At 46.1% G+C, this 288358-nt stretch overlaps 1 protein-coding gene across 3 annotated transcripts; it reads right to left on the reverse strand.

Moving 5' to 3' along the window:
* Nucleotides 1-16238: 16238 nt before the first annotated feature.
* ADCY8 (adenylate cyclase 8) lies at nt 16239-155172 on the reverse strand. 3 transcript variants are annotated; one of them, XM_059672307.1, is made up of 18 exons: nt 153030-155169; nt 125385-125534; nt 105583-105713; nt 100607-100718; nt 93523-93650; nt 83164-83322; nt 79011-79281; nt 65863-66060; nt 55325-55425; nt 50878-51079; nt 48698-48787; nt 41606-41778; nt 36166-36244; nt 29970-30128; nt 26805-26951; nt 20329-20421; nt 18702-18816; nt 16239-16812 (listed from the first exon to the last, which is right to left on the reverse strand). In XM_059672307.1, exons 1-18 carry the CDS (start codon nt 153981-153983, stop codon nt 16328-16330), a joined length of 3747 nt encoding a protein of 1248 aa, XP_059528290.1. In that variant the 5' UTR covers nt 153984-155169; the 3' UTR covers nt 16239-16327. The 3 variants fall into 3 exon arrangements, with proteins under 3 accessions (XP_059528290.1, XP_059528292.1, XP_059528293.1); XM_059672309.1 differs by lacking the exon at nt 48698-48787 and having other exon boundaries at nt 153030-155172; XM_059672310.1 differs by lacking the exon at nt 65863-66060 and having other exon boundaries at nt 153030-155157.
* Nucleotides 155173-288358: the final 133186 nt, after the last annotated feature.

A 288358-nucleotide genomic window follows, 5' to 3' on the forward strand; every position in this document is an offset into this window, starting at 1 on the left:
CTGCCTCTCTCTCTCTCTCTCTCTCTCTCTCTCTCTCTCTCTCTCTCTCTCTCCCCCCCCCCCCTCTCTCCCTCCCTCTCTCCCTCTCTCTCTTGCATCCAGCCTGGCTGCCCACTGCTTGGTCATGTGGCTCTGCCACTTTACTCCTTGACCTTGGGAGGCCAGCAGAAGCCCTCAATGCAGTTTCCTTCCAACTTCTTCGCCAGAAAGGCAGAAATGTCTGGGTCCATTCCATGCTGGGGGTGGGGCGGGGCTAAGGGAGGTTCAGGAGCAACCATTTAGGCTGTCTCTCAGCCTGACTGTCTCATCTGTGTGGCTGTCCCGTGCTGGGGGTGGCTGGGACACCAGGGGTCTCTGGCAAAGCCTTTGAACTATCTCACTTTCTATGTTGAAATTCTAGAGGTCGCAGCCGCTGCACCCGTGTCTGGTTGCTTGCTCCCCTACCTCACTCTCCTTTCTCCGCTGAGTTGGAAAGGCTCCCAGTTTCCCTGGGTTCCGATGGGGCTTCCACAAAGTCCCATGCTAAGCACTGTCTGTGCCCCGCTTAGGAAAACCTCAGCATTCCCGTCAGGCAGGTCTGGCTTTTGATATGGTAATTGGCACTTACGGAATATCTGCTATAGATCTTAATAAAGTATGACTTTCAAAATATTGTCTCAAAAATTCTATTTTAGCAGGCAAAATCTGAATTCCAAATGTTCTTCCTTCCTCTTTGCACATCTGCTGTAAGAGTCCTAATCCTCTTGCCCAGGTAAAAGAAGTCACAGTCTTCCTTGCCAAGGCAGATGGATGCCTGGGGATGGGGAGAGAAGGTCAGATACACAGAAATAGAAAGTAAAGGCGCACGAGCGTAAAGAGGTACCACTGCCGCTCGGGGGGTGTCTTTAAGGAAAAGGATTATATGTCACTTTCTCTCTGTACTTCCTCACGGTTCCTAGCACATAGTAGGTGCACACGTGGGGTCACCTACTTGTCCCACCTTGCTGGGACTTTTAGTTTTAGCATTCAGTTCATGCCCAGGGCCTCTCAGTCCTTGGAAACCTCGCTGGAGACAATTCATGTTTATTGTTGAAGGTAAGATGGTGATTTCCTTGGTGTGAAATGATTATCCCATAGTAATTATTAGTCTCTGGCAGAAATGATAGCATGTTTGAATTCCTACACATGTTTCCACTGTAAATTCTGAATTGCATAACAGTGATTTTGCTCTGCCAACACGTAATTGACTCATAAGGCCTCTCACTTCAGCTAACATAGGATTACCTCTCACAACAGCAAGACACGCAGAGCCCAGCTCCATGTATTTGCTGGTTGTTTGTGCTGGCACTTTGGTCTTTGGGCAGAACAACTACTGCATGTCAAAGGACTGGAGAAATCGTTGACTGTGGTACAAAAGGGAAAGAAAGACCTACTCTTTTTAAAAATATATATATTTTTATTGATTTTAGAGATGAAGGGAGAGGAAGAGAGATAGAAACCTCAGTGATGAAGGAGAATCGTTGATCAGCTGCCTCCTGCATGCCCCCTCCTGGGGATTGAGCCCACAACCCAGGCATGTGTCCTGATTGGGAATTGAACCATGACCTCCTGGTTCATAGGTGGTGCTCAATAACTGAGTCATGCCAGCCAGGCAAGACCTACTCTTTAATAAAATCTCTAAAGGTCTTGTAGTGATAGCTTCAAATAGTAAGTCATTGCACCATGTGAGAAACACCAGGACACAGGAACGAGGGGGGACTCTTGAATAATTTGCAGTAGAAGGGCACCCTTGCCGTGGTGCTGGACTCAAAGTGGTGGAGGGTAAGGGACTGTGATTCAGGAGATGGGGTCTCATCCAGGTGTGCCCTCTCTTAGGTCCAGGATTCTCTCCCCACCCCTATGATGGATTAGAAATCTGGGGAGCCTGTCACTGCCCTGGGTGAGCTCCTGCTGCCAGTTTTCAGGGGATTGGGCACTGCCTCCAGTCCCAATGTTCTACTGTCTTGGCCCAGATTCATCCCTGTCCTTCGTGCCAAGGATGATTGGGTCCAGCCAGAATTTGTATGATGATCAGCTGGTGGAGTTGTGCTGAGAGAGCCCGTCAGCCCTTTCCTTAGGCACGTCTGTCTCTCAGTCATTTTAAACTCTGTCGATACATGTGTCTTGGCCCTAAATGTAGCAAGTCAGCTCCTTGCCAGAGGAAAAGCCTTCCAAGAGGAAAGTGGTCTATTTAGAATCCCAGTCTGTTTTTGGGAACCACCTGCTGTGACTCTTGCCTTTGGATTTGGAAGAGCTCAGCCACCAGCCCTCTAGGCTTGGGGGATGGAGTGGATGGGGCACGTGGCGGGACCTGCAGCTGTCCGAGAGCCTCTGGCCAGGAAGGACCCCTCCTGGGCCTCACTTCCTTCCCCCTGAAACTGGCAGATCCAGTCTCTACAGGGTCCTCCCAGCTCCAGTCTTCAGTGATGAACAAGGGCTCCTGCCTCTCCCGTGCTCCCCTTCGTGGCCGACATCTGAACCTCTTTCGTTTCTCAGGCATCTCTCTTCCTCGCTCCCTGCCTGTCCTCACGCTGATCCTGCTAATGGGGATGGGATGTTCCCATGGCTCGATGGACAAACCCATTTGACTTGCTGGGCGACCATGGGCCCATCTCAATAGACTCACTTCTATACGCATTTATGAAGGGCTCAGTATGTGCCAGATGCAGGGCCCCATGGTGAGGATGTGGAGGGGGTTCAGCAGGAGAGACAGACATGCATGTGCCATCCACACCATTGAATGATTGGTGGCCCCAAGGCCCTGACTCACCAGCACAAAGGCCCGTCTGGTCACGTAAGTCACTGGCCAGGACTCTGAACCATTGCATGCTGACCTACCACCAGCTCTGAGAAGGGAGATGAAATGTAAGGTGATAAGTGCTCGTAGAGAGGGAAGTTCACCTGTGAGAGAAGCACAGTGCAGGCTCCTAACTCAAGTTTCAGGAGGAACCATCATGACCAGCTTGGGAAGGAAGCAATATCTGAATTGCGTCTTCAAAGATGAGTGAGGGTTGGCCAGAGGAAGTGATAAAAGGGGAGGAGACCGTGTGACCTCGGGAAAGTTTGTCTGGCTGTCTGAGCTTTCGCTCCTCATCCATAAAATGGGTACATGGTATTTTCTTCTAGTGTTGTGCTAAGATTAAATTTATTAGACTTGAAAAGAACTTGGAAACATGCCTGGCATATAGTAAGTGCTCAATAAGCACTAGCTCTTGTCCTTTCATTTCATTGATTTCAAGATGCACGTTGTTCTGCGGTCGGATAAGATCTCTCAACTTTTCATGTGTCTATGGTGGAGCGTACTTTACAGTTACTGCCCATCACATAGCAGATGTGACAAGGTTATCTTCGAGTACACGTGAACTTGGGCACACTGTTCATGTTGTCCTGATTTCCATTGCATGATACACATTGTTGACTTAATGGGTGTTGAGTTTAGTTGCCACTTAAAATATATCTAAAAGAATACACTGTCATTTGATATTGGATTAAAAAGTTATATCTGCTAAAAAGCGTGGAAACAGCAGCAGGAGGGAGATTTGAAATTAGTGAAGCAAATATTTATTGGCAGGATAACAACAATTCTATACTTACTTGCAAAGCAAAACCCAGTGCCTTACAGGCTCAAAGCAGGAAGACACCTACATAAGATGCTACTGCTCTGTTTTGTTACCATGATACATGCGACCAGGGTTGCCCCTCAAACACAAAGAATTGCAACGGATGGCAATCGAAATTGCCAAAGTCCTCAAAACATATGAGAAACATTTCAAAGCAACAAGATGCTGGTGTGACCGATTCATACCCCCCACAGGACTGCATATCACCATTTAATTGGCAGATAAATATTTTCTCCAAGGTAGACAAGTAAAAGCACAGCTTCTCATTGATGGTGCGTTGTATGTGATGAGCTACAATCTTGCTGATGGTGTTACTATTATGATGATTATTCCTTAGCTGATGGGGAGCCATTAAGGATGGGGTTGACACTGTCAGAGTTGTGTCTGAAGAAAAGGTCTCTGTCATCAGTTCCGCATCTGTGGCCAGAAGGCATCAGGTTAGGTTCTCCGAGGACTTTCTCCTCTGAGCGTCCATGTCTGTCTGTGAGATCTCAGTGCCGAGTCTATCTGGTTGGAGCTATTCCTTGCCTGCAGAGCACTCAGAGGCTCATGTACTGGACAAGACCTGCTGGCTCCCTCCCTGGATGTGATGGTCGGACACCTATTATTGCTAATGGTAAGGTGCGCTGGCCTTTGTCCTGGAGGCCACCGCTGGCTCAGGGCAGGGAGTTTGCAGATGGAGTAGCAAGCATTGATCTGCAGTTCCCTGAAAGCCAGTACAGACAGACATGCGGTCCCTTGGTAGAAGATGCTGGACATGGGCCTCGCTTGAAAGGGCCATTAGCAGATTAGCATCCTCCAGTGGAAGCCGGGACTAGGGAATAAATAACTTTCTTGAGGGAGAGGCTCAGAGAGATTATGTTAACCCCATTGACCTCAGGATCTTGAGTGAGTTCAGGTCCATCTGGACAGGCAGCCACTTAACCCCTGAGGGGACACGCTATGGATTCTGGTCCGCTCCGATTCTGCCACATTCTGCTGGCGATTGTGACCTGCACTTGTTTGCAGGGAAGCTTGCTTTTTCCCGCTTACTACTTTTTTCTACTTAATAACATGTCATGGACATTCCTCCAGTTCAAAACACACACACACACACACACACACACACACACACACACACCTCTTTATTTGTAAGAGATACATACTATTTCATAGCATAGATACCATAGTTCTTCAACTGATTTCCTGTTGATGAACACGGAAGTTGTTTCCAGGGTTTTGCCATTGCAAATAACCGAACAGCAAATATCTATATGAATTTTCTATGTATACACTGGATTCTCTCAAAACAATGCAAATGGTGGGGAGAACATATGTATTTTTAAATAGATGCTCCCAGACTGTTTTCTAGAAAGAGAATTGACACCCCCTTCCGGGACTTGTGACCATGTCCATTTTCTTCTGTCTCAACTGAGAGTAGATGTTCTAGTTTCTAAAAATGGTTTCCAATCTCCCGCGACTCATGGATGAGGCTTACAGGGAAGTCATCCTCCTTCTGGAGTCCTGAGACCCAAGAACAAGGGCCAGATTCCCTCTCCCTTCTGGCTTCACAGCTCACTCTGCAGAGCACTTTGCCTACTGAGCATTGGTTACTGTCCCTCCAAACCAGTGCGGCCTGGGAGTGGGAGCATATGGACATTTGACAGGAAATGCATGAGCCTGGGTGTGGAGTCTAGTGTCATGCCATTGAGGGAGATGCGATATTAAGTTTGTATTGACTGCTTCACTTAACGGTGTTACAAGGGGGCTTGCGAGTTGCATCTGAGCTCTCTGCCCAGGGGAAGAACAGATGGGAGGGTGGGGAAGGGAGATGGAGAAGTCCCAATCGATGGGGCAGTTGTTGCCTTAAGGTCCCTGTAAATGGGATTCTCCTCTTGGGGGTTTTGGAGACCTCTCAGCTGTCTCTTCATGTCTCAGTAACCAGCTCTTTCTAAGTTTCTTCCTTCCAAAGCGAAGCCTGCATTTACTGCTCCCCTAAATTGAAAGTGATAAAAGTAGCACTTTTGCAAAGTGCCAGGGAATTCTGGAGAAGTCTGTAGAGAGAGAAGTTCGACACTCTTGCTTTTTACACACTTGTCATGTGGAGTTCAGCTGGCCGATCCGCCAGGCCTTGTGTGGCAGCTGGCTGCTGCGGGCGTGGGGGTGGGGCAGGGAACTTAGGATGGTTAAAGAGGTGTTTCTCATTCTTCAGTTTTTCCAGTAACATATACATGACATTGACCTTATTGATTGTTTTCCTTTAGTCAGTTCTTTTAAATTTATTCACTATTAAACCTACCTCTCCCATAAAAATAATACAGTATTTGAAATCTGGTTTTGAAGTCCCCAGGATATATATAAAATTTCCCTCCACCAAAGTGCAGAGATAACATAATTCTCACCCAGAATTATGCAGAGAACCAAATAATCGTTCAAGAGTAAATGCAAAGTAATGCTATTTTTAGCCTACAAAGAGGCAAGGAAGTTACAACTCAGATGTATTTGCTGGAAGAACTACAGAATGATACAAATTTATCAAGAAGAAAAATGAACATGGAAGAGAGACGATGTAAGAAGAAACCATGAACAATGTATGTGAAAGATGAAATATGTATGTAATTATCTACAGTGAGTTAAATCTGCACATGACACACACACAGCTTGCGTATTTAAATCAAATGATGGAATTAAAATTTTGGACAATAAATGTATGAAAGATGGGAATGGGGCTTATAAGGATTTAAAACATGCCAAGATTCTTGTCTGATTTTAAGTATGTAAGCGATATTCAATCAATTTGGACTTTGTAGGGAAAATATAAAGTAATATTAAATAAGTAGGTCGATATTAAAGAGCATGTTAAATATTTAAGCATCATTAATGCTTGTGACAGATTAATTTAAAAATTATGCTCAATTCTTTGCCCATCCTTTGCAAGCAATTTTGCAGGTACTCCCCTTAAAAGGAATTTCTTTCCTTACCCCTTGAATTTGAGCTAGTTTTTTACTTTCTGGACCAAGAGAATGTAAATTGAACATATAATTTGAAGAATGGAATGAATATATTATTTTAAAATAAATTAATTTTATATTTCTCAAGTTTTCAGACATATTGTAAATAACATAACAGGATGAGTAGTCTAGAAACAGTTTTACACAGAAAACCGGGAGCTTGATATATGATGTCAATGACAGTGGGGAGAGGACTGTTTAATAAATGTTTAAAATGTGGAGTTGATGTAATTAGCTTGTCAGAAGGAAAAAAAATGATTCCTACTTCAAATTATTTATAGGAAACATTCCAGAAAGCTTGAAATTCTAAAAGTAAAAAACCCCAACATTTTACAACTTTAAAAGCACATGTCAGAGAGTAAGTTTCAAATTCAGAGAATGTGCTAGTTAATAAAGGCTAGTTAGGCCTTCTTGGGACTAGAAATAAAATAAGAGTTGATGGTTGTCTAATGGAAAAATCAAGTGTTTCTTACTCATGCCACAGTCCAACTCTTGGCTCAGACCTGTGCCATCCCTTCCAGATCTGCTCCAGCAAAATGATGCCTTGCCCACTGACCCCTCTCTTCTCACTTAACCCAGTTCTGCATTTGTATTGAGTCAGCAAGACCAGTAGGGAACCCTGAATCACATCTAGAATCCTAGCTGCAAGGGAGTCGGGGAAATGTGGTTTTCAGATTTCCAGTCTCTGCAGCACCAGAAGAAACCTTGGAAAAGGTTGGGACCGATATTGAGCCAGCTGAACTTCCTGTATCAGCCACACAAATCTGACCTGATGATGCCTCCCTTCCAACTCCCTGCTTTGTGATTTTGGTTGGGCAGTGTTGTTTGCCTAAAACCATATGTGTCCACTACCGGGCTCTTCCCCTCCATGTTCAGCTCAGTGGAATAGGAAGGGACCATCCTCTTTCAGGGCCACATCAACAATCTGTTCAAAGCTCTTAGAGCCCCCTGATTTTTTCACCCAGCTCTTATTACAATTGCAATTATACAGTTATTTTTCTCAATGTTGAGTTACTATCTCTCTGCTAGCCCAGAGGTCTCTGGGGGAAGGAACCATGTCCCTGGCTTGTTCACTATTGTCCCTAGGTAGTGTATGACTGGCACTGTTATGTAGGCACTCAATACATATTATTTGAATACATGAATGGAAAAAAAAAAGAGTACTAGTGGATATGCTTCCTTTATCTGTGTGTGGATGTTCCATTGGGATATAAGGAATAGAGCAACCTATAGTCAACATTACTTTTGAAAATAAGAACAGTAAAAGAAGTGTCTGGGTTAAAGCAACTAAATTATTCCACTGAATGTGATATTTTGGCTCCTACTGTTAACTAAGGGCTGCTATTTCCAGTCCTGGCTGCCAGGCGGCGGTCACAGACATTATTTGAGGATAAACAGCAGCATGGTAATGTCCCATTCTGATTGGTCTGGGGAATCTGAAATCAGTATAGTTTGTGATACAAGAAAGTATCAGGAAAAAAGGAATGCTCTTGCCTTTGAGATCTTACTGAAGGACAATTTCAAAATAATTTAAAGGAACAAATCCAAACTTTGTAATTGGGAGGTTTATTGCTCTAGACTCCCTGTAACGTCTACTTCCTGTAAGTTTTTAACTTAGCTGACTCTCTGAATAGCTGAAAACCTTCTTAAAGGTTAGAATGGGGGCCACTGTTATATAATACGAGCCGATAGTATTTGAGCTATTTCATATTCCAAGAAATGTTTTCAATATATTCTCTCTTCTCATCCTCGGAACAAACCTATGTGGTAGGTTTCATTATTGTCCTCATTTTTAGAGAAGAACATGGAGGCTTGGAGAGGTTAATAACCTGCCCAAGGCCATAGAGACCACGAGTGAGGGTTTCTAACTCAGGCCTGCCTGACTTTAGAATGCGTGCTCTTAATCACTGCATAGTAGGAGGAGGAGCACCCCAGGCGGTGGGGCCACCAGACTTGGGTTCAAATACACTAGGATCCCTCAGACTCCAGTTTAAGTTCTGCCCCTCAGCTGCTGGGTCTGTGTGGGCACATCATGTAACGTCTGTTGGTGTCACTTTAAAAACAGCAATGAGATGTTCCCTAGACTGGCTCAGCACTAGCATTCTGCAAGACGATGGGGCTGGCCGTTGTGTGGCTGAGTCCTGGGCTCTGGACCCTGTCCCAGCTTATAAACCTTGGCCAACTTTCTGGGTTTCTAGCTTTTCTCTGCCCCATCCCTCTTGGGATGTTGTCTTTTTTCTACTTTAGTGGATGTCAAAGATTCTGACATACAGACAGAGTCTCTATTCAAAGTGCACAAGGGCCTGGGATGGAGCTGGGCTGACCTGGACCGGCCTTCGGAAGGGGCAGCCTTTGTACTTTGATTTAAGGGACTTTGAAGAGGTCCTGTGTGTGTAGTTATGGTACCAAAGGTGAAAAATGTATCACCCATGGAGGGCTGTTCCTCTGGGCTAAATCCTTCCTTCAGTTGTGTTCAGCAGGCGTCTGTGAGCACCTGCGAGGGGCAGTGGGACAAGCTTCTTGAAGGCATGGGTTGTCCGACACAGATTCAACGTTGAGTCCAGGCTCTGCTACTTACCAGCAGTGTTATCAGACTCCTGTGGTTTCCTCTAAATCCCTGGGACCCACCTGGGAAGGGCGGTGGGAGGAGGGGCAAGTCTCACCCGCCCCAGCTGTCAGGATGGCCGTGCAGGAAGCCTGTGAGGAGGGATTGACCCCCAAGACGTGGATGCTCATCAGCATCTCAGAACTAGTCCTGGCCGGTGGGGAGATGAGCACATAGTTAAGTGGCCAGCACGTTGAAGCAACAGAGAAGGAGACAATCGAGACATCCAGGCTCAGGATCGGGACCTGGATGGTTAGGAAGGTGACCCTTGAAGAGGTTGGAAGGCTGGATTTTTGTAAGCACCAAGCCACCGCCATATTGCTCTTCCTCTATGTGGCTTGTAGCATCTTGCTGCACTGGGGACCCCGCCTAAGGTTCCAAGGTGATCTTGAAAGGTAACTTGGCAGTGAATTGGGGGAGACATTTCATTGCTTTAGCAGGTGTATTCAGTTCTTAACATAGTGCCCAACCCATCGTAAGCTCTTAACAAACGATAGCCGCCATGTTATTCTTAGTTTTTAGTTTAGCCACAGTTCTGCCTGTTGGATGTTTTGAGTTTCCATCCCTCTCCTCACCACAGTGCCCCAGCCCATGAGAACTGCTGTCAGGCCGGTGAGCGAGTCCCAGCTCAAGGAAACAGCTGGGGGGAAGGGGGGGGGGCAGGCGGGGGGGGGGAGGACGTGGGCCGGAAGTGGTGGAGTGAAAGACAATCTGGATCCTTCCTAAAAATGTCTCTCGTGGTGGAAAATTCCTAATCCCTGCCATTCGTCTGCATCTGGTGTTAATTATCCCAGGTAAAGGTTGCTGTTAATGAAATGTTAAATTCCTAATTTAGAGTGTTTGGATGGGGAGGGTTCATTTTATTAGTCCTCAAGGAGTGGAGAAGAGCACAAGTTGTGATGTTAAAGGACATTGCTAACTTGGAAGGGCTGCGTTTTCTTTTGCATACCCTCCCCTGTCTTTAGAAGCAGTCGGCTCCCCCAGGTTTTATAGGGCTTCGGTGTGCTCTAACACAGGAGAGGGATGGGGGTAAGTGGCCGGGATGCACTTCCTGGTTACACTGACGAGTGCAGGAGCCTTCTGATGGCCTGCTGCTTCCACTTGACTCGCCTCCAATCCCTTCTCCATGTGGTAGCCGGAGTGGTCCTTTTAAAATCAGACGTGGACCCTCCTGACTTCATGATGCCCAGAGGCACCGTGTCCCCAGGTGGGCTCGGCTGCGCTCCAATGAAGCGATTTTCACAAAATCTGAGAGCCAACCTCCCATCCTTCTGCCTGACTCCTGGGAAGGCAAGGGGGGCTATGCAGGGAGTTCTAAGGTCAGCTTTTCCACTAGTGAGCTGTGTGGTCCAGGCAGTTCCTTTCCCCCTGAACCCTTGTCATCGCCAGCCTTTAAGCAGCTGTGTCTGATGCAGCCAGTTGGAGTGCAAGCCCGGTGAGGGCAGGGGGTTTAGTCAGCTTTGTCCACAGCTCCATGTCCAGCACCAGCGTCCAGAACAGCTCCTGGTTACCAGGGAGTCAGTACCTTTAGTTGATTGTGGAAGCAGCCTCCCACACTCCAGGCTGTTGTTCCCACGTTTGACCACCAGATGGCAGCAAAGGAAAGCGAATCCCAATGTCAAGACGGGTTCTAAGGGCAGCTGCACACTTCCCGAATCTGATCTCCCTGTGCCAGGAAACGGAGCTCCCTCTGCTCTCCTTCCTGGCCTGTGAGCCCCTCCTAATGATGCTCCTCTCTGAAGTGGCCATGGCTGCTCAGATGCGAGGGCCAGGGGGTTCCTTGGGCGCTTTGACCTAGGTCTGGAGGCTGTGTCAGCTGCACAGGGAAGGGCCGGGACCTTGTGACTTACTCAGTCCCCACTGGGGCACTGGGGCTGGGGAGAGCCGTCAGGCTGGGCTGTGGGCTGGACGCCAGGATTAGAAACATCTGAAGGTATCATCGCCTGTTTATACAGCAGTCCGTTAGCAGTCTTGGCACTTATCACCGCGCACCGCGTTTTGAGCCAGGTGTTATTTTGAGTGCTGGCTCCTTCAGGTTTTATCCCAGATATGTCCTCCTTAGCAGTGATCCCCTCATTTAACCAGCTCCCAATGTGCTGGGCTGCATATCTGGCGCTTTGGCCAGACGGGTCATGCTGTGCTGTCTGTTCCTAAAACACATAGATAGGAAGGTACTGACATCAGGCCAGGCCTTGAGATATGGTCTCATGGCCCCTTCCCAGCACGCAGGGCTTCTTTCTCAGAAGGCCGAAGTCTCATTCCAAATTTGGGAGACAAAGGACTGGAAAAAGTATAAATAAAGAGAGTGTCCTCCATATTGGGGGCCCAGAATTTGAAAGACACATTTTTCTCTGGGCCTCCACAGAATTTAATAACAAAATGTAACTCCTGTAGTTTGCGCTGCAGTTCAGCCCTCTGCTTCGGCAGGGTGCTGTAACTGTAGTCAGCTGGCCAGCTTAATAAAGGCTCTTAAATTTAAATTCTGAGTCAGTGGTCTATCTCGCTGAGTGAACCCATAACACCACTTTATTTTTTTTTTTTTGGTTAATCTTCACCTGAGGATTTTTTCCCCCCATTGATTTTTAGAGAGAGTGGAAGGGAGTGGGAGAGACACACAGAGAGAAACATTGATGTGAGAGAGACACATGGATTGGTTGCTTTTAACCTGGGGCAAGGGATGGAGCCTGCAACCAAGGTACATGCCCTTGACCGGAATCGAATCTGAGACCCTTCAGTCCACAGGCCTATGCTCTAACCCCTGAGGAAAACCAGCCAGGGCAGCCAGCCCCACTTTCTGTCACACTTTACAGAGCACTTGCCAGTATCAGGGGGGATGCTGAGTCTTTATGTCCTCAGTTGCTTTGTGCCCGTGTCCCTGCTCACCAGGGTGTTCAGGGCTGGTCGTGACCCTTGTGGCATTTTCAGAGGTGGACCCATGGGGGCATGAGGTTAGTGCTCAGACTAGAGTGGATGCGGGTGGAACTGTCCCCACCTGCAGCTGACACTCACTGCTCATGGCTCAAGGCCTCCTGAGCCTTTCAGATGATGCCCGGGCCACGTGGAGATCAGTGGACTGTCTGTTGTTCTGCTCCCCGCAGAACTGCAAGCCCAGTGAGGGAGGCAGCGGGTCTATCTTCTGGTGCCCTTTCAGAGAGAGCCTGGCACTGGAGGTGGCCCACAAAGGTCTGGGGCTGGAATGGGACCCGGAGATGTTAGGGCGCACACCGCGAGCGTCCAGTGCGACCAACCTACTGCTTCCTCTCTGTCCAGGGCTGTTTCCCTCCCCTGGCAGAGCGCTGGGAACCGGAAGTGCACCGCCCACCACTGCGAGGGATGCTGGTCCCTCACAGCCTGCTCTGATCCGCTCCAGAGTGGCTTTCCACACAGGATCCCACCGAAGTGGGAGTGACGTGCCCGCCTCCTGAGGCCCTTTCTACACATGTGGGAAACTGAGGCTCAGAGAGATGAAGTAAACACCCCAGCACTGCAGCCTAGGAGAGGTGGGGCAGCCTTTGACCCCGGGCCCCACTGCCCCTGGGGGCGGATGTGATGGGGATGAAGCAGATACACAGGGGAATCTGACTTCAGCTCAGTCTCCCTTCTTGGTTCATTTTACGGCGTCGCTTAACCTCGCTCAATCCTATTTGCTGCTTCGGCCTCCAATGCTGATTCCAATCAAAGGTCTCGCAGGCCTTTTCTCCAAGATCTTGGGCTCCCAGTAGTGGGCAGCGATGCGGTGCTTGAAATAGCCATCTGGGCTGCCCGCGCTCTCTCCGCATCCTGTGTCCCACACAAGCACATCGCCAGCGCCAGCTCCCAGCCTCCTCGGGGCTCAGGGCAGGCTCTGCCCAGGCTTCCAGTTCCCTGCTGGCCCTCCCTCTCCCCCTCCTCCACAGAAGCTTGGCCACGGGTGAGAAGCCCACCCCCTTCCCTGCTCTGTGGATTGGAAGCTAATGGCATTTCCTCTGCCACTGGCTCCTGCAGAGGGGCTGGTCCCTGCTGCTCTTAGCCGCCTCTGGTAGCAGAGGAGGGAATAAATTACAATGAGGCCAGCAGAGAGTGAACCTAATGAGCAGGACAAGGACTGGAACCCGAGACAGAGGCTTGTGCTAAACCTGTGAGCTCCATAAGCAACACAGAAATGAACGCCCCAGCAAAGCAGGGAGGAGCACAGTCCAGGGCCTGGGCAGCCGGCGGCCAGGAGCCCCTGGGAGATCTACTTCTCTCTGGGGGTGTGGCTCTGGGTCCTGAAGGAGGACCCCAGTGAGGACCCCAAGGACTGGGTGGCTCTGTACCCTTCCCTGCCCTGCCTCCCTCTTGCCCGCGACGCCCACTCAGAAGACTTTTGGAATCCTGTGTCATCTGCACCATGGGGAGACTGGAGTGGGTGTGGGAGCACCGCCCCTCCCTTGTCCCTCTCCAGGCGCCTTGTCAGAGTTCAGGACAGTCACTGTGCCGTGACCTGCTCGGCTCTTGGGCAGCTGAACAAGCCCAAACACAGGTCATGGAGCAGAGAGAGATTTATCATTTTCAGCCAAGAAGGTGCTTATTTCAGCAACAAATTGATAGGTGTGGGGGAGACAGGTCCCAGCTTGCGGTGTCTTCTGTGGGCAGTTGGGGTGGGGGGATGCCCACACTCATCAGAGGCCTCCTGCCACCCACCAGTGTCACCAGAGGGAGGCGAGGGGTCCCTAACGGGGCGGCTTCAACAGTGTCTTTGTCCGGGCCAGTTTGCTTTCCTAGGTTCCTTTAAAAACCCCTCCTCTGTGCAGAGAAGAGAGCGCGTCCCCTAGGCGACAGCTGTGCACCTTCGGGCCTCTGGGTCCCAGGGCGTCTGGGTGGAGGGCAGTGGTTGACTGTTTATCATGCTTCTGGCTGGATCAGCCTTCTCCCCCTGAGGGGAGCCTCTCTCTGTTCAGGAAAATGCCTTGTTGAGAACCTTGGTGTTGAAGGTGAGATATTGGCTGGAGCTCAAGCAAACAAACAAAAACATGACAACAACAAAATGCTCCCTCAGGCTAGCTCTTGGCCGCTTTTAAGCTCATCTCACACCACCCTCACCTCCTCATTCCACTCCAGGGCCCGGCCACACAGGCCTGACCACAGGGCCTTAGCTCCTGCTGCTCCTTTGTCTGCAGGCCCTTCAGTACACTGTCTGCTGACTCCCTTCCTCCCTCCCTGCAGGTATCTGAGAGCTTTTTCTAACTGGCCTCAAGCGCACAGCAGAGCTCTGGCATACGGGAGGTTGCAGTGGAGTAGACGAGATGCTCCGTGATTGCGTGTTGGACGAATAAAGAAGGTTTATGCTCCTTGGCATGAGAAAATGCGAGGAGTTAGATTTTGCTCTTGAAAGGGAGAGGGAGGGGCAGAGGAGGGACCAGGTGGATGGCGGGATGGCCCTTTAAGGGGGAGATAGGTAACAGTCAATCTGAGGGTATTTAGTTATTTCCAGGTCACCCGCTCCTCCATCTCCTCTTTCTAGAATTCAGGAAAGCCTATTGCAGCATGGGTCTATGTACAGATCGTGTGCGTAGGTGTGTGGGTGTGGGAGGGGCGTGTTTGTGTCTGTGAATTGAGAAGAGGCTGAGTTTGTGTCGGTCCAGAGCAGGGGTCTGACGAGGGACTGGGGGTTGGCAGATGCCATGGGGCTTCTATGGGGTTGCCGGCCAAGCTCATTATGGGACAGGGAGGACTCAGTGCGCCCTGGTTACAGGGTGACCCTTGTGCAGGGAGCAGAGGGAGGAGGCCAGAGCCCCCTGCGGAGTCTGCGGAGGGCACAGGAGAGGCAACCGGTCCTGTGTGCCCGGTTCTGGTTCTACTTTGGTTGGTGGATCTTGGCCTGTCTGGGCCTTCATTTTATATACAAAATCAAGACTTAGGATCACATGTGATCTTTAACCTCGTCCTAGCGTTAGTGCTCTATTTTTAGATGGAGTTTTTCAAACAATTATTTTTATTAATTTTGTGAGCCTCCGTTCGCTGGAAAATGAGGATAATCCTCTGTCCCTGAGAGTTGTTGGGAGGCTCAGCTGAGATCATGGTCAGAAGTGGACTTTGAAACTATAAATCTGAAAGTGGTGTTGTTTTTTTAAATATTTTTATTGATTTTAGGAAGGGAGAGGGAGAGAAATATCAACGATGAGAACCATTGCTTGGCTGTCTCCTGCACGCCCCCTACTGGGGATCGAGCCTGCAACCCAGGTATGTGCTTTTGACTGGAATCGAACCTGGAACCCTTTAGTCTGCAGGCCGATGCTCTATCCACTGAGCCAAACCAGCTAGGATTCTTGTTAGGATACTATCCAAATGGGGGTCGTGTGTTAGGAAAAGACCGTGTTTGAATTTCCAAACAGGAACTGATGGCACTGGAGTCACGCTGTCTGTTTTCTAAAAGGTTAAAAGACAAGCGCACAGAGTCCCTCAACCCGCTTTGAAAGCTCACTCAAAAGATGGGGCTGGAGGGGGCAGGATGGTGGCCGGAGGAGCAGCTGATCTGCAATTAATGATTCAAACGGGCACCGGCTGTTCTGCAGGCCTCTGCCCCTGGTGACTCCTCAATAAAATATCAGTTCCTTTGTTTGGAGCTCACACCTAATCCGAGCGCTACACTCTCTCCTGAAAATGCTGGTGGGCCCGGGAGCCAGTGTGAGGAACGCCTGAGGCCTGGAATTAAAACGCCAGGGAAGGGAGTGCCCAGCGCCCCCTCTCGCTGCACCCAGGAGGCAGCCTGAGACCTGGGTCTGCAGTGGCTACTGCGGCCCTGGGAACAGCACCAAGTCTCGCCGGCGCCCTCTGCTGGCTGTTATTTATTATCCCATCGGATCAAGTCTGTTGACATGTCCTGCTCTCACCCAGCTGTGAGCCAGCCTCTCAGGGTCAGGAACTAGGCCTGATGTGTGCTTCTCCGTGAACCTACGTGAGAGATGACCCGTCCACGTTGGTGGCCGAAGAGCAACCCAAATCGTGTCTTCGACCCAGTGCCTTCAAAGACCAGCGAGACCATCCTTGTTCTAAAAAAAATTAAACATTTTTATTAGTATATTTATTTTATATATAAAAGAAATACAAAAAAAAGGAACACAAAGGGTACGCGCTTATGGCAAGTCGGACTTGTCGGGGCCCTCGGCCTGGGCGCCGGGCTCGGGCCCGCCGGGCGTCAGCAGAGTCCGCCGGGCGTAGTGGCCCTTGATGCCCGAGCTGTTGTTCTCGTTGAGGAGCTGCTTCTGCCGCTGCCTGTTGAGGGACTGGACGAGGCCCAGGACCACGGCGGCCAGCGAGTACTGCCCCGGCAGCCTCCTCGGGGGCAGGATGAACGGGTTGGGCTGGACCCTGCCCAGGAGAAAGTACGTCTTGATTTTCCCCTCCTGCTCGCTGATGCCCTTCACGTAGATCTCCCCCCGGTAGTCGAAGGCGAAGCCCTGGTCCTTCAGGATGAGGAACGTCTCCTCCGGGACCTGGATCCTGCCGCTGACCCCCGTGCTGTCCATGCGGCTGGCCAGGTTCACGGTTTTACCCCAGATGTCGTACTGCGGCTTCTTAGCGCCGATGACGCCAGCGACCACCGAGCCGTGGCTGATGCCTGTGGGGGAACCAGAGGAGCAGGAGATGAGAGAAGAGGGATCTACAGCCACGAGGTGGCCACACCCGTCTGGGGTAGTGATCACGAAGGGTGTGATTTCTGCGGGTAGATTCCAGGGTCCAGTTCTGTCTCTCATTAGACATGTGACCTTTGTCACTTACTTAATTGATTTGGATCTGTTTTTTAAAAGAATACATATATATGTATTTTTAGTCTCTCTCTCTCTATATATATAGACTTCAGAGAGGAAGGGAGAGGGAGAGAGAGGTAGAAGCATCAAAGATGAGAGAGAATCATTGATCGGTTGCCTCCTGCACAGCCCCACATGGGGGATTGAACCTACAGCCCAGGCATGTGCCCTGACTGGGAATGGAACCGTGACCTCCTGGTTCATAGGTCAATGCTCAACCACTGAGTTGCACTAGCCAGGCTGGACCTCACTTTTTTATTATCTGTCAAGTGGAAATAATAAAAGGAAGATGAAATGAGATGATATAAGCAAAGCCATTGACATGGTACCTGGCAGCCAGTGGGTGCTCAAGAGAAAAGAATTCATATTCTCCCACGGACGCTGACTTAGCTCAGCCTGTGGGATGCCAGGTTTACCAACACTTGGCGCTGCAATGACTCACCCGAACTCACAGAGCTGGTCACAGTGGACCCACAACTCAGTCCCATTGGGGAAATAATTTTCTGACCCCCGAACTATGCCAGAAGTACCCTGTATCACACCGGGTTGGCCCTGAGCCCAGAGATGTGTCCTGAATTTATGTCGAAGACGCTTTTGCTCAGGCCTAGAGTTCCGCTTTGCTTTCCCGCTCCCATTCTGTAGCCAGTGACTTCAGAAAGGACACGCAAAGTCCAGGGGAGATGTTGGAACAAGCCCCGAATACCCCGTCCATAGATCAAAAACATAAAACGTAATTCCTTTCGGTGCAGGGAACAAAGGCACATGGCGATCCTTAGATCAGACAAGTCAGACATTGGTATTTCTTGTCCTTTTTTTTTTACTTGAAAGCGGCTAAGGGAGCTTGGTATTTGGTAAAATGGCGCAGCAGCGAAGGGATCTAACACCAGGGCTGCAGCAATGATGGCTTTCGTTCGAGTCCTGGCAGCCAGAATGTTGCTGGTCTCGGGACACCCGGAAGCTGCTGCCGGGGCGACATCTGGGCTGTTTGATTTTTAGCCTCCCCCCCCCCCCCCCCGGCTGAGTTTATGCATCTGCAAAATGGGAATGTGGACCAGAGCAAGGGCTTCCTGGTGCTTCAGGAAGAAGACTCAGCAGAGATGCTGAAGAAATTGGCATGTGATACACATGATAAAGGGTGACTATTCACATTGCCGTGACTGCTGCTGCGTTCTTGCTTTGCACAAGGGCGTCTCTAAATCACAGGAAGGGCGAACCGTGCCGCCACGTGAAGTGCCCCAGGCTCTCTGCCTGTCCTGCTGAATCCTCAGGAGCAGACTCCTGCTTTTGCCTGAAGGCATTATCTGGAAGCATCGATACAGTGCCTGCCCGCTTAGCTCGCTTGGGGGCAACGGGGGGGGGGAGTGGGTGGGTGGGGGGAGACAGAAGTCAGAATGAAATGACTGGTGAGCCAGCTGCCTCCCTGAGCAAGGCCTGCGTGGGAGAGAGGTTGCCGCGGTCAAGTGTTCGCTTTGTTCTTCTGCACCCGGGCCAGTGTCCATGCCTGGCCTCCAGCATCTTCGGTGAGAGGCAGCCAGAGAAGCTTGAGCCGACCCTGTCCCCGTCCTCGGCAAGGTCAGGCCAAGCCTGCTGCATTTGCAGGAAAGAGCGTCCCTGGCTCGATACCCAGGCCTGGGAGGGTCCGATGCTACCAGGCCAGGCAGCCCGGGGCCCCCAGTGGCCGCCCGCTGCAGCCACTCACCGATCCGGAGCTCGAAGTTGTTGAACGAGTGCTTGTTGATCTCCTGGATACTCTCCGTCAGGGCGAGCGAGAAGTCGGCCAGGGCGCAGAGGTGTCCCCACTTGTCCTCACATTGCTGGGGGCGAGAGAGGCACGCATTCTAGCAAGCGTGAGCATCGGGCGAGGGGCCTGCCTGGCGTCCTAACCCCACCCCACATCCCTTAGAGGAAGCACCAGGTGTGCGGCTCCTGCACATTCAGGCCCTCCATATCCGCAAACATGGGACCACAGGGGTTTGTATGTGAGAGTAAAATAGGTGTGGATCCTGTCATTCTTCCCAGACCTGCCCCTGTCTATTCAGGCTGGTGGGCCAAGTTCCTGTCCATGCTCACTGGTGTGTGTGTACATTATGTGTAGTGTTGGGGGTGCGTGTATGCATGCATGTATATGTGTGTGTAGGTACATTGTGTGTAGTGTTGGTGTGTGTGTATGTACATGTATGTGTATACACATGCTCCTATGTACATATGTGTAGTGTTTCCACTCTAGGAACTGTGTCTATTTCCTTTGAAGTGCTTCAATCACCAAACTCCAGTAGCCTCTGAGCCTCTCTGAGCCTCGGTTCTGTCATCTGTAAAATGCGCTGAGCACCTTGGCCCTGCCCACCTCACGGGGAGTGGCTGGGATTGAGCTCTGTGCTCTGCTGCAGCCGAGGCTGGCAAACGGGCTCGGTAGAGGGCCAGGCAGCACAGATCTCAGGCTTCGTGGGCCACAATTCTGGTGCAGCTACTCGGCTCGCCATTGTAGTTTGAAAGGAGCCGTGGACAAAATACAAGCAGTGAGTGTGGCTGTGTTCAGTGACATCTGATCTGCAAGCACACGTGACTGGCCAGACCTGGCCGTAGGCTGTCCCAGGGACCCAGCTCTGGAGCGCCAGGCACAGGGACCAGTTCCTAGCATGGTCTTCTTGCCAGACAGTTACCCTGGTAATAGTTCTAGGTGTTTAGTTGGACAGAAAGCAAAGGCGGGATGAGAAGGGATGAGGATTCCTTCTCTGGAGTAACTTAGACTCATGTCCAGGTGACACTGACTGAGGACCTGCCAGGGGCAAGGCCTTGCGTGGGAGCATGACATTATCGCGGGTGGCTCGTCCACTAACCCCGCCTGGTGGATGTTGGTGTTCCCGCTTAACATGAGTTCCTGGCACACAGGCCACATTCAAAAGAGCAGGAGCTATTGTTATTCTTGTTGTTATTATTATTACATGCTACTTTTGGTCATGAGTTTGGAGGGGAAAACAAAAGCAAGAACAAAAAACAAAACAAAACAGGCTAGGATCAGGGGGTTAGCAACACCGACAGCTAATCATAATCAGGGAACTGCTGGCCCTGATTTTGTTCATCACATGAACAGAGAGGTTCATAAGGAAGCCAAGAGGGTTCTCAGTCATGAAGAAGCGTCAGTCCATCCGGTGGACTCTGCTTAGCTCAAGAGCAACATGCGTCACACAACCAGAGTATCCGGTTCATGGGATGTTCTCCCTAACCCTCCCCTGCCTCCTGGTGATGGCAGCCTCACTGCCTAAGGCAGTGTGACAATACTGAGGCCCCTGCCAGAGGTTGTGGCTGAGTCCCAAGAGTTCCCTTACCTGCTTTTCAGGTGACAGGCCTGAGACAGCCATGTAGGTGCTGCCAATGGTCTTGATCTTTTCAATGTCTTGAAACCGGTCTTCGCCGAGCAGCTGAAACAGACCAGGCAACGGTGTTAGTCCTGGTGTGTGTTCCCCCAGCAGCCCGGGGGTCCTGAGACCAGCCCCCTGGCTCACACTGAAGATGCCCTCTGACCGGCCATTCAGAGAGCCAGCATATGTTTATTGAACACCTGCTAAGTGCCAGACGCCGGGATGGGCGTGACCAGATACTCACTAAGGATAGGTCTATTGCTATGAATCTTCAAAATAGACAAAGCTACCTTGTTAATTTGAAGAAGAAATCACAAATGTCCCGCAGTCCATCAACACATCCTTTTGGCTCTATTTTTAACATGTGTTTGGAACCCTTCTCTGCCAGCTCCCTGGTCTAAGCCCCTGGTAGCGTATACCTTGTTTCTGTATCGCCGTAACTTACCAGCTCCTGCCCTTACCCTACATGCCCAGCATGGACATCAGAGACATCCCATTCAAATGTGCACAACCCTCCTGTGGCTGCCCCTTCCACTCAGGGTCAAAGTGAGTCTTCCCTGAGACCTTCGGTCCTCCCGTGCCTGGTCTCCTCGCTCACTTTGCTCCAGCCACACCAGCATCCTTGCTGATCCCCACGAGCCAGGCTTGCTTCTGCCTCAGGACCTTTGCTTTGCTGTCCCCCCAGTGGGATAGTCTTCCCCCCAAGGTAGGCTGCTCCTCCCTCACCTTCTTCAAGTCTTTCCTCAAATGTCATCCCACTGGGGTCTTGCTGACCACCCCATCCAAACTGAACACAACATCCCATCCTGGGGGCCACCTACATTATAAGATAAGGAAGCCGAGAGGAACTGGCAAAGGAGACTGGTGGAGAGCTGACAGTGCAGCGAAAATAAAGACACGAGTTGGCAGAAGACAAGAGAGGAAAAAGGTGCCCCAAGAGGGGAGGCGCAGTCTCCCAGGTCAAATCCTGCTGATGGGCTCACCGCCACCCCGCCACCCCCTGCCACTCCCGCCACCTCATGCGATCTCTTGTTTCATGGCTTCAACAGTCTCTTTCCTGAAGACTCCAGATGTATGCGTCCCCCTTGACCTTTAGACTCTTCTACACATTTGTAAGCGACACCCCAGTTAACAGTCTAATAGGCACCTCTCATTGGCCATTCTCAAAGCCACACCCTCGGTCTTCTGTACCCACCAGCCATCTTGATTAATGGGGCCTCCATTTTCCCAGATGTTCTGGAAAAAACCTCACAGCCCACACCGACTCTGTCAGAAGTGCCATGGCTCCGCCTTCAGAGATCCCTGACTCCATCTGTCCCACTGCCTCTGCTGCCCAGGCCACCCATCCACGCGGCCGGCCCTAGCCCAGGAGCCAAGTTCACAACAGACCCATCCCCAAGTGTGAACTCTGGCCTCTTACTTCCTCGTGTTGGCAGCTCTTTGATGTAACTCCTGGTTCTCCAGCTCTTTGCCTCCCTTTAACCTTGTAATATCCTCAGGGTCTCCTGCCAGCCTGGGAGTGGGGGCGGGCAGGCAGATGGAGAGACGTGGTGGGGTATCTACATACCATGTTGCTATAGGCATCCTCTCAAAATTAAACTGGAGCTGAGAACTTTGGAAAATTCCAGCTCCAGAGAAACTGTTCTGGGGAACACGGAAAACAGGCAGGTGCTTTTGTGATTTGCTTTAGTGTGTGTGTGTGTGTGTGTGTGTGTGTGTGTGTGTGTAGCAGCCTTTGTTCATTACTTTTGTGTCTTGAGCTGAAGAGAAGCCTCTGCTCTGAGCTTTGCCCTGGCTGAGCGTCTGCCAAGTGCGCCCGGGCAGCCTGCCTGTCCTCAACCCGAGGCCGTGACTGACAGGTGCCCTCAGACACCAAAGCAGCTTTGGTCTGCGAGCAGCCCTTCCTTCGGCTGTTAATACTGCAGCCCAGAGATCTTGGCATGCCCTGGGCTGCCCACCTCCCTCCCCAGCCTCCTGCAGGGAGGAGACTCCCCCCATCTCTCTTCTCTTCAGAACTACTTGGCTGAGGGCCAATCTCAGGCCCAGGCAAAGCCACCTCCCCTTCTGAAGTCGGTTAGGAGGCAGCAAGAGTCTTCATTATTTCATTCAGTATCCACGCAGCACACTTATCTACTGTACAGCTAAGAGCATCTGCGGGCATAATGGGTTCCTAATCGCCTCTTTATTAATTCACTCATCTGCGTGGCACAGGGAGATGCAAGGGGACTCCTCAGCCTTGGCCGGCAGGGGCTGTGGGAGAGGGATGGCACTGCTGCAGACCCAGCCTTGGAGCATGTGCTCCGTGCAAGGCCCTGCTTTCCCCTGAGCCTGGAAGGAATTGGCAGGCTCTCAGGTTCCTGTGGCAACTGCTCAGCGAGAGGAGCAGTGAGCCCCCGGGCGGGGCAGGTGGGCCTTGGGCTCAGCCAGGGCAGAACTTGGAGGGCCGCTTTAGACCCAAAGAAATGAGGCACATCTAGGTCACCCAAGGAGAGTGCACAGCGCTTTGGGGTTTGCAAGCCAGGAAATGTCTTCTTCCTCATGGACAACATTCTCTTTCCTCTTCCTCCTTCTCTGACCTTTCTCTTGGACTTCCTCCCCTCCCCCCTCCCCTCTCCAAAGCCCCCGTTCTAAAGATGACAGCCTCCTGGACCAATCCCCTCCCTTAGTCTCACCAGCTTCCCTCTGCAAACAAACACCCGTCTCTACCACTAGGGGCGCTGTCCTCTCTCTCAGTTTTTGGGAAGACTGCAGGGTGTTTACAATTTAGGGAACAGAAGTGAGCATTTAGTTCAGATTTATGTTTTGCAATTTAAAAACATGCTAGTGAGCCTTTCAGGAGATGGGGTGCTGTGGAGTTGAAAATTGAACAGAGCCTGAAGTCTCAACCTTCAGTCAGATGATTGTTAATGGAGCTATTTCTATTTTTTTACTTGAGAGGATGTTTTGGATGGTACTAGTCCTTCACCACCTTCCTATTAGCCAGCTGGTTTCTGTCTCCCATTATGTAAGTAGTTAATAGAGCATCCGTTATGAGCATGTCTTATATTCTAGGCACCGTGCTAGCGCTGGGGATGTCCCGGGATCCATGAGAGTATGCTTTCTATCTGCCTGGCATGGAGGATGGGAATAAAGGTGCTGTTACCATGGAGTCGCCTTCCACCCCCCCCCCCCACATCTCGAGGTCCCTGTACCGTACACTTACCACTGACTCCTTGTGCCAAGACAGCTCTTGGCCACCCTGTCTCTCAGTGGACTGTGAAGCCCCAGAAGGCAGGAAGTGATTGTTTCACTTATCTTGATCCCACCCCCATCCCTAGGACATCTGAAATGGCCATTGTTGAGTTTATGGTCACAAAACCAGAACCATGAAATGCCCCTTAAGTAGGAAATAGTGCAACACAACGATTAGAAACCAAAACAGTACAGGGCATCTGCGCTCCAGTCCTGGCGGTGCCATTTTAATGGTGTGTGGCCTGGACACTCTTGGTGCTTCCGAGGCCCAGTTTTTCTTATGTTTAAAATGAAGGCTAGCCTTGCTGGTGTGGCTCAGTGGCTGAGCGTCAACCCATGAACCGGCAGGTCACAAGCCCGGGTTGTGGGCTCGATTCCCAGTGGGGGGATGCAGGAGGCAGCCTATTGGTGATTCTCTCTTATTATTGACTAGGGGCCTGGTGCACGAAATTCGTGCACTGGGTGTGTGTGTGTGTGTGTGTGTGTGTGTGTGTGTGTGTGTGTGAGGGGAGAATCCCTCAGCCCAGCCTGCCCCCTCTCACATACTGGGAGCCCTCAGGCGTTTACCCCCATCACCCTCCAATCACAGGATCGGCCCCTTGCCCAGGACTGATGCCTCTGACAGAGGGTGATGGGGGTCTACGCCTCTGACAGAGGCTTCAGGCCTGGGCAGGGGACCCTCATTTCCCCCATCACTGGCTCTGCCCCTTGCCCAGGCCTGATGCCTCAGCCAGAGGCGTAGACCCCCATCACCCTCCGATCACCTGATCGGCCCCTTGCCCAGGCCTGACGCCTCTGCCAGAGGTGTCAGGCCTGGACAGGGGACCCCCATCTCCCCCTGATCACTGGCTCTGGCCCCCGCCCAGGCCTGAGGCCTCTGGCCCAGGAATCATGCCTGGGCAGGGGACCCCCATCTCCCTCTGATCGCTGGCTCCACCCCCCGCCCAAGCCTGACGCCTCTGACCCAGGCTTCAGGCCTGGGCAAGGGGACCATCATATCCCCCCAACCCCCGGCTCCGCCCTCCACTCAGGCCTGATGCCTCGGCCAGGGGAGTTGACCCTCATCACCCTCCGATCACCAATCACCAGATCGGCCCCTTGACCAGGCCTGAGGCCTCTGGCAAAGGTGTCTGGCCTGGGCAGGGGACCCCCAGCTCCCCGCGTTGCAGGCTCCGCCCCTGCCCAGGCCTAACGCCTCTAGCTGAGGCGTCCGGCTCGGGCAGCGGGGACCCACAGCTACAGCAGCCCAGCGATCGTGGGCTTCGCTTTAGGCCCAGGCAAGGGACCCCTAGCTCCCGGGACTGCCAGCTTCGACCGTGCCCAGCTCCCATCGCTGGCTCCACCCCTACTTCCTGCTATCACTGGCCAGGGCGGAACAGGCACCTGATTCTCCGATCATGGCTGGGGGGCAGGGCAAAGGCGGCCCCAGGGCCGCCTTTGCCCTGCCCCCCAGCTCTTAGCTCCCCCCTGGGTTTCCGATCACTGTCAGTGGCAGGGGGCTTCTTCCTGCTTTCCCTTTTGCCTCCCTGCATTGTGCCTACATATGCAAATTAACCACCATCTTGTTGGCAGTTAACTGCCAATCATAGTTGGCAGTTAATTTGCATAGAGCCCTGATTAGCCAATGAAAAGGGTATCGTCGTACGCCAATTACCATTTTTCTCTTTTATTAGATAGGATGTTTCTATCTCTCTCCCTCTCCATTCCTCTCTGAAATCAATAAAAATATATTAAAATGAAGGCTAGCGATTCCTATCCTGTGGGTTTGGTGCGGAATATTGAAAATGGCAACGTGATAAACGCCTATAGAAATTTAACGGAATGGGTGTCTGCCCAGAACTAAGTGGCTAGTGGGGGAGGAAGACGTGTACACTGAGGGCTTCAGGCTCTGTGGCGGAAGGTTTTTTGAGTATAAGTTTTTCATTGGAAAAGGAGCGACAATATTTACCTGGCTGGGGGGGATTAGAAGAGGCGTCACAAGTAGGGTGGGGGTTGAATTGACTGTTAAATGACTATTAGGTTTCCCTCTGGCATGGAGTCCAGGGAGGGAGGAGGGTGTGGAGAGGAGGGAATAATCTCTGGGCAGAAGGAGCTGTGAGTGGAACATCTAGGTGGGCCCGGTGGCTTGTAGGTAGCTAGACGGTGCTGGACGGGTGGCATGTAGTGGCAGGTAAGGCTGGAGATGGCACAGGGACAGTACGTGCAAAGCCTCAGGTGACCTGAGGAGCTGGCAAAGGGGAGCCACTGAAAGGTTTTGGGTGTCAAAGGGATATGACAGAGTTCTTCTGCCTTTGGTCATTGCCGATGGTGAGATGCAGGAGGGACAGCAGTTAGGAGATAATATGGCTCAGAGCAAGACTAGGAAGAAGGGATCCACGGGACTCAGGAGCCAGAAGGAATGTGGGGACAGGGAGGACCGTGTCCAGGTCATGTAGGAGGTGCTGTTGGTGGCCCACCCAGACCCACTTTACGGGGCCACCCTGCAGAATGCCCTGAGGGCTGGCTGCTGTATGCTTTTTTGGAGACTTGCCCAGGCTGGTGAAGCCCCCTGGCTGGAAATGCTGGTAGGTTATGCACCCCCCTGGGGCAGCCCACAGCTGATGGCTGACCATTGCCGAGGTGCAAAACCTGGCCCCCTTGCCTCAGTGGGAAACAGCTCCGTGGTACACTTGTCCTCCTGGGCTCCCCGGGGATGGAAGGAGAAGGCCCACTCTTGCCCAAATCTGTGGCTGTGAATAAAGTGCAGCGCGAGCCCCCTCTGCTCCCCCATGTTAGGTGTTCTTCACACTCACGGAGGCTGGACAAAGGAAGTCCTGTCTCGAGTGTGCTCATCCTGTGTTCAGGTCTCTGAGCAAACGCCAATTGATGGTTTTGCCTTTGGCACTTTGAGCAGATGGAGAAATGTCCCCATCAGTGCCCAGTTGCTGTGACGCTGGTGCCTGAGTAGCCTTGGTTTTGCCATTTGCTAGCTGTGTGACGCTGGGTTAAATTACCTAGCCTCTGAGGCTTGTGTTCTTGCTCCCCCTCCCCCTCCCCCAGTGAGAAACAATGGCATTGATCTCGTGATAATTGTGATGATTAGATCAGATGACACATGTTTGTGTTTATAGTGCAGCCTGGAATTCTGTAATGGTCATGGCTCAATGACTCACATAATGCTGTGACCACAATGATGGCCACTGTGATTGTCAGTTCCCCAGGCCCCGGTTTACCTCATCGAAGTCTGCAATGATCTCATTCAGCAGGCGCAGGCACTCCACGCCTTGGTTATTCATTTCGGTCTGAGAGTAAAAGTCCGCAAACCCCGGGATGGAGGCGAACATCACCCCGACAGCATCATAGGATTGAGAATACAGCTCCTGGACAGAGGGACACACAGGGGGGGGGGTCAGAGACAGTCATCAGAGGTGAGGCTCTGCGAGGACGCTCCCTGTGCAGGCGTGCACCTGCACCCAAGCACAGTACCCCCAGAGAGGACGCTGCCATGTCAACACCGTAATCACAGCGTCACCACCATGTGGACCGGGACCATTGAAATGCATGGCCTCCAACTCAGCTGGGCTCAGACTGCCCATCCCTTTGTGCCCAGCCTCCTGTTCTGTTGTCCTCAGTGGCCAAACCCTCACCACATTCCTTAATGTCAGCCTCACCTGATTCTTCTCAGTAGATGATCTCTTACTTCACTGAGAAATCTGAGGCTCTTGGCATTCCAATACTCATACATTTGTCTACATTCATATTTATTGCCATCAACTCAGGATTCTGGAGACTAGAAGTTTAAGGTCAAGGTGTTGGCACGTTGGCTCTTTCTGAGGCCTCTCTTCTTGGCTTAGGTGGTCTTCTCCTCCCTGTCATCCCACCTCAAAGGCATGAGAGGAGCCCGGGAGGAATTGAGTTGAGGTTTGAGAGGTGCTGTCAATTTCTGGGGAGGGACAGTGACAGCTTCAGCTAATCCCAAGAAAGGGGACCAAAGGAATGTATATCCTGACCTCACTCTCCTTCCCTTCCCTCTGGTCTCCCATACAGCACCCCAATTAATGACCCTCAGCTAGGTGCCAGAGGGTGTGCGCAGTCATTGATGCAGCCCAGGCAAGTCAGCTCCCACCACCCAAGTAAGCAGGGAGAAGGGTGGGGGGTTTCCAGGGGACCCGGAAGCGCTCCAGCCACCTGCCTCCACCGTTAGAGAGAGCCCATCATTCAACTGGCTCTAATCAGCTGCTTTGAGTGTGCCATCTGTTTCTTGCTATTTGGGGCTCAAAGAAGATAAAAATATTGTGAGCTGGGGAGGGAGCACTGAATATAGAGAAGCTATTATTGCCTTATTGCCACCCTCCTCTGGCTGGATTTACAGGTTTGGGCTCTGGGGAGGGTTTTGAGCATCCACACCATCCCCTCCCCCATGCCAAGAGAAAGACTTTGGTTCCTCTCTGCTCAGGGAGCTAGCTCTGGTCCTTCCTGGCCTAGGATGTCTGAATCCAAGTTCCGTGTTTCCCCTGTGAAGTCAAGCCCTCTCTCTGCAGGGAGAGACTAGGGCTGAGACCGGTTGGTCTTATTAGGATCCTTTCATGACATTCAGGTCTCTGCTCAAATGTCACCTCCTTAAAGACAGCTTTCAAAGCCCCCTCAATGTCAATGCCACCCCTTTTCAATACTGTAGCCCTCATTTGGCTTCTGTTCTCATAGAACTATCACTCTGGGCACGAGGTTGTGTATAGCTATTCATTTTAATGTCTGCTTTCCCATAAAAACACATGCTTCATATCAGCAAGGACTTTCTTCTTTGCTCACTGTCTGAATGCCAGGATCTAGAACAATGCCTGACACATGGTCAGCCCTCAGGAAGCATCTGCTGAGCAAATGAGTGAATGAATGGTAGGGGTTGGGGCTGCGATTGGAGGGAGCAGAAGTAGTGGTGACTCACATTTATCAAAAAATAATTACAGCTAACAATCTGTGTGCTCTTAGAATGTGCCAAGCACCGTATAAGCACCTTATGCACAGATGTAAACGTCATAACAATCGGATAAAGTAGGGGAGTTTTGTTACTTTGTAGGTGAGAAAAATGAGGTTCAGAGAGTTCATCACTTGTCCATAGTCTCAGAGGGAGCAAGAGGGGGAGTCAGTTTTGAACACAGGGCACCAGGCTTCTGGGTCCATCATATGGCCTTTCTATACCGAACCTGCCGCACACCTGGCGGCACCGGGCACCTTGTGTGTTCCCACCTGTTTTAATTCTCACACCAACTCAGCAAGGGTGATACTGTGTCCTCATTGACTGGATGAGGAAGGAAATGGACTCAGAGAGGTCGAGTGTCAGCTCTTTAAATATTTATAAAGCCTCAAACAAGCACGATGAAGGCCGAACCTCCCATTGGTTTTGCTCAGTGGGGGTTGGCCTGGAGACAGCTGATGACCTGCGGTCTCAGCATCCCTGGCTGGTTGCCATCCTTCCCGGATGAGGGCAGCGTGCTCGTGCTCCTCCCCACTGGCCCCAGACCCCGGTGGCTTTGCTGTGTTGATGGAAAAGCGGTTCTCCTTTCCGTTCTCCTTGGGTTCGCCTCGGACGGCTCAGTGTTTCATCCGCTTCTCCTGGAGGTCATGGCGACCCACATCAACATTCCCTCTGCATTCTTGGCTTCGTCACCAAGCTCTTGCCACAGGGCTCCTGCCCTTAGGGAGCCTTGAGGAAACCGGGCCTGAACCTAATTCCAGAGAGCGTCATCCATGGGGTGGGCGGTGCCTCGACCTGCACCCAGGAGACTGTCCAGGGCCCGGGTTCACCAAGAGCTGGCTGTTCGAGCAGCGGGTTATTCATTCGCTCAGCTCCTTCCCATGGTCATTCCGTGGCTGCTTGGATGAGATAGGGACCCTTAGGTCTCACCCAGCTCCATCCTAAGGCCAGGGTCACAGACCCAAATGTCTTTATGCAGGAGAAGGGGCAGGAGACAGATGGATACATTGGAGAGCCTACTCCATGCCTGCAGGCATCCATCCAATCACAAATTAAAACAAAGAAGCCAACCAACCAGCCAGCCAGCCAACCAGTGAGCATTTCCCCTGACCACACCTGCTGTTGCCAGCCACTGACAAGCAGCTGATCTGTGCACACACATATGTAAAACTTTACAATTCCACTTCAGTCTTGCAATGGACATCTTATTCTGTCCATCTTACCGATGGGGGACCTGGGGCTGGGAGGCGGTGTGTATATGTCACAGTGCTGGGCAGTCTCGGGGGCCTGGCACCAAGTGGCAGGTATCATCTCCACCACCACGTGCTCACAGGACAGCAGGGTTTTCCCCGAGCTTGGGGTCCATGTGTCCTACTCACCCCACCCACCATCCCCCCTTCTCACTGGCCGGACGAGCCTGGCTCACCTCGTTGTCTCGGTCCTTCTCCAGGAAATGGCGGGCCACGTGGCTGGGAAGGATGTTCCGGAGCATGTTCTCATTGTGCTCCCTCAGCTCCTTCATCTCGTTGATCTCCTCCTTGGCCTGAACCCGCCAGAGGAAGTCCAGGCGGGCAGTGTACTCCAGCTGCAGGTCAGGGGAGAGGAAGAGGGAAACAGGTGGGCAGGCAGCTTCAGGCCCACGTGTGGCAGGTGGGGAAAGCTGCTCAGGAACCTTCATGAACAAAACAGAGCCACATCTGGGTATTTGGGGAGGCACTCTGCCTGACACAAGAGATCAGAGGATGTCCCGTTGCACAGGGCTGTGTACCTTCCCTTCCTGGCATTACGGCACCTATAACTACGATTGTTTGTGTGATGTCTGATAATGGCCATGTCGCCTACTGGCCTGCAGGTGCTCTGCAGTCAGGGTCCTTTCCCCTGCTCAGCAGGACATCCTTACCATGTAGCCACATGCTTGGCCCAGGGCAGGTGTTCAATCAGGACTTACTGACTCAATTGAGAAGTTATAGTAATCAAGCCAGCTGACACTTAGATGGCGCTTAGTATTATTCCAGGCATTGTTCTAAGCAATATACAGGTCTTCACTCCTTTCATTCATACAAAAGCCCTCATAGGAGTCATTATGATTAACCCTATGAGGAAATGAAAGCAAACATGGTGAAGTAACTCGGCCAAAGTCACACACTAGTTAGTGGGAAGCCAGGATTTGGGCTTCACTCCAGAGCCCAACCCAAGTCTGAATAATACTAGGAGCGGATGGACTTCACTCAGTGATCCTTCAGGCATAATGTGATAAGAAAAATCATTTGATGTACAAAGAGCATTTGTGAGTGCCGACTACATGGTAGGCAGTATGCTAAGAAGCCATACACACACATATACACACATGCACACATACCTGCATATATACATACACACACATGTTTCTATGTATACACGTTATTGTTATTATACCATTTAAATTATTTAAAAAATTGTGATAAAGTACATATAACATAATTTACCATCTTAACCATTTTGAAGTGTACTTTTAAGTGGTACTAAGTACATTCACTAGGCAATAAGGAAGAAATCAATGAGCTAACAATGAAAGGATTGTGGATTTAGTTGTGAGACAAGTATGGTGTAGTGTCCTGGTCTCAATTCACATACTGTGACCTGGGCTGGTGACGTCATCCCAGGTGCCTCATCTCTGAAAGTGGGAGGAGCGCCAGTGACCTTGCAAGATTAGAATAGGAATTATACAGGAAGTTACAGATAAAGCACATGGCTCATGGTAGGTCCCCACACCCATTCGTTCCCTCCTGTCCCAGCGTCCCTTGGTGTTGGCTAGTGGACAACTTCCTTTCTAAAGCACCTCACATATTTACCACAGCCTGGCGGATGTCATTATTTCAAAGTCTTTGGCTGTTGAATAGTATACCGCACTATTATATATGGTTGGGTGCCTTGCATTCAAAGGCTTAAAAAACTCCAGCTCGTTTCTTTTCTTTGTCTTACTGAAAGTCTCAGTGGATGGCAACAATGTGAAATGACAGAGGCAGCAGGTTATCTATTCAGCAGAATTTGTAATAGCAAAAGCTGGAGACAACCCAAGTGTTCCTTTTGTTGGTTGAATGAACTATTGTATGCAGCTATAAAAAGAAATGAAGACTATTTCTCTATACTTTGATGGACTATCTCCAAGGTGGAGAAATGCGTGTTTAGTATGCCACCATTGGTCTCAGGAAGGGAGATATCTAGATATCTCTCTCTCTCTCTCTCTCTCTCTCTCTCTCTCTCTCTCTCCCTCTCTCCTCTCTCTCTCCTCTCTCTCTCTCTCTCTCTCTCTCTCTCTCTCTCTCTCTCTCCTCTCTTTCTCTCCATATATATATATATATATATATATATATATATATATATATATATATATATATATATTTTGGGGGGAATTTTATTTGTTGAAAAATTGAAGTCTAAAAAAATCATTACCAATGAGATGAAGAAGGGAGGAAAAAAGTGGAGGAAAAGGGATAGAATTCAAACTTTTAATATTATATGTTGTTTTACAAACTTGACTTTTGCATCACGGAAATTTTTTACTTAAGTATAAAACTGAATGGATTTTTAAATCTCTGTAAAAACAAACATAACTAAGCAAATGAATCTACATGTAAAACCACATGGAGAGGAGTGATTCCAAATTTATCCTAACAAGGATTTGATGACACGTTCATAGAGGGAAATACTCTGAGGATGAAGAAAGCTTAAAAAAATCTTCAGCCCTGGCCGGTGTTGCTCAGTTGGTTGGGTGTCGTTCGTCCATGCACCGAAAAGTTCCCGGGTTTGATTCCCGGTCAGGGCACATGTCTGAGTTGTGGGCTTGATTCCTAGTTGGGGATGTGCAAGTGGCAGCCAATGGATGTCTTGCTTTCACATCAATGTTTCTCTCACTGTCCTTCCCTCTGCCTTCCTCTCTCTCTAAAAATCAATAAAAAGCCTTTAAAAATAATCTTAAAACGGTTTACACCCATCCTACTGCAGCTGGTAGTGTTTGTGGAATTACCACTTAGACTACTGTATGCGAGCGGAGGAGAACGCCAATGAGCGTTTGTGTTGGTGTCACTGAGAACTGGAATTTGGGGGAGGGAAAAAGGAGGTGCAGATGTAAGATAGATGAGGTTAAGTCAGAGCACATGTCCTGCCTGTGAAGTGAGTGGCCCTGTGAGCGCATGACATGGATGTATATCTCCTAGCTCCGCCCACCAGAGTGAAGGCCGAGAGACAGAATCCCACAGCAATAAGCACTCCCAGGGTCCAGATTGGGTTTCAAAATACCAATTCCTACCAAAATCACATGGCTGAAACCTAGGGGAGAAAATGTGCAAGCCGGGAACATCTTTTCACACCAGAAAGCAAGGAGATTACCAGAACCTACTGAGCTTAGGTTGCAAGATTCCGAAGCTTACAGGGCGTTTGACACCAAGCCGTGGCTCTTACCCCTACACTCTATATATGTGACCTCATTCAGCTGCTGTCTAACTCCTGATAGATAACTATTAGCTATTAAATGACAGCTCTGGGAGCTTGAGTCTCTCAGGGTCCCCTTTCTTCCAGTGGCATTGCCGGGACTCAGATTTAAGAATATACGGTCCTGAGACTGAGTCTTCCTCTCCAAGCCGCACAATCCCACTGCCTGTCTGCATCAGGCCCAGAAGTGAGTGAGCGCCTGGAGACATGACCTCAGTAGTCCCTGCCCCCAGGTGTGGCTTCCTCGGCCATAAATGGAGATGTGAGGCAAAGCCCAAACCTCCGGCTGCAGGTGCATGAGGCCGAGGTGGGAGGTGTGGGATGCCTGCTCTCCCTGCCAACCTTCAGAGCATTCTCCTGCCTGGAGGAGGAGGAAGGGTTGGGCATATCGCTTTCACGTACGTGTAAGATGGCATTCTCCAACTATTCAGCTATTATATGACCACCCAGTCTCTCCGGAGATGTGTCATTACAGTGCTCCCACCGGGAGGCTGCTGCGTACCAGGCACCAGTGGGCATTGTCAACAAACACAGGGGGCCTGAGTCACCAAGGGGAACCGGCGGAAGCAGGTAGCAGAACCAGGAATGGGCAGGCTTGATCCGGAAGGACGGGGCCCGACAGGTGCTACGAATGGGTGACACCTGAACCGATGTCACTCTGCGGGAAGCCTCCTCCAGCAGCCAGGCAGGCGCCACGCGGGTGGAGCGGGAACACGCCTGTGTCTGTCTGGCTTTCCTTACTGGCGTTGTGACCTCGAGTGACTTGAGTCTCTGCTCCTGCCTGAGGACCAGATGGATAACAATCCTTTCCCTGTTGGTCTCAGAGGCTTGTTTCCAAAACAAACCATGCATAGCTCATGACTTTTGAGCATGTACTCTGTGTGCCAAGTGCTGGGATAAGTATGTTAAAGTTACAATCGCATTAAGTACTATACCAACCCTGTATATTATGATCACACCCATTTTATAGGAGAGAAACAGGCTCAGAGTTGAGTAAAGGACTGGAAGCCACACAGCTGGGGTTTGAATCTCATCTGGCCCTGGCCAAGCCTGTGCCTGTACCTGCTGCAGTTATGGGCTGTGATTATGGGATTTGTAACATTTTACAAATAAAAAAGTACACTATCGAAGTCACTTACTCAGACCCTCGCTGCACTTCTATACTCTTATTTATACACACTCCTAATGGGCTTAGGTTACCTGTGTGCCCAGGACACGTGGAGAGTGGAATAAATTAAATCGGAATGTTGGAATGTTAGAAAGGGACTGAGGAAGGGGTACGACAGGGCACCCAGTCACGCCTTAAGGTGTCGGAGGAGACAGGAACGTCTTTTTCATTGCAGATTGAGGCCCCCCGCTTGGAACTTGCTCTCTCTGAGGGTTTTCACTTGTCGGCATAAATCCTGGCTGGCGGAGTGTGCGTATGGTGTTGTGTAGAATTGCCTTGCCTGATTGTGTCTCCATAGCCCTCCAGTGGGTTGCCACTTGCATGTGAGCCCCAGGACTGGTCCCCCGCAACCAGAATCCATTGGGACGTGGCAGACACGACCCAGCTCTCACAGACAGCCCAGTCCGGGAGAGCTAAATCTAGGGATTCTGGGAATGGCTAGACTTTGACATTTGGCTTATTGTTTCACCATCAAACCAGCTAAAATTGAAAAACAAGTCAGAGTCTTATGGCAGGGCTGCACCCCAACCCCCACCCCCCGCCATTGTGTTGCTATGCACACGTCCTCTCTGTTCTCCTCCAGCTGAGGATGTGGGAAGGGTGGGCTCGGGAGGCGAGGCTGGGCTGGAAGTCTGCTTCTCTTGCTTCCTAGCTGAGTAGCCTTGCTTCCTTCATCTGTGAAGCGGGACTGACAGTCACTGCCATCGCAGGGCACGGTGCTTTAGTGAATGAGAAGTGGAGGTAAGTGCCAGGCACTTAGTAGGAACTGGTACCTGTGAACCCTTCCCCCCTTGTCTTGCTCGCCAAGCTTATATCACTGTTTCCTCCCCCGTGACTGCACTTCACCACCCCCTTTACGGCAAACAGCTCTAGGTTCTTGAGGTTTGGGCTGTTTCATCCCTGGCTTCTCAGGGTTTGTTGCCTCCCCGTTCCCATGGTGATTTCTCAGTGATCTGTTTCTATTTCTGCTTTAGCTGACGTCTTCCTGTTTTGTTTTGTTTTATTTTGCTTTCTGGTTACTTTTTTGGAAGTGTGCACAGACCAAGGAAAGATGGACAGGAGTCCAGAGGGGAGCATGGGCCGGCAGGGTGTGGCTCTGCAGGGGTTGGGAATCCCCCAGGGATGACATTACCGCGTCCATGGTCTCGGTTTGCATGGAGAAGTTCTACGGGGATAGCAGGTGACACCAGGTGAAGCCTGCTGAGATGCTCCCATGCAGAATATCTTCTCACCCCTCCGACAGCCTGTTCTCAACTCGGCACGTGCCCCGTGGCATTATTTGGGGCTGCTCTCCTCCGAGAGACTGGAACCTTGGGGCCAGGGATGGGGTTCTGGACAGTGCTATGCACAGTGCCCCCCAGACCCTGGCAGAGGAGAGGCTCAGAGGGAAGTGGCATCATTCGGGTAGGCGCTTTATCTACTCGGAACACATCAGTGACGAAGCACTTCCTATGGTTACGTAAGGCCATGAGCAAAACGCTGCCCAATAATAAAGAAATGATTCTTCCAAATGCCCTGCTTAGGTGTTCCTACCTTTTTAGAAATGAGGAAACTGAGACTCAGGGAGATAAGCAACATGCCCAAGGCCACCAGCTGCCGAGAGGCAGAGGCGGGATTGGAACCCCGGCTCAGCTGGTCTGGCACCCAAGTGTTTGCATGCACAACTCTGATAGTCACAATTTCATCCAGGCCACGGAACTGGGAGAGAGCCGTTTCCCTCAAGCAGAAATCAAAAGCTCTGTGTTTGTCTGTTTGTTTTGTTTTAAGGACAATGGTCTCTTTGAAAGAGCTATCCTTAAGACGTATTGTTTGCCATCTTCTCCAACTTTGTGTTTTATGAAGTGGCCTATATTAGAAATTGATTTGTTGGGAATCACAGCTTGCTGCAAGCAGCTACTAGTTATGTGCTGCAAAGAAGAGCCAGCTTTAGGACAGCGGGAGATGCCAGGCAACCAAAGGCAGGCCGAGCAGAAGGTCAGGTTACCTGCTGTCCGTGGTAGAACACAGCGAGGAGGAACATGGCCATCAGCAGCAGCGACGCCTCCTTGGTCCCCAGGAAATCTCTGTTGGAAGAAGAAATGCAAATGGCAGCCATGAAGGGACTTCAGGGACACGCGATAGGAAACTGAGGCTCAGAAAGGAGCAGGATAAAAAGAAAGATCACCCGCTAGTTCATAGAGGCAGCTTGGGGGCGGGGTTCCACTTTGGCTAATTCAGAAATCTGTTGGCCCCCGAGAGCACGAGGTCACTTAGGTCACACCTGGGGGAAGCCTGTGGAGTCTAGCATTCAGACAGTGCGCTCACATGTATAATGATGTCGTCTCTCTCAGATGCAGAGACAGACTGGTGGCTGCCAGATGGGGGAGGGGCTGGGGACTGAGTGTAAAAGCTGAAGAGATTGAGAAGTACACATTGGTAGTTGTAGAATAGTCATGGGGATGTAAAGTACAGCGTAGACCAGTGGTCGGCAAACTGCGGCTCGCGAGCCACATGCGGCTCTTTGGCCCCTTGAGTGTGGCTCTTCCACAAAATACCGACTTCTGCGCATGGGCCACGAAGTTTCAATCGTACTGTACGTGTGCGCCCGCACGTGGTATTTTGAGCCGCATGTGGCTCGCGAGCCGCAGTTTGCCGACCACGGGCCTAGGGAATAGAGTCAATAATACTTTAGTAACTGTGTGTGCTGCCAGGTGGGTACTGGAAATATCAGTGGGGGGGGGAGGGGAGTGGGGAGTATCGGATTGTCTAACCATTGTGCTATACACCTGAAACTAATCCCAAAAAATATTGAAAAAAAATCTTCTATTTGTAGGACACCTTTTCTACATTTCAAAGAGCCTTAGACTTTCTGGTCACAAAAAAATGCACGCGAAAACTTTTCTTAGAAGTCATCCTGTTTAAGAGGCAGGTGGCAGGCGGGGGGGGGGGGGGGGTTGCTCCTTGCTGCTCCCTGTCCTCAGTGCTGTAGGAATCACACTTAGATTCTTCCATCAGTTGTGTTAAGGGGACACTGTTTGATTCTGTCAGTTCTGAAATTCTTACATCTGTTCTCTGAATTGGGCACTGTTGTCACCCCCATTTCATGCCGTGTCCTTCAGTAAAGGCTTTGTTCCATGTGTCATTGTGTCAGCTCTCACACTCCATCCGTCCTTCCTGAGGCACAAGCTGCTGGTCGCTGACCGGCTCTCCAGGCTCTCAAGAGGAGCCAGCTGGAGGGCAGCTGAAGACGGCCAGCAGCCAGTGTACACTTACACGCTGACCTGACCTTCAGCCATCAAAGAAGTTCAGAAGGCGGCCAGGGAATCTCTTGTTTGATTCCAAATGTTCCTCTCTTTCATTTCGGCACCATATGAAGCCTTTCTCAGGACAACCTCGGCCAGGAGGCAGAGAGTTTGGTGGAGCTTTGCATGTGGACACAGGTGTCTTTGGAAATGAACAGTTCCCTTCAACAGGCTTCCGCTGGCTGAAGAAGAAAACCCCAAATAAAAATGCTCAAGGCATGTCATCTTAATAGAAGATTTTTTTCAATATTATTTTGTATTAGTTTTAAGTGTACAGCATAGTGGTTAGACAGTCATATACTCTACAAAGTGACCCCCCCCCACCTGATATTTCCAGTACCCACCATGCACCGTCATAGTTATTAAAGTATTGACAGTATTAGAGGCCCAGTGCACAAAATTCATGCACTGGAGCGGGAGGAGATCCCTCAGTCTGGCCTACGCCCTCTCGCAATCCGGGACCCCTTGGGGGGATGTCTGCCTGCTGGCTTGTGGCTGGATGTCTTCTGCTGCTGCTTGAGCTTCAGCAGCTGCTGCATGTGCATGGGCTGGGCCACCATGGTCTGTCCTGTGAACACCATCGAGTAGGTGAGTCAAGCGTGGAGGCAGGCTCACCCTGAATTCCCTGTGCTTCCCTGAGTCACTGAGTTGTTCAGACTGACTGCCTTCTACAGAGAACGGCAGGGGGATCAGGCCTAAGCTGGCAGTTGGATATCCCTCTTGCAGTCTTGGGGGATGTAGCAGTGCGCCAGGCAGCAGGCGGCCAGGGCGGAGCCTGAATTGGGGTCCAGCACTGAGCTACTCGTGCTCATCCCGGCCCACTTCGCCTGCTGCCGCTGCTCAGTAGTGCTGCCCGGAGTCGGGAGAGGCTCCCGCTTTGGCAGATGTGCTCACAAGCCATGAGCCCAGCTTCTGGCTGAGCGGCACTCCCCCTGTGGGAGCGCACTGACTACCAGGGGGCAGCTCCTGCATTGAGCGTCTGCCCCCTGGTGGTCAGTGTGCATCTTAGCAATTGGTTATTCTGGTAGTTCTGTCGTAACGGTCGCTTAGGCTTTTATATTTATAGGTAGATTGCCTATGCTGTTTTTTACATCTGTGGACATTGTGACTTGCTTCCCATCACCTCCTGTTTTATCCCCCAGGTTTCTCCATCTCAGACAAGTGCCCCCTCATCCATTCTCCCAGGTGCTTAAGCCAAAACCAAAAACAAAACTGGGAGTGAGGCATCACCACTCCGTTATCCCAATCCTGCCCACTGTTCCACCAAAATATATCCTCAGTCTTCCCACTTCTCTCCCCCTCTTCCTCCAGCACTTAAGTCCAGCCACCATGATTCCCAGTAGCCTCCTAATGTTACTGTCTACAATCTACTTTCTTACATGGCTGCCAGAATATTTATTATCACTAAAGCCAGATCACAGCACTCACTTGTTTTATTGCCTCCCAATCATGAGCACACAAAAACTCAGAACTCACTCAAAATAACTTAACTCTGGTGTGGCTTAGGGACATAGTGGGGCCATGGTAGACGAGATGCAATGTGTAGAGGGAGGAGTAGTGAGTATTAATGTGCCTGCACCCAGGCGATGCCACCTTTCCCTTTTCTATTCTTGCTGGAGGCCAGCTGGAGTAGCACAGGGCTCAGGAAATGGGGGCAGCTTCTAGACAAGCTTTATGCTAAAAGACCCTCTGGCTTATACAGAGCCAGGCCCAGCTCAGTGCTCTAGGGGGAACGGGTATATGGGGCTGGAAATATGCTCTCTCATGGGGAGGTATTCAGATTTATGAATTTCTAGTTCCATCTGCCTTTTTAAGAGATCAGATGCTAATAATAGATGATACTCATTATTGTGTTTCTTTTCTATAGCCCCAGCAAATCACATAATTATTGAGCATTTGCATGCCAGGGACATGCTGGGATACAGAAATGAAGAAGGCACATTGTCTTTGTGCTCAAAAGAGTCCACTAAAAAAGAATAGAGAATCAAACAGACAAATAATTTTGTAACATGATAGACTCCATAGTAGGAATACATCCTTGTTGCCATGGGAATGAATAGAATGTAGCTTAGGAGGACTCAAAAGCTCAGTCTTAAAGGATGGCAAGTCTTGGGAGGTCAGGGTGAGATGGGCTTTATAGGTATGGGACATATATCTTGCTTAGCTGGCCGTTGACAAGCCTCTAGAGCAGGGGTGGGCAAACTTTTTGACTCGAGGGCCACAATGGGTTCTTAAACTGGACCGGAGGGCCAGAACAAAAGCATGGATGGAGTGTTTGTGTGAACTAATATAAATTCAAAGTAAACATCATTACATAAAAGGGTACGGTCTTTTTTTTTTTTTTTTTTTTTTTTTTTAGTTTTATTCATTTCAAATGGGCCGGATCCGGCCCGCGGGCCGTAGTTTGCCCATGGCTGCTCTAGAGTTAGGGTGAGAAGTAAATGTCACATGTCAAGTTTGAGGCCATAGTCAGTGAGCAGGAGAAAGTGCTAAGATCTACTGGAGCTGTTCACTACCACCAGTGCTGAAGTGAAGAGGGTTGGACTGTGAGCCCCATATTATCATCCAGCATTTTAGGACTAGGATTCATTCATTCATTCATTTATTTCTTCACTCATAGTCACTACAGTGCTTATTTTGGGGGGAGCAATAGGGATATTTTAGTACCACTCTTTTCTCCATGTCACTTAATTCTTTGGCCCCTGAAGTTTGAGGACTCCTGAAAAAATAACTGATGACATGAGCTTTGTACTCATGCAGGTTCCAATCTCAGCTCCGTTAATGACCAGTTGTTTGACCTTGGACAAGACACTCTATACCTCTGAGCTTCAGTTCACTGCCCATTGTGAAAGACTCTGATAGCATTTACCTGCGTAACTGGAGGAGTAAATGAGCAAATCTTGGTGATGTGCTGGGCATGGTGTATGGCCCATGTCTCCCTCCCTCTCTCCACCCCATGAAGCTCCCAGCTCATGATCTTGCTCCGGGTAGTGGTGCTTTAAAAACTCACTGGTTCACCCGGCTTAGTTTGAATGGGAAATGCCATGTGTTCAGCTCCCCCTAAATGCATCCCAAACTCCTGCTCTGCTGCCACTTCTAATATCCTTTTCTTTGTGATGCAGATGCTTTTTTTAAGCCGAAGAATTTATCACTTAAAACGTGCTTTCAAGAGGAAACATAAATACCTCTTGAATCATTCTGAAAGCAGTGATGACTAGGTCAAATTCAGAGGAAAAGTAAAAGGAAATTGTGCATGGTCTTTGAGTCTTTCTGATGTCCTTCAGATGGAAAAAATATGGCCTGAGTAGAGACTGCAGAAGATGCATAGTAAGTCAGCCAGGTCAAGGGACATCCAGAAAGAATTGTGATTTGAATTCAGAAGAAAAATATTTTTGTAGCTTCTATGGTTATAGGCTGAAATCATACAAAATTATAATACTTGGCTTGATATTAGATGGTAGAGATTAAAACTAAGAACATTTTGAACTAATTTATTTGTATTAATAAAATAATTGAATTACTACTACCACATCCCTATGTTAATAGAAAAGAACATAAGTGAAAACACATGTGGGATAATGTCATTTTCAGGGCAATAACAATCTTTAGAGACATCATATCAGATGTCTCATAAAAATTAGTATTTAATTTGAGTGTTTACTCATTATAGAAATATTTATGCCAGTTGTGAATTTGGAAGCGGATAAAAATTCACAAATAAAACAATAAAAATTGTCCTTAAGCCTACCATCCAGAGAAAACAATAGTTAATATTTTGGGGGTCCATTAAGTGAACAATGTCCACTATTATTAACATTGCTACAGTCAAATTATAATCAGATCCTACAAGTGTGGGATCTGTTAAAGGTGAAGGAGTCGTAAATTATTAGGTTAAGAGGAGACTTGAGCTGTGATTCAATCCAAACTTTAACTCAGTAATTAATCTGTAATTAATATAAATGATGAAACTGAAAACTAGAGATTTTGCCTAGACTTGTAAGCTAGAGAGCCGCTCAGCTGAGAAATACACTGATCTTCAAAAGGTCTCCAGGTTTCCCTAACTCCACCTCCATCATTTTCCCAGTGGCTCTAGTTCCCACAGGAAGCTGGGCACTTTCTGAACATGCAATGGCGGGCACTTACTCTCCACTGTGGTTCAGGTCGTCATAGCGCAGGAAGAGACCTGAGTAGATGGTCTCGGTCAGCAGGGCGTAGATGGCGATCATAATGAGCAGCACGGCCAGCTTCAGGACAGAGTTGAGTCGGAGGAAAACCGCACAGGTCACCATGGCCAACACGCCCGTGAAGACAAAGTACTGGAAGCAGAAAATGTAGGTGGTCAGGCTCAGTGGGACGGTGGGGGTTCACTCTCCCACTCACGGATGCCAGTAGGTCTCCTTGTACAGATGTTTGCTGAGCGTCTCCATTTGGAGGTCTCAGCCATCCTCAGTTCAGCAGCTCCACATTGAACTCATCATTTCATTACCACCTTCCCAAGACTCTGTTTTGGGGGGGACTTTACACACCATCCCTTAAGCCAGAAACCTTGATCTCATCTTTGTGCCTTCCTTTTCCCCACATTCCACAGCCAGGTCATCCTAAGTTAGAAACCACTTCCTCCCTGGATCTCGCATCCAGCCAGCTTTCTCCTCCCACCTGCTTCTGTTTAGTTCTCACCTACAGTTTTGGAACAGTGTTCTGGCAGCTTTGCCTGCTACCTGCCCCCAGTCCCCCTGAATGCAGACTGTCATTCTACCCAGTGTTTCTAAAGCGCAGACCGGATCATGTCACTCCTTAACTTGAAGCCCCTTTATTGCTCCCCATTCCTTCCAAGTCTCTTCTCCTTTCTGGACAGCAAAGCTCTCCAGGCCTCATACAGCGGATGCCCTTGCACTTTCCGAATCCCGATGTGTGGCCCAGCCACTGCCGACCAGCTGTTCGCCTGCTCTCCCAAGCCTCAGTGCTTTGTACTCCCTGTATGCTGTCGCTCAAATTTCATCCAGGCGACCGAGCCGAACTCCTCTGACAAACTCAGTGTCCTCTCAGAGAAGCTTTCCTGCACATCTCCAGGTGCTTCTGGATACGGCCTCATTCCTGCACAGCACCTTTTCTAGCCCAGCGTAACATCCGTCACCTGTATTAGAAATGGCTGTTCAGATGGCCAGTTTAGAGCCACTCAATGGCTGGATGATTCCAGGGACTGCCATCTATTAGTCTGCCCAGCCGATTTCAGCTTCTGTAGGAAGCTCCTCAGTCTATTTCTCTGACAGAAGTATCCCGATATCGCATTTGGGATGGTTGGTTTAGATTCTGACTATTCAGTGGGGAAAAGAACCAGACCTGTGTCATCAAAGACCCACTTGGTGGTAGTACTTTGCTCTTTGTACCCACTTTCTCCTATAATTTTCAAAATAACATCAGTCAAGATGAGAATCATAATTTCCACTTTGCAGGTGAAGAAACGGAGGCTCACAGAGCTTAAGTAAATTGTTTAACTTCTCTTAGCTAGAAAGTGACACACGAACACCTCGATACGACCTGTCCTTGTAAAGGTGACTCTGGCAAGTACACTGGGCTTGGCCATTTCTAAAGTCCATTCCTGTCTTGCTATACTTGGCTCTTTATAACAACTTGTCTTTTCCCTCCTACTACATGGAGAGGCTATTTCTGTATGAGCCAAGGAGATAGGTAAGAATTTCCAGAAATTCCCTGAGAAACTACTGAACACATGTTTATTGACTTCTTAAAGCAGACTGACTCATTCATGTATACTTGTCAGAAATGTTGATATAAAACAATGTGGACAGCACCCTGACTGAGTTCCCAATGGGGGGGAAGGCCTCTGCCTTTAGGGTGCACGGGGTGGACTCAGAAATGAACGACTGTCCCTACTCTCAAGAAGCCCAGGGTTTGGGGCGTCCTTTATCCTCGTCTCTTCCTTTCCCAACCAATCCAGTGATGTCCTCATCTCAGATGGAGTGAGTAAGCTTTCTTCACTTCTCTAAGGTCTTCCCTGGCCAGGTTTGCAGGGAACTCATTTTGATACGTTTGTGCAGGAAGCTGCGAGTGAAGTGAGCAGGTGAGAAGTTCATTCTCAAGTGTGTTTTCTCCATCCAGAGAAACTCCCAAGATCTTCCATTTTCCCAAATGGAGGAAAGAGGAGTAGATCCGAGGGTCCTTGTTACCTGCATCATGTAAAGGGTTGCCCATGGCTTTGCCAATGCCAGTTATGCATCACTTACTAGGTCAAAAGTCATCAAAATGATCATGCCCTTAAGCAAAACGTTATTAAAAATTTTAAATGCAGTGAGTATTTATGGAGTGCATGCTGTAGTCAAGGCATGGTGGTAGGTTCTGTGAATTCAAAGCTAAGAGGTAGCCAGGCCTAATAAGTGAAGCAGGCACGGAAATGCCAACGGTACTTCACTGTGGAAAATGTTCTGGCAGCAATGGGAGCTTGTGTGATGGGGACACAGAGACAGGAGAAGAAGTAAGAACTAAAATTATAATAGAAATAAATTAAAATAAATATTTATTGGGTATGCATTCTGTGCCTGGTCCTCCATGAATGACCTTATACACTTCGTCTTACTTAATTTTTAAAATGGCCCAAGGGCAGATGCTCAGGGTAATTCTTGCACACTGCCCAGCAAGGCCCTTCTGATGATGCTACCCAATGCCCCTGAATTACAAGGCTTTTCAGTCTGGCTGGCAGGGAGAAAAAACACACAAAACAACCCCTTTCCAGCACTGTGGGAGCCCCAGGCACGGATCCTTCCAGACGGCTCTCCCCCAAGCACCGGGTGGTTCCCTCACCTGCACTGGTAGAACCCTTTGTGGATCTCTGGGCTCCTCTGTGCAGCTCTCTTCCCTCTGTCCTGCAAACTCTAGCCCCTTGGCCTCCCCGGACTCTCAGCTCTGTCTTCCCAAATCAGGTGCCACCTGGGTTTCCCCAGCCTGAGCCACAGCCTGAAAGCTGGCCTATAGCAGCCACACAGCGCAGGGACCACAGGGCTCATTCCATGGCTTCCGGCTTCTCTGGGGTCACTGTGTGATGCCCAGTTTGTTTGCTTTTAGTAGTTTCAGGTGCGAAGGTAAAATATCTCTCTGCTACTTCATTTGAAATAGACCTCCCCCCTTCTACTTTATGCATTTTATTTTTTAAAAAATTTATCTTTATTGTTGAAAGTAATACAGATGTACCCTTTTCCCCCCATTGTCCCCTTCTAGCTGCCCCCCGCCCCCGCCCCCAGGCCTTCACTACACTATTGTCTGTGTCCATAGGTTATGCATATATGCATACAAGTTCTTTGGTTGATCTCTTCCCACCCACCCACCCCCTCCTCCCCCCTGAGATTTGACAGTCTGTTCCATGCTTCTGTGTCTCTGGATCTATTTTGTTTATCAGTTTATTTTGTTCATTAGATTCCACATATGAGTGAGACCATGTGATACTTGTCTTTCTCTGACTGGCTTATTTCGTGTTTTTTCTTAGTGTGTGTGTGTGTTTTTTTTTGTTTTTGTTTTAGAAGAATTACTAAGCACACACTGTGGGCTCTGTCCTTTGAGTAATCTTGAATAACTATAAATATTGTCAGTTGTCCTCAAAGCAGTTTATAAATGTGACGGGCTGGGAAGAATGTTCTAGGCAGATAAATACATTGCAGAAAGGATGGAGTGTGAGTTCGAAGATGATGCCAGAGGGTCTGTGAAATGGCAGGAAGAGGTCTGAAGGGACTGGGTCCTCCAGAGAATGCCTTTTGGCAAAGGGGGGTGTTGAAGGCTGGGTGGGACCCGAAAGCATGGAAAGGAAATGGGAGAAAAGCACCAGGATGAGAAGACACAGGTAATTACACTCCCGGGGGCCTATAAAATGACAGACAGCTCCGAATGCTCTCGCAATATAGTTAGCTGTTTATCCGGATCTGCCGGAGCCTGTAATCAAGGGCCTGCATTCTAAGATGGTCTTCCCATCAAACCGCCTGAGAACTGCCTTCAGGCGCCTGAGATAATGACATGGTGGGTTTGTGCATGTGATTTGCATTCACTTTGCAGACCTGTGTCTCTCTGCTGCCCCCTCGGCTACTTCTCCACTCACAGTTGGCACATGGCATTCTTGGCTGTCATTTCCTGCATCTTCACTTCTGTTTCAGTAATTGGCAAGCTACAGTTCAGAACGAAATTCTACTTTGCACTATAATTGTAACAACCTCTTTTGTTTATATCACATCATCCAGTTTAATAACACGCCTTTGGATTGAGTATCATTTCTCATGGGATCAGAGGTCAGAGACAAAGATGAGGAAACAGTGCTCAGAGAGATGAAGTGATTTGCTTGGGTACACACTTGTGAGGGGTGGGAAGGGGTGTGTAGATGAAGCCTTTTAGAAGGTCTGAATGTCTGATTCCTTCCAGTTTGCTGGACAAATCCTTAGGTAGGGAGCCACAGCCACAGACATCAGGATGGCAAGTGGTGGGGCAAACTGGGTCGTCATAGTAGCTGGGGATGGACACAGCCCAGCTGCCCATCTTTTTGACCAGTGGGATTCCTGCACCAGAGAGAGATCAGTAGCTGGCATCAGTATATGGTCTCTAAAGAGCCAGGCCGTAAATATTGTTGGCCTAGTGGACCACACCATCTCTGTTGTGATTACTCAACTCTGCCATTGTCCTATAGAAGCAGCCATAGAAAATTGGTAAGAAATGGGTGCGGCTGTGCCCATTTGTAAATTTCATTTACAAAACAGGTGGCTGGCAGAGTCTGACCCTGAACAAGGTGATTCTTTGGTTGTGGGAGGACAGTATGAAACTCTGATTTGTTTATTTTATCTCACTTTTTAACATTCTTGTTTTTGAGTATGTTTCATAGTGCACATGATATGTCAGCACTGATACAGGTGAGTCACTTGTAGTAAACATGTATGGGCAGTGCAGGCTCAGAAGCTTGTACTAGAGGTGATAAATCAATCACAGCTGACATTTAATGAGCAGATCCTTTGGGTCAGGCATTGCTCTAAACATGTTACATGCATGAATTTACTTAATCCTCACAGCCACCCATGAGGAAGGGACTACTTTCACCCTCCCTTTACAGATAAAGAAACTGAGGCACAGAGATGAAGCTATGTGATCCAAAAGCCTACGCACCATGAGTGCTGTGGTCCTGAGTTTGGGAGTTCAGGTTTGGGGCCCAGAGTATGTAGTGTTGGTTTAGAACAAGGGTGAGCAACGTCTGGCCCAAGGACCGTGTAAGGCCCACAAAATCGTGTGGTCTGGCCCTGCCAAGGCATTAGGATTGAGTTAATTAAATGTTTAACCAGATAGAGCAAGATTTTTAAGTTCATAATTTTGTATGGCTTGCAAATGATGTTATAATATCCATATGGCCCTTGACAGAGAAAAGGTCCCCCCCTCCCCAACTGCTGGTCAAGAATGACACGGAAGCCCAGATTAAATAGTTCATGAACATCCACTCATGTCAGACGTCATGTTAGAAATGCAGCATTTGCTAGCTCCTCTAGGTAGTCGCCATGAGAACGTGCTGTTCCTTAACTCCACAATAGCCACGTGAAGAAGCTATTATTTTTCCCGCTGTACAGACAAGGAAGCTGAGGTTCAGAGAGAATAAGAATTGATTCAAGATTCCGCTGCTAGCAAGTGAAGAGTGAAATCCAGCTTCTGCCTAGCTCTGAATATCCGACTCTTGGCCAACTCACTGCCTCTTGGGTCCCTCAAGTCCTCCACATTCTTGGGGTGTTGGTGTCCCAAGGAGTCCATGACCTCAGAACTCACTCATTACTTGGTGGAGGGAGTCCCAGAGCACGTGGTCTGTCCTGTGCAGCCCTGAACTTCCTTAACATGAGCCTAGTTCTTCCCTAGGGATTGAGCCTGAGTTCAGATGTATGGGCTCAGGATATGCCAGACATGGTTTGCATTGCAGTAGCGAGTCTTGATAACTGAGATAGGAAGAGGAGGATGAAAAGAAGGAAGGACGGAAAGGAGTGAGGAAGAATGGGAGTCAGGCAGGACTGGCACCGAGCAAGGTACTTTCTAAGCTTCCGTTTCATTATCTATAAAGTGGAGGTGGTCACAGCCTCTACCCCAGACATCTTGACTCAATGATGTTCTGCATATCAAGTAGATAGATGCTCTGCACCTGGGGAGCGGGGCGAGGCTTTCTCTTCTTTGCAGACATTTCTCACACGCATTCTGGGGCCTAGGTGAGGCACAGAGAGCCTTTCCTCCACCCACATGGTGGAGAGAGTCTTAGAGAACAAGAGTCCACTTAGTGTCCTCAGAGTATGGCGTTGGCTGGGGTCTGCTGGGACCCCTAGCTATCCTCCCTTTTGGCCCAGGACTTCTGTCCTAATGTGTAAAGGTCTAGGCTATGACTAGTGGAGCCTAAGCTTGTCCTTTGCCCGGCCCCGTAGGTTGATCCTGATACCCAGGACCAGACCAGTGGCTCTGTCACCAAGAGAGGGTCAGACTTATATTACGATGGTGGGGGTGATGTCGGGACACCTCCTGACCCTGTCTACACCGCCATGTACTGTCTACACCACTTTTATTTAAGCTTAGTTGTGTTCTGCTTTTGTGAGTCACTAGCTCCTTCTTCCTCTCTCCCTCCCTTCCTTCCTCCTTTCCTCCATTCCTTCCTCCCTCCCTCCCTTCCTTCCTTCCTTCCTTCCTTCCTTCCTTCCTTCCTTCCTTCCTTCCTTCCTTCCTTCCTTCCTTCCCTACCTTCTCTGCTCCTTTCCTTCTATCTCCCTCCCTTCCTTCCTTCCATCCATCTTTCCAGCTTTCCTTTTCCAATACAGCAAACACCCTTTGAGCAGTAACTCCGTGCTCTGTCTTCTATTAATGACTGGGCACCTCTGCTTTAGGATCTTAAGATGAGTCGGTGGAAATGAATAGGGGAGGAGGAGACAGAGGGGAAGAGAGAAATGAGTAGAGGGAAAGGTGAAGAGGGAAGACATGGAGGAGAAGGAAGAGGAAGGGAGGCATGGGGAAAGGGCAGCAATAGGAAAGAGGCGGAGAGGGAGCAGGAAGAGAAAGGGGACAGCAGAGGAGACAAGGAGAGAAGGGAAGGCAGAGAAGCAGAAGTACAAAGGAGGAAGAGGCAGAAGAAGGAAACAGGCCTCCGGTGCCCTTGGAGGCCCTTCCCCAGTCCTGCTTGGTTGAGCTGGTGGAGATGTCTAGGCCCAGGTCTTGCCCAGGGGGCTTGTGAATAAATACCTCTGGGTAGGAGCAGATATCTGTAAACACAGCTGAGGAATTGAAAGTCAGGTTCTTCAAGGGTATCGACTTGTCAAAATCACACCACAGCTGCGGATTAAAAAAAAAAAAAAGAACAACAACAAAAAAACAAAAAACACAGGAACAACAAAGTCAGTGTGAGTGCTGGAAAAGGCGTCCTGTGCTATGGGCGCTGGGCTTCAGCAAGAGCCTGGGGCGGACCAGGCCCGAGGGGCATCACTGTGCCTGGCAGTGCCAGCAGGGGTCTTCTCTTTCACTTTAAAGAAAGCACTGGCTCAGAAGGACATTGGCCACCCAGTGAGGACAGCGGGGAAGACTGCTCTGTGGCCCCATCACGGAGGGTCACGGGAGTGCCCCGGGGCTCAGAAGAGAGCAGCTGGGTGGCAGGAGAGGCCTGGGTGTGCTCACAGCCTGTCTCCACCTCAGCAGCTGGGAGGTGTTAAGGGACCCGAGGGGCACATGTTCCATACAGACTCTTAGCACTGGGGTGGTGGGAAATTCGGAGCCCAGACATCTTGCAGGTGATGTTCATGGCCCTCAGAAAAGAACAGCTACCATTGGCTGAATACCTCCTCTGTGCCAGACACTTGGTACAAAAACTCCCTCACAATCCCCGTGTGATGCTGCTCTTTTTATCCCCATTTACAACTGAAAATAGGAAACTCTGAGAAGGAAAGTAACTTGTCCAGGGTCACCGAGCTGATAAGCGGTGGAGCTTAGATTTGAACGCAGGTCTATCTGACTCCAACGCCTCAGAACCTCCACCCACACCACTGTGGCATGGCTGGCCCCAAGGGTAACCCTGACCTTGAGTCTCTGGACTTATTGCCCAGTTCTGCACCCCAGAGGTATCTGATTTGTCAAGACTAAGGTCCCAGCTACAACTCTGCATTCTGTGATCAATGGTCCTTTGCACGTCCACGTTCAAGTACCACAATCTCACATCAAATACTCATGTGGCGCTGAATTTAATTAGACTATGATTCCCCTTTTCTTTAGCCCATCGAGTCCTTCACGTCAAGGCCAGCCGTAGAGCTTGAGCAGCATAGGCTCTAAGTAAATCCTAGGCCAACTTGCACAATACATTTCAGGTCATATAATCCTCTACTCACTTTCCTCATTCCTCTGTCTCCTCCTCGCCTATTCCTTTCCCCCTGCTCATCTTAAAATCCTAAAGCAGGTGTGTCCACGCCTGAACTTGTGGATGCCCTCCTCAGACTCACGGGGCCTGGTGATGGTTTCAGCCACCAGATGACGCCTCCACTAGCCTCTCTCCACATGCCAGGTTCAAACCCTGGGATCAGACAAACCACTCCTACCCTCCGCTCCGTCCCTAAGTCATAGACAACGCAGGCTGCTTGTATTTACACAGACAATGCTTACAGCTATCGTTACCATTCTACTGAGAAAATGAAATCATTGACACATGGGTCACCGAACTAAAAACAATGATAAACATGGCAGTTGGAGATTCATTGGAGTTCGATGTGTCACATTCAATAGGAGCTTTTAGAAAACCACAGGCAAGATGCTTAACCTTCCTGAGATGCGGTTTCCTCATCCATTAGGTGGGAACGGTAATACCTACCTGTAGCCCACAGTGGATGCTCAGTAAACGACAGCTACTGATCCCCATGGCCCCGCTCCCATCCCCAGAGATACCATTCAGCAGATGAGAATGAGCATGAGTCATGGAGTCAGACAGACCGTATTAACAAGTTATTTCATGTCTCTGAGCCTCAGTTTCCTCAGCCATAAAGTGGGGATAATGAGACTTACCTCACGGGGTTTAGTGAGGATTAAATATGAAAACCGCACTGTGCACGGCTCCTCCATCAGTGCATGGCACACAGCAGGGGGTACTTCCTACAGGGTGCCTGACTGACCCCTGCCATCGAGTAGCCAGTGACAGGGCAGGAACTGCAGGGAGGTTGGAGGCCTTTGCAGCACAAAACTTCTACCACTGGAACTGCCCAGTGAAATGCCCGGCTCTGGCAGTAGCCGCACCATAGTGCTCTGTCCCTAAGCTTGGGGCTGGACCAGGTACAAAGGTAACTGGTGTGGAGGGAGGCAATGCAAGACGCTGCAGCAGCTCCACAAACCCTGGGCCCCCGAGAGCATCCCGGACACTGGAGGGTGGGCGGGCCTGGGATGCTTACGATATTGAGGATGGCGCCCAGGAAATTGATCAGGATGGATGCGAAGATGATGACGTTCCGGGCCAAATAGGTCTCGTTGATCCAGCAGCAAGTCTTCCGCAGGACGAGTGGCAAACACTTGTAATCCTCCGCCGTGGTGATGAGGACCAGAGCCGCATGCAGCATGATCAGGATGGAGAACTGGATGGCCATTGGCATAGCCCTGCAGGGAAACACAGCTGGGTCACGTGGCTTCCATCCTCTTATTTCCCATTGGCTGGGTGATGCTGTCAGTCACATCCATGATTGCCCTTCCCACCCTTGGTTCCAATAATTCCTCTAAATCTCTACTTGTTTTTAGAAACACGCTATGGCAGAAAACATTTATTGTATCCATTCTTTTTTTAAAATATATTTTCATTGATTTCAGAGAGATAGGAAGAAGAGAGAATCATTAATTAGCTGCCTCCTGCACGCCCCACACTGGGGATTGAGCGGACAAACCGAGAATGTGCCCTGACCAGGAATCCAACCCTGACTTCCTGGTTCATAGGTCAGCGCTCAGCCACTAAGTCATGCCAGTCGGGCTTATTGTATCTGTTCTTAGCATATTCTTTTGATTGAGAAACTTTGCAATGAACATCAACCACTTGGCTTGATGTTGCACTGCTGCTCAATTTCTGCACTTCCTTTGTTATTCATCGTTCTCACTAGGCCAGCGGCTGCCAAGGCAACACGACACTGGGATCTTATCTCACAACTCTGGCTGTGGGGGGGACCCACACGCCCTTTCCCCTTCAAGGCGGGTTTTATAAAACACGTTCCCTCTCTTTCTGCTCCGATGCCAAGAACTGAACCTGGCACCTGGTCCAAGTTGCTCAGCTTGGTGAGTGATCACCAAGGTTTGCATGGCATGTGCTGTGTGCCATTTAGTACGTGGGTGAGGATACAGTTGAGACATGAGTACAGTCCTTGAGACGTGAATTCATCCTTGCCCAAGGCTTCAGCATCACTCCCAACTCTACATCCTGAGCTCAAGCTCTCACCAAAGCTCTTGCCGTGGCAGTTCCTGTCTAGTGGGTACCTCTGCTGGGCGTCAGGCTGCTCCTAGCGACTCCGTTTCTCTAAAACCCCATCTCTGGAGGTGTCTTTGACTGCTTCCTCTCCGTGGCAAAGGCAACTTAGGGATTGTGGTCCAAACGGCAGGGTAGTGGGGGTACAGGGCGTCAGGACAACCGAGGGTAAGGCCTTTACAAGGAGGGAGTAGCCAGACCTCAGCTGCCTCTGCCCGGCCAGCATCAGAGAGGCTGGGAAGTGTGGCTCCAGCCCAGCTCTCCCTGTGGAAGGTTTTGTTCTTTTCATTCTTTTTAAATACGGCACAGTTTTGATATTTGGACTACCCTGGCAGGGAATCTGCAGGAGTTTTAGGTAAGAATGGAAGGTCTTTGCGGCAGTGGGTTCCCAGAGGGCTCCAGGCAGATGGGAAATTCCCCCAAACCCGCTGGTAACACACCATTCGTCCTGGGCCCCAGGGGGAGGCGATGAAGGAGAAAGCCGGCAGGTCGCTGTGTCAGGCCATCCCAGGAGAGAGGACGTCCAAGGCTATTGTGTCTCATCATGTGAGGCAGCCACGGAGACTATGAACATCTTGTGTTAAGCCAACCAGGCAAAGGTGGTTAGAGAGCTGCCCAGTTCTGTGGCCTCCAGCTGCCAGCATCTGAAATCTCTGTGGGCTGCCTTTCCTCTCTGTCTCTCTCATTTCTCTGCCCCTCCCCTTCCCATCCATAGGCAATAGTCAAGCCCAGGCCCTTGGTGCTGAGCGCAGTCTGCCTGCTTCCCCCCAGCGCTGGGGCTCCCTCTCCTGGGGGAACGCCTGCGCGGCCTCCAAGCTTCAGCTTTTCTCTGGATTCTTCCCCGACCCCTGGCATAGGGCTGAGAACATGGACAGTGCTCAATAAACACTCACTGATGGAGCTTCCAGTGGGGAGCCGAGGCCGTTCCTCCCCTCGCCAGCCTTCAGGGGAAGAGTGCCACCCACCCTCCCAGCCCCTCTGGCTACCCCCCTGCTGCCTCCTCCTTCCTCCTGAAAGACAAGGTCGCTGTTAAATGTCAGTGTGCATGTGAATTCAGACGCAGGTCCCCTCCTCCTCCTAGACCAGTGGTTGGCAAACTCATTAGTCAACAGAACCAAATATCAACAGTACAACGATTGAAATTTCTTTTGAGAGCCAAACTTTTTAAACTTAAACTATACATTGTTATTAACTTAATTCGGGTACTCCTAAGGCTTAGGAAGAGCCACACTCAAGGGACCGAAGAGCCGCATGTGGCTTGCGAGCCGCAGTTTGCCGACCACTGTGACCTAGACTCACTGGGAGGGCCTGGAAGCCACAGCCTTGACCTCCCCTGTGGGAAGAAGTCTGGTTATCTCTTCTCTTTGCCATCCCTCCCCAGGCAGGGAACTCAGGTCGCCCCAGGAAGTCCCATCCCCTTCATGCGTTGGCATTGGGGTGGGTGGGCGGGGGTGCCTTGCATTGGCCTTTCCCACCATCACAGCAGGGAGACCCCACACTGGAGTTGAAGGGGAGAATGGAGAGGCTGAGAGATTCAGAGCAAACACCACGTGCTCTCCTCTCCTGACTGTAACCACATTCTGTTCCAGCTTTCACCATCGCTCTGCTTCAGCAAAGCCAGGCTGTCTTGGGACTTTATGAAGCGGATGTTTGTTGCCCACGTAGCTATTGTGCTTTCGTGTATACTTTGGTGGTGCCAGGTGTACTGGAGGGCCATGGGCTGTATTTGCCTAGAGAACCACCTGAGTGAGTCCCTAACAGAGTTTTAAGCGATCAGCACTTCCTGCTGGGCTTGCTGGATAAAGGAAAGGGAGGTGCTACAGACTGAATGTTTGTGTTCCCCAAAGCTGATATGTTGAATCCTGTAGCCCAGTGTGATGGTCTTTAAGTTGAGGCCTTTGAGAGGTGATTAGGTCACGAAGGTGGAGCCCTCAGCAATGGGGTTAGTGCCCTTAAAAGGAGAGCTCCCTCGTCCCTTCTGCCACGAGCATGTGGAAGATGCAGGTAGCTCTGTGTGAACCAGGAAGAGAGACCTCACCAGACACTGGATCAGCCAGCACAGCACTTGACCTTGGACTTCCAGCCTCCAGATTGTGAGAGACAAATTTCTAGTGTTTATAAGCTGCCCAGTCTGTGGCATTTTTTAAAATAACAGCCTGAACCGACTAAGACAGGAGGTGAGAGGCAGGTATATGGTCCCGCAGTAAGAGCTAAGCCTTAGGCAAGGCAACTCACTCTTCTGAGTATAAGTTTTCAAGGTGCAAAACTCTTTTTTTTTAAGCTCACCTCTTAAAGGAGGTTCAGCTGCTAAAGTAGTCACGCAGTGAAATGGTTTGCACATAAGAACTCAAAGAAAGGTTATTCTGTGTCTCTGTTCGTGGTGAAATTCAGGAAACCAAAGACGGTTTCAGGATCTATGGGAAGAGGATTAGTGACAAGACAGGCTTCCTACTCGAGGCACTGGCATTGCATGTTAAATGCCTCTGGAGGTCCCTGCCACAGCTCCTCAGCATCCATTCATTTCTGCACAAAAACATGGTAACACCAGGGTGTAATTTTTATCTAATCATAGAGCTCCTCAGGCACCCAGGGGCCCCGAGTTTGCTTTTGCATGGGTGGTGTACGGAAGAGGTGAGGAAACCTTTCATTTCTGAAACTGAGTCTGAAAAAGAATGACAAGGGATGTGCAAACAGCTCTGTCCAAATCCTTCCTCGACACGGTGTTCTAATTGCTCTCTGCAGTCTGTCTGTAAACAGGCCTGGGTTAGTATCACGATCAGATGTTTGCTGGGGAGGCAGGCATCGGTGGGGATGAGTGAACATCCAATCGCTGTTGTGGTGCAGTGGGAAACAGAGACCCAGGTGGTACTGATCCGTGACATTCGCACACCCTTTGGAACCTGCACAGAGCCTAGGAGGCCAAGGCTCCCTTGATCCTATTAGCAACCCTGTGAGGAAGGCATTCTTAGCACTTCAATGGATGGAAACTATGGCCCAGAAAGGGGAATGGTGCCAGAATTGATCAAATGGCTCATTAAGTTCGGACATCAGCCCTGGGACATTGGCACTGTTACTCCCCTTTTATAGATGAGAAAACCGATCGAGCTGTTATACTCACTTGCTGCCTTCATGGGTGATGTCACATAAGAGGGAGGCCTATGTGGATTTTGGTCCTTGTGTTTGTTAAGATTGGGGGAGGGCCTCTGGCCTTGGCAGAAGGATGAGCTTATAAGCAGAGGAAGACCACAGAAGAGACACTGATATCGCCACCCATGCGTCCTGGATCCCGGGATTTTAAATTCTGACCCCTTGCAAAGGTCGGCTGGCTGGCCCAGGCCAGGGACCATAGGCTCGCGAAGAGCTCTCCCCTGCCCACTGTGTCCTTGCGCATTTACCTTGAGGAAGGAAGCAAGCTCTGTATTGCCGTGATAAACAGAAGAACGATGAACGCACACACCAAGTTTGACTTGAACACTTCGTCCCTCATTTGAGAATACTGTGATCAAAAAAGAAGGAGAAATTACTTTCTAGCACAGTTGAGTGTTTGCAAGAGTTCAGTTTCACCAGTGTTTGGAGTTGGGGCGGGGGAAACAGCAAGCAGAGACAAAGCAATAAAGATTTTTTTAAAAAATTAAGAGGAATCCATCTCTTAGGAAACCCTTCACCGAGGATTGTTTCCCCCCTCCCACCAGCCTCTCCCTGAGAGCTCAGGAGGAAATAAATTCCTTCCCAGGCACAGGGCCTGGGAGGGGGACTTGGTTTGAGCTTGTCCCTTTCTTCTCCCACCGAACTAGCATCATTTTAACAAAACAGAAGAGCACACACCCATATATTTAGCAAATCAAATTCACAATGACTTCCTTCATGAGCAAACTTAAGTCCCTTAAGGATCTTGCTTGATTTCTTGTTTGGTTTGGGGACACAGGGGAAATGTGTTACCCAGAGAGAGTCTTTCTGCCTCATTTTTCAGAAAGCTATTTCATAAAATAAATCCACAGGCTCTTAGAACAGAAAATAGCCTCAGAGACCCCCAGCAAAGACAGCCCTTTATTTTTTTCAATCCTTTGCAACTTCCTTATTTAAAAAATTTTCTTTCAATAGTAGCTTTGATAGTTTATTGCTTTGTTTCTAAAAGTAACCTTTTTTTTTCTTGATTGCAGAGTAATTATACAATTACCCAGTGTTGGAAAATATAGAAAAACATATGCACAAAAATACTTATACTTTCAGTACCCCAGAAATAGCACTTATTAACATTTTGGCTTATAACTTTCTTGTCATTTTTTTCTTTTGTTAAAAAAAATTGCATTGAGGATCCGTTTTTTAAAAATTAACTTACATTTAAATGGAAAAAGGGCAGCCCTTTCATTTCACGCGAGAGAAACCAAGACTGATGGACCCGTAAGCTGGATGCCCTCTGTGTCTGCTGCAGGCAGCCCCGGGGAACAGCGCTGACTTGATTTTGATTATCCAGAGAACTCGGTAATCTCATTACCCAGCCTTAAAAGCTTCTGGAAGGTCGGCGCTCAATGGCCGAGTCCTGCCTGGTTTCCAGATTCACCTTGGAGTCATTAAATGGAAGAATAATCCAGCCCCCTCAGAGAGAGGAAAGGAGTTTGTTTTTTTAAAATATATTTTATTGATTTTTTTACAGAGAGGAAGGGAGAGGGATAGAGAGAAACATCGATGAGAGAGAAACATCGATCAGCTGCCTCTTGCACACCCCCTACTGGGGATGTGCCCACAACCAAGGTACATGCCCTTGACCAGAATCGAACCTGGGACCCTTCAGTCCACAGGCCAACACTCTATCCACTGAGCCAAACTGGTTAGGGTGGAAAGGAGTTTTTAAACCAGAAAAAGACCTTGGAATTGGCCTAAACCAAGCTTCTCCTTTTACTAGTACCTTCATGCCAGAGAGGCCTAGTAACTTGCCATGGATCACACAGCATACAGATCATGTTCAACGGGGGAGGGGGGGCAGTCGAGGGAGGGGGCGGGAAGCTAAGCCTGGCTTTAGAACCTTGTAACCCCTGATTTGAATTTCACAGAGTTGCTTTATGAAGGAAGCCAGGACATTGAGCTCTCACTGTTGTGAGCTCATTCTCTGCCCCCAACAGAGAGGTGACCATCACCTTCTCTTGGTGGTCATGCCGAAGAAACCATACCTCTTGGTGGTACGGTGGTCATAGCCAACAGTTACATGATTTTTGTTCTCTTGCCTGCTTCTTGGTGTGGTCTGGGTTTCAGATCAAACTTGCTGCTCACTGTCACGGCTAAGATTCAGGGAGGGCAGTGGCCTGCAGCTGGTGAGCTCCATGGAGCTCACTGCTCAGAGGGGGCTGGGCAATGCTTTTTCACTCCCCAGACCTCAGGCCTCTGTCCATGTTCGGATAGCTGGCTTGGAATCCAGAGAGAACCAGAACATGCTCCGAAGAATCACTGTAAGCCATCGTGACTCCTGGCAACGCCCTAGAAAATCCATGCCACTAATAATCACAAAAGTGCCTTCAATGAAAGAGGTACAATCATAGAGACCCAGACACACCAGCTTGAAAATAAAGGAGTTAGCCACAGAGCAGTTAATTCAAAGGAAGATACATGTCTCAATTCCTCTTAACAACGAATTGCACAAGATGGAATTATTCTTTGTTGGCTGACTGATTAATTTCAAACTGGTTTGGCTATATAGATTTGATCTTGAAAATTTTAAAACAATACTTTTTAGTGTACTTAATCCCTCTCTTCCTCCTTTTCTTCATCTTCACCATTATCATCATCATCATTGTCATTGTCATTAACTCATTACTATCACTGTCACAGCATCTTGCAGTTGTAATGGGCCTCTGCCTTCAGGAGTCCTTTCCATAACACCCCTGATATGGACTCAAATGCCTACTGATATCTCCAGGTGACCTTCTCTGCTTTGGTGGAGGAAGTGGGCTTCTCTTCTCAGAGCTGGGGCAGGATGTCCTAGGGCTTGGAACACCCTCAACTTGAACACTCCCAGTGCCTGAGAGCTCACTCCTTTGCAAAGCGTTCTTTCCATTATTGGCCCATTCTCCCCATGAGAGGTCCTTATAGATACCATGCCTGAGTCTCTGACTCCTTTAAATTTTTCTTACTGATGACTTTCAAAATTTACATGATCATCATGCGTCCAATCTACAGTTGCATCAGATCTTACGTTTTTCATTTTCTTCCCATGGCAAGCTGGGGAAGACAAAGTGGGAAGAGTTACTTTGCCTCCAGATTTCCCCTGTCAGTGTCTCCCTGTGAACAGTACCTGAGCCAGTTGTAAATGGGGTTCAGACCAATTAAAAGAGCATGGCACTTGGCATCAATTACAACGGCTTCCTTTGAGAGCGTAGATTAGAATTTGATTATTATTTTAGAATCTGTAGGGTTTTCAGGAACTGGCCAAAATGTAATATGAAAAGTTTGAGTGATAACAATGGATAATTAGGGAATTTAACCTCTGTTCTATTGTTTATTCATGCATTATGCACCCACTGCAAGGAGGCACTATGCTACATGCTTTACATGGACAATCTCATTTAATTATGACAACACTTTGAGGGAGATCCTATTTATCATATCCCCATTTTGCAGATAATGAAATTGAGGGTTAGGATAATTCACTAACTCAACCAGGACTTTACAGATTATAAGTAGGGAATCCTGAGAGTTTGTTCTCCAGCCTGAGGTCTCCTTGGCTGCTCCACCTGCTGCTATCTTGCTATTTTCAAGGACAGGTCATTTTCTTCACTGGGCACACAATAGTGTATCGTGACATATTTCAGTGATGTGGTTTATGAAAGTTTCTGACTTGATTAGATTGACAGTAGGGTTCCCTTCCAAGGAAGTAAGAGGGGATATTGGGGATGTTGGCCATGAATGCTCTTAGAAGGCATCTTCAGAGATGACATCAGAGCCTTGAGGATCTATGGGTTCATGGATCTGTCACAAGGAAGCCAGGAACACAGGTTTGATCACACAAGGAAAAGCCCGTCTGGATTCTTTACCCACAGAGGGATGGCCAGGGGAGCCAACCTACAGAGGTGATGGACAGAGTTTCTAGTCTTCTGTGCTTCTGTGTCTAAGACAACCCAGGAAATCTTCGTAGGTGTGTGGGAGGAAAATCACCCTCCATGCCTAGGTTCTCCCCTTCGCCTAGGACCGTGGTTGGCAAACTGTGGCTTGCGAGCCACATGCGACTCTTTGGCCCCTTCAGTGTGTCTCTTCCACAAAATACCACATGCGAGCGCACACATACAGTGCGATTGAAATTTCGTGGCCCATGCGCAGAAGTCGGTATTTTGTGGAAGAGCCGGTATTTTGTGGAAGAGCCACACTGAAGGGGCCAAAGAGCCGCATGTGGCTCGCGAGCCGCGGTTTGCTGACCACGGGCCTAGGAGATACAGAGGACTTACAACTCCACAAGATGTAGGGATGCTTCTAGCCAAAGCAGTTATCTCGTTAATGCTGCCACCTGCAGCCATACTTTTGTCCAAGTGTGCATGTGAGCTTACAGAATTTTATGGGTGGAGTGGATTGTATTTGTTGCCTTGGTCTAACCCTTCTTAATGTTGATTTCACTCAGTAAAATCTCACAGAAATGAGCCGTTAGCTCCTGCCTGCAGATTTCCAATGATAGGGGAAATCAACCACTCACTTGAGAACCCATTTCATCTTTGGATAAATCTAGTTTGCGAGAGATAATTTCCTAGCATGTCTTTCATTAGCATAAATTAATATGTTTGTTAAATTAAAGAAGAATCTCAACAGGGACAATCTGCTCATTTTTCATGAGTAAATGAGGGAAGTTAACCTCATTCTATTGTGAATTCACGCATTACCGTAGTGTGGCAATGGCTAGAACCTCCTTAAATTGGACCATTTGGGTGAAAGGCATAATTGCAATAAAAATGCAAAGGAATAATTTCGTATTTTGAAATAGACTGTCTTCCCTAGCTTAGTGTCTAGTGTCTAGCCAGAGTCGTTACCAGAGCGGTTCTATGAGTGACAGGTGTGCCTGAGGAAATCTCTCACGGCATACTTCTTTCTGAGTAACTCGCTTTTGCACAAACGTGGATTTCCTCATGTTTGGTAGACTCACAAAGAAACACATTAACATGTATAAGATGGAGAGCCCCAGAAGTGTGAGGCTGGAAGGATCTCACCCCAGGGATAAAAGAAGACCCTTAATGGCAATATATTTCCTTATGCTGTGCTGTGCCTTGGGGGTGGGGTGGTAGTGTGTGTGTTGGGGGGGGGGGGGGAGCGGGGGGGAGGATGGAAGGATGGTTGACTGACATAGGAGAATCCCAAGCAGAACTTTATAGAGCTTCCAACCCACCACTCTTCCAGCTCCCCCTCCCCAAAACCTCCCATTCTTGGCAGGAGGACTCTTCCTTCCTTGACTGGTCCGATCCCCAAGCCTGGTGAGGCCATGGGAGTGACAGCTAGTCCCGTGTTCCTCAGAGGGCAGGAGGAAGTGACGTGAGCCCAGGACAGAGAAAGGTGGCCAGGGACTCAGGACGACAGAATTCAACACTAAGTTGAATGAAGTCACTCCAAATACGTGTTTCTATGATAGTAAGCTCTCTTAAGGCACTAAAGGTTTGGGGTTGGTTTTAAGTAATAATAATCGTCTTCCTCATCCTAACCTTCATTCAGAGCCTTGCCCTAGAAGAGAAAAGAGGACCAGAGACTGAGAAACATCACCTTCTTCTAAGTGTCCTGGGGTTAAGTTCTCCACTATATAAAGAATACTTGCAAATCAGTAAGACAGAGGTGAGCACACTGAAAGATGGCAGTTAAGACAGATGTGCAGATCACAAAAGAAGAAATATAAAGACCAAAACATAAAAAAAATACAGTCCAGCCAGTGTGTCTCAGTGGTTGAGTGTCGATTGACCCATGAACCAGGAGGTCACGGTTTGATTCCTGGTTAGGCCACCTGCCTGGGTTGCAGGCTCAATCCCCAGTAGGGCGTGTACAGAGGCAGTCAATTGATGATTCTTTGTCACCGTTGATGCTTCTATCTCTCTCCCTCCCTCTCTCTGAAATCAATAAAAACATATTTAAAAACTATATTTTAAAAAACATATACAGAAAGACATCAACCTCAATAATAATTTTAAAACATGACAGGAAGATGCTGCTTGTCTCTTATCAAGTTGGTGATTTAAAAAAAAAACAGGCACATTTTGGGGGGCAATTTCAGAATGCACATAGAATATTTAGAAATGTGCATTCTCTTGCTCTCATTTTTAGGAATTTATCCTAAGAAAGCAATTAAGCATGGATGTATGATTTCAATATGACAATGGCCATCACCATGTAGTTTATAAATTATAATAGTGAAAAATTGAGGGGAAAAAAGCCCAAAATGGTTAAAACATGGAATGGAATAGTGTGCAGTTACAAAGTAATTTCCTTGTAACCTGGTAATGTGGGGAAAAGCTCAAGCAAAGAATGTTTAACACTATGGTACAAAGCATATGTATAAGATGGCCTCACTTAGTAAAACCAATAGCAAAGGTAAGTACACAGAACCACACTCATGAAAGACCAGCATGCAGATGCCAGAATGCTAACAGTGGGTAGTTATCCTGGGTTGTAGGATCACAACATGTTATTTTCATCATTTTGCCTTATATGTTTGGTATAAGCTTTCAGTAATGAAAATGTATTTTTTTTTACTAAGAAATAAGTCATATATAATAAAAGAAAAAGTCCAATATGATTGACAGTATTTGAAAAATATGTCTTGTTTCCTACATCTCTTCACCATAGTTCTAATTTTTGTTTGCCCCTGAGAACTGTAAGCTCCCTTAGGAAATATTCAGCCTGATGCTGAAGGAGGGCCGTGGATCCTTCTGGAAAATCTGGGAGGCCCTGGAGGGGACCTTTGATGATTAGATTAGGTCCCCTCCCTCACCCAAGGGTCTACCCAGAAAGTCCTTGTGTGGTTGCTGGGACATGAAGATGGTGAGAACCACTAATTCTGATCTGACTGAGGCCCGAGACCTGGGTCACACGAGTTGTCACCCACACTGGGTGATTTGTGAGCCCGAAAGGTGGTGCTACTGAAAGTTATATTGAGAAAATAGATGTAAACCAGGACCGTCTCAGGCAGACCACAACACATGGTCACTGTGGTCATAGGGAACTCACAGGCTCATAGCACTGACGGCTGAAAGATGGGAAGTTCAACCCTCCCAGCTCACAGATGCGGGACCCGGGGAACAGAGGTGGGGAAATGTGCTGCCCAGATGTGGCTAAGCTGCCCAAGTTGTGAGTGCACTTTTCTGAAGCTTAACTCAAAAGATGTCTCTGTGTGTATGTGTGTATATGTGCATGTGTAGATATATATATATATATATATGAATGCATGTGTATGAATGTATACATATGTAGGTGTGTGCATCAGTGTATGTATGTATACATGTGTGCATGTATATATATGTATGAATATGTATATGTGTATGTGTGTATAAGTGTAGGAATGTGTATTTATATAGGTTTATGTATGTGTGTACATGTGCGTATGTGTGTATGTATATGTGTATGCATGTCTATGTGTAGCGTGCATGTGTATATATGTATGTATGTGTGAGTGTGTGACTTTGAAATGACACGGCAGGGAATATGTGGAACTTTATACTCTTCTCTCCTGAAGCACTGCTTCTTAGAATCAGCTCAAAACTGACCTGTGTGCTTTGGCTTAGAGTTCTCTAAAATGATACCCTGAGACCAGCTACAGGGCGAGGCAGTCTCCTCGAATAGTCTCCCTAATGTCAGTCTCCATTCACCCAACAAGTGTTTAAGCAGCACGGGGGGACACGAAAGGCCTGCTGCACACGCTGCTGGTAGGTGTGCCAGTTGCACGTGGTCAGGAAAGGTCTGAATGACAGCTCACTAATAAAGCTGGAGAGTTTTATTAGTTACATATCCTTTTACTGTGGAGACAATAAAGTTATATATCCCTTAGTTACACACCTTTTATTGTTGAAACAGTCAAGCCTTTTGTTCCCCACAAACCTCCCCAGGGTGAGGTCATTGCCATTTCCACTTTTCCTTTCAGAAAACGCTGTTATGGTGCAAACTTGCTCCCCAAAAGCAGGATAGAGCAGTGGTTAAAGGTTTTGGTGTCACAAATACTGTTTACATTTCACCAACTCTAAGATTCTTAACCCGCCTTCACATTTTGGGTCTTACTGTCATCAATGGAGTCTTAAAATCTCTGAGTTCTGCCAGGGAGGTCTGCGATTGCTCCCACTGGTCAGCAGGGGGCAGTGTCAACCAGGGACTGCTTTAAATATACATTCTCTGCCTGAGGTGCTTTTTAAGACCACATTCAGAGTGTGAACTCAGGCAGCAAACCTATGCAGATTGCCTTTTGGATTTTAACTTCTTGGAGAGCTCTTTTTTTCCCATCTAACCAATTCTAGGGCATAGAAATGTGGGTTTCCCCACTTTCCTTGTCTGCTGGGTAGGTTTTTTTCCTGTCCATCCTTACCCTGGAGGTCTAAGCCCAGTTTACTGTGGGTGGGAGGGGCAGGGGATAAATCACCCAGCTCCCCGTGCTGGGCGATTTATCTTTCTCCGTGCTGTGTAGTAGATGGGACAGCTCCGGGGTGGTGGTAGCTCAGAGTCCATTAAGTATGGCAGTGGGGTTCTGAGGTCGGTGACCTCTACTTGACCTCTAAGAGGCTCGTTTTCCCTTTCGTAAGTGGGATAGTAATGTTTTTCTGAGGATGCAGTAAACTGACATATATAAACATGAGGCACAGAATCCTGTGGATTTGAAAGGCCTGCTCTGTTTTGTTAAGGCCCTAGGACCCTTTCCTATTCAATCTCGCCCTCCAACCCCTGCTCCTGGCCTCGTACCCTATCCAAGGTTCTAAGAGGAGAGGATGAAGATAACACAGGACTGTCTTCTTATACAAGGGCCTGGGAGGGCAAGTCCCCGGGGCTCCAGGGAGAGACAAGATACTGGTTTTGAGGGTCACTGTGGCCTTAGGTCACAGCCCCTGTACTGACAGTTCAAGTTTGGGCATTTCTTGGTCGTTTCCCTGTCTCTCTATTTCATCAAGTAGAAAATGAGGCTCATAGTAACATTTAATCCATGCTCTTCATTGTTGGTCTATTTGTGCAAACAGCTTAGACGAGTATATGGCATTTGGGAAACACCCAATGATTGTTACTTAATATATATCCCCTCTCAGCCGTAATGCAGCCCCTAGAGAGGGTCCCCGAGCAAGCATCAGTGAGGGGGTCTCTGTGAGATGGGGGGATGAACATTTTCTGATGTGCCCCATTGCCCTTACCCCGGGGACCCCATGCAATGCAGACCACACGCTACATGGCACAAGGCTGGACTGTGGTGGGGCATTCCTGCCCTTTGCTTCTCCTGGAAGAACCTCCCCTGTCACAGAAGTCACCCTCAGACACCCTGTGCCTCCCAGGTCCATTCCTGCTCCAGCACTAGGTCCCTGCAGATGAGATGTGGACGCTATTTAATAAAAAAATTAGAAATAGAAATTATGTTTGCAGAGGTCAGGTCATTAGTGAATCAAGTACATCTTTACCAAGAATGAATACAAGGGTTTGGTGCAGCTCTGGACACGGGCATTTACATGGGCTAATTGAGAAGATTCTTCGCAAGACCACCCTGCTCTTCCTAGCTCCTTCAATGCAGCAACCAGGGAAGAAAATGCAGTTAATTTGGACCTTAAGCCCCCAATTATATTACAAATCAGAAAAGCCCACCTGGCATTTGGCAGAGGGGAGGGTAGAGTAAAGCAGAATGTTCCCTCTTCTTTGGTTTTGTTGGCATACAGACACAATACATTTCACATTGCGAACGGCAGGTGAAGATATTAATTTTGGAGTTTGCAGCCTTAGGTGGTTGTCAGACACTCACTGGGAATGGTGCATGGGCACGGAAGTGTGCATTCCTCACATTGAGGAATGCAGAGTCACCCAGGAAACTGGGCAAACTCACCAAAGATTGCTCCCTGGAGCTTTGCAGAGGGTCACATCAAAATCCCGAAGTTTGCTTGCAAATTCCTTGCTGTTCTTGCCAGAGGCTCCTACAGCACCAGCCCTCCTGTGCTCAGTCAAGGAAGGTCTGCCAGCTTCCGTCAGGGCAAGGAGCAGCCCAGTGCAGCAGGGACCGTACCCACCTCCCCACAGCTCTTTACAGGTCAGAGCTGGGAGAGAAAAGGGCATCAGAGGGAGTCACCATCCGTGTGGCGATGGTGCCATTTTTGGGCACTTCACCTACTCACGGCATTGCTTGGAACCTTCCATACTAACCTGTGAGGGGGGCATGTTCATTATCCCACTGTACAGCTCATGCCCAGACAGGCTACCCCACTTTTCAAAGGCCACAGAACAAAGAAGTAGCAGAGGTGGCATTCAAACCCAACTCTGAATCCACAGCTCATCTTCTTTCTATTATGTCTACATCAGGGGACCAGCAGACAACTGGGAGAATGCGTGTCCCCTACAATCTAAGAAAGACAGCAGTGCTTGACTGAAGTTATTCAGTGCCTTCATGTATTATGTCACAGTGGTTGCTACTCATGAGAATTAACCTAAAAGCAGAGGCAAGTGAGTGCCAACGTCACTTGGGCTAATGACGTCAAAGTGAAAGGCAGGCCTGGGAGGCTCCCGGGGCTGAGGGCTCCTTGTTCCTCCCCTTATCTTTTCCTTCTTTATCTAAATAGCAACTCCTTTCATGGCCTTCAGTCTACTCATGAATTTCAAACAGAAAAAGAAAAGACAGCACCAAACCAAACCAGACAGACAAACCACAGACACACCGACCGACACCGCAGCCCCTGGCCCTCTCTCTGGCCCACGAACATTTATGACAATGGACTTGAGAAAAAGAGCCGCTGCGCAGACCCAGCTCTACCTTGTGCTCCAGGCTGGAGTCTTTAAACATCAGTGAGAATGGCTTGATATGCTCTCTTCTCAATTTATCGCCACTCCGCAAGTCGATGGTATGTTCTATTCGCTTGTTAATTTCCTCAGGCCCCGACTGGACATGCAAAGCTTGTGCAAGATGGTTTGGAAGTAGATTTATTGAATTTCTTGTTAGGGCAGCCAGAGTCTAGGGGGAAAGCACATGCAAACACAATAAACCTGCTAGTCCCCTTTGGATTAAAGAGAAATGCAATGTTTTTAAATCAGGTTGCATTGCAAACAGTAATAGCATTCCATGCAGCTGTATTCAGTGAAACCTACAGAAGTTGGTAAGTTAGCATTCGGTTTAGAGAAACACAACCTGGCCAGTTAGTACATCAAGAGGGACGCGCCCCTCTCCTCTGAGTAGGTGCACTGAATTCCTTCGGTTCAGGTACTTGGGAGAGCTGTCGGCTTGGAAATGTTAATCAAGACCATTTCTCTAACCAGGCACATCTCTGGTATGAGAGAAAGAGAACCAGTACCAATAACAGAAAGTAAAATAAACCTGAAAAGCCCACAGAAATGATCATCTCCAACCAAGTAGATTCCACATTTTCGTGTGGTCTTTGCTTTAATGGGGCTGGAGAGACGTGGGGACCCATGGCTTGCATTTTTTTTAAGCGATCCTCATGGACAGACACCTTGAACTTGATAATGATAGTTAGATTTTTATGCTGCACAAATGTTTTCCCCCATAAACCATTATATATCTATATCCCCATATAGATATATGTGTTTAATTTCCTTTAGGCCAAAAAAAAAAAAATGCAAGCATTTGCAGCCTCTCTAGTTCACAGGCTTGAACAACAGGAGGCGTGAAAGTCACGACCACCCCGTTGGCCCCTGGGTATGGCTACGTGGATGCAGAAATAGCATTAGCTTATGAAGACACACCAGGTTTGGCGGGGAGGCCCCTGTTGGTAGGTAATTCAGTGCAGGTGACAAGACCAACTGGCTGGAGGTAGCCAAATGCAATGCTCGCTTACAGCCCCAACATAAGACAGCTTCTTTGACAAAAAGGGGGGAACTGGAGCTGAAGGCTAGACGAACAGGGGTGCTTGTCTCTGTCCCCAAGAGGCAGAAGATGTGGTGCCTCTGCAGAGTGGGGCAGTGAAAACTCCCAGCCTCGGGCTATACTCACCACTCCTGCTTTTCTCTGCCAGCCTCTCGGCGTGGCCATGCGCGAGGCCACAGGCAGACTGAGATCCGGTGACGGGCTCATTGACTGGCAGCCTGGGCGAGCTAACAGCACCTTGGAGGCCCTTGTGCCCAGACCCTTCCTATATCTGAGAGACAGGGGTCGCATCCTCTGACTTGAGCCAGAGTCGGGGACTGTGACCTCAGGGACCTTCCAGCCCCATCCATAGGATCCTCCCTGTGGGCTGTCGGACTCTTCATTTTAACCTTCCTGGAGACAGACAGTGTCACCTAATTTCCAGGTCTCTAAGGAACTCCATAGCATGGCTTCATCACTGGTAGAATTCACCAAAACCTTCTTTTCCAGCCCCAGATAGAGTGGCATGTGCCAACACGAGAAAGGGAAGTACATGCCCCTCGGGCTCTGGAGCAGTGAGTTTCAGCTCTGAGTACCAGGGAGGCTACCACAGGGAAAAAGACAGTTAAATGGAGAAAGGGAACACAGACCAATGTTCCAGAAAATTGAACAGCAGGATCCACCCAGGGCCAGAGGGCTCGGCCCCTGGGATTAGCTGCATTAGAACAGCCCCTCAGAAGGCAAAGGAGATGGACTCTCCACCACGCGGTGCATCTCCCATTGGCTTCTTGGGTGGAAATCCTTTATAAAAGGTGCAGAAAATGACAAAATTTAGTTCTCTGTGTTGAGAGGAGGTGGGAAAGATACTGCCTTTGTCTGGGCATACATTCTGGCTTGGAGATGCCAAGATGCCCTCCCAGCAAGTGGTTTGACCTGGGATCTAACAGCCAGACATAAATCAGCTAAAGATCTGGGCACGTTCATAGTTAGGCATTTCCATCTCTCTTTGTAATTTGTATTCTCCTACAGTTGCGCTTTGAACTAAACTGAGCTGATTGTCCACTCCAGCAGCCTCTCATGCCTTCCGTTGCTCTCGGACCTTCGAGTTTCACAGGGAAGGGAGTTTACAGAATCATTTTTGGGACTTATTTATATAAATGGTCACAGCTACAGCACTCTTGCATGACTCCCATTTCATAAAAGAAAGGTACATTTTTCCCCACAAGAATATTGTAATCTCAGAACAAAAAATGTGTCCTTGACATTGAATGCATGTAATTGAATGAATAACTCATTTAATGAGCCTTGTCCTCATTATTCTCCTTTTGATGGGCACTGGTGAAATGTCGTCAGGGATGGACATTGGTCTCTAGGGGGCCATTGGGAAACTAGGAATAAGAGTTGCTTCCTGGGTGCCTGTGCCATTGACCTCTGTTTTAAAGGCAGAGACCAATAAATTCTCCACCTTTTAGAGCTCCCTACCCTCACGAAATTCTATTGTCTGTCTGTGTGGCTCTTTCAAATGAGAGACAAAGCTTTTTCTTTCATCACTGCCACCAGGGGATAGTTTAGAGCCAGGAAGGAGCCCTTGCATCAACATGTCAGTGACGCTGGGGTGGATAATTCTCATGCAAGCGATTGTTTTTATTCCTTGCAGTTATGTCACTAGTATTATATGCACCGAATGCTCAGGGGTCCCTTTTCTGATCATTTCTTTCTCAGTTACATGTAACAATTATGCCTGCTGTTTGACCAGCAATCTCTCTGGTATCTCATACCTTCAGGACATATGTGTATGCTCAAGGGAAGACCAATCTCAATGCAAGAAGTCAAGCAAATTAGAATCAGGAAGGGCAACCTTAAGCTTCCATTTATCCTCCAGTGCACCGCTGCGAAGCATGAATGGCTTTGGAGGTGACCTTGGTTTGAGATTGCCTGTGACCCCTCCTCCCCTCCATTAGTAATGGCCGCTAATATTTGACCATGTGTTCACCTTAAGTGGAATAATGCTGCCGACATTGAAATTCACAGGCGGGTTTCTTCACGGTGACTCATTTGTAAGCAGTACTGAGAAAATGTGTGGCATGTCTTATTTGTCTATCTGGAGTTATACTGCAGTGAGCTGTTCTTGATAGATTATGGCTTTTCAAGATTTACAACGCCAGTGCGAGCAAGTTGGGATCAGGTTAAAAATTGGCATAAGCTTTCAAATATGATTCCAATCATAAATGGACCTCAAAAAGGTTGAGAGTGTTCATTCACATGAGCAACGTAAAGCAATTGGTCAGATAATCAGAAAAACAAATGGATGAAATGGAAGGAAATGGGAAATGCGTGTTTCAGTGTGTAACTGAAGTATATATTACATTTCTATACAATAATAAGCATGCACATTTTCTTCATTACTTTAGCTGGTACTTTCAGATAGTTGGGAGGTCCGATTCTCAACATTGGGATATATCACAGTTTGCAACTGAGCTGGCCTCTCCTATGAGTCTTTTCAGAGAAAGACATTGCAGCCTGAGACTGGCCCTAACTGAGATCCATGCCCTCCTCAGGCATTGCAGGATTTTTTTCTTCACGCACAGGTGCTCAAGACAGGACCAGAGTCCCTTCCAAAGCCAAGTTCTGAACATAGATAGGGTCTTGCCTGAGAGTCTGGGGTTCTCATGAAAATTATCATCAGAGGTTCTAGGTAGGACATCCGTTTATACACTTCATTGGAATGGGATGGGGGGAGTCAGGAACCGTCTTAAAGCTCTTCATTTGGTGTATGACCAGAGACGTTTCTTTGGGAATTGTCTTCTACCTAAGTACACAGTGAAAACCTACTTTTCCTATAGGTCCTACCACTTTATGGATGGCCAAACCTTTGGTATTCCTTAATCAGTTTGTGTAAGCAAATCAGTTCTTCCCAGTAAGATTTCAGGCTGAAGGTGCTCTCTCTAGAAACACAGTCTTGTGAGTCAAAAAAACTTAGCAATTGTCAGTCACATATTCCTGTGAAAGCTCGTTGGACATTTCCTGTTCGCGATTTCAGGATTCCTTACTCTGATAATGTCCTTCGAGTTCCTCAGAAAATGCTAATCTCAGTTTAGAATGTGATTGCACCCAACTCATTATACACCTGGGCCATTTTTAATCAAAAGGAGCTGTTAAACTTGTGCAGAATTGTCCAAAACAGAACGTGCACATCCATTGAGATGTGGCCACTTTCAAGCCACGTGAATGGAGGCAAGCTGCCAATTGAATTTTTAGCTTTCAAAATATCACATCCCTAGTCATGTGTGCAACAGATATGCTAACTCCAGCACTGACCTCATCTCAGAATTAGGGTGTCATGAGAGAGAGATGGGGCAATCCTAAGGATGGAGGCAGGATTCCTGCCCAGGACGTGGCTCAGGAGCTGGGCACAGAGAGGCTGACACATGAATGGTTCGTTTACGGTGGCCACCTGAGAGGTGGGACTCAAAATACTCACAGCACTGCAATGGCTGGGCTGCAATCTCATGGGCTGGAGAGGTGACTACTATCCCACGGACCAAATGACCTCGTGGGACAGTATGAATAATTCAGCTCATTTATCAGGACCTAAGCTACTCAGTGTTCTTGTGAACATCAAAGGCGTAGATTTTTCAGAAATGTCAGTGCCATGGGGAAAATGAAATTGTGAGTTTGTGTGTGTGTGTGTGTGTGTGTGCATATGTGTGTTCATAACAAATTTGGATAAAATGGAAATGTAATAATTACCTAAACTTTCATCTCTTTAAAGATTCAGACGTAGCTCTTTACATTTGGAATTATGAGATAAGTACAGTAAGTCCTCACTTAATGCCGCCAATAGGTTCTTGGAACTGCGGCAAAACGACATATAAAAAAACCACTTTTGCCGAAGGCTAATTGATATGAATAAGAGTTAAGTTCCTATGGCATCTCATCAATGTGAGAGCAAAATGACATGACCTGAGGACCTGCCATAGTATATTGTAAGTTGCTGATAAATTGCTCGGGGTTCTTGTTTTAAGGCTGTAGGTTTGAGTTTTTTTCAGAATCCTGTTATACAAATTTGCTACTTAAATTTAGTTATTGATGCTTTTCTTAATTTTGTTCCAATGAGCTACAAATTACCGACCTTCAAGAATCCAGCCTCTCTCACTCATCTCCAGTTATGACAGGATAAAACAGGGAAGAGAAGAAATTACTCAGATTAGGGCCAAACTATTATGTTTGTGGGACTTCTGCTTTCTGTTATCCTAATTTTCTGCCCACACTTGTCTGTTGGAATTGCCTCATTAATTTAGCTTTTCCAGGTTTTTATGATCCCCAGTGTTTGCATCTGAGTTTACCACCTAAGAGCAGCCCTGTGTTTGCTTACTTCCAAGATATGCTTTCCTGATGGGTGCTACCCCCATGGTGCTATGATGTACACAAAGCCCTTATCTCATGGTGCGGAGAGGTTCTTCAGGCCATTAAAGGTGACCTAAGCGTCATAGAGTGGGACAGATACGATCGAATCTAGAGGTTCATAACCTACAATTCACAGAAGTCGTCTGGAGATCCCAGAGCTAGGGGAGGACCTTTCAGAAAGTTCATCCAAGCCCGAGGAATTACCACTGTGCTTCCTGTTTGACCCTGGGTGAGGCAGAAGTAAGTACATACAAACATAGCCAAAGCGGAGGCTGGTCAGCCAGCAAAAATGCCAAGTGCCTTTGCTCTCAGCTGGAATTCAGTCCCCATGGGTGATACCACTCATTGCCAGTGCAGCCATGGTCGACTGTGACTCACGTGCCAAATCACTTTAAAAAATGGGGATACAGATTCAGCCACACTACACGCATTTGTGTCTGTAAAGAAAAATCCTTTACACACGTGCACTGCACCAGGTCAAAACAACAAAAGGATATCTTGGTAGAGAAAAGATGATAAAATCCTGATGCAGCTAAATAAATTTTAGAACAAAGAATCTTTAACCCTGTCATTGGCAAAATTAGCACCAAGATCAATAAAACAAATCCAATTCTTTTTTTCTTTAAATCTGGGAAATAAAGAAATCGGAAATAAATGCAGGTTCTTTCCTCTTTCTCTTCCTACCTGTCTCCACATGTTTAAAGTACCATACGTTCACCTTCACATGTTCAAAATGTCATATGTTCACCTTCACATGTGCACTCATTATGGGCTCTGCTTTCTCAGGTCACTGTTTTCTCTCTCCCCAAACAACTGGTCAATCCTGGTTGGTTTAGAAGAGCTTGTGGCAGTTACTGGCCATCAGGTGACCACAGGCTGCATGTCATACACTTGCCAACTTCATTGCCCACCCCCACAGAGCAATTCTACACGAGCCACAAACTCGTCTCTACCTTCATTTCCTTCGTTTCGTCTACCCCTGTAGTGTCAGAGAAAGAAAGGATGATCACTCAAAGTTAACAGAGCAAATGGCCTGCGTAATCCACTCAGCGCTCCCAGGAAGGCTTCAGATCCACTTGCCTTTCTGAAGAGAGTGGAAAACCAGGCCCCTGTAATCACTCTTCCTGGCAGAGCTCAGCTGTTATCTTCTGAGCCGGTGCAGGACAGCCTGGGGGCTTTGCTGTCAGAAAAGGCCACGTTCCTGGAAGAGTGCGGATTCACGGCGGGCAATGTCCAAGCTCTTCATGCCCTCTACCCCAAAGCCTGCAAAACGTCCCATCCAGTGAACATCAAAGCTGAATCTGATGTTCAAATGGCTCGAAATAAACTTCCTACAGAGAAAAATCTGCCTGTCACTACCTGCGTACCAAGACTGACCACGGACAATTAGATATTGGGCGGCTCATCACAGAAGCACTAACCTCTGAAAACATAACTTTTTCTTTAAGGCCAATGCCCGCTACTTAGGGCGTTTTTAGGGGTAGGAGCTCTCTGTGGGGGAAGAGAAGCCTGTGTTTTGGTCCTGAGCAGTAGAACCTGGTGAAGATGGTCGCCTTGCTTTCCCCGCCACCGGGGGTCTTGTGCCCTCATCTTTGGCCCAAACTCCCTGCTTGTCTGTAGATCTCAGCTTAACAATCGCCTCCTTGGGGAGGTCCTCCCCGATCACCTTGGACCAGTTTTCCACCTCCATACACTCTCCTGCTATTGGACAGCAAGCGCGCACTGGCCCTGTGGGCCTATTAGCGATACCTCCGCTCCATGAGCTCCTCACAGCTTGCCCGTCCTTCATCTCTCTACCCCTGACACTGGGATCAGTGTCCACAAATTGCAGTTACTCAATAGAGGTTGATAAGTGGATGACTGAATGAATGAGGGAACGAATGAACATCATGGAGGAGAGACTTGCCCAAGCTGAATGACAGAAGTCAGGTTGCAATTTAGGAGTTCTTTTTCTCGTGGGCATCTCTATGCACAGGAAAGGGGCCAGCCACTCACTTTGCATCCCACCCTTTAGGGGCAGATACAGAAGGAAAGAAACCGAACCCCAGGGATCAATATGACTCAATAAAAGAACACGATCATGGTCCCCTCACTTGGAAAGCAGGCACATCACATTGTCAGGTTGGTAAGAAAATGAAATGGAAAGGATGTGAGCAACGCACCCGCCATGGTACGTGGCCCCAAACTCTCTACTTCTATTAATGTTAGCGCCACCATGGACACCTATCTATCTATCCTCATGGCAAAGAAGCATATGTGCTTTCTAGTTGGTTGTGTAGAATATAGAAATTCCAACTATGTTTTCAATGTTGATGGTGCAGCCCAGCCGGCGTGGCTCAGTGGTTGAGTGTCAACCTATCAACAAGGAGGTCACGGTTCGATTCCCAGTCAGGGCACATGCCTGGATTGTGGGCTTGATCCCCAATGTGGGGAATGCAGTGCAGGAGGCAGCCGATAGATGATTCTCATCATTGATGTTTCTCTCTCTCTCTCCCTCTCCCTTTTTCTCTGAAATCAATAAAAATATAAAAATAAATTAATTAAAAAATATTGATGGTGTGCATATTAACTTCATGATATGGTAACAACCAAGGGCATTCTACTTTATAGAAACGTCTAATATATACAACAGAAGTATCAAATGTGTGCTTTTCTCCAGGTGATTCTTTTAAAAGGCCTGGAGGAGTAATAGACAAATGTCTGATTGTGATAAGTGTGCAAGGGATGGATGGGACAGTGGCGGGGACCTCATAGGATGTGAGGGACAGACCCTAGGCTCCGATAGGGGCTTCACTTCTAAAGGGTGGCTCCATGTTCTTGGCATATCACTTGTTACAAAAGTCATGTAAGAAGGATTAATATCCTCACACAATACATCTCATAGTAGCAAAAGCTTTCCCCTTTGTATCCTCTTGAGAGTCATCAGTCTAAGATGCCATTTGTCCATTCTCCACAAGACAGCCAAAGCGATTCCTTAAAAAAATCTAAATCAGGTCATGTCTGCGCCCTGCTGGATGCCTTTCCATCACTTCCCTTCAAAGGAAATCCCATTTGAGCTGGCAGGAGCAAGCTCCGCATGCTTTACCTTCACCTCTGACCCCTTTCTTTCTTGCTCACTATGCTCTAGCCCAGCGATTTTCAACCTTTCTCATCTCATGGCACATAAACTCATTACTAAAATTCTAAGGCACACCAGAAATATAGTTTTTGCTGATCTGACAAAAAAGGTATAATTTTTATTCATTCACACAAGACAGCTATTGTGTTGGCTGTCATTTTTTAATTTTTATTTGATAATCTAAGGGAGAAGAGGCCAGTGCCCCTGACTAAATAGGTATTTCATGTTTTAAGAATTCTTGCAGCACACAGGTTGAAAGTTGCTGCTCTAGCCCCTTGGGCCATTTTGCTCTTCTAACATATGAAACTTTTTTTCCATTGCAGGGCCTTTGCACTAGCTGTTTTCTCTAGATGTCCTTCTCCTGGTTTCCTTTTAGCGCTTCAATCAAATCTCCAGAAACTTGGGATGATCCTATCGGTGATAATTTGATCTGCCCCCCCTATTCCTATATCTACTTCCTTCAAAGCACTTCCATGTTTTGGTTAGTTGTGTACATTCCCCACTCCCTTAAAATGTTAGCTCCTAGAGGACAGGGACCAGGTCTGTCTTCTCAGTACCAATCCCCAGCAGTTAGACTGCTGAGTTCCTGTTAAGTAATCGAATGAAGAGCTCAAGCCCACAATGGATTTTAGTTACAGCGTGCAATCAGAGGGAAGCATGATCTTTATTACAAGGACCCATTTCTTAAGTCTTTGTTTTCATCCCAAAATTTACCTTTATTTTGAGAGATTCAATGACCATGTTGATGACTTATCCAGTAATCTAGCCTGGAAATTTCTGGACATCCTCCCCCACACGTCCAATTGTCCACTTTCCATTTACTTCAACCACCCACTTCTACATTCATACCTTGAACGTCAATAGTCCACCTGTGATCATACACTTTTTGACTTCTAGTTTCCTTACTTTCATTCCATTCTGAGGCTCCGACCATAGGCAGCCCCACTGGTAACTGAGCCAGAGTTCAGCGAGCCAAGATGCCAAAGCAGTGGGAAAGCACCTGCCACGTCAGGATTCGGGGATGCAAACCACGAGTGCTGCAGGCTTCCAAGAGCAACCTGGCAACCAGACCTCAGGCTGTGTTGAACCATCAATTTAACCCAAATGGACACAGATAAGGGGCAGGGAAGATGCATGACATCAAAACCAAGGAAGGCTCTTCAAGCATAGAGCAGGACTGGAAGACTCACCTAAGGGACCAAAAACAATTCTTAGTGCAGTAGCTGCTGCTCCAAACCATTGACAGACTCCTTAGAGGGGCGGTGGGGAGGAGACAGGGGTGGAGTTGGGGTTCTACTGTGAGATGCAGAGCCCTCTCTTATCTATCACCCGTGACAATCTGACTTTGCCACCTCATCCAAATCTGCCTCTTGCCAATGATGTTCTTCCATCCAACTCCAATGGGCAGTTTTCCATCTTAGCCTCTTGGCTCCACTGGCCATTGTTGATTGCTCCCTCCATCTCAAAACGCACTCTGCTCTCTGGGCTTCCAGGACACCACATCCCCTAATTCTCTTCTCATCACTTTCCTTCCTATTTGTCTCTGTTGTGGGGTCACCTCCCACCAGGTGCCCCTTGAGGTCTATTCTGTGCCTCCCTATGGTTTTATTTCACATATTCCCTCTGTGATCCCCTTCACTCCATGGCCTCGACTAGCCCTCGGGTTCTGATGACTGCCATGTTCACATCCCTTGCACAGTTTCTTTATGCTTGAGCTCCAGAGTGAGTGTTCAGTAGTCCCTGGATACACCTCCACGGAGCCCTCTCCAGACATCTCAAGCTCACCATGCCCCAAACAGAACACCTAGGGTTTCCCATCCAATCTCCTTCCATCCCAATAGTGCTTATTTCAGTGGGCATTTCCACCGTCCATCCCGACACCTAAGCAAAATACCTAGAAGTTGAACTTAACTGGTTCCTCTCTGTTACCACCCACATCTGTCATTTCATTCATTCATTCATTCATTCATTCATTCATTCAACAAACTATCATCAAGTCCCATTACCTGCCAGATGTTGGGCTAAACAGTGGTAAGTGAAACATAATTTCTCTCTCCATGAAACATATAAACGACTGGCTGACTTGATCTCTGCAGTGTTTCTTCTCTCTGTCCTTCCTGCTACTGCTACTAGCAGTTGGCATGTAAAGGATGCTCAATTAATCCTTATTGGATGAATGAATAAATGAGAAGGAAACTATCTGAACATCTGCTATGTATAGTGCACAGATTATGCCACAGCATTCCGATGTCATTAAAAATATTTCGAAGATCACATGAATCAATAGAAGCCAAAACATTTGCCCAATTCAGCTGGCAAAGCCCCAGTGGAGAATTAGTCTGTTTTCCGTGTGATGTGCAAACACTCAGATGGTCTGGGCTTTCCGGGGAGCTGACAGGGTGTTTGGCAGACAGGCCCAGCCAGACCAGTCTCCATCTCTCCCAGGCACGCACATGTCTCTGAGTGGCACAGATGGCCCTCGATTTCTAGAGTTAAGTGTAAGTGTAAACTTTGAGGGCTTGTGACCATTTTAATGGACTCATTTTCTCAGTCTTATTAGTGCCATTTAGTTATTTGTGAATATCAGTACACATCCCCTGCCTCTGAAGTCCCAAGACATCAACATGAACTGAGATGATTCACGCTGAAGATGGCACAGGTGGAGTGCATCCAGGCAAAACTCGGGCAGCATATGAAATATACAGTGTGATTATTGACTAACAATGATATATCTTATAATAATGACTTGAGGATATCAGCAAGTATTTTTTTTTAGGAAATTAGCGAAGAAATATTTCAGATATTCCTGTACAATTTTACCAGATCCATCAATTGCAGAATAAGACCAAGTATCTCCACCTCTATCTCTTGGTTCTCAATGATTAGCAGCCAGGTTAGGAACGACTAAGATTAGAACAGTTAGGAATTATCCCTGGTTCCACAATCAGCTTAAATAGAAAAAGTTTTTCAAATGGCAAGACCAAAAAAAAAACACACCACACACACAAACAAAAAAAACATTTAGAGAATGTGATGCAGAGTTACTGAGGTATTTATGGTGAAGCATGCATTCCTCTCTAAATAACCAGCTTCTAGGCTCAAGCTAACAATAGGCAGAGGAAGCAGAGGGTGCTGTCAGCTGGCCACGCACCCACTCCAGGAAGGACATATAAGTCCATTGTTTTACATAATAGCAAACTGCACCATGCACACCAGTTCAGGGATGGGAGGAAGTGGGCACTGAAATCAGTGGTGACTCGGTTGTGCATAATAATTCTGGGGGAAAATGAAACACAGAAGGAGAGTAAGGACCTAAGGGTTGACCTTCCCAAGGCATGTGGACTGGGTTTGACCTGGGTCTTCCAGTGGAATCTGGCCCATGAGTTACTCCTTTGCTCCATCACACAGAACTGACTGGAGACAGAGGTTAACCTGGCCTCAGAGTGCCCCACCCACCTGTCTGATGCAGAAGACTTCCAGCACTTTAACCTTTTCCTTTTTAAATGGCTTTAAGCAGACAGACTTTTCTTATCTATCAGCTAAGGAAAAAAGTCCAGGTCCATGGATTGAAACAGTGAACCCCGTCTGGTCCTCAGAGAGCTCCTGACACTCTGGGTTGGGTTGATTTTCTTTTCAGCGCTCAGCTTTTGCTGGGCACAGGGGCATGTCAGAAACCGTTTCCCAGTCTCATACATACTGGATTTGTTTGTTTGTTTGTTTCTTTAGAAAAGGATGGTGGGGTTCTACTCTTTAACTCACACGAATTCAACTGGAGGTGGTGGGCCTGGGCAATGAAAGGGAAAACCCGTACTAGAGCCCAGGTCCTGAGCAAGCATTCTGGGGACGGGGCATCGCAGACTTCTCAGGTTCTCGGCCTTGACCAGCCTCAGTCCTCTAGCACCTGTAGGAGTCTGAGCATCTCATTCGGGTTAGTGGAGTCCTAGTAGTTGAAGAAATGATTTAAGAAATAATTTGGTGATTGGTGATTTACTCCTCATGGACTGACTGTTGGCTCCATCCCTCTGATAAGAAGCAAATCCACACTAAATAGGAATAGAATTACGAGGGCGGCTTTGCAATTTCATGCTACTCCTGAACGCTCTCACCCTCCCCTTGGCATCACCTGGTGCTGCCTGTCCCAAATCAACGGCGACCCCCTGACTTTAAATCCAGAGGGCAGTTCAGAACTCCTAGCCTGCCAGCTGTCTAAGGAATGGCATTCCCCTGGACCTGATCATCTACTTCTGTTGCTAGTATAATAATAGGTTTCTCTTTTGCAATGTGGGTCTTTTTTTTTTTTTATAATTACAATTCAGCTTCACATGACATTTATTTTGAGTGAGGTAAAAAAATAAAAAACAAAAGGAGAGGGTGTTGAGTACACTCTGGTATCTCATGCATTTCCTGACATTGCACACAGAAGCTATTTCTGTCCGGAGGAGCTGGGGTTTGATGATTTGCAATGCTGTTGCTCAGCAGAGAAGAGGTGAAAGATGAATGGCTTATCTCTGGGCCTCTCTGGGCAGAGGCGCTGCGCATGCCTTGGGCTGACCGGAAGAAGGAAGCCAGGACTTACGTTCTGTTTACCCACGATGTTGTCGAAGGGCAGCTCGGGGCTCCAGGACCCCTCGGTGAACGTCGCCCCGCTGTTCCTCCGGTCCGAGGGGCTCACTGCCTCCTTGACAATGTCTTCGGGCAGCGACAGCAGACTGTCCTCCGGCTGCTGAATTAAATAGGTCTCTATGTTATGCTTCCGCAAGAACTCATTCCTCTCTTTCCCGTGGCCCTCTTCCACATCATAGTCACCGTTGAGGCAGTCGAGGGTGGCTTTGGAAATGTGAATCCTCCTGGGGACACAAAGCGTAGGTCATTATCCACCCCTGACGTGGCCTGGGCAAAGCCAGCATCAAGGCACTGTGAGGTCATGTCCTCGGGGACAATATGTGGGCCCCTGAAAAAATCAGAAAGAATAAAAGAAAACAGAACTCCAAGCAAAAATCAACGAGCAGGGCATCGCTGACTCCACCCCAAGGGACACTGCAGCCTCTGATGAACACAGCCCTGCGGAGCCGCCCCACATAAGCACTTATTTCAGCTTTTCTTGTGACTGTCAGCCTGGTCTCGGCAACCCTTAAGAATCAGTGATTTTTACCAAAAAACCCCCAAACAATCCATTTAAAAAATGGGCAGAGGACCTGAATAGACACTTTGCCTAAATGGACATATGGATGGCCAATAACATAATGAAAAGATGCTCAATGTCAGTAATCATCGGAGAATTGCAAACTAAAACCACAGTGAGATATCACTTCACACCTGTCAGAATGGCTACCATCAATAGATGAACAAATAACAGGTGTTGGTGAGGATGTGGAGAAAGGGAACCCTCTTGCACTGTTGCTGAGAATGCAGACTGGTGCAGCCACTGTGGAAAGCAACATGGAGTTACTTAAAAAATTAAAAATGGAACTGCCGTATGAGCCAGCGGTTCCACTTCTGGGAATTTATCCAAAGAAACCCGAAACACTGATTTGAAAGAATAGATGCAGGGTTATTTACAATAATCAAGATTTGGAAACTCAAGTGCCCATCAGTAGATGAGTGGATAAAAAAGCTGTGGTACATTTACACCGTGGAATACTACTGGGCCATAGAAAAGAAGGAAATCTTGCCCTTAGTGACAGCGTGGATGGGCCTGGAGAGTATCATGCTAAGTGAAATAAGCCAGGCAGAGAAAGACAAGTACCATATGATTTCACTCATATGTGGAATCTAATGAACAAAATGAACTAACAGGCAAAATAGAGACAGACTCATAGATATAGAGCAGGCTGACAGCTGCGGGGGGTGGGTAGGTGCTGGGTAAAGGGATTGAGCAAAAAAAATAAAACAAAAAATTCATGGACACAGAAAAAAGCAACGGTCAGTGATTTCTTTTTTTCAGTGATGTTGATTACATTGGGAAAACAAGTTCCATAAATGTTTCTGAACCCAATGGCAATTTTTGTCCAAAATCACCAAGCAACAATGACAGTTCTCTTGTCGTCTTGCCTCGTTTCTTCAACTTGTCTAAAATCATAAGAAAAAGGCAGGCCTCACAGGACCACAGAGAAGCTTTCCCTGACCCTTGTGCACGGCAAGGAGTGGAGAACAGAGCTGTGGCCACGTGCCGGCTGGCCACTGGCCGGCCTCACTCACAAGGTGAGTGACTCACTCCTGCACAGTCATCAGCCACTGCAGCTCATGATTCAAGTTTCTTTTTTAGCAAAAGAACAGATGACATCAAGGGCCTTAAGGCTCACACTGGAATCGTGGAAATTTCACATGGTGAATCATTCTGAGGGTTTTTCTGTGTGCTCCTGTCTAACTCACCCAGATGCCTTACAGTGCCATAGTGTGCTGTGGGTAGCCTAGCACGGTGGTTACAGACATGAACTCTTTGGCTGAATGGTGGGATCAAAACCCTGGCTCTACCACTTACTTGCTAGCTGATAGATCTTGGGCAAGTTACTTAATCTTTCTATGAGTCTATTTTCTCATCCATGAAAATGGGAAAAACAATAGTACCCACTCAGTGAATGAGTCCATAGTCAACCACTGAGCCATACCGACCAGGCACATTGTACTTTTAGTGCTATTTCTACTTCTTACCCATTCTGCTCAATTCCTGCTCATAGAATAAATCACCGCAGAGGACACGTAAAACACCCAGAAACTACCAAGGATGCATTTCTGATCCTGCAGGCACATTCTCCACCTTTTCCAAAGTCGCAGCCTTGCATCCAGTCACTGAACACAAAACCTGAAACATGTACAGATATTTGCGCTCTCTTCAGAAACACGCTGAATATGCACGGAATGTCCCCATGGCGGATTTTGTCAGTACATACTCCGTAATGTTGACCTCGGGGAAGAGAAACGTCATTTGACCTCCTATGAAATGGTTGTCCCAGACCTGTCTCTCTGGTCAACCTCAGAGCTAGGGCTAGAAGGCCGTCTTTTTCTCTCAGGCACAATGAAACCCCAGAAGGGTAGTCAAAGCTATGATATGACTGGCTCTATGCATCATCTTTATAAAGTCTGATGGCTGATCTTCTCTTAAAATAATTAAGTTAAATGCCATCCCCCATTTGGTATTTTCTCTGGGTTCTGCTTTTTATTACCCTGCATCAGTGCGCAGGGGGAATAATATTTGTACATACTGAATCAATATTATATTTCCCGTAGGGAAAGACATCCTCACCTTCATTCATTACTGAGTCTTCTGCTCAAGTTCTAATCAATTTACATTTACACGTTTTGATAGAAACTGGGCTTTAGAGGTTCCTTGGATCATGGCTGCTAGCTGAGGTTTTGGAGTAAAGACTGTGCGGACGAGATTCTGGTGATTACGTTTATCTACGGAAATGAGTCAGGCAATATTCCCATATATTGACTGTCAGGTAAACCTGATATTTTCTGATAATTTTAAATGCCAGGATATAATAATGATAGTCATGACAGTAAATATGATCTAACCATTTGGTAACACTTTATTTTGCATAAACGATATCTGTAGTCAAAACTGTTATGACATGACTGGCTCCATGGATCATCTCATAGAATTTCCCTCTTCCTGACAGGCACCCCCTCACCCCCATTTTGCTGATGATAAAACTGGCCCCAAGACCAGGAGTAAGTACCTGGCCCAGAGTCACATCACTGAGAGGTCACAAGCAGTGCTGGAGGGAGACAAGGACTTCAAGGTCCTTGTAAGACCCTACATGTGTGTCACATGGTAACTGCTACAAACACAACCACAGTGAATGTTTACTGGGCACAGGACCAAGGACTTGATATGCATTTTCTCATTTAACTAAAGCTCGAGAACAGTGGTCCTCAAAGTGTGGTACCAACGCCAGCCGCATCAGCATTACTTGGGCACTTGTTGGGAAGACATAGTCTTTGTCCCGCCCCAGACACATTGATCAGGAAGTCTGAGGGTGGGGCCCAGCCGCCCAAGGTTTACCACACCCTCCAGGTGATTCAGATTCCAGCACAAGCTGAGAATCGCTAGTCTGGGAACCCACGGCTCAGAGACACTGAAGAATTTGTGTGGAGCTACATGGCTGGTGTCTGTGGCAGGGAAAGGATTTTAATTCAATTCTGCACGACTCCAGGGTCCAGGCTGTCAACCATTACACAGTGGGGCTGTGTGCCTCCCTTCCTTCCTTTCTTTCCTTCCTATGTGCCAAGCATCGTGTCAGGCTCTTGGGGACACATTGAAGGCCTGGAGATTAATAATGAAAGGTCAGCCCTGAGCAAACTGGACTGATGAATTAACAAGGGGAGGCAGTAAAGTTGGTGAGGCCCTTCATAACATTTACTGTGTGGGGCATTGAAAAATCAAATGATGTGATGTAGTAATGATATTTAGCAGACTGGCTAGTTCATAGTAGGTACTTAATACATGTTCAGAATCGGGGGCAAACTTTCTTAGTGAAAGGAAAAGTAAGCTTAGTTTATTCCTATATATATGGATTGATAGGGATGGGAAATAACCGGACATTTAAAAAGCCATTTGGGCTTAAAATAAAAATATAAACCCCAAAATCTCAGACCATGAAGGGTTCTATCTTCCAAATAATTGCTTTTAGATCTATACCCCTGAATTCTGCACAGGGGAAACCCGCTCCCACAAAGTGGCAAATGACTAGGGTTAGGAGGACGAGGGCTTTGCTCTGGCTTACCCAGGGATCCCTCCAGATTCAAGTTTGTTCGCAATATCCACGTCCCAAGACCAGACGTCAAACTGCCACTTCCGCAGGCCCAACACACCACACAGCACTGAGCCCGAGTGGATTCCGATTCGCATGTCGACGTCATGCTTCGTCCTTGACCGCACATACCTGTTGACATAGGTGAATGGAGAGATACACATGTAAGGCCAGAGTGGGTCCATGTTCTACACGGTTATCCCAAACACAGTGGGACCTTTCCGCATCATCCCTCCCTTGTTAAAAACTCTTTCCTGGCCTCCTCCTCAGAGCAGTGGTCTCCAGAGCAGAGCACTCACGTTCCTGGGCTGAGCTGGGTCATCTGCTCGGATGCAGGAAGACAATGTCACCACTTCGATGCGAGCTTTTGTTTTTATCTTGGAAAAACTGCACTGAAATTTGATGTGTGGGTTGACCTTAGCAACCCTACAGGGCCTGGGCTGGCCTGTCCTCTGACCCTGAGCATGGAGGAGGCCTCTTGAGAGAAGAGAAAGATTTCTGCACACACATTCCTTCTTCACTTTCAGAGTATTTCAAACCATTTCAGTTTATGAGTTAAATAACACCATTTATGTAGGAAAAATTCAACTGCTAGGACACAATACTTTGAAATATAATAACTAGAAAAACCTTCAGTGCCACATAGAAATTCAATTGTTATTTTACTTCAAAATGCTTAACAGAGTTGTTAAAATTAAAGATGATTTATCCATTTTTTCATTGAAAAAGAAAAACCACAAATGTCCCATATTTGTTGCTTTTCTGTGATAATAGGTTGCTATTAATATTCTCTCTAGCAAACATTTGGGGAAAAACCCAACTTGCTTATTTTGTTTCAAGATGGCAGTTTTAGAAGGTGAAAGTAATTGCTTTTCACAAGAAATCTGTGCTCTGAAGAGAGGATTTTGAAAAAGGAAGTTTGGAAATGTTGCCATCTCCTCGGGAACTAGGCTGTCAAACATGAGTTATGTCATCTATCAAAATACTCAGAGCTGCACATTCACTAATATGTTTTCAGATCTTCCAAATGAAATGTGTTGGTGGGGGTTGTACCCATTTGTTAAAAATATCAAAAAGCTATTGCCTTCTAATGAGTTTGCAAGAAAAACTCAGAGCTACCAGAGAAGCAAATTTATGACAAGCCTTATACGGAACTTGGGCATAACTGACTTAAAAACACAGTCAGTGGTCCAAGGGCGCCCCCTAGATCTCCCTGTCTTTATGAAATACATATTTAAATCTGATAGCCAATAGAGACAGGTATAGAAATAAACTGAATTTGGAACCTGACCTTTATATTAATGTCTCACAAACTATTAAGATTCTTTAAATAGAATAAATTATGTGCAAACCCATTGCTCTCACTAAACAAGAGAACAGAAAGATTTCAGTACAGCAATTGAATTAAGGTATTTAAAATTATTATTTATTTCATCAGTATCCTTTAAAACATGTATGTTTTATAGTATGTGTGAATATAATAGAATAGATAATAAGTACAGTTTATACATAATAACACTAATTATTATAATTATTTTGGATAAAGAGGGGAGATCAAACTGGCCTCTAGGATACAATGGAAAATTCCCAGTGGGAACACACAGTCCTTCCCGATCTGTCCCTGGGCCTAAATTATTAGTCTCACTTCTCACGCGCCCATTGGACTCCAGCCTTTCACAGCAATTTGTTGTTGCCCGAGCCTGTGTTTCTTCTGGCCTAGGGATGCTCCATCAGTCTGGAATGTCCATTTCCTCATTTAACTGAAGCCTCGATTATGTGCCTTTCCCAGTGTTCCTATTGCATCCCATATGAGCAGTACCCGAGGTGCTGCATTGTAACCATCTGTCTCCCCTACTGGATTTTAAACTAATTGAATTGAGGATATGGACTTTGCATGGCTCAGTGTCATATACCCCTCTTCCCAACGTACTGTCTGGAACTTGGCCAACACTCAATAAGTGTTTAATGAATGGAAGGGTGGATGGATGAATGGATGGGTGTCATGTTCCCGCATATCTAGGTTCTCTGATGAAGAGTATAAGCTCCTTGAAGGCAGTATTCTGAGTAACCCTTGTATCTCTCACAGCCTGAAGGATCATGCCTCTCATAGAGCTGGGCTTAGAAACATGCCTCCCCTTTTAGGGAAAGAGTAAGTGAATGAATGATTCCATGTGCAAACCGCGCCTCTGTGTTATCTGTTCCCAACAGGCTGTGAGATCATACGAAGTTATTTAAACAAAAAAGTTGATGTCGGTTGAGAAGATTAAAAATATTGAAATAAATTAGCTATTAGGAAGGAAGCCAAAGAGATTAGAATAAATGCTTGTAGCTAAAGGGTGAGACGATTCTTGTCCCTGGTGAAGATTCTAGTGTCTGGGCCATGGTTTTGACTTATAAATTAAAAACTATACAGTTTCCTTTATCCACTGATGATGAAAAGAGTCAGGGCCATTTGGAAACATTTCACAAAGCAAGAGGAGAAACAGCATCAGCATTGGAGAGGAGCATTTCAGTGTCTGTAAGGCAGGTCATTGGGAGAAGTCACCTGTGCTGTCCACCAACTATATCTTGTGCTGCAATATCCAAGCACATAGTAGGATTGCACTTTCCTATATATTCCATTTTACTTTGGCCAATAAAATGTGAGCAGTAGTGATATGAGTCACTTCTGAGTAGAAACTTTAGAAGTCTGGTTAACCACACTCCTTTGTTTTTTCTTCTGTGTCTACCATCAGTCAATGACCTTGGAAATGGAGCCTTCTTAACCAGGGTTCTTGAATGAGGCAGTGTATTGTGGTGCCCTGCTATTCCCCCAACCCTCCCATAGTGGACAGGAAATGAGATTTTAAAATAAATCTTTGCTATTTTAAAGCACTGAGATTTGGGAGATGTTTGTTACTTCAGCATAACCAGGACTATCCTGACTGTTACAATCACCGGTCTCACTCCATGTTCTTCTCATTACATGTGAGTCACTGGAGTGTATTGGTTAACATGGACTCTAGAGCCAGTTGACATGAGGTTATATCTTGCTCTTCCATTTATTAGCTGTAGGACCTCAAGTAAGCTACTTATCTTCTATCTATAAAATGGGAATAATAATAGCATTGTCATACTAGGCAAATAAACATATGTGGAGAGTTGCAAAAAAATGTTGGCACATACTGAGTACTACTTCGCTGCTTTCCATATATGAAGGAACTGCAGCCCAGGAAGGTACAGGATTTTATTGTGGTCACATAGGATTCTAGGACTAACCTGGGGCTGTTGTGTTTGTAAACCTCACACTCTTTGCAACGTGGTGTGTGATCCTTGGCATATAGCTTAAGGTGACCTTGAGTTTCAGTGGTTGTAAATAAAGCTCTAACTGATTGCTTCACATACAGAGCCCCGGTGAGTCCCACAGGAGATAATGGATGTTAGAGTGCTTTGCTGACTAATTGTGAGGGACGAGTACACAGCACACCATGCCAGGGCCATTAAGTAATTAACATTACACAGGGAACTCACTGGAACATCTCAATGAAAAGACACTTAGATTTTTTTTTTCTTCTGCAAAAGAAAAATCATAAGAGACAAAATCTCTTTATGGCACCGTTTTCTTTTTGTTATGTCTGGGATTTGGCTTACATAAAAGATAGGAATGAAACTATGTAAAAGTAATGAGTAATTCACAGACGCTGATCCTCTCTGGGAAGCCTACCTGGTGGCCACACAGAGCCACCGACACGCACCACGTGTTTCAGGCTCTCCAGGGGAGGACCTGGGAGCATTTTCAAGTGAGAGGGGAGCAAATTCTGCTTAGTTACAAATTGTGTTCTGTTCTTCCTGGGATGTCAGCTGTGCCTCCTCAGCCACAAATTAAGAGAAAAAGACTAGAGATCGCCGGCACTGTAAACACCTGCACCCGCTCTTTCTTCTCTGGGGCCTCTGAGCTTCTGGAGGGCAGGGACTACCTTTCATTTCCACACGCCCAGCGCTTAGCACAGCGCTTAGCACAGCGGCATCGCCAGTGCTCTAGTAGTCACTGAATTGATGGACACGGCTCAAAGGCTCTCTTGCTTCACAGTCCTCTGTTGACCCAAGATGCGTCTAAGGGAACCACAGAGATGTCTCTGGATCTGCCATTTGGGGAGTGGGGGTGACCCTCCACATCTGACCCCTTCAAATAATGTACCTTGCCTTCCCAGTTTTCCTGTTGCATTTCTAAGATTTCTTTTAAATAAGGAACCCACTTAATAATAATTATTATTTTTTTGAAGCTCTATATCAAGCTGGGAATCAATCATGCAAAACTTAACCAGCAAAAGATTAAAAATCATATTCCTTTTCATTGAACTGTTAAAGAGGAATGCTTGGTATATGGTCAGAGATGAAGGACCTTATGCCCTGGCCGGTTTTGCTCAGTGATAAGAGTGTCAGCCCGCCCAACCAAAGGGTCACGGGTTTGATTCCCGGATAAGGGCACGGACCTCGGTTGCAGGCTCAATCCCTGGCCTGGGTCAAGGTTCGTGCGGGAGACAACCAATTGATGTGTCTCTCTCACATCGAGGTTCCTCCTCCTCCCCCTCCCCCTCCCCCTCCCCCTCCCCCTCCCCCTCCCCCACCTCCTTCTCTCCTTCTTCTCCTCCTCCTCTTCTCCCTCTTTCTGGAAATAAATAGAAAACTGAGGTTTAAAAAAAAGATGAAGAACCTTAGAATTTTTGCTTTCAATTTAAGTGCTTTAAGTGGTTCTTTTTGGCTAATGAATCCGTCTACAGAAGGTGCTGGAGGAATGACAGGAGGAATAACCTAGTAGCCGCCCTTGGTCTGTCGATGAGACTCTCTCCACTGTGAAATGCCTGGATGAAAGGGGAGACTTCAGCAGAGTCGCATGCGGGACTGTGGGGTGGAGAACACCCGGCTCCTCAGCTCTGGGGTTGGAGACAGGAAATCCAAGCTGGACCTTCCACTGGCTGGTGTGGGAGCTGGAGCAACTGCCGTAGGCTTGCTCAGTGCAGAGCACTCACCGGCACCAAGGGGCCTGGGATCTGCATCAAAGCAGCCTGGTGTGCGGGTGGGATTCTCCACTCACTGGCTGTAGGCCCTGGGCAACTGCTCTATTAGTGTCCAAGTCCCAGCTTTCTCAGGGGTGATGGGAGCGAGCACCAGAAATCCGCAGAGTTGTTAGCATGGTTTATAAAATCATGTGTATAAAGCACTTCACCTGGTACTATTTGAACATAAGCATAGTGGCTACTACTGACTTTTGTTAGCAATACCAACGTATAATTACACAACAATTACACAGGTTGAAGCAGATCAAAAATTATGCATTTGATCACTTTACCCTTCTTGCTAAAACTGTGCTTGCATGTGTTCTAGTTACATCGCAATAGCTTCTACCAACCCATTTGATATACCAACTGGGCAGCTCCTAGACGTAAGTTGCTTCAAAAGGTTGAACTAGTTGATGATGTAGAAAGAACTGAGTGTTTGGTCCTCAGCTACCTGGGAGGAACAGTGCCCTTGACCTTTCTGGAGGGAGTTAGTGACGGAGGTGAACTAAGGAAGCTGGACAGAGAGAGGTTAAATCACCTGCTCAAGGTCAGTAAGGAAGGGCCCAAGGCCGAGTGCCCTTCGGACACTTTGCTGCCTGTATCCCTTCAGCTGTAGTCCCCTGTTTTGGGGGTGGACACAACATGGGAAGACTAATGTCGATACCTGTCCCAAAACAGCGTGGACCTAGTGAGGGAAAGCGAGAGGAAAGACCCAGCCACCCATTTCCCACCACAGGGTTTTAGGACCTTCTCTCTTTCTGTAAAAATAGATATTTTAAAAAACTGAGGTTCCCCTAAACGATGTGTGTGTGTGTGTGTGTGTGTGTGTGTGTGTACTCTGCAATGCATACTTCGTTAAATTCACAAGCATTTTCTTACGCTGTTACTGGTAAATATTAATGTAAATCATGACACCCATTTTTTTATTTTGTAGTATGCCAAAATTAATCTCACCATTTCCCTGCCTTTGGGCATTTATGGAGTTACTTACAAGCTGTGCATCAGAAGTTATTTATCCTATCAGAGCATCAGTTCCTTCTCTGAAAATTGGGGGAAGTACGAGCAGTTTCCTCACAGGGTTGTGAATTAGGTGAGGTGAGTTAGGAAGATCATTTAGCACAGTGTCTGCCTGGTACAAGGTGAACATTTAATCAAGATTACTAGATATATTCAATCTTCACCATTGTAAATACTTTTGCAAAACAATAAATTACCCATTGACTCAAGATTGCTGTAATTGCTGAATTTTTAAGAGGAATGTGGTCTTATGGATGCTGCAGTTAATAGCATTTCAGAAATGGTGAGAAAGGGGGCTTTAGGAGGAGAGGGAGAGAAGAAGAGGAGGAGGAGGAGGAGGAGGAGGAGGAGGAAGGGAAGGAGGAGGAGGAGGAGGAGGAAGGGGAGGAGGAGGAGGAGAAGGAAGGGGAGGAGGAGGAGGAGGAGGAGGAGGAAGGGGAGGAGGAGGAGGAGGAGGAAGGGGAGGAGGAGGAGGAGGAGGAGGAGGAGGAGGAGGAGGAGGAGGAGGAAGGGATGGAAGAGAGCTGCTGGAGAGAAGAAAAAGGGAAAAGGAAGGTGAGTAATAAGAAAGAGGGCAAGAAAAGGGAAGGACGCCAGGAGGCATGCAGAGAGCCTGGGCATCCTTGCCAGCGAGGAAAGCAAAGTAACTCCTGTTTTTCATCCCTTGTCCTGCCATGTTGCTTGGGGGCCACCCTGCACAGGGATTAAGACCTTCGCTCCAAGTTACCAGCCAGGGACAAGCCACTTCCTGCTTGGCCTTCTGGTGTCATCCTATGACTTTTTAGTGGCTGCATTGAAAAGACCAGGCTCTGTGATTTTCATTAAGTTCACCAAGGAAGACTTCTGTAGATCATTCATAAAGATATTGCTTATAACGGAGCCCACCATAATGTGGTGTCTTCTCAGCCATCAAGCCTCCCCGGAATAGACCAGGGCATGGGAAGAGGAGCCACCTGGAGCCATTATGTAAGCCGATTTTAATTAATTTTATGAACAGGCATGCATAAGACGGCACTAAATACTTCATTAGAAATAAAGTTACATGCCATTGCTTTTTTTGTCATTCATCTAGCTAATATGTTTCTAAAATCAAATGTTTTTTAATGGAATAAATTCAATCTGAGGCTTGACAAAGACTCATTATCTTGCTATTCTGACATTTGTGGACTTTCTCCACTTTCAGTATTGGTTCTGCTAATTTGTTAGGGATGTATGTGAGGTCTCCTAAGCTGATCCTTTGGGTCAAAATCAGTGGTTCTCAACCTTCTGGCCCTTTAAATACAGTTCCTCATGTTGTGACCCAACCATAAAATTATTTTCGTTGCTACTTCATAACTGTAATGTTGCTACTGTTATGAATTGTAATGTAAATATCTGATATGCAGGATGGTCTTAAGCCAGTGGTCGGCAAACTCACTAGTCAACAGAGCCAAATATCAACAGTACAATGATTGAAATTTCTTTTGAGAGCCAAATTTTTTAAACTGAAACTATATAGGTAGGTACATTGTTATTAACTTACTTAGGGTACTCCTAAGGCTTAGGAAGAGCCACACTCAAGGGGCCAAAGAGCTGCATGTGGCTCGCGAGCTGCAGTTTGCCGACCACGGTTTAGGCGATCCCTGTGAAAGGGTCGTTCGACTGCCAAAGGGGTCGCGACCCACAGGTTGAGAACCACTGGAAATGATCCTTTGGGTATAAATGTCAGATTTCAGGCACCAGAAGCAGTTACTGGTTCTCCATCCAAAGGACTACAGTAGCAACACCCCAGTAAAAGACAGACAGGGAAGTGGTCTCCCTCGCGTTTGTGCTTCCGCTTGTCTTGACTCTCACTCACTTCTGAAACTTGTGATGCTTGAATTAGCACCAACGGCAGCTAAGTCCAGCCATCCTGATGTTGGCACCCTGTGCCCACTTGTCTGTGATTGATGGAGAATCTCTCACATATTTGGACTGATCTGTGAATAAGGGACCTGGGTCCCTTTGAGTTGGTTTGCTTTTGGGCAAGAATTATCATGTCACTTGAAGCAAAAAACTACCAGAGCCCCTGGGATCCAGAGAGCCGAGATGTCGATGCCGCCTCATGTTCAAAGCACCAGCCTCTCACAGCCGTGCTGCATTGTGGGACTGCTGTTGGGATGCTAACTCCGAGGAAAGGGCAGAAAGAGGGACAAGGACAGACCCTGACAGGGTGGGGACATACCTCCACAGGGATCCATCTGTGATGACAGTTACACAGGTGGCCATCTGGTCTGGGGAAACCAGTCAACAAATGGGTAATTGACATTGACATTGCATTACAACCCTTGCAGTATACTGCCCCACACGGTCCCAGACTCTCTTCTGGGCTGAATAAAAAGTTGCATCCCTTGTAAGTAATAGTTGGTTAAGATGGTTAATTATTTGATGGAGCGGCATCATTGGGATTCTCTTCCACACACATTCGTGTGCAGATATTGTCTGCCAGGCATTCCCGAGAGGACAGGCCTGACAGCAGAGTGGAAACTCGGCAACCAAGGCTCGCACAAGCCCAGCGCTCTTGCTTTCCCCCTGCACTGCGCCGTCTTGTTAACTGGGAGAATTAATGCTGGACCTCAAGTCCCCTACAGTATAATCCAGGAGATGTTTGAGTATTAATAGACTCTGACTCATGCAGCTTGAAAAGTATCCCACTGAATTGTCTTATTCTAAAGGAGTAAAAGCAGCACTTTTTATTATGTATCAATGAGAGAAATCCCTGAGTCATTTCAACCTATCCACATCTCATTACTCACTCTGCCACTCCAGAACTTCAGAAAGGAGACCGTGAATCAGAGAAAATGGCCAGGAGGGACAAGATCCTCTCCAGAAAGATAAATGGCAATGCTCTAATTCTCCTGAAGAATTCTGATCATCATTGTTCATTTCTCCCGCAATGCCATCTCTGCAGCATACCTATTGCTTAAGCTCAACATACAAAGTTCTATGGCAAGTTTGTGCATGAAGAGATAAAGAAGATGTGGATGATTAGATAATGAAGGTCATAAAATAAATACATGATGAAATATTACTCAGCCTTAAAAAAGAAGGGAATCCTGTTACCGTGTCAACATGGATGAACCTGGAAGGCATTGTACTAAGTGAAATAAGCCAGATAGAAAACAACAACAACAACAATACTGGATATGTGAATCTAAAAAAAAAAAAGGTCGCACTCAAAGAAACAGAGTGCGAAGGTGGTTGCTGGGCACGAAGGTGGGGAAGGGAGGAGATGTTGGTCAAAGGTACAAAATTTTAGTTATAAAAATAAGTTCTGGGGATTAAATGTACGGCAGGGTGATATACTTAATCATAGTGCAGTGTATACTGGTAATTTGCTAAGAGAGTAGATCTTAGCATTCTCTTAAAAAAAGGAAGAGGAAAAGATAACCATGGGAAGTAATGGATATTAATTAGCTTGATTGCGATAGTCCTTTCACAATGTTATGCGTATATCAAATCATCACATTGTGCCCTTCGAATATGTGCAATTTTATTTGTCAGTTATACCTGAATACAAAATGAAAACTAAAATGAAGAAAGTTAAAAACAAACTCTGGGGAGTTCTGCTGTTGCATACCCATGAGGCCCACCCTGGGGTGGCCCTTTAATGATTTCCTTTTGGCCATAGGATAAGGTCCAGCCCCTTAATGGCCCAGGAGGCCTTGCAGCCCCTCGCTGCTCCCGGCTGCAGTGCGCCGCCAACACCCGTTCCCCCCCAGGTCCCAGCTCCTGATCGCTGCACCTGCCAGGGCTGTCTTCCAGGCTCTCGTGCCCCCTCAGGATCTGGCTAATGTCTACTCACTTGTCAGGAAACAGCTCGGACATTCTGCTCTACAGAGCCTTCTCCAGCGCCAGGATTGAATGAGCTGTTCCTTCTTTATTCCCCACAAGCATCCTGGGTTTGCTTCATCACAGAGCTTATTGTTCCATCTTGAAAGTGCCTATGTGCTCGTCCCTCCCAGGGCTCCGTAGCCTCCCTGAAGGCGAGCGTTCCGCTCGTCTTGTTCCTCGCTGTATCCCCACGAGGACATTGGTAATTCAAAGTTGTTGCACAAACGATTGGAAGTGAGGTATAAATCGAACATCCTGAAACTACTAGGTTCATCTGGGAGAAGCAATGGGTACGCAGTACTCATGAAACAAATCAGGGCATCACCTTTCAACATGCATGCGATCGACCGCAAAGGATAGATGGAGTGTTTGCCTCTCCCGTCATGCGCATCGAAAGCCTGGCATGAGGGAGACCCTGAGTTACCTGATGGTTTTGATCATGCTGAGGCCCATTTCCACGCAGCAGTGGGCGTGGTCCTGGCGGGGCTCCGGAAGTCCGGAGACGCAGTAGTAGCAGTCCCCCAGGATCTTGATGCGAAGACAGTGATGCTCCTGGAAGGAACAGATGGAGAGGCAAGGACTGAGTCCGCAGATGGGCCAGGGCTCCAGAGCGGCTTGGAGGAGGGAAGCAAGGTCAGGTGGTCTGCACCGGGGGTCAGGGACCCACCTTCGCATTGTACCTGCGTTATCTTCCTAGGGAATGAGGCGTTACCCTAAGTAGGGTTTGAAGGGCTCGGAGGTAGAGTGGAGACATGGAAAGACCCTGGATATTGACCTTGACAGATTCAGCACCGTATCTCAGCGCTGCCGGGCACTAGCTTTCTGATCTGAACACCCATCACGTGGACAGGCCTGGCAAAGAGCGGGCATTCAACCTGCGTGTTCCCCTGGGAATCCTACCCCCAGCACTGTCTTTCTTCTCTGGCCGAGCCTCTGAATTAACGGGCTTTAGCAGTCTTTAGCTCAACAACAAGCACTTAAAATCATCAATCGTTTACTAGGAGAGATTTCTACTATTTCAACTCTATGTTAAGTCTCTTCCCATGTAGGTTACTGGCACCTTAAGAACGGGCTAACTGTGTCTTAGAAGCGGGACACAGTTGTTTCGTGGCTTCACAATCTTGAACACATGATTTTTACAAAGTTTCAAAACATAACAAACCCCAAAGAAAAGGTGCAAACTTCGTACTGCGCAGGAACTGTCTGAAAATTGCAGCATAGGGGCTGAGAGCATTGGCTGAGGAGTCACACTGCTCAGGGTCAGATCCCAGACACCCTACGTCTTTCCTGTATCTTTAGTTAAATTGCTTAACCTCTGAGCCTCAGTTGCCTAATCTGTAAAGTGGGAACAAGAATAGGACCCGTTTCATCATGCCTGTGAGGATTAACATGGAAAGACTGAGTGCAGGGCCCAGTGGAGGGGGCACTGGATTAATGTGGCCTGCCTCTGTGATGAGGACTTGGACCCCTGTGCCAGTCCTTCACCTCTCTGATCTGTGACCCAGGGCAGATGACTCTCCCTTCTGGTTTCCTTGGGTAGATGTGTGAGACTGAATGACCCTGAGATGCCTTCCAGACCTGAAGCCCCAGGAGCACGGGTCTGTGTGTTGTGGGTAAGAGGCCCTCCTTATGGGGTGGGGCCCAAGGGCAGGGGGAGGGGAGTTGCAGAACATGGGAAACTGAGGTGCCAGCAGCACCATGGAGGCCCTTGTATAGCCAGGCTGTAAAGCACTGCGCTGGCCTCCGAACCTCATCAGGAGTCAGGCCGTTATGTTTCGGTTACAAATGAATGCACTTAAAAGCATGGGTGAAAGGGTGTGTAGGGTATACTGAGTCCCGCCCCCAGTGAAAAGCAAGCGTCAGACAAGCAAAGAGACTCGGAATCAGCTCTGGTGCTTCTAGTCTGAATCCTATCTCCAGGGCCAACCCTCCCAAATAGGCACAGATGCCACCCTCGGAACTCTGAGGGCACGCACAGCCTTCCCAGGGCTATTCTTAGGAGCCTGTGGTTCCTGGCTATTGGCTGCTTCAATGCTGCTAATTTTGCAAAAGAGCCACTGAAGAGGTCTGGTCAGTCAGCGGCGCCTAGGCCCTTCCTCTGCTTCCTCTGAGACCCCTACAGCTTCTGGGCCAAGATGGAGCCCTTTGCCCACTAGACCTGGCAGTTTCCAGATTAATGGAGTCGATGGGACAGTTACTAAAAAACCAGAGGGCCAGAGGGACGGCTGGAGGGCTCAATTTTGTATTTGCCAAGGAAGTATGAAAAACCTATCAACAAACCAAAATAACAACCCAACCACCATCGACTACACCAGCCCTTTATTTAAAAAAAAAAAGATATTCCTAGAATAAAGGAAAGTTATTTGCACTAAATTAAATTAACATTATAAAAGCTCACTATATTGTTGTATGTGTGTGTGTGTGTGTGTGTGTATCTGATTCCTGAACAATGTGAAACTTAGGGGCACTCACCACCCACACAGTCAAAAATCCACATAAACGTTTGACTCCCCAAAACCTAACTACCTACAGCCATCCCTTGGTAACTGCAGGGCATTGGTTCCGGAACCCCCCGGAGAGACCAAAATGCTCAAGTCAGCCTTCCACATCCGCACTCTTTCATGCTTATAATACGTGGAAGCCTGTCTTCTTATCTGTCAATTTGCAGACATATTTTTCTGATCAATTTCTATGAGCTGTCAGGTGACTTGACAGTAATAGGCAAGCAACTTCCTCTTATCCGAAATTGCTTTGTAAAGTTCAGATTAAGGAAGCCAGGTAGCTTTGAAAAGAGATATTGAAGAGGAAAAATAAAGTAGGGCGAGGGTCTTCTTGCAGAGTTTCTTGAGTTAGTCTTAATATGATCCTTTTCCTCCCATCTCGATGGCTTTGATATAAAAATCTTGGGAAATCCAGAGGATGTATGAAACCATTCGTGTAGATAAAACTTAGGAGATCTATACACCCAATTATCAAAGACGGTTCTGTGGTTGGGCAGGGCTAGGACGACAGGGATGTGTACTTCCTGTGTTGTCTATATCTTTGGCGTTAAAATTTTATATAAGGAACAGCATTGCTTTTGTAATCAGAGAAAAAAATCAAAAAATAAAAAGAGAGAAGATTCTTGGAACAAAAACATTGGTGCAGTTAATGCACTTAAAATAGTTATGTTAGAGAACATGACGTTATCTCGTTGTGATTACAGAAACAACAGAAGACTATATTGTCCAAGTAGCAATGAGACTGTGGTAAGTCCCTCGCCCAGCCCCTGGCCCTCAGGCCCACCGCCACTGGGGACCTGGGCTCCTTCCCCTCCTCCGAGATCGCTGTGTTTTCACAGATACATTTCCATGATCATGTATGACTAGTTTTCATGCTCTTAGCCAGGGGTGGGCAAACTTTTTGACTCGAGGGCCACAATGGGTTCTTAAACTGGACCAGAGGGCCGGAACAAAAGCATGGATGGAGGGTTTGTGTGAGCTAATATAAATTCAAAGTAAACATCATTACATAAAAGGGTACGGTCTTTTTTTAGTTTTATTCATTTCAAATGGGCCAGATCCGGCCCGCGGGCCGTAGTTTGCCCACGGCTGCTCTTAGCCATAGATTTATCAATCCATGTCTATAGATTTGAGACACACTTTTTTTTCATGCAGCAAATATCTTGAAATTCTTTCCATGTTAGTACAGAAGCAGCTCTCTCCTTGATTTTAATCTGTTGATTAGCTTTCCATTGGGTTCGATTTGTTCTTTATAATAGCAGTTTCGGTGCTTCCAGTTTTGTCAGTCATTTTAAGAAAGGTTTAAGCTGTATTGAGGTCAATCATGTTAACAAATAAGTATGTTTTTCGCTGTACAATTTTAAAGACTTCCTAATGATATACATATTCTTCACTCCTAGTTTGGATGGGGAGGGGCAGGTAGGAACTACTTTATTTTACAAAAAGATCAAAGACCAAAAGTGACAGAGACCAAACCCCCTAAAATGGGAGTTTGCCAAAGGGTCAAGGGTCACAGTGCTCTGTTCTGAGCAGCCCTAACCACGGGGAAACTGAGCAACTGGATCACGCTAAGAGGATCTCTAACAGGAGGCTGTGAGGTTTCCCCTTTATTTTAATAACGCAGTGAGTAAACAGGTGCAGTGTGTGCCATTTGCATGGGAGGTGGGTTCTCTCTGATGTGCAACATAAGGGAAATCTAAAGCAAAGACTCGTGGCCAGGAGAGAAAGGTCATTTCAAAGGCACAGGATTTTGGTGCTAAAGGATGCTCAAGGGGCAAGTTGCGGGGTAAATGCATTTACGGCGGGGTTTCTCCTTCCCGAGTGGACTTGTTTTCCCTGGCAGAGACTATTCAACTTTCCCACCGAGGTCTCCTAGGGCAGCAGGTACTGATGCACCCGGGGAGGGGGGACTTGGTGTTGCCGAGCGCTAACGGCACGGAGTCCTTATTTGGAGCAGCCTGTGTGTGAAGGAGCATCTCAGTGTTGTGTCATTTATCCTTCATCACACCTTTGATAGGAAACTGAGATGCAGAGAGGGGAATTGCACAAGGAATATTCAAGTCCAGCCTCACTCGAACCCTTCAAGCCATCCTGCAGAGGCAGCAACCCATCTCTGAGGTCTCCCGTTCCACCCCCTAAAATGCCTGATCCTTTAGTAAAGTAAGGGAGTTCCTATCTGCCCCTCCCCATCCAAATCAGTCATGAAGAATATGTGTATTGCCATGGAGGCACCTGGCTTTGGTCTGGATCCCAGATGCACCACCTACCGGTGCTTCTGGGCAGATGATTTGACTTCTTTGAACCTCAGTCACTTGTTCTGTAGAATGGAAATAATAAAGACACTGCCTTGTAGGTTTGTTGTGAGAACTAAGGTAGGTAAGCCAGGGAAAACACTCATCACAATGCATTAAAAAGGGCATTTTATGCATATTTAATAATCTTATCAAATTAATAATAACTTTACTCCATCACCTATCTGTGCTTAATTTGATAGGTATTTTCCCTTTAAAACCTTCCAATAAGAGTAATACCCCAGAAGGTGGACTACAGAATCTTGTGCCCAGTGGGGATCACTGGCCATGTACCTTCCTTTGCTCCTCTTCCCCCACCGTGTGGACAGGAGCCAGGGCGAAAAGCCCAGGCACCGAGACAAACTCCACATTCCCTCAGATGTCACACCATGCCCTCAAGCTCGTCTCTCATTGCCCTTGCCCTTCACGCTCTAACAATCTTGAGCTCCTTCTAGCTCCCACGCCAGTAGCACAGTGTTGCATTTTCACACTCCCCTGCCTTTGCCCCATGGCTCAGCCTAGAAGGCACCTCCTCCTCTCATCTGATGCCAGCAAAGCTCTTCCTCTTTCTCAAGCCCCAGTGTGCAGAGGCCCTCTTCTCTGTGTGCTGCCGGATCCCCAACACCATCACCCCCAGACCCGCCCAGCATCTGGCTGGGCTTCCCTTCGTCCCCCACCCTGTGCCTGTCATTGCTCGCACCGCACTGTCCTGCAGTCATTACGGGCTGGTCCGTCTCCCTTACCAGACTCAGAGCTCCCTGAGGGCAGGGACTGGCGTTGCCTTCCCAGAGTCCTGCACGTTCCCTGGCACGTGGTACGTTGTCAATAAATGTTGGTTGAACAACTTACATTAACTGTTACTCAACCCTTTCCCTGAGTCAGCGGCGTCTATGGTGACACTAAAAATTAACCTTGGTCACATTTGTCAGTCCTCGCGGGAGAGTCATGTCTATCCATCTTAGCGTCTCTGAGCAGAAATATTCACAACCATAATATGAAGTAGAATGATTTATGCGTAACACACCAGCCCCCACTGATGCAACAATCAAAAGGTGGTATATATTCTTCCCCACCTCCCAGTTCCCAGCCCTTCAGTAAACCCAGCTCTTGTATTAGGAGAGACCTCAGTCCCCACCTCCTCCGCTGCCCAGTTAGTGCCCTAGTTAACATTGTCCGGGAGCTGTAGGCTCCTCTGTGGGTTGTTGACGGGTCCCCGCCTGTCTGTGTAGCGCACCTCACCCCTTCCCTCTGGCAATGCTGAATCTCTTCTGGTTTCTGAGTAGCTGGCATCTTTATTTTTATTCTCCCGGCTGACATTCCCTATCTTCTTCACCTCGCTAATTGATGTGTAACTTAAATAAGTAACAGTCACCCTTTCCCTAAGTGTGAAGAGCCCTGCTCATATATAGAGCACCCACATCACCCCCAAATCACCGCACCCCATGCTGCCCTGCAGTCAGTCCACACTCTCCACTTGGCAACCACTCAGCTCATCTCTGTCCCTGTAATTTTGACTTTTCTAGAATGGCTTATGTGAGGAATCATAAAATGTTTAGCCTTTTGCGTCTGGCTTCTTTTTTCCCCCCTTTATTTTATTTTTTATTGAATTCATTGGGGTGATCTCGTTCATAAAATGATATAGATTTCAGGGGTACGTCATCTGTATCTTGGGTTGGCTTCTTTCGCTTGGCATATTGCATTGGAGACTCAGTGATGGTCTGGCATGTATCAGAGGCTTTCTCCGTTTCGTTGCTGAATCATGATCTATGTTGTTCTCTAATTTTTAAGACTCAGCCTAAGTGCCACTTTCTCCTGGAAATCTCTGACCAAGGGTTCTGTGTCGCCTTTGCAGTCCCGGGTCACCCGGATGTACCTTTGCACACATCACATCGTGCATTGCTTTCCTCTTTATGTAGCCCCCGCTGGATTTAGCTCTGGGAAGGGAAGGCGTGTGCTTTAGTCATTCCCATACTCCCAGCACAGAGCCCCACGCACCACCCCTAGAGGTGCTCAGATTCCAGTATGAATGGCTCTCTGTTGGGGCGAGGCAGCCAAAACAGGACATTTTCAGTGCCCGGAGAATGCACTCCCCTCAATGTGAAGCTGGCTGTGATGCACACCCTTCACCAAGAAGGACGAAGTAACTCACCCTCCGTCACTCAAGTGCCTTTAGGACCAGGAATCTGTGTTTCGATGGCAAATGATCATCTCTTTTAACCTGTTTTCTATTTGAGCTCTGATCAGCTAACTGAAAATAAAGGTGGTGTCTCTTTGGCTAACACAGCAAAGCTCTTAATAAGGTCAAACACAGTGGGGCCCAGTGGACCACTGTTTCTTGAGAACCGGCGAATTCAGTCCCCATGGCCGGGTCGGCTGGGGAACGGCAGGCAGCCACCTCCGCACGAACCAGGGCAGCTGGGTGGCACCTGGCCACTCCGGGGGACATGATGCTGGGGTGCAAGTGGTTCAAAAGGACTCGGTTTAATTGTCACTCAACCAGCTGTCTCTCCACTGGGAAGATTCATCTGTCAAACCTCCCATCCGAGACCTGTCAGTAACTAACACTGATCCCCAGAATGTGTGAGGATCAGGGGGCCACGCCCAGGGGCAGGATGCAGAGCAGTAATGACATTGGCAGCGAAGGCTGAGTCCTCCCCTCATTCACATGCAGTCCTCACTCCCGCCAAAGACAAGCAGGGAATTAAATTCAACTCACGTGGGCCAGTCGATCGAATCGGGCAAAGAGCTCGTTGAGCATCCTGACCAGCTCCTGAGCGGACAAGGTCGTGGAGAGGTTGGTAAATCCTTTAACATCTGCAAAAAGAATACTAGACAACAGGGAAGGGTGGGGTGGGGTGGGGTGGGGAGAAAGCGCATTAAGGTTTTAAATCATCCGGGACCCACACCCACACCAGCAGAGAAGTCAGCCGTGGTCTGGGATGTTCGCTCTCCCTGCCGTCGTTAGCAGCCATCCTGGCTGAGACAGGGCACCCAGGGGTTCAGGAAGGACGTGGGGGCACCTGCATCTGTGCAGTGCACCTGCTCCCCGCCACAGCTTTCTTTCCCATTGCTGCTTGTTAAAATCCTGCTTGTCCTTCAAGATTCCATCGTATGTTAAGACTCATGACCTGACTTCTGAGTTGAATCAACAGACACGGTCAGCGTCAGGACCTCCTTCCTCAGAGTGTGGTCCCGGCCCCCACCGGCCTCTCCTGGGCCCTGGTTAGACAGGCAGACTCTCGGGCCCCACCCAGACCCGCTGGGTCACACTCGGACATAACCAGGGCCTCAGGTGACTCTTGTGCGCGCGCGGTCAAGTCCGAGAAGCACTGGCTTGAGGCACACGCGCGCACTAAGAGTGAGTTGAAGGAAAGACCAGAAGCAGAAGCCGGGCCCTGGCTCTCACTGCCTTGCTCATTCTGCTGCCCCCACGTGCTGGGCTCAAGGCAGGGCCTTTTGTTTCTAAGTATAAGTTTGTAACCTTCCAAGATATTCATCTTGGAATATACTGACAGGACCGTATTAATTTCCAACTCTAATTTGGTTATATAAGTTGTTTATTTGGCTAAAAATAAGTGATGTTACCTAACAGTCGCTCTGCAAATAGAGTCTTCAAAGAGGCTTTAGCAGAAGCCACTAGAATCATTAGGAACACTGTGTAGATTCGTCTTCCTAGCTGTGTGTTCCAGGGAAACGCATCTAATCCCTCGGAGCTTCCACTTTCTTGACAATAGTGCAATGATTAAAGCTACTCTGCAGGGCTACTGTCAGAAGAAACCGATAAATCACGCCACGGTCCTCAGTAAGGAGAGGACACATAGCAGCTGTGGGAAGTTTTGGGGACCAGCGAGGGTTTAATAGGTTTCCACACAGACAGGCCTCGAGAGGCAACCAGTTTTCTGGGCTCATTTCATTTCGCTTGTCCATGGGACTCTAGTCTGCAGGGCGAACGTGGCGAGTGTGCACGCTGGCAGGAAATAAACAGCCCAAAGTGGGTGGACTGAGAATGTGCAAACCACATGGCAGGGGCTGGGGTGGAGGAAAGGGGGGAGAGAGGCCTGGCAGAGAAGCTTCTGTCCACCAAATCCACGCCGCCCTGCCCTAGCAAAGACCGCCGAGTCAGGGACTCTGTGCCACTCTGGTAGCTGGGTGGAGCCATGCCATCAGGGCTCATCAGTGGCATCTGAGTAGAAGTGATCCTTGTCATTTCTCCGCCAAGGTGGTCAGGAAGCAGGGGGCCTTTTCTGCTCTTCCCCCTCCAAGAGCTGAATGCCAGGGGTTGGCACAGCTGTAACATGTGGGGGCCTCTGTGCCTGAATCAGCCACCCACCAGGAATATTACAGTGGATAGTTGAGTGACTAGAGCAGCCGTGGGCAAACTATGGCCCGCGGGCCGGATCTGGCCCGTTTGAAATGAATAAAACTAAAAAAAAAAAAGACCGTACCCTTTTATGTAATGATGTTTACTTTGAATTTATATTAGTTCACACAAACACTCCATCCATGCTTTTGTTCCGGCCCTCCGGTCCAGTTTAAGAACCCATTGTGGCCCTCGAGTCAAAAAGTTTGCCCACCCCTGGACTAGAGTCTATGGAGTTTCAATGATCAAAACTGAGAGGTTCTGTGTTAGAGTGCACAGCAGGGCCTAACTAATACGGGAAGTGTCTTACATGTACCAGGCGGGGAAGTGGGCGGGGGAGGAGCCAGGAAAGGGATAGAATTGGGCAGATGAGGCTGGAAGCCGTGAAGGCTTCCTGTACAAAGCCCAGTGCCGGGATCTCGTTGCAGACATCTCAGCTGTGTATGGACGAAATCAACTGGAGTCTAAATGCTTGGACCCTTTCAGACAGCTCATGCTTTGGCTTAGGAAGCAAACCCAGAGAGACGAAAGGATGCAGCCAATGTCTTGTAGGGGCCGTGGCTCACAGGCAGTCTTCCTGATGAGAGCCTGGTCTGCAGGCTCCCCGTCCCCTGGGCCCATGGATGTCCCCAGGCGTGGCGTGGTGCCTCCTGGACACCCTGCTGATGGGAGGCGATGAACCGGGTGGGTGGCCATGAAGAGAGGGACAGATTTAGAAATGATTTCAGAGATGCTCCCTACTCCACAGCGGGTGCGCTCCGGGGGCTGGGAACGGGCGGAGCAGCCAGTCTGACTTTGCTCTCAGATACAGGCCAAGGACGGCCCTCCTCCGCCTTCTCCATCTCTGGTCTTATTTTAGCACCCGCAGCCTTGCCGTGGGCTGCAGAGGCCCACCACCCCCGGATGAGTTCATCTGCCCAGGACCCGTGGGAGCTGCCTCAGGGAAGGGCTGGGAGGGGCCCTGTGCGCAGTGGGGTCTCTAGATTCCTCTCCCCTTACAAAGGGCTCCTTTGCCGCGAGCCCAGGCCACTGAGAAATGTGGGCAGTAAACTCAATTTTGATGGAGTGTGTTGTGAACTCAGGAAAGGGTCTCGGAGCATCAGACCTCAGTTCAGTGGTTTGAAATAAATGGGTGGATGGAGGGGGCGAAATAACTTCCGTTATTCTGGACAGAAGGCAGCACTGAAATTGATTAGTGCAGAGAGAAAGCCAAAGGTGCTGTTTCTTGAACTTGAGGGTCCCCAGCCTGTGGGTGTGGGTGAGCTGGCTTGTGTATTTTCACCATTTTTTTTTCTTAAGGTTAGTTTCCCCCCATCTTTTTCTCCATGGTGACAGGCACTCTCATAATTTGTCATATGTTGATATTTTCTCTCTTTTATATTAATAGATAATGCACATTTTTTCTATCCAGGTCTAGGCATAACTATAGACCCCCCGGTCTTGTGTGCCCCCTCTGCCTGGCTTCCTGTCCTCTTCACTTGGCTGACTCAGTTTTAACTGAGGCAAATAAGAACCATCTCTTTTGAAAGGGTTCTCTACCCACCTGCACCCTCCACCTCTTGCCGCCCCCTCTCCCCCCCAGGGCTTCCTCGCCTCATGCTCCCTTGGCACCCTTTGCTTACTGTAATAATAGAGCCCACACTATATCGTAATTATAGGTACTGCCCGGAACCTGTTGTTCTAGAATTGGTAATGACGAGTCCCATGATCTGTGGACCGATTCCCAGATCTGGGGTGTGTGTACCTCTCACCAGAGCTGCCGTATGACGAGGGACCCTTTATAGACTCAAGCGTCTAAGGCAGGGTCGCTCCACTCTTGAATGTGACCCAGGGGACCACCTCTACAGGCTCTCCCACCACAGGGAGGTGTGAGAATCATGCCCTCTGCTGGCCTTGCTTCGAAATGAGTGTAGGGCAGCCAGAGGTGCTGGTATGTGGGAAATGTTCTTCTTCCTCCCCCACAAAGGTGGGAAGCAAGGAACTGAGAAGGCAGACTGGCATTTTCAGAGCCATGTGTGAACTTCCCCCTACGTCTGGGAAATTTCCGCCCTATGGCATTTGGTGGGAAGGCAATGTAGTTCTGTCCAAGTTGAACATGCCAGCCATTTGCTTCCCCGTCTCTTCTTGCCAGTGATGGGGCTCTGCCAGTGGGCCACACCAGCCCCAGGTTTTAACTTGACCTGCAAAGAGGCAGGCCGGGGGAGGGTAAGGAGTGGGCAAAGGCAGCCATATCCAGATCCTGGGCACTGAGGCACTGCAGAGGTGACAGCTGTGTGAGGACAGGGAATGAACTCTTCGGAAACAGTGGAAGCGGGTTCTCACTGGCCTTGTGCTCTGCTGTGCTTCTGGCTTTATTCCAGATTGTTCCTGAGACCACCCCTCTGTCCCTCCCCAGTTTTTCTGGAGCTGCCATGTAGCCATTCAGGAACTTCTTTTAAATCAGCCAAGGTTGTGTTCTTTTTTGTTTGCCACTAGAATCCATGTCTGAAACAATGTACAATATGCCCAGTGCTCTACTGTATGCTCATTCCTGTCCTGTGCTTTCTTTAGACCTTTACTCACTGCAGGGTATATAGAAACTGCCCATTTTATGGAAAAAGATCCCGAGACTCGCGCCTGTAATCCTCCAAGCTCACACATGAGGGAGAGGTGGAATTGGGATTCTAAAGTTGCTCTGCCTCAGTAAGGAGTCCACCCTCTGGTTTTCAGTGCACAGCGTGTTGTCCAGGGCATTACTGGGCTCAGAGGGCACTGATGGGTGGGTGGATGAGTACATGGATGGTTGGATGAGTGCATGGATGGGTGTATGGATTGATGGGTGGGTGGATGGATGGGTGGGTGGATAAATGGATGGATGGGTGGATGGGTGGATGGGTGAGTGGATAGATGGATGGATGGATGCATGGTTGGTCAAAAATACATTTTCAAAAAGAAAAAAGAGCTGTAGCCTGTATTCGTATTGTTTTAAAGACACTTGTGAGGAGTATAAGGAGCAGAGCTGCTGATCACCCTGAGGTCCCCAGATGTCTCTGGTTAGTTTGCCAACCCCAGTGGAAGGGCTTGGACTTTCCCATTGAGAATGTGAAGGCAGCAGGCCCGCTGCAGGGGAGCCAAGCAGCACGTCAGCAAGCAGATATGACTGCATTTCCCTGACATTCTTCTCGAGCCTGTTTGGAAATGTAGAACTCTCTGATGGGCAATGACTAGTTAATGAATTAATCAACCAATGAAAAATGGCATGACATCCAGGCAGACGGAAGTCACGGCAGCGAGATGAGAGCAGCCCAGCGCAGGGAGCGCATGGCGCACGGGTGGGATGTTGCCTTTCTCACCTGACGTTCTCGTAGCGATGGATGTAGATCCGATGGAACTGGTGCTGCAGGTGCTCATCTTCCACGTTGGTCATGTCGTTGATCATCTCCAGGACAACAAAGCGGGGCAGCACGGACAGCACGAGCCGCTCCTGGGACAGAGCAGCAGAGGGACAGTCTTGTTAGGTTGGCCACGGAGGCTCAGAGGGGAGGGCGGACGGCAGGGAAGCCATGGGCTGAATTTCCTGAGGAATTGTTCCTCTCATCCCATTTAGGAACGTGACAAATATCTAGGGACTGCTTGCTGTTTGCCAGGCACTGTGCTGGCTTACTGCTACAGAAAGTGCTTAGGAAGTGAGGAAGTATGAATTTAGAGTGGCTAAGTTGGTGGCTGAAGGAATTCAGAGTCAAGAGTCAGAACAAAGGAGGTAGATATATCCACTGTCAAGCTGGTCTCTAGAACAGGGAGAAACATCCCTCGCCAGGCGCCAGTGGCCCTGTTCACCCAGTCACTGCAGGTACTGTCACAGCCGGAGGGGCACTCAGTGCCCGGAAACAGCAGGTGCTAACTAAATGCTTCCTAAACAAACACCTGGACACATGGAAGGCGGAGATGGTGTCCAGCTCAGGGGTGCACCCCCTCCAGGGGCCAGCAGTGTCCCTGGGACAGGGTAACTATTTGTGAAACACATTCTTTAAGTGGCAATGCCCTTTCAGTCCTCGAGCAGGACACGGATGCTTTGAAGGGAGACTTTTACAGCAAAACTCTCCAGCTCCAGGCTTACCCGCCTCCAGGCAGCCCTGCTACTACCCGGCAACAGCCCCACTCCCTCCCCATGCAGAGCATGTTCTGGAAGACGAACTTGGCCTGGAGTCTGCTTAGAAAAGCCTGGTTGCGACACTTTTGTTTCCCTCTGATTTGTTGACTCCTGGAGACACATCACTCACATCCCCTGAACACACCATTTAAAGAAAATGGGAAAGTTGCCCCTCCGTACAGTTCCCACTCCCGCTGAGCCGTAATAAATGGTTCGCCAGCTTCAGCGACCAGAAGTATCAGAAGCTCTCCTGGAGCCAGACTGGGGCCCAGGGTGGCCTTTGAGCTCCATTCTGCACATCTTTTACTCCCTGTTTTGTGTGTTTCCCCCCCCTCATTTGCATGAAAAGGGGCCTGGGTTGATTCAAAGTGCATGGCGGCTCCTGTCTGGATTTACACCTCATCTCACGTGACGTGCTCCATTTATGCCACCAGAATGGCTTCATGGTGTCAGTTGCTAGAGTCCCGCTGGGGGAGGCACGGTGGGACCACTGGGAGGCCCAGCATGGGAGCAGAGGTAGCCCCCCGCGGACGAGTCTGGGTGTGCACGAAGCAGGACCTCGGAATGGCGTCAGGAAGAACAGGCCACTCCCAGGCTCTTGCAGACTGAGAGGCCTCTGACGCACCTCCCTCTGCAGTGAAGGCCCAGGCACGGGGTGAGAGACTCACTCCGGTCGGTCGTAGACAATAGTTTGTTTTAATTGACCACTCACTCTGTAGACGCCAAGTGCTCTGCATTCAGTATCTAATCAAAACCTTACATGCCCGGCCGGCATGGCTCAGTGGTTGAGTGTGGGCCCATGAACAAGGAGGCCACGGTTCAATTCCCGATCAGAGCACATGTCTGGGTTGCAGACTTGATCCCCAGTGTGGGGTGTGCAGTAGGCAGCCGATCAATGATTCTCTCTCATCATTCATGTTTCTCTCTCTCTCCCTCTCCCTTCCTCTCTGGAAACAATAAAACTATATATTAAAAAAAAAAAAAAAAGAACCCAACATAGGTTTAGTAAGGAACGGGTGGCTGTATTATGTGGATTCCTTTGATGACTATGAGATGTATATCCAACTCAACATAGCTGAAGAAAAATCAGGTTTATCATAAGTGTACTTCCTGACTCTGTGACTGAACCGCTCTGTATCACAATTTCCCCATCAGTAAATTGGACATGATAATAGCATTGCGTGGCTGGCATGGCTCAGTGATTGAGCGTCGGCCTATGAACCAGGAGGTCATGGTTCGATTCACGGTCAGGTCACTTGCCTAGGTTGCAGGCTCGATCCCCAGTGTGTGGCATACAGGAGGCAGCCGATCAATGATTCTCTCTCACCATTGATGTTTTTTTCTCTCTCCCTCTTCCTTCCTCTCTGAACTCAATTAAAAAAAAAAAAACCCCAAACAACAAAAACTAATAGCATCTACTTCATAAGGTCGGTGTAGAGTTAATATTTGTGTTAACTGAAATCACAGCCCGAATGTTTGATGAATTCACTGGCAAGCATGCTCTATTTTAAGCCTGGTTTTAGAGCTCTAATTGTATATTGGCGCTGAGGAGGAGATCATTCAGAGTAGGGACATTGCTCAGGATCTATGGGAGAATGAACAGGCAGAATATGTAAATGGCAACTGGGCCACACAGTGAAAAACCTCCAGTCACATGTTTAATAATAAAACATTTAAAGATGTGTCATCAAAATCCTGACCCTGGCTTTTGAGTTTATATCTTAAAGGCTTTTATGGCATTTTCACCCAGAACTGTTCCTGTTTCTGAAAGCAAAGTGTGAACTCAGCCGAGCGAAGTTGTGGTTTAATCAGCTCCTAAAGGCATGTTCTCTCCAGGCTGATTCAGCAGGGAGGTTGAAAGTCTGGGTGAACGTCCATGTTCCCCTGGTGGTGGTCTAGGGTCCCAAGAACTGTGGTTCTGCTCAGAAATGCAAAGACTGAAGGGCTTTGGAGTCAGGCGAGCTTGAGTGGGATCCTGCCTGAGCTCAACAGCTGATTTGTTCTATGCCCACGACCTTTGAGCCTCAGTTTCTTCATCTACAAAATGGGAACAATAATAACCTTCCTCCCAGGACTGTTTTTCACACTAAAGGACAAAACCCCTTTTATAGATCCTGGTACACAGTAGGTGCTTATTAAATAGCAGAGGTATCAGACGTGTTTTAATTCACCCAGGGGCTAGCTCACAGGCCACGGCCTGCAGGACGCTGGAGTCTGTATACTCTACATTGACATGACATGGAGTGTAATTTAAAGGATGACACACAAAATTCAAGGTTTCAGGGACTTTTTCCTTCTTTTTATCTCTTTCAGGGAGTTAACATTTTCTCGGGTCTCTTCATTTAGTAAGTGCCCAGATATTTCCAATTTGAAGTCTAGAGACTAGCAGCCTCCGGTGTCCAGTCGCACGATGGGTGGCCGTTCAGAAGATGCCCAGGGTCTATATTTTACGGGTGGACCTGGAAAGTGGCACAGCTCTGGCGCGAACAGCCATGGCTGCGGGAGTTTCCTGGTCTCTGCCGCTCACAGCCAATGAGAAGCTGGTCCGTAGAGTCCATAAGAGGCACACTGATGCCCCAAGAGAGGATCTGCCCCACCTCCAAGGCCAATGGACTAGACGAGTCCTGTTGTCTCCTGATGGCAGGGGTGAGGGGGTCAGGAAGGCATTTTATCATTTCACCAGCACTCAGGAATCCTCTCTAAGATTTGTCAGGCACACAGAAGTCCGTGTGCCCTGGACGTCCTTCTAAGTACATATTTGCAAATGTCAAAGCACACATCCCTCTCCTATTCCACCCCGCACCAAGGAGCACGCATCTTTGGTTCTATTTGACTATTCAATTCAATTTCCTTCAATAAACATTAAGTGTGTCTGCTGCGTGCCAAGCTCTGAGGGTGATCCTCATGCTGATTAAGACTCCAGCCCCGAAGAACACCCAGCCTGCGGGGCATGCAGACACGGCAGCGTCCTCAAGGCTTCATTCAGGAAGCGCTGTCATAGAAGCAAGACCCTGGCACTTTGGGGACACCGGGACTGAGACAGGGGCGGGTGGGGAAGTGGGCCTGGTGGGGCCGGTCCCTCAGCACACCACAGCATTGAGTACAAGCAGGCTTCACAAGGATTCACGGCGGTCGGGAGGATTGTTCCAATTTCACAGATGAGAAAACCGAGGCACATCCCGCTACACCCTTTGCCCAAGTGTCTACGGCTCACGATGCGCACAGCTGAGATTCAAAACCAGCTATCTGACTCCACTGCCAACATCAGAAATAAGTGGCCTGTGAACCCAGTAGGGATTTTCTCAGAAATAAACTTTCTAGTCAGTGAAATTCTAGGATGAAAAAACCCAGAACTCACAGGCAGGCTTGTCATTGGGAAATTCTGAGCTGCATTTCCTTCACCTCTGATTAATTTTTTCATACCGTGGTCACTTCCAAACCTGCTAGAGTAATATTGCCGTCGGGGATGAGGGACAGGAGCAAGGCTGTAAGAGCTGCCAACTATTGCTTCCATATGCTCACAACAACAACAACAACAACAACAACAACACCAACAACACATATTTTGGACAATTACAAATCCCAGTGTGGAAAGTACCTCTAGATTGTAAATTTCTTGTTTCTGTTTTCCCCCCGAGAATATTTGGACAGGTATAAAAACAATACATACATTTTCAGACTGTCCCCCATGTCTGAATGCAGGTAACCACTTGGGTATTTACAAGGTGGAGGTTTTTGTCCTGAAGGTGGGGGGTAGGGGGAGAGAACATTCTATCTGTTCCGAGGAGGCAGGGGCAGGGGCAGAGGCCGGGGCCGGGTGCGGGGTTTGTGGTTCTGAGATGTAAACAAGCTGGAGGGATCCTCTTTAAGAAAAACATTGAAAATCATAACTGCACACTTGCTAGGACCCCGGAAGGCCTTTAAGGAGGGCCCTGCTGCTTACACTCCACCAGCTTCCCCGTCATCTGCTCCTGAGTGGACAGACTGTCTTCATTATTGTGAATGCCGATGGTGCCCACACCCAGGACTGCCTGCCTGTGGCTGCCTGGGGACAGATGAGACAAATTATCGCCTGTATTAAGTATTAATATGGGCTGTTTCTGTAGATACCTGATTATAATTACACCACAATACACGTTCTAGAATGCTTTTATAAATGCTTTCTGCACCCATCCATTGAAAATTTAAAAACATTGAAATTATGTTTTGTCTTGACATTGAGTAGAGCTTTTCACACTTACTCAAGATCATCATAGTTGAATAGCAAGTAGAGTAGTTCTGATTTGGAGATGGAAAGACTGATTAAAATTCAAATAATTTCCTTGCAGCATTATCAGGAGATTGTACATCCTCCCCAAATACTACATAAAAAAATAATACCTTTAAAAGTTACCTGCATGTATTCTAGCCCATCTAAGGGTCAAAAGAATCCAGGGAGGTGGGAATTAGTAAGATGATCTTACGGGCGCAGAATCTGAGACTCAGAGAAGCAATTTGCTGAAGGCCAACTTGTGCATGAATGCAGGACACCACGCCACACACCCTGCTTCTGCCACATCTCAAAGGCATGCCTTGTCCAGGTGTGACTCCGTGGGCGAGTGTGGACCCATGAACCAGGAGGTTGCGGTTTGATTCCTAGTCAGGGCACATGCCTCGGTTGTGGGCTCAATACCCAGTGTGGGGTGTGCAGGAAGCAGCCCATCAATGATTCTTTCATTGATGTTTCTTTCTCTCTCTTCCTCTCCCTTCCTCTCTGAAATCAATAAAAAATATATTTTTAAAAAGGCATGGCTTATCAGGCCAGAGCTCGCCAAAGGAAACTAGGTCAGAGGCTGGAGGACACGGCAGAGGCGGGATGGCTGGTGGCCCCTCTGCTGCTGCTGCACTTGCACAAATTGCCTGGAGAAGTCACGCAGGTCAGGTGTGGGCCTGTGGTCTCCGCAGCCCCCTCCTCCCAGCCCATCAAAACAGTGGCTGATGAGTTGAATCATCACTGTTCAAGCCAGTGTTTAATTATGTCAGCTTTTTGCCTGTGAGAAGAGCAATTATCAAACACTTCTCATTTACATTTGAAAAGCAGAAAATCACATAATCAGTATGGCTTACCCGGAAAATACATGTAATACTCACTCATTTATTAGTTCTCTCTATTATTTCAACCCGAAAACACCAGCTACCCTTTACAATATAAGGTGTAATTCAGTTGCCTTTGATTTTCCCATCTTTTCATACTCCAAACACCTCAATTGGTTTCTCCCTGTTTGGATTTAAAGTCAACTCAGTGTCTGTTAGGCTGCGGATTTTTTTTTTTAATGTGGAATGTAGGAGTTCATGATCAAAGCAAATGTCTAAGAAGGAGTAGCAGTGATATTGACAGCCCTGCTACCAACAACGGCTCTTACTGGGCACTTACTGTGTGTCCAGCTCTGCACACGAACCATCTCACTTAATTTTCACAACAATTCACGAGGTAGATATGTTTATTATTATTTGTTGTTGTTGTTGTTGTTTTGTTTTTCGTTAATCTTTACCCGAGGATATTTTTCCATTGATTTTTAGAGAGAGTGGAAGAGAGAGGGAAAGACAGAGAGAAACATTGATGTGAGAGAAACACGTTGATTGGTTGCTTCCTGCATGAGCCATGACCAGGGCCGGGGCTGGGGGAGTGGGGCCTGCAACCAAGGTACATGCCCTTGACTAGAATCGAACTCGGGACCCTTTGGTCCACAGACCGACACTCTACCTATTGAGCCAAACCAGATAGGGTGCTATGCTTATTATTGATACTTTACAGAAGTGGAAACTGAGGCCCAGAGCGGTTAGGGAGTTTTCCCAAGGACACAGAGCAAGTGGCAGGGCCTGTGAGTGAGCCCAGGCCTCTGGGTCCATCAGTGAGTGAGTTCAGTGGTCCAGCCTCTGTGCTATGGAGGTCAATTAGGGCCCATCCTTTTCTTGGGCGCAATGGGTCACGTGGGGCTGACTCCCATGTCAGTCTTTCCCACATCTCCATGTAACATGTGTTGGATTATCATCTACTACCCATTCATACATCTGGTAAACTTATTTTGCAAACACACGTGTCCTAAAGAATAAGCCAGTGGTAGACACTGTGCTCTGCATGGGGCAGAGCCGGGGACACGTTTCACTTCTGCCTTTATCATGCAAGCAGTCTAGTTGGCCGAGACACGGAGAAATGGCTATAATGAAATATGAACGGCCTTCATATAGAAGTCAGCTCAGGGCACCACTTGTGTCTTGCATATTCCAAAGAGATACCAGGACAATGGATGTGAGACATAAAATACTTTGTTGGCGAGTGAGGAGGTGTCAAGATGAAATATTTACATCTTGGCAACTTGTATATAAAAGAAGAGGCTCCCGTAGACTACCTACAAACTGTTTTGAACAATGGGAATGAAGAAAGAAGAGTTGGTGGAGTAGAGAGTTCAACAGGAACACCCTCTGTTGTAAATGAAAAATCCAGCATCCCATTGACTAAAGAGGGAAGGGAAATTATTCAATATTTGTCAATAATCTATCCTATATAATAAAAGGCTAATATGCAAATCGACCAAATGGCAGAATGACCGGTCGCTATGATGAGCACTGACCACCAGGAGGCAGACGCTTAATACAGGAGTTGCCCCCTGGTGGTCACTGCGATCCCACAGGGGGAGCGCCACTCAGCCAGAAGCCCTGAGCTGGGTTCACAGCTGGTGAGCACAGCGGCAGTGGCGGGAGCCTCTCCGGCCTCTGTGGCAGCACTAAGGATGCCTGACTGACAACTTAGGCCCTCTCCCCAGAGGGAGCGGGCCGAAGTCATCAGTCGCACATCCCCCAAGGGCTCCTGGTCTGCGAGAGGGCACAGGCTGGGCTGAGGGACGCCCCCCCTCAAGTGCACGAATTTCATTTCGTGCACCGGGACTCTAGTATATATATAAAAGCCTAGTGTGACCATTCAACCGTCCGACTGGTAGCTATGTTGCACACTGGCCACCAGGGGGAAGACGCTCAATGCAGGAGCTGCTCAGCTGCTGAGCTGCAGTGACTTGGCAGCTGTGGTTCTCGGGTGATGCACCTGGAACCAGAGAAGAGAAAGTCTGATTCCGGGGTGCGTCACCCAAGAACCGCTCTCTCGCAATCCGGGACCCCTCGGGTGATGTCGGAGAGTAGGTTTCAGCCCAAACCACGCAAGCCAGGCCGAGGGACCCTACCGGTGCACGAATCCATGCACCGGACCTCTATTTCTCCCATATTTGGGGAAAGGACTTGTGGGAAAGGCTCCTTAATTCAATCGTTATTTTATTCATTTGATAGAATGTTACTGAATGTCTCATACCATATTAGATATTATGGGGGAAAATATTGAGTCCTCTATTGATCAAGAAGCCTACAATCCAGTGGAGGGGTATCAGACATGACACATATAACTCTAAGTTGCAAAGGGCCAAGCTTGTCAAACTCCAGTTTACTATGAAAAAAAAATTTCATCTTATTTTTATTTCTGGTACCTAACTTAGAGCTTGATCTACATTACATAATGTAGTCACCTGACTAGTCATAATACATTTGTTACTACTAAAGCTCTAAGAAGAAGTCAGTTAATGTGGAATTTTTACTGGATTTTGATTACTCAGCTCAGGCCAAAACAATGAAGAGACATCAACCAAGTGTTCTGGATAGCCCCTGGATCAAACTGTGCCTGAAGCCTATTAAGAATGGAACTCAGCAAGTCTAAACCTGGTTTGGGAGGAAGGGTTGACACTTTGGCAAAGTATCTTTTGGAGTTGTTACCGGTTGCTTGCAGGTGGTGGGTAGGCACAAAGCTGGAGTCTTTACTAGTAGTTGAGTTGGGAGGAGCCAGGAGAACATAAAAACCCCTGTGAGAAAACATCGGTACCTTCCTAGAAGCCCTGCACTACCCGTGGCCCAGATCTCCTAGCTTCTGGTGGCCACCAGCAGTCCTTCGTGCTCCTTGGCTTGTAGATCTCTCCAATCTCAGCTCCAGCTGCACATGTAGATCCCTCTTCTCCAGTCTTTGCCTCTTTCCCCGCATGGCATTTGCCCTGTGAGTCTCTGGGTTTCTTCTTGCCTTGAGAGCAGAGTTCTCAGCATGTCTCAACTCTGTAGACTCTGACCGCTAATGAAGACTACTTGCAGTGTGTTTAAAAGATCAATGTGGAGTCCTTTGACTTTTCATAAATAATTTTTTAATGGCACTGCATCACAGTAGACCTCCATTTAACTGATTCAACAGACTGTCCTCCTGATGGAGACTCCAACATGCGAAAAACTCATCGCTAGCCGGCCCCTGTCTGGTGTCCCCCCATGTGTGCCCCACACTTCCGTCGTATCTTTACCAGGAGGCAGCAGTGTTTGTTTCCAAATCTGCTGATACCAGTTGTGTTTGCTATTGCCCTGACCACATTTAACTGAGTATGGCGTAAACAACAAAATGTGAGTGTAAAAAGGAAGCAAGCGTTTGTTTCTATGAAAAATAAGTTAAACTCTTTGTAAGTACTCAATTTCCTTCTAAAATAATTGCTTTCCAATTACACGTGAGCAAGACATTTGCAAAATATTAGAAACAGCAGATGATTCTAGAATGGTTCTGTATTCAGGTTGTTCTAGGAGTATTTTTTATATGTATACTTTTTTTATTTTGAATGTGGTTTATGCAAAATAGAGAATATAGAATTCCTGTCAATGGACCCATACTCAAATCCAGCTGAAATAAGCTATTTTAGGCATGGGTCACTTTAAAAAATACGTAATTTATTTTCCACCTGCCCTGTTTACTACCACTTTTGAAATGTGCCCTCAACTACACCAGGCAACAGGGCATGCCTGGCCTTCAGCATTTTATAGTTAGGCCACGTTAGGTTTCCAGCTCCAGTTTTCTTTGGAACAATTTATGGGAGAGAGGCCCCCACGTGGCTCCTTGGTTGCTCCCCAGCTCCAGGCTGGAGCGAAGGTGCTAGGGCAGTGATGGTGATGGATGTCCTCTGTCTAAACTGCCTCTGGAAATGTTAATTGTATGCAAGTGAGCACAGGGTGCAATTAGTACTTCCCAGGAGGCCAAATCTGAGTAAGAACACCAATGGCAAGAAGAAAACCTGTAGTTACTAGAAATAGAATGTGTTCTGCTATAAAACTCAAGATATGGCCCAGGTGGTTCAAAAGTTCAAGGACCAAGTATGATCCATCCCCAAGTCATCCAAGGGTAGGTTTTATTGATTTTTAGAGAGATAGAGATAGATAGAGAAACATCAATCTGTTGCCTCCTGTATGCACCCCAAATGGGGATCGAACCCCTAACCTAGGTCTGTGTCCTGATCAGAAATCAAACCCACAACTTTTTGGTGGAGGGGACAATGACCCAACCAACTGAGCCGCCCAACCTGGGCCCCAGTGCTCATCTTTACTGCTTGATTTCCTTGGATCCACTTTAAGATTACAGGAGGGTATCATTTTGAGGGAAGAGCCAAAGTTCAGAGAGTTTAAGTGACACATCCAAGGTCACCCAGCTATCATGGTAACAATCCACCCCAAGTTTGTTCTACTTCAGAGCTTTCACTCCTTCCACCATGCCCAAAAATGCAAACAGTGGGCAGGAGAAACTGCAGAGAACCAGGCCGCCAGATGGAGAGCAGGAGTTGGCGGTCCACCCACATGGGGTAAACACAAACCTTCGGGTGAAGTCAGCTGCTACAGGAGGGTCACAGACGATTAGCACTGGGCCTCGGCTCACTGCTCTAAATCTTACCAGCAATTAGAGGAAATCACAGTGCCAACCACAATACCAGGCAGAGTGTGAAAACCCCACGTTAACTACAAATTTCTGAGTGCCAAGGAAAAAGAAATAGCTCTCGACTGGACACAGCAGAGGAGGCTTCCTGGAGGAGGGGCATCTGAGCATCCGGTTGGTGAGATTTTCGCATTTGTAGTGTTCTTTACTGCTGAGAGAACACTTTTTCCAGGCATTTTGGTATTTGTCTCTCAGAACTGCCCCAGGGGTGAGGACAAGAATAATCATTTCTAATTGAGAGATGAGAAAACTCTTGTCCAGAGTGGTTCAACAACTTGCTTAGAGTCACACCAGCAAGTTGGGAATTGAAATGGGACCAGCACCTAGGGCTGCACCCCAAATATTGCCATTTCCATGTGTAATCAACATGTAACCAGTATGTAAAAAAGAGGTATTTTGCATTCCTTTTTTCCCCCTTTGGTATTGTCTTCAAAACTTGGTGTGTATTTTATTCTCACAGCACATCTGAATCTAGACGAGGCACATTTAGACCAGGTGCTCAGTACCCACACTTGGGATGGAGGACGAGGAGAGTTGTTCTGACTCCTAGTCTTTCTGGTCTACTGAACTCCCTCAGAAACACAATGGGAGATGGGAGTAGCGCCTCTCATACAAATAAAACAAAAGGAGCATGTCATTGGGGGTCCTAGCAGGACACAGTTGGTACCTCCAAAGAGGTCATGGGAGAGAGCTTAGTGAAGAGTTAAGAAACCCAACAATGGGTGGGAAAGCAACCAAAGGCTAGGAAGAGTGGATCTACAGACACCTCTGGAACCGGGCAATCCTGTAGCTATGGCTGAGGGCTGCCTGATAGATTCTATGGCCTTTGGTCTGAACATACAGCCACTGGCATTGCACAGCCTGGCAGGGTAGGAGATGGGGAGATAAATCCATTGACCCCTGCCCTTCCATTCAGAGCCTTCTTGGCAAACCCAGTCAGAAACTAGAGGGTAACGGCCTATTGATGCATCCATAGACATTAGCCTCCTGGGGCACAGAGAAAGGCAGAGAAGAATAGAGACTAGATCTGGAGGGCAAACAGGGAAAAACCAGCAAAAAACCAAAGGCACAGAGTGTGGGGGCCTGTTTGCTGTCTGGTGGAGCATCAGAGCACAAGGATGGAGGTAGCCAGTGACATGACTGAAAGGTCGGGCTGGAGCCCGGTCGTGGCTTGTATTCTGTGATCAATAACTATCATGGAAGGAAGGCTTTAGTGTGAGGGCTTCCATACTAAAACTGGGCACTAAAGAGACGGTCCTGGCAGGCATTATACTCGCTGGGTTTTGAGATTTGAATTAGCTACACGCCTCACCTCTCAAGTGAACCCACTGAGAAATAGGCACGAGAGGCAGACAACAATCAAGACCAGCCACTTCATTGCTGGGGCCGGTGGCTGCAAAGTGAGTGAACATGGGCTTCCCAGGCCTCCTTTCTGTACTGGTTACAGGTCTCCAGCCGGAGAGAGAGCAGGCGGGCCACTGTGGGGCTCACTGAACCAGTGGGCTCCCTGCTGGAGGACAGGAGCCACATTCTTACCCCACAAGAAGGCTAAGGGGCTATGACTATAGTACAACGGAATCCTGCTCTTTGTGAGATAGAGAGACACGATGGATGGAGAGAAAGCAGTGGCTCATGCTCCCTACATTCCCATGAGGCTCGATATGTCCACAAGGTCTCCTATTTCATAAAGAAAATGGGAAAAAGCAAACTACAGCTTCTTTTTCAGGAAGGATTTTAGGGTTTACTTCAGGTGGTTAGAGCAGTTTACCCTAGTTAACGACTGATTAGCATCAGTCAGAAAGCTATTTTGTGGGAGGGATTAAGTAATAGAAAAAGAAAGATAGGGACAGTTAGTACATAAATGGTGGAGACAGCATCAACAGGAAGTGGCACCACTGGAGGTGGGTGAATCAGGTACAAGGATGTGTCATATTGAAAGGAAGTAGGTTTTAGGGGGATGAGAGGCTCGTGACCAGGCTGGCCAGTGATACCAGCGGGACACGCCGATGAAGCTGTCCATGACGACGGGTATCTAGAGCTCAGAAGAGAACATGGTGTTAGAGATGCTGACATGGGAACAATCCAGAAGCAAAGGTTGAGTCATGATAAATCACTCAGAGAGAGACAAGAGACAAAAATGGTTATTTAATGGCTATTTTTAAATTAATTGAAAAGAAAAATCAATTCCGCAACCACACTAACCACATTTCATGGGCTGCTCAATAGTCACACGTGGTTAGTGGCTTTTGGATGACATAGAGGGAGAATATTCCCATCACATTTTACTTGTATTCCCCAAAATACCTGAAAGAAATGAAAACAAAACTATGGAAAGTAATGACAGGAAGCTATGAAAGAAATAAAACACAAAGATAGAGAAGCTTATTGGAATGTGATGATGAAGACGATGCCTCTGAGTGAAATTTATTTTTTTTAAATTTGCTTAGGCAGGATTCTACCTAGACTGAAGTCATTTGTGTAAAGGAATAATAAAAGGTGAAGTCTGACTGGTAGGTGGAGGAAGTTCAACAAAGTTGTTCACTGACACGAAGACATTGGACTCCTGGTTTTGGAGGACAAGGACCCCAGAAATCAGATCCAAAGAGGAGAGTATTTCCCAAATCTGCTCATTCACAAATATTTTTTGACAGGAAGAATATTTTAAAACACAATTATAGCGCTCATTGTATAGTCATTGTCTCTGCTCTTCTTCCCAGCGTGGGTTTCTCCACATCCGGATCCACAGCTATAGTGAAGAATGGGAGTGAAACATATCCAGTCTTCAAAGAGTTTATCATGTAGAAGGAAAAATAAAGAAAGAGCGCAGCAGAATGCAGAAAGGCATCACTGCATAAAGCAGTGTACGAATGAAACCCTCATGGAGGTCACAGCAGGGGGAACAGAGAGGGTCTTTGCAGAAGATGTGACATTTGAGCTGAGCCTTGAAGAGTGGATAAGGTTTAGGGGGTGAAAGGAGCTTTATACCAGATAGGCAGGAAAAACATAAGCAATGGCATGAAAACGGCATGAATGTAGTACGTGATAAGAATGTTTAGGAAACAGAAATTCCAGTACAAACTGGAGAAGAGTTCCATAAAATATATTTATAACAGAAAAAGGTGAACCTGACAGATGGGTGGTACAAGGGTGGTCTTGAATGTAAGAGATGGAGAAAAGCAGATAAATGGCTTGATGGTGTGAGGTTCAAGAAGTGTTCGGATTATGAAGATACCCATTGACCTGGAACAAAAAACCCCACAAATTTTCTGAGATTCTGCCACTTTCAGGTCAACCTTGAATTGACTCTTCCTGAATAAATGAATGAATGAATGAATGACAAGGCTCTGTCTCACTAGCAGTTAACAGTTATCTGTAGCTTTAAAAACCATTTCCTAGATGTTATAGGGCACTAACATGAATCAAACCAACCAACTCAGAACACAGTAGGAAACCCAACTTTCCCATCCAACCTATTGTCCGAACCACTAACTTCCATCAATATTGTCTAACAAAGATGTTAAAGTTAAACAGAATTGCTTTAACACAGCTGGAACATCTGCCGCATTTAATAATAAATTGTCCTGCTGCTGCAACATATGGCATCAAAAGAAACGTTATTCGGTGCCCCCAGAGCTTCTGAGACTCCAAAATGCCATGATTACCATAATGGTTTGGGCAACTCTCAAAGCTAAAAGGAAAACAATTAATTCATTTAAATATTTAAAATAAATATGGGCCATTTGGATCATTTGGGAGGAGCAGCGGAATTACCAAAACTACAATAATTAGAATCTAACTCCCCAAAGAGAGATGTTCCAAGATGTGGCTTCCAGATGGAAAATTCCCCTGGCAGGTCTGTGCAAGACACAGGCTCAGCCCGCCCCAGTCTCTGCTGCATTGGATAAGCATCCTCCTGCCACCACGTCTCTGATGGCATCACAGTGGGCACAAATGTCTTGACTTTTACACAGAATTATTTTAACATGGCCCTCCTGTAGGTAGCAGTGAAGCCAAGGCACCAACATTTGAATTCAATAAAACATCAATCAGAAGATGTTATATTCCAGCCATTGTGCTGAATAAATACCAGGGAAGCAGATAACTCACACAGGAGGAGTTGCCTTGAAGTAGTCCTTATTGGCCAAGGAGAGAAATACAGACTAGTAAAGGTTCTAAATGGTTCTGTAAGAGAGTTAATGTTAAAACATGCTGGAAATACGAGAAAAGCGTTTCCTTCAACCCGGGGGAGAAGAAGCCTCATGGAGGAAGAGATGCGGGAGCAGAGACATGAGGAGGGGGTGGCCGCTCAGGCTGAAGAACCGCATAGCACAGGGAAGCGAAACAGCAGTTCAGGGAGCCGGTGGTCGTTTGGTGAGTGCAAGGCAAGGCGGCGAAGAAGGATCTGGGAGAGAGGACATGGAGACTAGGTCCTGGAGGGCCTGTTGGGTCACACAGGGGTTTGGACTTTATCTTGGAGGGAATGCGGCCACTGAAGGGTTTTCCTGAGAGAGGAGTGGCATCGATGTCAGGTCCTTGGCTCCCTCTGCCTTGGGCGAAGCCCTGTTCATCCTTAACCCTCCACTCTCACCACTTGGAGAAAGGAATCATCATTATGTGCACATCACACCTAAAAAGCAAGGTCTCTAGAGCAGCGGTTCTCAACCTGTGGGTCGCGACCCCTTTGGGGGTCGAACGACCCTTTCACAGGGGTCGCTTAAGACCATCGGAAAACACATATATAATTACATGTTGTTTTTGTGATTAATCACTATGCTTTAATTATGTTCAATGTGTAACAATGAAATTGGGGGTCACCACAACATGAGGAACTGTATTAAAGGGTCGCGGCATTAGGAAGGTTGAGAACCACTGCTCTAGAGGCAATAGTTTGCCTAAGTTCCCACGGTCAAGAAGCACAGGAAGTAGGATTGGAATCCAGATCTCCTAGACACTGAAGATTTTGCTTTGAACCCCTACAAGGTACTGCTTCTGAACCAGACCAGGCCTTTGGGATGGAGAACACATTGGAGGAAGGGAAGCTGGGGCCCAAGAGACCAGACAAGAGGCATTTAATATGCTCTGTGCTAGTTATAATTGGTGATAATTTTTTTTTTTTTTAAAAAGCACAAAGTCCTTGCCTCTCTGAAGGGTCAATATGTGCTCAAGTTCTTGAAGCCAATCACCTAGATTAAAAATGTCAACCTTTCGGACCATTCTGTAGTTTCTGCCTGGCATTGTGCCATCCAGTTACTGTGGGAGGGGAAGCAGATGTCATAAGTAGAGAGCCATCTTTAAGGAGCTTTGCTGAAAGCCTACTCTAGAAGAGACATGGAGCAAAGGGTGTTCACATTTGCTGGTCTCTCCTGCCTGCTTGCTCTTGACCTTACGAACCACACATGCAACCTCAGGTTATCGAAGGAAAAAGCCTGTTGCTCAGGACCCCAAGCACCTCATCATGCATCATGCTATGGGACTCACAAAACAAGAGGCAGCACGGCTCATGGGCCACGTGTCCTTTAGCTACGGCTTGGTGATTTTTCTTGGGAAGAAAGATTAGTAACCACTATTGAATATTGAAAACTTCAGTCTTTTCATAACCATATATTCCATGCTGGTTTTCAGGCACTGCTGGGTGGGCTGTATCGAAGAATGAGTTAAGGGTCACTCTTAGGGGGCTCACAGTTTACCCTAAGAAGGCATGCATAGATTGAGAGCCAAAGGGGCATGCTGTAATAGAGATCTGTAACAGACTTCCTCCCTTTTGGTATATACAGTACATTGATCAATGCCTGATAGTTAACTTTCAATATCTATTTTTCATTGACTGGAAAAGTGCAGTGTATGCCATTGAAGAAAGTACACGAATTTGCTAGAGGGTGTTCCGAGGGTCGTGCTTCATCACATTGTATACATCTTAACATCAGTATCTTTGCTAATTCTTTCTTCCTTCTCTCCCAACAAAGTTCTACTCATCTTCCTGTCCCAATCCAGCATGAAGCCTGAGTCTTACTTGTCTCTGTAGCTACTCCAACATAAATTGATGGGTGGGTGGATGGATGGATGGATGGATGGATGGATAAGTGAATTTCACAGGAGTGAGTTACCATGGAAGCACTCACAATTGCCCCAACAAACTATGTTCTCCCTTTTCCCAGGATGTTTGTATGTGTTTTTTGACTTTTATGCAGAACTCTTCATCACTTCTCAATGAGCTAAATTCTATGCACATATCAATTCAGGCATCATTTCTTTTGGGTAGGCTTCTGTCCACCTCCAGTTTGGGTTTGACCCATATGCCATTCCCATAGGTATCTGCATAGTCACCCATCTCTTTCTGTGTCTGGTAAATTCTGTAAAACCAGGAACCAATTGCTAGTGACCATTATATTCCCAATGTCCAGCAAAGCTCATGGCACACGGCTAGACCCTCAATACATAAATTAATTCATGGTTGAACATATTAAGTTATTTAAATATTTCCTTTGTATCCTATCAAGAGGTAAAGCCAGTGCTTGAAAAATCACACAAAACTTGAACATTTCATTTCTGTGAAATAAGGCCTTTTGATTCTGCATTTAGAAGTGTTTAAAAAATGACATTTGGTCTCTTTGGGAATCATTTCCTAAGGAAAAAGGATCTGATGTCATTTAAGCCCTTGGGACAGTGTCTCCTTCACAAAGTATAGCATTTCTAACGGTTACGGTACTATAATTAGCTTTGGTAAGAGTTAAGTGGGGATGAATTTGTTAATGACACATGATACTTTAAAAGACATGGAGCCTAATGCTGAGCTCTGATCACTGTGTCCTGAGGAGGACCACCGACCTGATTCCCCTCCCCCCACGAATAACTGCCAATTGGGGTTTCAACTGAGACAAGCCCATCCACATGTTCTCAAATGAGTCCTCCCAGGACTGTGCCATGTTGGCTGACTCACAGAAACCATTATGCACAATCAGGTTACTAGACGCTCTTCACTGAGCTGCAAGGGGCCTACACACACTATTTCTAACCACAAGGAACCTCTTCGCGAGGGAGGGGGCAGTATTATCATCTCCATGCTACGGACGGAGAAACTAAGACTCAGATCTCGCTTAAGCTCACTGGAATGATCGGCCACTAGGCAAAGATTTCAAATCTTGTGCAGTCTCCTTAAAAAAACTTCCCTGCCCATCTCCACTGACGTGGTTCTCAGGGATAATGGGAACCTGAAACAGAGATCGAGTGTCAACGGAAAGATGCAGAGCCAGCTATCTCAGATACGACTGCTGAGAGAAGAGGGTCCCAGAAATGCTTTCCCATCACTGTGGACACAGGACCGTCACACGCCTACTGCACATTTTACTGAATCCTCAGAACAAGGGATCGTCCACCCAAAGATAATCTTTTCTTACCACGAGGCTGACATAATTCTGTATTGCTTTATACACATTATCTCATTTGAGGCAAGCACAAGGTTGGGAAGAGAGACATCGCCCCATTTGTGGGTGAGGGATCTAGGGCTGAAAGTTCAGTGGCTTAGGTGGCCCAACTAGGGGGTAAGGTAGCTGTGGCATGAACTGCAGTGAGCTTTCCACTGCACTCCAGTTGGCACCTGTCCTCGCTCCTGTATATTAAGATTTTCTTCTTTTCACCAACTTAAAAAGATACAAAGATTAGAGGGGATAGAGGAAGGTCCTTTTACCAGTGTTTGATTTTTATATCACAGTGACTCCAAGACTCTCCCCTTGAAGGGTGGGAAAGAAGTCTTATGGGTTTAACAAGGCAATCATTTTAGTGTCTCCAATATTTCACGAACATTAAATAAAAGACTGAGTTGCCCAGACAACTCACCCACAGTTGCAGTTCTGGTTGCCACAGAGCATGGAGAAGAGCGGGACACATTATTAATCTGGCTGCGTTCTCTGAATTGGCAGAGGGCCCATGGAAAGAGTGACGTGTCTGCCTGGCGGCTGCTCTCCTTTGCAGAGGAACACAACGTATAGTCCCCGGAGAGCCTCATGTTTGGGGCGCAAGGTGCATTCTTTCTCAAAGTTATTCCTCTAAATTGTTCTATAGGGTTATTCGGAGCAACTACAATAAATCAGTGATGAGGTTCCATACTGGTTTTAGACATGAACTTAGAGATTTCCTAATCTGGATCCTGAGAAGTCCATGGAGGAGCTGGCCATTCAGCCATTTCCTCTGTGCCCCTGGCAGTAACACATGGCGTCGGAGCTGAGTCTTGGCACCCGGCCTGTCTGCTTCATCCATTACCACACAGACCTGGCTTCCCCATTCCAAAGGTCCACATCTTACTGATGACTTGATCAAATGAAGATGAGGAAAATGCTGTGTCTTTTGCAGCTACTTTCTTTATAATTTCTCATACCAGTATTGCATAAGGCTTAAAATAACAAGTGTGTATCCACAGACTACTTTAAATAAAAAGAGCCTTGTATTGTAGAACATATCCATTGAACAAAGAATTCCAAAGGGCACATAAACATGTTGAACGTAAAATATGTTGATTCTATAACCAATTTTCAACACCTTCCTGTTATTCCTCTTTGAAAAGTGCTCTCAGAGGCTAAAATAGGCACACATTTTTAATGGATGAATAATTTTGATAGGGGAAAAATCTTTATCCTATGAAAGCTAATTTTATTTTGGTGAAACATATAATTTGAAGCTATTTTTAAAATTCTTGTAACATCCGCCCAAGAAACTCCTTTATTTTAATGTCTTCAAACTTGAACTCATAGCTCCCACTGTGACCCGACCTGCTGTCCCCTCGTCCTGGGAGCCCTGTCATGTTCCATAAATTCTATTATGTTGGGTCATCTTTTGTGAAAGTGAGGTTCAGGTATTAGGAAACTCAAGATTCTTGTGTGTGCTTACTACAATTTGAATTGCTAGCAAAAGTAATTGTATCTGAAATAACAATGTACAGCTTCAAAAACAGGAGGGAAAAGAGGAGAATTTTCATGGTTTTAGGAACCATAGCCTTGAAGCATAGATGTCCGTCAAGAGCAGCAGGAGATGACACTGAGACTAGAATCATTTTATTTCTCGAGGGAACAGTTACTTGAGTGTGGAGGACCTTCCATAACTATTTTAGACCTGGTAGCTCCGTGACACACACTTTGAGAGGCAAGTCCAGATACATCGGGGCAGAAATTAAGCTCAACAGGACTCGCAGCCTTTCCCATCGGTACCTGTCTTTGGTTTTCCGTCTCCAGGCGCAGCCTGGCCTCCACACACCTCCGCGTCTCCAGGAAGGCCTGGCGCTGGGCGCGGTCTGACAGGTAACTGATGAAGATCCCAGCCGTGTTCATGCACATGAATAACACCACCTGGGCCACCACCTGCAATAGAATCGCAGACAGAGCCCGGTCAGGCGGCTCAAAGAGGGGCTGTGTAGAGGCAAAGAGAGAAAATCAATAAACATTTCCACTCAAATCTTAAGGGAATAATCCCAAAGCTTAGTAGCAGGTGAGCAGAACCAAGTTCTTCATTCAGGGCTTGAGGCAGATGTCAGCCCCTCCGAGGGGCCTCCCGTGGCCGGTCCATCTAACTTAGAGCTTCTCCATCCCCGAGTTCGGAGTTGAACCTGGATCGGAGGCGTGAAGCAAGACAAGGGGCTCCTTCTCTCCTCCACACTCACCTCACCTCTCCTCTCCACGAGCTGAAGGTTTTGGCCTTTTAAGGGGCTGGGAATCAGGTGAGAAGAAGGGAAGAGACTGTTAAGACCCAGGGAAAGTATTAATTGAAGAGCAATGTTGTGTTTTGACCTGTGCTTTCAGGGCCTCTTGGGCAGCATCCAAGTCCTGATGTGCTAACTTGAGAAAAGATATCACAGTGTCTGCTGCTTCTCACCTCCAGCGCCGTCACCCAGCTCCTAGGCACCAAACTCTCCCGGCCAGAGTCTTAACCCAAAGCGTGCGCTCTTGGCGTGTCTTCACAAGTCCTTCTCACAGCCGGAGAACGTGCCCGTGTGTGGGCCTCTCTGCTTTTGGACTTAGGTGTGTCTTCACTGGTTTCACACTTGAGCATTAGTGGCTGCACACTGGGCAGAGGGAGGGGCTGCAGAGGAGGGCAGCCCAAGCATTGGAGACTGCGGTGGGGGGGGGGGCGGGGGGGGAATATAGGGAGATTGTGATCCTCTCCGCAACCCCGAGGGGGCTCTTGGGTGCTGTGGGGTCCTGGCCAAGTGAGAGGGCAGCCACCCACCAAAGGCCTTTGCACCCACCTGGAGCTTCTGTAACCAGAGACCTGAGTTTGCATCCCTCAGCTCCACCATTTACTAGGCATCTGACCTTGGGCAAGTCACTTTATGCCTTCTTGAGCTTCAACTTTCTCATCTGAACAATGGCAATCAACCTTTGCCACACAGAAGTAATGTACATGTATGTATAGCTATATATTTATATAGTTAGTACAAGTGAATATATACGAATGTGCCTAGCACATAACAGATACCCAATATATATATTGGATATATATATTGGATATATATATTGGATATATATATATATATATATATATATATATATATATATCCAATAATTGTTGGATATATACAGGGTGTCCCCCCAAAATGTATATGCACTTTGAATAATTAATTCCTATGGGTTAAATCTGAAAAGAAAAAAAAATCAATTGAGCTATCAGCTGTCAAGTGTGTATACATTTTTTGGGACACTCTATACTTTAATATAAGGCCATTTCCCCCCCAAATGCTAGTCTATGGTATAATATGTATCTTTTATTTCTTTCATAAATTGTGCATTATAGATTCTCATACTTCTTGTTACAAACTATTCCAGATCTTTAGTATTTATGTTGTTTTAAAAAGAATGCTTATGTGCATTATTTGCTACTCAGGGAACAGTGGAGGGGGATTAGGGAGCCAGCTCAGACAGAGGGGCCTCAAATCCCATCTCTAACGTCCCCTGCGCCCCATGACCAAGCAAGTCATTTCCTCACTAAGAGGGCAGATACCACATAGTTTGGTTTGTTGATCTATGTAGAGCTTCGCAGTCTAGCCTAATGATTAAAGATCTGGGCTCCCATTCATGCCATTTGTCATGTAAATTTGGCCCAGTTCATTTTTCTGGCCTTCAAAACCGAACTATTTTCCCAAAGTGTTGTGGGATAATCAATGAAAGGACTGCTCACTAGGCACCTGAGCAGGTAAACGACATGGAGAGGCTTAGGCTTTAAGGAGACCTGTTGTGATGTGGCAGGAGGCAGAGTGAGGCCCAGGTGAAGCTGGCTCTTTAAGGACCCAGTGGAGAATGGGATGGAAGTGGTGGGAGGGTCTGTAGGAGTCAGCAAGCCAGACGGAGGAGTAGAGAGTACCACCAGCATCCTTGCGAGGGCGTGGGCTCTCCCCACAGCTGTCGGCTCTGTGGCCATGCTTCCTGTCTGCCCTTTATAAATAGGCCATGCTGAATTAGAAAAGGGAATTAGAAATAGTACACAAGGAAGTTTAAAAAATAGCAGAGCAATAAAGGATAGGACACTTCAGTGAAAATCTAAGACAACGGTAAAGAAGGATGCGGGCATGTTGAGCTCAGCTGACATCACATGACAAGAAAAAGTAAATGATGGAAAACCTACATCACAGCCTGAGTTCAATCAATGGTATCCTGAGAAATGACAAAATAATGAGAGGGAAAGGCAGGCTTTTCAGAAGGTAACAAGAAGAGAGCATTTTGAAAACTAGAATTAAAAGAACAAGAGAACAGGGATATAAGGTTTTTTAAAAAATGGACCAAAAAAACCTCTGACATTAAGGAGGAAGCACAAAAATTAAACGAAACGCTAAAATTAGAAAGGATTGGAGGTGAGAAAAAATGATTAAACCCCTTAAAAATAGGCAAGAAGAAAATGATGAAGTTAATTTTTTAAATATGAGAAATATAACAGGTGGTAGCACAAACTATAAAGATAAACTATGTTCATGCAAAGTAGCTTCAGATAGTAAACATTTATTTTCATTCCACTGCCTTCAGAGAGAGAGACAACACAGTTGCCAAAATTGTTCCAAGAGTGCTTTGCAGCCGGAGGCAACTACTGCTTAGAGTTAGACTCTGCCATCTTCCTTGCACGGGACTTGGCAACTTCCATTTACATACCCGACTGCCTATCAGACACACGTTTTGGCCTTTGCACAATCCAGTAGCGACTGTGTTTGGTCTTATTAGCTCCATTTCACAGAATAGAAAAGTGAGCCTCCCAGGGATAAGTAATTACTGAAGGCCACCAAGCTAGTATGTGGTATTAAAACAGCCAACTGCCCTAGTTTGCCTGGGACACAGAACTTTATTTTTAAATGTGGACGGTACCAGGAAAATCAAGAGGAGTTTTCTCACACTTATGTTTAGTTAATATGCATTTTAGTTAATGACAAGTTGGGATGGGAAAGAGTGGGGGAGGGAGAGAGGGGAGGGGGAGAGAGAGAGAGAGAGAGAGAGAGAGAGAGAGAGAGAGAGAGAGAAGAAGAAGAAGAAGAAGAAGAAGAAGAAGAAGAAGAAGAAGGAGGAGGAGGAGGAGGGGGAGGAGGAGGAGGAGGAGGAGGAGGAGGAGGAGGAGGTAGGGGAGGGGAAGGAGGAGGAGGAGGGGCAGGAGAAGGAAGATGTGGAAGAGGAAGAGGAGGAGGTGGAGGATAAGGGAGATGTGGAGGAGGAAGAAGATGAGGAGGAGAAGAAAAATGAGGAGGGGAGGAGGAAGAGAAGATGAAGAGGAGGAGGGGAGGCAGAAAGGAGGTGGGGAGGAGGAGGAAGAGGAGGAGGAGGGTGTCTTTCTGAGAAGGCTCCCCATGGAGACTCGGGCTTTTTGCAACACTGCATAGGAAATGAAGTCATCTGTATCCACAGGCAGACAAATCAGATATGTTTTGAAGACCAAAGTGGACACTGATTCAATTCTCCTCCCTCTTTATCTCGGGCCTGTCAAGCAATGCGTCTAAAGTGTGTGATGGATGTGGGGAGGAGGCGGCCAAGGGTCCGCTGGAGCCTCTCGGGCTCCGGTGAACTGCTGCCATGCAGGAGGAACCCTCCTGGCCAGGTCACTGATGAAACTGCCACCTTCACCACATCCTCATGACTGGCACAGAGGGCAGGGAGGAGCCGGGGACCTGGGTCAGCTGCCTTCCAGTGCTTCTGCTTCTAGGCTTAACTTGAAAAATCTAAACATGGAGCCTGGGGTAGTTTGGTTCTACTTTTGGGGAAAGGTGTGTGTAGGAGACTGTGGCTTAGGGACAATACTGTAGGCACCTCCAGCCGGGTTGTGTCAGCCCAAGGGCATCTTTTGTGGTAGTGGGGGTGGAGGGAGGGGGAACGGGCCTGAGTCTACAGGGTCCAGTGGTGGCATCACAGACTCCAGGACCCCACTTCCAGAATGAGGGAGCACCCGGCTGCTGTCCTGCAGGCACTGCTCTCCAAGAATGGGGTGCCCCCCCAGAACTCAGTGCCCACTTAAAATCAAAGGCCTCCATCGAGTCCCGCATCCCTGGTCGGTGGAATGCAGGAGTCAGGGAGACAAGGAAGCAGGACTGGCTACTCCTGATGACCCACTTGGGTGGGGAGCCTGTGATGACAGAGCCTGAACTCTGGGTCCAGGAGCTTTCGAGTACCAGCTTCCACAGGCTGAGTGCCTCCTCCGGGTGACCCAGCAGGAGTCCCGTTAACTACAAAATCTGGCACGTTGGGTTCCTCATGCCAAGGGAGAAGTAGACAAGAGTTCCCATCCGGGTAGGGTTATCTCCTGGCCTGAGAAAGGCATGGTTACCAGAGGCTGAGACCCCTGACAGGTTAGACTCTGGACCATGCCATCAGGTGAACCACCAAGTCCCACAGAGGGGCTGGCTGAGGGCGAGGGGAATCTGGGAGAAAGAGGAGGAAGACAGTGTATACCACTTGGGGACCCAGGACCAGCTGCAGCAGTGCGGACTTTAATTTATCCCCCCCAAGTGTCCCCAAGGAAGAGAGGCCCCGGGGATCGTAGAAGAACCTGTGTGAGGTAGATCCTAGTGGCACAAGGGGTGGACTGTGGTGGATCCTGAGCTGAGCCACTCACTGCATCTGCCTTCAGGAAAGAAGTACAGAGAACATTCTCCTAGGATTGCTGCTGGTGGACAGCCCTCAGCTCTCAGCCCCCTTTGAGGAGCTGAAGAGAGCCTTCTCACCCAAGGTCATAGAAGGTCATTATGTACATGGACATACTATATAAATGCTCGTAACTCCAACTCCGATATTTCACAAGGTTCTTCCCAGATGCAGAACTCCCCACGGGACTGTTGAAATTGCATCACAGCTCATCATGTCCTTTTGTCTATTTCCATTTCTTTTTTCTGTCCCATGGGTGCTGATCCCAGCAGCATCCCCTAATAAGCCTCCTACACAGCCATCTCCCTCTCAGAGCCTATTCCTCAGAGGGTCGAACTGTAACAACCAGGAAGCACTACCCTTACTAATGCAGCCAGACTCGGTATTTGTTGAATGAATAAATTTATTGACTGATCAATTTAATTAATGGATTTAATTAGTTTGTACCATCCAGTCCCTTAGATGGATGGTGATGGTGACTGTCTCATGATTAATTCCCTCCTTTCTTCATTCATTGGGTAAATATTTACTGAGCCCCAAATAGGACGAAGGCACTGATTTAGATTCCAGTGGCAAACAGGACAACTAAGTTCTCCTTCCTATGGGGCACACAGTGGGGACCTTAATGTAGATCAAGTGGTTCAAGAACAATCTCTCTGGGGATGAAATACTTAAATGAAACCTAAAGAACGTGGGGAGTTGGCCAAGAAGCAGAAAACGCTTCTTCCAAGGACGGTGACCCGAAGTGTGTGCCGCGGGAGAGGGCCCCTGTGTAAGCTCTAATCTTGTCTCACCTGGTGCTCTTGGCTGGAACCACTTCTCGATCATGGTGAAAACCACAGAGTGTAATTTCTACCCTGTATCTCTGCCCAAGACTCCGTTCTCCCAGTGACTCCCACAAATCAGAATCACCTTGTCCTCGCCAGCTTCCCCGCCATCTCCTCCTCCTCCCTCCCCAGCAGATGGCGCTGTCACGGAGGTGGTGGCAGCAGTTCCTAAGGAAGTGTGTGGTGTGAGTGTGAAGGAGGTGTCCCACAATGCCATAGTTACTATGGCAATTTTTATTGGGTCATCGGGTTTGAAGAAACATTTGGATTCATCATTAGTTACTGAGCTGAAAAAAGCATCTTCTCAAGAGCTTGTTTTCTCTTCAAATGCATCTGTTCAGGGTTGCCTAAGTCCAGTAGGCACCCAAAATTGGAGCATTTCCCCAAGTCACTGACGTCTTAATCGTGACTCACCCAAGGAAGCCCATGTTATCTTCTATTTTACTTATACAAATAAAAGGGGGGAGGGAAGATTTGCTTAGGTCCAAATTGAGTAGCCCAATTCAGACAGAAGGTGGCTTTACCTGGAATAACTTTATAAAGTTTCTCAGCTGTACTATTTTCCGGGGTGGGGGGTGGGGGGGCAAAGTTGTCTCTCAGCAACCCTTTTTGTGATGAGGACAGAGAATAGAGTGGTTTAAAAGGACACTCTATCTACAGACAAACCTTGGTCAACATCTGCAGTAGGGAATAAACGTAAGCTAATCTATTAACCAGGGTTTCATCTACCCTTACTTTTCCAGGCATATTTATATAATGTCTAAATGAAATAAGGTGTTCTTCCAGAATGAAAGGTGATGGTGATTATGAGTGAGTGCAGTGTGTTTTGGTCTACAACGCTGAGTTCCATACACTTTGTGCCACATTAGGCAGCAAGAATATACTGGAAGCCAGGAACATAGGTCTCCAGCCCACGGTGACTCATGCCTAATACCATCCTGTTCATATCCCCCCCCCCATATGCTTATTCTGGATTTCAATTCTACTTCACCAATTTTTAAACGTGGGACAATTAATCTTCAGGATGGCCCTTGGGTAAAAGATGGTCACACAGAAAAGCCCCTCCATGGTGCCTGGTATCTAACCTAGCAGTGCAAAGGTCTGCTTCTGGGATCTTTTCCCCAACTCATCTCAATTAATTTTATTCCACAGCATGCTTAAGGGACTGTGATTCTCAGGAAGATGGTTAGGGTTAAAATAATTTTTAAAAACTGGAAAACTCTGCCTTTAACTAGTTGTGGGTAGATAAGGCTACTTCACCTCTCTAAGCCTCACACTCCTCCTGTGTTAAATGAGGGTAATAATTGTGTGTTTCGTAGGTTGTTGTGCCTGAGGGAGGTAATTACATGGAGCCCTTGGCATATGATGAGCATTCAATACATGTTAGCTGTTACTATCAATAGTTATTTCTCCTTCTCATCTGGACTGTGTGTTCCTTTAGTGAGGGTTATGTGTCATACTTAGTTCTTTTGGACTCCATAGCTATTGTGGCAATGCCCTTATTTTGCAAACTGGCATTTTTGAGAATGAAAGGAGACAGGCATACACCTGGAGTGTCCTGGACACACCATGATATATGGGCATCCTACCCGTGGCACATTCTGCTGGGTGAGGCACAGGCCATTTGTGTAAGTCTTCAAACTCTATTCCTGGGCAATTGCCTAATCAAGAGCAGTCGCTTCAAATCAGTAAGTGCACAGCTATAATCTCTGGGGATACGTCAGTGGACCAAATAGACTCCATCACCCTATGGGGAGACAGATAATAAACAAAAAGGTAAAAAATTATAGCATTTCCTGTGCACGGGTGAAACATGTCATGGAGAAAAATAAGGCTGATTAAGAGAAGAAAGGAATGGGAGAAGTGAGGAGCTCTTCTTCCTTCATATGGGTCAGGGAAGGTATCTCTGATAAGGTTGTATTTGAGCAGAAACCCAAAAAAGGTGAGCAAACCATGCAGCAGGTCTCCAAAGAAATGATGGAAAGTATATATCCCATTAGCAACAAGCATGCACAGCAATTGCCCCAATGAAGTAAAAGGTAAAAATAAATGGACGATGGATAAGATATGAGCTAATCAACGTCACAGGGACTTTTGAAACTCACTTCAGATATGCCTATTGTCTTCTCTGTAACTTTGGCTATTGGTCTTTAAACAATTCATAACAGACAGCCTGCTTTATCCAGCTGTTACCATTACAAAAATAATAGTTAACTAATTTCCTCCTAGGTGCCTGGTGCTTTATAAAAATAGTGTATTCCATATAACAACAGTTCACTATGCGGGCGATGACACCCACTTTTCAGGTGAGAAACACGAGGCTTAAGAGGTGAGACACTTGTCTACGCACATGGCCAGGTCGTGGGGGCTGGGCCTGAAATACAGATCCAAGCCTGCCAGTCCCAAATGCCCGGCCTCTTCTTCGAAGCCTCTGTGTTTAATCCCAACACCTAGATAAGAAGCCTGTGTTTGTCTGAGGACAACAAACATCACGACCCAGTTACTGATGGGACCCAGTTCCTTCATCCATCATCCAACAAATATTTCCCGAGTGCCCGCGCCAGGCACTGCCCTCCACTCCAGGGATACAGTCGTGAAAAATGGACACAATTTTCAATTTCCTATCTGTGCGCCTGCCTTGCCGGCAGTGTAGCTAAGCACATTATCTGGATTGGTAAGAGGTGAAAGTGATTTTTTAAAAAATAGTGCAATGTAAAGGGCAGAGGAATGCGGGGCGGGGAGTGACGCCATGTGGTAAAGAGGTCACACATTTAAATTAGGATTTTAAGGTAATGCGCTCTCTGAGAAGCTGGCATTCCAGCCAAAACTGGGAGGAGTGGATCATGTGGGTCTCTGGGTAAAGGACATTCCAGGTGGAGGGAAGGGCCGGTGGTCAGGACAGGAGGGGATGCTCCGAGGATTTCTAGGAGAGAGAGAGCTGGAGCAGAGGGAGCAGTGGGGAGAGCCGTGGGAGTCAGGGCAGAGGGAGGCGGGGACCAGAGGCAGGGCTTGTGGACCACGTGAGGGACACCAGCTTGCTGCAAAGGGGCAGCTTGCTTGGCTTGGAGCAGAGGAGGGGCTGACTGACTGATAAACGTTCGGCTCAGAAGTGATTCCCCCAGAAGCCATTGGCCCGATTGCCGGAACTGGCAGGGCAGGCAGACTGTTAGGAGACTCCTCCGAAAGTTCTTCAGCCCTAAGTCACTCTCCTGCCCCACCCTGGACCCTGGAGGCAGGAGCCTGGCTTTGATTAGAAGGGGCCTTTGGTGGCTTTGAGCATCCCTTCAAACTTGGAATGCCCATGACTTAGAAAGCGGAGCTAGAGGATCAGAGGTGGTCAGATGGGGATTCCTTGCTCCCACCCTGGTCCTTCTGTGCACAGTTGCCTTGGCTTTTGAATTTACATACAGAAGATGCTGTTTGCATAACTGCCCTTTAAGGTCTGGGAAGAGGAATGCTGGGAAGCCAGGGAGCAGGTGCTGGGGTGCTAGAAGAGCTGCCGCCTCCCAGAGGGTGCTGTTCTCGCTGGTGACCGCCAGCAGGGAGTGTGACCCCACTTTCCACCAGGGGCAGGTGCAGGAGTCCGTTAGCAGTCAGCCTGCTAATAATCAATCTCCTTTGCTCATCAGAGTTTTAGAAATGATGACAGCGAAGTTGGTCATTTAAGAGGGGGAAGAACCCCTCTAGGGAACGAACAGCCCAGGGTTGTGGCTGCCCAGTGTTTAGAGGGTAAGAAACCTTTGAGGTCTGTGTTTCCTGGTCAGGTAAGCAGCAGGGCTAGTGATTTGCACTCGATAGCCCGGTTATTTTACCACCGTGTACACTGAAAACCAGAAAACTAAAAACATCAATTGCATCACAAATAAATGCCAAGTACTTTTTTGGTATGAGTGCTCCGAGTGGATCGTTTGGAGTAAGTGTTGGTTCAAGAGAAAGAAGTGGGCTTTGAAATACATGTTCTCTTTCAACATTTAATCAAAATAGTCACTCAATGGAGTTGCAATATTGTCTCCATTAGCTGTTTTTTAAAGGTTAAGAGAACATTCAACAAAAGAAGTTGTTCTTTTGTTAAAATACACCATCCTGGAGAAATGATATTTGTAGTAAACATTTTCTTTCAAACAGTTCAAATATCAAAGGCAGACACTTTCATTCATCAGACTGTGCTATTGCTTTGGCTGGAGCCTACTGCCTACCTTTTCATTCTGGCCATTCTCTCCCCAGGGGCTCTGCGCTTTCATTCACTAATCACTTAGAGAGCAGCATTTATGCACCAGGCACCTTCTCAGGCTGGAGATCTGGCAGGAAATGAGAGAACGGAGGTCTCCGCCTTCACAAAGTTTCCACTACAAGCTGCATGATAACATAACACTTATTAGCTAGGCACTGTCCCGAGACTGATCCCGAATCATCTCTGTCCGTGCTCACCCCCACCCCTGCATTATAACAGTCCCCACTTTATAGATGATGGAATTGAGCTCAGGTCATAAGCTAATCGTGGCCTCAGGGTCTAAACCCAAGCCCTCTGGCTCCAGAGCACCTGTGCTCACTCATTTTACCGCAGTACCTTCTTCTCTTGGAGAGGAAATGTATGAGTGGACATTCCTGAAGGTTAAAATACAGTGAAGGGCATCATGTGGGCATCTCACCTCCTAGCAGTGGCAGTCGACCTTACAATCATGCCCTTGAACTCTCAGTTCACTTCCTCCTCCACTGTGATGTCCTCAGTGTCTCTAGTCAGAAATAATGACACCTTCCTTCTAGCTCACAGAGCTACAGAAACACCAGGAAGTCTTGTGGGGATGATGAAAGGGAGGAGAAAGGGGATGATGGGGATTAAAGTGATGGTAATGGTGCTATCACTGGAAATGATGACGTGGATGTCCTAGGCATACAACCCTGACAGCTGCCTCTATCATGCCCCAAACAAACATTTCCTACAAGCAGAGTTGTCACATCAAAGGCAGAGAGCTATTTGGAATGGAGTGATTGCCCCACCATTGGGGTATTCAAACAAAATTAGGATAAAAATATGATAGAAAATATATTAGATTAAGCATATATTTTTATTTGTATCCTTCTTTCTTATGTTGTTCATTACTCCTCCCAGACCATTCCCAAAATTAAATGCACAAAGGAATGACAGGACTCAAAAATCCTACTCACTACTAGTATATGTGTCTGTCTATTTATCTACTATCTGTTACCTATCTTCTTTCTATTTATATTCTACTTATCTTCTATCTATTTTCTACCTATTAATCTATCATCTGTCCATCCAATTCAATATTTGTGTCAACTTCCTCTATGAGATCAACAGAGCCTTATGTTTATTTGATAACTCAGCCTTATCCATATTCCTTATAAGAAACAAGAGGCCCGATGCATGAAATTCGTGCAAGAGTAGGCCTTCCTTCCTCTGGCTGCTGGCACCGGCTTCCCTCCGGCACCAGGACCTAGGCTTCCCTCTGGCTGCCAACACCCAGGATCCGGGCTTCCCTTGCAGCCCTGGCTTCGTCCGGAAGGTCGTCTAGAAGGATGTCCAGTCTAATTAGCATATTATGCTTTTATTATTATAGATAAGCAATAAGCATAACTATATTTAATAAAATTGGTATTTGCCTCTTTAATGATACCATCTATTTAAAGATCACAAAGCCATGAGTATTTTTACCAGAATAAAAGAAAGTATCGCATTGGCCTGACGATTCTATGTGGGATCACTGGGGTTACAAATTGGCAGATCCATTAAGTCATCTTCTCTTGGTATGATTCCTGTTCAGCAGCTGGTACTGCAATTTTTAGCCTCATCCAGGATCTGAGCCAGAGAGAAACAGGCCAGAAGTCTGGTAGAAGCAGCAATCCAAACCCTGGTCCAACTCAAGTCTATCTCACCTTCTTGGACATTAAAATTCTATTATCATTCATTGTTCAAAGAAGCCAGAACCACCATCTGGCTGTGAATACCAGCCCTGGGCAATTCCCTCGCTCTGCTTATCCCTCTCCCCTATACCCTCTCCTGCTTTCTTTCCCTCTCTCCATCATAAATAAGTATTTATTAAACATGGACTGCTGAGAATATCCCCGTGAGCAAGCAAATCAGACCAATTCCGTATTTTCAAAGCATTTATTGTCAGGTAGGAAATGAACTAACACACACACACACACACACACACACACACACACACACACACAATGCTATATGTTTTCTTAGAAAAGTAGGGGGAATTTTAAAGTGTGATACCTAAGAGAGGCAGAGGAAATCTTCCCAAGAAAGTGTCCTTGAGCTAAGAATGAGGGAAGAGCATCTTATGCAAAGAAGGAAGGGAAAGTCAGACAGCCTAGAGGCAGAAAAAGGCATGGACTCTTCAAAGAACTGAATGAAGGTCACTGTGGCTTTAGGGGAGGGAGAGAGAGAGAGAGAGAGAGAGAGAGAGAGAGAGAGAGAGAGAGAGAGAGAGAGAGAGATATCTAAAGAATGGCACCATCGGAGGGAGACAGGAGATCTAAAAGGTGGGTCCAGGAGGGAGTTCCGCCTTTGTCTCAAGAGCAGTGTTAGCTATGGATGTTCATTGATGGGTTGTAAGCCCTCATGGTAAGGCACCACCCTGGCAACCCGGTAGACAGGAAGGAGATCAGAAAGGATTGAAAGTGGATGCAGGGAGGCTACTATGACTCAGATGAGGAACGGTGTCCCCTGCACCAAAGTGGATGGAGCAAAGACAAAAGTAGAGAGATGTGAGGATATTTATAGAGAAATTTGTTAGGAACTTGCAATTGCTTGGCCATGAGGACTGAGAGAGAAAGAAGTGACAGGAATGCATGTGGGCTTTCTGACTTGGGCAGCTACGAAGATGGAGTAGAGATCCCTGGGTTCATTGAGATCAAGATCCAGGATGAGGCCAAGTTTAGGGGGAACTGCATGATGTCAGTGTCCAGCATTCCCTCCTGAGATTTAGGAGGTTGATTGGACTTCTCTCCTTTTTAGATTTCAATTATTCTACATGTAACCAATTACTTATAATGTCAAGAGTCACAGAGTCATAAGCTTCAAACTAGAAGGTATTTTATTTGTTTTTAGAAGGGATTTTAAACATCATTAAGTTCAACCCCTTCCTTGCTTCCCCCAATCCCTGGCGATGGCATCTGGCTTCCACCGAGCACCTTCAGGAATGGCTTTTTAATCCCATAAGGCCTGGTGCAAGTCCAAAGGGTTATAAATAGGAAAGTATCTGTTACTTCCTTTGGGAAATAGTTCCACGGATCTTCTTCAGCCATACAAACTGCCTGGCATTTATTCCAGTGTTATGAATTATGATCCGGGTCTTTCTGGTCCCCGAATCTCAAGTATGGAGCAAAAAACCCCCACAAAACCACAAAATGAAAATGGCCCTGCCTGTCTTCGATGATTAGATCATTAAGTATAAGAGTTGCAATGGTGTCTCAAGGAGCAGTCGATGTTAATTTATTGGGCGATACACCATAAGTACATTTTGCAGCCCGTATTGATCAGAAATTACATTTGGATGTTGGTAATAGAGAACTAAAATAACAGTGGACTGAACAAACTTGGAGTCTATTTTATGTCACATAGAAATTATCTAGGGATGGGCAGTGTAGGGCTAGTGTGGTGTTATCGGTGTCCAAGGGCTCTTATTCCTTGGGGCCCACCCTCCTACTCTGTGGCTTCCACCCTCAAGGTCTGCTCATGGCCTAGGACAGTGGTCGGCAAACTCATTAGTCAGCAGAGCCAAATATCAACAGTACGACGATTGAAATTTCTTTTGAGAGCAAAATTTTTTAAACTTAAACTATATAGGTAGGTACATTGTTATTAACTTAATTAGCATACTCCTAAGGCTTAGGAAGAGCCACACTCAAGGGGCCAAAGAGCCGCATGTGGCTCGCGAGCTGCAGTTTGCCGACCATGGGCCTAGGATGGCTGGCAGAGGTGCCATTACACCTGGTCACCAGGCAGAAAGACAGCCAAACAGGGTGGGTGGGTGAAAGAGGGCAGACCTCCCTCATGAATCAGCCTGGAAACCCCCCACAAAGGTTATTAACTAGAGTTTAAAATGATATTTTCAACCTTTTAAAAAAAATGTCCAAATTACCTTAACCAAAGTCTTTTTTTTTTTTGCACAATGTCCAATGAAAATGTGTTTCCACCATCCACATATTAGGAAGGACTTTGCATAAAAAAATACTTCACTGTGGCCATCGGTAGGGTGACACCTCAGCAGTAAGTGCAGAATGGTTTCTCTTCCTTAGAAGAATGTTCTAGACCCATGATGGAAGGCGTGCTTCCTAATGACTGATGTTTTAGTGCAGGGACATTAGAGTAATGTGTAGCTTGAAAGGGAGTGGCCATCCTCTAGTTCCGAGGAGCAGTTTGGGCATCTAGTGTGTGCAATGACTGTTATTTCTGGAACTGGTGGGTTCCTCCCATTGCACCTACCATTCGGGCAGTCAGCCTGTGGACCGCTGGCCTGTGCTTGGCAGACTTCCATCCCAGGCAGGGCGAGGCAGTCTGCTCCCGAGTGACAACATCAGACCCCTCTGTGTTCCAGAAATACGACTGCTCCTGCCCAGGGCTTGGTTCCTGCTATTCGTTCACAACTTTTTCATCTTTCTCAACCCCTTTCATGTTTATACATGGTGAAAGTTCTGCCTAGCCAGTGTGGCTCAGCATCAACCTAAGGATCAAGAGGCTCGATTCCCGGTCAGGGCACATGCCTGAGTTGTGGGCTCCATCTCCTGTCGGGGGCATGTAGGAGGCAGCCAGTCGATGATGTTGATGTTTCTCTCTCATCGATGTTCCTATCTCTCTATCCTTCTTCCCTTTCTTTCTCTCTCTAAAACATCAAAAACATATTAAAAAATAAATGGTGAAGTCTGACATCTCGTCATAGGTGGGATGACTGAAGTACAGCAAGGCCACCGTGCCTGTCTTCTGGGGTCTGCAGACAACGATGAGGAAACCACAAAGCCAGCCTTGTGGTTGGGGTTACTCAGGCTGTGTGAGTGCCCAGCTCCATCACTCTGAGTGACGCTGACAGAAAATAGCTTGTTGATCACAGCTGACAGGCACATTAGGAAAAAGCCAGATAGGCAATTCTGACAAGTGCCACCAAGTCGTAATTAAATATTCAAAAGAAACAATTGTCTGTCAATTAAATCTCTCAGTCATTCTTCCCTTCCAAACAAATCAACGGACTAAAAACTACACAGTTTTACAACTCATGGTGTCCAATGCAATTAAACCACTAGGAAAAATTAAATATTAAATACCATCTAAGAAGTCATTCTCCCAGCATTTGCTACATCATTACTCCCATTTCCCCGTCTTTTTCAGAGGTCACAGACCTCAGCAGGCAGTGTTTGCTGTGAGATTTGTCATTAGCTGATGTTAGCAGACAACTAAACCAGCCAAGTACACAAATCCCCATGTTCACATTCATTACAACTCATGGGAATGATAAGCTGACAGCTCGAGGAACCTCAGAAGCGATTTCCGAGGGATAGGATTTTAGAGCTGCAGGAATTCAGTTCGTGGCCACAACAGGTGGATGGGTCTATACAGAGTTGCATCGTGTTGGATGTAAAGTCCAAGGTCAGTCCTCCAGTGATGACGGGGTGCTATTTTCAATACCGGGTGCTGCCCTGTCTCCATAGTGCAATAGCATTATTGTAAGCCTGGCTACTATTTGGAATACTAATCTCACTTTTCTCATTCTTCATGACTTTTAACTCATTGCCTCTGAAGCTAGCAGAGTTAATTGAGATAAAGTGGCCTTAAAAGACCATCATATTGAGGGGCGGCTTTGAAATGAGACAGATGTGGTTTGGAATCCTTTCTCAGCCGTTCGGCCCAGGGGAAATGATGTAACTACTCAGGGTCAGTGTCCTCGCTCTAAAAAGGGAAGCAGCACTGTTGAAGCTGGGATGACTGTTCAGGCATGTACTCAATAGCCTCTCCATGAGCGTCCCTTGTGATGTGCCGTGTGTATTCCAGGAATTCACCGAAGGACAGTGCCTGTCCTTAGAGAGCACGTGGGTTAGTGATAGAAACAGATGAGGACCCCATAATTCCATTCTTACCTGATAGCCCCTCTTCCTCCTTCAGGTCTTAACCAAGAAACACCCCCTCCTCTCAGTCCCAGTCAGGTTCTTCCTCTTAAACATAAACCAGGGCCGGGACTAGGGTGAGGCCAGCTGGGTGCCTAGGGCGCACAGTTTCGGGAAGCACTTTGTCTCAAGGTCATAGCAGGTCAGGTTCCATGTCAATTGGCTTAAAAGCACTTAATTCCATTTGTCTCTTTCTCATGAGTAAAGAAGGGAGGACTCTATTCATTTGACATTGACTGTCTGGCCATGACCTGTTCTTAAATGAGCTGCCCGCCGCTAATAGGCTAGGGAGGCTCACCCAAGTTTGGGGGGAAGTTTGAGTTTGAATCTAGAAGAAAAAGAATTTGTTCTTGTTGATGTTGATTCTGTTTCTTGAACTGACCATAGAAAAATGAACTAAGTAGAATAATGATTCATAAAACTGAAGACGGAAGACTTACACCATAACCTTGTTTCGGACTTCCCGAAGTCTGTGTTAGTTAACTGCATTGGGTTCCCATATCCAAAATGAGGCTTCATTCTGCTTATAGGCAGTCTTCAGACACACTGGTTAGGGCACGGCCTGTTCTTTATGGGATAGGTTTTAAGCTGTGGGAAACGGTGGACTAATTTATCATCCAGTTACTATGCCCAGCAAAGTCAATGGGTTTCGTTCAATGTCTTGCTCTCAGGAGTGAGGCAGACCAGCCATGCTGCTGGTGTATAGTGTCAAGTTGGAAGGTGGGGGCACCTCTGGCCCACAGCTGGACCCTTGTGAAGTCAGTGGGTGAACATCCACTGGCAACCATAAGGGGGCACCACTGAGAGGTCAGGTCAAAGAAGCATTTTCTTGGTATCCCACAAAGCAAAGGCCTGAGTGAGGTGCTGGTGTTGGGATTCAGTGCTAGAGAGCTAAAGAACCACGAAAGAAGCCAATGAGAGGGTAAGACCTGTGTTAGTACTTGGATTGTATTTTGGATGGATGGGCTGGGTCTATTTAAACTTTTCAGCAATGGACAAACATCTATGAATAACATAGGTCCACATTTTTTCCTTTCTTTTTATCTTTTCTTCTTCTCCTACTTTTTTTTTACTTAAATAATCTGGATAATTGCCAGGAGCCGGTCCATCCTTGCTGTTTCAAAGGACCTGGCATATATGGCATACTGTTCTTAAAATGTTTGCTCACCTTCTTGGCACTATTTGTTTTAACCAAGGTCTCCTCTCTGAGAAAGGTTGTTTCCCCAGGTAGGGATTTTCCCCTGAAGTTAGGGAGGGAATAAAACCCCTCAACTAAGTGCCAGGCGGGTAATTAATCACTTTAACTACGAACAATCATGCTTAAGCTACATAATCTTTACTCCCTGGAATGGAGATAAGAAACGCCCTAACCTTTGTAATAGAGATTGATAGGATTGAATCAACTGGTATAAATACAGATGTAACAAGACAGAAAGAGACAGAACTTAGAAGACAGAACCAAGAGAGACAGAACCTAGGCACAGAACCTACAAAGAACGTTCTCTAGAGACAGAAGAACTTCGCTGGAGAGAACATGGCAAAAGATCCTGGACAGAAACTGGCCTCAGAACCTAGAGACAGAACCTAGCGAGAGAACATGGCAAAAGATCCTGGACTGAACCTGACTACAGAAATTGGCAAGAGAACCTGACTAGAACCTGGTGACTGAACCTGGCTGGAGAACCTGGACAGAACCTGGCTGGAGAACCTAGCGAGGGAACATGGCTACAGAACCTGGCTGGAGAACCTGGAGAACCTGGCTGGAGAACCTAGCAAGAGAACATGGACACAGAACCTGGCCAGAACCTGGCTGGAGATCGAGACCAGAACTTCGCTGGAGATCCAGATCAGAACTTGGCTGGAGATCCTGGCTAGAGATCCTGGCTAGGCTGCTGATCAACTGAACGCTGTCTCCGTGTCATTCCTTCTTCGACGACTCCATCCACACCTTTGGGGACCCTTGGACCTGCTGGGGTTGGACCCCAGCAAATAATCACTGGAGTTTGTCTTCATGTTATCCGCTATAACGTCTTTAACCCGTGCAGCAAAATCTCAGCTTGTGGCTTTCAGCCCAAGACACTTCATGGAATAACTTTTGGTGCACTTCTGCCTGTATTGACCAGAGAAACTGATTTCTGTTCTTTCACTGGTTTTTCAGTCATCTGTTGATGACCTTGTGACTATGTGCATTGGGGGTGGTCAGGAGGGAAGGAGATGATCAGGTCATATTCATTCATTCCATTCATTTAAAAGTACAGTATTCAGCCCGGCCGGCGTGGCTCAGTGTTTGAGCATCGACCTTTGAACCAGGAGTTTACGGTTCAATTCCCAGTCAGGTCACATGCCCGGGTTGAAGGCTGAATCCCCAGTGTAGGGTGTGCAGGAGGCAGCCTACCAATGATTCTCTCTCACCATTGATGTTTCTCTCTCTCTTCTCACTTCCTCTCTGAAATCAATAGTAAAAATATAATTTTTTAAAAGTATGGTATTCTGAGCTCCTCATGTGCCAGGTGCTATGCCAGGTGCTAGAGACCGAGAGATGAGCAAGGCAAAATCCTTGCCCTCCAGCGGCTCATAGCCTGGTGGGCACATGGGAATATCATGGCATTTCTCTGATGGGGGAAGGGCAGAGTGTAGTGCCCAGGAGAGGAATCTGAGCCTTGCCTAAGTGCCAGGTCTGCCCACCTTGCATGGGGATGGGTTGCCTGGAGCTCCAAGGCAAGCTAGTCAGCTTTTAGCGGGGGTCACTGTGAACACAGAGCGATGGGCATGCCGGAGCCACAGGCCAGCCTGCTCTTCTCCGACCCCGAGTCAGGCACGCCCTCACGTCATGTCTTCTGGTCCTCAGGGTTGGCGTGCATTCAGTCATAGGTGATGGGTGAATAACTGGCATCATAGCCCTTCCCTGGGGTCCCTTTCTATTCCTCACATTACACAACCATCTACAGTATCTTTTAGAGTCTGATGTTTCCTTTAAAAAATCTACCGCAGCTTTGATTTTTCATGCTTTAGAGATCTGTGCTAAAAGCAGCCCAAGACCTGCCCTGACATAAAATATTGACTGAATTCTGTGTCCCAGATGGATTTGAAGAGACAGGCACAAACCTGCCACCTCTGCACCAGTCACAAACTCCCTCCCCAATCCATTCAAGTACCAGCCTCATGCAGCAACTGCCTTTGACCACTGAGTACACAGAACCCAGAGCCCAACAGGCAGTCAACAGATATCTGTGGAATAATCTACCTTCTCAGTCTCCTCCCCTTCTTCCTAACCAATCCCAAGTTTTTTGGGGGCAGTGAAATGTGATCCATTCTATGCCATTCTCTCTTGTGGATGGAGTGTCCCAGTGTCAGAATTCTGGTTCCCAAAATATAAGCAGACATTTTTTGACAGGGATTCCAGAGTGGCACCTAAAAGGGCAGCTGAGCCCGGCCGACATGGCTCAGTGGTTGAGCATCGACCTATGAGCCAGGAGGTCACAGTTCTATTCCCGATGAGGGCACATGCCTGGGTTGCAGGCTTGATCCCTAGTGGGGGGGCCGTGCAGGAAGCAGCCAGTCAATGATTCTCATCATTGATGTTTCTATCTCTCTTTCCCTCTCCCTTCCTCTCTGTTATCAATAAAAATATATAAATAAAAGGTCAGATGACTTGGTTGGCAAAGGCCTTGTGGCCACCTTGGCCTCTCGTTCTTTGCTCTCTCCATTTTCCTGCCTACAAAGTGGCCATGATGGCTTGGAGAGGCAGCCAGTGGCTTTCAACTGACCTTGAGAAAAAGATCTCCTTGTATGGGAATCTCCTTTGAGCCATCCCTGTGGACTGCTGTGCAGCTTCCCTATGAGTAATCCCTGATCAGGGAGCTCATCCCTTCAAAACACAGCCCCTGGGGGCAGGTCTGTTGTTACAAAACCTCAGCTTTAGATGAACCAAAGTCTCAGATGCTATCGCGACCACCCTTGGTCTTCATTCTGTTCTGCAGGACACAAATGACATAACTGGTCTATCTTCATCATGGCAGTGCCCCCAGATATTTGAAGACACCCATCATATCTCTTCTATATCCCTCCTATCCCTAGGCCTCCCCATGTCCTTTCTGTTTGGGGGTCCTGTCCTGTTCCATTCCTCACGCTGCATTTCTTCTCCCCAGGTCTGAGTTAAAGAAACACGTGCACTTTGCTAATGCATTCCCTAATCCTTGGCCGTGCCTCTTTCCCAAGCAATCCTGTGGGCTCAGCATGCAATCACACACAAAAGTAGAAAATATTCCGAAATGGTTAACTCCGGTCAACTGGAAAACCGGCTGACACAGGACAAGGATGTGTTGTTTAAAAAATGGTTCAAAAAATAGCTCTTGATTCATGTGGAAATTGTATGCCAGTAGCAATTTACACAGAGATGGCAGTTTTAACAACTCACTCATTTAAAAAACCCCAAACGTTAATACGATTTAATTTCACCTTGAGCTCCACGTCTCATCCTGAATAATTTTATCATTTTCCCGATTTAGGAGCATCTGAGGCTTTGAACAAAGAGTTCAGGCAAAAAAGTCAGGAAGTGGGATGGAAGGGACAGAAAACCCCATGTAACTATGAATGAGCAAGGTATGGCACATATTCAATATGGGATCTAGGTCAATGAAATTCAAATACCAAACCAGACATGCCCAGTCCCGGTCCAATGCAGAGATATCAACGGAACAATGTATTGCAGGTTCTGGGACATCACACTGAGTTACAGTCCCAGCTCATTGGTTGAGAATGTGGTCCCATAGTTGCATTTGCCGGTGGAATGGCCTTTATTCCTACCAGGATGTGGCCAGGCCTCCCTGGGAATGGCTGGCACCTCAGTGGTTAATTAATCTCCTCTGCATTCCTTCTCTCCCCTGCAGGGCAGACTGTGAAAAATCTCGCAGTGAGAAAAGCTGGCTTCTTAAAATAGTCCTTCATAAACAAAACTCACAGGGTACCATCTGAGGGTGTAAATCCAGTGCGTCTCCCAGGGAGACACAGGGCAGGTGATTCTGGCTTCCGCTGCTCTGTGGGGACCGGCGGGCTAAAGCAGTGGTCCTAGACTCAAGCCCCAAGAAAATGGGGGTGGGGGAAGGAGTTATCTACAGAACCCATTCCCTTGCACGCTGAGCTTCAAGCGGATAGATCACAGAAATTCACCAGCCTTCAGTTTCTTTTGCCTTGAATTCCAGCCCAGAGAAAGCAAAGAACACGCTTCCCAATCAATATGCCAAGCGGACGCCTAGGCTGTCCGACTGCCTGGTCTGGACCCGCTGGCCTCCCAGGGAATCAATACCGTGCCCGTTTGTGGGTGAGAGGAAAGGTTTGAGATGCAGGCTGTCCGTGTCTCTTAGGCCCTGAAAATAAACACATGTGGGGCCCACTGAAATAGACACCCTTGTGAGATGAATAAATTAGCATCCGAAGAAATATTTAGACAACAGTGAAATGTCACAGCAGCACGATGGTCGTAGTGTCCTTTGATGACACAGTGCCAGCAGCACTGGGTATGGGATAAACTTTAAAAACATCTTTCCTCTTCCTAGGCTTGCTTTCACTTCCTGTTGTTGTTGCGCTCTGAAAGTGCCATCAATCATCAAGGTGTAGCTATGACTCCTGCATTTGTCCTACTTAGCGTGACATTGCAGTCCCAGAGTGGAGTCCTCCCAGTCCTCCCAGTTCCAATCTGATGACGTCCGGCCCACCGAGGCCGGGCACACGACATCACTGGGCAGGAAGGAACACGCATTCATAACCCAGTCTTGCAAAGCACACATCTCACAATCATGTCACAGCTCTCTCTCAATCAGTCGCCAAGTCTGTTTGCAACTTCAGGGCACAGGTGTCTAAAGACCAGGACGAGTGGATCTCATAGGTCATTTGAGAAGTCATTAAAAATATCCTTTGCGAAGCCTACTGTCTATCCACCCCCACCCCAAAGGTGGGGGTGGGTGGGGCGTGGGGAAGAAAAGGAAGGAAAGACAGAACCAGAAAGGATAGGCTCTGGCATTTTTCACACATACGAGAGAATATTTCCATTTCTGGGCATTCAGAGGAATCTCTTGGGGATGTTGACACTCAAACCCGTTTTTGAAAGTCATTTCCTCAGACAGGCTGGGGCGAGGCAGTTCTTTGTTTTAAGCCTATACGAACTGGCTACGGGAAATGTACAGGGATGGAGAGATTTGGGCTTTAAAAGATGCACACATCATAGCTAGTGAGGTGCTCGCATTTCATGGATATTTGTGTGTTGTGAAGTGAGTTTTTACCTTGATAGCAGCTACCAAATTGGAATGATTTCAATTACATGTCATTTGCAGTATGCTAAGGAATATACAATTCCATACACACACACACACACACACACACACACACACACACACAGATTTCAGAGAGGAAGGGAGAGGGAGAGAGAGAGAAACATCAATGATGAGAGAGAATCATTGATCAGCTGCCTCCTGCACGCCCCCTACTGGGGATCGAGCCTGCAACCCGGGCATGTGCTCTGACCTGAAATAGAACCATGATCTCCTGGGTCACAGGTAAACGTTCAACCACTGAGCCACGCCAGCAGGGCCAATTCCCTTATTTGATTTGATTTGGCAGACATTCACAAAGAACATACAATGCGTGCTTATGTTTAAATTATACCAAAGGGGGAGAGATGTTGGTAATTCCGTTATACTTACTTAATCTTTACTGGGAAGTCAATCCTATACTCAAATGACCAGAAATGCACTTGAAAGCATATGTAAAGTTTGCTTCTCTTCTAACCCCCACCTAGTCATACCATCAGCCACCACCTTACCTAGTACAAAAAAGACATTTTCCTTGCCAAAGGATTTTTAAAAGGCCAAATGATAAGCTAAATATCTCTTACTATTAGTCAGGTTTAATGACCATGATTTACTTAGCACTTTTCTGGTTCTAGTCTCTACTGTTCGATGGATGTAAGACAGGAAAGACAATGCTGCATGGGAAATTCAGATCTGACAGTGACCTTGAGCCCTGACTAACCTGGACTTGCATACCTGGCTGCCTTTGCTCTGAGTTATCTTGGAGAAATCACCTCCTCTCTGACACGTCTGCTTATCTACCTCACCAAGAGGTTACAGAAGATTAATTAGCCACAAGCTTTCACATTTTAGAATCCCCCAGAGGGGAGCATAAAGCAGCAATCTTTCTGGTTCCTGTTGCTGCCTCTCAGTTTTCCAATAAAGAAATGATTTTCACTATTGTATCACTAATGAGCTGAAGAATGAGAACAAAATGAGTTTCAAATGTTAGGTGGCTCATAATGTTGTCACCAGCAATTAAAATAGAGAAAAACGCTAATTATAGCAACAGTGCTTAGAATTTATCTACCCCGTGAAAGAACCTAGCAAATATAGCCTCATCATTAATATTTTATTTGTACATGTAATGTCATTTTGTAATGAATTTTCAGGTCGGTATATTGAGCAAACAGGATAAACAATTTACTTAAAATGTGGGAAAATCTGTGTCTTAGAGACTCTGGACAACGGCACTAGTATTATTAGTTTCCATCACATACCCGGGGCTGATTTAACTTGAAATGGGTGAGGCATCACTACAGCCCTCATGTAACCTATAGCTGAGCTTTGTCAGGGGGCGCAAAATAGGAGCCCTTTAAACTTGGCGTTGAACCTTCTGGTTTCCTCAGTACTTCCAGTGCCACTTGGAACCTAGAAAATATATGGGTCACCACATCTGCCCTGGACAGCAATCTCTTGTTTGGATGGGAAGTCCATGACGAGTGAACTTCTCTGTTCACTGAGTGGAGAAAACACAAAACATCTCTTCGCTGATGGCAAGGCCCCTCCTGTGTGGCCCCTTTTCGGTCCCCTCTTGTATCCTCAGTGGAAAGCACATGCTGATCTCAGTGAACACAGGACTCTGCCTCCTTCACACAGGGAATCTGCAGAGATTTACAGCTTGGTCATTACCCTACCAAGCCACAGATCTGATTCCCTCCAGGACGGAAAGGAGAGAAGGGGGTCCTCACAGCTTGGATTAAGGAGGCCCATCGCTGGCTCATGGGTTTATTTTAGAAATGGCATCTTCAGGAAAGTGAAACGGCTGCTCAGGTTTTCTGACTGTGTACTTGTTCTCACTTGGTGCTTCTCGAAAATGCGAAGTTAAATGTGACCGTTCTGTTCATGGGAATCGAGATTAGTGTAGAGGAAGAGGACACTGCAGTATTTATGGCCTTCAGTGGTCAAAATTGATCCGGTTGAGAACTATGACCATGAGCTTGCGGCAAAGGGCCCACTCCTAGCAATTCATTTCCCTTTGCCCTTCCCACTAAATGCTGATTCAGGTGTTGTATGGGTGTGACTCTCTTGATTGGTGAAACCGGTGCCCCTTACTCTTGACCCATCTCGGCACTTTGGTGTTCAGAAGACCAACCTCTAAAGGTTCCTGAAGAAGGACTGGCACCGGCGCTAGGATTTCAGTCCTGCACTCAGCAACTGTCGGGTCCTCACCCTTGGGACATCCCTTTAAAGTTTCTAAGAATCAGGCAATTCTTCTCTGAAACAAAAATGAAGGATGATCCCATCTGTTTGTCATCATTAGATGTGAACATGTATGTAAAGGCACTTGGATACATATGAAATATTGTGTAAAAGTAAAGAATTGGTTTTGAGCTTTGATTTCTTCAAAGGTATTTATGTGTAAAAGGCTGTCTTACATAGATACAGCTTACATGTGTGTAGAAAGCCTTCACCAACATGTCAGGGGACTTGGATATTTTATAATATTGTCTGCGCAATGACTAGCCTTGTTTACTTAGTGACTGTTTGTTGAGTACCTACTATGTGCCGGGGATTTTCTAGGTGCTGAGGATCAAGTAGTAAACAGGACAGACAAGGCCTTTGCCCTTGCATGGTGTTTACCTTCTGAGGTTGTGGAGGCAGGGGAAGAAACACCATACATATAAACAAGTAAGATGATTTCAGATAGTGGATGTGCTCCGGAGAAAGTAAGACACACCACGAACTAGGGAGTGAATGACATATTGAGAATGCGTCAGTCATGTGAGGACCTGGGAAAATGGTTTTAGGCAGCAGGCTAGGAAGAGGGAAAGAGCTTGGGATCTCGGAGGAACAGAATGCGGAAGTATTTGGAACCTGAAGAAAAGAAGAGAAAGAAAGATAGAGAAGCAGCAGCCAGCTCACAGAGGCTCAAGGAGGCCATGGTAAGGGGTTAGGATTTATTCTAGTTGCTACGAGAGGCTGTTGGCAGGTTTTAAGTGTGCCTTGTAGAAGGTGGGGCAAAAGTAGGCTTATAGTTGTTCTTATGGAAAATAATTAATAAATAATGATACAAGAATAAACTGTGTTTCGCATACTCACAACTGTAAACCTACTTTTGCCACACCCAAGCAGGGAAAACTAAACAGTGCCTATTCAAAAATCACAGATTTTTATTTTTAATTTTTAAAGCGATTACACTTCATCTTCATCCCTCTGCAGGACCTAAGAAAGAAGCTTGGACCTGCAGAGGGCGCCAAAGGAAAACGTTTTGTGGCCAAAGCCACAAAGGCTCTTTCAGCACCTACAGTGAAGGATAGCGCTCAGATTGTTAGGTGAAAGGTGACTCAACTTAGAAATTGTAGTTCATCTACAACTCCTCCCTAAACAGAAAGTTTGATGAACTTGGTTTGCATGTACCAGGACCTTGGCTTTCACAGTGTAGGATTGTTTATGATGAGGTGGGTGTGGGAAGACATGTTGGGGTTATTTTTAATCTCCTGCCATCTGGTAGTATTTGAGTAGAATATAAAACAAATATGGAGCCAAAATTTACTTTCTGGATTCATTTGGCATGAAAAGTGTCTCTATACTTAGAACTTAGAAAATATTCATCTTTTGCCACTTAGGATGTGTTTTTCCAAATACTATTCCAAGCGGACTGGATGAAATCTTTTGGTAACGCGTCCTGAGGAAGGCTAGTGTATGAAAAAGCAGTAGCTTATAATGGAATTTTCTGCACGTGACCAAATAGCTATGCTGTATTGTGAGAACAACCTATAGAGAAAAAAAGAGATGGGGAAAGAAAGACGAGAGGACAAAAGAAGAGGATGGGAAGGGGAAAAGGGAGGAGGGGGAACAGAGATCTGATGGTTAGGGATGGTAACAAAAATGCAAAAAAAATAATGAGAAAACTTGGAAGAACGTGAGATTCAGTTCAGATCCATGTACAAACAGGATTGAGAAACACAGTTAAAATATAATGTTATACAATTCAAAATTGAATCTTTATCACAAGGAGGTATTAAGGTTCCTGGTCATTTTGATACAACTTTCATTATTGTCTTTAATTAGAAAAGTTCAGCTGGTCATCCCCTACTAACCGAGGCTCTCATGGCCCCATCTCATGCCTGAAGACCATAGCCACATACTTTACATACTCGTTGCTCTACACAGGGAGCCTTCAGGAAGCACTATAAACACTGCCAGCCAGATGACTAGCCTGAGCAATGCAGACAGAGCCATCAGAGAAGGGAGAGAATCCTAAACTGCCAGAAGCCCAGAAGGTCAACCATGGGTCAACCACTCACACGGTGCCAGTGCTCTACAAATCATGAGCGATTTTCAGAGGTGTGGTACCAGCTTATCTTATGAACCATCTGTTCAAAGCTGGGCACACGGAGGAGGAGTTTTTAAGCTTCAGGTACAGCAGAAGTGGCACAGAGCCCGAGGCTAGAGCAGGGACTCACCGAGCGGCCAGCACCTGTCACCAGCCTTCTATGGGAAAACACTTCCACTGATGTGTTCCCCTCATCTTTATCCAGAAGCCCCCAAACCCAGTCTCCTGTTACCACCAGACATTTGGCAAAGAAAGTGCCAGACCATAAATTATCTATTGATTCTAATGAGCTGAAACAATAGAGGCATTGTCTACCTTCTCATTCACAGACAATGGGAACTTTGTTCACCTAAACACATCCATATTTAATAGGGAAAGAGCGGAATAAAGCGGGAGAAAGGGACCTGAAGGGTCAGGTTCCATCTAAATATTTCAAACCGTCTGCATTAATATGCCCCTTTTCAATTAAGCAAAACTTGCTTTCTTGGTCAATGACACCCACCTTGGCCCCAATTCCCAAGGTTGACTGATTCAGAGTATTGGGGTGGCTTCTGCAAAGAAGACATCGTCAGTAGGTCCCCAAAGCAATCAAGAATTCCCAGATAAATGTGTGTCATAGGATTGTCTGCAGTATGGGGTCAGATGACAGAAGTCGGATTCCAGCACCAGCAATTAGTATGTGCTTAGCAAATGTTGATTCCTCCGAGCATTGAGGATGTGCCGCCCGAAGATACACAGCAACCCAGCTCTGAATCCCAGAGTGCCTTAGCACTCCCTGCTGGGACTCTCAGAGCCAAGCTGGTAGGAAATGGGTCACCTTCTCAACTGGGTGCTTCTCCTCCCCCCTGCCTCCTGCTCCAGAGACTATTGACCCCGGGGAGGTGTGCGGAGTAGGAAGACGCTGGCTTCCTTGCTGATGTCAGGGATGAAATACTCACAGAATCAGAATGGGGGGGGGGGGGGAGGGCAGGGTGTTGACAGAAACTTTAGAGGTTTTAGTTCCAATTCCTCTAGGAAGAGAAATGCCACCCAGTAACACCCAGGACCAGGACCTCCCAGGTACAAGGCCCTGGGCCCACCCCAGGGCGGGGACTCAAGTGAGTAGGCCACCTGCCTCTCGGAACGCTATTTCCACACCACCCAGGGGAAGAGCGAGGCAGGCAAGAGTTACCTGGTTGATGGCAATGACCGCCAGTCGGGGGATCACCACTTGGAGGACCACCTGCAGCAGCGAAGTGCCCAGGCCGGCCAGGATGGCCCAGGTGAGCGGCAGCGGCAGCATGCTGTAGGTGGCGAACAGCGTGAAGAGCACGTAGCCGATGCCATCGCCCAGGAGCCCGTACCCAAGGCCCGCCGCCAAGATCTGGGCGGTCATGGCCACCCAGGTGACCAGGCCGCTGTACTGCAGGTACGTGTGCGAAGTGGTGTCCTTCCTGACCACCACCAGGGCGCAGATGACCACCTCGATGCCTGTGAAGAAGCCCAGCAGGATGCCCTTCAGCGGGTCCATGGGCGCCGAGGCCAGGCTCAGGTGCAGAACCAGGAGGGTGAGCTTGGTCAGCACGTCCAGCACATTCATCACCACCTCGGATTTGCGCCTCTGGCCCAGGAAATAGCGCTGGTAGAGGCGCTCCAGGTCCCGTGACTTGAAGGAGTTGCGCAGGGTGGGGAAGATGACCCCTCGGTAGCTGTAGCCCCCATTGAGGAAGAAATCCGAGTTGCTCGGGGCGCAGTCCAGGTGCAGGAACCCCAGGTCGCCCCCTCCCCCGCTGCCGCTGGCGCTGCCGCTCCCGCTGCGTTCAGGGAAGACTTTGGTGCCGCTGGTGCCGTGCGCTCTCTCCGAGGTGCCCAGCGAATACAGGGGGAGCGCCAAGTCGCCGGACAGCTGCGAGGCGTGGTGGTTGGGGCCTCCGCCCGCAGGGTCCGAGCCTTTGCCGGAGCCCCCGCTCCCGCCGCCGCCCCGGTGCCCGTGAATGAAGCGCTGCTCGGTGATGTGCCGCACCGCCGTCTGCCACAGTAGCCGCTGCGGCCGGGAGCCGCTCCCGCCGTCGCCGGCCGGGGGCGTGGGGTGGATGGTGTAGAGTTCCTCGCTGCCGCCGAGGCAGCGCACATCGGAGAGCTCCATGACGCCGGGCCGCAGGGAGGAGGCGCAGAGCCCGAGGGAGGTGGCTGGGGGAGGGGGCTCCTGAAGACCCGAAGGCGGCTTCGTAGGAGCTTGGCGTGGAGCCCTTGGTCCCGGCCGCCCGGTGGCAGGAGTCCGGAGCAGGAGGCCCCCTGCAGGTCAGGTCATAGTGCGCCCGGGGCCAAGGGCGCCTGCAAGATCGCCACCGACCCCCGCGTCCTGGCGCACCGCCCTCCCGCCGACCCGCGCAGCTTGGGTGAGCGGCAGCGGCGGCTATTCGTCCGCAGAAGTCGCGGGGCTCTGGGCCACGCAGCCCCCTTCCCGGGCTGGGGCTTCTAGGCCGGTTCTCGGCTCCCTGTCTTGGCGCAGCCTTTGCTCTCCAAGAGGCTCCCGGGCGCCGCGCTTCTGCTGCGCGCCAGGCGGGTCCTGGCTGCGGCACCGGGCTCGGGACGCCCACGGCTGGGTGGTTGAGGGGGGCTGGCCTAGGGTGACCGGCAGAGGCGATGGGTGCGAAGTTAGCAGCTGTGGCTGGAACAGAGCCCTTCGGAGAACTCCATTTCGCGGGGCTGGGGAGCCGGGGCGGAGCCGGGGGCGGGGGCAACGAGGGGGGAGGATTGGGTGCCCGGCTGGCGGGTTGGAGAGGTGGAAGCCTCCGCGCTAACAAGTCACCAAACAGTTAATTTGGAGGAGGGGGTGTGCTGAGTCTCCCTTCTGGGCTCATCGTTTCTGGCTGCCTCTACTTCCTGAGCGAGGACTGACGGACCTGGGCTGGCTCCGGCCCCACGCATCCCTCCGGGCGGGGGGAGGGTCTCAGGGTCCCAGTCGCTGCAATAAGACGAGGTCCACCCCGCCAGCTGTGCTTGCGACGAGGCGCAGCTCACGGTTCCCATGCCCTTCACTGCACTCTCTGGAGTCCATTCGGCCCGGAGCCGGGAGCAGCGGGAGGCGGGGGCCGGAAAAAGTGGGGAGGGCCCCAAAGCCAGCCGCCCGGAGAACGGAGAGAAGTCATCCGTGCGAATCCAAGGCCAGAACCGAGGCCGAGTGGGTGCTGCGGCGTAAGGTTCGGGCGAGAAGGGAAGCCCGAGGCCGCGGGGAAGTCACGGAGATGGCTCCAGACCCAGGGACCCGCCGAGGAGCGGAGCGCGCGGTGGGCGCCGGGCGGCGGCAGGAATTGGGAGACCTGTCAGATTGCTCAGACACCCGAGGAGACTCCCCCCGCCCTCGCGCCAAGCCACGCCCCCGGAACTTGGGGGGAGGGGAGGGGGCGGCAGGGACCTGGCACCCCGATCTTCCCGGACGCCCCAGGTCTGGAAGGCGGCAGCTGCGGGCCGGGGCGGGCGGTGGCGCCCCAGCCGGACCCCCTCCGCGGGTCCCGCGCTCCGGCTGGCGGTGCGGGCGGGCTCCGCGGTGCTTTTGAAGGCTCCGGGCAGGTGCGCAGCCGGGACGCGTAGGCCCTTTGCCCACGGACTCCGAGAGCCCGGCGCGAGGAATTGAGGGTCTCCGTTCCGCCCTTCCCACGGGGCTGTGGGTGAAGCCAACTTTCGGGCTCGAAAGCACAAAACCCCAAGAAGCCGAAATTGTAGCGGCGGGCAGCTTCCTGCGGAGTTTTTACTCCACCGATCCTGGGCGCTGCAAGGCGCGCCCCCGAGCGCCTGGCCCGCCGAGGCTCTCCCTGGGCCCGGGAGGGGGCCCGGAGGAGGACGCAGGAAGGCGTTTCCAGCGCCCGCTTTCCCGCCCGCTGGGCTCAGGCGCCGGGATGCGGGCAAAACCCCTGGGATGCTCCGAGGGACCGAGGTGCCGCCGGGGGCGCCCGGTGTCTGCGTCCGCGCCTGCAGAGCGGCGCCCCAGGTGCCGAGTCCCAGGGCTAGTGCGGCCGCCGCAGACCCGAGCCCCGGCTGAATGTGGCCCAGCCTTGGTGGCCGCCACTTCTGCGTCTGCGGCTGCAGGCGGCGAGCTCGGGCCCTGAGCACAGTCAGCTGATGGCCGATGACGTCAGGCTCTGGGCGCTTTCGTGCTCCCGTGAAGCCTGCCCGCCGCCCCTCTGCCCTCGGAGTGAGCGAGCGATGTCCCCTGCCCCGGCCTAGAGAGGCTCCGTCCCTCCGACTGCTAGGGCAAGATTAGCTCTCGGTGGCCAGCTACATACGTATATCCGTGCCACTGTGTCCCAGAAATTCTTTCCTTGTTAAATCTTCCTTTTCCACGCACAGGATTTTGGTTTACACGCAACACGGGCCTTAACACGGAGAATCCCAGAAGCGGGAAGAAGCCTGTAACGTTTTTCCACATCCCCGGCCAGTAGATTTCTGGATGAACACATCCTGGGAATGACCCCTTGGACACCTAGTCCCTTAGAGGTGTATTCTCCCACCCCCAAGAAAGGCAACCACAGTAAACACTCAATTTTAAATAGAAGGAATGGTGATTCTATTTTTAACCCAGTTAGATTAATTACTTTAACTGTAAAGGTCTCCCAGAGTAGCTGGCCTATCCAATGGGGCCCGAAGTTAGGGCCAAAGCCCCTCTCTCTCGCCACGCCCCCCCCCCAAAAAAAAACACAACAACAACGACTCCATTTTGTAGTTACCTAGATCTTAATGAAGCCATCCCAGGAATGACATCCCTGAGAAGGGAATGCAGCTTGCGTCTTTCTTCCCTAAATTCCATGGACCCATCAGCCTCGCCAGCTGTATTGACACTCAGATGAGTAGGAAGTTTCTTAACTAGAGGAGTGAGAGAAGACTGGGCCTCGGGCTGGGAGGGGAGGGAGGCGGGTTCCTGCAGACCCCAGAGGAGGTGTGTGTGGAGCTGTGTTCTCTCTCTGTGGGCATAGCCACAAGTCGCCTGTGCTAATGACCATATTTGTCAACTTGGCAGAGGAAGACACCTGTATATTTCCCCAATTCTTCCTCCTTGGGCGCCTGAGAACCCAGCCTGAACACACGAGGGGCGGACTGCAGATGGAACTTTCCTATGAAAATCTTCCTCCTGGACACATCCCAGGATGATTTATTTATTCAGCAGCAGAAGGAGGCGTGCAAGGAGGGGGAGATTGGACCCAATCAGATGAAATGAGTCAGGCTGGTGGAGAAGCAGAGCATGCCACAGAAAGAAACTCAGAGGGTTTCATGAATCAGAGGTTGAAACGAAAGTGTCAGGGAGGAAGCGCTGGGTCTGGTCAGCTGACCTCTCAGCTCTCCTTTGCTGTTGGTGTTGTTAGAACAAGTTGTTTTACAATAAGAGCATGAATGACACAGTTAGATTCAAATGTTATTCTTCTTGTTGGGATGACACGGTGCCATTCAGCCCCCAACTCATTCTGCTTTTTAAATGACAGCATGGGCTCAGCACACATATTCAGAGGTTTGGGGGAACATACAAACCTCCAAGTGATGATCACTTAAAAGGAGAGATGCCAACACACTGCTTTGAGGTCACATGGACTTCTCATCAGGCTTCCCTTTATTCCTGCATTATTATGGCCAGGGCTCTACTCTGATCCAGGGACAGGATTTTGCCATCTTGCTGCCTTTTGTACCCAGACCCTTCTCCATTTTCCTCCCCCCAAACACCACCCACCTCATCCTTCAAAGCCTTAGCAGTGTCCTCTGCAGGAAGCTTCTCCTGATCCCCCCAGTGACCTTGACTTCCTTCTCTGTTATCCAATACTCTGTTCTGTGTACTTGTAGAATGGCCCTCCTTACAAGGATCTGCTTAGCCATTTGTGTCTCACCCCTCCCCATGAATCTCTCCTGAAGGGTGAAACCCTCCTTTAAGATCCTTATAAATATCCCCTTGATTCATCCCAGCAATTCTCTGAGTTAGATCCTTTTTACTTCTTCTTATTCCCATTTTACTGACTAGGATACTGAGGCTCCAGGTGGCTAAGTAACTTATCCAGGATCTTCCAATTAACAGACATCAGAATTCCATCAACTAGATTTGGATCATATAAATCTATTATTTGTGAGCTTAATAAAAATGCTGCCACAAGCAGTCAACCAATGTTGACCTAATTTAAATAGAAGATGGAAATGAAAATGTCAAATATATTTTGAGAGTCCACATGCCAATGAAATAAGAGACTTCTGAGATATTTCAGCTTTGGGAAGCCCGGTAGGATGACCGAATGGCAGAGAAAGGGAGCAGAACTCATTCTTAGAATAGAGGGTATCTGTTTGCTCAGTTCAAGCTGTAGGAAGTATTTCTACAGTTTGTGAAAAAGCAGATTTTCACATATTGGGTTTAACCAAAATAATTGATTGGGTCTGCTTTTCTTCCTGTGGGGGGTGGTTAATGGGGAAACACCCTTTTGCCTCATTGGAAACCAATGTATTTGTTTTGTGATGTTACTGAATACCACCGGCCACATTTACAGCAGATATGTTCAAGAAAAGGACATTTGTTTTCCCCTCGGATGCATCTTTGACTTCCTAGGTCAACAATATTAATATGGGGATTCAAATTTTGTAAGAGCTGTGCCTTCTGCAAAAGACCAGTAGGAACCCTGATGCTCACCGAAGACATGAAATATTCACATGTCAAAGAAAAGATGGATTCAGTTCAGGAAGGGACCTGAAACCAGAGGGATCCTGTTTCCAAAGGGAAGGAGGGTGTTGGTGACAAGGCAGCTTCCAGGGCTGGAAGTCCTTAAAGGAAAAGCAGGTGATATTTGCAGAGAGGGGAGGTCTGAAATATTCTCACCCTATAGGCACACATAAAAAAACAAAACAAAAGAAAAGATAATTACATGAGGTGGTGCGTATGTTCATTAGCTTGGTTGTGGCAATTGACTCACACTGCATAAGTTTACCAAAACATCAAGTTGCCCCTAACCAGTGCACTTTAAATGAACGAATTCAGCAATGGAGCAGGATACAAAATTCACACACAGAAATCGATGGCATTTTTATATACCAATAATGAGCCCCCAGAAAGAGAAACTAAAACATCAGTCCCATTTACCAATGCAACAACAACAAAAAGCAAGATACTTTGGAGTAAACTTAGGAATAAACTTAACCAAGGAGGTAAAAGACCTGTACCGGGAACACTTCAAGATGTTGAAAAAAAGAGATAGAGGAAGATATAAACAAATGGAAGAACATACCGTGTTCATGGATTGGTACAATCAACATCATTAAAATATTCATACTACCCAAAGCAATCTATAGATTCAGTGCAATCCCTATTAAAATACCAACCGTGTATTTCACAGAGCTAGAACAAGCACTCTAAATACATACAATTTTAGTTTTGATTACGGCTCAGTAAAGCCGGGGGGTGGGGAAGGAAATGCCTGCCTGGCCTAGAGCCCTGCTTTTAGGAAACGCCAAGCCCTTCGCTGTTTTGACTCAGCTCCAGGAAAAGTCAGGAGTGTCTGCAGTAGAGCTCACCCCTGACAAGACTCTGTGAATTCCAAACTTTGGACTCCCATTTCCTCCGGAATGCAGCCCCATGCACAACAGAGACAATAAAATGCATCTTACGTCTGTCTCGTATTTCCTTTGCCTTGTAAAATGCAAGAGGAAAAAACCTTTGTATACCTTCTGGGTCTTCACAGGAACTAGTTTAAATTATATTCTGGTGCCTGGAAGGAGAAGTGAGTCTCCTCAGTGAGAAAACAATTCCGAGCCAGTATATTAATATACAGAATTCATCCGTCAGGCAGGTCGGGGAGAAATCTCCCAGGGAGACAGAGACACATTCTGTTCCTCTGAGAAGATGATGCCCTTGTCTCTGGTTTAACTGCTAGTAGAGGGTTACATCACCCAGGGAGCCTTCACTTACTGAAATCATGGGAACACATACACACATGTGAGCACGCGCCCAGCCTCTTAGGGCAGCGGTTGCCAACGTTTTGGACCTCACGGATCACCAGTGGCCCGTGGACCACTGGTTGGCGACCGCTGCATTAGAGGAACCATTAAGAAGCTAGCTAAAATAAGTAGTGATGAAAAATAAAAGGGTTTCCAGCTAGTTCACCATCTCACCAAATCTTCTTTGGGCCATTGTTTAAGATCTGTTTTTAAAGATTTGACACGCCTATGAAGGCTTGGAGAGAAATGATCTCCCTCAGTGGGAAGCAAAACAGATCATTTTTCTCTATTCTCCTTCAAAACAAAACAAAAACTACCTGATTGCTATTTCAATACCGAAAAAGTTCTTATTTTTTAAAATATGTTGCCCTATTACTGTCCTCCTCCCCAAAGCCCAGAGGTTTTTTGGGGAATCTATTTAGGATATTTAGGCTAAAATATATAGATAACATTATAGTAGAAATGTATTTGTGTGAATTTACATTGACACATATGTGGATTCAGTTCATTAACTGAGTGTGAAAGAAACGTAAGTCTTCACCTTTCAAAAATCAGTGTATTTCTGTTTTCATCCAGTTGGAGAGACACTTAAATCCTTCCCGAGGCTTTCATCTGTCCCCTCCCAATCTCAGGTAGATGCCCTAGTGATGTGGTGCCCAGGTGGGGGACACCCACCCATGCCTGAGCATGACCGCTGGTCTTTGGCTGTCCATTGGCAAATGGTCCCACTCCAGGTCCCACTCCAGCTCAGCACCGAGGCAGTCAGCCTTCGGTCCTGCTCACTCGGTCCCCACTGCCCTCTGCCTTGCTTCCTCTCAACACAGACAGGAGAGTCTCCGCAGGTCTGCCTTTGGTCCCATGTGCTTGACTTGCTGGCCCCTCTCCAGGGCACTGCTGGGAAGCTGTGGTTTAGGACGCAGTAGCTCCCTGTGTGTTCTCTCTCTCTCTCTCTCTCTCTCTCTCTCTCTCTCTCTCTCTCTCTCTCTCTCTCTCTCTCTCTCTTCCTCTCCCCCCCCTCTCTCTCCTCTGCCCCAGTTTGGGAGCATCTTCTTAGTCTGGTGACATTCTTTGCTTTATGTTTCTTCTAAGCCCGGCTGATTACATCCCGTGCACTCCTATTTCTCTCTGCATTTTCTTACTCTCTGTAACTCTAAGACCTTGAAGATATCTTTGGGGATTGTGATTTTGTGAAAACAGAAGGTGGAAAGATGACGTTTGCTTCTTGTTCCTCCTTTCTGGAGGTGATTTAGAGAGAGCTGGGATGAAGGGAGGGAAAAGGAGGAGCCCACAAAAGCAAATCACAAAGTTAATGTCTCAGAACGTGACCCACAGACACTAAATGCACAAGATTCACACGTCCCGGTCAGTGGGGTTTGCTCTGTTGGTTCCAACCAAATCCTAGGTTGTGAAATCAACTCAGGGGTCTCCACTGGCATTTAAAGAGTAAATTAATTAAAGAGAGTAAGGAAGACTCATAAGGGTAATTATGTCTTGCCACTCTATGCAAAGGCATTCTTCAACAGCCAGATTCTTCTCTCTGAGGAACAGAAGAAAGTTTGATAAAATTTCAGGAAAAGACCTTATCAAACTCTTGATATGACATTATCTGAAATTCACAAATCAAAGTGCAATTTAACATGGTATTTCTTATATCCAACTTGATATTTGATATTTGAACGCTCATTACCCAATCAAAATCTACTAGATCTGGATAACATCACACACACACACACACACACACACACGCACACGCACACGCACACACACACACACACGGTACTGACCCCAATTTACAGTGGATTTCTTAATGCGAATTTCAGTAAAAAAAAAAAAATGTTTGGAAGTGCCTGGTCTAGTCCGAGATTCTAACTGGAATCATTACCTGAGGCTGTGGTTTAGTGAAAAGAGGGGATTCTGTAGTCAGCAGGACTTATTCTTAGCTCTGACTTTGCAAGGTGCTAGCTCTGTGACCTTGACCAAATTACTTAAAAATTTTTCAGCTTTCATAATATGAGGGAAATAACCACTTGGCCAGGTTTTTTGAAGCCTAAAGGTAATTCATATAAAGCACGCGGGATGGTTTGGTGCCTCACAGAAAAATGCCCCATCCACTCCCAAAACAAAGCCTGTGAAGTACTGAGCAGGGAGATCACAACTTTCTCCCCCGCCCCGCCCGCCCCCCTGCAGCTTTCCTATTTCTGGCTCCGTCCTCTCACCCAGATGTTTCAGTGGATGGAACATGTCTCTCTCCTTGTAGTCTGCCTCCTTTCTCCAGCTGCTGGGAGCATTCTAAATTTAAAAATATCATGTCGCTCTTTTTTTCTTTTTTTTAATCATTCAAAAAAACAAACAAAAAAAACAAACCAAACCCAAAATGGGCAGGGGTAGGAAAAAAGGTAGGGTAGAAATAAAGGAGGAAATAAAGAAAGAAGGAAAGAAAAAATAAGTGATAAGAGAGAGGAAGGAGGGATGAAGGGGGCGGGAGGAAGGGTGGCAAAGGATTTGGAAAGAACTTGATATGGAAGGAGAAAAGGAAGGAAGAATAGGAGGGCTGAGAAAGACAGGGGGGAGAGAAGGAGGACGGGTAACCTGCACTTCCTCAGTGGGAACCCGGCACATCCACATACTTTATTGTATTGAATCCGCACAACCACCCTGCAAGTTAGACGTCGATACCCCCATAGGACAGATGAGGAAACCGAGGCCTCATCAAGCCCACCCAGCAATTCCTCTGCATGATTCAGAAATGGGACATGGTGTCAACAGAGGTGTTCAAGTCCATGTGCTCACCCCCGAATCACAGGAGGAAAGATGCCCAGAGGTGCCATAGTAAATGAGTGGGGACAGGGAGGAGTCAGGCAGGACAGGGGACGATCAGGGAGGGGACACAGAGTAGCCCGAGCTAGGATCAGAGGAACCATCTGGCGCCCTTTGTCTTCATTACCGCTGTGGATGCTCCCTGACGACTGCGTACACTAATAGGCAGATTGATTAATTTTTCGTGAGTGTACTCCTTACAAGCCCCAGGGGGATTGCCAACAAACAGTGTCTAGACATCGTGGCTGTGGAACCCGGAAGGAGGTCGCCACAAATAAAGCTCTGTTCTTTGGCCTCAATTCCTGGGGAGACCGACGGCTCCACGGCAGGATCTGGTTATGACTTCTCCATGTGCCCGAGCCTAGGCCCCACCACCTTCCTCTGGGCGGCTGGGAGTGGGCTCAGCGGCCCTGAGTGGGGTCCCAACAGAGGAGGCCCATTTGTCCCTGGCCCTCAAATTGACAAAGGACCACCGTATTTCTGAGAATATCTAGCCTTTGACATTATATCTCCCTGAGGTTGTCTACAAACCCTTCTGTTCACATCACCAGTAAGATCTGGAAAGTGCCGGAATTAAAGCCTGAGGAATGAGGGTGAACAGCTTGGGAGAACACTTGAGAGAGATGAGATGGTGCTCTTGATGGCACAGAAGACGGTATTTTCTGGGAAATTTGAGCACTGGTGACTCTGACTGGGAAAGTTACTCAGGAGAGAACCACTTTGAAAGTTTCAGGAATTTATTTCCCAATTTATGTCACCTATATTTTCTTTTTATGTACTTCTAAGTGTGATATCTGTTAAACTCTATATTTCGCTATGTTTAAAAATGCTCTTTCAGTAAGTATAAAATCAAAATTCTAAGTGATAAAAAGCATTCTTTACAGTGTAATCAGTAGCATTTTTCCTTTCTTAGTGATGCATTAAATAATGGAGTGTCTTATAATTAATGGTGTCTGATATTCTAAGAAATATGGTATGCTCTGGTGATCATTAACCAGTGACTTACAGCTGGAAGGGTTCTTAGAGACTCACACCCTGATATCTTAAGGCGTGAGGCACAGAGAGGTTAAAGGGGTTGCCTGCCAGGACCAGCACCCAGGTCTGCCCTTCATTCACAAAGCCCTGATGCAGGATCTGGTTTCAAATCCTGACTTCCCGCGGCAGTTCTGTGCCTTGGCCATGTAACTCAAATTCCCTCCACTTCAGCATCTGCATTTGAAAACTGGGAAGAATAACAATACAATAATACCTATTCCAAAAGATATCCATGTGATGTCTCTGTCATAGGTAAGCATTTATTATTGATTTTGTAACCTTAGACTTCGTCTTTTGGGGGCAGTAAACCCCTCCTCCCTCTCCCCACCCCCTCTCAAAAAAGAAAATAAAAAAGAAAAGGTTTTTTGTTGTCATGAATTAAGAGCAAGCGCTTACCTGTTTTGGCGTGGGGACCTGGAGAGGGCCAGGTGGATCTGTGTGATAACATCAAGTGAAACCTGGTCTGGGTGGGAAGAAAATGGGTTTCCCTGGGGAAAGGGGGCTGAAGGCCAAGACCTGATGGAGGGAGGGAACATGGCTGCAAAGGCGAGCACGCAGGGGCTGTGGGTGCCAGCGGCCGTGGCTGGGATGTTATCGTGGCCCCGACGCTCTTGATTACTAGTCGCAAAACCGAGTTTCCGGAAAGCTAAGCGACTTGCTCACGATCACTAACTAGCTCCTAGTGGAACTAGTAGGGTTTTATTTTCGGGGCAGGTGACAGAGCTCCTCTGTATAAATGGCCCTGAATCCTAACTTGAAGGCAGTATAAATGCACAGACAGCCGTCTCCTCCACCCCAAGCACTGGTGGTTAGCACCAGCCACTACAGGACTTGACATCCCCTGACATTCCTAAATAGTTGTTAGTGTTGTACGCATGCCCACAGCGTGTATATGTGTGTGTGCATGACCCCTGCCCACATCACCTAAAGCTTGCATCTTCGCAAGCTTTGCTTTTCTTCTCTTCTCTACTCTTCTCTTCTCTTCTCTTCTCTTCTCTTCTCTTCTCTTCTCTTCTCTTCTCTTCTCTTCTCTTCTCTTCTCTTCTCTTCTCGCCTCGCCTCGCCTCGCCTCGCCTCGCCTCGCCTCGCCTCGCCTCGCCTCGCCTCGCCTCGCCTCGCCTCGCCTCGCCTCGCCTCGCCTCGCCTCGCCTCGCCTCTCCTCTCCTCTCCTCTCCTCTCCTCTCCTCTCCTCTCCTCTCCTCTCCTCTCCTCTCCTCTCCTCTTTCTTTCTTTCTTTCTTTCTTTCTTTCTTTCTTTCTTTCTTTCTTTCTTTCTTTCTTTCTTTCTTTCTTTCTTTCTTTCTTTCTTGTTTTTTAAGGGTTTTATTGGTTTTAGAGAGAGGAAGGGAGGAGAGAGAGATATAAACATCGCTGAGAGAGAAACATCAATTGACTGTCTCTTCCATGCCCCCACTGTGGATGAGCACACAACCCAGGCATGTGCCCTGGCCGGTAATCAAACTAGCGACCTCCTGGTGAATGGAGTGACACTCCACCAACTGAGCCACACGGGCTGGACTCTTTTCTTGACTTCCAGTGATAATCTGAGTGGCGTTTTACATCTGAGTAGCATAGTGCTAATCCATTGAGCAACATAAGGAAATGAAGATGAAATTCTAGAATTTTAGAGTTATGTGGCCACGTGCATACTGTTAGTGCATGGTTTTGGTTTATAGATGAATAGCCCACAGATTTTCAGTGATGTGTCTAAGGCCCCATGAAAGATAATTGAGAAATTTAGTTCTCTTGATTCATATTGTTAAGTTTTTCCTGGGCAGAAAAACTTAACAAAAGAAACAGAGGATGTTTCTTTCCTTGGGAGAAATATTTACCTGCTTTTAAGGGACATCACCAATGGATTTGTAACGGACCCCGATGTCCACCTGATGACTGCTCGCCCACAAAAGCCACAGCTCAGTGATGCTGAACCCTCCAAGCTGCTGAGAGCTATGGAGCAGGAATGGGCTTCACTTGGACTGATCTGTCCCTGTGGTGTTACTTGGATGCAATTGCATCTTTGGCCATTATTTTCAATCTACATTTAGCATGCTCTGTTGACTCACATTCCCATTTCATTCAAAAGCTCAGTTTTGTCTGCACCAGTTAAAATGAGCATATTGTCTAGACAAGTTCAGAAGAGAGAGCTGTATTCCACTGTGTGACAGAGAAGATACTGGTGGACACGGCATGGCTTGCTTATTGAAGCCGTCACCACCCGTTTGGGAATGCCAGCAAGCCTGCTGTGCTAACACGGGGTCTGTGAGTTTCTCATAGACACACACTCTTGCCTTCCTCTTACTGGAAGAGGTTCTTTAACTAGAATTTTCCAGAATACGGTTTGAATGGGATGGATTGCTGGGGCCCTTTGTCATATGGACCTCTGTAGGTGCCAGGATCCCGTGACCATTGGCTGCACAGACTCCTGGGAGCTTTGGGGAAAAGAGTCGGGGCTGATGACTGAGGTCAAGTGGAGCCACTGCAGGTGCGGACCGGAATTAGCAACCCCGGTTCTTCTGTTTGATGTGAAATGTGGCCGGGAGCTTTTCAGCCCTCTGTGGCCAGATGACTATGGATTTGAGGGAGAAGTTCATGCTCTGGGTGCTCTAGGAGCATAGCCTGCAGGCCAGGGGGTGGGGTGGGTAGGAGGCGGCTTCTGCAAGGTCTGGGAGCCACAGTTCCAGGGCCAGCACGAGTCTCTGTTTCCACAGATGTTGGCCACTTCTGTTCTATTTGCTGTTGATGTGCTCTTTTATTTATATATTTGTAGCTTTTAAAAAATATATAGTTTTTTATTGATTTCAGAGAGGAAGGGAGAGGGAGAGAGAGAGAGAAGCATCAATGATGAGAGAGAATCATTGACCGGCTGCCTCCTGCAGGCCCCCTACTGGGAATCAAGCCCCCAACCCAGGCATGTGCCCTGACCTGGAATCCAGTCGTGACCAGTAGGTCTGCGGTTCATAGGTTGATGCTCAACCCCTGAGCCACACCGGCTGGGCTTGGTGTGCTCTTTCGAGGACAGTTATCTTGTAGTCTTTTAGTCCAAACTGGTTGGAGAGGACAGCGCCTTAAGAGTTCATGTATGTTCCCAAATGAAAATTCCTGCTTTGTTTTGAGACACTCTATTTGAAAATGTTTGATTGCATATGAAATCCATTCATTCATCACAAGGAATTTCTTTAACACTTTTGTCAATGAAAGAAGAGAAAGATCTTTTTGCTTCTGTAAATTTAATTTCAGCTGTCGCAAATTTTGAATGGTTGGAAAGTGTTTTTACGTCTTATTATCTCCTTCTTGTACAAAGACGGTTTTTAGTTGTGATGACTATTAAAACTTTGAAAAGAGCCTCATTAAAAAGTATTAATCAGAAATTGTGTGGGGCCAATTCCAGCATAGAATCCACTATAAACTAAAAGTTATCATCAAGAAGCGAATTCAAGTGGCCTATTAGAATTTTAATGGGATTTTTTTGGATGTTTCACACAGGTTGAATATTTAATATCTTTCACAATACTTTCTATTTCCTCATATCATAATTATATTTTATAAGAAAATTTAATGAACTCTACTACAAGCATTACTAAATTTTTCTCTACTACTAGCATTTAAGTGTCATATTTCCTGTTACAGTAAAAGAAAAAAAAATCCCACACTGCATTGGGATGCACTCCATAGTTCTTCTATCATTTCCTATTGTTGTAATCATAATGGTCACTTGTTATAAGTGGTTTATAGATTATTTGAAAAGAAAACTCTCATTGGCTTTTGCAACACCCTGGTGAATAAGGCTGATTGTGTTCCATCTTTGTAAGGACGAGGACAAGGAAGTAGGGCGGTGAAGAGGTTTGCCTACCTCAGTGCACGCTGTGCACGGTCCCTCTCCTTTGCTCCTGGCCCGTGCTTTGCACACCCAGGCAGAGTTCCTCAAGAAGAGAGAGGCATCTCTCCATCCAAAATTAAGATGACATATTTTTAGCTTTTTATATATTTCTAGCTTTTAAAGAAATACAGTTTTTATTGATTTCAGAGAAGAAGGGAGAGGGAGAGAGAGAGAGAGAGAAACATCAATGATGAGAGAGAATCATTGACTGGCTGCCTCCTGCATGCCCCCTACTGGGGATCAAGCCCGAAACCCCTGCATGTGTCCTGACCTGGAATTCAACCGTGACCAGTAGTAGTAGGTTATTAACGATGGTTTTGGCAATTGTTAATATGCTCACCATCTTTATTTTTAATGTTTTTTTAAATGCATAATTCCAGAAACCCAGGCAGTTCATCTTTTCTTTTCTTTTTTAAAAAGGAATAACCAGCCTTTTGTTTTGTTTTTAAATTAAATTTATTGGAGTGACACTGGTTATTAACATTGTTTATGTTTCAGGTGTACAATTCTATAATGCATCATCAGTGTGTTGCATTGCATCATAAGGGAGCTCTATTCTTAATTTTTTGAGGAACCGCTATACAGATTCCATAGTAACTGTCCCAATTTTCCTCCCCACCGGCAGTGAGTGAGGGTTCCACTTCTCCACATCCTCTCCAACACTTGTTTTTTCTTGTCTTGTTGAGAATAGCCATTTCAGGAGGTGTGAGGTGGTATCTCATTGTTGTTTTGATTGCATTTCTCTAGTAGCTGGTGAAGTTGAGCATCTTTCCATGTATCTGTTGGCCATTTGTATGTCTTCTTGGGAAACATGTCTGGTCAGGTGTTCATGTTAATAGGTTACTAAACATCAGGAGAAGAAATGAAAGAATAATCCTTCTGCTTGAGCAGTGGAACATCTGACTGCTAGGAAACAGAGCCTCACTGGACGTCAGAGAGGGTAAGGAAAGGTCCGCCACCTAGGACGTGTGAAGCTATGTGCTCAGAACAAACACCGTCCAAGCCACCAGTAACGCACAGTCTGGGGACGCGTGTGACAAGGTGTAAAACGAGGGTCATTATCACATGCAGCTCCACTTCTCCCGGCTCTGCCCCGCCTATCTTCGTAAGGTGTCTTGTCATCGTGAATCATCCATCAAGTCTTTCTACTTTTTCTCTCAACCCCGCTGTTACTTCCTCAGCCCAGGTTACAACTGCTTTTTAATTGGTGTCCCTGTCCTTCCTTTTGTTCACTCTCTTCTTCACTGTCAGCGTGTTCTTCTGGCAATGCTGATCTGGGTAACAATTTAACACACAACAATCTGCTGACCCCCTCTGGTAGCTTCCTGTTGGCTTAGGGTGAAGACAGAAATCCCCAGTGTGGACTCCAGGGCTTCCCTTTACCCAGCCTCGGCCTTTCTCTCCTTCTTTACTCGCCCCAACCATCACCTTCATCCTTTTCACCTCCTCGCTGTCCATGGGCTCCTGCCCACCCACAGCCCCGTTGTCTCTGTTTTCCCTTCTCTCCCTGCTCACCTCTGTCACTCCTGTTCATTCTCAACATCTTCACTTCATTGTTACATCTTCCGAGAACCTTTCCCTGACCCCTGATCTAGTCAAGGCTCCTATCACCGGCTCAGAGAAGATGGCAGAACTTCTTGCTTGTGCTTTACAAATTTGCCATTTTTCATTTATTTGGCAGTTATTTGCTTAATGTCCATTTTTCCTGCCAGACCATTTGAAGTAGGACTATGCCCTCTTTTTTTTTGGCTCACCCTTGTGGCTCCATGACCCAGAATTGAGCCAGTATAAATGCTCCGAACATTTCAGCTGCTGTTTAACATTAATTTTTTAGTGGATCCCGTCTGTATAATTGGTGTTTTCAGTCATTTGCCCCTTTTCTGACTGCGGCTCCTACCATTTCTGCAGCAGTAAACACTGACTGTCTCCATCCCTGCGTCCTAGCACTGCCTCCCTGGGGGGCAGAGCCAGGCTTCAGCATGGCCTACTGGGTGTCTGCAGTGGTGAGGTCTGTGGTAGCAACAGAGCCTAGGTCTGACCCCACCAGAACCAAGAGGCTCTGGCTTCCCGGAGAGGCTGGGTGGAGTTGATGGCCAGGGGGCAAATTTGGACCAGGAGAGTCAGGAGACGGGAAGGAGCCGGGAGATGAAGTGCTCACCCTTCTTCCTTCTGAGGCCGTGAGACATGACAGCCTCTTCGGCTTTTCCAGGGAATCCCCGTGACAGTCAACCCTCTCCCTTTACTTGTGTCTGAATCTTGACCAAGAGAGTAGTGCCCACTTTATATTCGTTTTCCCTGCTCCCCTCTCACTCTCTTCCCTTTTGTTCCTCTCTCTTGTGCCTGGCATTATATCCCCATTAAAAGTTAGCAGTTCCAGTGTGGCTCGGTGGTTGAGCAACGAGGTCATGGTTCCATTCTGGTCAGGGCACATGCTTGGGTTGTGGGCTCCATCCCCAGTTGGGAGCATGTAGGAGGCAGCTAGCTGATCAGTGGTCCTCTCTCATCTTTGATATTTCTATCTCTCTCTCCCTTCCTCTCTGAAATCAATAAAAATAGATTTTTTTTTTTAAGTTAGCAGTTACGATTGGCCTCCGACTGTTTTCTAGGAAGCCCCAGCTTAGATAATCCCCCTATTATTTTAAGCATCAGATGCTTCTTTAGGGCCATCAATCTACACAGTCAGAAGACGTGAGCCCTCCATCCTGCAGTTATGAGCTGGATACTTATTGCGGTCATACCAGGGGCTAGGCTCCATGTGGGCCTCATAGGCCCCAAAATGCCAAGACAGCTACTTCTTCCTGAGCTTCAGGGGTCACTTTAAGATGGGAGAAGGGGAAGCGGATGTGTGAACAAGCCTTCGGAGATGGTAGTAAGTGTTCAACGAGGAAATACCCATTCCCTTCAGGAAGAGAGGAATTTCTCCAGCAAACAGGGCGGATCAGAGAGGAAGGCCCTGCAGGTGGAGGGAGGAGCAGGCACATAGATGCGGTGAGGAAAACGACGACACATCCGGGGAAACCGCAAGAGTTTATCGGGATGAAATGAAGCCGGGGAGGACTTAGGGCTCAAAGCTACAGAGAAGCATTAGCTTTGCCCTGTGGTCTGGCAGCCCCATTTCTGAGGAGCACAGTGGAGAAGGAAGCATCACAATATGATGAAGGCGATGGTGGAGGGGCCGGTATAAAAGAATTATTTAGTCCCTGCTCCTTTTTGGAGAAGGATCTCAGGCCCTTTGAGCTGCCTCAGCCCAGAAATAGGAAGGGTGAGAGTTGATAGAGTCGTAAACAGTGGCATTTGGGGATGAGGTAGGACACAGAGAGTGCATGTTTGTCCTGAGACACTCAGAGAGTGAAGTGGCAGAGCTAGCAGAGTTGATTGACACACGAAGCAGAGCTGTTCTTGGCACCTCCTTCCATCCTCGGCCAGAATTATTTTTAGTGATAACCGTGATATGGGATGGATATATTTTATTTATGAACTAAACTTGGCAGTTTCCTAATACAAATACCACACTTTGCATTTCAAACCCTGTCTCGTCGTTTAAACATTTACACAGAAATAAGCAGGCTGAGGAGCCCCACAGAACGGCACTCGGGAGCCCCGCAGTTCTTCACCTCTGCTCTCACCGGGCATCGATGTTTACTTCCCATCTTCGGTTAAATAGAGGACCATGTCCCCCCCACAGGGGTTGCGGATCTGAGCGACACCAGCACCTGCAGTGAGCGCAAATGATTTCAGATCATTGTAAACCTGCTTTCAAAATCAATGTGTGCAGCTGGGTCAGCCTGCGTCAGGGGAGTTCTTTGGATCAACTTCCATTTCATTAATGGGCAATAAATGTGCCCATTTGACACTTATGTAAACATTAGTCGAGCTCAACAGGAGTAACAGCCATTGTCGAGAACTTGGAACAACAAATACTTTGGGGGGGGGGGATGTGTATCTGCTCCTTCATGTTCAGAGTCTCAAGTGGACGCTGATGATAAAAGCAGACTGGTGTCCAGCGAGGTTTATTGTTTTTTTTAAATTCTTGAAGACAATGCACTTCCTTATGGCCACCTCCCACTGCCCCGCCGTGGGGGCCACTAGAACTGATGCCTGTGGATTCTGCAGCTAAAGGAACTGCTGAAAACGCTGCTTCCTCCAGTCCCAGTTGCTGCGATTCTGGGAAACTTGATTAGCCCCTTAATGCCCCAGTTTCCTCCCCTGAAAATGCAGATACAGCAGTAACTACCTCACAGAATTGTTACGAAGGCGGCATCAGTTAATATACAAAGTGCTTGCATGGGTGCCCGGAGCATAATAAGCACTTAATATACTTTAACTTTTATCTCATCTGGTTCAAGAGGGTAAAGTGAGACCCTGGAGGAAAACGAGCTGGTAGCAGAGATAGGATTGCAACCCTCGTCTGCCAGATTTTAACTCAGTTCCCTGATGTCTACACAGTATTGATGAATCTGATCATGGAGACAAAATGAATGGCTGATACTCCGTTTTATAGTGTAGTTAAGAAATGAATGTTTTCAGAGTGATTTTCGGAACATTTGTTGTTGACTGGGGCAAAGCAGTTAACATGCACAACACAAACTAAAAACATTCCATCTGCCACACTTTTTGAATGACCGTGTATCAGTCAACAACCATGGGTTGAGGGTCCACCATGCTGAACCTGTGTTCCTTTGTCATGGACCTTTAGGTCCTCATTCGTGTTCTAAGAGCTGTCATTCTTAAATATTAATGCTGCCAGGATCTATTTCCCAAGTAAGCTCCTCTTCACCTGTTTCCCAAAGTGCTCCCATATTTTTTTATGAATAGCTCCTAATTTAAATTGATTGCTCATTTCATTAGAAATGCCATTGCATAGTCAACACTTTTTTTTATCATTCCCAAATTATTCCAAATTTTATTCCAGCCTTATTTATTATCACTATGGTTATTTACCCTCCTGGCAATTTGTTAAAAATATGTTTTTATTGATTTTAGAGAGAGAGCAAGGGAGAAGGATGGAGAGAGACATCGATGTGAGGGAGAAACATCAATCAGCTGCCTCCTGCACACCCCATACTGGGGATTGAGCCCACAACCCAGGCCTGGGATGATGCTCAACCAACTGAGCCACACCAGCCAGGGTACCCTTCTGGTGATTTTTAATGGTAGCACCAAATACTTTCAAGCAAAACAACCCTATATAATGAAAGCCCAGCGACTGAATGGTAGAACGACCAGAATGACCGGTTGGCCAGTCTCTAGGATGCGCACTGACCACCAGGGACAGACGCTCAATGCAGGAGCTGCCCCCTGGTGGTCAGTGCACTCCCACAGTGGGAGCGCTGCTTGGCTGACCAGGATGAACGGTGGCCCCACAGCAGGCCAATCCCCTTAAGCCCCACCCCCCACCAGTGCAGGAATCCCATTTTATATGGGCCTCTAGTTTTATATGTGCAGTTGTTGGGAGAGCTCTCTGATGAAAGCCACTCACCTTCTTTGCCTCTGAACTTTATTTTTAATGCTTCCTATGTGACAGGAACTGGTAAAGATGAACCAGAAGTTTCTGCCTTCTAGGGGCTCAAAGCATAGACACTGGGAGGGTGAAGACATGCATCAGACATCCGCAATATAATGTGACAAGTGTTATAGTCAGAGTGAGCTCCAAATATTGATGGAACACTCAGTGCACAATTGATTCTGCCAGGCATAGTCAGGAAATGCTCTCCCGAGAAAGTGATATTTGAACAGGGTCTGGAAGATGAGGTCAGAATTTTTATAATGAAGAAGTTGAGGGGGAAGAACACTCCAGGCCATTCTGTGTGCGTGGGGATTGGCAGGCCACTTTGGCTTTGTCAGAGGGCATAGTACCTGTGTCCCCTGGGGTAGAGGCTGAAGCTGGTTTACTGAACTGCAGAAGACAAGGCCAGTCTAGAGAATTAGTCCCATGTTCAGGGGCATCATATAAGATGAAACTTAAGGTGGATGGACCGTAGGATGTGAGGTTTGGTAGTGGCAGGAAATCAGGCTGGGAGACAAGTTCAAGGTCATGGAGGACCTTATATCACATGCCAAAGAGTTTGTCTTTCCTTCCTCATGCCACCAGGGAGCATGGCGGCTTTCTTTAGGACACAAACATAAGTCCATTTGGTTGATTGAAGCAGGGGGTCCTGCGGGGGTGAGGCCGACGGAGTCCTAACAAAGCATGCCTGACTCCGGAGACCAGGTTCAGTGACGCAGATCTAAGTTTATTGTGTAAGTGCAGCAACATATATAACATTCCAGACCAATCAGAAGTTTACACCATCCTTAGGGCAGCCAATGGTAGGAAAGATCAGGGTACTATGTTGGGGCTCTAGAGGGCTTGCTCAGGCGGGCACTGCCACTTCCCGGTGTGCTGAGGAAGCTTGTATAGGTGGAGTGTGCTCACGCCATTGCATCTGCCACTGCACTGAGATAAATCTCCTGAGCTCTTCCCACAGTTGATTATGGAGGATAACTTTGAGAAAAGTAGTCAAAAAGGAAAAAAGGATTTAGATATTTCAGTAATCCAGGTGAAATATGAATGCCACATGGGCTGTGATGAGTAAAGAAGCCAGAGTCCCTGCCTTCTTGGAGCTCAGCTGCCAAGAGAACACCCATGTGCCTATAATCTCCCCGCCCCCCCCCCCCCCCCCCTGCTTCCCAAGTGAGTCCGGGATGCTGCCTGGTTCCTATGCATTTACTGACTAGCAAGGCTATTTTTAATGTTAGCTTGTGAAGCTCATAATGAGGGATTTTCTCACTTTTGGTAAGAATCAGACTTTACACCCCAACATGAAGGTTTATGTTAAAAATGGCAGGATTGTAGAAAGGGCTCCTGAAGATGTCTTAAGGGTAAAAGAACCCTTTGATGATAATGGACCCCAGGCAAAATCTATCACCATCATCATCATCATCATCAAAAGAATTCTGAACATTATTGTGCCAAGTACTATGCTAAGCACAGCGAGTGCATTATCACATCGAGTCCTCATTAAATGCTCTGCGGTAGCCGCCAGCACCCCCACTTTACGGGTTAGAACACTGCATCTCAGAGTGTAAGCAGCGCATCACACACATGAGTGTGAAGCACAGCTGGGCCAGGGCTCCCATCTCATGCCCTGAAATGTCAGCCCTGGTGGATGGAGATTCCAGGGATGCTTCTGTGAAAGAAAAATGGCTGCACACAGCCCAAACCTCATTTGCATCTGATAGTGTCCCCGACATCGCATGAGGATGGCAATCCCAGCATCCTCTTGGCGTCCTGTGCCCTTTGAATGGCTGGAACTAAGTAAAATCCGATTGATTTTTCAGCTCGAGAAGCTACAAAAGAAAAGCAAAGAAAACGAGAGAACAAAAATCAGAGGCTAGAAATACTATTTGCATATTCCATTAAAAATAATTGATGGAAATGATGTCAGTGTTTCTGTGGCTCAACGTGGGCAAAATTTTTCATAGATAAATGAACAATGCACACAATTTTAAAAGTAGGAGGAAATAAATTCAGTGAGTACCCAACCCTAATGAATGCATATTTTCACACTAATTCTTACTACAACTTGCAAAGTAGATATCAAATACCTCTGTTTTATAAAAGATAATAGTGGAGATTGGGAATGTTATGTGACCTGCCTGAGGTCATAAATACTTATCTTTCGGACTCTGAATGATGCTCATAATGAATGTTCCAGGAATTATTTTAAGATTTAATGTAGATGGACTCATTTAATCCTCACAGCAACCCTAAGGGGTAGGTTCTGTTATTGTCCCCATTTTTAAATGGTGTTCAGGCAGATAAAATCAGTGACCCAGGTCACTATGTGGCAGAATTGGGATTTGAACCCAGCTGGCTGGTCCCTGTGCTCTCTGACCACTTGTACAAACAAGCAGCAATTGTATCAGTAATAGTAATAAAAATAACATGCAATCAGATTAAGAAGCTTTTCTAAGTCAGAACTTTTTATACTGAATTGTAAGGATATAGCTTCTTTGATTAATAAAAGTTCAGAATATATGTTATACATATCCAAATAGATGATGCATATATAATTATATAATTTCATTAAAAATAATATAGGCCATTGAAAGGCACTATTGGAATATGGAGATAATTTGCATAAAATATACATATTTAAGTATAAATCCAAAGAGGAAAAGGAGAACTCAATGTGTTGAGTAATTTGCATACTGACAACAAGTTTCTTTGAATGGAACAGAAAAATGTATGTAAATTGGCCTGTCTATTTAAGAAAGAGATATGCAAATATGTCCACAGAAATCTGCTACCCTTCATGTTGAAGTAGAATAACAAGATGCTTAATTTTCACTCAAATTATTTTTCTTCTTTCCAGAATGTTCCTTCAGGAAACTCTAGATACAAATTCTTGCATATCTGGCATTTAAGTCATGTATTCTCCATATGTCCATTTTACATGGACTCCAAGCCAGGCATGAGACAGGATGCTGGAGTTGCAAAGGTGAATAAGATACAGCAGGATGGTTCTCAAGGAGCTGAGTTAAAGGGGACAGAACATGTACATGGACCTCACGGTGCACATTGGGATGCATGGCACTAAGTTCACATGTGATGCAGTGGGAATGGTGGGTCTGAAGGGCTGGGAGCTGCTCTATGATACATCTTGTATCCCCTGGTGTTTTACGACGGTCAGTGGCCTACTTTGTCAACCTGTAAGCGGACAATCAAGGATCCGAGCTGCCTGTCACTGCTTGAGCCAATTAAGCAGAGACAGGGTTGAATCAGATATGAGTGTTTATTCCAATACTGCCAGCAGCGTGGGAGCAGCAGGTCATCCACAGAAATCTGCTCTTCCCACCCCTCCCCCCCATAAGCCAGCTGCTTACATTGGGTAGAAGGACAAAGATTACATGGGGAAGTAGGCAAAAGGGATAGGAATGGGTATGCAGAATGGGCAGTTTATAGGTAATGCAGGCTGGGGGTTTGCAAAGGCCTGCGAATATGCAAAGGGCCGGGAGGTTTCAAAGGGCCGGTGGCTCTGGTTTCTGCAACAAGATTGATAATCTCTCCATGATAACAGACTGCTCCCGGATAGGGAGGATGGGCTACATTTCCATTTGGGCTCCCAGGTCTCTCGCATACAACTCCCAGCCAGGTTACAATGTGCCTTCTTTAATCAGAACAAAACAATCATGGTTAACAGAACATGATTTATATTTCTTCTAATTATAGCTGGTCCCCAATATTCTATTTCTGCCCCTAACAAAATCTCCCACATTTTCTTTGAATTCCCTTCTCTTATTGCCTCTAGTCCATTTTGGGTTCAACACCAAGTGTCTCCTAATTGTCTTTAATCCTAATCAAGTTGTTGGGCCTGGCCGGCGTGGCTCAGTGATTGAGCATCGACCTATGAACCAAGAGATCATAGTTCGATTCCAGTCAGGGCACATGCCCGGGTTGCGGGCTTGATTCCCAGTATAGGGCATGCAGGAGGCAGCAGATCAATGATTCTCTCTCATTATTGATGTTTCTATCTCTCCCTCTCCCTTCTTCTCTGAAATCAATAAAATAATAACAATAAAGTTGTTGAAAGGGAGGCCAGATTTGTGAGTTCTTTGTAGTTTTATCCCTCTATGATTCTGTATTGAGCTTAACACAAACTAGGTTACAGGAATAAAATGAAAAGAATATAAGGGGGAAATAAGTGAACTAATTTCTCTCGCAGGAGTCCTTACCTTTCAAACAGTATGGGCTTGCGGGGGGAGAGGGGGGGCGACACAAATCAAAATTCCATGTAGTCCCTTCTTAATAATGTGATCATGGGTAAGTGACAACCACTTTGAAACAACCCAGAGAAAACACTGCCTACTTTGAGGGGTTTTGAGGAGGAATGAATCAAACCAATAAGCAAAGCAAATTTACATTTCCACCCCAGGACTTTCCCTCAAAGTCCAGGCTCACTAACACCTGACTACTTGACATCTCTACCTGAACATCTAAGATTAATCTCAAAGCATATTTAAAACTGAACTTCAATCTCCTCCCCGAGATGTTCCACACACATCTTACCTAAGTCAGTTGACGATCACTCTATCCTTTTAGTTGCTCAAGTCAAAAAATTGGAGTCACCTTTGACTCCTTCCTTCCACACGTCACATGTGATACATGGGAAAACCTTCTTGTATCAACCTCTGTCTTCAGCTGGATTCCACCCATTCTCACTGACCCCACTGCTACCGTCATGGGCCAACCACGGCAGTCTCTGACCTGGCTACTGCTGCAGCCTCCATACAATCTCCTTGTGTATACACATGTGCCTCCATTCAGTTTGTTCTCAGCAGAGAAGAGAATGTGTTCCTTCAAAATCACAAATTAGATCATGTCACTTCTCGGAAGCCTACGATGGCTCCCCATTTCATTCATAGAAAAAGCCAGAATCTTTACCATGACCTACAAGGCCTTTCACAAAACGGCCCCTCATTTCCTCTCTGATCTCATCTCTCTACTCCCCCCTGGTCCTTGTTTCCTCCGAGCTGGCCCTGCTGGCCTCCTCACTCTTCCCTGAATATCCCAGACAGGTTGCCCCGGGGGGCCTGCTTCCCCTGCCTGGCACCCTCTTTTCCTTGTGGTCTCCTGGCTAATTGTCCACCTTTCCAGTCTTTGCTCAGAAGTCACCTTCTCAGTGAAACCTAGTGTGGCCCCAGAGTTTAAGTCACAATTCCCTCCCCACTCCTCTCCCTCCTCCCCAGCCTGTGTTATTTATTCTTTTTAGGGAACACCTGCCTCTTTCTAACGAGCTAGAAAACGTATTGATTTATTGTGTTTGGTGTTAACTCTCTATTTCCCATGCCTGCTTGAAGCTCCTCTTAGTTCCGGCGTCTTCATCTGCCTTGCACATCCCATGCCTGAACCCGAGTCTCAGAAACATAGCAGGAGCTCCGCGAATAATTGGCAAGTGACAACTGTTGGCCTAAAGCAAGTGCTCAGTCGTAATTCATTTTCTCTCTCCTGCCTCGACTGCAAATGAAAAGCTACACCCAGTGATAAGAGAAGTAAGCTGCAGCGATGTAATGTAAGCATGATGACTGTGGCCGACACTGCTGTGTGCTGGAGAGGAGGTCCTAGGACCTCTCTCTATATAGTGCCTATGTGAGATGATGGATGTTAACTAAACCCACTGTGATAACCACTCCACAATATATGTAAGTCACAGCACCGTGCTCTGCACTTCATACATGCACAGCGATGCAAGGCAATGGCTTCTCCATAAACCCGGAGAGGAAAGTGAAAAGCGACAGGATGTTTGTTAGGACCGCAGAGGGAAATGACCACTGGCCGTCTTTGCCCTTGTCCTTGCGGCGACAGGCCCTGTTCAGCCTGGGAGATGATCCCGACCCCTAAGGGACACTTTCCACCTGGAGAGACAGTTGTTCTTGGAGTGGTTTCCTCTCTCCGTGGGACGAAGGCCATGTTCCCTCTTCCTCCTCAGGCCAGATGCCTCACTGTGTCTCACCAGGCGAACACCGGTCCTCTTCTAAGTGCAGCTCTATGAGAAGTGTATAATATTAGAGCATGTTTCCCCCAAGCCGGTGTGGCTCAGTAGATAGAGCGTTGGACTGTGGACCAACAGATCCTGGGTTGGATTCCGGTCAAGGGCATGTACCTTGACTGCAGGCTCCTCCCCAGCCCGGGCCCTGGTCGGGGCACATACAGGAGGCAACCAATTGATGTGCTTCTCTCACATCGATGTTTCTCTCTGTCTTTCCCTCTCTCTTCCACTCTCTCTAAAAATCAATGGAAAAATATCCTTGGGTGAGGATTAAGGAAGGAAGGAAAGAAGGAAGGGAGAGAGGGAGGGAGGGAGGGAGGGAGGGAGGAAGGAAGGAAGGAAGGAAGGAAGGAAGGAAGGAAGGAAGGAAGGAAGGAAGGAAGGAAGGAAGGAAGGAAGGAAACTAGAGCATGTTTCCACTAAATGTTAAACCCTGTTTTTCCCTAGTGCAGAACTGGCCTGCATGGAGTGGCCAGGTGAGGTGTCAGCCTCTCTGTCCCTGGAGCACAGGCAAGGTGTATCTTCCTGGAGTCCAAGGTGCAGCAGCCCCCCCTCCCCCCCCATCCCTTTTGCCTCCTGCAGGCTGTTCCATTACTCTGCCTTATGTCCTAAAAGGGCAGCAGGGAGCAAAGGCTTGAGCAGGAGGTCAAGTTCAGGTATAGCCAAAGAGGAGAGGAAGAGAACCAGCCTTCAGCGTGTCCTGTGTGTCCTGTAGCACATGCGTGCGTTTCAGACCTTATCTCATTGAAGGTCACCAGCCCACGTTTTAAATGGGTGAATGAAGTAAAACACCGGTTGTCGGTTGAAGTTCAACTATGAGCAGGCCCTGTCCAATGGCTTTCAAATTTAGTTTCTCAGTGAGCCTTCACAGCCAAACTTTGAACTGTGGGTCTTCATTTTAGAAATAAGGAAATGAAGGCCTTGCGAGATCAAGACCATGTGGTCAATAAGAGGCAGAATGATTTGGGACTTGTTGCTTTTATTATCTCGAACTTCACAACCCCGTCTCCTTCTACGACAGGAGGGACAGAGGTGCAGTTAAAGAATGTGGGTGACTCCATTAACTCCTTGCAGGCTACTGGACAACCCAAATATATCTTCCACAAATCTACAGTTTCCTCTTTGCCTATAAAAAGTAGCAGGAGGTCTTCCTTTACAAAAGTTATTTATGGATCTTTTTTTTTCTTATTGTGAAGTGGTACTTACTGTGAAACTTATTTGGAATAATTCAGATAGTACATGAAAGCATGCAAAAGGACCTCAAAAATGCTTTGCATCCCATTAGCCCTAGTAGCCACTGTGTTTATCTGGTGCACATTCATCCTGCCACGCGTCCTCTTGTTTCCGTGTAAATGAATGCACACAATTACGGTGTCCACAGCTCAGACTCCTTAATTAACCTGCTCCTTTCACCCAACAGTTGCTCCTAATGATTTCCTGTATCATTATTTTTCCAAAATCATCAGTTTAATAGCAACCTGATGTTCCATCTCACAGGTCTGCTCTGAGTTATTTCACTGGTCTTGCATTTTCGAACATTTCTTCTCCCATTGGTGGATTGGAAGCATCGATGGACCAGATTTCTTATGCTTCTGAACTTTAAACGCAGAAAACAGGCCATCTGACCTATCCTTAATGGTTTATTTAGAAAAGGGATTTTGGGATCAAAATACATTTTGGGGGATTCATATACATTACTGTCGTATTACCTTCCAAAAAGATATACCTTACTTTTTCATCAATATTCTGTACAAATGGCCACCCTGGCTTCCTCTACTACTGTGATTGTTGCCTTTAAAATCAAGGCCCAAAACAAACAAACAAACAAACCCAAACAACCTCCTAGACAGAAAACAGTATAGTCATTACCAGAGGGAAATGGGAGTGGGGGAAGGCAGGTGAGGGTAAAGAGGGGATAAATGGTGATGGAAAGAGACATGACTTGGGGTGGTGAGCACACAAGTCAATATACAGATGATGACTTACAGAATTGTACATCTTAAACCTATATAATTTTCTTAACCATTGTAACTCCAATTAATTCAGTAAAACAAGCCCAAAAGATTTACCACCTTAAAGGGGAAGTATTCCTAATTAAGTTAAAGCCATGTTGATATTTAGTAGTGTGGGGCTTGGGGGAGCAACTTTGACTTTTCCCATTGAACTGTGTCCAGCACAGCCAGGGGTGAACCTTAGCGGGAGGGTGGAGGGGGGCGGTGAAGGATTAAAGAAGACAGACAAGAGAATACAGTTGGGACCAGGTGGATCACTGTGCCTGGATGAGGAAACAGTGACACAGCCTGTAGGCCGAAGCTTTATTTTATAGTCAGACCACACAAAGCAAAACAAGGGCAAGATGTTTATAATGTTCTTGCGAATTTTAAATCTGCTTCTTTCCTGTTGTTGCCATTCTCTGAACTCTGTCAGGCCTTGTTTTTGCAGCACTTGCTGCACCTCTCACAGCCCACATCCCTTAGCTACCTAGGACTGCAGGGTCGGACTATAAGGTCAAGCTTACAACCATAGCCTTTTGGCTATAATTGTGTTAGGAGGGCTTTGCCACAAGTCCACACCCGTCACTTAGCCTGATCTCAGTGGAACTTGGGAAACTATACCACCTCTACTATTTTTATTCTCCCGTCAAAACTTCCTGTCGAGACTCACCCCCTCCTCACACCCCGAGGGAGGTTGGATCTCCACCCTCAAGATGTGACAGCATGCTGTTTGGCTAAAACCTTTTTTTTTTTTTTTGCCTCAGAATGGGCTTCCTGGAATCCAGACCCTTTAGGACTATGCAATACATGTTTGATCAGTTTAAAAGAAGAGGTAGAATAATCCCTAAATATATGAACTATGCCAGCAAATTCTCAGAACCGGCTCGAGTGTGCCTATTTTTAAAAATCAGTTTCTGTACCCAGCACTTTGATGTCATCTTCCCAATTCCCTTTGCCATTGTCAAAATCCTTGTGGAGCGAAGCAGCTGGCTGAGCTCCACGAAGCTCCCAGGAGCGCCTGCCCATGATCTGTGGAGAAGGGAACAGGAACAGTGCTCTTAGGCTCTGAGGGGTGCAAGGGGACCTGCGTGTCACTTGGTCCATCGCTCTTCCAAAGGCTCTGCCTTCTACTCCCCTGACAAGCAGTTCAGTAATGATCGCTGTATTTATGCCACGCAGCTGCAAGCACCTATATGCATGAGCTCACGTGTTCTCACATAGTGACCTGGGAAGGTAGCCCGATTAGCATCCTCAGTTGCAAAAAGAGGAGACACAGGGCAAGTATCTTGTGGCTGGGTGAGAACCCTCTGGAACCCTTATGGCCAACAGCTACTAAGTGGCAGAGCCCAGATGCAAACTCAAGGAGTTGGGTTCCAGAGCCCACACCCCAACCATTTCACTCTTTGCCTGATGGTGGACAGTAGCTGTGCTTTGACCCAAGCAGGCAGACTCAAGTGTGATTCCAGCGTATGGCCTGTGTACCACCTCTATCTGTCCTCAGCTCTGCGTGCCTGCTACAGAGACTGGCTGAGGGTGCGTGCAGAGGAAATAGGATGAATTTTGACTTCATGCCAGGCGTGACTCCACCACTTCCCATGTTACTTTGGGCAAATTTCTCAACTTCTCTGAAGCCTCATTTTCCTTATATGCTTAGTAGGGACAACAGTAATCACAGCATTACTTAGTGGTGAATTTACAATGAGAACTTAGAAAAACACCTTAACAGTTAGAAGGCTAGCAAATTTAGTCTTTTTTTTTTTTTTTGGTCATAAGAGACAAAATCTCAAATAACCAAGGGTTCAACTCTCTTTGCTAAACATTCTTTATATTCTATTACCTTTAATAATGACGATAACCATAATAATAGTAATAATAATAGCAAAATGCCTGACATTGCATCATTTTACATACATTACTCTGGTCCATTACCACATACAATTCTGTGAGAAGGGCAGTGATGTTTATCGTCATCTCCACCCTATAGAGGAGGGAATGGAGGCTCAGGAAGTCAGGGGAGCTGTCCAAGGTTATAGCAACTCAACATGGTTGAATCCCGTCTTGAACTCAGGTGACCTGACACCAGGGGAAGAACTCTCTCCACCACAGCTTTCTTCCTTCCACTTCTCACGGAACCCATTTTCCACACCTTCTCTCACTACTCTGACTTCTTTCCTCTGGGTCACAGTTGTGTCACCAACTTCTTGGAGGTGGCTAGCACTGAACACAGCGTTTCAGATGTGACGTGCCCAGGGGCACACATCTTAGCCTGTTCATTTTGTGGTGCCCAGAAGGATGGGTTTTAGTTTTAGCTTCATCCTCGACGTGGTGGGTGACACTGGTCACATTGCTTCATTTCTCTGGTCCTTGGCTTCTTCATTTGATCGAAAGGGGATTGCACAATGCCTTCTACATGATTGGCTTTCAATAACAAATGAATGAATGAATGAATGAATGAATGAATGAATGAATGAATGAATGAATGAATAGATGGTTTGTTAATTATTCCTTATACCCCTGAACTTGGAAACCAGACAGTCAGTTGTTAGGAGAGTCCTATCTGTATTATGATTACTTAATTTCTTCAGAAACAGTCTAAATTGAGCCAGTTCTGTTTGGAGTGAAATCTTCTTCCTTGGCTTCATGCTTTCATGCAGAAAGCGCTCCATTACAGGGTTGCCCTGGCCTCTCTCTCCATCTCCATCCTCAGGGCAAAGGGGCAACTTAATTGATGGGTGGATCGCTCAATCCATCCTCACTCTTTTGGGCGCATTTCTGTCTATAAAGAGAAAGCATCTGGCCCACTCTTTCTGTTATGCACCGATTTGAGTGGGGCAGGCTTCGTATGTCAAAGGAGAGGAACAGTGATTTGGAACAGAGAGTGTTTGCAAGCCCATTGGCTGTGCACAAAAACCGTGTCAATAACTAGAACTTTTATCAGTAATGAAGCTGACATTTTGATCTCTGTCTCGCCAACCCTGAGTTCGTTTCTCATTTGCTCCATAATAGGAAAAAGCGAGGTATTACTTACTGACTACAAAAATTCTGTCATTGAGTGAAGATAGACCATCTTAAACCACAGATAAGAAATGATATTTGGGGGCAAAATAAAAGGAGTTGAGAGAGACAATTTGTTGGGCAGGGACGTGGCTCTGGATCATGGTGCCCATGTGGGATTTTGACTCATTGGCATTGAACTTGTGTACCATGGGTTTGGTTTTGGTTTTACAGTTGTACTGTTGACCCGCGGGCTTTTTCTGCTAATGAGTGGCTGTTATTATACAATTAAGGACAAACTTGGAAATATGCCAGCCATTTCAATCTTCATTTTGGCCTGCTAAAACTTGACCTTGAACCACACAGGTGGGACTTGTACTCATATTTCAGTAGAGGCTGAAGCAGATATTAGAACCCTTTGGATTTGATAAATGGCACATCCTTTATGACCACTTCGAACTGCAAAGGCAGGGATGTTCTTCATGGACTGCAGAGCCCTATTGTGTAAAATATTCACTTTAAAATGTCGTCAGGCCTAGGTAGGCAGACTGAATTTCCCTGAAATTCGTTTTGCTACACGAAGGAACAAAGGTGGAACCCCGGGCTCTGATCTCTTATACTCTCAAGCTCATCTGTGGGTTCTTGAGAGCTCTGTACTATGCGATCTCAAACTGACCAGAGGTTTCTCCATTCTGAGGTTGTGACCACAGCTTTAGTTTCCCAAGACTAGAACTGTTGCTTCACCCCCAGATTTGGTGATAGATTTTTATTAGTAAACAGGCATGCATAAATAAATAAATAAATAAATAAATAAATAAATAAATAAATAAATATTCTTATTGTAAAGAAGAATAAGCTCTTTTCTCAGAGGGAATTATTAAAAACCCAGAGGCTATGAAGGCAAGTCAGAAACTGCCTGCTCCTGGAATATTTATCATCTAGGAATCATTTTATTCAGGAAATCAAGGAAGAAGTAGGATATCCTGACTTATATGGGTATCACTATCTCAACAAGAGTCATGGAACAATGAAATCAAGCCCAGGGAGATTGTGTTGAAGCAGAAAAATATCTCCTTAGGAAAAAATGTTGACATTTTATAGGAACAGTCAGGCAGATATGAAAGATGAGATTTTAATTTTTTTTCTTTTTTATTGAATTTATCGGAGTGACATTGGTTAATAAAATTGAAAAATGAGATAAGCAGTATAATAAAAGGTACGAGTAGCTGCACCTAGGTGTAATTGTTCTCAAAGAAGGCATTTTAGTTGTTGTTAGATCCAACAATGTGCCAGGAATACGAAGAAATGTAACACAGGGAAAGAGGCAGAGTCTCAGAAAGCCAACGGGAATGAACGTGCCTGGATTCTGGGAACCGCCAAGAGGTGACCATGAAGGTCCTCACCGGAAATAGCCCTGGAAACTGAGAGAGACATGTAGTGACGCTCATTTGGGCAAGTGAGAGATCAATAGAACGTACACCAAAGAAGTTCTGGGTGAATAGTGACACAGATGTTAGAGGTGGACTTCAGCTACCTAAGCCATTAGAGAACATGCTTGGACTATTTCCGGGTGTAGGATTCTAAGGCCACCATCCAGATACAACTGTCTAAACTTAAGTGATTAGATAAACCACATGATAATACTGATAGTATTTCTTTTGATTAACGTCAACTGATGGAAAACATTAATTATATCTTCAGCATCCTTTTTGCCGTGTAATGCTGCATATTCATCAATGTGATGTCATATTCAGAGTTCCAGGGATTCGGGTGGCATACCTTGAGACTATTTTTGGATTCTACTTACCACAACACATATTAAAGGGAACCTAGAATAATGTTACGTTAAGTCCAGTCTGGGCTTGGTGTAGTCTGGTGAGAGACTATCTCCTGGGTGTGGTGATTTAACTCGGGAAATGGTAATGGGCAAGATTTATTGGGATGTAGAGGCTTTTGGATGACCCTAAAGTTATTAATTTCATATCTCTCATTGTGGGAAACTAGGAGAGATAACACCGAGAGGATGATAGTAGATGAATACATGTTTTGGCCAGAAAGCAGAGGGGAAAAAATCAAAGGAGAAAAGGAAGGAATTCAATTCCAGCTAATAGTAGAACTTTTCCATTTGTTAGAGAGGGAATGGGGCCAAGCTACAAAGCAGATTAAATAGTTAGGAACTGAGTTGAGCATTCCTGTACAATTTAGCAGAACAACAGAGAGAAAAGAAACATCAAAGGCATAGCTCACTCCTGCAAAGGAGGATGTCACAGAAAAAAGTGCTACTCAAGACCAGGATAATTAAAGTGAGCAGAGTGTCTTGAGGGGCTTACAGCAGAGGTAGCGGCCCTTCCTAGGTCCCTAGAACAAACATTTCTGAAGCATCAACTGCAGCCTTGGTGCTGGAATATGCTGGGGATGATTCTTTCACCGAAACTAATATTAGGGTGAGGAGAAATCTAGGGGGCAGATTTCTTAAGACCTAAGCAACACACAGAAACCACTCTCAGAAATGCAAATGTATGCTCACAAAGATAATGTGGATTTTGTAAGCCGAGTTCAATATGATGAAGGGAGTGAAGAGGTTTTTAATGAAAGGGGCTTGTAACAGTGGGCATTTCTATACTTTAAATAGAAGAGAGGAGTTTCGTAAATACATCCCTTTAAACAAAAAGTAATAATATTGCTTGGTGGGGATTTTTCTCCCCCTAAATATAGAAAATATGCCATTAATACTTAATGGAAGGTTTCTCTTAAAGGTCATAGGCCCTGGAGGGCTTACCGAGACTGAACAGCACGCTCATAAACCAGATGCTCATGCTTTACAGACTCTTGCTATTGCTGTATCAATTATTGGAATACGATTTTACTTAAATTAAATGATTTAGGACTGGAAATTTATGCTTTTAAATTTTGTGGGTGTGCTGTAGATGCCAAAATAATGTTTATCCTTATTAATTTTTTGGATTCTTTAGAAAGGGGAGCTTATGAGTGATTTCGGATTAGACGTATACAAATGTTGAGACCCTAACAGAAATACACTCATTATAGCAAGAGAGCCCAGGGTGTCATGCCAGGGGAACCCCTACCTTCCCGAGGCATCAGGAGTCCTCGGTGGCATCGTGAAGAATGCAAAACTGGCGGGGGGGGGGGTAGTTTAATTTATTTTTATTTGGGTTTTACTTTTTATACTTTGAACTTTCTACTTTGAACTTTTCCTTAAAATGCCTAATATTTTGTCTTAGAAATTTATTTCTTTGGGCTTTAACCTGCAAGAGCACTTGATCTTTGTACCTTTGTCTCTGCCTGTGGCTTGGACAAGGGGAGAAGTCTCTCGATTTGCAACACCATGGAGCTGGAGAATCATTTAGGTCACCATTTGATCTTGTTCCAGAACCTTTGACGAGCTCTCTTAGATAATGTGGCTGGACATAATCTGATAGAATAGGGGATACGTTTTCCAGTTTTAGGTACAACATGGACAGGGAGTTCATTCACTTAATATTTGTCTGACCCATACTGGAAGCAAAATATATGTAGCTAATCAATAGGATACCCTTAGGTATATTGGTTATCAGTGAAAGTGGCTTCATGAGAAGGGAAACAAGAATTTCTTGGTAGATTGCTGATCTTCTCTCACCATGGGTAGACTACAGCCTGGGTTGATGATTAAAAGCTCCATGAATTAAGATTTTAAAAATTATCTTGAAATGTTAGAAAAGGCACCTCCTTTCTCCTTGTTTTCTATGGAAGTCCCCAACTTTTTGTGACTCCCCTCCCCCCGAACCAGAAGACAGATGGCCTATTTGATTGATGAGTTTGGGAAAAGGCAGTTGGCGTGAATGGCTTATCTCACTCTGCCTTTCCTTTTGGGATCTGCCTGCCTTTAAGGGGACACAGTCTGACCTTGTTCTACCAGGTAGTCACCTTAATGGAGCAGATTCCACCCTGCAACTTAAGTGTGCTGCTTTAGGAGCTACATTCTTTTTCAGAGGAATGTTCCTAAGCCCATTGGACTACCCGGCTTCAAATGTAGTTGGAATCAGGGTGCATGGATTGTCTTTGGGTCGCACCTGCTTCTAAGTTGGCTTTCAATGCGTTGTCTGGAGCCCGGGGAGTATAACAGTTCTAATGAAGTAAGCGTCTGGCCTAAATCTAGCTCTGCCACTGACACGCTGTGTGATGCTGGGGAGATCACTGAACGCCCCGGGCCTGAGTTGTCTCAGATGTACAGTGACAGGGTAGGACAAGATGGTCGCTAAGGCTTCTTCTAGCTTTAATATACCGCAGTGCTAGGGGGAGAACACTGAGGGGTGGGAGTTCGTATTTGTAAGCTGATTTGCATCTCGATCAGTTGCCTTTGCACGTCACAGTCGTCGCTGGTATCCATGTATTATTCTGGCTTTGGGAATTGGGTTCTGAAACAGAGGTGCCATATATGGGGCTAACTAATGACTGCTCGTAGGGTCAGCCTCGCTGTTGCGGGTGACATTAAAAATAGAACAGAGCCTTTTTTGGTCTAGATGTTTCTGATAATAAGATTCTGATAATGCAGACTCTTTTATTTTTTTCCCAGCAAGAATGAAAGCACTGCCAAAACCTCCAAGTGAGTTTTGTTTGCATTTGGCTGCCTTTAAAAAGTACGTTGACAAGTTTAAATTGTCTCTTTCCCTTAAGAATCATTTTAGAGCTGACACGCCTGCCTCCAACCCTCGTGATTTTGTGTGTTTCTCTCTGGTTTTCTCTTTCAGCAACGCTCTCTCTCTTAGAGTCATTATTTGCCTCTCACTTTAATCCCATTCATATTTCCAAACGCCACAGCACCTGGGTACCTTGGCAATCAGCTTTGTACTTTAGCGTGAAGCAGGGTGAGGAAAGCAGATGAAAATTCAGTGCTGAATAAATCTTGGGCCTCTGTATGTACTTTTGAAATATTTTGTAAGTTTGGGAGATGCATTTAGTAATGAATTCAGATTTCTTTTTTAAAAAAATATTTTTATTGATTTCAAAGAGGAATGGAGAGGGAGAGAGAGAGAGAGAGAAACATCCATGATGAGAGAGAATCATTGATCAGCTGCCTCCTGCACGCCCCCTACTGGGGATTGAGCCCACAACCTGGGCATGTGCCCTGACCGGGAATGGAATGATGACCTCCTGGTTTATAGGTCAATGCTCAACCACTGAGCCACACCGGCCAGGCATGAATTCAGATTTCTTAAACTGGTTTCCAGGCCAGCCACCTCCATGGGCTCTTTGCACCTCACTATCCTCCTTACTCCCAGCTCTCCAGAGTGGACTAGCTTCCTCTCTGTTCTGGAGATGTGCCAGGCCCTTGCATACCATTCTGTTCGCTTTCTTTGAAACCATCTCCTCTACTTTCCCTTCCCTCCCACTCCTCTCTCCACCAAACCCTCTTCCTGTTATTGTGGCCTTTGGAGGCCCATCCGATCCCAGCCCAAACACCTTCTTCAGAGCCGTTCCTGGACCCCCCAGTCTGGTCTGCCTCCACGGGCCCTGGGGTGCTGCACCTGCTATCACGTGCCTCTTGTCTGTTCCCCACTCTGGACTGTGAGCCCTGGAGGCTGTGATCGCGCCTTCCTCGTTCACTGCTCTATTCCAAGTGCCAACAGGTACTCGGGACAAAGTAGATGATGCATAGTTATTTACTTTAAAATTTAGTGAACAAAGGAATGAAGACAGGTGCTGGTTGAAGACATAATCCGCACCTCTTGTGCTTCCTTCCATATGAAGGACTGTTTTTTTAATGATAGTGACACTCAAGCCACATCTTTCCCCTCGTCTCACTCCTCCACGGGAGGAAGAGCGGCTGGCTGAATATGGGCTAAGGAAGGACATGCATGCATAGCTCAGCCACCATCCTGGGAGCCACCGGCTCACAACACGCAGGAGTCGCTGCTCTGCTCCTCTCCTCTCCTCTCTGCATCTCTGAAGGGCACGCCCAGGTCCGAAAAGACCTGCGGCTGGTGTTTAGATTAGGAAGCCTTAGAAAGGGCTTGCCATCCTCAGCCGCTTCCTCAATTTAATTTTTATCCATAATAAAGCTGCTCGAATCCTCTATCTGCCTTCTGGTCTAACGCTTTAGTCGGTTCAGCACATGAGTGGAGAGAAGGGTTTATTTAGTACACCCCTCCAAGCCCAGCAGGAGGCATGAGATTTTCATTTCTTATGGGGAGCATGGGTTTGTTTCAAGTGAGAAGCAGTGCTCTAGTGAATGTGGAACCTCTGAAAAACACTGTGCAGGAAACTATATGATTGGACTCAGCTCTCTGAGTTTGTGGAGTTTCTGCTCAGTACAAAGGCTGCGCTTGACACTGTGGGGGACACAGAGATGAATAAGAGCGATTCCAGGCCTGTTGAGAGCTCCCAGTCTATCAAGGAAGACAGACATGTACATAAATAACCATAATTTAAAAGCAGACTGTGATAAGAGCGATCGCAGGGGAATAAACAACATACTGTGGAGTTTGGGGGAGGGGGAAGCTAACTTAAAATAAGGCCATTGGGGGGCAGGCTTGTAGGAGAAAGCAGAATTTGACCTGGGCCAGGTGAAGAAATGTGTTGGGATGTGTCTAATCAAGGATTCACCTGGGGCAAGGGTGGGGGGGGGGTGGTCATAGGGACCCTTGGATCCTAACCCCTGGTACAGAACAAGGAAAGACCATGGCATGTGGTCACTAGGAGTTTTATCCAGGTTAGAGGTCTGGGGTGAGAAATTTTCCCTAAAGGAGCTCTTACCTCTTAAAAGCTCATCAGGTTGCATGGGGTGAATTGGTGGCCAAACTGCAATGACCTGGTTGAAGAGTTTATTGCCTTTTAAAGTTACCTGAGCCTGTTCCTTTGGTTCCCAGGTCTCGCTCACCCATCCTTTCACCTAGACTAGGAGAGCGTATCTTATGGGTGGCCCCAGACATCTGCTCAGTAAGATTCTCCTCTGAATAGCTGATCTAAGTAGAAGGTACTTCCTTTGACCAGTGATTTTTTGTATCAGCGTGTGCCCCATATTATTGAGATGGGAAGAGGTATTTCTCTGGTTCACCATCGCCCATGACCCCTCTCATATGTACCAAGTTATAAGAGAGAGATGAAGCGTGGGACCTATAAAAGTGACCCGAATCACCCTCAGCCCACAAGGCTCAGGCCTCCAGCACGCCCTTTGTCCCGAACCACCAGCCCCTCTTACCCATCCTGGCGGACGCTGGCTGTGTTTTACCGACCTCACATCTCGTCCCTTGTCCTTCTGACAGCACCCCGAGCTTCTGGTGGTAGATTTCTCCTCTCTGACCACAGTGATTCATTCAGGAATGGAAATAGCGCCTAAGCCACTTCATTAGGAAACATTCCTGAAACTTGGCATCACGACTGTGAATGAGGCGCTCTCTTCTCTGGGGATGCTAAGCCGGTGGGATGGAAGCTGAGAGCTTGCTCACGCAAGGAGGAGCCCGCCTCAGAAGTCACAGGGGGAAGCCGACCAAGCTACGGAGAGAGAAAGGTGTCCAAGGACATCATCTGTGTACCTATATTCAACCCCATAGGAAGCCAAAATTATTTACAGAATTTTAAGTGACATGGGCTAATTCATCCTGGTATGGCTTAAGGTTTGAGTTAGGGCTCCATCAGTTGCAACCAAAAGAGTACCAGTAAATTCTCCCAGACGGTGCACCACGTCCAAAGTGGCTCTTTCGTATCCTATCTTATCATGGCTCCTCTTCATTTTATGGTCCGGGATGCCTTTACTTAGCTACTTTCTGAACTTCCTTTCCAGACAAACAGTGACCCTGGGCCATGTGCCTTGCTCTGGTCCTAGGAACCAGGGTGAGGGCTGGAAGTGGGGTTGGGTTGTCCAGTGACCTTCTGAGCATGAAGTCAAGGTACCACTGATGACCAGCATCCGGACTCTACGTGGGATCATACTTTCAGAACTTACAGAACACACTAGAAGCTTACAGAAGCATCAAACCCAAGGCCGCAAGTAGCCCAGGCACTGGGACAAGAGCTGGAGAGATAAAGGGAATTAGTCCAGGATGGTGAGTCCGAGGTTGGAGCCTGAGGGCTAGAATCTGCTTAGTGAATGGCAACTAGAGGGACCCAGGAGAAGGCTCTTGGAGGATTTCTCAGGAGATAGCCTGGAATGGTGCCTAAGAGTCATCTGTGCAGGGCTTTGAAAGCCAGGCTGGAGAGTGTGAGTTCTCGTGAAAGAAATGAAGCTTCATGCCCATAATTCAGGAGGATTGTGCAGAGGACTAGTGACAGGCAAATCCAGTAGAACCCTCCCGTTCTCATGCCAGGCGACTGTGGCCTCCATCCTGGCGGCTGGGAGAGAGGTGGCCTCAATGCCACGTGGGAAGCTGGTTTTGCAGGTGGAGGAAGGAGATTCTGAGTTAGACTTGAGACGTGTGGAAATTCGTGTGCCGGACGGAAGATAATGACTTGAAGATCCAGCGAGAGGGTTGAGCTGACGATTTAGAGTTAGGGGTCATTCCCCTGGAAAAAACAAAAACACAAAACGGCAAGGCAAGGCTATGAGTGTGGCTGATTTTTTTTTAAAGGGGAAAGTGCCAAGAAAATCTGCCCCTTGATTCTTTCAGTTGCTTTATGAAAGGAGACGAGCAATCCATCTCGTAGACAGCACATACACTTCAGAAAATACACGATGATTTAGGAGGAAACAGAGACGCGTGGAACAGGATCTAATTGGCTGCACATAATGGCTCCCTTTGGGGAGCGTGTCAGACCCTGGTTCCAGCTCACTGTGACCGGAAAGCTGCTCTCCTCCGAGGGACCACACGCAGACTCGGGCTCTAAACCCAATTGGGAAAAATAATCATGAAAGAAGGCAACTGCCATCCAGAAAACATCACTCACATTTTTTATCTTTTATTTGCAACTTCGTGGCAGAAAACCTCACTGCAGGAAATCGCGGCTGAGGGTTTGTGTTGGGGCTGGAAGGGCTGCATGCATAGATCACTTACTGATGACAAGCAAAGAAATGCAAGGAGGCTGAAGAAATGACTGCCCAGGGTTATTTCTCACCACCCTTCCCCTCCCGTTCGTCCCTGCTTTCCATCCGTTATTTCTCTCTGACAATATTTTCTCTCTAATATCTCTCAGAGCAGTTTCTCAACCCTTATTTATTATGAACCTACTGTGTGCCAAGTTATATCAAGCAATGAGAGAGAGAGAGAGAGAGAGAGAGAGAGAGAGAGAGAGAGAGAGAGAGAAGAAGAAGAAGAAGAAGAAGAAGAAGAAGAAGAAGAAGAAGAAGAAGAAGAAGAAGAAGAAGAAGAAGGAGAAGAAGAAGAAGAAGAAGAAGAAGGAGAAAAAGAAGGAGGAGGAGGAGGAGGAGGAGGAGGAGGAGGAGGAGGAGGAGGAGGAGGAGGGAGGAGGGGGAGAAGGAAAGAAGAAGAAGAAATGGTTTCTACCCCCAGGTTGCTCAGAGGCAAACAGGATACCAGATAAAACACAATTCGCTTGCTGGCACCCGCAGTAAGCCAGCGCAGTGTTAAGGTAATGATGGAGACATCCTTTCAATCTTGTTGACAGAGAAGATTTCTCCCAGGAAGTGATATTTCATATGTGAGTGGGGATATGACATAAAATATAAGTAGGAATTTTCCAGTCAAAGGAACACAGTAGCAGGGCACTCCTGGTAGGGGAATAACATCTCACAGTTACTTTGCTAAACCCATTCAACCTACCAAAACTTATTAAACTCCTAGACATGGTACCAGGCAACAGGGATACAGAAATAAATGACACGCACAGAAAGCAGCGAGTGCACTTTTTAGAATGCATTTTCTATACCCCCAAGAAAGAGGTCTTGCGCATTTTTATTTGTCTGTCTTGGACCTGGTTTCTATTGACACTTAAAAAAAAATAATATGGATTATTCTAAGTTCAGAGATGGCAAAATTGAACCCCTTTATAGTCTGAACAAACCATATCACAGTGAGGTTATTGTGTTGCAAGGTGCTTTCTTCATATATTTGAAAATTTGGTGTGTTCTTTCTGGGGAATTAATGCTCTCCCTCTCCAGGCAGCGGGGACACGCTGGGATGGTGGTGGTACCTCTGGATCCCCAGAGCACTGAGAAGTCCTCCGCTCGGTCGCCTGGGGAGATGTGGTTTCAGTGCTGTCACATGGAATCATGCCTTGGTCAAGATGAAGCAGTGTTTGAAATGACAACGTCAGCCCTCTGCCCCATGTGCAAATGTAAAAATAGACCCATTGCTGCAGGGAGTGCAAAGAATGTCACCTTTTTGTTTCTCAGTGTTTTGCTTTTCTTTTCCTAACTCCCTGCCTCCCACTCTTTGAGCCTTCACCGTCCACCAATGAAGTCAAGATCCTGGGAAACAGTCACGCTCTGTGCTATTCAGTGTCATGCGCCATCGTTGTTGTAGGTCAGTTCGTTGCCGTCCAATAGCCGGACAGAATGAGTTTGGGCCAGGAGACACCATGAGGAAGGGCAGAATTCATCCTGTCACCCTCTTGCTTCTCCCGGGGTGTCAACCAACAGCGGGACTGGATTTTAGAGCAGATTGACTAGATGTTGTGACATCGGGTGGACACAAGTCCCAGGAGACTCTGCAGCAATCCAGGGGGGAATGTAAGCACCTCCTGTCCCTCCACTGTCCACATTGCGGCATCACATGACCTTGAACTTTTCCTGTTGGTTCCACTTTTCTCCAAGTCAGGGAGGCTTTATTTCTTGAACCCATCCTCTAATCAGCTTTCAGGCACCATTGATTCTTTCATTGTCATCTCTCTCCTGTCCAAGCCTGCTTGCTCATTCCCACGCCCTCTACCAAACTCAACCATTTGCTACCTCTTACCAAGATCATGTTGCCTATCTGCCTCTAGACCAGTGGTTCTCAACCTTCCTAATGCCGCGACCCTTTAATACAGTTCTTCATGTTGTGGTGACCCCCAACCATAAAATTATTTTCGTTGCTACTTCATAACTGTAATATTGCTACTGTTATGAATCGTGATGTAAATATCTGATATGCAGGATGTGTTTTCATTGTTACAAATTGAACATAATTAAAGCATAGTGATTAACCACACAAACAATATGTAATTATATATGTGTTTTCCGATGGTCTTAGGCGACCCCTGTGAAAGGGTCGTTCGACTCCCAAAGGGGTCGTGACCCACGGGTTGAGAACCGCTGCTCTAGACGCTCTTGCACAATCCATACTTCCCATGGCCATTGAGGTTTCCTGTTTATAGGGTTTATATCTTTCCTATTAAAAGCTGCTCACAAATGCCTAATCTTCAGGAGGGAATTGGGAACTTTTCACTTTCTTCCCTCCCTCTGCTCTGCCTCTCTCCATCCACCCAGGGCTTTTGATTCCACATGTGGTGGCTGCTTCCTCTCCACCAGAAAGGACTGCTCTTTCTATCCAAAGCCATTTGTCTGGTTGCCTCCAGCCTGCCTTTCCTGTGCCCTTGAAACCAGCTCCGAGGCCCTGCCTGACCGAGGCCCTCGGTATGAAGAAGAGGCCCCCCAATCCATCTGGCAGAGTCTTCCCAATTTCATGTGTCACACATCACTGTCTTCAACCTTCTAATATGACACTGGTGCCGCTGGCATTTGCCTCAATCCAGAAGCAGCTTCTAATACTTAAAAGGACAAATTAGCTTGAAACTGGGGATGGCCACAGAGTCTTGGTGACAGCTATTTCAACAGGCAAGAGGAAATTAACTCCAGCTTATTTAGAATCAGGACACTACGCCAGGAGCAAATCTTACATCTACAACCCACTTTCAACACCAGGACCTGGGTTCTGGTTCTCCCAAATGGTTACTCAGAGGGAATCTGGATAATAAAAAGCAAGAACAATCTTTAAGAGGAAAATATATGGGGACAGAGCTTGTGAAAATATATCATGGACCCTAATTGATCCCTGTTTAATTACTTATTGAACAATAATCATTTGCAAGAAGCCTAGTACATATTATCTCATTAAATCTTCATAATGACCCCATAGAGTACATAATTCTGTGTCCTTATGGTAGCCAAAGGAACTAAGGTGCGAAATTTAATCAAATTCATTCGGATTTATGAATAAAGAAGCTGAAGCTACAACTAGATTTGTGTAATTCCCACATTTGTATTATTTTCAATGCCACCTCTCAGCCCAACAGTGATAGTCCTATTCCATCCTTCTTCTAACAGATATGCCAAATATTACTGGGTTCCTCTGATGGCACCAGATCATGTGTTAGGGACCAGCCGTTCGATGGTGAAGAAGGTGTCAAGGATGTTAACGTTCTCAGTGTCATGTGGGCCCCACGGGCTAGACAGGCAATTAGAACACAGACTGGCAATGATTTTGACAAGGGAAACACGGCATGTCGCCTGTAAGTGATGCTTTTTGGAAGAAATGGTGTTGAAGCTGACACCTGAAGGATGAATAAAAGCGAGTAAAACAAATGACAAGTAATGATGGTCCTAAAGAGAAACATTTTGGAGGGTCGTATGCAGGGAAAAGTGGGGCAGCAAGGAGGCAGCGATGGAGGCCAAGGTTGTACTTTGGAGGACCATGGAGAGGTTTTGAGGGCTCTGAAATTAGGTAATGTCATGGTTAGAAAACTCACCGTGGGATTAAAAGGAGTCAAGGCTGAATGAGACAAGCAAAAAGGCTGGGCTAGTTACCAAGACCAACGCTAATGCAATCTGGAGTAGAGTCGTCACAGGGAAGAGGGACAGACTTGAAAGTTTTTGGAGGTTGACTTGATGACAATAACTGAACCAGTGCCTTCAAGAGTCTCTCTCTCTCTCCTCTCCTCTTCTCTTCTCTCTCTCTCTCTCTCTCTCTCTCTCTCTCTCTCTCTCTCTCTCTCTCTCTCTCTTACACACACACACACACACACACACACACACACACACACACACACACAGGCACACACAGCATCTTCCATGAGGCTCTCAGAACTGATTCCCACCTGCCTCATTCTCCTGCCCACCTCCACCCTTGCAGAGGTCCCGGCCTTCCTTCTCAGCCATTATTCCCTGCTCCTACCCTCTTGTCAGCTGGTATCATATTTCACTTTTCCTTTCAGCACCTGTTAATGGCTCTGCCCTCCTTCCCTTCCTGACTTTCTGACAATAGCTCAGTGGCTGTCGGACCGGAGAGCAGCCCTCCAGGTCGAGAGCATCGGTGGTCTGCATTATTGAGGGACTGTTAGGAATAAATCAGAGTCATGGCTCCTGGAGAGAATTTTGGGGAAAGCCAGGATGACAATCCCTCACCAAAATTTAGGTTAAATGGCTCTAAAAGAGAAGTAGTATTTATGCAGCTCCTACCAGGCTCTTGTATGACTTTATTTCATTTAGTCTCTGCGGATGTGGGGATTTTACACCTGCTTACTGACTGGAATACCGCTCTGTCCAGCAAGGTCACAAAACTGTGTCCTCAAACTGTCTTATACAGACCATGGCTGCGCTGTTTCCTGGACAGAAGCTCATACAATTCTTTCTTAAGGTTTAAATGCAGCAACATAGAACCAAGTACCTAACACTCAGTATGTCCTCCAAGTACCAGCTCACTGCCTTCTGTACTGCAGCCCTTTCAGCAAGTGGGGGTATTAACTTTAGTTACCCATAGGCCTGTGCTGCCAGGATGTCTCACCAGATGAACTTGACTTTCTTATGGGAAAGTATGAGAACATAAAGGTGTGGGTGCATGTATGTGTGTATTCTTATAACAGACAGGCACATGGGCTGCACTTCACCTTACCTAGTGAGATGTGTGAGCCCAGCTGTAAGAGATGAGCACAGGGAGGTGGGGTCGGACCAGCATGGAAGTGAAAGTGTCCATTGAATAGGCTCCAGAATGTGTAGGAATAAGAACACCTGCAGAGAGAACTCATCTCTTCAAAGGCTGAGCTGGATCTTAATGAAATCAGCAAATATGATGAAACTTGGGGTAGAGACATGTCAAATTCACACACACACGTATTGGCATATACATTCCCTCTACCCATCTACCTGTCCCTCACCAACCATCAGAGAATATCAGCATTACTTGTTCTCCAACATCATGTGGGGAGAGAGGGGTTTTGATTTACTTGTTTTCTTTCTGTATTTTTTTCAACTTTACCAGAACTTGCCTTAAGCCTCTCCCTTCAAATATTTGCATTCAGAAATTAAAAATAAATCCAATGGGAACATACATTGTTTTTAATTTTTTAAGATCCCTCAGGCAGTGGTTGAAGCTGTGGGTGAGGTGGGGATGGGAAACAGCTTTAACTTGTTTTCAAAGCTCGAATTCCACTTATCCACTTCAGAGACACTGCAGAACATTTGGGGTGCCTTCCTTGTCTCCGGTCTCTCCCCGGCCTTGTTCCTCCTCTGGCAAAGGTATAGAGCTTGAGGAGTTCAGACCTTGAGGGGAACTTGGAGATGGCCTGACATGATTGCACATATTAGAGAAAAGGGAGGTAAGGTCCAGAGTGAGCCAGTGACCTTCCCAAGGTCACACAGGTACAAAGTGGCCGAGCTGGAAATGACCCAGGTCTCTTAGTTCCGTCCGGTTCAGGAGAAAAACTGACGCCTCTGCTTACGCGGCTTCCCTGCTTGGTGTGAAACCCACGGTGCTCACACCTGGACCTCTGGCTCCCCTCACCCCACCCCTCCCCCACCCCCGGCTCCCAGGACCATAGAAATCCTGAAACCAGCCCCAGCCCCATGCGGACCCCAAGGTCCGAGGCTTCACGATCATACCTGACCGAGTCACTTGCCCTCTTTCTGCCCTAACTTCTCTGAGCCAAGACACTGTGTACTGTTTCCTTCCCTTCCTCTCTTCATAGCGATAACATGTGGCCAGAAGTTCATGGAGGGAAGCCTTTTATAGCGCGTCACCCATGACAAGGATGTACACTTACAGTCTAAAGTCATGTGACCCAGCCTCCCACTGCTCCAGGAAGCATGCACTTCCTGACCCTTCGACACACCTAGAGGGACCGTGAACTCAGATTCAGGTCGAGATTATGAATGACTTCCAGCAGGGGGTGATTGAGGTGTAACTTGCAGTTTGTGTGTGAATCAGACAAGCCTGGATTCTTATTTTACCCTTTGCTACCCGTTCAATATTAACCAAGTTCTGTAGCCCCTTGGAGCCTCTGTTCTGTCTTCTGTAAAATAGAGCTAATACTTGCAGCCCTGCCCGTGTGTAGGGTGGGTAAAATGATGTCACCTTTGTAGAGTTTCCGCCACACTCCTTGGCCTGGGTAACTCTTCAGTATTGGTGTTCTCTCCATTGGGAGAACTGAAATGAGGAAAGCTGTGGGGTTGAGGAATTGGTTTTCCTTGGAGGGACATGGTTCAGTTGGACACATCTTTGACTTCCGGCCATGGGCTGCTTTGAGAGTGACTTTCATTGGTGACTTCAGGAAATTCAGACTTGATCTAATTCACAATGGGACCACTGTGACCACTCTCTGAAATCAAAATGTCCTGATGTCTGCTTCATCTGATGCTCACAACCCTTTCAGAGGGCGGACAGAACCCAGATGTTCAGGGAACTTTTATTGCTTACGTTGCAGTTTATCCAACTCTGATGAGACCATTACGGTGTCCCTGTTCTCACCCCAGGAGCAGAAGGTAATTATCATTTCTGTGAGTGCTTGGAGCATTTTGCAACATTTGTCATCACTGAACTATAAACAGGAGGTAATTTCCATGTTATTTGTCTAGTTCTCGATTGTGTCTTCCTCTCTTTTTATGGAAAGAAAAGGAGAGTGGTGCAACCACATCCGGCTCGGGATTAGGACACAACTGTGTCCTCACGTTGCCTTATAAAGACCATGGTTGCCTGGTTTCCCAGACAGGGCGGTACAGTGGCCAGGTCTTATTTAAAAAGTAAGTTTAAAGTAAAAATTGACTAATGAGTTCTTTTTCTTTTTCCGCTTTTACTTGGGGGGCGCCGGGGATGGGGTGGGGGTGGGTGGGATACAGAGAATAAAATAAAGCAATCTGGAAAAGCTGATGTGGATTTCAAGTCTCCCTCTCTGTCCACATTCCCAAGCTGCCGTTTGTGGAGGAAAGGACTTTAGCATCTTTGGAACTGCTTAGAGTGCCTGTAACTGTGCTCTCAGCTTTGGCATGGACTGATCTTCGGTCTTGTCCACGGTGAGAAGAATAATCACCTGCAGCTGGAGTGCCTGGTTATGTGTTAAAATAAAGAACTGGGACCCTGGTCGGTGTGGCTCACTTGGTTGGGCATCATCCTGTGCACGGAGACATCCCAGGTTGATTCCTGGTCAGGGCACATGCCAGCATTGTAGGCTCCATCCCCAGTAGGGGGCGTGCAAGAGGCAACCAATCTATGTTTCTTTCCCTCTCTCTTCCTCTCTCTCTAAAATCAATAAAAACATATTTAAAAGATAAAGAACGGTGGCCCAAGTCCAGGTACACTCTGCATCAGAAGCATTGTGGGTTCAGCCTGGGCATCTATAAAAAAATAATCTCATCAAGGTAATTTTTTTCCACACTCAAGTTTGAAAAACACAGGCACAAACTCTGTGCTAAAAACACAGAAGACACAACTGTTGGCTTCCCCAACAGCTGGACTAGAAGCTAATTTGGCTCAGTTTGGAAAAGAAAAGCCTCTTCCCCCCCCCCAAATTAATAACAATAAAAGATAAAGACATGCTTCATAAAAACCTTGCTCCTCTTAAAGCCCCTCTCTTGTTGTCTCTTGATTTTCATCTATGTGGTGTTCTCTCTCTCTCTCTTTCTTTTCAATTACAAAATGTTCCAAAGGGTTGCTGTGATTCTGAGCATATTCCCTGAGCTCCTGTCTCTGCCAAGCTCGAGGGAGAGGAGGAGGTCGGAAGTAGATTCCAGGGTGGGGGTGCCCACGCCAGGACGCAGCTCTCTGTGCCTCCGGCCTTGGCCTCTTTGCTATGAGACAGCTCCTTCCCAGCTTGTTGTAGTTGTTTTTTTCTGGGAAACCTTCCTCGGTGCTCCCAGCTGGGAGCCAGTCTCGCCCGCTCCTAGGCTGCCAAGCTCTTTATCACGTGCTCGACCTACTCCTGTCTGCCTTGCAATGAACACTCCAATGACATGCCCTATGTGCATTGCCCTCCAATGCATTTGCACAGGGACTGGCTTATGCATCTTCACGATGTACCCAGTCGGCACTGGGCCTCTTCTAAGGTTTAAGAAAAGGTGCTGAGACTCCAGAGGTTGAGCGACTCCCCAAGATTGGGAAACTCGGGAGTGCTGGAGGCAGATTGTCTTTCCATTCCACTTTTTTTCATAGGAGTTTTATGCCCCCTTCATCAAACTACACACTGTGAAAGTTAAGCAGCTCTATATGCCAGAAGCACACTAGATACATAGATAGGATCTATGGGTGTCACCAGAGCCTCTTCCATTAAGAAATTTATAGTCTTTTTGGATAGTAAATCAGGTTTAAAAATGACCTTAAGCTATGGTCTGAATGTCTGTGTCCCCCCAAATTCACATGTTGAAACCCTTATTTGGAAATAGGATCATTGCAGATGTCATTAGTTCAGTGAAGATGGCCCTGCTGGAGTAGGCTGGTCCCTAACGCAAGCTGACAGGTGTCCTTGTTAAAAAGGAGGTTCGCTCATATGGGGGATGGAATACAGAAGGCAACAAACAGACTCATAGACACCAACAACAGTATGGCGATTTCCAGAGGGAGCGGGTGGGGGAAGGCTGTGAGGGTAAAGAGGGCCAATTGCATGGTGATGGAGGGAGGTTAGACTTTGGGTGGCGAGCACACAGTACAGTCTACAGGTGCTGTGTCATAGACTTGTACACTTGAAACTTCTATAATGTGTTCACCGATGTCACCCTGATAAATTTAATAAAAAAATAAATAGAATAAAATTTTTAAAAAGGAAGTTTGGGTGCAAGTACATATACAGGGAAGATGTCATGAAAAGACACAGGGAAAAGGTAGCCATCTCCAAGCCAGAGACAGGTCTGAAAGAGGGCCTTCCCTCCTGATTCTCAGAGGAAACCAGCCCTGCTGGCACTTCGATTTTGACCTTCTAGCCTTCACATCTGTGAGATAATACATTTCAGTCTCCTAAGGCACCCAGCGTGTGGCTCACTGATATGACCGTTCTAGCAAACAAGAACAGATCTCTCTTGTTCTATTTGGTGTGCACTTAGGAGTGTTAGGCTGTCTCTGAGTCCAGGCTGAGAAATACTGGAAGAGGAAAAAGAGGAAAGACGCCAGTTTGGTGTTATTTCCAGTTCTCTACCTGCTACCACTTTACAGAACAGCCCTCAGACACCTGCTCTCTGTGTTCTGTCCAGGGCTTTCTGTGGCACCGAGTGGGAAAGACAGGGCAACTCCAGCTCACTCAGCTTGACTAGAACCCCAACTGACAGTTTGGGGGTTTGCCGCCTCCATCTCCTTGCTTAGACTTCTAGGGTTCATTTGAGGGAAAGGATCGTATGTTGTTCCATCATTTTGTCAAGAAATGGAAACAGGGCGCTCTCACTCTCCTTTTCTTCTGCTACTCATTTCTCTCCAGGCCCCGTGGAGAGCTGTTAACATCTTTTGATTTTTGAATTTTTCATTTCTGTGTTCATTCTGCTCATCTTTTAGGGTGAGGGCCTTATGAACGATGAGGCAATAAAAGTGAATTCTCTTTCTTCACTTTTAATGATAAAAGAGATGGGCAAGGCATTCTTAAGAAGCCTGTTCCTGTTTATCTGGGTTTTATCCAAGTCAATTTTATAGATGTTTATTGATCTTTTTTTCATAACTTTACAGATGACACTAAAAGAATAAATCAGATGTGGCTCTTTTCCTTAAAGAATTCAGGCAAGAGCCTAGATACCCTCAATTTGCAGAATAAAAATCATTATACAGATGTTGTATGGATATTTTGGGGGGGGGGAAAGAAATAAAAGCATTTTGTCAACATAAAGTGTCATGCCAATGAAGGGTAACAATATTTTATTTGCCCTAAAAGTGTCTTCTTTTGAGCTCCAAGAGGAGGCGAAATAGGATTTTGGGGTTTTGATGAATAACATGGCGATTTCTCTCCCCAAATCCCTTCAGATTTTGTTCCCACCTCTTCTCAACCTAACATTTCAAGACAAAACCATCCTGTCATTTCTAGTCTGAAATTGTCCAGCAGCCTTACTGCCCTTGGCCTTCGGGGGAGCAGCCCAAGCCTCATGAAGTCCCTCTGAAAGAACAGGCACCAGACCTGCACACCCTGGCCCCCCATAGACACCAGGGCTTGTACAATGGGAGAACATGACATATTTGGATTTAAGAGAAAAATGTTAGGCACAGAAATGTATGACCCCTGGTGATAAGTAACTTGTCTGGGCTCTTGAAGCTATTGCAGTCTCTTCGAGCTGTCCGTCCCCTACTTCTCTACCTGTCAGAGCAGGACTCACTTATTCTTCAGGTAATTGCGGAGCGCTTGCTCTGTGCCTATGGCCACGAGCAAGACAGGTAAGGGTCATGTTTACAGGCGTTTGAATTCTGATAGAAGATGGTGAAAAGAAAAAGGAAGGGAAGGAGAGAGGAAGGGAGGGAGGAAGGAAAAGAGAGGGAGAGATCAGATAAAAGAATTACAGTAGGGTGAGATAATGGAGAATAATAGAGAATAATAGGAAATAATAGAGAATAGTAGAGACAATAGAGAATAATAGACAATAGAGAATAATAGAGAATAGTAGAGATAATAGAGAATAATAGAGGTCAAGAGCGAGAGCATCCTAAGCAAAGGAAATAGCCCTTTCCAAGGCCTGTGGTGACCTTGGCTCACTGAGGCATAGATAATGGGTCATGGCCCGGCGAGGACAGGACAAGTGGTACGAGCTGAGGTCACGGAGAGGCTCACAACCCAGAGCACACGAGGCTTTGCAAGTCGATGCGAAGAGGGGTTTGGATTTTATTCTACGGGTGATGGGAGCCATTAGTGGATTTTAAGGGGAGAAGTAACAAGTTCTGATTTACTTTTAAAATGTTCACTCCATCGGCTAGTCAGCTTCACAGCTAAGCTGCGGGACAGGCGAGGAAGGAGTTGCAATCTGGGATGCCATGGGCCCAGCTGAAACCTCTCCCGCGGTGGAGGAAGGAACGACTGGATGAGAGCACACAGGTCAAGAGGAAGGAAGGCAACAAAGGGATGATTTCATATGTGTGAGCTCTCCAATGCTTTGGTTGAAAAATTTCCTATTTTTATTATTTAAAATGTTATATCTATCTTACATTTTAAAAAAGCAAACCACACACCTCCAATAATACTGCTCCATCCCGAGATCGAGTGCCTCTCTGATCATGTCACTTGAATATTGATGTTGACGTCACCTCTCTTCCTGGACTGTGAGTCCCTTTCCTGCCTAAACAGCCCTGCACAGAACCTGCCCAATAGATATTTTCCTAATAAAAACATGAACAAGTGAAGGAGAACAAAGCATTCTGTAATAACAAGAGATGCTAAGAGTAAGGCTTTTGTTCATGTAGAAGCTTCTGGACATCCACTCCAGGGCAGGCATGGCATGATACATAGAACATATGGAAGCTCCCATGACCACCCACAGCAGCTCTTTAAGGAAGGTGCTATCGTCCCGTTTTATCAATGAGAAATTGGGGTTTGGAGAGATTCTCTTACCTGCCCAAGTTTGCCAGGAAAAGTGATGGTCAGATGTTCCTGAAAGACATTGACCCTGATGAAATGTTCTGAGGACTGAGTAGGTGAACTCGGATAAGTCCTTTTCTTGGGCTGAACCTTGTTTTCCTCACCTGGGAAAGGAAAAGTAGGAACTTTGTCGTGTGTTGTCTCTATGACCATCAGCAGGAGTCGGGGGCTTTCAGCTTTCTCCATCCCACACGGTTTAGCCTACAGATGCCATGGCTACTTTGAAAGAGAAGGATTCTGCTTTTATCCATCTGAGAAATTGCCAAGCTTGTGTTCTCCTTCACCCACATCTTTGTTTGTCTGTTAATCCTCACCCTCGGATATTTTTTTCTATTGTTTTTTTAGAAAGAGTGAAAGGGAGGGGTAGAGGGGGACGAAGGAGAGGAAGGAGGGAGAGAGAGAGAGAGACATCGATGTGAGAGAGACATATCGATTGGGTGCTTCCCACACGCTCCCCGACCAGGCTGGGGACCAAACCTGCAACCCTTTGGTGCATGGGCCAAGGCTCTAAACACTGAGCAACACCGACCAGGGCGCCCACGTCTTTTATTGCATCATAATTCCATAGCCAAGTCCATTTATCTTCCCTTTGATGAACGTTGAGACTTTGCGCAAACACGGGCACTAACATCTGAGAAAGCGAAGCCTTCAGCAGAGAGACGTGCCTCAAACTGTGTACAGAATCATAAAGAGAAATTTCCCCATTTTTGAAACTGACCACAGGAGACACCGTGGAAATAAAGCAGTGGCAACAGCCGGTCTGATTATATGTAAAGAAACATACACACACGCTCACCCCGTTAGAGGATGCGCCAGCAGGACTGTACCTGGGCCACATAAAAGGAAACAATAAATACGGCGGTGTATTGTGAAGCCGATGGCCTTGATAAAAAGCAGCATTGTGACATCTATAAAGGCTTCCTTTATTTTCCTTTTATTACCGCAGGAGGGAGAAGAGGAGGAAATGTCTTTGTGAAAAGCATTTGTACGGTGCACCTCTGGGGTGTGGGGAGCAAGCATCTAGCAACCTCAGGATGCCACCCTTGACTGCACCTGCTCTGTCCGGGGCCGTTACAGTCAGATCTTTCTGTAAGACAGTGGTTCTCAACCTGTGGGTCGCGACCCCTTTGGCGGTCAAACGACCTTTTCACAGGGGTCGCCTAAGATCATCCTGCATATCAGATATTTACATTATGATTCATAACAGTAGCGACATTAAAGTTATGAAGTAGCAACAAAAATAATTTTATGGTTGGGTCACAACATGAGGAACTGTATTTAAAGGGCCAGAAGGTTGAGAACCACTGCTGTAAGTGGAGTCAGGGAAAGGAGACTTTGTGGCCAGAAGGTCAGATGAAGGAATCACGAGGCAAAACAGGAAAACTAAATCCCTATTTTTACCTAATTTGGTGGATTTTTTAATAATAGCTTTTTCTTTTCTTTTTTAATAGGTTTTTATTGATGTCAGAGAGAGGAAGGGAGAGGGAGAGAGAGGTAGAAACACCAATGATGAGAGAGAATCATTGATCAGCTACCTCCTGCGTGCCCCACAATGGGGATGGAGCCCACAACCCTGGCATGTGCCCTGATCAGGAATCGAACCAGTGACCTCCTGGTTCGTGGGTCGACGCTCAACCACTGAGCCATGCCAGCCAGGCGATAATAGCTTTTTCTTAAAGAAATACTTGCCAATTCGTTGTATGCCTTTGGTCAATTTCCAGAGTCCTGAAATAGTTGTTTTGGTCAATTTTGTCCAGTTTCACTATCGATTTTTGGAGATAGGATTTGCTAAGTTCTTTACTTAGACACTCCAGAGTAAGACAACATTTAACAGAAATTTTTTTTAAAATTTGGAGGGGTGATTAAAATAAAAACATCCGTTTTTGCTACCAAAAATTAAGAGAAGTTACTAAAGATAGCATTAACGAATTTCTACATTGGATGATTCGGAAAGAGAAAAAACATTACACAGTTTTGCAGCAGTTACGTCGGGAAAGTGAGTGCCTGGGAGAATGTCCTTATGCAACCAGAGAAAAGGAGAAAGCCTAGCAAATCGAGCGTTTAATGAATGATTTTAGGGTCTAAGCAGGGAAAGTAATTAACATAAAGGAAATGCATGGTTGGTTATCAGCACATTGCTGTTTGCAACCCCCCCTGAGTTCCCTCACATCCGTTGATTGCTTTTGTGCATCACCGGTTTCTGATTAAAAAGGGATAAATGATTCAAGTGAAAATTGCGCATCTAAAAAGTATGTATATTACTTTTGTCTATTTTCATCACATGTTCATTTCTCGTTAGCTCTTTGGTCATAAAGGTGGAAATGTAACAGCGAAATTGTGTGCAGTGAGCAATTGTCCTCCGAATGAATTGGCTATGAAATAGGAATTTATGCGGGAACATTGAAGAAACTGTGGATCTTTGGTCTTGAGTGGTGACTGTGGGGAAAGATTTAGAGTCGGAAAGATCCACTTATTCTTTCATCCATCCAGCAAATATTAAGCTCTGACCAAGAGCCATTCGCTGCAGAGGATAAAAGGGACAGAGCCTCCTGCCTTCCTGGACTTGATAAGCTAGAGGCGAGGCAGTAAATTCTATAATATGCTAGAGGGCATCTGTTTCATGGCCAAACATGAAATGGGATGTGGGGAAGGGAGGACAGTGAGGAGGGCTGCGATTTTAAATGGGTGGACATGGCAGACCTCACCAAGCGATAATGTCTGGGCCGAGACCTGAAGAGAAGGGAAGGTGTGCCATGCGAGCATGTGGCGAAAGGAAAGGCCAGTGCAAGGGAGCGGGGTCGCTTGGCATGTTAGGTAGCAGGCAGGTGGTGTGCCAGGAGCAGAGGAGACGGAGGAAGCGAAGAGGAGTAGAGGAGTAATGGGGCCTGATTACGTAGGTCTTTGAAAGCTACCTCCAGGCATCTGGTTTGTATTGGATGCAGAATGGGAAGCCGTGGGACAGAGAAGCAACTGGGTCTATTATCAACTCAAAAAGCTGATGACGAGAGCTGCGCATGGCTACGGAAGAGTCAGGACTTGAATCAGGCCGAGCAATGAGTTGGTATCATTTGTATGCCATTCTGTTAGTCTTGTTCACTGAGAGTTTATTGCTGACTTGCTGATTTTTGTTGTTGTTGATCCTTACCTGAGGATATTTTTCCCATTGCTTTGCAAAAAGGGCAAGGGAGGGGGAAAGGGAGGGCAGGAGGGAGAGAAACACCGATGTGAGAGAGCCTCCCGCATGCAGGAGTGGGGAGTGGACCCGCAACCCAGGTACATGGCCTTGACCGTAAATCAGACCCATGACCCTTCTGTGGGTGGGCTGACCACTCTAACCACTGAGCAACACCAGCCAGGGCTATTGCTGATATTAAATCCACAGGATCAAGACCTAGTTTATTAGCATGATATTCAAGGCTCGTCTCTACCAAAGGGGAATGTTAATTCTTGTCCCAAAGAGGTAAAGGTTGTTGAAGTGTATTTGAATAGACAATTCACTATTAAATTAAAGGTGACACCTAATGTGTCTAGTCAGCGAGTATACTCTGGAACAGCCGTCACCAACCTCTCGGACCTCATGGACCACCGATTGGTGACCGCTGCTCTGGAATATTTAATTTTGCCGACAGGTTGTTGGCTGTTCTTGCATATCTGAAATTCACATCCATAAAACCTGTCATTTCTTTGTATTCAGATATATGCTAGAAACTTCTAGGGCTAAGGCTACTATACAAAAGACACGATCCCCTTCACCAGCTTCCTCTCTCCCATGGAACATTTGAAGGGAGTGGGCAGCAATGACTAACACACGAAATGGACCGTGCTGAGTGTCCCGTGATACCTGCAGACGACTTTTGGAGAAACAGAGGAAGAGGCAGTTGCTTCTGGTTTAGTTGGGGGATGGAAGAAAAAGTAAAGAAAAACTCATCTGTGAAGAAAACTCACCGTTTTGGGAAGAAAAGATTATGTGTCATGAACTCATCATTCCTTGTCTCCCTTATTTACTGTCTCAATTATAGCAAGCGTATGAGTTGTCCGCCTCATAGATGAGGAAATTGAGGCGAAGAGCATTTGAATGATGTTACCTAGCTAATTCGTGACTGATTAGGATTCAAACCCGCGCCTAAGCCAAGAATTTATGCTCTTTATGACTTGCCTGGCAGGCTGAGGGGGAGGCAGGGCCCCAGTGGCGGAGGAAAGGCAGGCCAGGGCAGATGACCCCAGGAGCTCCTTGAGCTCTAGGCCCTTCATCAGCACCGGGCAAGCTGGGCAGCCCCTGCCTCCGCTGGACCCAGCCCCGGACAGTGCAGGCCAGTGACAGTGGGGTCAGAATGACTCTATGACTAAAGCTTTGAGACCCTTCAGAGTACACATTCCTTTGTAACTTATGGGTGCTTAGAGCTCCAGGGAAGTATGTAATGCAGATGTTCTGGAAAGTGGAGAGGAAAATGGAGGCGCACACCCCTTTCGTTTAATCTAGAGATGACTGTCTGCACTGCTATTTCAATGCATGGGTAACCTAAAATATATTCGCCTCAGAACACCTCTGATCTGGTTTTTCCGTCTGAAGCTTTCTCTTCCCATCGAACCCTGACAAGACAGAATTCTGAATGTAATAGATATGAAAAATAAAATTAGTTTACGCTAAAATCAAATCTATAGTTCAATAAATTCAGCGTTGCTTATTATGCATATTGCATTATATATAATTACTGATACGTAAATACTCTACATGAGCTGGCAAATTATCCGATGTTGCTGGAATCCCAGGCTCCCCAGGAATATGACAGCTACAAATATAGGCTCATCTGAGTGTGAGTAACTGTCTCAAAGTTATTACTGTGGGTGATTTTCTCAATGGGTAACAGCCTTGGTAATCTTCTAAAAATAGCGCATTGAAATCTCTTGTCACTTTACATGATAGTTGTATCCTGGGCAATTATCTTTATTTTGAAATCAGGAAAAACATACTCTCTGTGTATCCCCATGTGTGTGTAATAATTAGAAGTGATTTATTAATGACGATACAGCGAAACCTTTAAATCATGTGAAAGGTAGAACAGTTCTTTGTGTGATGCACTGTCCCTGACAGTGTGGGACATGCAGCATCCCCGGTGCCGATATTGCTCCCTACGGCCAATTCTTGGGACAAACAAAAAAATGCACCCTGTATCTTTCCAGCGTGCACTTTGGAGAGTGGTACTGCTGCCCTTGAGAACTGCTGCCGTCAAGTTCTCAAACATTGCATCTGATTCCCCTACAGACGAAGGATCATAGCAGGTGAGAGCCGGAGGGGATCGAAAAGGAGGCAGAATGCTCCTTCATTGAGCAACTGTTTCCCACACACAGCCATGTCGGCATCACCTTCAGGGCATGCGGGTACATACAAGCCATGCCCAGGCATTCTGGGAAGACAAGGGAAATAGGGGCTATAATGCTGCAGGTAATAAATAATAACAACAACATTTATTAAGTGCTTACTATTTATTTGTCAGTTTGCTTGGGAATTGTGCCTCACTCAGTCCTCAGAACGCCCAGTGAGACTGGGATTCCTGTTGCCAGTCTCCTGAATGCCCGTGGTCTTGGCTAGGGACCCACAGCTAACACCTGGAAGAACAGGGCTCCACGGAATGCAGTCACACTTCTAAACCTGTGCTCGTGATGCGTGCGTTGCACTGCAGCTTCTGAAAGATTGAGCGGAAGTGAGAAAAAACTGTTCAATGACTATGCTATGCGTAGGATAAAATGCTTTTATACTATGGGATAGAGATAACAGTATTCATTGTGCTATATGATGCATAATATGCAATATTTATAGTTTTGGTATTACATATGTGCATATGCACATTTGCATAAATTGAGTGTTAACCAATATTTATTAAGCACTTACCATATGATAGGCACCATGCTCAGCATGTGGCATATGTTATCGCATTTAATTTTGCCTCACTAGGTGTCAACGTACTGTTAGTATAGCTGATGAAATGTGAACTGAGCTAAATTGAATAGATTTTTGTTTGTCTTTTTTTGTCTGAGATCTTTTGGGTGTGGCAGAGCTTGTATTTGAACCTGGGGTTATCTGGTGTCAAAGACAATGCTAAATCAAAGTGCCACATAGAATGCATCACTCATTAATGCTATGAATCAAAATCCCAGAGAAGAAATTTTATGGACCAAGTAGAGTGATTCAAGTGTGAGCCATCCAAGTGTCCCCTAGGCTGAACCGCTGAATCTCAGCTGAGTCAGAACTGTGAGACCTGGGACAAGTGGCTTTACCTCTTTGTGTGCTGGGTTTTTAGTCCATCTTAAAGATGATGCTAATCGCTATGAGTCAAGATTGTTTTGTAGATTGATTATAATAATGCAGAAGAAATGTTCAGCAGCTGTCTGGCATATATTAAGTGCTCAATAAGCATTGGGTAGTATTGCTTCACAATGTAGCATGAGATCAGTCTTCATAGCGCTCATCTCTATGACCAGAATACTTCTGTCTTGCCATCACGAGCTCCTTTATATATATAAAGAAGGGAAAATATTTCCTCTTCCTGAAACATCACCATGTATCTGTTTATTGATTTCACTGGCACTCCTCAAGGTACTAAGAATGAATAACAACATATGAGTTATGCCCTCAGATGACTCCCAGAAAAACAGGGGTAGAGAAGTATATGATGATAAGAAAATTACTGCAATTCATATGGCAGCTTCTTACCCATCCTTCAAAATGGGTAAATGTGAATATCGCCTCCTCTCTGAAGTCTTCTTTGATTTACCCATGAAAAAATACTTTTCCATCCTCAACATTCACCATTATCTCACTTACTCACTGCAACCACAATATTTAGAAAATTTTCAATATCAAATAAAGGGGTGTTTTGAGACCTAGTATGGTTTTTGTTTGTTTTGACCCCTCCCCTCACTTCTTCTAGGACTTGAAGGTTTTGTACAGGAGACATTCCTGTTGGATGATAGATAAACAGATAGATGAAGAGAGGGAGGAAAGCAGGCAGGAGAGAAGAAGAAATGGAAGGAGGGTGGGATGGATGGAGGGATAAATATAGGAGGGAAAGAAGGAGAGAGGGAGGAAAGGCATGCTGGGTAAATAGAAAGAGGGATGGACAGATGGACGCATAAATGACTCTAAGAGAAACATAGGTGAAGAAGACATAAATTCTGACTGAGAGTAAGACATAGAGGAAAGCTTCATAGAATAAGGGGTGTTTGAGTTGTAGCTAAAGGGTGCTGAGATCAAAGGACAAGCACAGAAGTCTCTGTGCTGGTGGCAGGCTGGTGGAGGTCAAGGCATTCTAGACAGAGGGAAATGGAAGATAGAAGCACAGAGGTATGGGATGGGATGATGTACTAATTTGGACCTTCAAACCCTAGTGGGTCCTTAATAGGTGAGCTTGCCTGTCTTGCTAAAAGGCTGAAGCATGATTGAGGACATTATTCTCTTCCTTGCAGCGAGGTACTAAGTACTTGATTAAAATTAAGAGCAGGCAGACGACGGCCGTGGTATTTCCTGGGAGTCTAAATCACAGGGTTTTGGCATCTCGGAATTTAAAGGAAAATTGAAATTGCTTCAATACTCATTTAGGCCGAAACTGCTTTTGAAATTTCCAGAAGAACAATTGAAAACACAAATCTGTCGCCTAACAATGTGTAGGCTTTGGGGTTCTTCCCGCCTCTGCTCTGTTGAATGAGACAGAGTGGGATTAATTGCACCACCTGACATGCCCTTACGTTCCGTTCGTAGAGCTCTCTCCCCAGAATGATCTCACTCGATCTTCATAAAAACCCTGTAAACTGTTCTCTTCATTCAGCAGCAAGCAAGCAGGCAGAGAATGGTAAGGCAGGCTTGATGCTGTCCTCTTTCCTCTTTCCTTCCCCTGACCCTCCCCCTGGAGCGAGGTCTGGGGTTCTGCCCATGCAGGAGGCAGGCCTTGCTGGTGCCCACATCGTCACCAATGAGGCAGAAGGTAAAGGGAGTATGGAGTATCTGTTGAAACTGTACTCTGACAGACACTGCCATGACTAGCATCATAGAATTTCATCGCCTGGAGGTAACTATAGTTGTGTCCTCTCTGTAGAAGAGCACACTGAAGCTCAGAGAGGTTAGTCAACATGTTCAAGTTGGCCCAGCTGCAAAATGGCAGGGCCAGGTATGAACGTCCAACGTCCAACATAGACGCCCTTTCTACCACCTCCCACTGCCATGACGTCAGAGTGTGGGCTCAGAGCGCAGATGCCAAGTTCAAACGCTGACTGGCTATGACCTTGGGACTGGTTTAATGACCTGGGTAGCCTGTTCTTCAGTTCTCTTCTCTAAGATGAAGATGGTGTTAGTATTTATCTCTAGGCGTTGCTCTGCAGATGACTTGTGACAATAACGTGTCAAGTGTTCCAACAGCTCCTTGCACAGAATCCGCACTAGGTAAATGTCTACTGTTAACATGTGCGTGCAGGAGGTCATGTGCGTGCAGGAGGTCTGTGCATGTAACTCAGTTTCTCAGCTGGAAATCCCATATTTAAACTCAGGTCTTGGCACTGTTTTCCACGCCCATCGCTGCCTAATGTAGACAGGGCTTGAAAGTGAGCTCGCTGTCCCTGTCCTGTTGAGGAGGGTGGAGAAGAGCTGGGGCAGTGTTGGATTGGGGATTGCAGTAGATCACCTTTAGTTTGCCTTTAGTCTTCAGGACTTTGAGTTTAGGGGGTTGAGCCTCAGGGGTTCCCACTTTCAGAAGGTGGGAAGAACAAGAGATATCTGTGCCAAAGGAGCCACCTCGCTTGCGAGGCCTGGCTCAGGCCCCACTGCTGCTCTGGGCTGCCCAGTGCGCTTGAGCCCAGTGGGATCCCAGAGAAAAGCCTGAGGAATGGCATTGCTGAGCCTCTCAGACTGGGAGCTCTAAATGTCCACTCACCCTCTAGTTTCCTTGTTAGATCTGTTCAAGTGGAAATCTCTTGACAGCTGTAATTAAGGTCATTTCAAGAGCAAATAAATGCATATTTGTTTCAAAGTCACTTGCTCTGTAGTTTCCGTAGACATTAGCCACGCTGAATCCCTCCACCAGCCTCTGAAGCTGCGTGAAGCAATCAGCAGATCAGAAGAGAATGTCAGATGCTCCCGGGGCCTAATTTGTCATTCTGGCCTCAGTGTGGCTTGTGAAGTTAGTGTTGGGGGTTGTTCAGAGATAAGCAAACCTCCCTTCCTCCACCAGCAATGCCAACAAGTCACAGCTGCCTGGGGACTACTGAGTGCTTAGGAAGTGTCAGACAATTACCTAATACTTCAGTTGTATCATCAGGGGGTTAGAACTGATGTTTGAGCAATGACTAGATGAAAATGAGATAATGAGCTGTGCGGGTATTAGGGGAAGAGAGTACCACACAGAGATGACAGCCAGTGCAAAGGCCCTGGGGTCAGGTAGGCCTAAAAATATTTGAGGAGTTAGCATTATGAACAAGAGAAATAATGGCAAGATATGAAGCTGGACTTTTGGGTTTCATGAAAAATTAAAGCCAAGGATTATTTTGTGTTCCGCTCCTCAAACAGAATTGAATCTCCCTTCAGGTAGAATCAGAGTCATTTAGTTATATTCTAGTTGTGCCAACATGTCTCATAGCGATATCTTTAATTGAATTAAATCTTCTCTATCTCAACACGACACCCACAGCATCCAAAGAACAGAGGAATAATTATAAAAATGCAGAGGCAGGCAGTCAGATATCATAATGCAAACATTGACTGTGTACTTGCTGGTAGCCACCTTTGTAGTGATTCTCCCCATCATTTTGTTATAGTGTCAGTGAAGTCCCTTAGGTTTTACATGAAAGAAACCCCACTCAAACTGGTGTCAACAAAGGAACCACTTACTACGTCTCTCGGGACCGCATGAGGTAGAAAGTGCCTCCATCGTAGGAGAAATCAGAGCCAGAGACCTGTGTATTACTAAGAGCCTTGATCAATTGTCTTTGTTTCTCTTTCTGAATCTGATTACTTGTCTACTTTTTAATCTCTCTTTTTAAGCGAGGCACCCTCTGCCCTCCTCCCTGCTCCATTTCGCCAGTTCTCCACGTGCTAGAAAATAGCAAATGCCAGCTGCCCAGCTTTCCATGTATTTCCCAAGGCTGGTGTTTCTAGCAGGGCTCCCTCCTTTCCCAGTGCAACGTTCTAAGGAAGGGACTCATTGGCCCCACTCTTGGACCGATCAAATGTATTCGTAGGATGAGCTCATGAACAGGAGCTGCAGACACGTGAATAAAGTGGGAAGGGACACAGCCCCTTAGGAGAACAAGCAGGAGTCAAGATGTCCTCATAAGAAGGCAGGCTGCTGAGTAGAAAATAACATTTTCCCACTATCATTGTTTTATATATATAATGTTTATTGATCATCGTTACATTTCTGACACATTTTCTACTATTTAGAAATTTCTTAGAAGGAAGTCCATCGCATCATTGATTCTATACAATCTGACACAGAACTATGGCGATTTTTTCCAAGAGGTTGATGAATGTGCTTCCCCAAACAGGTCTTCCCCCCTCCCCGTGGTCTGTCCTTAGACAGACAGGAAGCTCCACCTTCCCTCCACTTCTGCAATTTGACATAGATTCTCCTGGTGTTATTCTTAAAGGTGGTAAGGAGTAGCTGCTCACCATCTTCAGCGTAATAATGCCTGACGTGTCAGAAAATTGCCATTGCCATTCCCTTCACCGGTCTTTAGACTAAAGAAGCTCAATTGTTCTGAGCCCCATCATGGCGATCGCTACCCTCGTGACTATTCCAGCTTCTCCTTTTCCGAATGTGGGGCTCGACTCTGGCCACTGGCCACTGGCCATTGGCATTCTGTGCCTCATCCAGGACAGTTCTACTCAGGAACGCTGTAGGGAAGGAGACACAGTCTCATGTCAGTGAGCTGTGGGGCCAAAGGTCCCTGTGCGAGTGTCCCAGTTGCTATTAGTGGGACCCCAGTATGTGCTGCATAGAATTACACAGACAGGGATTCAGATCCTGGTTCTGCAGCTTATGGGTCATGGGCCAGGGATGCAGTTCTCTGCCTCTTCTTCTTCTGCTCTGTGCAGATAATACTAATGGCACTGAGAGAATTACATGGGATGATTCATGTAATGTACTGAATGAGGTGTCAGATCCATCAATTGCCCCATAAATCTTGGTTCTCTTCCTTTTTCTGAATGAAGAAACCAGCAAGCAGCAGACAGATTAACAGGAAGAAACAGGAAGAAGCCCGGCCGCGGTGGCTCAGTGGTTGAGCGTCAGCCTAGGGACTAGGAGGTCACAGTTTGATCCCAGTCAGGGCACATGCCCAGGTTGTGGGCTCGATCCTCAGTATGGAGCATGCAGGAGACAGCTGATCAATGATTCTCTTTCATCATTGATGTTTCTATCTCTCTCTCCCTCTCTCTTCCTCTCTGAAATCAATAAAAAAATTATCTATATATATAAAAGCCTAAGTGACTGGCTGACCGGCCGACTGGTAGCTATGATGCACAATGAACACCAGGGGGCAGGCAGTCAACACAGGAGCTGCTGAGTGACAGCAACTTTGCAGAGTGCCCTCTTGCACTCCGGGAATCCCTCCAGGGATGTCAGACTACTGGTTTCAGCCCAATCCCTGCAGGTCAGGCCGAGGGACCCCACCTGCCAGAGGGACCCTGCTCACTCTGCAGACACCCTTCGAGCCCTGGCACCACCCCAGGTGTTGAGGCTGGGGAGGGACTGCAGGAGGTTTGCTCCAGGGTGTGTCCGGCCCATCTCGCCCAGTCCTGCCCCACTGGCCACCTTCTAATTAATTTCCTTTCAATGTGCATGAATCCGTGCACCAGGCCTCTAGTATATATTTATACAGGAAGAAAATTCAGGTTCTGATCCCAGCTCTGCAACCATGTAAGTGACCTTGGGAACGTTTATTGTATCGCACCTCTAATATAGAGCTGGAAATAGAGATGAAGTTGATCCCTAGAGTTATTAAAAACTCTAAAAATATGAAATCTCAAGACTACCATTTTTCTTAAGTAGTTTGGTAATTTCCAAAGAGTGCTTACCACAGACATATTTGCCATTAACCGCAACACTGAACATATTAGAATCCTTTTCATTCACAGAGTGACGTTTTCTCTATCTTTCATTGTATTAAACATCTCCACCAAAACATTCCTGAGCTCTTAAGAGTTCTGATTGTTTTTTGTTCCCCATCTAATGGCAGAGCCAGAGAGTGAGACAAGAATGAAAAGCATCAGAAGTCCAACGTGGTTGTGTTTAAATCTGGAGGCGCGAGCTCAGAAATGAGCCCCATCCTGACCTGCAATAGTGAGGGGGGTCATGGAGCCTGAGGCAGGGGCAGCCCTGAGAGGCAGAGCACGCAGGGTTAAAGGGATGCCTGTGAGTCAAGCACAGCTGGTCTGGAGGCCTATCTGTGCTACCACTTATAAAACGAAGATAACAGCAATTATCTCCAAGGGCTGTTGACAGCATTAAATTAGATAATGTATGCAAAGTGTTTAACATATGGTAAGTGCTCAGTCAACTGTGGCTGGTGTTACTCACAGAATCTACCGCCGCCTCCTGGTAGACTGTACTGAGGGGGCCCAGAGAGATAGCGGGGCGCCCCTCTCCTGCCGCTGGTGTCTGTTTATCCTCGCTGCACAAGCCTGCCTTTGTGAGTCCCTGATTCCAGTGAACCGGGAGGTCTCTGACATCGTTTTGAGTGTAGATTAAAGAGCACTTTACTGTATTTGCCTTTCAGGCGGAGTTTTATTAGATGATTATTTGGCAGCACAAGTTGGTTCTTGGCTGATGAGTATACGAGCTTCTAAATTAGCAATGTTACTAAATGAGCTTGCTTTCCTCCAACATATGCCCAAGGAATGTAAGGGGGAGACAATCTCAAGATCTGAGGTTAGGATTTCATCACAGACAGTCTGTGAAGGAGCAAAAGCACATTAAGAAAAGCTAATATTCGTAAGATCAGCATATTTAATTACATCAAAATTAAAAGCTTCCGTATCTCCCCCCCCCCCCCCTCTCTCTCTCACACACACACACACACACACACACACACACACACATATACCACAGCTCTTAACTAAAACAATATGATAAATGAGAGGCTCGAGAGACTATATTCCATAAAAAGTTGGGGCTCTTCTGACTTTTCTTTCACTTTAAAAATTTTTATTGATTGGTTTGAGAGAGGGAGAGAGAGGGAGAAACATTTGTTGTTCTATTTACTCACGCATTCATTGCTTGATTCTTGTATTCGCCCTGACTGGGGATTGAACTTGCAACCTTGGTGTATCGGCACCGCACTCTACCAACTAAGCTACCTGGCCAGAGCTTCTGACTGTCAATTTTAATAAACAAAAGAAAATAGTAAGGGCCTGATAGACACACAGGGAAAGAAACAGTTGTGTCCCCACTACAAAACAAACAGAAAAAAAAATACTATTGTAAACAATCAGGAGATATATGAAATAAAACACCACAGTGCTGATTCACCTATTAATAATTATCACCACCCCAGATATTAGACTGAATGCTAATGGCAGGGATGGGGGAAATGAGATAACCCATACATTGTGGATGGCATTTTCAATCGGTACAGTAGTTTGGAAAAGCCATCTGGCAATTTGTTTCGGGAGTTACTTTTGGGACCTAAAGCAATCGTCTAAAATAGGTGTAAAAACTTAAGCACAAAAATATCCATTCTTAATAATGAAAATTTAGAGGCAACATAAATGCGCACATAATTGGCAGGTTATTCAGTGAGCATTATTCTCCCAGCACGAATTAAATGAGCAATTATTCACCTGAAAATAACAACAGCGAGGTCTAAGCAAACAGACAGCACTAATGATTTGTTAAGTTCACATAAATTACATGGAATTATTCAGTGGTCTGGTGATAGAATAGCTTGTCTATACATCAGATGCTTGAGCAGGGTAGTCCAGGAAGGCAGACTGTACTATTTTGGACCAAAGAGTGCATTTGGTGAACAAAAATTTTCTTCTTCATGACCTTTTCCATGATTTTTCCTTCGTGGATTAACCTTCCTGTGCCAAGAGAACATCCAGTGAAGAGTTACCATCCTGGCAGAAGTAAATGACCCTAAGCACCAGGAGAAGGTGGTGGTATTGCTAGAGAAGAGAGGAAGGAAGAACTAACTTCCGTGTTTCTCTCTCCCGTCCCATCTTGCATCCCACCTCTCTCATAGGAACTGTTCCTGGGAGCACTCCCAACAAACGATTTACATGCAAATCCATGGTCAGACATTTTCTATAGAAACAAGAAGGCAATAGTTATTGATTACATATTTCTCAAGACATAATCACATCTTCCCCATTGCTTTCTTAGAAGGAGTAGACACTCTCACCCCACTGATACTGGATCTGCCCAAGTGTCTTGCTTTGGTTAATGGGATACTAATGCGTAAGACATAAGCAAAGGATTGAAATGTGTGTATGTGTTTGGATTTTTGCCTCTTTTCTATGGTTTTCAAATCCCTGGTGAATTAGAGATACTAGTATATGGAATAGCTGAGACCCCACCTAGAACTTGCCAATGAACCTAGCCAAGCCTAGTTTAGACTCACCAAATCCCAGGTGATCAACAAGTACCAGAGCAAGAAAGAAAAAGAGCAAGGAAATAATCATTATAGTCCACTGAGTGTTGTGACCATTTGCTCCACATCATTATTTCACATATATCTGATCAATACCCTTCATTATTTTCTCCCGTATTGGGCCCACATCAGGGTAGTTCCTGGCCCCACCAGGTTGGGTGGAACAATGAGGATTTTAGGCCATTTTCTTGTGGTTTATGCAATGGAAGCTCTTCTAGGTTTTTTTGAGAGAGACTATTGTAAATATTTCCATTGCTTTTCAATTCTTTTGGATGCCAAACTTGTGTTTCTTCTTAATAGAACACCATTCAAAAGTATAAGGACCACAAATACCTGTTTTATTGCCATTATATTTTCATCAGATCAAGAAACCCCAGTAAGTTGCTTCTCTGAGCAGTCACAGTGCTAAGGACTGCGTATAGAGAAAGAAAGAAAACATGAGTCGTGTCAGTTAGCTTGAGTCCCTTGAGGTAAACCAGCAATAGTTGCTGTATATGTCAGAGGAGATCGTGGGAGCAGCGAGAATGCACTACCGAGACCATGTGTGGGAGGGAGGAGAGTGGGTGTCGCTAGAGAAATGCCTATTACTGTGCATATTCAAGACATCAAGCCTGTCTACGTTGCATTTAGGATACAGAAAGGGAGGCATAATTCAGAGAGGGTGTGGGGAGGTTGGAAGGAGAGTTAGGGAGTTAACTTGCTATCTGAGAGTACACACAGCCAAAGGTAAGGTTTGGTTCATTATCTGCTTATTCCCACTGAGGTAATTAGCATGAGTCTCTCATTCAAAGTGATTCCACACTCCAGCAACAGAGAGAAGCCAGCTGGGCAGGTTCATGAGGTTGTACATCACAGCACATACTAATCAGCCAGACTCTATCTTCAAAACTCCTGTTTGATCTTGGGCCTGCTTCCTCCTCCCTTCCTCAAGGCAAAACAGTGTGCCTTGGGGATGGGCTGAATGAGCCCCACGGTGCCTTTCAGAGATGAAACTAGATTCTAAGTTTAGTTGGAATTTGCTGAGAAAGAGTCACACTCTACAGCTCTGGATGGAAAGAGCTTTAGGACAGGACAAGTGCGGAAATTAAGAAATCAGCTGAGCATCACTGAGCGGGCCATGAGCGGAAGAGCATGGAAGCTCCTCGGGGGCACAGTAATTAAACCAGAAGCAGATTCAAGTTCTTCTAAAAGAGATGTCAGCAGAAAGCAGCGGGTGTGCCTGCAGCCTCCGGGAGGCCTGCTCGGGGGTTTGTAGGTGAGAGAAACAGGCCAGCGCCCAGGAGATTGAGAAGTACTATGGGGCAATTCCGCGAAATAAAAACTGATTGCGGGCATCTCAATACAATGAAGTGAAGCTAAAGTTCACCCAACCCAGGTGAGCCCTTCTTTCACAAGGTTATCAGTTATGAAGAACAGATGAGACTTGGGGGGAAGCCCTCATGGTCATTGCTGAACCCCCATCCCAGTGATGCTGACGGAACTTCAGGGTAGGGAGGCGTTGTCATTTTCAGTTTATTGTAGACTAAAACTACCCCTCTAAGAACTAACCATCACTTGCTGAAGGTGGGGGTGGTGGTACCTAAGAATGAATCTAACAGGAAAGTCAAAGCTGAGAAACGGAGTGAGACCTAAAGCATCCTTCCAGGTCCTAGGTCCTGCACGCCTCCAGCCACACTTCCTCTGGCAGAGCTCATGGACACGTGCCTCTAACTGCTTTTGTGCCGTAAGCCTTTGGGTTAGTTGCCTTTCATTTGCAATCAGAAGAGTCCTGGGCCTAATGTAGACTCATGATTTTATGTAAGTGTGTATCCACACATGGGTACAAGTGAAAAACCTAGGGGGAAGAAAGGTTCACCAGCAAGGAGCACTGCAGTGCCTACGTCTTGATTTCTAAATGCCATTATCCTATAAAGACCCAGAGTTCCTCGGGAAATGGCCCATTCCAGGTTTGAGACAGGGAACGTACAAGGTAAGCCTGTGATATCTTGGGCCAGAAAGCCAGAAAGACCTCGAAGACCAGTAATGGTCATCAAGGTGAAGTGCGCAATCGACAGAGTGGAATGAATAGTGATGGGCCAGGGTTGGAGGGCAGGAGCCCTGTGGTCCTTGCTAACGACCTTGAGCTTCATGTGTGTGGGCAGCAGAGTCGGTGGAAACATTGTTTACTCTTCTTTCACGTGCTTATTTTTAGAGCTCGAGCTCCAAATCAGATGCATTTTCAGTTTATTATTGACTAATATAATAAACCCTTCTGATTTTTTTTGGCCTTCTTTTGTTCCTGTTTGCCTCCAAATGCATCTTATATATAAAAAGACTCAAAAATATCTAGACTTCCTCACATTCGCCTTTATTGATTTCCTTGGTCAGTGACCATAAAACAGACGGAAAGGTGTTGACTTCATGTGAGCCAATTGCAGAAGATTACTTCATTCCTAGAGATCTTATCTCAATGTTCCCTCCTTTAGCAAGACTTAGTTGCTGTGACAGCTGGGGACACTGGGACTTCCTCCTTCCTGGTATGATCCACAAATAGACATGGAACCATTTAGGAAGTTCATTGGTTTGGAAAGAGAGCTCTCAAAGGTCTCAGAGAAGCGGCCAGGAAGTGCTAAAATGCTGTCCACCAGGATCAATCAGCTGCTAGCCTTTTCTCTAGGTCAGCACCACAGAGCGAGCTTGGGGCTCCACTGTTTAGTGACGCCCCTGTTTCCAGAGCTCTCTGCGCACCTCTGCTGGCACATACCCACCTGCGTGTTCTCTGGAGCAGGAACGGTCTCATCAGACCAAGAGCCTGTTGGAAAAAGCCAGGCGGCCTCATCTGAAAGTCAGGCCGCGGATGAGCTCTTCTTCTCTCAGCTTCGCAGATCAAGTTATGCTTCTCTTTCAAGGGATTCACTCTTGGGGTAGATGGCATTTCGGACAACATGGCTTAGACTGACATTATGGACATTAGGCGCGGCGTAGAGGCCAGAGTTCTCCTCCGGGCTGAGCATCCTACCACACACTGACCTGGGCAAGTCACCCCCCTTCCTTGAGCTGAGATCATTTTAGTAAGTTCAGGTGGGCCGAACCGATGCCCTCCAGTTCACCCCGTCCACAAATGCAAGTCTGTTTTTTTTTGGTTTGGTTTGGTTTTCTAGTCATGGTGTTAACTTCCATGTCTCCAATAAGAATCGGTTCCGGAGGAAGAATCTGTTTAACAGATAAGGAAACGGGTGACCAAAGTAAAAGCGCTCACACACACGCCTGGAAGCATTGGTCACATGCCTCCTGAGAACAAATATGTCAGAACGCGAGGATGGATTTTATTAAATTGCTGTGCCATGGCCATGCTCAACGGAGTAAAAAGAAAGAAGGAAAACCGACACGATTTCTTATTTAATCTGCGGCACAGCTATCAACATGCTTCCCCTCATGTATGATGTTGTGAGGCATTTTGCTGTGACTGGTCCTTGAGTGTTGTTTTTGTTGCTCTTTTTTTTTAATTTGTCTCTCCTTCTGAACTGTAAGCTGAACAAAGGGTGGGACCCTCTCAGACAGCACTGTGCTCCACGCCTGCCAGTCTGCAGTGCGTGTGCTCAATACTTATCTGTCTAATCAAATGAAACGGAATTAAATCACCTTCTTCGGTGATTCTAGGAGTTTGCCATTTGCAAACAAAGTGAGAATCCATAGACTCCGACTCTTACCTAGAACAGAGAAAGGTGCCCTTAGCATCTGAAGCTAACTGTGCCTCATCCTGTCTACTTTCTTTTAAATATATTTTTTATTGTTGATAGTATTACAGATATCTCCTATTTCCTCTTCCCTCTTCCCCACTCCTCCAGGCCCTCTTCACCACCCTATTTGCCTGTGTCCGTGGGTTATGCCTATAAGTATGTAAGCTCTTTGGTTTATCTCTTCTTGTCCCCCAAACCTCACATCAAGGTATGTCTGTTTTCATTTCACTAAACCATGCTCTCTCCTAAGGTTATTATTGAGCACAGCCAAGCTAGTGAACTTGAGGGGCTTGAGACTGAACACAGAAAACCCCTGACTTACCCCCCTCACCTCCACCAAGAATCCCATGTCAAACACTGATGCCCAACATTCTACCACAGGGTAATAATGTCATCCGGTGAGTTTAAGGGTCTGGCTGCCTTGATGCTAATAACTTGGGGGATCTCACAAGTACATTATCAGACACTTATCCTTTAATTTAAACGAGACAGCCCCCCCCCCCAAGCATATGTTTCTTTTTTTTTTTTTTAAGAGTTTAAATACCAGTCACTATGGAGAAACAGATGGGGAATGAGAATCAGGAATAATGGGAAACTGAGAAATGTAAATCAGTTTGACGAGCGCTCACAGTGATGGCACTTTTAGTTCCCTCTCAGCACCTCTCCTGGTGTCGCTGGCATCCTGGTCATTAGCTGGAAGCTTGGCATCTCGTGGGGCGGGGGAGGGAGGTGTATGTTTCACTCCTCAAGACAGAAAAGTTGTCAACCCAAAGGAAATAGGCCACGGACGGGAACAAGGGGATTTCTGCTTTGAAATTTGGGGTTCTGCCCATCAACCCTCAAGTCACCTTTTTTTAAAATGGATGTGAGATCATTGGAAGTACACAGGCAAATGCTCATGTGAAATTAAATTGTTTAGAACAAAAGAAGTTGTGTTTTTCAAAGGAAAACATTTCTGTGAAGGTACACGTCTCATTAGGCTCATTTGATTCTTTAAAAGTGTTCATTTGAAGTGACGTAGAATAAAAAAATCCTCTATCACTTTATAACCATAAAATTCTATGCCACAGTGGTTCCATTTCATACGGGATATATTGGTAGTCAAAGTAATGGGGAATATTGTTCACGAGAGTTGTTCTCACATTAAATGGGTTCACCATGTGGAGTAGAGAGTTTAGCATCCCCAGAGGGGCTCAGTCATAAACCACATCATTATTTGGCAAATAAATCCGAGAGGTCAATGCCACAAAGCATCCAGTGCTTCTCAAGGTGTGGTTCATGCCTCATATTTGAGGATTGCCTGAGGTGTCTGTTAAAAAGTAATAATTAACACCTGCAGATCAGGAATGTGCATTTTAAATAATTTAACAGGGAAATTTTGATTTAGTATAACATCTGACAACTCTTAGTGAGAAGAATTGGATATGGTGATCATTAAGTCCCATATTAAGCCTCATTTTCCGTCTTTTTTGTGTTTTTTTCTTAAAATAATTCTGTTTGCTTGAAAGAAGTAAGAGTAAGGTCTTCCATCAAGTAGGCCTCCTGAGGTATAAGCTGAAGAAATGAATTCTATTAAAAATTATCACAGAACCAAAGAGAAAACCTGTAAATGCAGCCTTTGGGAGGCCGTGACCTGCTGTCACTCTTGTGAATCTAAGCATTAGGAATGATCTCTTGAGAGCATTGCTTCTGGGATAACTCAGTTTTAATTAATTTCAGATTCCCAGAATTTTAAGAGGAAAGCTATCCAAATAGGAAAGAGAGAGGTAAAACTACTCCTATTAACAGACGATATGATCTAAGAACATGTGTCCTTTAACTGATGGCTGGATAAAGATGTGATACATATGTACAGTGGAATACTACTCAGTAATAAACAATGAAATATTGCCATTTTTGACAACCTGGATGGATCTTGAAAGTATTATGCTAACTGAAATAAGTCAGATGGAAAAGGACAAGAACCATATGATTATACTCATATGTGGCATATAAAATAAAAAGCAAGCAGCAAACAAACTCATAGATACGGCAACAGTATGGTGGGTCAAAGACCTAAACTTAAGAGTTAAAACTATAAAACTCTTAGACTAAAACATCAAAGAAAATCTTCATGACATTGATTTGGTGATGACTTCATAGATATGACACCAAAAGCATAGGCAACAAATGAAATAGATAAATTAAACTTCATCAAAATTAGCCTTTATGCATCCAAGAACACTATCAAGACAGTGAAAAGGTGATCTACAGAACACGTGGAAATACCTGTAATTTGTAAATCACATATCTGAAAATAGTTGCTATCCAGAATATACAAAGAATTCCTACAACTCAACAACAAAATCCTAAAACAATCTAATTAAAAATAGGCAAAGGGCTTGGGTAGACATTGCTCCAGGAAAGATATGCAAATGACCAGTATGAACATGAAAAGATAATATCATTAGTTATTAGGGAACTGAAAATCAAAGCAAGGAGCTATCACTTCACTTTATACTCACTAGGGTGGCTAATATAAAGAAATAAAACAAAACAAAACCCAGAAAATAAGTGTTGACAAGGATGTGAAAAATTAAAATTTTGATGTGTTGTTGGCAGGAATATAAAATGGTACAGTCACTGTGAAAAATAGTTTGGTGGTGCTTTAAAAAGTTAAACAAAAAACTACCAGAAGGCTCAGGGATACATACATATACATCCAAAGGAATTAAGATCAGAGATTCAAATAGACACCTGTAGGCCAATGTTCATAGTGCCATTATTCACAAAAGCCAAAGGTGGAAAAACCAAGTGCCCATCAACAAATGAGTAGATAAACAAATTGTGGTATGTGCATACCATGGAATATTATCCTATATAATAAAAGGCTAATATGCCAATCAACTGAACAGCAGAATGACTGGTCGCTATGATGTGCACTGACCACCAGTGGGCAGATGCTTAACGCAGGAGCTGCCCCCTGGTGACCAGTGCACTCCCACAGGGGAGCGCCTCTCAGCCAGAAGCCGGGCTAATGGCTGGCGAGTGCAGTGGCAGTGCGGGAGCCTCTCCCGCCTCCACAGCACTGAGGATGTCCGACTGCCAAACATCCCCCCGGGGGCTTCCAGACTGCGAGAGGGCGCAGGCCGGGCTGAGGGACCCCCTTCCCTCCCAAAGGCATGAATTTTGTGCACTGGGCCTCTAGTTCATCCATAAAAAGAAATGGAATTTTTATATAAGCTACAACATGGATGAACGTTGAAAACATTATGCTAAATGAAACAAGCCAGACACAAAGGCCACACACTATATGACTCTACTTATATGAGGTACCCAGAATAGACAAATACGTAGAGATAGAAAATAGAGGTTACCAAGGGTTGGGAGGAGAGAGGAATGTGGAGTTATTATTTAATGAGTTCAGAGGTTCAGTTTGAGATGATGAAAAGTGTTGGGTATAGGTATTGTTGATGGTTACACAGCATCAACATAATACCACTTAACGGTATACCCACAAATGATAAATATTATGTTATGTATATTTTAGCCTAGCCTTGAATTCTATGCTCACTTCTTGGCTGGGGTCAGGGTTCCAAGGGTAAAGGTTAAGGTTAGGGGAACAAAGTACAACTTGAATGTTGACCCCACCCAGTTCCACAATGAGGAATGATTGCTTCCCCCCTGCCCCCACCCCCTCACCCCAACAACAACAACAACAAACCTCAGGAGGGAGCAGAAGAAGTTGAAGCAACTGATGTTCACAGGAGAGGTATCTGATGGGAAAAATTCTCCATATGCACAAACTGTTCATCGCTCACATTCTCGTCTGCCTCACAAAAGATTGCTTCGGCTGGCTCTGGCGGCCATGATCTGTACCTGCGGCTCCCCAGATGTCATTCAATCTTGGCAGTTTAACCCACACTTCAATGAAGTCACTTAGAGTCAAAGACTTCTTATAGAAGGGCTCAAAAAATGCTGCTCCAAAAAGGAGCCATTTAGGAATAACTGCACTTGAATGTATTTATTTATTTGAAACAGATAATATCTAGTAAACTTGAGACCCCCCCCCCCCCCACTACACACACACCTCTAATGTCTTATACGTCATCCACCTCACTCATTGTGTTGTCCACCTGGTCCATGTCGATATTTAAATGAAAATCCTGGGCTTATGGGGAGTTGGCAAGTATGCGTGAGAAAGACTATGTTGGCTTAATCCACTTTGATTCCAAGAGAAGAATAATATGACCAAGCCAACTCTAGATACTTGATGGGTTGGAAGATCCCAGGAGGGAAGACTCGTCTTCGAAGCAGGGAAGGAAGGAGGCAGGATGGCCCGGGGTCATCCCATGTAATGCCTGTAACACTTTTCCAGATCTTCTCTCATCTTTCTCCGTAGCACTATTGCTACCGATGCATATATGTTTATTTGTTTGCTCTCTGTTTCCACACCCAGAATGTGCCTAGACTTAGGGGAGGAGCTTTGCTTTGCTCACTATCTCCTCAGAGCACCCAATCTAGCATGGGCACGTGCTACCAGCAGTGAGTAGGCAGACTATAAATATTTGGTGAAAGAAGAAATGCAAATTCATATTTTTAAAGGTCAACTTCCTTAATCTTCCTCTAGCACCTCTCTCACCCACAAAAATAAAAATTATATCTGAGCCCTAACCGGTTTGGCTCAGTGGATAGAGCATCGGCCTGCGGACTCAAGTGTCCCGGGTTCGATTCCAGTCAAGGGCATGTACGTTGGTTGCGGGCACATCTCCAGTGGGGAGTGTGCAGGAGGCAGCTGATAGATGTTTCTCTCACATCGATGTTTCTAACTCTCTATCCCTCTCCCTTCCTCTCTGTAAAAAAATCAATAAAATATATTTAAAAAATTATATCTGAGTCAGAAGTTTTCATATGGCAGTATCTACTTGTTCTCTCACCGCAAATAAGCAGATACTACAGTGAACATGTGGTTGTTCATTTGCTTGTCTTCCCACTGGATTCTCAATTGTTCAAAGGCAGGGACTGTGCAAACAGTTCAGTGAACATTAAGGGAATGAATGAAGTGATGCTTGATCTGGGAAGCAAATTTGAACCAAGAGAGAACATTAACAAATAGGCAAGGTAGAATGTAATGTTTCTCTTCTCTCCCTGTCAGTTAAATTCAAGAAAGTACATTGGTTCTGATTTGTTGGCCTAGTTATTTAAGCTTTTTGCTCCTAGCAGAGAATATGTAGATTAAAAGATCAAGGTTGAGATAAAGATGGGATTGTAGAATGCTAAAAATATCCGTGATTGTGTTATGAACAGTGCCAGTATAGTAGGATCTAAATTAATCCTGGATTATAATATTTTGTGGTCAATCATATGAGAGATAAAACAAAGGTCATATTAAAATTCTTGGTCTTTGTAAATTAGATCACAAGGTTCAAGTAAGTTTAAGAATTAAAAAAAATCCAAACACATTTTAAAAAATTGCAATTTGAGAAAGTTCATTTTTTCTAATTGTCACCAGAATATAAGAAATGAAAATTTAGAAAATATGGATTTAAAAATATGGGAATAAATATATGTATTCATATATATACATATCACTATATACTTATGTGTGTATATATCTTACCATTTTGTATATTATTTCATTTTACATATAGCATTTTCTCCCATTCATTAAATATTCTTTAAAATTGCTATTGCTATTTATTATTTCAACATTTGGATCATTCATTTATTTAATCCCTTATTATGGGGCATGTACAGACTGATATATTTTCAAAAAGGGACCAGAGATTTTCACTCTTCTCTGTCATCCTGCAGTGCAGCTTTGAGTCTCCTCCTATGAAAGGTAATGTCTATTTCATCATAGGTCTCCATGACTTGCTTTGCTCAGTAGAGTTTGGTGAAAGTGATTGTGTTGACTCTGAACCTAAACCATTTGACATTCTTACCAGCAATTCACAAAGGTTCAGCTTTCTCTACATCCTTGCCAACATTTGCTACTTTCTTTTTTTTATTGATAACAACCATCCTATGAGTGTGAGGTGGTATCTCCTTGCAGTTTTCATTTGCATTTTCCTAATGAGTAATGATGTTGAGAATCTTTTCACGTACCTATTGGTCATTCCCCTCTCACTTTTTAAACATTTCGTTTTCAGGAAATTGTTGATTCACATTCAGTTGAAAGGAGTAATACAGCTAAGGCTCATGTATCCTTAACCTATTTTTCCTTTTGGAAAACTTTCCCTTTATGCCTACCTATCATGCTAGGATTTTGCCCCCTACAGCTCATCTACTCTTGGAATGTTCACAAACTCATATCTACGTGTTGAAGCTCTGCCCTTGTTTCACATCCCAACTCAAGATACAACTGTAATAGAACACTTTCACCCCCAGTATTTATGATTTTTTACAAAAGCCTATCTACACTGTTGTCTGTGAGTTTTGCAAAAATAATAACACTTATATGTAAACCTTTCCCATTAAACCATACACCCAGCGAGTGACAACCATTGACTATCAGTACTGATGTAGAATTTTGCCCACAGCAGACTCTCAGCATGCATCGGGTAAATTAAATCTATTACTAAGTCATGATCGCTGCATCTGGACACCAGACGTGTTAACATTTCCTTTTAAACTGAGTGCATTCATCTCCATGGTAGAGGCTATGTGCTTCTTCGCAAACACTGCACGGCAGTGGGCCAGACGATAAACACGTATTAATCAATGTGGGTGCCTTAGAGTATTCCGTAACTCAAATGAGTATATTGATGAAAAGAAAAAACCTAAAAGAAGACCATCCTTTTCCTGCGGAAAAGAAAAGAGAGAGAAAGTCACAAAAAAAGAACACTCTGAGCTCTATCTAGCAAGTAAACGTCTCACGTTGGCAGATAATTTTTTGCAGCAAAGAAAGACAATGGGACAGCAGAGTCAGTCTTGAGAAAAGGCTAGCAAAAACCATAGGCATGTAGGATTGTTCATGAACAGAAAAACGAGGTAGATAAATCATTGAAGCATCGCACCATCCTCTTGTACTGCCCCTTATCTGATCATCTGAGGTCAAGGGAACAAAGAACAACCAGGGAAATGAGGTCTTCCATCGTTTTCATTAAATGCTTAGGAGCCCGGCCGCTGCTGAGCGGAGCTCTGGGGCTCTGGAAAGGGAAGCATGCGCACTTCTTTCCCCACCTTCATCGCGCTGCAGGAAATAAGAAATAGCTCTGAGGCTAATAATAGTAGAAGTGGCATCTAAAGCAGTAGAGCCCAGTGGCACTTCCTAAAGGTAGCACTATGAATAATTAAGTATCTCCACAGGCAAGCCACTGGGAAGGAAGGAAACAGCTGTAAACAGCAGAACAGGTGAACAAACAAAACAAAACAGAAACAGACTCATCGTACACATGGAAAACATTAATGGTTGTCAGACAGGAAGGGGGAGGAGGTGAAAAAGGTGAAGGGCAAGAGTTACAAATTTCTAGTCATCAAGTAAATGTCACGGGGCATAAGGTAAGAATAGGGAATGTAGTCAATAATATTGTGATGACTTTGTATGGTGTCAGATGGTTATGTAACTTTGTTAAGTGTACAAATGTTGAATAACTATTCTGTACACCTGAAACTAATATAACAGTGTATAGTAACTATCAACACTAATAAAAGAGAAAAATGGTAATTGGCGTACGAGCTACCCTTTTCATTGGCTAATCAGGGCTATATGCAAATTAAATGCCAACTAAGATTGGCAGTAAACTGACAACTAAGATTGGCAGTTAACTGACAACTAAGATTGGCAGTTAACTGCCAACAAGATGGCGGTTAATTTGCATATGTAGGCACAATGCAGGGAGGCGAAAGGGAAAGCAGGAAGAAGCCCCCTGCCACTGACAGTGATCAGAAACCCAGGGGGGAGCTAAGAGCTGGGGGGCAGGGCAAAGGCAGCCCTGGGGCCGCCTTTGCCCTGCCCCCCAGCCATGATCGGAGAATCAGGTGCCTTTTCCGCCCTCGCCAGTGATAGCAGGAAGTAGGGGTGGAGCCAGCGATGGGAGCTGGGCACGGTCGAAGCTGGCAGTCCCAGGAGCTAGGGGTCCCTTGCCTGGGCCTAAAGTGAAGCCCACGATCGTGGGGCCGCTGCAGCTGCAGGTCCCCACTGCCCGGGCCGAACGCCTCAGCCAGAGGCGTCAGGCCTGGGCAAGGGGCCGATCCTGCGATTGGAGGGTGATGGGGGTCAACGCCTGAGGGCTCCTAGTATGTGAGAGGGGGCAGGCTGGGCTGAGGGACACTCCCCCACACACACACCCAGTGCACGAATTTCGTGCACCGGGCCCCTAGTATTTCAATAAGAGACAGTCAACATTCATGTATTGAGGGCAAAACATGTCTTGGACTCATAGCAAATAAATTGTTTTCATCTGCTCATTTAAAGCCAATTAAAACTTGACTAGGATATAAAACCAGTCACACATAACAGTTATGATTACAAAGATAATCACAGCGGGCTTCTTAGTGACACAGTAATGAATTTTTCTCCTGAAAGCTAACTAGCTAGAGAAAAAGTGACGTAGACCAGATAAAAGAGAAGGAGCGATATTAACTAAGAAGAACTTCATTAGGCATTTCCCAGATGAACGTACATGTTGACCCTGATTTATTTTAAGTACCTGCAGTTACAGGAAATTGAGATAAGCATTGATGAAATGGTGAACCCTCCATTGAATCTTTACGAAAATAAAATTGGCGAATGGATGCAACATGTCTTTGAAAAGATGAATCTTGGGTGACCTCACGGTTCATGGCTTGCGTAACTGCCCCAGTAATGCTTCTAGAAACTGGATAGATGACCTTGGGCATGTCTCTCTTCTCCTCTTACATTTGTAATATTAGAAAGATGAACGATCCTGAAGGTTTATTCCAACTCACCTTTTCTTTTCTTTGAAATCACTTCCTTATATATTCCAAACATTTCTCCCAGCCTCCAGTGGCTTCCATCCTTCACCTGCCTGTGTTGCCGGCACTGAATCTCGACCCCTGCAGCCCTGTGGCCAATGTGACCTTGGTGTCAGCTGAGCCCTGGCCCCTTCCAGCTTGGTTGGTGGCGCTGTGACATATCATTCATCCTGGCCATAGGACATAATGAGCTGAGAGTGTTTTCCTAATCAGAACCATTCGAAAGCAATTAAATCCACGTTAAGTGATAAGGCTTTGTATTGCTTCTGTCAGGGTTGTGGGCAGTGGGGGACGTAGCATGTCCAGTTGCCATGAAGAATGACTAATTGGAAGGGAGCTGCTAACTGGAAATGTGATCGTCTGCCAGAGTTGGAATAAAAGTGGCAGCGAGTAAACACACTCAGACTGACGAGTAGGGACAAGGTCACTCAGCAACCCCTTTGGGGGAACTGTCAGGCTGCAGACGATGAAGGGACATCATCCCACCTGCTGTGAATGGTCTCTGGAAACACATGAAAGTGCCCATCATGGTAGGTGCCAGCCTCCTGCTCACAGAGGCAAGTGGCCGCCTTCTTCCTCTGCACTGTACACGCTCCTCTTAATCCACAAGCGCAGACCCTGAGAGTTCCAGGTCGAGCTGAGTGTTTCTTCAGGATGCCCCCCAGGGGCGCCATCCCAGGACTTTCCATATGGCCCAAGGATACCTCGTACCCAGTGACTGAGACTAGCGCTCCGAGGTCAGCATGCCTGCCTCTCAGTCCTCTCTGTGCTACCTGCAGTGATGGCGAACCTATGACACACGTGTCAGAGGTGACACGCGAACTCATTTTTTTGGTTGATTTTTCTTTGTTAAATGGCATTTAAATATATAAAATAAATATCAAAAATATACATCTTTGTTTTACTATGGTTGCAAATATCAAAAAAATTTCTCTATGTGACACGGCACCAGAGTTAAGTTAGGGTTTTTCAAAATGCTGACACGCCGAGCTCAAAAGGTTCGCCATCACTGCCCTAGAGGATGTGCGAATGTGACTGGGCGGGTGTCTTCACCATTGCCTGTCTCGGTTTCCTGATGAAATGGGGATAATGATATCGGTTACTTATCCCTTACCTGATCATCTTCAGACCAGAAATGTTTCAGATTTCAATGTTTTGGGTAACTTTCAAAGCTGAGAGGATGCACATGGAATAGCTGTATAACATAACAAGTAAGAGATGCATCTGTAATAAGAAGCACGCTGTAGTCAACAGCATTCATATTTCTACAGCGAAGCCATATGACTGTTCACAGTAGGTGAGATGAAGATAAATGATACATGGTCTCACAGGCCAGCTTTTTATGCTAAAAGAATTAGCACCAGGCTCATTTTGTTAAAAATATTATTTTCCTGAGTTTGTAGAATTCTCAAATTGCACAGAAAGTTTTGCAGACTTGAAATTCCTACTTCATAAAGGAATATACTATATAACCTGAAGTGTCTCACATTAAACGTTTTATTGAATTAGTTCTTATTACATTGTTGTTTTATTGTTATCACAGCAATGGGCTTAGAGAAGTTAATGAACCTATCTCAGGTCACAGAGCTTGCAGGGGGCCACCTAGAATTCACACCCATGTCTCTTGGTCTCCAGAGCTCATCCCCTTCTCCCTACTTCGCACTTCTTTTACGAACCAGTGCCCCACCAGTGAAGGAAGTTCAAGTTAAAGCCCATGGGGTGAGGATTTAGGGTTGCCTGTTTTAGGGGATAGAGCATTGCACCTTCTTAACCACAGTGGTTGTTTCAGGGGTAGATCCAGGAGCCACTCCAACTTCACAAGATGCAGTAAGACTTCTACCAAGTCTGCTGAGCAAGGTGGGTGCTCGTTCTGTTGGACGTAACGTAGGAGGATATAGGCCTGGGGTGTAGACAGCCTTCTTGTCGCCGTGTGGAGGGTGAAAACGAAGGCAGCACAGATAAGAGCAGGGCCACGAGAGAGAGGTGCTGGTGTTCAGTGCCGGGCTCAAGCCGGACCTGGGACTATATAGGTCATTCATTCAGCTTATACATTTCACATGTCACTTAAGCTCAAGTTGAAGTTGGAATTTCTGCCATTTGGAAAAAACGAAAAGATATGAAAAATATTTGCATCTGCAGAAGCCATGTGCAATATTCTAAGCCGGAAAGAAAGCAGATTTTGAATTGGACAGTATCTCACCATGTCACTTCCCTCTGGGCCTCAATGTCCTCATCTGTGAGAGGAATTTGGTGCCATCACTTTTTAGGTGGCTCCCTGTCCACTGTGTGTGGCGCCAAGTTTAATGCTGATGCATGTGAGGCCGTCCCATAGACAGGCAATGCCTCACACCACCCAGCTGCACTTCCCCACAGCTTTCTTGGCTCATCCCTGAGCAGAGAACTTGACATTCAGCTGAGATCCAGTAGAGAGAGTCACAGCTAAAGGGAAAATGGCTCCCTGATTATTCTATTTTTTTTTTTTTTTTTTTTGTAGAAGTTCATGAGAACTCTGAGCTGGATATACAGCCCTTCCCTGCACGGTGAGGAAGATTGTTCCATGAAAAATTCATTAGTGCCTTGGGTCTCCAGTGCTCAGTTCTCCTGCCCCAAATGGTTCATAACTTTCCCTGAAAAGACAGCGAATTTAATCTGCATGGAGAATGTATCTCAATGCTCATTCTTGCCAAGACAGGAGGTAGGATATGCGTTCGCTGCTTTGTGACATTCTGCAGACCATCACCTGTCTCCTTCCCTTTGTCTGCAGCCGTGAGAACACGGAGAGGTTATTAACAGATGTGGCGCAATGCGGATTCATTTCAATGACATGGCAACATCCGCAGAGTGGAATTTAAAATCCTGTGCGGAAATAATTGGGTGGCTTATAGTCCTGGCGCATGTGGAAGCAAGAAAAATTTCTCTGATGAAGCAGGCTTCTCGATGGAAACCTTCCCTGTACTTGCTTAATGAACTCATGGCTCATATTTTTCAGATGACACGTTCCATTTGATTCAATTCCTCAAGCATTACTGAGCTCCGTGTTAGATGCTGGGGATACAAACATTAAAATGACGTGATTCCTGTCCTCATGACAATGTGAGAGTGGAGAGAAGCATGAAAACACCGATTGAGGGTCTGGCGTAGTAAGTTCAATGAGATGGCCCCTGAAAGGTCAGCATTGCACAGAAGAGCAAGTCATTGAATCATAGTAAACAATTCTAAATTATTCCATTATTGCCTAAAAGAGTTAAAATTACTTTCCAAAATTATTGAAATGACTTCCTAGAGTAGTCTAAGTATATCTAGTTAATTATGTCCTAAAACTGATGATACACCTCAGCTTAATAATCACTCAATAATTTTTAGAACAACTTTTTAAAAAATGACTTTTCAGTGATGCCAAATCAACGCAGCTCTAGACGACTCTTGCAAATGAGCCAGAGATTCTTGCCAACAGAATTCTATTGATTTAGACTGCTTTTGCCTTTCCTTACTCTATGTGCTTAAGCCAGAGAATTCAGGAATTGTATTACTACAAGTTGATTTTTACCCAGTGCCCAAGACTGGAGGATTAAGTGAATTTTTATGGAGTTTCTAATATGCATCTTATTCTTCACTTAAAATGCATTATCTCATTCGATTCCCTCATATCTCTTTGAAGGTGAGGAAACCAGGTAAAAAAATTGAAACCAGGACTTTAAACCCCAGGTCCATCCACATAATAGAATACTGACCCCATTGAAATTGTTTCCAGTTGAAAATGTGAAATGGTTAGCAGTGCAGCAATGAGCTGGAATCCCCAGGATGTCTCCTTTATCACCTTTGTGCTTTCTGAAATTAAATGCGGATTAACTTATTAGTGGACAGCTATTTACAGAAGAAATCCACATATTGAGGGAAAATGTGAAGAGTCAAATCACATTCGGTTATAAGTATGGGATTAAAAAGATCCACTCCATGACTGAGAAAACGGTGCTCCTCTTGACAATTCAGGAAAAATGCTTCTTTTCTGTACAAAACCAGAAATAACTCTCTGATCTTAATGAATCAGTTTATGGAGCTTGAGATACACCAGAGAAATGTGCACAATAGTTCATGCGCATCTGCTCAGGGAACGAGAATTGAATCATTGCATTAGGCCAACAATGATTATGAAACTCTGTAGCATTGTTCTATTTCAATAATAATGATGGTTCCCTTGAACATATATGCTCTTCTTCATTGGACACAGCGTTTTCATTAATGTAAGTCTATTTGCTCATCCAGTCCTCACAGCAATGCTGGCAGGAGTTAACATTCCCATTTTAGCTTTAGTAAAATTGAAGCTCCTAGGGGTCAAATGCCATGTTCAGGCCACAGGTCAGGGGTGAAACCGGGGATGGTGACCAGGGTTTGACTCCTGGGCTCACCCCACTATCACATGCTGCTTCTGGAAGATTAGCTCTCAGCTAGTTGGATTGTGTCAAGAGCATTTGCACTGCTAGATTATTTTGAGTCCTAGAATGCTGGGTTTCAGAAGATACCTGATAATTAGCAACCTTCTTCACTACCAGATTCTAGAAAAATTGGTAAGAAAAAAAATGCCTGGGCTGATAGAACACCAAATTCTTGTCTTTATTGCTAGGAAGCATGAGTGATTGCACTCCTCTGGTTCTCAGTTTTTCCATCTATAATATGAGAGAAGGAGGCTGTGAGCAAGTGGTGCCTATTTTCCCCTCCATCTCTGTCATTCTCCGTCCAAAGGACCTCCCAGTGGCACCAGCCTTCACTTGGTTGTCTACACCAGAAACTTGGTCATCCTGGACTTCTGCCTAAGCATCTACTCATGATCAATCACGAAGCCCCATTGATTCTGTTCTCCGCAAATTTCTCAGATTCATCCAGTGGTTGCCATTGCCATTGCCATTGCCATTGCCATTGCTTTTGTCTAAGTGCAGGGCCCCAGCATCTCTTGTCTGGACCACTGTAAACTTCCGAATTCGTCTTCCTATCTTCAGTCCATGCACAAAGTATGTTGGATTTTTTAATCATTTTAAATAATGGGAAATATTTTAAACACATAGGAAAATTAAAAAAAAAAAGAAAATATAGGCAATCTATTCGGAAGGAACAAGTGTGAATTTTGCCATTTGCTTCTGATAACGTTCAGAAATAAAATAGAATTTTTTTGAGGTCTCAAGTTGTTCATCTCACTGTTTTCATTTCTTTTCCTCTGCTCACAGAGGCACACACTTCCCTAAAGATGGTGTGCATTCCTCTGAGCTATTATTCCCAACATTAGAACCATGAGAAAGACGACCTACATGTTTTGGGTCCTAAAGGTTATGCAATATGGGGGGGCTGGCTATTTAAAGAAAAAAATTGCAAACATAGAAATTCAAAATTAGGCACCAACGTTTATATTTATTTTGAAAGTAAAACTTACAATAGTTGAAAAGAATTTAAGCTGACAAATGTCATATAAATGACAAAATCCAGAAAAATAACATAAATTTCCTGTATAATACCTTTTCCCTACAGTTTTGGTGGCATATTCTTTGATTGACACTTCCAATTGGAATGCTTTTGTAAACTATACTATTTTATAGAGAGAGAATAGAAAGATAATTCAATTTTTTTCTCCATCACAGTCAATTAAAACTTGTTTCTTTATTGTTGATAGTTTAGGTTAATTTAAGCTTTACTTCATCACAGTGATGTCTTGTAAACTTGGGGGATTGTTGTCCAATTTGGGGAGAACTTTATTAAGTTTCCTCCCTATGTGAGCTATAGTATTTCAGAGAGAATTACGTTGTCTTGTGCAGTGAGTAATAGTAAATACTTTCTGAGCTGATGCCACCGATGAATCACTACCTATGCCTTCTGATGTGAGATCCACACATGACCTCTGGCCCTACACATGCAGGTCCCCAATCCAGGTGAGTAAGCACAGAAGATGGTGGGAGTGTCCCTAGAAGTCATTCCTCCATCGGGATGTGCATTCAAAGAAGTAACTGAACACAAAAACATTTTCCTGCCCAGCTGGTGTGGCTCAGTGGTTGAGTCTTGACCTATGAACCAGGAGGTCACAGGGCCCATGTCCGGGTTGTGGGCTCAATCCCCAGTGTGGGGTGTGTAAGAGGCGGCTGATCAATGATTATCTCTCATCACTGATGTTTCTATCCCTCTTGGCAAGTGGGGTGGGGGCTGGATTTTGTCCTTCGGTCACTCCTTCAGCCTGCCCCGTGTGGCGCAATGCCTGCGCTGGCCCTATGTGTGTGCTCCTGCAAGCAGAATATTGTACATTCTCGTGTGATTGAAACTTTTATTTAAGTGGTATTATGCTGACATATTCTGCAGTTATCTTTCTCATACAATAGGCTTTCAAAAAATACTCATGAAGATTTGAATAGACACATGGGTGGATATAATTCAGTCATTTTGCTTGCTATACAGCATTCCATTGTTTGAAAACCTTCAATTTCTCCTTCTTTAAAATCTGATATCTGATGAATGCTTCTCCTACTTCCTTTTTCATTTTCTCCTCCATCTGTAAAGGTGCTTGGCTATTCTCAGCTCTTCCATATACATTTTACCATCAGCTATTTAAGTCACACACACATATATCAAATCTATTGTGATATTCTGAAATTTCATTATGTGTATTGATTATGCTGGGATAAAATTACCCTCTTATGATAGTTATTCTTCTCTCTATAAACACAGGCTAGATTCCTATTCATTTAATCCTTGGACCAGCGTAGTACAGGCAGCATTCAGAGATCAGATTAAATTAGTCTAGGTGTGGAGTCATTCGTCTATACATGAAAACATTCTAGAGGCAGAATGAGTTTTGAAGCCATATCCAGGCACTGACTCAGCTTTCTGTGTCTGAGTATTAGCATGTGGCCTGGAGAGGGTTCCGTGTTTGTAAGCATTGCACGCAGGCACAGAGGTGGTTCGTGCAGCTTATGGTGCTAACACTCCCTTAGGGCGTAGGACTGGACATTCAAAGATGCACAGGGGGCCAACTTCTCCCTCTTTCTCAGGTCCAGCGGGACTATCTCCACATGGAGGGGGCCACGCCCACTCTGGGCCTGTATGTAACCAGGGGCCAAGGGGGAGGCTGAATTCATATATAGCTCCATGGAGCTGTTAACGTAAAAAAACACATTCAAACCTGTGAAGAATTTTTGTGAGTTTATTTGAGACTAACTTTCAGCAATTTCTGGGAAGCAGAATCTCAATGTATTGAGATAATGCTCCAAAGACTGGTTTTTGTTTTTGTTTTTACCTTGTTTTATAAATTACAATCAAAGGAGGAGACGTAAGTGGGTTACATGAACTCCTTTGGTGATAGATTACGGAGGCAAGAGAAAGCAAAGTGGGGAAACCTCTGGGATTGGATAAAAAGTAAAATGATAGACACACGCTTCTTTTACTCAGGGGGGTGCAGGAAGTTAATGTCAACAATTAACTCAGTGACAATGAGGGGATTTGTGGTCTTCGCAGAGGGGTGCCTGTGCTTTGAGGGGCCCGGAAAAAGGAAAATTACCTGATATGTTGTCGTAGATGCAAAAAGACAATAGGCTCTTTAAGGTAAAGATTGACCTTTGTCAGGGAAGATACCGGCCTAGGATGTGACTACCCACTGTAACTGCTTTTAGTAAAAGTTTTACTTTTGGACCATCCTTTGTGGTTACTTTGGGTCTCTGAGTTTGCAGGACCGCCATGCAGGCCTCCCCTGAGCTGTCAGGTTAGCAGGTGGCCCTTTTTCGTCCACAGAGCCATCTGGTTCCTGGCTAAATGCCGTTAGAACTTCTATCAGAAACAATGTCACCCACTTCACCACTACAGTGATTTGTTGAACTCACTGGCTCTAAGACACACTCTCTCTCTCTCTCTCTCTCTCTCTCTCTCTCTCTCTCTCTCTCTCTCTCTCGTGTGTGTGTGTTGGGGGTGGGGGGTATTCTAGAGCATTATGTCTTCGTGTATCATCGCTTCCCTCATTCTTTCATTTATTCCGCCTGGAACACCTTTGAGATGCAGCTGGATCTTCGTGTGTCCTTCTCTCTTTATATCTTTTTAATAGTCTTCCTTTCATTACATATCTGAGCTACATCCTGCATGATGCCTGGAGGTTGCCGCTCAAAGAACCATGAAGTGTCTGATATTTTACATATTTACAGTCAAGTTAGCTCATCACAGTGTTTTTTGTATTCACTGTCAGGACAGCAGGTGACCTCTGGATCAGAGATAAAGACAGTTTGTTACTCACAGCAAAAGCAACAGCCAGAGTTACACTGTAGCTTTGGATCAGCAGATCCCCTCCCACAGGGTGACATGCGGAGGGCCAGTCTCAACAGTGGCCGCCCCATCCACGTCTGCTGCTGTGTTTGTCTGGGTGATGGTGGCACTTCTGAAGAGATATCCGCTTTCAGCAAGCGACAGGCCCCGAGTGAGGAGAACCATGAAACAGAGCCTCGTGTGAGAGCCCTTATCGAATGGGTGAGAGGTGACAGAATGACGACCCATGAAAGGCAGCCCAGCGTCCCAGCCTGCAGGTGCTATGCAGGGGCATCCCGCCTGTGAAATTAAATGCAGCCCTTGGTGGATTGGTGGTGACTGTCTTGTAAGTGAGGAATCAGTCAAGCAGGAGGATGCTAATTCTCCCATTTCCAGTGCAGGGGGTGGGGATGGAGGACTGTTCTGAGTCCCGGGGGACCAGATAAGGGAACCCTCTTGCCCTAGACATTGCCAGGAGAGATAAGAGCATTCCGATAGCCTTATACCTGTGAATGAATGACTCTCTTAAGTGTATTTTATTAGATTTTTTTAAATTACAAAAGGAATTCAGGCTTGTGATGACATATCAAGTCACTCAAATCTATTAACCTGAGATAATGTTAATTATTCTAATTTGTGTCCTTTGGATTCTGTTTCTGCCATTTCCATTTCTTATACTCTATGGAATATGAGTTATTTGGGGGTAAGCCAATTTCTTATTTGTCTTAGTGTTGCCAGCATCTAGATATTGTAGGACCTTGCTGCACCAGGGACTAGTCTGTATTTACTGAATGAATGAGTTCAGAATCTATAATAATCATAATACCATCTATAATAATAATAAAAGGGTGATATACTAATTAGACCAGACGTCCTTCCGGACGACCTTCTGGACAAAGCCACAGCGGCGGGGGCTGAGACAGCTGCCACTGTGGTGGGGACCAAGGCAGCTGCCCCGGTGGCAGGAGCTGAGCCCCTTGCACAAATTTTGTGCATTGGGCCTCTAGACTGAATATATTCTTATTTTGGAAGGATTTGATGGTATAAAAATTCTGTAAGAGAAGACTGATCTATCACAATTATTAACTAAGGTATGGTCCTTTCAGCCTCCTCTGTCCCTATGTCATTCTCTGTCTCCCTCCATACACATTGAAACATGGAGCTGTTAGATGGGATATTTACAGATAATGCAGACTAGAATTTTTCAGCAAATAGTGATTGTCACGGTAACCTCATCAGCCTCTCGCCATAGAACCCTTTCCTCCCTGGTGCATAGTGACTTCTTGACTTCACACTCTGCGTGGTCCACACAGTGGGCCAGACGAGATGGGAGGGACATTTATCCAATGACAGTCAGGTACAGAGAAGCACCACTGCAGTCCAGGCCCCATGGGGGCTGCTGCTTCCACGGATAGAAGCAGCCTGAACCATGGCAGACAAACTCATGCTGTTTAAAAGTAGTGTCTCCCAGCCGGCGCGGCTCAGTGGTTGAACGTTGACCTATGAATCAAGAGGTCACGGTTTGATTCCCTGTCAGGGCACAAGCCCGGGTTGCAGGCTCCATCCCCAGTAGGGGGTGTGCAGGAGGCAGCCAACCAATGATTCTCTCTTAGCATTGATGTTTCTCTCTCTCCCTCTCCCTTCCTCTCTCTGAAATCAATAGAAATATATATTTTTTAAAAATAGTGCCTGAAAGTAATGTACTAAGGGGAGAAATGCCCTTCGTAGGGGACGCACACCAAAATGAGTTAAGTCAAGGGAGAAAGGTCAGGATGAAGCCTTGGGAAGGGGTCTGAGACCAGAAACTGACAACAGCAGATGCCTAATGTCTCCTGTTTTTATGTACAGCTGGCATGTGCTCAACCCTTCGGAGTTCACGGAGCACTTTCACACACCATTCATTTCTTTATTCACTAAGCAGGAGTTTTCAAACAGCTCCTGGTGTTCGAGAAGAAGAAAGCAAGAATGTGGATCACGAGGGTGCTGACATTTAAAGAAAAGTAACACATCCTTGTAAAGCAAGGCCTGATGAGAGTCAGAGAAGGGAATGAGTCGAAGGGTAGAGCACAGGCAGAAATTATTCCTTCCCCCGTGAGCTGGAAGTTTGGAACCTCTGCCCTTGCTGTCTCTAAGGAACTGATGGGAGAGCCAGACAAGAAAAGATCTCATGATACATACTACCATACAGAGGCATGCTACCATACAAAGGCATGCTACCATACAGAGGGATGCTACCATACAGAGGCATGCTACCATACAGAGGCATGCTACCATACAGAGGGATGCTCCCGGCCCAGAGAGACACGTCCAGCCTGCAGTGACGGCCAGAGAACAGGCTGTGCAGCCAACGTGGCCGACCCTGAGCAGTAAACAGGACTCACTGGGTCCATCGTAGAAGCTGATGAAACCTTAGGACCCAGAGAGCCAGGTGTCCTGCCAGGGATCAGGACTCAAGCATCCTCTCTGTACATTTTAAATTCTCATCTTTTTACTGTAAAATCACCAACATAAATGATTTACTCTTTATTGAGTAATCACTGTGCCCACATCCTTTAAAAAGAATATTGGGTGTTTGATTTGTACCAAACCGTTCTAAGCACTTTACCTGGGTAACATGTAACATATTTAACTCATCCCAGTCCTATATGAGGCAGATATTATTCTTGTTTTACAAGTGAGGAAACTGAGGCACAGGGAAGTTGATCACAGATTTGGTAATAGCAAAGCTGGCATTTGAATGAGTTTCTTCCAGCCTCTGCAGTCGTCATCAGTATGCGTGTTGCGTGAGCTTACACCAACAGAACCTCACTGAATGAAATTATTCTAAAACATAAATTTCAAATAGAAGGGAATTCAATCCAGAGGGAAGCACTCAGGTTCAGCAAGAATGGTGTACAAAGCGATGGGCAGAATGGGTCAATGGAAACAAACGCTTCTGTATAAAACAATAATAGAAGAACTATGAATGATTAATGTTGAGGCAGAAAATGAGGTGAAATTAAAATACAGACAGTAATCATATGTAGGGGGTGAGGGGAGTGCTAAAAGTTTAAGTGTTTGGGGTCCTTATAATTTTCCATAGACAGAGAAATTGATTTTTATTAGAATGTGGTTAGTGTGAATATTAATGTTTTAAGTATAACTTAAGAGAAGGGCTAGAGTCTATAATCTTGAATGGATAAGATAATGAATCAAAAAGATATGGTTGCTCAAAAGAAGGCAGGGAGGAAAAAGAAGTTTAGAAAAGCAGCATAAATAGAAAACACAGAATAAGATGGTGAAATAAAAACATAACCACAATTACTAATAGCGATCCTAAGAATGGAAGATACTAGCTTTACAGGGGGAGGCGGGGGACTATTTCACTGCATATTATCTACAAGAATACAAGTGTTCAGAAAGGCTGAAACTTAAGGGCAGGGAAAATATGTTAAATCCATGAAAATATGGATGGAAGAATATTAAAATCAAGCAAATAGAGTTTAAGGATATAACACTTCTTAAAATCAATAGAATTGAAAGTTAAAATTGACCAAGTCACCAATACTGAGAGTTTGAATACAGTTCTCTCAGTCATTGATAAAGGAACAAATGCAAAATTAATAACCATAGAGGTGCTACAAACAATGCATCAATAAACTCAAACCAATGAACTAGTATAGAACTCGGTGCCCCTTAATTAGAGTACGGACATTCCTCTGAAGCACAAAAGAAACTTTCATAATGATGGACCAGCTATCAGGCCATAAAAGAAGTAGCAACAAATTGGTATTATAAGAAAAAAAAGAGTCTTTGATTTGTTGTAAGCGATAAGAGGCAACATGAGGGTGGAAAGTAATTTTGCACAGCCGTTAACTCCTTCAAAGGACAACAACATCTATTCTGGAAGGAATTTGGAAATCGTGAGCTCTGGAGTGAAGCCAGGTCGAGAATTGGAATGGATAAATTGAGAATAAAATATATCATGTATGTGTGCAATAAAAGAAAAGCCTAACTCAGAGAAACAGAGAGTAGAGTGATGGTTCCCAGGGGCTGGAGGTGGGGGAAATGGCAAGATATTGGTCAAAGGGAACAAACTTCTTGCTATAGGATGAACAAGTTCTGGGGGTCTCATGTACAACATGGTGATGATAGCAATCTTAAGTGTTCTCATCACAAGCAATGTGGTCATTATGTACTAGAATGCAGGTGTTATGGTAGTGATCATCATTTTGCAATACATACATGAATCAAATCAACATGTGGTATACCTTACAATATTATGTCAGCTAGAGGCCCGGTGCATGAAATTCATGCACGAGTAGGGTCCCTAGGCCTGATCGGCGATCAGGGCCAATTGGGGCCTTCCAGCTGCAGACTCGGGCCTTCCTTCATTCCACGCTGCCCCCTGGTGGTCAGCGCACGTCAGAGTGAGCGCTCGAACTCCTGGTGTCCTGGTCAAACTCCTGAGGGGACATTTTGCATATTAGCCATATATATATATATATATATATATATATATATATATATATATAGAGAGAGAGAGAGAGAGAGAGAGAGAGAGAGAGAGAGAGAGAGAGAGAGAGAGAGAGATTATATCTCAATTAAACTGGGAGATTGAGGGGGAAACAAGACTATGATCTCAGTCTTCTTGTTGCTCAGATACATTTAGTAGAAGGCATAGTTGTCTCTTACCCAGGAGGCATCTTAAAAAACCTGTTGATGTGAGACTTTGGAGATAGAGCCTTCAAGGTAAAATCAGGAGTTAAGGATGGGGTACCGTTCAGCACTGACACCTTGATGTAGAACTGGAACCTGCCAGTCTCACCTCAAAACTGCAGCCTCACTCACCAGCCCAGTGGAAAATGGGGAAGTCGATGCTTCATCCCCCAGATCCGCTGAAAGAAGCACTTGGTTTGTGAGAGTACTTGTAGAGAATTCCTCCCCCTTGGCTGGTTTCAAAACCGACTGAACTATTTCAATCTTTATTTGAATTGAGACGGTTATTACCTTCTTTTCTAAACCACGCAGTTTAAAAGAAAGTCAATAAAGATTGATTTGGGGTTACTAAGAATCTACTCCTTCAGTGATTTCAAGTGTATTGCTCTTTATTCTTTTAGTGTTTTCCCAGCCTATGGAGCATTGTGCTCTCATAATCAAATCACCACAGAACTTCAGAAGAACCCTCCAGGAGTAAATACGGTAGCCTGTAGAATGTTCCACTCTAAGAAATGTTCACTATTTGTTTTTTAAAATATTTTCATTGATTTCCGAGATGAAGGGAGGAGAGAGATATAGAAACATAAATGATGAGAAAGAATCATTGAGCAGCTGCCTCCTGCACGCCCCACACTGGGGTGGAGCCCACAAACTGGACATGTGCCCTGACCGGGAATTGAACCCTGACCTCCTGGTTCATAGGTTGACGCTCAACCACTGAGCCACGCTGGCTGGGTGAAATGTCTACTATTTGAATCACATACCTGAGAAGGTTTTCATGACTCTCACAGTCTGCACAATACCCACATTCCAGCATATAACTTTTAAAAGGTAAATGGGTGGATTTTAAGTAGACTGGAGAAAGGTTGGATGAATCAATCATAGCACAAAATGGAAGGGGACAGGGTTAAAGTCAAAAGAGAAAGAAAATTTTAGGGATGACCCAGAATTGCATAAAGACCTGAGTTTTACAAATCTAAGACCCCTTTAAAATAAAGTTTTTATTTGCAATGTATAGATGATGTATTGTAGAGTTGTTTACCAGCTATATAAAGATGGTTCCTGCTTTATATAATTTAATAAAGTTTCACCCCAATAAATTTGTGCTGGGCTGCATATCTGGTGCTTCGGCCAGGCGGGGCCCTCTGTGCTCTCTATTTCTAGAACACATAGATAGGAAGGTGGTCACTGTACTGATGCTATACTGTGTCGGGAACAAATTGTGTAAACAAGGCTTTGTAACTAACTTTGTGGTTTTTGCAAATAAACACGCTGTAACTCCTGTAGTCGGAACTGCAGTTCAGCCTTTGCTTCGCAAGGGTGCTGTAACTGTAGTCGCTGGCCAGCTTAATAAAGGCTCCTAAATCTTGATCTGAGTCCCTGGTGGTCGTCTCTGCAGGTTACCCCATTACAAATTCAATCAAAAATTGATCTTTCTAAAAAAAAGTTCATATGCTTCATAAAATTATTGAAAAAATAAAACAAATTTCAAAGATAAAAAATAAAATAAAAAATTCTTTATTTCAAAGAGCTTTCATTCAGGCCTTCAGATCTCATGATCAGCAAAGTATAATTACAAATTCTCAAGGAATACTAATTTACCCTACCCTAACAAGAGTTATGGCAAAACAACTACATTTTCTTATCTCTTCCATATGGGTGTTTACTTTTTAGTCTTTTTTCTGAAAGTGTCATATATATTTCAGGAGTTCTGGTGGGGCCAAGGAGACTTGAATCCATGTCTTCTATTCAATTGGCCTAAGCAATAAAAACATGCGTGACGAAATATGCATATCTTTATATTTTTTATTAAATTTATTGGGGTGACCTCGGTTAATAGGATCAGATAGGTTTCAAATGTATACTATGCATATCTTTACAACCCAAGCTCTGGGCCACCATAAGCCACCAGACGTAGCCCCTGGTAGCCCCTGACCTGGCTGCTGACTCACCTCTCTATGTGTTTTCCCCAGGTTTTGGCCTATTATTATTTTTCTTTCTGTCGTGTTACATGTCCATTTAAAAGGATCCCCAAACATTGTTTTACACGTTGTCTTAGCTTGGATTCTCATAAAAACAGCTGCAGACAAGCGCTTGTGTTTAGGTCATTTACTTTAGGTAGTGACCCCTGGGGGCAACAGCAGGGGCGAGGGGGCTAGAAAGAGTTAAAGCAAAGGCAAGAAAGCCAGTTCCATTGCTTATGAAAGCTGGTTCCTGCTCTGGGCATCTGGGGTTTAACTCTGGCCTTTAAATCTCATGATCAGCAAAGTATAATTACAAATTCTTTCTGCTTTATCTCAAAGCATTAATCCCTATTAAACACCTAACAAATATCTAGCAAGTTAAGTGATGATGATCACTAGCGTATTAATCACGCACCGAATGGATGAAAAATGGCATGGGCTGATTCAAGTAATATAGTAGGAAAGGTGAGGAGTAGACGTAGGGTGACAGACCTGGTTTATCATTCCTTTTCCCTTCCTTTTCTGCTGCTTCACGCTGGGCAACACGGGCACCCTGCCTGGGCTCCTTATGGACTTCCTTGGCAAATGGCTGTGGTGGGGCATCGGGTGTGTCCGAGAGGGTGTGCTTGCTCCTTCCTCGATCTTTGAACAAACTCCTTCTTCTGTGAACCAGCCAGTCATAGCCACAAACAGGCAGAAGCTGAAAGGCATGGCTATTCTCAACATGCACGTGTGGAATGAACAAAAGAAAAAAAAAATGAATGATTTTTTAGTTCCTTGAGGCCAGGAGCAATCATCTTAATAATCCCAGCCCTGGACTAGACACACAGAGGGTGGGTGCCTCGCCTGTTTCAGTGAGCATTCTATGCCCTGCCCAATGCCTAATGCCTGTACAAAAGCCTAACAGACATTTTCTAAATGAAGGTGCTGAATGAATGAATAAGTGTTTGTTGGTTTGTTGAATGGATAATGGAATGATGAATGAATGTTGTAAAATGTACTTCTTTCCAAAAGAAAGAGAAAATGCCTCTCTACTAAAGAGAAAATGTTCACAAAACCCAATTATTTTTCTTAGTGGCAATTCCATAGCATGCGTGAGCCCCAAATGACACTTGAAATGTGCATTTTATATCCTGTACTTTATGCCACAGATAATGGCCTCGCCAATTCAGAAGCACTAGAAAAGGAAGCAATTGCCCTTTAGCAATTTAGTTCTCAAATAGTGGCTTTGAATGGGAATGAAACAAGACTGGGTGTGGGGGGAGCGGCAATTCACCATAGAGCCGGCACCGAAATGTGTGTCACGGCATGTTCCAGTATAGTTTTTCCTATTCATTCCACCGCATAAGGTCAGGAAGCTTTTAAAATATGTTGTCCAAATGTAATTTCTCTCAAATGCTCTTCATTCATGATACGTGGGTTAGTATTCTCCGGCGGTCTCAGTGTGGATTTGTACAAGTGTGTGCCGGGTGGATGGGCCCATGCAGGGGAACAATCAGTGACTCGTGAGTCATCCCTGGATCTGCCTCTGACTCACCGGGTGACATGGGCCTCTGTTTTCTCATCTGTCAGCTGCAGAGAGGTTCAGTCCCATGTCGTACTAGGCCCAGGGAATGCAGAGAAAGGGGCATCTGCCTCCCACCCTCCGAGCACTGCTAGACCCACGCGGAGATGGGTCTGCAAATAGAACATTCTCTGGAAGATGTGTTAAGCACTAGAGAACGAAAGGGAAGCTTCTGAAGAAAAGAACTGCATTTTGACAAGATGATAAAACACATCTTATTCAAGTGTGATGGTTGTACCTATGAGTTGGTGGGGGCGATGTTAAGAATGTCCCAGATGAGAAAATGGCCAGAGACTTGCATGGGATTTCTTTGAAGCAAAAAGAGAAGCATTTCCACCAACTCGAGGGTTACAAAGAGGATTTTCTGGAAATCCCACTTGAGCTGAGAGTTGAGGCCTGAGTCGGGTTTGAACAGGTAGGGTGAAGGATGAACAAGGGAGGGCTGAGGTTGTGACTAGTGTGCCCTGTGGAGCAGTGTCCTGGCAGACCTGCATTCAAACAGGAGTGTGCATTTATCCTCATGCTGTGGATGTTGGGAGTGTGGACCCTGGACTCAGATCATTCAGATTTAAATTTTGACTTCCCACTTATCAGGTGTGTAACCTTGAGCAGGTTGGTTAATAATGGCAACTAATAATGGTATCCATTATAGTCTTCGTAAAGAATGAACAAAGTTGCACAGTTAAATGCCTAAATCAATGTTTTGTGCATTGTACATATTTAATAAATGATTGCTATCATTGTCATCATCATCAACTCAATGAGGTTCCGAGCTTTTCAGTTCAAGGGAGATTCTGAAATGCAACTTGGGGTGAGCAGCACGGAAGATAGAGAAAGATCTAAGTAGTTTTCTTGTCATTAAGAGGTCATAACATCCCTGCTCAGTTAGAAAATGTTGGAGATTAAACCCTTATTGAAGATAACATTGGCAAATATGTTCTCCCATGTAGTGGGCTTTCTTGTTGTTTTGTTGATGGTTTCTTTTGCTGTGCAGAAGCTTTTTATTTTGATGTAGTCCCATTTGTTTATTTCCTCCTTAGTCTCTCTTGCCCTATGATCTGTGTCTGTAAAGATATTGCTACGACATATGTCTGCAATTTTGCTGCCTATGGAGTCTTGTAGGGTTTTTATGGTTTCCCGTCTTACATTCAAGTATTTTAGCCATTTTTGAGTTTGTTTTTGTGTATGGTGTAAGTTGGTGATCTAGTTTCATTTTTTTGCATATATCTAACCAAATTTCCCAGCACCATTTATCAAAGAGACTGTTTTGACTCTATTGTATGCTTTTGCCTCCTTTGTCAAATATTAATTGAGTATAATGGCTTGGGTCAATTTCTGGATCCTCTATTGACCAGCGGTTCTCAAGCTGTGTGTCGCAAAGAATGAAAATACATTCTGCATATCAGAAATTTACATTACAATTCCTAACAGTAGCAAAATTACAGTTCTGAGGAAGCAAGGAAAATAATTTTATGGTTGGGGGTCACCACAACATGAGGAACTGCATGAACGGGTGACGGCATTAGGAAGGTTGAGAAGCACTGTAATTAGAAAAGAGGATCAGAGTGATTATTTCCATCCAATATGACTAGAACCATGTCAGAGATAAGCACAGGCTAGCACTGGGCCCCAGGGGAGAGTGCCTCGCACAGACAGGAAAAGGTAATTAGAAAGACTCTCCTGGAGTACATACCCTTGACCAGAATTGAACATGGGACCCTTGAGTCCACAGGCCGACACTATCCACTGAGCCAAAGCACTCAGGGCTCTTCTCCTCTCTTCTTTTTCCCTAGAAGAAGGAAAGGAGGAAGGCAGAGGGTTTTGAATCCGTACCAAAAGGAGGGAAAAAGAACTCTACATGGACACAGAGCAGTCCAAGTAAGACCCCAGAGGCTTGAAATAGTGTACAAGTGGGGGAATTATGATGTGTTCCAAACATAAAGTGAAAGAAAGGATGGAAGGCGATGAGGTTGGAGAAAGGGGTCCCAGGCTGTCCTCACGTGGAAGTCATTACAAAGCCTCTCTTTCCCACACTCCCTCCTCACTCTCTTTCTCCCTTTCACCAGGTCCATCTATTTGCTTTAAAATAACCCCTCAATTGAAAATATTTGAGGTTGTTTTATCTTCCTTCTCTGACCCAGGAGCACTTGCGAGTGGGAGTTACAGATGCCCGGAGGGGCACAGTCACAACGAGGTGGGCGTGGGTGTGGCCTGCGGGGCGGTGGGGTGAGGCCTGGAGTTCCCAGGTCCCTTTGGGGGTTGGTCAGGGGCAACCCTGCCCGTGTCCTCCCCGGCTGTGTGACCACCTGGGCCTCACCTGGACCTGGAACACAGGCCACCAGATAGCCAGCCTCCCCACTCCGCCTTATGCCGACCCCACAGCCTGAAGCAGGAAGAGGGAGCCTGGCCCGCCCAGGGCATCCCATGGTCAACCCAGAGACGGGCACCTGTTCCCGCAGGTCCCGCTCCCACTTCAGTCCAGAGAGAACCCCAGCCACCTCCTGGGCGGGGCACTCTCAGGGGTCCCCTAATTACTCCCTCCTCAGCCAGTGTCCCTGCCGCCACGCTGTGATGAACTCTGTCCCTCGGGAATCTGACATTTGGGGGAGACAGGCAGGTTAATTACTAACTATTGTGGAAGGCTGAGCGAAATAAATGCTTTAAAAACGTATAGACGTGCGTTATGGAGACGCAGGGAGACAGTGATGACAGCTGGCGGGGCGTAGGGAGGAGCTGGCATCGGAGCTGGCTTCAAAGGATGCCACGGAGGAGGGGGATGGGGTGCCACAGAGAAGGGGGAGGGTGCCATTGAGAAAGGGGAGGGGGAGGGTGCCATGGAGAAGGGGAAGGGGAGGGTGCCATGGAGAAGGGGGCGGGGAGACAGAGATGAGAGAAACACTGACCTGAATCTCAAGCTATTACCAAGGCTTTAACTTTTTGATGAGCCGGATGATAGCGAGATATATATATTTGATTTCAGAGAGGAAGGGAGAGGGAGAGAGAGATAGAAAGAGCAATGATGAGAGAGACTCATTGATTGGCTGCCTCCTGCACGCCCCCTACTGGGGATCGAGCCCACAACCCAGGCATCAAACCCGGGACCTCTTGGTTCACAGATCGATGCTCAATCCACTGAGCCGCACCAGCCGGCCGGTGTTAGCTTGAAGTTCAAAGCTCAGCATGATCTTAAAGATGTCTGCCACACCCAGTTCCCTCATCAGCTGTATCATGTTTTGTTTGTTTATGTAAATAAAAGCACATGCTGACCCATTCCTCCCCCCACCCCTGCAGGTCTGTATTTTGCTTCTCACTTAGCCTCATGCTCTGAAGACCTTCACAGCAGCACGCAGCTCACTCTCGCCCTCGCTCAGAGCTGCCTGGTGTCCCAGCAGCCCGGGCGCAGTAACCCAGGCCCTCCCACCCTCTGCCCTGCGGGCTCTGCCCCGGGCACCATGGTACATGTAGGTCGCTGTGCAGGTGGCCGGTGTGACCGAGTTACTGAGCTGGGGCTGCGGGCTGGGTCCCTGTGTCTCCAGACCTGTGGGGACAAGACAGATCCCTCCCCGATGCTGCCGCTTCCACACCCACCTCGGGTGCAGCACCTGCTCCCAGGCCCAGCCCAGTGCCTCCGGCCTGTGGACCGAGTGCTCATCTGCGGGCTGAGAAATGGAGTGTTAGTTTCAGTTGCATTCCTGTTGTTGGGAACGACAAAGAGCCACTGGACTGTGTGTTTTTGGAAGAACGAGCCGGACCTCTCGTCCAACATCCACCAAACACCCAGCACCGGCTTTGGGAGCGCACAGCACAGCACGGGGAGACCCGCTGAGGCCGGCTTCCTGCTCCTGTTTGGTGGCTGATGCAGTGGCCCAGGGGGCTTGGCCGATGCCAGCGGGAGCCAGTCAGGCTGAGCCAGGGCGATCCTAGGGGCGCCATCCCAGCACCCGGGCCCCTCCCCGCCCAGGCCGGCGTCCCTCTCCTCTGAGCGGGTCCCGTGGGCGGCCTGCCAGGCCGTGAAGACCCTGGAGCCTTCATGTGGCCCCAACCTCAGCCCCTGTGCTCACAACCACCTTTGTCGCAGCCACAGACCCCTGGTGTCCTCAGAGGTGACCTCGCCCAGGGCGCAGGCTGCCTCCGCTGGCGGAAGCCAGTTGCTGAGGGTTGGAAACACACAGACATTTTTAATGGAAGCAAAATGGGGCAATGGCATCAGGGATTGAGCTCAGGCAAGGCAGGGCGGGTGCTGTACCCGTGTCATGGCAGCCACAGCAGCCTGGAGGCAGGGGGGCGGCCTGGCCATGGGGGGCATGCAAGGAGCCCAGGCTGCCAGCTTCATCCCTGGGCAGGAGCGGAGGCTCTGGCCCAGCTGGTTCTGCGAACACCCCGAGGGCAGGCACCTGGCGGCTCCCAGAGCCTCCTCAGCTTAATTACTTAATCACACACCAGGAGTCCTCAATCACCAGGCGAGTATTTAACCAAGCCCGGCCCGGGGAGCTTGGTGACCCGGGGAGCCTTGGGCTGAGCACGGGGAGCCTTGGGCTGGGCGCAGTAAATATCATAACCACCCTGATATTTATTGTGTAATGGCAATTGTTATGGAGAAAGGAAGATGGCTAAGGTGGAAAAACACTGAGAAAGATCTTGCAGTGAGGACCTAGTCTTACCTTATGTCAACTCTTGCCTGTCTGTGACTGTGATGTGAGGTTGATGCTAGTGGTCATCATTCAGATACTGTCCCAAGGGTCTACGTGGCAGCTGGTCTCTGCATTTTCCCTGCCCTTGAACCTTAAAGGGTGGTCCATGGACCAGCAGCATCAGCAACACATGGCTCTTGTTAGAAACACAGAATCTCAGGAACCACATCCAAGTGTCTGAATCAGAATCTGAGGTTCTCCAAGCTCCTCAGGTGATTGGATGGCACATGCCCTTTAAGCACTGCGCGGTGTCAGGTTTGGATTCTAGGATGGCTAGCGGTTGAGGAAATAACCATCACTTAGTAACCAAGTAAGGTTTTGGTGAAGCAGTTTTAGGTCAAATGTGCAAAAATAAAAATGGAATGCTGGTCCTGCACTTGTAAATTGATAAGGCTCGAAGGGAACTTGGAATGAACAGTCTCTGACTGAGCTCAGACTCTCAAGTGTAGCAAAGTCTGGACTCAGACCAAGGTCTTTTGAATTTGGGTTCATTATTCTTTTTGATGTGACGCTTGGGAAGCATGAGTTCTTGGCCAAGTTTCCCTTCTAACCAGCGGGGTGACCCAGAGCCTGTCCCTTGACCTCTGAGTTTCAGTTTCCCAACTTGTACAACAATTGACTGTAGGGTGTCCTCTGATGACCCCCCTTCACATGTTCACTCTCTCTGTATCTGGTCACACTTTGATGTTGCCACGTATGAGAACATGGCCATGATATATTCAAAATGATGCCAGTTTCCATATCAGCATGACCAACATATTTGCTTACTCATTTCAGTCATTTGTTTTTTTCCACTCATGAGAAAAAAAAATGTCCCCTAGAGAATGACTTTCCATTAATTCATGGCTTTGCTTGGCTGTCAACTTAATTGCAGCTATTTTCATTCCTGATCAGAAGGGCACACAAGCTTTGGATACAGTCTGATGCTGATAAAAGTTAGTATCTGTTTGGAAATCTGCCTGCCTTTCCCATCCTGCCTGCTGTCGAATTAAAATAGCGTTGAGTCTGCCCCTAATAAGAATTGCATTGACAGCCTACATTTTGGAGTGCTCTAGACTTCCCAAAAACCCTTTCAGGGGAATTAGACACATGCACCCTCTCCTTGACCCTCCAGGGGAGGTAGGGAAGGGGAAACTCAGTGGATGGTGCGCATGACAGCCCAGCTAGCTCCTCTGGTTGAATTGTCTCCCACTTTCACCATGTAGAGAGCAGAGACTGAGTCGAATCTGGTTGCGATGCAGTGCAGGTCTTTGATACCCTTGTCCAGACATTATCTCATACTCCCACCACCCTGCTTGGAGGTACTTCTGTCGTTCCCTGTTTTTCAGGTCATGAGAACAAGAGCACACATAGGTGAAGTAGGTTATGCAAGTCCACCTGCTCCAAATAAGAGGAGTCAGGATGCGAACCCCAGACTCCCGACTCCCAGCCAGTGTCCTTCCTCATTCCCACGGAAATGACACTGCAGAGCGCTGTTCTGGTCTAAGCGTGGGGTGGGGGGAGTGTGAAGGGCCAGGCCCCACCAGCCCTTCTGGAACCTGGCTGTTAACATTGGAGCGATCACACTATTAACAGGCCTTTTTGGGGTGATGCTTTCAGGAACACTTTTATTGACATGACTTGTTTGTCAAGATAACATTGTACACTTGATGTCGTAAAACCCATTTTACAGATGGGGAAATAAGAGGATAGTGGTTTCACCCTGGTCTGCTTAGCTAAGCAATGGAAGAACCAGAAATATAACCCAAGAGTATGTGCTTTTAACAAGACACCACTGTTTTCTCTCTAAGTCTAGTTGACTCTTATAAGGATATGTGTCCTTTAGAAGACAATTAAAATTAAAATATATCCATGCTGTGAATCTTGAACAGTAAGATAGACTTGCTTTGTTTTCTTTTTTTTTTTCCTGAGAAGTTAAACAAAAACACTAGCTGAAAAGGGTGAATGAAACCCACTTTCCTGTTTTCATCCCAACTTTCAAGGGTTGACAATCACAATTAATAATAATAAGTAATAATAAACTCTACACTGTGTTTACTCTCATTGTATTGATCATGAAAGACAAGTTTCAGGCCTATAGTCACACAAATTGTAAATGGTAGAGCTAGGATTTGAGTGTGGGTCTCTCTGATCCCCCCCAAACTCAAGCAGGTGCTAAGATATGCTCTCCTGCCTGAAAAAAGGAAGACAGTTGTAGGAAACTCTGATATACAAACACTATGCCACCTTGCGTGTTAAAGTGCCTCTGAAGGTTGCATCTTAGTTGGCGATGGGTTTGAGTATCCCCGTATCCTCAGCCATGTGTTCGTGGTGACAAGGGTAGAATGGCAACTTTCAGAACAATGTCAGAGCACAGCCTGCTGACAGGGGAGCAATGGACACACCGAACGCGGATCTCACTAGATGTTTCTAGGCCCTTCCTGACTTTCATAGCTTTGTATTTTCTGAGACATAACCAGAATTTGCAGAAGAACCTAAACTTTCGAGTTTGATGAACTTGGGTTCAAATTCTAGTCCTTTTAGCTGCTCTGCGACCTTGGGCAAGTCATTTTAACCTTGTGGGCCTCCCTTTCCTCAATAATGAAGAGGAAAAGAATACAATATACAGTTAATGTATTACAGAATTATGCACATGAAACCTATATAATTTTATTATGCAGTGTCACCCCAATTAATTCAATACAAATAATTAAAATTTTAAAAATTACAAATTCTTGACATTCAATTGCTTAGCTTTCTGATCAGTTTCTTAGTAGAGCCGAGTGGAATAGTCTTCATAATTTAAATATTCCTATCTTTAAAAAATAGAATAAATGGCAAAGTAATCATGTGAGGGTGTGGTGGGGTTGAAAGTGTTAATGTTTTAAAAATTCTTTCTCGATTTAAAAAGTACTTTCAAAATAAAAATAGCCTTACAATGTTATAGTTTATAGTTCAGTAAACTTTTAAAATTTATTTTATTGAACTGAAATGTCCTCCTGCCCTTCACTTGAAAATAAAGCCATCTGAATAAAATGGTAAAAAAAAATAAATAAATAAAGAGGAAAAAATGCGGTGGGCATCACCGGGTTGTTTCTAAGATTAGAAATAGAAAATAGGATAAAAGGGGTCCATAAAAATAATAATAACATCCAAAACAACAAACAAAAACCTATCGTTTGTTGAGGCCCTACCCTGTGCTAGATGCATGAGTTATCACATTCATTCCTCACAGTTTTCCTTCAAACTGTCCACAAGGAAAGCACAATGATGATGCTCATTTTGAAGAACAGAAAACCATGCACCAACTATCTACAGTAAGTAAGGTGCCAAAGTCAGAAAGCCAGAAAGCAGCAAAACTAGGCTAAAGCCCCGGTAGCTCGGCTCCAAAGCCCTCGCCCTCCACTCCCGCACGGTGTCACCTTCCTAATTGCTGCCTATACCATGCACAGGAGACGTGGGAAGTTGAACTGAGTGTTCCTCCCGGCAGAAGCTTCCAGATCTGCTTTCTCTGTGGATGGTTTGAAGGTTTTGTGGGCGCTCACAGGCACACACAGACACCCCCTTCCCAGACTTCCCCTCTGGGGCTGCTGGGGCTGGCCTCTCTGGATGGTTCAAGGTGTCCTACAGAGGCTGCTCTTGGCTTCGTTACCATCTGCTTGGTTTCATCCAGCTGCAGAGCTGTGGGCAGGGAGGAGTTTATTTTGGGTACCACACATTCTCTGAGCTGAGCCCAAGGCAGATTCTCAGCAAAATCACTTCAATCCTCTGAGAATGGCTGCCTCCTTTTTCTTTTGAATCTCAACTCAAAAGAATGAATGGGGGAAGAGGGGAAGAGGCATGCACAAAGTCATTAGAATGGCCAGGAAAGGTGGAAGGAAGAAAGTCAGGTATGAAGGCCTTAAAAGGCCTTGCTATTGAGTGACATTTCATTTCCCAAGGTGCCAAGCTTCCCCCCGTGTCCACGTCTTTACATTTGCTGAACCCTTTGTCTGAAAGGATCTCCCCAAGTCTCTTGTCTATCTGGAGATCTCCTATATGGAGACCACATCTCCCCCCTCCACCCCCTTGAAGCTTCCCTGATTGCCTCCTTCCCAGGCCAGTGAATTTTTAGGTCAAGGTACAGATTTTAAATTCAGAAAGGTTCGTGGTCCTAACGCATCTTGACTCACTATTCACTTTTTGAGGTTGGATGATGCTATTGCACCTTTGTGCAGTTCGGTATCTTTTCCGTGGAAAGGGACATTTGCAAAAGCATCGGTTTTATCACTTCGTTATGAAGGTTAATACAAGAAGATAATGGGGAGAAGATAACGCAAGTGGCAAAGCAGTGCCTGGTATGAAGGAGTTCCCAGTATAGTTTTGTTAAATGAATGAATAGAAGAAATAGACTAGCTCAGAGCCTTCAAATGGTAATTGCTTCGTTGAGGTTGTCCATAGGGTATTGTCTATTAACTCCCCTCACTGCCATGGACATCCAGAAGGCAGCGGCCTCTTCTCGACATCGCTGTATCTGTAGAGCTGAGCATGGACCATGGCGTGTGGAAGACCCTCGGGGACTATTTTATGACACTTCTTGATATCTACTACCTTTACCTCCCAACCATTTCTCAGATTGATTTTCATATACACTCTAAGGCAGTGGTTCTCTACCTTCTGGCCCTTTAAATGCAGTTCCTCATGTTGTGACCCAACCATAACATTATTTCCGTTGCTACTTCATAACTGTAATGTTGCTACTGTTATGAATTGTCATGTAAATATCTGATATGCAGGATGGTCTTAGGCGACCCCTGTGAAAGGGTCGTTTGACCGCCAAAGGGGTCGCCACCCACAGGTTGAGAACCGCTGCTCTAAGGGGTAGGTATTATTATCACCTCATTTACATGTGAGAGAACTAAACCTTAGGAAATAAAAATTCTTTCATTCAAAGTTGATAAAAAACTAGAGCAGAATGGGGGCCCAACCCTCTGACTATACACCGAGCACTGTCTGCTCTTCCATGGATGGAAATAACCCAGCTTGGGTGGCAGAGACACCTGGTCTACCTGGACCTGTTTTACATCTGATGCAGGGGGAAGGGACCTGCCCAGCTCAGGTGGCCCCTTTGCAGGTGATTGCATTTTGTGAAGGCCCCGTAGCTTAGGGATGAGAAGCAATTTTATTTCGATAAATAAATCAAATAGTTGTTGCCAGTCTAATTGGGTTGTGTTCAAAAATGTTGAATATTTATGGTTGACAAGGAAAAACGGAATCTGTTTATGTCTCTCTTGATAAATTGGTTGCCTCATGTAGAATAATGGATGCTTTTACTCATAGCACTTGAGTTCTACTTGGCACATTTCTGAGTCATAGCTTAGTTAATGCCTGATTTCGGTTGGTAACATCTATTTATGGAAGAAAATAAAAGGCTGTAATGTTTTGGCTTTGAGGCAGTCTTTTTTCCTTTGAACTTGGAAGGCAGAGCATTGGAGATGAACCGTCCCTACCCTCAAGGGCCGCTTTGGAAACCAGTCTGGAAGAAGAGAGAGGCACGCATGCGAACACTTTTTCATGTGAAGCCCATCATTGACATTTGTTTTTGCGACGGTGTGTTATCGTCAGTCTTCCCTCTGTGTGTTGTTACCTCCATGAGGCCAGGTTCCCTGTCTGTCTCCATTGTTGATCACCACCATATCCCCAGCACTTAGCAGAGTGCCAGGCACACAGCCCTGATTCTCAGTAAATACTCTGAATGAATAAATTAATCAGATAGTATGCACAAAGTCATTAGAATGGCCAGGAAAGGTGTTTTTTAATTCTTCAGCTGATGAAAATTGTCTTTTTTCTGTGACACATTTATTTTTAATATTTTCATTGATTTCAGGGTGGAAGGAAGAGGGAGAGAGAGAGAGAAACATCAATGATGAGGAAGAATCATTGACAGGCTGCCTCCTGCACGCCCCCCACTGGGGATCAAGCCTGCAACCTGGGCATGTGTCCTGACTAGGAATGGAACCATGATCTCCTTGTTCATAGGTCGATGCTTAACCACTGAGCCTCGCCTGCTGGGCTGTGACTCACACTTATGTCTAGAATAGGCTAGGGGTTAAGAACACAGAGTTGGAGCTGGGGTGCCTGGGATCAAATCCTGGCGTCTGTAATCCTCAGCCCTTGGCAAAGTTATTCATCTCTTTGTCCCTGTTTCCTTACCTGTAAAGCATTTGCTTCATAAATTCATTATGTGCCTTGAATAGATTATAGTCTACACAGTGCTTACTACATAATAAGTACCATATAAAGGCTAAAATATTTGCCAAGGAAGATGTGATTGGATCAGGCAATCAGAATTGTCCATTTTGGTGCAGGCAGTTAATGGAGTTACTTTGCCCCACTGGTTTAATCATTCGTGGCTCTAACAGGTAGGGGCAAGGAATAAAAAACATTGCACCTTGCATGGAAGGACTTCTTGAAAATGGTCTTTAAAGAGGAAACCACACAAGGAAGCTGTGAATGACATAATGACTATGCCTAGCGGGCGTTATCCTAAAAAAACTGAAATTGCACATCTATTATGAGTCAGGCAATGACTTTCAGAAAAGCTAAATCGCTTTCTCTCTCTCTCTCTCTCTCTCTCTCTCTCTCTCTCTCCCCCCCCCCTCTCTCTCTCTCACACACACACACACACACACACACACACACACACACACACACACACACGTCAGTGGCAGAGGCAGAATCTGAACTCGGGTCCCTTTTCTGCAAAAACTGTGCTCTTTGCAGAATATCCAGCCTAGCACATTTATTGAACAACTACTATGTTATGTCCATTATAAACAAAAATGCTCATGTTATAGATAATCAAACAGAGCATTACTGAATTGGTGAACAGAGAATTGGCACAGCTTCAACAAACGTTTTGTGAAGATGAGGCCTCTTCTAGCTCACCCATTTCTGTTCTTCATTTCCAGGATAAGCAACCACCACAAACATCCTTGCTTTCCCGTTTCCCCAAAGTTTTATGGCCCCAAATTATCCAGACTACATCAAGGCCATAACTGTATTTCATAGCTAAGTGGATCGCCCACTCAAAATTTATTGAGGTTTGTGGCAAGAGTTTGAAGGTTATAAAAGTCTAATAATAAAACATCCTGAAACCTGCAGCTGAGCGAAAATGGCTGAAATTAACATCGTTAGGGGTATAGCTTGCCTCGCAGGTTTTCCATATGGTTTATGGTTTATGGCCCCACATGGAGTGTTTATGTTGTGGTGGAGGTTGTTTTTATACAGGGCGGCAGTGGCGGGTGTATCTGGCGTTGTTAATGAGTTTATCCGTGTCTAGCATTGAACACGATGGAAGGTAATCCTGAGGCATCATATTTTCCACTGAGTGACATTCAACTTCTTGTTCTAGATCACTGTCCCCATTTATCTAGCTGTCATGTGTGAACTAATTTGTTCATTAATCCCACAAAGTTTTATTGAGCGTACAGTGGACGCAGGTATTGTGCCAGGCATTGGGGACATAAACGTAAATAAGAAACATTCCCTTAATCAAAAGAGCACCGAGTCTGGGGGAAGAGCCACCGGTGTCAAAGTTTCATGCATCGAAAACAATTGCTCCTTCGAGCATATACACGCATACTGTATAAATTTATCCACTCATATTTTATGTGACCCACTTTAAAAAGTGTAAGGCTTTATTTTTTTACCCCAACGCTGGGAAGAGAGATTTATCACTCAGAGATTGAAACATTTTGAATTTATATAGGTCTAACTCTGACTCTAAAACTGAGTCAACTAAAATGTAAACTCCGCGAGTAGAGACATTGGGGAGGGGGTCTGTTTGTTCACAGGTGCTTCCAAACATTGCCTGACTCATACAGATGTGCAGTAAACATTTGGTGAATGAAGGAGCTCATGGTGTGATGTTGGTTTACTTGTTTAACTTCATGGGCAGAGACACACTCTGTTCTTGCTCTTTCTCTACCTGGGTTGTGATGAAGCCAGAAGAGGTAGGCTGGTGCCTCTAGACAAGCGGTTCTCAACCTGTGGGTCGCGACCCCTTTGGCGGTCAAACGACCCTTTCACAGGGGTCGCCTAAGACCATCCTGCATATCAGATATTTACATGACGATTCATCACAGTAGCAACATTACAGTTATGAAGTAGCAACGTAAATAATTTTATAGTTGGGTCACAACATGAGGAACTGTATTTAAAGGGCCAGAAGGTTGAGAACCACTGCCCTAGACCCTCATGGAGTGCAGTGCCCTCTGTGCCATCAGGTTACCCTGGGGCCAGACTGCCCCGCTGGTTTGGTTGTTTCATCTGTTGTCCTTGACCACACCTTCTGCACTTCGTCCTTGCACACCTTTCCTCGTGCCTCATCTGCATATGGTGGAAAGCAAGGCTTTCCTCCCATCAGATGGGGATCCCCCCACATGTTCGTCATGGCCTGCACCCCCACTCCACTCTGTCTTCTGGGATGCCTCCCATTACCCCCTCTTCCCTTTATAAACTGGCTCCTTCCAATAACATGTAAACATCTTAAAGTCCTCTCCCAGTGTTAGACAAAGAGGGAAGGCAGGGATGTAACCTCTAGCCGCTTCTTATTCCCCTTCGCTCTTCCTTTATCTGTTCCCTTCCCTGTATGATCAAACTTGAAATAAACCTCTTTCTGATCTCATGCTTCTTGACCATTCCAATCTGGTCACCCCCTTCATTGTCCCCTAAACCACCTTTAGGTAAGTCACCTGTAATTTCTGATGGCTGGAGATTATAAATGCATTTCAGTCCTCAGCTCACCTTGACCTCTCCTTTCTACAGGTTGGATCCTCTCGTCCAACTTGGAATTTTCTTTCCTTAGTTCTAACTTTGTTCCTTCTTTCTGTGCCACCGGTTGGTTCTATTCCATTGACTTTGCTGGCTGTGATGCCAACGGCCAATGTCCACCCTGTACATAGAATCCATGCATCGGGCCTCTGTTCCAGGCCCTCCCACTTTCTCACTCTATGTGCGTCCTACACTTACAGCTTTCCTCATCACTTATTTCTGTATCCTCACTCTCTCTCATGAGTCTCAGGCCCATCTAGCCAACATTTCAGATGTCAAACTCGTGGCCAGCGGGCCGCATGCCTCGTTTAAATGCTTGAGGCTACCTACACTGGAAAGCTCTGTGGTCCCCTACAACAATCACGTGAAATATGTTATTGTTACTATGACCTAGTCCAGTGATGGCGAACCTTTTGAGCTCGGCATGTCAGCATTTTGAAAAACCCTAACTTAACTCTGGTGCTATGTCACATATAGAAAGTTTTTGATATTTGCAACCATAGTAAAACAAAGATGTATATTTTTGATATTTATTTTATATATTTAAATGCCATTTAGCAAAGAAAAATCAACCAAAAAAATGAGTTCGCGTGTCACCTCTGACATGCGTGTCATAGGTTCGCCATCACTGACCTAGTCCCTCAGTGGCTGGAGCCCTATTGACCTCAGATTGTTTTAGAATACTTTGTAGCCCTGCCCAGTTTGGCTTAGTGGATAGAGCATCGGCCTGCGGACTGAAGAATCCCGGGTTCGATTCCAGTCAAGGGCATGTACCTCAATTGCAGGTACCTCCCTGGCCTGGGCCCTGGTCAGAGCTCATGCAGGAGGCAACCAATCAATGTGTTTCTCTCACATTAATATTGCTCTCTGTCTTTCCTTCTCTCTCCCACTCTCTCTAAAAGTCAATGGAAAAATATCCTCAGCTGAGGATTTAAAAAAATAAAAATAGAATACTTTGTAGATCAACCAGCAGAATCCTAAGAGGCCTTTCATGGCACATGGTCCCCAGCACATAAAGGGGGTTAAGCAACATTCTGGCCCCGGCACAATTTAGAAAGGGCATTTGTGCACTGATTTTATAAGCCAGGTTTTCATAATCTCCACTTAATTTCATTTCTCTCCCCAAACAACTCAATAACCATATGGAAGAGACAAGTCAATAAATAATGATCTAAAATTTCATCATGCCCCTGTGAATGCTGTATCTAGCTAATGCCCATTTATAAAATGTATATAACGTCCAATAGCTCAAATGTAAAGCAATACTATAGCAATCATATATGTGCTGCACTCAGACAACTCTTTGCTTGGCAGACATTTCTATGACTATGGAGTTTTGTCACAGGACACATACTTCTAAGGTCCTTGTGTGTGTGTGTGTGTGTGTGTGTGTGTGTGTGTGTGTGTGTTTCCAGGGTATCTTGAAATGTCATAGCAGCCCACATCCATTTCAATGAGAGGGACTGTCCCCCACAATCATGCTGACACTGGGTGTTATCATTTGAAACACTGCATGCCTGTCACCTGCTTGTTCTGGGGGACCATTCCCACTCGCCAGTACTTGCTCTAAGTGCGACTTCCCTTGGGAACATACTATCACAAAGGTGGGTTTTGACAGCACCATCCAACTGGCTTATTACGCATGAACTACAACCACTCACATTGTCTTTTTTCTATCCTTTGCCTGGTGTTTTCAACCCCAGCGCTGCATTAAGTTACACAGATCAACTCTGAAAGCCAGAATTAGGGAGATCTGACTTCCCACGTAGTGAAAATGAGTATCTGCAGTGTCAACTAACTTGAAAAATTAGTTGGGATGAAACACCCCAAAGGGAGCTTCCGATGCAAAACAATTAGCTTTGCACCTCCAGAAGGCAAGGGAATATTGTGGCTTCAATTTTTCTTTTGATTGCATTTAATTCCCTTTCATGGGCAATTATCCTATTAAACGGGCTCTTTTGTTTTGGCATAAGTAATTAAACGCTCAGAGCTCAGGATTGCCTCCTTCTGTACATCCCCTCCCCCCCCCCCCCCAGGGTTTTGCAGCCCTTGTAAAGGTGCACACACTGCAGGTCCTGAGACCAGGCTCCCAGAGACCCTGGGAAGCCAACTCTGAGGCTTCCTCCAGGAGAGGAGGGATCTGCTTCTGCCAAGTGTGGGATTTCACCAGCAGCCCAGCGAAGAAATAGGGGTCTTCATTCTGCAACTCAAATTCAGTTCCATCAATGTTTCTTGAGCCCTTACTGCATGACCAGAACTGAGGACTTAGAGAATCACTTCTTGTCCTAAAAAAAGCGACAGCGGGGGTGGCACACGTAACAGTGTGAAGAGAAAAGCTCCGTGGTCTTTGCAGTCAGACGGATGTGGGTTTAAACCGCAGATCTGGGACTGCCTGATGTGTGACCTTGGAAAAGGCACTTGACCTTCCGAACTTCAGCTCCTTTGATCCATATTCTAGACCAAGAGTGAGGATCATGAAGCCTGAAATAAATGGAAGAACCAGTTAAGGACCTGCTACGTGTTATATGGTTATGATGGTCAATGGGGCATCTATTAGTAATAGAAAAACCTCATCACAATACAAAATATAGATTTCGCAATTTTAATGTGATGCATGGTTATGTGATGAGGAGTTTAAAGAAAGGAGCAAGACAGCTCCATGCAACTAGCGGGTCAGGAGGTTCATGGCCTTCTGTGCTCTCAAGATTCTCCCTTTGTACTCATTGTAGTTTGGTGCCACAAGGATATCATGTCAACATCACCCTGACTATTGGGGGGGATGACTTAGTTATGCTACCAGCTGGGGCTTGTGGGGCAGCCACAGGCACCCCAGGAACCTCCTGGCAGTCTGGTATCCATTTCACCCACCCAATCCAGAGACATGAATCGAGGACTTTTGGGAAATATAGATTTTACTCATCCACTCCTGCGTCTTTTTGCCTGGCTTTACTTGCTTCTATTCCTCCCTCCCTTCTGGGAAGTGAAAATTTAGCTCACCCCTTTTTAATGGGGCTCAGAACAGCAGTATTCCTTCTCACTGTAGCTGAATAATTTGTGTTATTGTTTTGAACATGACTAAGGCGGATGGGAGCTGATGTTTTTTATGTATGGTAGATCATTTTGGAAGGTCTGGCACAAAAGATATATCTGTCTATCTGTCATCTATTAATCATCTATCTACATGTCATCTATCAATTATCTATCATCGATCTATCATCTATCAATCATCAATCTATTTACCTACCTATCAGCTATCATTTATCAAGCATCTATATATCAATCATCTATCATTTATGACATGAGCAACATATGTGAGGTTTCAGTTGGATAAGGTAGCTTCCAGGGTTTCAGGAATCAGGGTTCAGGGAGACCTCAGATAGCCTTGGGGCATCTGGCCAGAGCAAAAGGGGAGGCCTCAACCCATTATGTGGCACCAGGTGTTAACAAAAAGGCCCTTTCCAGAATGGAGCTGGATGGCTGATATGAAGAGTACAGGGTTCTCACAATCACGTTACTTAATATGAGCCCACGGGCACTAAGAAGTTCATGGTCAGCCTCAGCGATCCACTACTCACGCATACCAACACAAAAAGCAGTTTGTCTGGGGGAAGGCATACTACTTGTATGATACTCTCAGAAGAGCCCCAATAAGTAAATCGAATGCTTACACTAGAGGAAGAGCTTCATGGATTAAAATAGACATGATTGGCACAGAGTCAGGCTCTGGGATATTTTGAAATTTCACACAACATGTGGTGAGCTAGTGAGCTAGTACAGGCCGCAAACAAGCAGAGGGGATTGAAGGAGCTGCCGAAAGGCACTCGGAACCCTTTAAGGGCGACAGTGACTTGACCTGATTACTAAAGCAGCGCTCTCGGAGCTGTTGCAGCTGCCTATCTCATTGGATACATCACCTTAAACACTCAGGCCATGATGGGTATTCAATGAACGAAAGGCCATGCGAGTGATAACAGAGCGTGAGTCACAGGATGTGCGGATGGAGAAGCAGCTCCCAGAAGTTGAAATGCCCAGCCTACGGCCAGCGGCCTGTCCATTTCCACTGACCAGCGGCACTCGGAGACTGTGGACTCTCACTTCGCTGATTTTCCTTACTTTGCAAAGAAGTCACTATAGATCGAAGACACTGAGATGCGTGAGACAGGTGCCCCAGAGAAGCACACTGAAATCGGGAAAAAGAGAAATTGCAAAGAAGGAAAGAAACAGGTGTACTAATTCAAACAAAATCTCTCCCCTGTGCCCAGGATATACCACTCCCTTCTGCTTCCCACCACAGACAAAAATACAACGTGGATTACACACGTCCAAAGTCCATTTCCTTTCCGAGACGATGCTTTCTCACGCTGCCTTGTAATTACAGACTAATCTGTGTTCTGACCCATTCGCTAGGACAGTGGTTCTCAACCTGTGGGTCGCGGCCCCTTTGGCGGTCGAACGACCCTTTCACAGGGGTCGCCTAAGACCATCCTGCATATCAGATATTTACATGACGATTCATAACAGTAGCAACATTACAGTGATGAAGGAGCAACAAAAATAATGTTATGGTTGGGTCCCAACATGAGGAACTGTATTTAAAGGGCCGGAAGGTTGAGAACCACTGCTCTAGAAGCTTTGAGAAGGCAAGGCGCCCAACCAGTGGGGCTCAGTGGTTGAGAGTCGACCTATGAGCCAGGAGGTCATGGTTCGGTTCCCGGTTGGAGAACATGGCCAGGTTGTGGGCTCGATCCCTAGTAAAGGGCGTGCAGGAGGCAGCCAGTTGATGATTCTCTCTCCTCATTGATGCTTCTATCTCTCTCTCCCTCTCCCTTCCTTTCTGAAATCAATAAAAATACATCTTTTAAAAACGACAAGAAGGTTACCTTGACAGAAAACCCATAATGCAGTTGTCCCATCTTATTTATTCACGTTTAGAACTGCATCCTCCAGGAATCTGAGAGGGTTCATATTCAATATTTCCAGAGCGAGAACATTCACAAGTGTCTCGCAAAGAGGCCCCTCTTTCCTTGGAACTGGATGCATAATTGAGAAGTTCACACCTCAGCATTATTCCACCTCCATCTTCATTGAACTTAGTGAAATCTCGTTTTTGTCAGGATAGGTCCTCATATTGTTATATGACTTTGCAACTGTAATTGGATTCCGTGGCCTCCACAGGGGTTCTAATTGCATATGCAGCACAGTTTCCAACTCAGCCACTTGACGTTGTCCATGTTGAAAGCTTAAGAGGAAAAAAACATAAAGGAGTCTTTTCATTTCTGAGTGAAATTTCAAAAGCTAACATAATGTCATCGCTTTTCGCCCCATCATTTCCAGAAGGCCTGAGCAACCTGTGGAATTTGCAATCATCCCCTTCAAAGGGTTTCAGAAATAACATATTAGAGACAAATTTAATAGGACTGCCACAGAGCCTAAAAAGACAGATTGCATTTCCGAAGAAAAGATAAGACAGCACTTGTCTAAAACACGTGATAATGTCATGGTATTCTCTCAGCTCAAAAAAAATTTTTAAATATGTTTATTGATTTCAGACAGAGGAACGGAGAAGGAGAGAGGAATAGAAACATCCATGATGAGAGCGAATCATCAATTGGCTGCCTCCTGCATGCCCCTAGTGGGGATCGAGCTTGCAACCCGGGCATGTGTCCTGAGGGGGAATTGAATGGTGACCTCTTGGTTCATGGGTTGACACTCAATCACTGAGCCACACAAGCTGGGCTCAGCTCAAGTTTTGACTGGACTTAAGCATTTGCTTCATGTCATGACAACTGGGGGTTTTTCTTGGAATCTTACCATTTAAATTTAATCTAACCAACCACACAGCCTGGTTTCAATTGAACACAACAGGCTAGCAATCACATCCCCTGGATTCTGGTACCATCTCCATTGCCTACTTGGTTTTCTCCAACAGGCACCTTTGTGTTTTTCTGCAACTTTGTGGATTCATGCACTGGAAATGAAGATTAAAAGTCCTGGCCTAGCCCAGGCGGCATGGCTCAGTGATTGAGCATTGAACTATGAACCAGGAGGTCACAGTTTGATTCCTGGTCAGGGCACATGCCTGGATTGTGGGCTTGATTCCCAGTGTGGGGTGTGCAGGAGGCAGCCGATCAATGATTCTCTCTAATCATTAATGTTTCTATCTCTCCCTCTCCCTTCCTCTCTGAAATCTATAAAAATATATATTTTTAAAAATTCCTGGCAACTCACAGAATCCTGTGTTGATAAAATGATATTAAATGTGGGAACATGCTTTATAAATGAAAATCCCACCTGAATGCAAGGTGGGAGGTCAGTTTATAGAAATAAGAAAACTTATTCAGAGCTCACTCTGTGCCAGGTACTTAAATTCCTAACTCTTTTATTCCTCACAATAATCCATTGAAATAGGGACCATTGTTGTCCCAAGTTTTTAGATGAGGAAACTGAGAACAGAGGTGGAAAGAAACTTGCCAAGTAGCTTGACAGAGCTGGTGAATTGTGGAGGTTGGTTTAGAACCCAGGCTGTCTGTACCAGAGCCCATCATCTTAGCTGTTAGGTTATAAGGCTCCCAACAATGGCATCAGTGGTCAAAAAGTTAATAAAACAGGAAGGGATGCCTAAGTAGGAATGACTCTTCAGATATATAAGGAAGAATATACATGTTGTTACATGTTGAAGTGTGTCCCTCTAAAGTTCACGTGTTGAAGTCCTAACCACCAGTTCTTCGGAATATGACCTTCCTTGAAAATAAAGTCATTGCAGATGTAATTAGTTAGATGGGGTCCTATTGGAGTATTGTGGTCCCTAATCCAATATGACTGGTGTCCTTATAAAGAGGAGAAGTTTGGAGATGGACCTCTGAACAGAGAAAATGTCATGTGGAGATTGGAGTGATGCTGTTAGATCTATAGATTCTTATAAAAATATCATAGACTTTAGCCAAAGGCCAAAGGGTTGATTAAATGATATGTATTTCTAATCCTGATGACTGCATTTCCTGGTCTTCAAGCAAGAAGGCATCTTACTTGGAATGTGTGAGCCCTGGACAGCAGGTGCTGGTGATGAGCTCACTTTTCTGCCAACCTATCACTCAGTCTCCAAATTTTGCCACCCCTACTGAGCCTCTAGGAGACAGCAATCAAGCTTTTTAACTAATTACTCAAAATTTTTCTCATTTCTTTGCAAGCTCTAATCACTTCCCTTTACCTGCTCTAAAGAAGTATAGCAAAGCTAGCTATAGACTTCATTTCCTATACTTTAATTTTGAATACTGTTTGTTACTTCTCTCTTTTTTTTTTTTTTGCTTATTCACCTCTTATGTTTGTTTCCTTTATAATTAGTTTCTGTTTATTGTTTTCTTACCTTCCTGGTACTTTCTTTGGCTTTATTTTGTCTCTATTGTTGCTTTTCATTTTAACTTGTGTACAACAGTCACATCTTTAAACATTTCCTGTATATGCATTTATACTATACATTTTTCTCTTAACTTTAGCTAATCCCAAAAGTTTTGGTATTTAATTCTTCATTTCACTTATTTATAATTACTTGTAAACATTTGTGTTTTCTAGTAGAGTACTTTTTGTACCAAGAAATCATTTTCAAGTGCTTTTTTATTGTTTATGTTTTCAAACGCAGCTTTCTGTCGCTCTCTGACAACGTATTTCATTATGGTTAGAGAATGTTGCCCCAAGGGAATCATTTTTTGGGGTGTTTGTTGAGACTTTGCCGCCAATTCCTTTTTCTTTTCTATTTTACCTTCATAAATTATTCATCATTTTCAAAAGCTGAATCTAAAATCATACAGTTGGTTTTGTCTGCGTTGTGCCTTTTTCACTTTTGTAGGCCACAGAGAAATATTCTCAGCTGGAGTGGGAAGTGCGACATGGCCCCGCCCAGTTTGCCCATTTCTACAGCTTTCAAGATGTGTTTCTTCACTTCACCTGAAGACTGTAGGTTGACAAGTTTCAAAACCTGTTAATTGGTTTATTATGAGCACCAACCTTAGGGCATCTCATTTGCATGTTCCTGTGCAGTTTTGCTAGGGTTCGGGTCTTCATTGGCTAATTTAAATGTAATCTTGGTCATAGGTTTTATCACTTCCCATCCCCACATGCTTAATTGGATCAGATTACAAAGGGAAAAAATATAAATATTTCTTGAAAAGTAAATTTTCAAGAAAGGGTTGTTGGCTACTTTGTAAGGGCTTTTAATTAAAGTACGTGCTGTGTGAGTAATGCCTGAAGTTCCTGGTGGGATCTGAGCTGACTGCTGTAGTTCTGTTGTCTCAAGGGGGGGGAGGGGGTGGCAGGGGCGGGGTGACTACTCCGTTTGCAATACAGCTGCAGAGAGATATCAGCTTAGAGATTTTCAGAAAATAGCCCAACTTTTGACAAAGAGAATGTGCTCTGAATGAGTCAGAGGCACAACTTTAAATAATTTCATTCCAATTACAAAAAATGGACATTTTAGTCCACTTTTAGACACTATTCTAGCACTGGTGCCGTGAACCAGAGCAAATAGGCACATTTGCAAGGTGGGAATAAGGGCTGAGATGAAAAATAAAGAGGATAGAAGGGACAGAGATTGATCAGGGGACATTATTGTAAATAGTTTGGTCAGGAAAGTCCTTATTATAAAGATGACACTTGAACAGAGGCCTGAATACAATTAAATCCGACATGCTGGTTCCGGAAAGTTAAATGTGAACGCGTGAGACTCTCTGCTTTGATTGTGGTTGGCTCCATGTCTACTGCCAGCTTCTGGGGCACGGGTGCTTCCATACCAGTCAGTCCAGGTTGGAGGAGCAGATACCTGGCAATAAATGGCCACCCAGCTTTCCTTCCTGCGCACACACTGCTGGCACTGTCCCTGTCCCACTTGTACATATTACTTTTGCAACATTTAAAAATACTCCTGCGAATGGAATGCTCATTCTGCTTCTCATGACCACTTCCTGGATTCCTTCTTACTTGCTTGCGCTCAGGCTAACATGACCTTTCATCCTTGTCTTAGTCCAATCAGTCTGTTAGCACAAAATACCATAAATTGGGTGGCTTAAAACCAGCAGGAATGTCTTTCTCACTATTCTGGAGGTTGGGAAGGTCAAGGCACTGGCAGATTCGATGTCTAGTGAGTGCCCACTTCCTGTTCGATCATCTTCTTGTCTTCTAGCTGTCTCCTCACACGGGATAAGGGCTGAGGGGGCTCTCAGGGGTCTCTTTTACAAGGGCACTAATTCCATTCATGAGGGCTCCACCCTCATGATCTAATTACTTCCTGAAGACCCCACCTCATTGAGTATTAAGTTTCAAAATATAAATTTATTGTGCATTTGCTTAATCTTATCAAATGTTTTATATCTATTGAAATGATTTATTGATGACCATATTATTGATTAAAGAATATTTATAACATAAATAACCAACAAGGAATTTGAATTCATAAGATATCATGAACCTCTATAAAGCAATAAAAAGAGACCAAAAACAAAGCAAAACAAAACACAAAAACAAAATGCAGAAGTGATTTTATGGCAGATGCCGCTGATTGCATAATCAATAGCCTTGCAACCCTCCTCTCTTACTGAGAGTTCTTTGATTTTGTCTCATTTAAAATTTGTGGCATATGACGTAGTTTTGGCCACTGAGTTTTAAACAGTGATATCCTGAGGGTTTCTAAGAAAGTGTCATTTTTTTCTGAAACAAGAGGTTCTCTGATTGCCCGGTGCTATGCTGGAGGTGCTGCAGCCATCTTGTGACCATGAGATAGGCAGTCTATGGCACTAAGGTTGGACGAACTCACTTTTAGAAGCTGCAGGGAGCAGTGTATAAAAAAGCAAAAATAGTATTTCGTTGGGGTTTTTTTTGTTACATTTATTTATTTATTTATTTATTTACTAGGGGCCCGGTGCACGAAATTCGTGCACTGGGTGTGTGTGGGGGGGGGGGGGGATGTCCCTCAGCCCAGCCTGCCCCCTCTCACATACTGGGAGCCCTCAGGCGTAGACCCCCATCACCCTCCGATCGCCTGATCGGCCCCTTGCCCAGGCCTGACGCCTCCGCCAGAGGTGTCAGGCTTGGACAGGGGACCCCCATCTCCCCCCGATCACTGGCTCTGGCCCCCGCCCAGGCCTGAGGCCTCTGGCCCAGGAATCATGCCTGGGCAGGGGACCCCCATCTCCTTCTGATCGCTTGCTCCACCCCCCGCCCAAGCCTGACGCCTCTGACCCAGGCTTCAGGCCTGGGCAAGGGGACCATCATATCCCCCCAATCCCCGGCTCAGCCCCCCGTGCAGGCCTGATGCCTCGGCCAGAGGAGTTGACCCTCATCACCCTCCGATCACCAATCACCGGATCGGCCCCTTGACCAGGCCTGAGGCCTCTGGCTGAGGCGTCTGGCTCGGGCAGCGGGGACCCGCAGCTGCAGCGGCCCCGCGATCGTGGGCTCCGCTTTAGGCCCAGGCAAGGGACCCCTAGCTCCCGGGACTGCCAGCTTCGACCGTGTCCAGCTCCCATCGCTGGCTCCACCCCTACTTCCTGCTATCACTGGCCAGGGCGGCAAAGGCGCCTGATTCTCCGATCATGGCTGGGGGGCAGGGCAAAGGCGGCCCCAGGGCTGCCTTTGCCCTGCCCCCCAGCTCTTAGCTCCCCCTGGGTTTCCGATCACTGTCAGTGGCAGGGGGCTTCTTCCTGCTTTCCCTTTCGCCTCCCTGCATTGTGCCTACATATGCAAATTAACCGCCATCTTGTTGGCAGTTAACTGCCAATCTTAGTTGGCAGTTAATTTGCATATAGCCCTGATTAGCCAATGAAAAGGGTATCGTTGTACGCCAATTATCATTTTTCTCTTTTATTAGTGTAGATTTGTCTAATTGTTCAGTTTTTCTTTAATAGTAAGGTTAGAATTGGTAACCTGTAGAAAAGAAAATACAAATGACCTATAAGTATATATAAAATCTGTTAAATAGTGTGTATATGACCATACCAAGATTTGGCAAAGATGTGGAACAAAAGGAACTCTCATCCACAGCTTGGCTTGTGAGTATATAAATTGCTACAACTGGTGTAAGAAACACTTTGGCAAAATCTAGTAAATTCACATAAGTATCCAAGAGGAAAAAAACTGGAAATATTCTAAATGTCCACCAGTAGAGACTGTATATAAATTGTTATAGATTCACTTAAAAGACCAGGATGTAGGAGTGAAAGTGAGTAAGCCAAGTTCTATGCATCCATATGGAAGAATCTCACTCAGAATTAGCAGCAAGAAAAACAAATTGCATAATACATCCAGTATGATGCAATTTATAGAGCTCGAGAGTAGTCAAAGCAGTTGTAAATTATGAAGAAATCCAAGGGATAGATTAACACCAAATTCAAGATACTTATTTCTTCTGTTGAGGGGAGAAGAAGGAGGCATTTAGTGTGATGAATACCGAAGGCTCCTCTCTAATGAAGAGTGGCTGGTAGATTCATGGATGTTGACTTTATTATGCTCTATACCTCCTTGTATACCTTTTTAAAATATTTTATATCTTCTTATATGTCTTCAATCATTTTTCACTCTTAATTAAAGATGAAAGAGTACTTAACTATTACTTTATAAAACACGAAGTGTATCTGTGTGCATGCATGTGTATGGGCACACACATATTAACACCAACAGTTGGCCTTCATTTCATTTTATCCTTCACAGTTGATTGAGAAATCAGCTGTATCACTACTGGATAGTTGAACAAACAGAGGCTCAATGTACATAAGTGACCTTCCAGAGTCATAGGCTGGTAAGTTGACATTTTTTCTTTACCCAAGGACCTTCCCTTGGTCCATGGTCATTAACCACACACCACAATTCCCAAGTCAACCTGGTGCACACATAAATACCTTAGAGTCATGAACCCAGTTGTTAGTGTCCTCTTTGGCACTGTAGGATGTCGACGATGGTTTTTGTCTAAATAATGGGCAATTTGTGGTGACATTGGTGCAAGCACCTCTTTGACTTTGAAAGACGGGCCATCTGGTATTTGCCCCTTGCCATGTTCAAGAGCTTCCTGCTGGGCATTCATCTAGTCCAGAAAGTGCTGTCATTAGAGCCACTGTAACTATTCATTACATGAACTCGGAAGCAATCCCTGGAAAACAAGAGTGAATTAACCACAGCTGGTGCAGCTAGACAAATGCACCCAGATCAGAAAAGACTTCTCAACACCTCTCATCAGCCCCTATGAACAACCTTTGAAAATAACCTTTTCCATATAAAAGTAGGTTTATAGTTGTTGAGTACATGAAACACAGGGCTTATTCTTATACTAGAGGCCCGATGCATGAAATTCATGCAAGAGTAGGCTTTCCTTCTCCCGGCTGCTGGCACCGGCTTCCCTCTGGCACCCAGGATCCAGGCTTCCCTCCAGCCGCTGGCAGGCACCCGGGACCCAGGCTTCCCTTGCAGCCCCAGCTTCCTCCAGAAGGTCGTCTGGAAGGACATCCGGTCTAATTAGCATAGTACACTTTATTATAGATTATTATTTATTAATTATTGCATTATTTTCCATGTGAACAACTGTTATCATCACCATCTTCATGTGAAAACTCCTGGAAGGCTCTAGAGCAGCGGTTCTCAACCTGCGGGTCACAAACAATGAAAATACATCCTGCATATCAGATATTTAAATTATGATTCATAACAGTAGCAAAATTACAGTTATGAGGTAGCAATGAAAATAATTTTATGGTTGGGGGTCACCACAACATGAGGAACTGTATTAAAGGGTCGCGGCATTAGGAAGGTAGAGCATCAGCAGTGAACATAATAGATACAGACGCTACCTTCATGTGCCTCGTAACGTAGAAGAGACTTTTTAAATGGATGCAATTTCAAAGGATAGGTACAGAAGATGTGTTTTTGTGAAGGAGTAGGTGCTTGAGCAAAGTGCCGAAGATAAGAAGTAGGTAATGCATCATTTGACACTCATCCAAAGAGGTGGGCAGCAATGGGGGAACCTTGCTTATAGGAAATCCTTCATAATTTTCAGCTCTTCTGCTGGGTTAAGGCTTTGTCCTCTGACACTTCAAACCTGTGAAACTTCAAAAAAAAATTTTTTTTTCACCTGAGCTGTTCAGATCTGGGGAATGCACTCAAAGCAAAACCCAGCAAACACGCATGTTGGACCTCATATTCCTCTACATGTCTCCTTGGTTTTGTCTTTATTTTATACCTCAGTCCCCTGGGTCTGCTCTGAACAATCATAAATTAAATGGCATCCAAGCATTTAGCCTGAGTTTATCATTATATTTTGGTTCTTATTCCTTTTGTTCTCTCTCTGCAAGGATTCCCCCTTCAAATTTCCTTCTGCTTTTTACAGCCCTAACATTTTATTTCTGACCCTTTCACCAATAAGGCTATGTTCCCGAAGCTGTAATCAAAGTGCTTGGACAGTTGGCTCATGCCTGAAAGCCACAAGCTCACAATCCTTATACCTAACATTTGCATTTTTCTGAAATTAAACACTTCAAAGACTCCTAGATATTTCAGAATATTTCTGGTCTTATTAACTAGTTTTTTTTTTAATTATACTGTTTTTATAAATATCATCTGTGGAAAATTTCATGATACCACATTATTACCCTGCCATTAATTAAAAGGTTTTGTTTATTGATCACTTTAGAAACTAATGCATTTATTTAATTTTAGTTTTTCCTCAGCAGGGCAAGATATGTATACCAGTATTGGGATAACAGTGAGCAAAATTGACATAATTTCTGTCCTCATAAATATGACACTTTAGTAAGGAAGATGGAGTATATATAGGCAAACCAACATGTGACAACATATAAAATAATTATAAGTGCTATAAACAAATCTAGAGCAGGTGACGGAATACTGAGTGATGAGCATGTTATTTTAGATATGACATTAAGGAAAGCCATGTTGTGGAGGTGACATTTAAGTAGAAATGTTAAATATTATAGCATATGTATTCTTAAATCTGTGCTAATTCCCCTTGGGAATGGTAACGGCAAATGAACTGTACCTACCACACTGAGAAATCGGTTTTGCTAAAGTAAAACACATCCGTTTATTTATACATGAATAAATATGACTTAGCACTGCTATTTGCCAGGTACCATTCCAAGCAAACAAATTCCTTGCTCTCATGGGACTTATATTCTAGTAGTAAAAACAAGAGGTGAAATCAGTGAGCAAGTTTTATAGGATGTTATATTATCATAAACACCAGAGAGAAACGGAAAGTAGAAATGATGTGTGGAATGACACGGGATCGAAGAACCAATTTTAACTGAGGAATCCAGAAAGACTTCGCTGAGAGCATGGAAGAGCATTGTGCCAAAGGAATAGAAGCTGCAAATTCCCAAGACAGAAAATGCCTACCGAGTTTGAAGACTAGCCGAGAGGCCAGTGCGGCTGGTCAGAGTGAATAAGTCAGAGTTCCAAAGGAGAAAATGGAGAAATACGAAGGGGCCACATTTGCAAAATTCATAGACCATCATCAGAACTGTTACACTGATTGAAATGGGGAACCCTTGGAGGGTTTTGAGCAAATGAGTGACACCCCAAAGCAGTGACTTCATATATTTTATCCAGCAAGAGGCTTTGGTCTGAATCAGGTCCTCCATTATGGCTAGGCATAAAATTCCTACCTCTGTGTTTGCACAGTATTCCTTTGAATGCTGTGTTAATAAACATTGGGCAAGACTTTGGGGATCAGCAAGCTACTTAGTAATCCAGGAGATAAGATTAGAGTGTCTTAGACCAGACTGGCAACAGTTGAGCTGAGAAGGAGTTGGATTTGGGAAATCCAGAATGTCCATCACGTTTGAAGGCAGAGCAAGTGGTATTTGGGGTTGTAATTATTTTTACGGGGATGTGCGCAGGAACCTCGCCTAGCGCTGTGGTATTGAAATCATCCTGTCATTTTCTGTGTATTTGTTTACACATTCATCTCTCCTGCTCTAGTCTGAGCTCCTTGGGAACAGAGAGTATGTGTTTTATCTTTGTAGCCCCAGTGCTTCGCAGCCCACTGTACTCCAGCATTGATCGGAACGCGTCTCACTAAACTTTCACCCATCGATTCTTTTCCAGCCCTAAGGGCAACACGGAACACGTCTGATTTCCTTTCCATGAGAGTCCTCCACGTAATTGAAGCCATCTCTCCCCTGCCACTCTGCGCACATAGAAATACTTCAGGCAGATGGAGGTGACCGGCTAATAGGTTGGAGGACTTCCATGGAATTGGACTGAGTTTTGAGGGCCATTTTCCAGCCACACCAAGGAGACCCCAATAGGTGCCTTGCCTCGCCCGATACACACAAACATCTCAGAAGGTTGGGATAAGAGGAAAGTGAAGAAAGGAAAAATAAAGGCAATTGTCCTGTTCAACAGCTGTATTCTCCTCCCCGCGCAGGCCTCCCTTTTTCTTGGGAATGAAAAAGCAGCTTCTCTATTCTTCAAGGGAGGTTCCTGCCTCAGCAGCAGCAGCAGGTCCAGGGGCTCTGCATCGGGTCCACTGCAAGCGGGCGGGGCGGGAGGGTGCCTCACGTCAGAGCCACCATAATATAGACTCGGGAGGTGGGGGGTCCCAGGATTACCAAGGACAACAGCTTTCTCATGAAGTCCTGATTTGTATGATTCTGTGTGGCTTATGAAACACATCCATGTGAATTAGTTCACTGAATACGCACAGCAGATATGCAAGATACATTTATTTTCCCCATGCAATGCGTTGAAGACTTTAAAAAGGTCATAAAGAGCTACTTGGAACTGTTTTCTTTTTATAAAAAAATCTTTATTGTTGAAAATATTACATATGTTCCCTGATTTGCCCACTGACCTCTTCTAGTCCGCTCCCACCCCCAGCCCAGGCCTCCCTCCCCCATTGTCTGTGTCCATGGGTTATGCTTATATACATACAAGTTCCACCTGAGAGCGCTGATCTCCTCGAACTGCTTTCTTGTTCCCTGACTCTAGGGCAGGGGTCCTCAAACTACGGCCCGCGGGCCACATGCAAATACAAATATTGTATTTGTTCCCGTTTTGTTTTTTTACTTCAAAATAAGATATGTGCAGTGTGCATAGGAATTTGTTCATAGTTTTTTTTTTTAAACTATAGCCCGGCCCTCCAACGGTCTGAGGGACAGTGAACTGGCCCCTTGTTTAAAAAGTTTGAGGACCCCTGCTCTGGGGCATAATTACTAGTTATCAGAGGCCTGGTCATTGTTCATGGTCACCCTGAATTCAAATTCACAAACCTGTGTAGAACAGGGCTCCCTGACGGGTCCTCATGTTCTGCATTACTGGAATTCCACTGTTACTCTTTGAATTTTAACGCTAATTGTATTTGTGTCAACAGGTAATGCAGACCTCATAAGTCTTTCCATCTTTCTTTTTTCTTTGCAGAGGCGGTCAACACTGTATATCCCTTGAGCACCTCTCCAGAAGTTCTGTGAGTATTCTTTGCTTATGCAAATGTCAGGTACGTAAGTGAAATAGAGTTTCAAGAGCTGTAGCACTTGTTGAGTATTTTTGTTGTACATTTGTTGAGTATTTTAGCTTAAAAGTGCTTCTATATATGTCATCTCATTGAACTCCTTCAACAACCCTATGAGGAAAGCTAATACCCACTATGGACTATTCCTTCTTCACTAATCTATGAGCTCCTTTAAGGCAGGAAACGGGTTTTATCTTTTTTGGACTCTTCCTAACCCAGCCTCTAGCTCTTAGTAGGTGCTCATTAACTATTAGGTGAATCTGCTCCATTCATAGCTTAAGAAACAGAGACTCATAACAGCTAAGTGACTTACCCAGGCTCACAAAACCAGTAGATAAATAGTCTAGGACAGGGGTGGGCAACCTTTTTGTGAATGCGTGCCAAAACCAGCAAAATCTCTGACTCAAAATTCTTCTGCGTGCCAACCCTAATTTTTTGAGAACATGTTACGCCTACTTGATATCTCTTAAGGTGTACGTATATGAAGAACCTTGAAGAAATAATAAAATTCATTCGAGCAACAAAAACACAGTATATGATGATGAAAAATACATTTATTTTTTAATGTATACATGTACACTGATAGTCCGACAGAAAACTTTATGACTTCATTTGATATTATCAGTGGGACTTTTGCTGCTGCATCACTGATGACAGAGATTTTACATCAGGTTTATATTTCGTGACCTTCAGAGATATGCAGGAGCTACTACTTTCATCCGTCAGGCTACTCCTATTCCGAGACTTAACAAAATTCATCACTGAGAACAAAGATTCACAATTGTAAATGGAAAATTATAAGAGGGTTTCACGTGCCAGCAAAAGTTACTGGTGTGCCATGTTTGGCACGCGTGCCAGGGGTTGCCCACCCCTGGTCTAGGATTTGAATTCAAGTCAGCTAACTCCAAGTTTTCTAGACTCACTGCCTCTGTGGCATTATTCAGGGGGATTTCTGGGCACAACTTACTTGAAATGTATGCTGCCCTTCACCGGGGCCAAGATTACAGCATCCATCAAGCATTCAGAGCAGCCTGAGAAGTAGCAGGTCTGGCCACTCGGGAATGATAATGATTGCCATGTTTAGCGAGGGCAGCTGGGAGCACAGACATGGAACGGGACTCAAGGTGCTTGGCCCCCTTCAGGCATGTCCTGATGGCTGACCCCCGCTGAGAGGCAGCAGATGTGCTGAGATCCTGGGACCATGGCTTCATCTGTCAATTGCCCGGTACTGCCGGGTCTCTCCTGTGCTATGTGTGCACTTGCTACCTCTAAGGAGCTAGTTTATCTGACATAACAACTCGGGAACTAGGTCCTGCAGAACATAAGCTTCAACTTCATTACCGATTGAACCTAAGAACTTACGTTCCTCGGAAAACTGACAGCACCAGAGAGGTGACCGGTATGAAAGGTAAAAGAGAATGCACCTTCTATTAAATTTGCTAAACCAAATGGAAACCAAAGCAATCTTCTTCAGTGGCTAGTGGTAGCAGGGTTGTTTGCTGAAGGCTCAAAGTTGCCACTTTCTTTGAAAAATTTCCAAGTCTCTCTGGGAAAGGAATTCTGTGTTCTTGAGAGTAAATGAAGGGAAATATGTCTTATGCTAGTAATTCATCTCACTGTCAGAACTCAACAGAGATGATATACGGTACCCCAATAGATTAAATCCTGGTTTCTAACCTCAGAGCACAGCACAGAAGCAAACTCTATTAAGTACAATTTGGTTGAGTTGTACAACGTAGAAAAGCCCCAAATTACATAGGTTTAAACAAATGAGTTTCTCTCTCACATAAAAGAAGTCCAGCCCTAGCCTGTTTGGTTCATTGGATAGAGCATCGGCCCGTGGACTAAAGGGTCCTAGGTTTGATTCTGGTCAAGGGCACGTACCTCAGTTGTAGGCTTGATCCCTGGCCCTAGTTGGGGCCCATGCAGTAGGCAACCAATCTGCATCTCTTTCACACCGATGTCTCTGTCTCTCTCTCTCTCCTTCCTTCCCTCCCTCCCCTCCATTCTTTCCAAAAATCAATAGTGAGTGAGGATTAACAAAACAAGAAATAAAAAGAAGTCCGGAGGTGGCCCGCCAGGACCACTGGCACCACTGCAGGACCCTGGCTGAGGACAATAGTCACCATCTTGCCGGGGCCAAGGCTAGAGCCTTGGGTGACCACCTCATCTTATGGGAACCAAAATTAAATCTGGAATTTGCTTTAAAAAGCAAATATTCTTTTAAAACCAAATGTAAATAAAAAATAATTTCATTGTTAACATTTAGCAATTTTTAAAAATTGTGATATTTTTATCTGTAAAAGTTAATGAATGATAATTCCAGCCCTGTCCGATAGCAGATGGGTTTGTATGTCCCTCTACTGTACTTCACAAGACTGAATCAATTACTTTCTTTAGGCTCAATTGTGGAATGAGTTTTTTCCCTTTGTTTGATATCTTAGGCTAAATGTCATTGCCGAGTTTTTAAAGCTTGCTTTCTGTTCTGATTTTAAGTGATTTAAGTGTATGTTTGTATTCTCACAAGTCATGAACTTAAAGATTTAGTGGCCAGTGGTGAAAAATTTTATTGAATAAAACTCTTCCTGTGAAGCTCATTAAAGAAGACACTGACTTCATCTAGGTGTTCTGGAAAACAGAGCCTACTGAAGATTTTAAATACTAATGCTTTATCGGGAACTACGATTCAAACGAGTGAGACTGAGAGAAATGTGAGGTGAGCAAGGAAGAAGGTAGAAAGCAAACACGAATGGGTGTACCTATGAGCTAGTCACGGCGCCATAGAAATGTGTAACCAGGTATTTGGTCATACAGGACTCCTCCAGTCAGGCCCAGTAGAAACACACTGCCTTAGAATGGTCCTTCCGAGGAAGGAAAGGAGAGAAGGTCGTTGGTGATTCTCATCTGTACCTTGTCTATCATGTATCAATGATCATGCCAAGGGTATTAGCTCCCTTGTACCACACTTACAATTCTTCGATCACCTTGTCTTTGTATGGATTAGTACAGAAGGTCCTTGGTCCTGCAATGACTTGACCTCGGATTGTACCTCATCACGCTTACCTACAGATGAAAATGCTAATAACTGTGATGCTGTCACTGGCCAGGGGTTGTTCACATTGCATCTGCCTGCCACAATGAGGTGCTATCGCTTCTAGACAGAGTCAGCCTTACACTAAAGCTCAACCTTTCCATCTGCTTTCTAGGACAACTCACATATAGTTTTCTTTCCGTGCTTTTTCATGCAGTTATTTTCTTTCCCGGCCATCGTATAGGTTCAGGGATGGAAGAAACAAAGTGACAATTTGGTCATACCGCCCTCTAAAGGCTAAATCTGAGGTGGAAGAGCAGATTTGGGCTCAAGAACAAGGACAAAGCTCACCTTAGGCAAATCTCTGGTTTTGATGGACATTTAATAGAATTCCTGTTCTCACAAGTGTCCTTTTTGTTAAATTATTTCTTATTTAAGTGACAGCTGTTTAGGACTATTATGTGGTTTTTGCTAACCTATAGAAATTTGATCACGTGATTTAGAAGTTAACTATTAGGACACGTCTGATTTTTTTTTTTTTTTTAATAACTAGGTAGGACCTGGCAGAGGAGGTTCATGCTTTTTATAGAGACCTAATTGGAGAGAGACAGAGAGACAGACAGGGAGATACATTTAAAAGCTTTATGGTATAATTTCATGTTTTGGATAATTAAATGTGGGCCTACATGTCTGTCTATATATGTATGTATCTATTTATCATCTGTCATTATATATACCTGTCAGCACATACAAATACATACCTATATACAGTCTTTCTTTTGGTTAACCTTTCATTTTCAAGGTCAAATACTCAGCTGGTGAAAAGGGGGCTAAAAGGAACAGTAGCTTTCGAACGCAAGCGGTTAGACATTGCAACTAGCAAGAGCGCCTGAAGGATTAACATCTATTATTAAGCGTTTTTGTGACACATTCAGAAAACAACCTGCCACCATGAAAGCACTCTGAAAAGAACAGCAGATCAAAGTGACAGCCAGTGCTCGTCTCTGACAAGCCGCTGGGGTTGGGGAGCACTGAGGTACATGTTAATATCTGGGTGGGAAAGGAATCTGTGGCTGCATCCTACTAGTAAGTGCTGACAAGAGCAGGGCGAGGGGAAATACTATAATCTTACATATGAATCAGCAGCATTCAGTTAACATTTACTAAACGTCAAGCAGTGGGGTAGATGATATACATACAGCAGCGCCTTTGATCTTTCTCAACATCCATAAGTGGAGGTGTTATTCTTTCACCCAATGAGGAAACTGAATTCCAGAGAGGTTTTTTTTTAATTATTCCAGTGGAGAGAGTATTTGAGTTCATATCTTTGTGTCCAAAGTTTGTGCTCTTAGGCCATGAGACTGGGTGCTTTAATTACCATAGGAAGTTAAAAAGTGGGCTGAAATATTGGGAACAAAATATGGTCTCACACATGTAAATAAGGATGCAAAATAGTAACCCTGAAAAGAAATACATTTTTTCAGCCCTCTTTCTCCCCTCCCTTCCTCTCTACACATCTTCAAAAACACAAACACATATATACCAGTAAACCAACTGAAAAATACTGAATGGAAAACTGGTTAGCCTGGCTTTTAGTTTCGGTAGTGCCATTAACTCTCTGGAGCTTTCTGGAACTTTCTGGAAGAAGATCCTTTCAGATCTGTCCATGGTTGGGCTCAAGGCCCCATCTGTCAGATATGGTGAGAGATTCTAGATGACACCTTAGGACCCCAGTGCAATATGATTGCATTCAAAGAATCAACACGATTGGAACACAAGAGTCTCTATTTCGGTAAACAATTACCTTGTCAGGCACAAAAAGACAAAGGCAGTGCTTGTTAAACTTCACATAATCCCAGCCAAAAAGAGACTGCCTCACCATTATCTTCCCAACTCAATTTTCTAACCTATTCAGATTCATCAGTCTATTTTGTTACTCAATTTAAAAAATGTTCTTTAATTAAGTCATTTAAAATTGCGTAGTTTAATGAGATTCGTGATTCTCAGCGAGGCAATAAGCCAATGGGTTTTCTTGGTGTCAAGATAGCAAGAGTCTTGGTTTTTTTGGCATGGGAACTGCTTCTTTTTAACTATTTTTCTTCTTGTTTTCTTGAGATTCTGGTGTTACAAACAGGATTTGAGATAATTGGATATACTCCGGAGTTCAATACTTCTATCAGAAAACAGGTCACCCAAAATATGTCACACACTTTAAGATAAACATGTTAGAAGTTTAAAAAAACAATTTTGTTGAAATTGCAAAACATAACAGAAACAGGAAGGCTTTGTGAGGATGATCATTTCAAATGTTCAATTTAAATATGTTTTAATATATAATTTTCCTTTGACATGCTCAAATATCATGAGGATTTTTTTTTATTTCTTCCTTTTGAGTCTGTATTCCAAAGATGAAGTGGAAATTGACCAATTTATGCTTTCCCATCTATCTCGCCTGCAGTGGAAGATAAAAAAATCAAACTACATCAATCCTGAAATACGGTGTTGACATTCACCAGCATCAAAATCAATTCTCTCACATTTGAAAGTAAATTTAAAATCAGTACATAGAGTTCTAAGGAATTTATTACTTTAACCAATGTTTACGTGACATTTTCCATGTATGAACACTGTGCTGGACACTCAGTATTCAATAGTGAACTCGCAATCCAGCAGGCAGAATGGATTATCACAAAATAATTGCAAAAATGATCATCACAAACTGTGTGCATGCTGTCACAGGAATGTCACCTAGTCCAGGGGTGGAACCGGACTGCCCAGTCACTTCCCTAAAGGTGAGACTTTTCAGCTAAGAGCAGAGGAATTAGGAGAAGGAACTTTCATCTTGTTCTCTCACATGGGACCGAGAGACACATAGAATTTTAGAGTTGGAAAGGCATCCAAGGTTTAATCAGTGTAACATTCTGATTTGACACTAAGGAAGAATAGTATAATAAGTATTGCAGTCCACACATCAGCCCCCCCTCCCCGGTCTCTACCTCTTAATCACCATGCAACAGTGATGATCAGTGGGATGATTCCTTAACTTCGCTGGGTCTGTTCTGGTTATCGTTTTAAAATATATATATTTTTGTTTATTTCAGAGAGGAAGGGAGAGGGAGAGAGAGATAGAAACATCAATGATGAGAGAGAATCATTGATTGGCTGCCTCCTGCACCCCCTACTGGGGATCAAGCCAGAAACCCATGCATGTGCCCCGACCAGGAAAAACCAAACCGTGACCTCCTGGTTCATAGGTAAATGCTCAACCACTGAGCCATGCCAGCCAAGCTTGCTCTGGTTATCTATTGGTAACAAATCATCCAGGTTTGCCTGAAACCATCCAGGTTTTCACACTCAAAACTCTGCATCCTGAACAAACCTTAAAGCACAGGCAAAAAGGAAGAGTTGGTCACCTACTAACATTGGTCACCATCACCCTGGTACCTAGAGGCTACCAATAGCAATTGACCATTCTCCCTCACATTTCTGTGGGTTGTCTGGGATTCGTTGCGTTGGGTGGTTCTTGCTTGTAGTTGTGATTAAACCGTGGCTACAGCTTATCAGAATATGGCAACAATTCTATCGCCATGTTGTTCAGCAAATGCCAGAAATAAGAACCCTTGGCTCTCTCCAGTCACTGTGACCTCACCAGTTTTGTTCTTAGGATTACCGTATAGATTCTTGAGGATAATTAAATAACAGCTACTGTTTATTAGCATTTCCTATGCTCTAAGGCACCTTTCTAAGTACCTTACATAATTTATCTTATTTAACATGAACAAGAACCTTATGAAGTGAGTACAGTGGAATCTTATTACTTGTGGTTGTTATGTTCTAGAAAGTTGACTCTCTTTGTTCTTTGGGGCAGTTGTTATTCACTGAATTAGTGAATGCTCAATTGTTGCTTCAGGGGGGAAATACAGGATTAGGTTCCCTCGAGCCTCTGGTTACAACATTTTTCTCAGCTGATCAATACCTAACTTTGTTTTATGTGTGTTTCTGTTTCAAGAGACGAATGCAATGTATATTATTGATTCATTAACATTGGACTCATGGTCAACTGCACTTTAGCTGATGCTTTGAAAGGAGCTTAGCTAACACGTTGATTTCTCTAGTAGACACATCAGAGCTTTCTTGAACTCGGGAACGATAACTAGCGCTCCAGCATGACCGTCAGGGGCCGTTTTGAACTGTGAAATTACCAACAAAAAAAGCACACAAATGCAAAAGACGTGCTAAATAGACCCCAGAAAGGCTGTTTGCTTACAGTGTGAGAGTTGAAACAAGCAGCCAGTGCATGGCTGTCCAGCCTCAACTGGGAACGTGCAGAGCAGGTGACTAACGGTTTCCCACTCTGCACATGTACACGAATGATGGCGAAAGCACCCCCAGTGCGGATTTGGAAGTGAAATTTGTCACAGGGTATTCAATTACTTCTCTCGATATCATTTTGCTCATACATAACAGACTCAGAATGCAAACCCCAACATTCGGACTCCAGAACTGAGCTCTGAACCACTGTGCTGTCTCCCGTGACACAGTACTTTTGATTGAATGGTACCCATAGCAATCAGCTGTGATGAGGTATAACAAAGAAATGTAAAATCTCAGCAGCTCACAACAACAGACATTGCTTTTCTCGCTGCCAGATCTGCAGGTTGGCTGGGATTCTGCTGATCCCATTCGCTGAGGACTAGCTGGGCTTGCAGTTGGGTTCAGGTCAACTTCATTCTCCATCTCCCGGATCAGGTGGCCAATCCGAGCTTGTTCTTATCACAAATAGCAGAAACCCAAGAGTCCAACGTGTTTAACACAATGTATTTAATACAAACACATTGAAGGCCTGATTTATGACAAGCCCATTAGCATTCAGAGCAAGTCCCAGGTCAAGCCCAACATCCATGGTTCTATCGACTCTAATAACAGATACTGACATGGTCACACGGCACAGAGGGAAGATGTACAATTCTAAGAGAAAAAGAAGTGAAGAATAGAAACAAGATGTATATAATCCTAAAAAGAAGTGAAGAATAGAAACAATGACCTACTCTTTGACAATGTCACGGGTCAGATTAGAAAGCAGGGTGCTCTTGCCAAGATCTTCACTTGTGTTTTAAGGAGACAAAACAAGGGATCACCCTAAGCCCCTTCCCTCAAGCTGAGGGACCACCTCCTCTCCTGGTTTATTTTGGTCTTGCACTGGGACAAGGCACCTCTTGCCTTGAGGATGATCTAGGTGGTGGTATCTTGAAATTCAATAAAAAAACCAAGGACCCTGCCTGACCAGCGTCACTCAGTGGTTGAGCATCCACCTATGAACCAGAAGGTTATGTTTCGATTCCCAGTCAGGGCACATGCCTGAGTTTTGGGCTCAATCCCCAGTGTGGAGCGTGCAGGAGGCAGCTGATCAAAGATTCGCTCTCATCAGTGGTGTTTCTATCTCTCTCTCCCTCTCCCTTCCTCTCTGAAATCAATAAAAGTATATTAAAAAATAAAAATAAGGACCCTGCAAATATGGTGTGAATTGCACAGAACTGAACCCAATTGGGAAAATCTAAGTCATGCCAAAGTTAAGAATAACAGGCTGTCCACATGAAAGTGACAACTCAACAGGAGGGGTGATACCCTAAGAAATGTGTGAGCTGACAGCGGTTATTTAGAAGGTTCCTGAGGTACAGTTCGCTGTGTGCCCAAAGACTTGAGGAAATTGGCTAAAAGCTGACCACACAGAGACCCAACCCTTTGGCCTTGTGCCAACCAATTGCCCTTCTTTCCACCCCCTTCTGGCTTTCAGTAGTCATTTATTTTTATTTTTATTGATTGATTTGAGAGAGAAACATCAGTTTCTTGTTCCACTTATTCATGCATTCATTTGTTACTTCTTGTATGTGCCCTGACCAAGGAACGAGCCTGCAACTTCGGTGTATTGGGATGACGCTCTAACCAACAGAGCTACCTGGCCAGGCCTTAAGCAGCCACCCCCTGGCTCTTACCTGTCTGCTTCCACGTACTCCTCAGCCTGCGTTCTCCCCGCTCCCTTCATCAGATACCCCATTCCTATCTCCCTGTGATCGGATGCCCGCTAGGTTGCATTTGAGTCTTCTTTTCTTTAGGACTTGTTTTGTCTGCCCCTCTTGGTGAGTTGAGAAAACCCATCTCCTCATTCTTTCATTAATGTTTAATTCACCCTGCATGAGCCGCTTAAAACTTGGTTTCTTTCACTTGAATAGCATTCCTGATTTGCCTTGCAACTTGGCCCAGGCCGAGAGGGCAAGCCCTGAGATGCAGCGTGACATCCTTCCCCTATTCTTGAACTCTCACCAAATGACTCCACTGCTGGATGAGGTGTTTGGAGACTGTGATCTTGTTCAAATGGTGCCATTATCTCAATTAATGGCTGAGAAAATTACTTCCTTTCTATGCTCATCTACAGATGGGCTGGTGGAACCCAATTCACTCTTCTTAATGTTCTTTGGTTGCTGAACACATTTTCTAAAATATAATCTAGGAAGGAAAGTATAAACGAAAAAAACTGAGCTGCTCTAATTTAATAATGGATGTTGGCCGGGGGCAAGAAGGAGTGGGGGAAAGAATTGACTAGAGTTCCAGCCACTTCGACTGTCCCTCTGCTGGCTGTGGTCTCAGAGACACCTCTGAGGATGCCTGAGGCTCCATGGAGTACAATTTGGAAACCAGTAGGTTAAAGAGTACCCTACATCTATTTTGGGCCTAAAGTCACTTGAATCTTTGTTTTCAGTCAAATCATGTATTAGATTGCAACTCTTTAAAAATCAAATAAAAATTCTAGATATTATTTTTTATTTATTTTTAAAATATTTTTATTGATTTCAGAGAGTAAGGGA

This window comes from Myotis daubentonii, chromosome 17, assembly GCF_963259705.1.
Source record: "Myotis daubentonii chromosome 17, mMyoDau2.1, whole genome shotgun sequence".
Lineage (NCBI taxonomy): Eukaryota > Metazoa > Chordata > Mammalia > Chiroptera > Vespertilionidae > Myotis > Myotis daubentonii.

Excerpts from the sequence above, each read along its gene's own strand:
- ADCY8 (XM_059672307.1), bottom strand. The coding sequence starts at position 153,983 with ATGGAGCTCTCCGATGTGCGCTGCCTCGGCGGCAGCGAGGAACTCTAC. Across the intron at positions 55,426-65,862 it reads ACTCCAGCCTGGAGCACAAG|TATTCTCAAATGAGGGACGA; the intron begins GTAGAGCTGGGT and ends TTTTGATCACAG. Across the intron at positions 20,422-26,804 it reads TCATTGCAGACTTCGATGAG|CTGCTCGGCGAAGACCGGTT; the intron begins GTAAACCGGGGC and ends GGTCTGTTTCAG.